The sequence below is a fragment of the Manis javanica genome, chromosome 11 (assembly GCF_040802235.1).
Source record: "Manis javanica isolate MJ-LG chromosome 11, MJ_LKY, whole genome shotgun sequence".
In the NCBI taxonomy this organism is placed as follows: domain Eukaryota; kingdom Metazoa; phylum Chordata; class Mammalia; order Pholidota; family Manidae; genus Manis; species Manis javanica.
Window position 1 is genome coordinate 103,640,029 of NC_133166.1, and position 275,340 is coordinate 103,915,368.

At 47.6% G+C, this 275,340-nt stretch overlaps 5 protein-coding genes and 7 long non-coding RNA genes across 32 annotated transcripts; 5 read left to right on the forward strand and 7 right to left on the reverse strand.

Moving 5' to 3' along the window:
- Positions 1-17,059: 17,059 nt before the first annotated feature.
- On the reverse strand, positions 17,060-22,220 carry SNRPE (small nuclear ribonucleoprotein polypeptide E). The gene is made up of 5 exons (XM_017651302.3): positions 22,078-22,220; positions 21,557-21,583; positions 20,428-20,490; positions 19,561-19,639; positions 17,060-17,280 (listed from the first exon to the last, which is right to left on the reverse strand). The coding sequence occupies exons 1-5, from the start codon at positions 22,129-22,131 to the stop codon at positions 17,225-17,227; spliced, it is 279 nt and encodes a 92-aa protein (XP_017506791.1). The 5' UTR covers positions 22,132-22,220; the 3' UTR covers positions 17,060-17,224.
- A 7,102-nt stretch (positions 22,221-29,322) lies between these two features.
- Positions 29,323-70,798, reverse strand: ZC3H11A (zinc finger CCCH-type containing 11A). Of its 6 annotated transcripts, none has more exons than XM_073217110.1 (20): positions 70,661-70,798; positions 70,117-70,178; positions 64,837-64,890; positions 63,445-63,504; positions 58,570-58,767; positions 57,393-57,512; positions 52,090-52,213; positions 50,747-50,950; positions 50,508-50,621; positions 50,163-50,243; positions 49,228-49,338; positions 48,327-48,389; positions 46,910-47,008; positions 38,873-38,938; positions 34,813-35,319; positions 34,394-34,473; positions 33,090-33,420; positions 32,095-32,261; positions 31,679-31,746; positions 29,323-31,306 (listed from the first exon to the last, which is right to left on the reverse strand). In XM_073217110.1, exons 5-20 carry the CDS (start codon positions 58,621-58,623, stop codon positions 31,048-31,050), a joined length of 2,448 nt encoding a protein of 815 aa, XP_073073211.1. In that variant the 5' UTR covers positions 58,624-58,767; positions 63,445-63,504; positions 64,837-64,890; positions 70,117-70,178; positions 70,661-70,798; the 3' UTR covers positions 29,323-31,047. The 6 variants fall into 6 exon arrangements, with proteins under 6 accessions (XP_073073211.1, XP_073073210.1, XP_073073212.1 ...); XM_073217109.1 differs by having other exon boundaries at positions 70,642-70,780; XM_073217111.1 differs by lacking the exon at positions 70,117-70,178 and having other exon boundaries at positions 70,661-70,791.
- Positions 63,478-64,378, reverse strand: LOC140844504 (uncharacterized). Its single transcript, XM_073217113.1, has one exon. The coding sequence runs from the start codon at positions 64,376-64,378 to the stop codon at positions 64,280-64,282; it is 99 nt and encodes a 32-aa protein (XP_073073214.1). The 3' UTR covers positions 63,478-64,279.
- LOC140844505 (uncharacterized) lies at positions 70,068-71,193 on the forward strand. Its single transcript, XR_012122934.1, has 2 exons — positions 70,068-70,198; positions 70,719-71,193. It is a non-coding gene; the product is annotated as an uncharacterized lncRNA (long non-coding RNA).
- Positions 71,194-90,189: 18,996 nt separating this feature from the next.
- On the reverse strand, positions 90,190-99,116 carry LAX1 (lymphocyte transmembrane adaptor 1). Its single transcript, XM_073217116.1, is given in 7 exon segments — positions 90,190-92,256; positions 92,259-93,051; positions 94,823-94,908; positions 95,428-95,538; positions 95,912-96,021; positions 98,463-98,656; positions 98,978-99,116. Coding segments are annotated over 6 exon segments (1,305 nt in total). The 5' UTR covers positions 98,552-98,656; positions 98,978-99,116; the 3' UTR covers positions 90,190-92,140.
- Positions 99,117-99,221: 105 nt separating this feature from the next.
- On the forward strand, positions 99,222-107,723 carry LOC108409524 (uncharacterized). Of its 2 annotated transcripts, none has more exons than XR_012122935.1 (3): positions 99,222-99,316; positions 99,871-104,931; positions 105,047-107,723. It is a non-coding gene; the product is annotated as an uncharacterized lncRNA (long non-coding RNA). The 2 variants fall into 2 exon arrangements; XR_012122936.1 differs by lacking the exon at positions 99,222-99,316 and having other exon boundaries at positions 99,433-99,960; positions 103,668-104,931.
- Positions 107,277-190,334, reverse strand: ATP2B4 (ATPase plasma membrane Ca2+ transporting 4). Of its 8 annotated transcripts, none has more exons than XM_017680156.3 (22): positions 189,930-190,334; positions 150,997-151,657; positions 141,681-141,878; positions 140,822-141,079; positions 140,244-140,369; positions 139,655-139,780; positions 138,490-138,525; positions 136,778-136,939; positions 134,206-134,420; positions 133,544-133,786; positions 132,735-132,976; positions 131,544-131,775; positions 130,414-130,593; positions 129,611-129,698; positions 128,847-128,953; positions 124,902-125,093; positions 124,224-124,437; positions 123,499-123,710; positions 122,320-122,427; positions 120,172-120,348; positions 116,757-116,864; positions 107,277-111,745 (listed from the first exon to the last, which is right to left on the reverse strand). In XM_017680156.3, exons 2-22 carry the CDS (start codon positions 151,187-151,189, stop codon positions 111,431-111,433), a joined length of 3,732 nt encoding a protein of 1,243 aa, XP_017535645.3. In that variant the 5' UTR covers positions 151,190-151,657; positions 189,930-190,334; the 3' UTR covers positions 107,277-111,430. The 8 variants fall into 8 exon arrangements, with proteins under 8 accessions (XP_017535645.3, XP_017535641.3, XP_073073216.1 ...); XM_017680154.3 differs by having other exon boundaries at positions 111,494-111,745; positions 116,684-116,864; positions 189,930-190,332; XM_017680152.3 differs by lacking the exon at positions 116,757-116,864 and having other exon boundaries at positions 189,930-190,332.
- Positions 190,335-193,053: 2,719 nt separating this feature from the next.
- LOC140844308 (uncharacterized) lies at positions 193,054-198,368 on the forward strand. Its single transcript, XR_012122463.1, has 3 exons — positions 193,054-193,187; positions 194,788-194,925; positions 197,037-198,368. It is a non-coding gene; the product is annotated as an uncharacterized lncRNA (long non-coding RNA).
- Positions 198,369-198,625: 257 nt separating this feature from the next.
- LOC140844510 (uncharacterized) lies at positions 198,626-208,084 on the reverse strand. The gene is made up of 3 exons (XR_012122942.1): positions 206,385-208,084; positions 200,123-200,679; positions 198,626-199,611 (listed from the first exon to the last, which is right to left on the reverse strand). It is a non-coding gene; the product is annotated as an uncharacterized lncRNA (long non-coding RNA).
- On the forward strand, positions 202,882-218,471 carry LOC108409520 (uncharacterized). Of its 8 annotated transcripts, none has more exons than XR_012122937.1 (5): positions 202,882-203,034; positions 203,919-204,004; positions 214,061-216,230; positions 216,745-216,837; positions 217,101-218,469. It is a non-coding gene; the product is annotated as an uncharacterized lncRNA (long non-coding RNA). The 8 variants fall into 8 exon arrangements; XR_005060498.2 differs by having other exon boundaries at positions 214,061-215,576; positions 217,101-218,468; XR_005060492.2 differs by having other exon boundaries at positions 214,061-216,837; positions 217,086-218,471.
- Positions 218,472-228,865: 10,394 nt separating this feature from the next.
- Positions 228,866-239,768, forward strand: LOC140844509 (uncharacterized). Its single transcript, XR_012122941.1, has 4 exons — positions 228,866-228,986; positions 230,653-230,741; positions 237,484-237,638; positions 238,582-239,768. It is a non-coding gene; the product is annotated as an uncharacterized lncRNA (long non-coding RNA).
- A 25,982-nt stretch (positions 239,769-265,750) lies between these two features.
- LOC108409521 (uncharacterized) lies at positions 265,751-267,980 on the reverse strand. Its single transcript, XR_005060553.2, has 4 exons — positions 267,908-267,980; positions 267,014-267,578; positions 266,001-266,053; positions 265,751-265,876 (listed from the first exon to the last, which is right to left on the reverse strand). It is a non-coding gene; the product is annotated as an uncharacterized lncRNA (long non-coding RNA).
- Positions 267,981-275,340: the final 7,360 nt, after the last annotated feature.

Consider the following 275,340-nt stretch of genomic DNA (forward strand, 5'->3'; position numbering starts at 1 on the left):
CACACACACAGGAAAACAACTACAGCAAATACTACTAACCCTGAAAACGACTTGAACACTGCAGAACGGAACACCTACACCTGGTGAAGAGAGGACCACACAGAGAAGGGTAAAGTGGCAAAGCCATGATCAGTGGGGACCCCAGCCCTTCCTCCACCCTACCCCACAAGCAGGAGGCTATCTCAGCCCAACTGGGTAGGCACCTGGGAGAGCCAGTTCCAAGCACTCCCTACTTACTGGGGGCCCAGCCTGGTGCTGTGCGACTACCTTGCCCACCCTGTTAGCCCAGCAGAGCTCTGTTGCTGCACGGTAGGCAGAGGGCAGCCCCAGACACGGTGATCCCAGCAGAAGCACTGCTGCTGGGCTCACAAAGGGCTGGCAGAAGCAAATGGCCATCCACAGGGGGCTGGGATAGATCACTGCAGGCTGGCAGACAGACAGAAAGGGGCCCTGCCCACACCCTAAAACAGCACCTGGGGCTCCACTGCAAAGGAGAACCAGGCACGAAGAGGAAAGAGTCCTGAGCTTCTGGGCACCACAGGACGCCTTCTTCATAAAGCCATTACTCTCTAGACCAGGAAGCACAGCAGGTTCATCTAATACAAAGGAAGACACAGAAACCCTGACAAAACAAGGAGGCAGAGGAATATATTCCAAACAAAACTACAGGATAAGACACCAGAAAGAAGGCTAAATGAAACAGAGATCACCAACCTTCTTGATAAAGATTTCAAAGTAACAGTCCTAATTATGCTCGCTGATCTGCAGAAAAGTACCGATGCTCTCACGGAGACTTCAACGAAGAGAAGAGCTGAAAACAGCCACTCAGAGATGAAGAATACAATAACTGAAATAAAAAATACAATGGAGGGAATGAATACTAGACTGCTGCAAATAGAGACAATGAGATGGAAATGAGAGAACAGAAAAACAACAAGGCTGAGGAACAGAGGGAAAAGAGTATCTCTAGAAATGAGAGGATGCTATGAGAATTGTGTGACATTCCAAATGAAACAATACTTGTATAATAGGAGTACCAGAAGAAGAGAGAGAAGAATAGAAAGCCTCTTTGAAGAAATAACTGCGGAAAATCTCCCCAATCTGGGGAAGGAAACACACACTAAAGTCCTGGAAGCACAGAGAGCCCCTAACAAAAGGAATCCTAAAACAACACCAAAACATATAATAAAAAAATGACAAGGATTAAGGATGAGGAGGGAGTATTGAAAGCAGCCAGAGAGAAGAAAAAGATTACTTGTAATGGAAACCCCATCAGCCTACCACAGACTTCTCAGCAGAAACTTTACAGTCCAGAAAGGAGTAGCGTGAAATATTTAATACATTGAAGCAGAAGGCCCTTCAACCAAGGATCTTCTCCCCAGTGAGATTATCATTCAAATTTGAAGGAAGAGATTAAAAATTTCCCAGATAAACACAGGCTGAAGAATTCACTACCACTAAACCAGCATTATAGGATATGTTAAAGGAACTTCTAAAGATGGAAAAAATTTTAAGTCTAAATGCTTTTCACCAGTGAAAATAAACCCACAGTAAAGACAGTAGACTGACTGCTTACCAAGCAAGTCTGAAATTAAAACCAAAGTAGTAAAACCAACTATACACAAAATCAGTCAAGGGATACACAAAAAATGCAGATTATGACATCTAATACATAAAGTGTAGAGGAGGAAGCAAAATTTTAGTTTTAGATTGTGTTTGAAATAGAGTGATCATCAACTTAACATCGACTTACATAGTTAGGAAGCTATCTACAACCTAAAACCTATAGCAGATACACAAAAATTTAAAAGACATCTAATCACAACACTAAAGAAAACCATCAAATAACAAGAATATAAGAGAGGAAAAAAGGAACAGAGAGGAACTACAGAAACAACCAGTAAACAACTAGTAAAATGGCAATAAGTACATACCTATTAATAATTACCTTAAATGTAAATGGACTGAATGTACCTATCAAAAGACACAGAGTGGCACAATGCATAAAGAAACAAGACCCATCAATATGCTGCCTATGAGAGACTCTTTTCAGACCCAAAGACATACAGAGACTGAAAGTGAAGGGATGGAAAGAGATATTTCATGCAAATAATAAGGAGAAAAAAGCAGCAGTAGTAGTATTTATATAGATAAGATAGACTTCATAACAAGAGACAAAGAAGGATGTTACATATGATAAAGGGGTCAGTCCAACTGAAGATGTAACCATTGTATGTAAATATCTATGCACCCAACTTAGGACCATCCAAATACGTTAAAACAAATACTAACAGAATTAAAGGGGGAAAGAAACTGCAATTCATTGGTGGTATTAGGGCACTTTAACACACCACTCACATCAATAGATCAACCAGACAGAAAATAAAGAAAGAGAGGCATTGAACAACATATTAGATCAGATGGACTTAACAGAAATCTACAGAACATTCCACTCAAAAGCAGCAGAACACACATTTTTCGCAAGTGTACATGGAATGTTCTCCAGACTACATCACATACTATGCCACAAAAAGAGCCTCTTTACTCAAAAAGAATTACATTTTATCAAGCAACTTCTCAGACCACAATGGTATGAAACTAGAAATAAATTACACAAAGAAAACAAAAGCTCATGAAGACGTGGAAGCTAAACAACATGCTTCTAAATAATCAATAAATCAATGAACAAATCAAAACAAATCAAGCCAATACATGGAGGCAAATGAAAACAAAAATACAACAGTTCAAAACTTGTGGGACACTGCAAAAGAGGTTCTAAGAGGGAAGTACAGAGCAGCATAGGACTTCCTCAGGAAACAAGAACAATCCCAAATAAGCAGGCTAAACTCACAATCTAAAAATACTAGAAAAAGAACAAATGAAGCTCAAAGCTAGTAGAAGGAAGGACACAATAATGATCAATTGCTGGTGAGGATGCAAAGCACTGGAATTTACATACACTGCTAGTGAGAATGCAAACAGTACAGCCACTTTTAAAAGTCTGACAGTGTATCATAAACATACACTGACTTTTGACCAAGACATCCCACTCCTAGATATTTATGCAAGAGTTTAAACATATTTCTGCACAAAGGCCTGCACGTGAATTATACAGCAATATACACAACTGCCACAAATTGGAAATAACACAAATATCCATTAACTAGTTAGTAGATAAACAAACTGTGGTATATCCATAAAACACAGTACTACTCAGCAATGTGATACATAGAACATAAGTCTCAAAAATACTTTATGAAGGAAGCAGACATAAAAGGCTACATACTCTAAGATTCTATAGATATGACATTCTGAAAAAGGTAAAGCTGTAAGGCCAGAAATCAGATCAGTGGTTGCCTGGAGCTAGGGTGAGTGAAGTGGACTGACTGTGAAGGGTTCTGAGGCAACGTACTGGATCATGGAAATATTGTTTTGACTAAGGTAGTAGTTATGCGATTGCATTCATTCAGTTAAATGTCATCAAAGCGTATGTGTATAAAGTATAAATTTTAGAACAGGAAAATTACACCTCAATAAACCTGACTAAAAGAAAACAGAACAGATTCCCAAAATGATATCTTGGTTCTATGTGGAACGAGTTTATATTTTCCCCACACATGTTCCTAGAAAATCTTTTAAACTACAAATTATCATTTGGAAATACTTCTTGAGCTTTCCTGAGGCCTGCAAAACCATATGTATAATCCCATTAGGTTTTCCAACAACTGCATGAAACTGAGGTTGAGAGACTTGAGTAATTCTAAGGTTGGGATTGAAACCCAGGTATGTGAACTCCCAATGTCACCTTTCCCTTTATACCTCATCACTTCCCCACGTCTTCTAACACAAGGACGGAATTATATATTTTTCATTATGTATAGCATGTAAGAACAACCAGTAAAAGCTGACATTGGTGGAAAATAAGATACACCTTCCCAAACTGAGCACCTTATCAAATACAGAACCTAAAGAAGGCTGCTTTTCTGGGGAAAATCATCCCTCCTTCACTCTAATCCTACTGTCCAACTTTTATTTTTGGTTTACAACTCAGCCCATCAGGAAGGATTCATTTGTTTATTTTCTCCAGTTCCCTTATGCAATTTCCCAGCCCAGCAAAACATCTCTAACTCAGGATGACCCTGGGGACAAGGCTAATCTGTTAATACTCCAGAGATTGTAGTTTCTATGGACATGGAATGATGATCCAAGATCATCTTTCTCAGGAATTATTTTCTTAACTAGGGAAGGAAATAAAGTTTACTGTCTTACTGAATAAAACCAGTCACATCACTTCATTTGTATTCCCCCCTATAGCCTGAGACTATCACTTCAATTACCAACTTTCTCAAATATGGTTTAAGAATTCTTCACTGAACAACTGGTTACCTTTCAAGCTCAAGAGGTACTAAATACAGGTGGTCCTGTTCTGACATTGTTCTCAGATAACAATGCCTTAGTTGTAAGTAACAGAAAATCCAACCAGGAAATTTATTTCCTCACATAACAAGTTTGGTGGTAGAGAGGTTCCAGAGATGATTAATGCAGTGGCTTAAAAGTCACCAAAGACCAAGTTTTTTCTGCATTTCTACTCTGGCATCCTTAGGATATCAGCAGTTATTATTTCATAGTGGCCTATTCAATACACCTGTGAGCTTCATTCAAGTGCTGCCTAATGGCTGGCTGGTACAAAGAAAACAATTTTCTCATGTGTACTTTGGAAGGCAATTTAGAAGTACCTATAGAATTTTTAAAATGTGCATATCCTTTGATCTAGCAATTCCACATCTAAGAAATCATCTCACAGAAACATGTAAGTGGACAAAAGCAGGTATGAAGATGTTCATTACAAAACTTTTAACTGTTAACAGCCTAAAATTCCACCAACAGGGGGTGATAACTTAAACTGAGAGACTCGTACAATGGAATACATTACAGCTGTTTAACATGGAACTATGTTCAGGTTTTGTTATAAGAGCCAAGCTGCAGAGTATGTGTACATAAAGACCTATGAAACCAAAAGCACAGACAACAAAAGTAAGAACAGATAAAACTGGATTACATCAAAATTAAACACTTTTGTGCATCAAGACACAACCTAAGGCATGAGAGGAAATATTTGCACATTGTATCTAATAAGGGATTAATATCCAGAATAAAGAACTCCTTCAACTCAACAACAAAACCTGTTTAAAATGGGCTAAGAACTTGAATAGACATTTCTCCAAAAGATATACAAATGCCCAATAAACATATGAAAAGATGCTCAACACAACCAATAATGGAAATGCAAATCAAAACCATGAGCTATCACCCCACAGCCACTGGGATGGTGACTATCAAAAATAGAAAATAATCTTGCCAAGGATGTGGACAAATTGGAACCCTTGTGCATTATTGATGAAAATGTAAAATGGTGCAGCTGCTGTTGAAAACCATATAATGGCTTCTCAAAAAAAAACCTGGCTATACACTCAGAAAGACTGAAAATAAGGTTTTGAAGGATTATTTGTATATCCACATTCACTGCAATATTATTCACAATAGCAAAAAAGTGGAACCAACCCAGATGTCTACCAACAGTTCAATGTATAAACAAAATGTGAATATACATACCATGGAATATCATTCAGCCTTAAAAAAGGAAGGAAATTCTGATACATTCTACAGTGTGGATGAACCTCAAAGACATTATGCTAAGTGAATTAAGCTGGTCACAAAGAGAAATACTTGATGACTCCATTTATAAGAGGCACAGAGTAGTTAAACTCATAGAAACACAAGGCAGAATGGTGGTTGCCAGAGGCTGGGGGAAGGAGGGCCAACAAGTTTCAGTTTTGCAAGATAAAAACATTCTAGAGATGGACTGTTCAACATGAGCTACTAACACTGTTGAGCTATACAGTTAAAAAGAATTAAGATAAAAAATGTGCATTTTACCACAGTTAAAAATCAAAACTTTCAAGTAAAAATAAAAATACCAAAATGAGAAACAAATGAAATTATACATACTTGTAAAGAGTTCAGAAGGATAAGCACTTACCTCTTAATAGTGACTGTCTATGGAGAACACTGATGGAGAAAGGAGACACTTGTGTTTTCTACTTTGTATCTTTCTGTATTATTTGCATATTGATCATAAACATGTACTAAGCTAATAATACTAATTCAATTTTTAAAAATTCCATTGGCTGTTAACTTTTAAATTAAGTTTTAAGTACTGATAGACTTGAAGTTTTCAGGCCACCTTAAGAAAAAGTTTTCCAAGCATCTCACAACAGCAGCACACCAGGAGTAGGTAGCTATGATTGGTTCTAAAAGGTTGAAGTAATTAAGGAAAAGCTGCAGTGTTATCCAGTTAACATGAAATGCTGCCTATTAGCCTGACCCCAGGAACTGCCCCTGACATTTCCTGGCTAACAAATGTCATAATCCAAATTAAAGATCCACTCTCTAAACCTAAAGCCATGACAAATGTGATATAATGACAATAGTGGGTGCCTGCAAACACAAAATCCCAGTTTTAAAACTATTCTTGAGATGTAGGAAGACTGCAGAATAGGAGGTCACTGTGATAATCTCCTCCCACATGCACAACAAGGATGCAACTACATCAAATACAACTCTGAAAAAAACTGAAGATTGCAGAAGAGACTGTCTACACAAGGCAAAGAGGACACATTGAGAAGGGTTAAAGGGGCAGAGCCATTATTGATCAGGCTCCAAACTCTACCCTCATCTCAGCCCACAGGTGGGAAGGAGAGGAACAGAATGGGAAGGGGATGAATGCTCAGAAACCCGGCACACCTGGCCCTGGGGATCTCTCTGGGAAGAAGAGTACCAATTGTACTGGGCTTTGAGATTAACAGGGCTGGGCACCAGGGAGAGTTGCAGTGCAGAGTGGTGCAGGGGGCGAGGGGAGGGTTGAGCGTCTGGTCACTTGTGGAAGACCGGTGTGCTCTGTGGTTCCCTGAGACCCAACAGAGATGTGGCAGTTTGAACGATTTACTAGCCTTGGGGAGTGTGCTGGAGGTGTGGGTGTGGGGGTCTAAGGAGCTCTCTCCAGGGAAGGAAGGGCAAGCAGATGACACTTCCCCAGCCCTCCCTCAGCCCAACTGGCCAGACACTTGAGGGAGCCAGCTCTGAAACTCTTCACTTACCCTGCTGGCACAGACCCCATTCCTCCAAAGACCTGCCTCACCCAAACACTCTACAGTAGTTTGCCACTGCTGACAGGCAGATGGTGGCCCCGCCCATCACAGCAGAAACACCAGACATCACACAAAGGCACAGCAGTGGGGTTTCACCATTGCTGTCAGACAGGCACACAGAGGCTAGCCGTGGGGACTGCCATTCCTGGCACAAGCAGAAGGCAGGCCCCTCCAACAGATCACCACCAGCAAACCCAACTCAGCAAGAACAGAGAACCAGGCTGTGGTATGCAGGGGATTTTGTGTTCTGGGCACCACAGGACGTTGACTTCATAAAGCCACTAGTTTCAACACCAGGAGGCACAGCTGGTGCATCTAATGCAAAGGAAGAAACACAAGAGATCCAGACAAAATGAGGACACAGAGGAACATGTTCTAAACAAAAGAACAAGACAAAACACCAGGAAAAGTGCTAAATGAAAGGAAGATAAGAAATCTTCCTGATAAAAGAATTCAAAATAACAGTCATAAAGATGCTCACTGAACTGGGGAAGAGAATTGACAATCTCAGTCAGAACTTCAACAAAGAGAGAGAAAATATTTTAAAAAGAGCCATTCAGAGCTGAAGAACACAATAACCAAAATGAAAAATACAATAGAATGAACCGTAGGCTGCAGGAGGCAGAGGGACAGATCAGTGAGCTGGAAGATAGGGGCAGTGGGAAGTAACAAAACAGAGAAACGGAGAGAAAAGAATTTTAAAATTGAAGAGATACTGAGAGCTCTGCAACAACTCCAAAGTAAACAATATTCACAGAACAGGGGTTTCAGGAGAAGAGAAAGACAAAGTAACAGAAAGTCCATTTGAAGAAATAATAGCTGAAAGCTTCGCCAGTCTGCAGAAGGAGGCAGACATCTAGGTCCTGAAAGTGCAGAGAGGCCCTAAGGTGATGAACCAGGTTAAGTTCCACATCAAGATACATAATAATTAAAATGGCAAAAATTACAGAGACAATCTTAAAAGCAGCAAGAGAAAAGCAGACAGTTACCTATAATGGGAGCTCCTTTAAGACTATGAGCAGACTTCTCAGCACGAACTTTACAGGCCAAAAGGGAATGACATGAAATATTTTAAGTGCTGAAAGAAAAAAAAAAAAAACTACAACCAAGAACACTCTACCCAGAAAGATTATCACTGAGAATTAAAGGAGAGAGTTAAAGTTTTCCAGATAAACAGAGGTTAAAAGAATTCACCACCACTAAACAAGCCTTACAGGGTATGTTACAGGGCCTTCTTTACATGGAAATGTTTTTAGTTTTATATGTTTTTCATCAGTGAAAACAAACCTACAGTAAAGGCACTAGACCAATCACTTCCAAAGCAATTATGAAGTTCAAAAGACAAAAAATAGTAAAATCAACTATACACAAATTAGTCAAGGGACACACAAAACGGGAGATTATGATATCATATACATAAGATGTAGAAGAGGAAACAGAATAAATAAGTAGTAGTTTTAGAATATGTTCAAAAATTGAGTGACTATCAACTTACCATTTAGACTGTTATATACTTAGGAAATTATATGGGTACCTTAGGTAACCATAAACCTAAAGGTTATAATAGGTACACGAAAAATAAAAAGAAAGGAATCCAAGTATAATAGTAAAGGAATCAACAAATCCCAAGGGAGCAAGAGAGGAAGAAAGAAACAGAGAGGAACTATACAACCACCGGAAAACAGTGAACAAAATGGCAGTGAGGACACACCTATCAATTACTTTCATGTAAATGGACTAAATGCACCAATCAAGACACAGGGTGGCTGAAGAGATAAAGAATCAAGACCCATCTATTTGCTGCCTACAAGAGACTCATTTCAGACCTAAAGACATGTATAGACTGAAAAAGAAATTCCAGGCAAATGGAAGAGAGGAAAAAACAGGAGTAGTAATATTATATCAGACAAAAAAAGACTTCAGAACAAAAAGCAAGGAAAGACAAAGGGCATTACACAAAGACAGAGATCAGCCCAACAAGAGGACATAGTAATTGTAAATATACACACAAGATAGGAAGCCATAAATGTATAAAGTGAATACTAACAGATATAAGGGAAAAATTGGCAGTAACACAGTAACAGTAGGGGCACCACACCCCCTCATCCCCCAACATTAATGGATAGATCAGCCACACAGAATATCAAGTAAGAAACAGTGGCTTGAACACATTAGACCAGATGGACTTAACAGGTTTACACAGGAAGAAACTGAGCATCTGAACATATTGAAATTGAACAAACTAACAAAATTGAATTGGTAAACAAAACACTGCAAACAAACAAAAGTCCAGAACCAGATGGCTTCACAGGTTATTTCTACAAAACGTTTAAAGAGCTAATACTGATTCTTCATGAGATTTTCCAAAAAATAGAAGTAGAGGAAATACTTCCAAACTCATTCTAGAAGCCCAGCATTACTCTAATACCAAAACCAGACAGACTTTATAACAAAAGTACAGACAAATATCCCTGGTGAACACAGATGCAAAAATCCTCAACAAAATATTAGCAAAGTATTTTGAATTAGAATTCAAAAACATCAAAGGGATCATTCATCACAACCAAATGGGATTTATTACAGGGATGTAAGGATGGTACAATGCCTGCAGATCAATCAATGTGATACACCACATCGACAAAAGGATAAAACTATAATCTTCTCAATAAATGCTGAATTTTGCTGAAAACTCATGCCAAAAACTCTCAACAAAGTGGGTTTAGAGGGAACATATCTGAACATAATAAAGGCCACATATGACATCACACTCAACATACAAATATTAAAAGCTCTTCCTAGTACCAAAGGGAAAGGGACTGGGGAGGATGGGTGGGTAGGGAGGGATAAGGGGGGGAGAAAAAGGGGGGTATTAAGATTAGCATGCATGGGGGGGTGGGAGAAAGGGGAGGGCTGTACAACACAGAGAAGACAAGTAGTGATTCTACAACATTTTGCTATGCTGAGGGACAGTGACTGTAAAGGGGTATATAGGGGGGACCTGGTATAGGGGAGAGCCTAGTAAACAAAATATTTGTCATGTAAGTGTAGATTGATGATAAAAAAAAAAAAAGCAGTTCCTGTGTGGTGACCTCCAATGAGTTCTAGACAATGATATAAAGGGCATATAAAAGTGTAGGCAAAGGGTTTGTTTGTGTTTATACAGAGGATCAAAGCTTAATTTGGCTACCCAGAAAATGAACTAAGATACGATATGAAAATGAACTTCCAACATCAGCACTCTCTGAAAGACTCATACCAGAAGATGATCATCAAAAAACCCCAACAAAGATCCACGCGCTGCTACAGCTGTAGATGCACTCATCCCACCGGTTCCTGGACTTGCCATGGGAATGAAGAAGGAGATATCTAAGCTGGCCTGTGCTTTCAGTAAAACAATAAATTTGACTGGATCTATACTGTTGGAACTCAACCAAGAATTAGGAAAAGTACAAGTTGTAGTGCTCCAAAATCTTACAACTACAGACTATTTACTGTTAAAAGAACATATGGGATGTGAACAGTCCCCAGGAATGGGTTGTTTTAATTTGTCTGATTTCTCTCAGACTGTTCAAGTTCAGTTGGACAATATCCACCATATCATAGATAAGTTTTCACAAATGCCTAAGGTGCCTAGCTGGTTTTCTTGGTTTCACTGGAGATGGCTGGTAATTATAGGTCTGCTTTGGTTATGTAACTGTATTCCTATTATGTTAATGTGTGTGCGCAATTTAATTAGTAGTTTAAAACCTATACATGCTGAAGTTACTCTACAAGAAGATATGTCACAGAAATAATCTTCCCAGGTTTTTTTCTGCCTGCTACTTCTATAGCTTTTCTTCTTCCTTCCTAATTACAACCCTTAAATAAATTCGTGCCACATATCGAATTTACCGAGTATCATAATTCTTCCAAGTGGTAAAGATACCTCAAGACAAATGCTGGGCATAGAAGCCACAGGGCATAAATCTGCAAAGAAGTAAAAAGCTAACCTTTTCAAACAATATGGCTTCTCTCTCACTTACCAACTTAACATTTCCCTGTATGGCCCCGGAAGATGACTGGTTAGCCAGAGACGGGTAAGATTCCTTGGGGGAGGAACAACCTAGGACAGGCGCAGTCACAGGGGGGCCATTGGGTGGGAAATTGGGGATCAGCAGAGGTGAGGCTTGGAACCTCAGCCCCCCCCCGTTCTGAGAAAAATCTTCTGCATCTGTGGATGTTTTGTTGCCCTTGTCTAGCTTGGATTAACGTATAGTCACAGGCACACACCTGATCATCTACATTTGCCCTCTTACAGCACTAAACTATGTTTTCTACCTTTGTCTTATATCTACCTACCACTTCAGCATTTTATTAAAAATAATAATAATAAAGAGAGAAATGTGGTATCCACATATAAATCAAGTGTAGAAATCAAATGAATATTCATATTTGAACTGACTGTTTATAGTTCATAATGCGTGAGCAAAACCGAAAGTTTCTATGATGACTGCCCTTGTACTGTCCACCATGTAACTTATTCACTATGTAAGAATTTGTTCTCCATGTAAGAACTTGTTCGTTACGCTTCAGAAGATTGGAGACTGACGAAAATTGGGCTTGGGGTGGATTAAGGATTGTGCATTGAGCATTGACCCCCCTATACAGAATTTTGTTGTTCTTAGCAACCATTTGATCAATAAATATGAGAGATGCCCTCACACAAAAAAAAATACACACACACTTCCAATTGTAAAATAAATAAGTAACCGGGATGTAATGTATAGCATAAGGAATATAGTCAAAATATTGTTAACAACTTGGTATGGTGATAGCTGGTACCTAGAATTATCATGTATATAAATGTTCAGTCACTGTGTTGTGCACCTGAAACTAATGTAATACTGTGTGTCAACTACCCTTCAATAAAAAATAATTATCTTAAAAAAAAAAAAAAAAGCTCTTCCTCCAAGATGAAACAAAGGCAAGGAACTCTACTTTTCATGACTTTTACACAACACAGGACTGGAATTCCGAGGCATAAGAATCAGACAAAAAAAGAAACAAAAGTACCCAAACTGGTAAGGAAGAAGTAAAACCGTCACTATTTGCAGTGACATGATACTATATATACAGAAAATCCCAAAGACTCCATCAAAACCTATCAGAACTACAACAGAGGTGAGGCTTACAACCTCACCCCCCCTGTTTTGATAGAAATCTTCTGCATCCGTGGATGTTTTGTTGCCCTTGTCTAGCTTGGATTAGCACATAGTCTACAGGCACACACCTGATCATCTACATTTGCCCTCTTACAGCACTAAACTGTTTTCTACCTTTATCTTGCATCTACCTACCACTTCACAAAACCGAAAGTTTCTGTGATGACTGCCCTTGCACTGCTGACCATGTAAGAACTTATTCACTATGTAAGACCTTGTTCACCATGTAAAAACTTGTTCATTATGCTTCAGAAGATTGGAGACTGTTGAGAATTAGGCTTGGGGTTGATTAATGATTGTGCATTGAGTCCCCTATACAGAATTTTATTGTTAACAACCATATGATCAATAAATATGAGAGATGCCCTCTCAAAAAAAAAAAACCTATTAGAACTAATAAATGGATTCAGTAAAGCTGCAGGATACAAAATCAATATACAGAAATATGTTGCATTTCTATACACTAATAATGAACTAGCAGGAAAAGAAATAAAAAAAATAATTCCATTTACAATTGCATCAAAAGAATAAAATACCTAGGAATAAACCTAACTAAGAAGGTGAAAGACCTATACTCTGAAAACTATGAGACACTGATGAAAGAAACTGAAGACACAAATAAATGGCCCATGCTCATGGATTGGAGAAATTAATATTGTGAAAACCACCATCCTGCTCAAAGTAATTTACAGATTCAATGCAACCCTATCAAACTATCAATGGCATTTTTCAATGAACTACGGTGAATAATCCTAAAATCTATATGAAATCACAAAAGAGCCTGAATAGCCAAAGCAATCTTGTGAAAGAAGAACAAAGCTGGGGGCATCACACATCCTGATTTCAAGTGATACTACAAAGCTACAGTGATTAAAACAGTATAGTACAGACACAAGAAAAGATATACATGGATCAATAGAGAGCCCAGAAATAAACCCATACAAATATGGTAAAATAATATGACACAGGAGGCAAGAATATACAATGGGAAAAGATAGTTTCTTCAATAAATGGTGTTGGGGAAAACTGGATATGCAAAAGAATGAAAGTGAATCACTGTCTTATGCAGTACACAAAAGTAAACTCAAAATGGATCAAAGGCCTAAATTTAAGACATGAAACGATAAACTCTTGGAAGAAAACACAGGCAGGAATCTTGAACCAGCAGCATGAGCAACTTTTTTCTGGATACATCTCCCCAGACAAGGAAATAAAAGCAAAAATAAACAAGTGGGACTACAACAAACTGAAAAACTTTCGCACAACAAAGGAAACCATCAACAAAAAGAAAATACAATGTATCTGCAAATGATATATTTCATAAGGGGTTAATACCCAGATAAACAACAACACAAAAACAAATAACCCAATTAAAAATGGGCAGAGGATCTGAACATTTTTCCATTGGGCCAACAGGTACATAAAAAGATGCTCAACATCACTAATTAGGGGACCACAAATCAAGATCACAACAAGGTTATTACTCCTCAGAACCATCAGAATAGTTACTATCCAGACTAGAAAAAACAAGTGTTGGACAGGACGTGGAGAAAATGGAACCTTCCTACACTGCTGGTGGGAAGGTAAATTGATCCAGCCATTGTGGGAAGCAATATGGAGGTTCTTCAAAAAAAAAAAAAGAAAGAAAGCAAGAAAGAAACAAAAAAGAAATACAACCCAGCAATTCCACTTCTGAGAATTTACCTGGGAAAAAAAAAATCACTGATTCTAAAAATTACATGCACTCCTTTGTTTACTGCTACATCATTTACAACAACCAAGATATGGAAGCAACCAAAGTGTCCATCAAATAGATGAATGGACAAAGGAGTACATATACGCAAGGGAGTATCATACAATCACAAAAAAGAAATCTTGCCATTTGCAAGAACATGGATGGACCTAGAGCATATTATGCTAAGTAAAATAAATAAGTCAGGCAGAAAAAGACAAATGCCACATGATTTCACTTGTATGTGGAATCTAAAAAAATAACAAAAAACCCAAAACAAACAAAACAGAACTAGATTTATAGACACAGAGAAGAGACTGGCGGATACCATGGGGAGGGGTGTTCGGGTGGGTGGGTAAAGTAAGAGAAAGGGATAAAGAGGCACAAAATTTCAATTATAATATAAATGAATCACAGGGATTAAAGCACAACATAGAGAATACAGTCAATACTCTAGTATCTTCTATGTTGACAGACAGTAACTACACTTACTGGGGCAAGCATTTAGTAATGTAGATAACTATCAGATCACTATGTTGTGTTCTTGAAACCAGTATATTGTATATCAACTATACTACAAATTAAAACAATAAATGTTGTTAAATCTCAGGATTATCTGAGATATAAATTCTCTGCCACTTTCACTAGCAGTTACCAAAGGGTAGGGGTGGGGGAAAGAAGGTAGGGATGGAGGGAGAAGGGGATTGAGGGGTATTACGTTTAGTACACATGGTGTGGGGATTATGGGGAAGACAGTGTAGCACACAGAAGGCAAACAGTAAATCTGTGGCATCTTACTACCCTGATGGGCAGTGACTGCAATGGGCGGGGACTTGATAATATGGGTGAATGTAGTAACCACATCGTTTTTCATGTGAAACATTCATAAGAGTATGTATCAATAATACCTTAAAAAAAATTCTCTGCCACTTCCTTTCTGAATATTCCAACATTTCTACAATATACGTTTCATTTTTATCATTAGAAATAAATAACTATTCTTATCCTCCTTTCTACCTACCACTGAGAACACCAGACCTACATCAGCACTACTTTTTCAGAGCCTGATTCTCCTCCACCCTCACGTTCACAATGTTACAGGAGGGTCGGTGGGTGGTTAGAAGCAAAACCCCCTCAGAAACCAAGAACCATTCCAGAAAAATAATTGCTCACATATCAAGAGCTGCCAAGAAGAGCAGCTTCCCAACAGCATGTTTTAATAACCTTAATGAAGCAGAGAGCAACGCCTCCTACAATACGAATTCTGCTTAGATCTAGATCGTGGAAAAGTACAACTTAAAAAGCAAACACCACAGGTTCCAGTAGAGCAGGAAAGCAAGCAGAGATTTCTAAATACAGAGCTCAATTGTAAGAGTTCACTGTACCTTATTTCTATCACCATTTGCTCTGTCAAAAATAGAACCGTCCATGTCCTGATCCATTCAGAATAAGCCACCGCAGGCACAGCTTTGCTCACACACGGCAGCCGGGGCAAAAAGGCCACACAGGAAATGGGAACAGAGGCCAGCAGGTTTTCTTAGGGATTATACGGCTCCAGCTTTTATTCTGCTTCCTAGTTTATTCTGGTGCCAAGAAAGCTGCAGGGAGGTCTTTGCTCTGCTCTGAAAAAGATTTCACTCAAAAGGCTGGAGCAGTCTCAGGGCTGTAACTCCCTCTGCTGCCCAATGTCTTCTTCGCATGCTGGAATCGGTTAAATTAATGTGAAACTCAAAATGTTGTCTAAGAGCTAAAGAAACTCTTTACTTCAAGATATGACCAAAAAGGCCCAAGTTCAGATCGGAGACAAGCAGCTAGAATGACAAATTCTGAGCAGGACAGGTGTCTACATTCACCTACAAATCTCCCCTCACAAAAGGTTTCTTTTATTCAAGAAAAGGCTCTGTATCTCCCCAACATGCACTTAGGAAAAGCAAGGACCACTTCTTGGTCCTTCCTCGCCCACCCTTAATAATACTGCCCTTGACAAGAATTTAAGGCAGGCCTTACTTCTCTTTCAAGATACAATTTAAATAGCACTTAACACATGGTACTGAGGCTGTTTGCCAGTCTGTTCACTGCAGTTATTCAACTTTGTGCCTATCTAACATCAGATGCTTAATACCGTTTAATAGAATTCCAACTAGAATCACCCTGTGACGGGGAGAGATTTATCTACATAATTCAATTAGGAAATAAGGACTTACTGAGGGAGGAACCGAAATTCTTAGAGGTAAGAAAGATACAGGTCTTTCTCCAACTAACCAATTATTCTGCCTATAATTTACCAGCAGTTTGTGGCCTTCTTCAGATTACCAATCTCATGAAGCTTCCCTCCTGTTAATTCTTAGCATTGCTCCTTTTATTATTAGTAGTAGTAAGCTATCACTGATACACAACCTTATGAAGGTTTTTACAACATTCACCCATATTATCAAGTCCCCCCACACTGTCCATCACCATTGTAAGATGAGCATAGCTCATTTTTAATGTACTTTTAAGGTACTTCATTCTATCCACAAGTACTTCTCACACCTTAATCTCAGTGATAAAAGAATTCACAAAGACCACCCAGGGTGACTCTGAGAGTGCTAAGCAAATACTGATGCTATTTTAATGTCCCCAACCCATTGTGGTTAGAAACTCTAACATTTCAGCATCCAAAACTAGAATTGATGATAAAGGCATATGTTATGGCAATAATTTTTAGTTTTATGAACCCTCTTCTCCTCTATCACCCAATCAGAAGCTTACCTGTCAGGCAGAATGCCTACTCCTTGCCTTAAGAATTACAGATTCAAGGCTCTGTGAAAAGCAAATGCCCAGGGCAACTGCCGCCCTTCAGGAAACTTTAAATACCAACAGCTAATAGTGTCATTTTGTAAAAGGTCTCTCCCACTGAACATAAGAAACAATGTAAATTTTTTAATAAAAACAATCCCACAGCGTTTATTGCCATCTGGTAATAACATAAAAGCAATTAAAACAATATGAGCACATCTCTTAGAACTACACTCCCAACAAAGGACACCTAAAAAAACGAACTGTATTGCCTTCCCAGCAGTTCCTCACTTCACTCATCCTTTCTAGTTGGAGACACTTTGGAGCAGGGTAATATTATCTCCTTTTAGCATGATCCGACCTGCAACAAAGTTAAAGGGAAGAAAAAGCTATTAATAGCCACTCAGACAACTGTGTAACCACCTTTTAGCCTCAGAATTTTGGATCGTTCTTGAGCAGTTTTGAAAATATTTTCCCTTTTGTGAAGGTATGTGAACATTTTCAAATATCCACATATTGAAAGGGCTCTGTATTTTAGAATATATGCACTTTTCCAACAATAACCTAATGAAGGTAGAGAAATGTATTATGAAAATACAGTTTCTGTGCAGACTAAGTCAACTGAATAGGTCTACCCCAACTTTTTCCAACGATCTAAATTTGCAGAAGTTGGGAAATAAGCTGTATGTTAAGTTTAGGAAATGCAGTATTCTACAACCACAATCTTAGGGCTCTTAGTATATAAAAAACTTCATCCTGCAATAAAGAAACCTGTTTAAATTTTACCCAACAGGTCCTAGATTTATTTGAACAGAGAGTACTTTTTTCCTGAGAAATATCTAAGTATCTTCAGAAACACTGGTGTACAGTAAAGGAGTTTGAGAAATACTAATGAACCCAACAGCGACTACATGGTTTCACTTTCCCAGGCCTCCACAACAGGTAGTCTATGCTACTCTACAGGATGGGCACTGTCACGGGAATTCAACACTTTTCAAATCATTTTTAATAATATAAGGCTAAATAATTTTTAATAATTTAAGTCTAGCTTGCTTTTCCTGGCAAGACATGTATATAAATTTTAAAAATCCAGGCTTTCAGAAAAATATCCTAAGTGGAGATAAGCATAACGACACATACCACTGCTCAGAATCTACTTTCTACAAGTCTAGTACAGGCCCAAGTGAACCCACAGGGTCTGGAAAGAGAGACCCCTGAAGCCCCATACTGATGAAAGTACTAGTGAGCTGTGGACTGGAGCATTAAACAATTAAGAGACAAAGTACCTAAATGAATCTCAAATTAATGAGATGTTAACAGAAATGGTTCAGTTTGTCTTGATAAAGCCATGAATATTAGACCATTTGTTAACTGGGTTAACAGATTGGAAGAATGATCTTCCAATATTTTTGAGTTTCTACTACGTGGTAGGCACTGAGCATATTAGGGAGCAAAAAAGGACTCACGCATTTATTGGAGCATGTGGGAGAGACACTAAGCAAATCATCCTACTAATTAATGTCTTACTACAAATTCAGAGAACACAGAACACTCTGCTTCCCTCCGTTTCCACCCCAAGCAAAACAAAACCAAACCCTGGGAGCATGTGATATTTATTTGATCTGAGTCCTCAAAACACACAGAACAGCATATAAAAAGATTATATTACAATGCCCTATTAATGGCAGGGCAATTAATCAGATTCAAAGAATGGGAAGAATACAAGTATGAATGAAGCAGTGTGATACAAAACAAGCAAAGGGAGATAAGGCCAGATCATGAAGAACCCTTGCAGAATGTATTAAAAGGTTTTCTTATTCTACAAGCAACAGGAAGCCACTGAAGGATTTCAAGCAAAGGGATGAAGGCACATTGGTGTTTTTAAAAGACGACTGCAGCCTGCAGAGCAAGCTACAGGGGAATGAGGTAGCTGCAGAGAAATCAATTCGTAAATGATAAATGAAACTTGGTGCCGTTCAGTAAGGCAGGGACACTTAAATATCTCTAAGTGTGTGAAGGGTAAGGGTTGAATTTTATTTCTGATACGCTAACTTTGAGAAGACTTTGAGATATTCAAATAGAAATGTTGAATACAACAGGCTCAGAGAGGTACCGGGCTACAGACGAAAATTTGGGAGTTAACAGATGGTAAGTGAAGGTGTAGTCTTGAGTGCCTAGGAAAATAATACTCAGTGGCAGGAGCGCCTACAACCAAACCGTAAGCACCTCAAACATCTAATGGCTGGGTCCCAAAGAATGAATATACACAAGTCTGAAAAGGAGTAACTACAAATGAAAAATGAAAACCATAATATAGAGCCAGGGGAACAAAATGTTTTAAGGAATGGCCAACAGTGTCAAATGCTGTTTGGTATTCAATAAAAATGACTAATATTGGCTCTTAGATTGTTAAGACTATTATCTTTAATGACTTTGGTGAGCACTGCCTTGAGTGGAGAGAGAGTAGCAGAAATGAGAGTGGGGTAAAGAATAAGCAGAGGATAATTTCAAGAGTGTATTACTCTAAATAATAAATTTTCAAATGCACACTAAATTTAAGGAGGTACTGAACTGCAAGTTATTTCAGTTCTGCAGGTGAATAAAAAATTCCAGAATTCTGTAAGGCCATCTATATTCTTACCCAGCTGTTTTCTTGACTTTGTTTTAGAATGAATCTCTTCTGCATCATCTAATACGAGGTTCATGTATTCATCAAAACCCTAGAAAAGCAAGCCAATTAACTGTCATCTTCAAGAAAGATCACATCCAAACCATTCTAAATGAATATACAGAAATGCCAACTAACCAGAAACTCATCACTTTACTGATCTTTCAACTAAAATACTACCTCCCACCCTAAGCCTCCTTTTAAACAACAAAGAAAGCCAGAATGTACTCCAAAGTACTTCTGGAACCTTTTGGACTTAAGATTTCATTAGCTATGCCAGAGGCATTCTTCCTAACTTTTATAGCCTGCCCAAGAGAGTATGTGTGCACATATATGAATTTACTACTTACAAAACATCACCACCACTAACTGCACTTGTTTTCCAAAAAGGATGGAAAGGAAGATTACTCATGGAGCTACATCTAAAGGGAATGCAATGTCGTGCTATATATAATACTCAGCCTTTCTTGAAAACATTATACAGGATATTCTGCCATCCTGGAAGTCTTTAACTAACCCGATCCAGCTCCATTCAGGTAACACCTTATCCAGATCTAATGCTCCATTGATTCTCACTCCCCTCTAAGTTTATTTCTGTGGTCCCCTCCTTCAAACACTAACATTGTTGTTCAAATAATTTTTAACAATGAATTTTGCCTCTCTTTCATAAACTACCCAATTCCTACAAAATAGAACAGCAAGGCAAGGACCGCGGGCCCTGATAAACTGTCCTGAGGTTGGGGTCGTTGATTTTTTTGGACATTGCTCTGGCTGGACATTTTTTGCGAAGTCTTTTCTTACGAACGAACTGCTCTGAAGGAAAATACCCTGGGTACTCACAATGATACAGCCCTCTATCCGCATATTCACTTGCTCATAAAGCCACACCTGAATCCGAGATCTCTGAAATAATCACAAAGAAATGTTAAATAAGTAAACAAAATCATTTTGGTCAAACAGTAGAGAAATACGGCTCCTAAGAAAAACTTTAATAAAAGCCAAGAATTTTAACCCCTTGACTCGTATCTAGAATTGACAACCAACACTAGCTCCTTGACAAGAAAAATTCCCACTTAATAAATGCTATATTGGGAGTAAGTTAATAACTGTCCTGCGATCTTAGGACTCAATTATTTCTTACTGCTTCTAGTCTCAATATATTCAGAGGGAAAATTTGTGACAATATGCAAACACAGACATTTCTAATGACCAAGGGCATCTTTCTGATCTGCTACAGTAAAATCCAGGTCTGAAACAGCTTTCTCTAGGCTCTCAGTTTTCCATATCTCATACCAAACAACCACGGGAGGAAGGAACCTTCAGTTCTAGTTACAGGGGCTTGAAATTAATCTTTTTTTTTCAACTGTGCTGTCACACAGTAAAATCTGTCAGAGCAACAGGAGCTAAATTTTCTTTCAGATGTAATTTAAACACGCTGTCCTGCAAACTCAAAGCGGGAGCTGCTGAAATTCCTCCCAAAACAAAGAGAATGCCACTTAATCCTCTGAATCTATCCCTCCCCTCTTTCTTTTTTCTATACGTAACCTTTCTCCCAAGTACTAAACACTACCTATGACACGGTTTAAACGCTGACTGGATTCTTCTTGTGTTTCAACCTAGGGGGAAGCAGGGTAGAAGGTTCCAATGTTCTGGCCATGATCACTACCAACTAAAGTACCAATACCCCAGCACCACTGTTAGTCACGTCCACCACTACCTACTTTTTGAAATTAGTAATTTTGCTGTTGCAAAGTAATAATGGCACAATTCTTGTTGCATGGGGGTTGGCGTGGCTACACACCATTTTATTATATCGGGGCTTTCCTGCACCCCTTCCCCTCAAATGCCCCTCCAATCTCGTTTCATCTACTTTTAACTCTAGAAAACAGTGACTGGACAAATGACACAACCAAACAAATCCACCTTTTACTTAAAAAATGAATTAGGAAACGGCAAACAACTTACGTACATTTTGCAAGTATCTGAAGATGAGGTTCTGCACCAGCGGTTAAGGAAAAAATACACGCAGAGCACAGACTCTGCTCCCTAAAACTGCTCAATCCTACCCCCACACCTCGCCTTTGCTTTCTCAACGAGAGGTTTGGGGTGTACGCAACGAAAAGCGCGCAGTGGGCCCACATTAGGGGTCCCCCAAATCCTCGGAAGGAATCCCCTCCCGCTGTTCTCCTGGAGTTTCCTTGGAGCCGATGTCTTCCCTCTGGAGACCGACAGCTCCGACTTCCACCCGTACCCAGTCACAGCTGTCTTCCCTCCGCTCCTCCCCTCCATTCGCGCATCTCCCACCGCAGGGGTCGGCCCGAGCCCGCCTCCCGCCCCACCGGTCCTGCAGCTGCCCGCGCTTTCTCCGGTCTCGGTGGCCCCGGGGGCCCACGGGATGTGGCTCCGCACTCCGCTCCGTCAGGCCTGTCTGCTCCTTCGCCCCCGTGTTCTGACCCGAACCCCCTAGTCCTGACACCCCACGTAGGATACGATGGGCTGCACCATCACTTTTTGCACTTTCTGGCCCTGGCCACGGTACGCCATGGTGGAAGCTAACAAAGACGACACAGCCCCGCACGCTTCCTCCAACGTCCGGAATGAGGAACCGGAAGCGGAAGTGGATGGTGCCCGCGCAGCGACCTGGGCGGCTTCTGGGAAATGCCTTTCTAGCCACGGGGAGCGCTTTTCTCGGTGCCTCATAGCACCCGGGGAGGCCAAAAGGAGGCGATCGCGCTTTGGAACGTGGGCCTGTCCTAGAGCGCCACCTGGAGGAAGGCGGGAGGAGCGCCGCGGGGGCAGGCGGCCGACGCACCGACTCCGCAGCGCCTGCATTTGAGTGGGCCGAGCGCGGAATCGTCACGTGGCTGCCCCCGTCTGTGAAATAGGTCGCCTTGGCGCTTTACCTAAGGCCTGTTTCCCTGGAATTTAGGCTTGACAGCAGCGTTGTAGCGCAGAAGGTAGGGCAGCGAGAAGCCTGAGCCTAGGGCTCCCACCTCTAGCGCTCTCAGCCACAGTCCTCGTAAATTCAAAGCCAGACACTGTGGTTTGCTCCGGTAACCACGCAAACTTCATCAACTTTGTGGGGAGTTATTTATTATAAGGAGGCCACAGACCATGGCTATGTAGCGTGGAAGCCCTGAAATCTGATTGCTGGGCTCAAATCCAGCTCGCTTATGGTGTACGACGAGGGTATAGGTTACTCCACCTGGCCATGTCTCGACTTAGTTGTTAACAAAACGGAGATTAAAATGTTCCTCCTCGTGAGGGTGAAGATTCAATGAAGTAGCAGTGTAACGTTAAGGCCTCAATGTTCGAACATATCGTTTCCTTGGTAAAACAGCCGGGAGAGGAGCAGCAGGGATTTGCGAGGCTCTGTCATGGCCTTGTGGCTTGGCAGAACTTGCGCTTAATTGGAATACCGATTTTATAGACGAGGGAACAAGCTCAGAGTTGAAGGGACTCATCTAAGGGGGCACCACTTAGGGCAAGTGGCAGAATCAGAGCTTACCTGAGGTCTTCTGTTGAGGATAATTTTAACACCGACTTGATAAAGAAGTTGAGAGCAAAAAATAGTAAAGTGATTTTTAAACTATAAGAGCTATAAAACACATGGGATAATTATTTCTTAAAATTTCCCTGCCCCAAACCCAACAGAGGATCTGGTTGTGCAGAGAGGAAACTCAAGATTTGCTGAATTCAAAGACAGCATGGACAGAACACATCAGTATACCCATCCCACATGCACAGAGGCTTAGCTCCTTGTTTCTGCATTTTCCTGTATCAAGTCCTGAGTCCTAAACTCTCGGGGATTGAGCCCTATAACCAATCATTTGATTATACAACTCATTAAAAGTGATTTGCTTTTTTTTTCTAAAGATTTTTTAGCATTTAAATCTTTGATCCATCTTGAATTTATCCCAGTATATCCTAGAACTGATACAAGTTTATTATTTCTAGATGGCTACCCAATTTTCCATCACCATTAAAACAACCCATTGTTCCCCATTCAATTTAAAATATCATGTTTATAACATGCCAAGTGTATGTACTGTGTGTATATACATATATATATGTATATATGCACATATATATATTTCATTCAGTTAATCTGTGTCTATTTATGGACCATTATCACTGTAAAAAGTATTGTAGCTTTATAATGTCTTATTTGGTAGTATTAGAATTAGGGAGAAATTTCCTAGCTATTCTTGTTTATGTTTCTTACAAGCTTTAGAATTAGCTTATCTAATTTTAAAAAACTTATTTTACTATGATTACATTAAATTTCAGAACTTAGAATTTTTTAAATCTAAGTATATGATGTCTTTCTATTTGTTTAAAAGTTCCTTTAATTCTTTTAAGTTTTTAGCTTTATTTAGTTTTTAATTTCTTCTTTCTAGTTTATCATTTAATCACAGATATTTCATCTTTCTTGTTCTTAAGAATTGCCTTTCCTCAATTGTATGATCTAGCCAGTCTTTAGGAAAAAAGTCATAAGTTCAATTACATAAAAATTATAAAGTTTTGCATGACTTAAAATAAAAGCCACTATAGTAAGCAAAGTCAGAAGATTTGGGAAAAGTATGTTTGTACCACATCAAACAAACGGTTAATTCTACTAACATATAAGGAACTATCCCCACCCCTTCACCAGAAAAACAAAAAACTGTTCTGGTTCTCAAATGTTCAATTTTGGAATAAACATTCCAAAATTTACTAGCTTAAAACAATCACCACTTTATTATAATTCATGATTTTGTGGGCCAAGAATTTGAGCAAGGCTCAGCTGCATCATTTTTCTGCTCCAGAAGATATATTTAAGGCTTTGGTGTGTGTATTTGGAAGGCTGGCCTCAGCTGGGTTTGTCTTCATGTCTATGTAGCCTCAAGGCCTCATACATGCTCTCTCTGGCAGAGTAGTATGCTTTCTTATATGGGGGCGCAGGGCTCTAAGAAATCAGGGTTGAAGCTAACAGTGCCCTTAAAGGCGACGCTTGGAACTAGTATAGTGTTCACATCCCAGGCCAGATTCAAGGGCTGGAAAAATAGAGCCCAACTCTTGATAGGAAGTGTGTTAAAAGAATTTGCACCCATTATTAATCTGACCCAAAAACCCCAAATAAAAATTGGTAGTAGATGTGAACAATGAGTTTATAGCAAAGGAAATACAATCATCTTCTAACATAGGAAAAGATGCCTGACTTCACTCATTATAAAAGAAATGCAAACTAAACTACACTGAGAGATCATTTTCCCTCATTAGATTGGCATAGATCAAAAAGTGGTAAATTATTAAATGCCACTTCTAGGTATTTAATCCTGCAGAAAAATTTATATATGATATAATGTAATATTGCAGCATTGTTTAAAATACTAAAACAGGGAACAACCTAAACGTCAATCCAAAGAGACTAATTCAATTATTGCATATCCATATAGTGTAATATTATGCTATAGTCAAGACGGAAGAAGCTGTGTCCTGAAATGAAATGACAGTCAGTATACAATGAGAGAAAAAGCAAGTTATGATATAGCTGAGATTTACATAAAAATACCCAGTGGAGCCAGCAGAGCTGGATCTCAGACGGGGCAAGCTTAAGGAGCAGAACTTAAGGAGTCACACTCCCACTTGCCAGCACAACCCTGAGAGTGAGCACCCTTCCTAAGGTGTGCCCAGACACCTTGCTGGCCTCACCCGAATCCCAGCCGTGGTGGCCAGAACAAGGATAGCTGGTAAGGGTATAGATGAAAGAGGATCTGTCATGAATTTGTAATTCATAATTTAGAACTACTTGTAATAAAAATGTAACTATTCATTATTTAAAAAAGCAAGGTACAGAATATGTGTTTTATGCATGATATTGTATGGGAGTATGCTTATATACGCCTAAAATGTCTCTGGAAGGATGCCTGAGAAACTGGTAACATTGATTGTGGAGAACTGGGTAGCTTGGGAAGGAGTAGGAGGAAAGGTTTTTACTGTACATCCTTATATACATTTTGAATTCTGAAACATATCACCAATTCAATCAGTTCATTAACTAGACATTGGAAAGTACTACGAAATATTTGTTTCATTTTTAAAATTGTAACTTATTACATGTTCTTACAAAATTTGAGATGTTCATGACAATCCCAAGGTATCTATAAAATAGGCTGAAGGATCAATGGTCCAAAGAAACATACCGAGAAGAGTTACCTCCACTTCCCCGTTACCGAACATGCTTCCTCTCGGCTTGAAGTTCCGCCCAGCTCCGCCAGAGGCTTCACAACTTGCTGAATGGCTGTGATTAATAAGAAGCATGTTAAAAAAATAAGGCTGGGAAGAGATAGGGGCAGGCTGGCAAGGATCAGCAGCCCCTGAAATGGGTCAAGAAATTTTTCATTCATTCGGCAAATTTATTGAATGCCTTCTGTTATGGGTGTAACTGTACCTCCCAACACTCATATGTTGAAGCTCTAAGCCTCCGGTGTGGCAAACTTCTGTGTTTGGAGGTACACCCTTAAAAGAGATAATGAAGGTTAAATGATGTCATATGGGTGAGTCTTAATCCAAGATGTTTGGTGTCCTTACAGAGATTGAAATACAGACATATGCATAGAGGAAAGACCATGCAAGGACATAATGAGAAGGTGGCCTTCTGCAAACCAGAGAGGCCTCAGAAGAAGCCAAACTTGCCAGCTCCTTGATCTTGGGCTTCTAGTTTCCAGAACTGAGAAAACTGGTTCCTGTTGTTTAAGCCATCCAGCTTGCAGGATTTTTCATGGCAGCCCTGGCAAACTAACACACCTTCTAGGTGCCAGGCCTGTAGAGGTGCTGAGAATATATGTTAGTAGGAATGTGTCTCAAGTTTATACTCTGCTGAGGAAGATGGACAGGTATCTGCACACAATTTAAACAAAACTATTTAAACAATTTTAAAACAATGGGGGTAAACAGTTTATGTCTAGTGGAGAGGCACCAATACCCCGTTTGGGGAGAGGGAGAACTGGGTTTTGAAAGACGTAGCCTGGAGGTCGCAGAATCTGTAGGAGTTGGCCAGAAGAAAAGACTAGGTAGAAGAAAGACAGCACTGGCACAGGCGAAAGGCTGCAGAGATGAGGGTATAAGCGAAGTGGACAGCAGGGGTTTTGCTGGAGGGTAGAGAATTAAGGGGTGAATGGCAGGAGAGCCTGGTAGGTCAGGGCTTTACATGTTATGTTAAGGGACTTTAATATAATTTTGGAGGGAAGAAGGCATTGGAGGATTTTATGAAGCAAACTCAGGTTTGTATTTGAAATAGGTTTTTAACATGGTGCGTGTGGGGTCACAGGGAAGACAGTGTAGTGCAGAGAAGACACACAGTGACTGGTTTCTTACTATGCTGATGGACAGTGACATGCAATGGGGTATGGGGGGGACTTGATAATATGGGTGAATGTAGTAACCACAACGTTGCTCATGTGAAACCTTCATAAGAGTGTTTATCAATGATGCCTTAATAAAAAAAAATAAAATAGATTTTTTAAAAAGACCTGTTTACACCTTAGGCTAGAATAGTTGACAGAGCAAGAATAAGACGAAGCAAAAATGCTGGGAGAATTACCAATGGGATGGTCAGGGGTCACTAAAAACAAACTTCATCTGCCCATTTTTGGCCTTGTTTTGTAACTCAAATCATCTCTGCTATGCTACACAAAACTCCAGCTCTGACACCTCAAGGAAGCCTTTCCTGACCAGTCTCAAACTAACTGGTTTCTTGCTCATTCCCCATCAGTCATCCACGTAATACTTGCACCTACTTAATTCCTGGTTACTTTTAAAAGTATTTCAGGGCAGGGATTTCCCTTATGACCATCTATCCCTAGTGGCCCGTGACATTTGTGACTGTTAGAATTCATAATGTCCTAACCTGAGCCTCTTCAAGTGACAGGCATCCAGAATATGGCAGTTACCCCAATGTGTTTTTCACATTTCCTCCCATTTCTAACTTGACCCAAGTGACCTAACCATACACACATACTAAGAATTCCATTTTGTTCCTCCCACTCCTTGAGATTTCTCCACTTTTGCGTGTTTTTGATCCATCCAATTCCTTATTTCACTTATTCAACAGCCAAAAGTCTTTTGAGTATTTGTTCCTTCTCTGCTTTCTTCAGAACCCAAATCTTGGCTCTGCTTATCCTCTTTGACACTATAGGCTGTTGCTTTAATCCTGAGGACAACTCAGTCACTGAGACCAAAACACCCAGACAGACTATGTCAAGTTTTAATCCACTGCTTCTTGCTTATCACCAACTCAGACTCCACAACACTTTAGCAGTTGAATACAATAAAATATAGTTTATTAATAGGCCCTCAGTTCACCTTGTGAACCCCAAATAAATACATTAAAAGCAAAATCAAATTCTGGATTGCTGTTCTTATTTAGGATCTTTGCTTATTCTTTGCCCATTTTATTGGGCAGTGTTAAGAAAATGGTCAAGTATTTTCTTTGTGCTCATATCCTTAACAAACACCATTTTGCAAATTCAAATAAATTGAAGCACAGTTTGGAGGGTAAATGATTAATGGAGTCAAATGTGGGATGTGGGAAACTTTCAAAGATTTATTGAGCAAGTTTTCTAACATTGGACTTTAAAAAAAGCTCTTGACTCAATGAATCAAACTCAATTGCATGTAAGAATATACTTTCTTATTGTTAAATCCAAACACACTGACTTTGACATTATAGTAGGGAAAAAAGGCAGTGATTTTCCAATACCATGCAGGATGTGGTGTCAAATGAATATGTGAATTAAGAGGTACATAGTACTCAATGAATGTTAGCTAGTAAAAAATAGTTTTACCTATTAAATAGCAACTGGAAACCACTTTTCTGTTGCTAAACAAATTCAAAGCAATCAAATATTTTAAAGAATTGCAGAAATAGTCTCTCAAAATGAAGCCACAAAAGGAGCATAGAATTTTGGTCTACATAGATGAAGCTTGATTTCTGAGCTGTAATTAAACATCAGTCCCATCTCTATGGTTTTGAAGACTGGCCAAAATGAAAATTAACTATGTTCTGGCCACATAAGGAGAAGACTCACTGAAATTTGAGGTTAAGGTCATAACTTTAGGGATCATTTGAGACAAATGTTATGAGTTGCAAACAATCTTGAAATTTCTGGCTACGGCCAAACTGTGACATTTAGGTTCTCTTCTTAACAGTTACAACTGAAAACTACCATCACTCAAGATGAAATACCTGTTCTTTATGAAAAGTTATTTCAACTTGTTAGGACTACTTTTAGACCACTATTAAGAAAAATCTGTGTTCTTTGGTATCCAACAAATTTATACATATTCCCCTAACAAAAATGTGGCACACTACTGAAAAACCTGGACTTTCCCAGGTAAAATTTTTATATGCCCTCATGCTTGAAAATTCTCAATTGTTGATTTAAGATAATTTCTAAACCCACTCTCCTTAAAAAATGGCATCCCTGGAGTTACAATGGTAATAACTAAGTATCAGTGTTGGAAAAAAATCCTCAGATACAATATTCATTCTTATCTAAAGCAAATAAAGTTAAAACTGAGTATAGTTGTAGGTATGTCTGGCTCTATGTCCTTGTGAAAGACTTCTAAAGTCAAATACTATCTGTGAAACAGCAACACTTACACAGAAGGCCAACCACATTCTGACTGGGGCCTCTACCAAGGCAGACCCCAGGCCAGGGTGATACACGACTACTTAACTCACAACATCAAGACTTTCCTACACCAGTTTTATTTAAAACACAAATAAGTATTTCTCTTTCTGTAATGGCAATTGGTTCAAATAATGTTGAACATAAATCATTGACTAATACAAGGACTTTAAATATGAAACAAAAGTACTTTTAAAAAGGGAAAAGCATAAAGGTTATATACAAAAGGGATTTGGAATCTACAGGCTGATTCCAAAAACGAAATGAGTAGAAAATCTGTGATGAAACCAGAACATTCCACCTCTGCTTTGGAGAAGGGATATTATACAACATTCAGTCAGCTGAAGATGGATTGGTAGAGCGGTGTCTATACATAAATTTCAAGTCATTTTTACTTGTGCAGAATCATCCAGATCTTCCCAAGACAGGGCAGTCCTGTGGCTTCCTTCCTTTTCCATATTCCCGACAAGGCCATGTGACGTTCCACTCTTGATGAGCCGCTTACAACAGCAGTTCCTCGGGAGCCCACAGGACAGGTGGGTCAGATTCCCGTGAGAGGTCCATGGAGCCGGCCACCTAGGGCAACACCCACGGGGGCACGTCCTTTCCTCTTCCTTCTGATTATGTGCAATGTGTCTCCTTTCAAGACTAGTAACCCCGTCATACTTGTTCCCTCACAAGTCTAATAAACCTTGAGGTGGTATGAGGGAGACCGACATCAAGAAAGAAAATTCAATTCATAAATGAAGAAACTGGAAGGTATACAATACACCTCCAGGGCATCGCAATAGTCCCACTAGAGCATGATTCCGGGCACTGCTACAGTCCATGAATACTGGCAGCTTGAGTGAGGTCATTTTCTTCCTCTTGTGGGTAAAGGGCACCAAGTAAATACTGGGTAAGAGGACCTTATTTGCTGGGAGAGTTAGAAATAGCAAAATTAATGAATTTTTATCATCCCTGTGATAACTCAATGCTAGCAGGAGGCAAGTATGAAGAGAAGGGACAACTTTCATACTAAAAAGAGAATTCCTCTAATCATTATGTCACCATCTCTTATTAATAAGAATCCAGGGAATCCCAGAAATAGAAAATTAGTTTCAGAGGACCCCTGAGGCACTTTAAAGCCTTAAAAAATTACAGTAATAATAAATTAGCTATTGCTCTTCAGAGGCTTACAGAGCAGCAGAAGCATGAAAATCTGGCCCCCAAAGTGATGTCCAGATTATAAGCTTCCCGAACTGCTCAGCCCGCTCTAAAGCTTAGTTGAATATCCAAATACCTTTGAAAAGACATACAATTTAACACAGACTGAGTGGATTTTTTGTTTAGCGGTAGTGTGAAATTTGGTCCTTAATGGTAGCAGCTGTCTTCATCCTTTTCAAATTCAGGTTAACAACATTAAGTACATTAAGACAATACATAAAAGACATAATACAGCAAAGGGGAAAAAAACCCAAACTGATCAACACCTCAGGGGGTCACAAGTAAATTCTCTTGCACCCTTTCGCCTGGATCCCCTCTCAGTCTTTCTGCAGAGGGGGGTGAGACAGAGCATTTGTCTCTTAAGATGATGAATAATGGCATCAAATGGACAAAATGGTTATCGAGGGAGTTAAAAAAATCTGACCCCAGGGAATCCAGCACACATATAGGTAATTCAGAGGTACACTTTCAACTTGGGCAAATTCTAGACTAAAGAAATGATCATTTGGGTAAATGTTGTAATTGATGAAACTAAGTCCAGTTTTTTATTGTTTTTGTTTTAAATGCTCTACCACCACCTTCAGCTATCAATCATTTCTGACAGCTCAAGCAGAAGGTCGTCTTCATCTTTCCCAGGATCAAGGTCAATCTCAGCTTCTAATTTGCCTCCTGAAATCTCCCATATTAATTTCTCAAAATCATCCTCCACAGAAAGGGGGGGCTTTCCTGTTGAGGCAGAGCTAAGTCGGCGAGTTTTCGCGGCCATATGGGATGAAGAAGGGCCAGATATTTCTGGTGGGGTGGGATCTGAAGAGGGTTGGGTTGGAGGCCGCACAAGACTGTAAGAAAAAGATACAAAACATTATTAGAAAACTGCCCTTTGTCAATGGTGAGCAGAACCAGCTAGATTCAGGGTGAGCCGAGTTATTTCTTATAACATAAACAGAATCATTTTACTTATTTAGGACAAAGCATTTTCATCCTTTAAATCACAATTCAGACCAGAGTTTAGAACATTTTTAAAATAATGCAGGCAAAATAAAAAACAATGGCAGCAAAGGAGAACAGCAACCCTGAGGATCACGTGTTTTCTTGCAATTAGTTTGAATTTAGCAGATTTAAATGTAGCTAAATTATAAGTGTTGCAAGCTATTTAACAGTGTTATTCTCTAGAAAGCACACACAATAATAATGGAATTGCAAGGTGTTACCTGTCTCTAGGTTTTTCTGTCGCAGGCACAGCGACTGATCTGTCCTCAGAGAGGAGGGGGACAACAGCCTACAAAAGAGTAACGTAATTCAGTGGGAGAGTCTGGCTTTTTTATTTGAACAAATACATTTTCTTCTGCCATCTTCTTAGAATCATGGCTATCATCCTAATTTAAGGAATCTAAGAAAAAATTATCAAACTGCTGTGTATAAATAAGCAAAACATCTTGCTATCCATAAACAGCTTTTCAAATCCCATCCTGCTATTCCACAAATTTCCAACTGTTAATGTAAAATATATCAACAACCTAAACAACCAGTACCAGAAGTGGCAAGTGTGCCACACTCAGAGAGAGCAAACAGGGAGTCCATCCCACCACAGAGACTCAAGTGCCATGGAGTTGGACCCACTTCTTACCACAGCTGCTCTTTTGGCTGGGCGCTCCTGCAGGAAACTGCTGGGGCCGAGTGGCTTCACAGCTGCCACGGCAGCAGGGTGCATCTCCACTGCCTTGTGTTTTGGGGCCAATCTGGGGGATGAGACGACTTTAACCACAGATGGCTTCACATTCACTTTGGGCTTAGCTACAAGGGACAGAAAATATCTGGTTAAGAGCTAGAATAATCCCTCTTTTACACAGAAAATAGCTCAAGAAAATCCAAATTCCTTCACAGTACTAGAAATACCACACCCACACAGATTGAAAATGATCCACAAGTGATCTGCACTACATGTGGCAATGAAGTAGATGCATATGCAAATCATTCCTTTCAGTAGCTCTTGAATTTGCTACTGTTTCTTCTATTCCCTGGTGTTTTTCTTTCTTCAAGGCCACAGGAAAGATGCACCATGGCAAGTTTCAGACAGTTTTTTTTTTAAATCTTTTTTTCACTGAGGTATAATGACATTACATTATTTCAGGTGTACAACATAATCTTATATTTATATATATTGTGAAACGATCACCACACTAAGTCTAGTTACCACCCTTTACCATACAGTCACAAAAAATTTTTCTTTTGATGAGAACTCTTAAGACCTCTCTCAGCAATTTTCAAATATACAATACAGCATTATTAACTACAGTAACTATGCTGTACATTACTTTCCCATGACTTTAAAGCTTTACAAATTTGCATATCAACCTTGCACAAGGGCCACACTAAAGTTCTCTGTACTGTTTTCAATTTTAGTGTGTCGCTAAAGCAAGCATAGACAAAGCTTTTTAAAGAACAAATTTAAATTCTGAGAGGAAACTCCTCTAGTTTTGTCTTTTTAAATAAATAGTATTATCAGAAATACTACCATCCACCTGTGTGACCACTATACAAGGCAAACGAAATTCAATGCAATTCTTTCCAGGCAGTTACTGAAACTTGGCAATTTTGAAACATACTAGAGAAATCACTCACCTTTACACTTTTTTCCCAAGGCCTGTGCTGCACATTTCACATTCAATGCTGAGTCCCCTTTCCTTAAGGTTTCCACCTCCGCCTTCTGCGGCGACTTTGTGCGAAGCCGCTTCGTCAGGTGCCGTGGGATGCCAGGCACAGCAGCGAGCACGGGCTTCTCTGCAGTCTGAGTATTGCAAGAGCCCACGTCTCCCTGCAGGAGCATCAGAACCGACTTCTCCTTCTGTGAGGTGCCCCTCTCTGGCTGTTTCTGCGTGTGCTTCTCTCTCATGGAGTCACACCTCTTGACTTGAAGTTTACTGATGCCAACTCCTGTGGTTTCATCTGAGGCCTATGGATACATTTAAACGACAGAATTAAAAGTTTAGTGACTCTAACAACCCATATGACAATTATTTATAAGTTGTCAGGCTTTACAATGCAATTAAAAAAAAATCTTGTTTAAAAGAAAAAACACCTGAAACTAATGTTTTATGCTAATTTTATCTCAATTTTTTTAAAAAACCTTATCAGTTGCCATGCTGACATCTAATCAAGCAGTTTGACATGATCCAGAAATCAAGAGCTTCTGCTCTTTATTTGATAGTAAATAGAAAATGCCAAACGAAAGATGAAAGATAAAGATACGTGGAATAATAAAAACCCAGTTTATAGGCTATATAATCATGACCCTAAATCAAATAAGTGACTAAGTCATAAGAAACTTGCACAAGGACTTAGATATAAAATGTTCATTATCTTAATCATTTAAAACAAAATCTAAATGTCCAGAAACAGATATAAAGAATATTATATGGCCAGTAAAAATAAACATCCTGAAGAAGTATTAATACGGTTAAATTAACACAAGCTTCAAAAGGATACACTGTAGAGTTCTCATGTATGTTCTACACGAGTTAAACATTAAACTAGTCACATACATGTACATATGAACAAAAAGCTTGAAGGAAATCCATGAAAAAAAATAATGGTTATTATATCTGGGTTGTGGAATTATAGATTTTTCATTCTTTAAAAAAATAAAAATCCCCAAATTTTGTGCAATGAATGCTATTACTTAGTTTGAAAAACAGGAATGGCCAATTAAAAACAACTTTAAGAGTGCACAAAAATACTACGTATCTGCATAGAAAACTCTCATAGAAAGGTATACTTACAGAGACAGATTGTTCACTTAAAGTAACAGTGAAGTGTTGAATGGAAATTTATTATAAGCTAAATATGGAAAAGCACATTTAACCATTCATCTAGCCTTTCTTTGTTCACCATAGACAAAACTACAAAATGATCTTAAATAAACTTACCTTTTTAGCCTCTGTTCTAGTAACACTGCTCTGAGAAGCAACCTCACTTCCTTCTTGATGTCTCTTTTCTTCTTTTATACCTATATTTACATTAAAAACATCCCTGGTAATTTCATTTAGACTACACCTTCATAAAAACAGATTAAGGGCAAGTTTTCTTAATAAAAGTAATGATAAGATAGGACAAATAAAACTATAGATAAAGCCCATTAGTCCTCTTTAAGTTTAAAAAATGCACAGTATCAAAGGTCTGTACAGAGTTGCTGGAAAGCAGCAGCTCGACTTCACCTAGTCCAGAGGCTTTCCAGGTTATCGGAGTAAAGAAAAGTTCTGACAGAACTCTTCAGAATATCCTGTGGATCGCTGCCCTTTGGAGTACGATTTGGGGAAACATACTACAGACCAAACTCTGCTGTTACCTGTTTTTTTTGTGATTCGGGGAAACGGCCGCGCTGCTGGGATGGCCTCAGACTGAGGCTGGGAGCTGGTGCTGCTCTCAGAGCCCTGCTGCACCCGCAGCGCCTTCTCCAGTTTAATTTCCTCCAGCGTCTTGATATGCACCTCCTGGATAGGCTTTGTTCTACCTGCAGGCTCCTCCAATTGTCCTTTGCTGACAACCATGGGTGGCAAAACCACTGTTTTTTTAATGTCCCCAACAGTCTTTAGAGTGACGCAAGTTACATCCTTTTTGCTTTTTTGTCTCTCTGCTTCCTGCTGCCGATGCTTCTTTTCCGCCAGGACCTCAGAGAAGGTTTTGATTCGGACAGTGGAGGAGGAGCTTCTTGTTCCTAAAGAAGAATCATCGCCTTTGGAAGGTCCTTCTGTCTTGAGTTTGGTTTGCAGGTCTCCACGTTTTTGACTAGCTTTTTCAAGAAGGATTTCTTCTAATGTCTTCACATGGATCTCACCAACTTTAGTAACTCTCTCTGTTTTCACGGGGGAAAAACAAGTCACTGTATTTGGAGTTCCTCTCTTCAAGACTTACCATCTCTCTATTCTTGGATCAGGACAGAGTCAAAAGAGTGGTATCATTTAGGCAGGCAATTAAAATGACCATAAGTATTTCAGTATTAGTTTCAGTCTCAATTTTAGAATGCTGTTATGTTCCAGGTAATAGCCCTCAAGGAAAACTCCTAGGTAGCAACATCACCAATCTGGATTTCTAGTTAGAAGCTTATTCTTGAGGAACCTGAAAGCCATTTACTAGGTGGAGAAGTTTGTCATTACAAACCTTACCAATAAAAAGATCAATAAATTTCCATTCATAGATATAAACATGTGCTAGACACTGTACTAGAAATACAATGGTAAGTAAAATACAATTTCTACCCATATGTAGTTTAGTCTAACGGATCAGTAATTAAGGAACAACAAAGTATGGTAATCGTAACAACTTTGTATAATATTGCATAGGAGCACAGAGCAAGAACCTTTGTCTAGGAACTGATTAAGGGAGGCTTTTCAGAAGAAGTAATATTTAAGGTGTATTTAAAGGACGAAAAGGAGGTAAAATAGGAGACAAGACAGAAGAAAAATGGGAAAGGCCCAGAGACTGGCAGGCCACTGAAGAGCTATTTTTACTGATACATTAATCATTCTACATCTGCTTAAACTAAAGAGCAAATTTCACCCTTGACAGATAGGCTCATCCTCATTACTGAAGGGCTGAAGAAATAATGAAGTGATGTGGAAAATAGAAAAATTTAGAGATTATTCACACTTATTTAATAACTGAAGATCAAGAATACAAAATGTCTGTTAACAGCCTGAAGCACGCTGTGTTGTCTCACTGCTGAACTACTGAACGTGCTGTCCCCGTCCACGCAACAGCCCCGACTGGTCTCATTCCCTTGCTGCCCAGTTTTAACTGAGTTCAACTTAGAACCTGACACCCTCCAATCCAGTTTGTTTCTCTGATCACACAGTGCTGTAACTGACTGTATTTCCAACACTCCTGGACACTTAATGAGAACAGAGACTGTATTTAGTTATCTGCAGTATTTTTGTACAGTACCTGTTACACCAGAAGCCCCCAAACACTGAATTATTTCCTTAATTTTTTAAAATAAAAATTTTTCAGGACATTGGGCTGATCTCAAGATTACCAGCCCAAGAAAGTACATGAATGGTGACTTGGAAAGCCTGTTTCCCTACTCTATTAAAATTTCACCAAAATGATGGAGAAGACACTAAAAGTAAAAAAATCCACAACAGCAATGAGAAATAAGGATGCCACTGGCAGAACATAAATGTTGAGGAATTTCTGAGACAGAAAGCAGATGTCTGAATCTACAGAATAGATAAAACTGGATTGAGACCTATTCTCAACAGAGCCAAAGAAAATTGCCAAAGTACTATGAAAAGCAACAGTGGGTGGAAATTTAAGGATGGCCTACGGAACAGCTGGGGCAGTTATGACTACCTCCTGAGAATGCTCCCTAAAAAGAGAAGCTGCCAGGTAGAGGAGCACATTGTGAGTACGTAGGGGCTGGAAAGAGGGGAAGGATGAAAATTTTGGGCTTTAATAAATGCCAGGCAGAAGAAGGATAATGGGGGAAAAATGAAAGGCAAAGCTAGGAAAAAAAGTTAGTTAGACTCTTAAACTAAAGGAACTTTCCTCCTATGGCGACTGTGCAGGCCTCCAGCCTGTCAGCCACCCACACAAGCTGCCTTTTAGTATACCTTCTCCACTTAGGCAGACAGAGGTCATGTCTCCCAGTCAGGAGAGACCGCCGCTTAGGAAAAAGAACTTTAGAACCAGAGGAAACCGAGGTCAGGTACTTAAAACTATGGAAAAAGAACAAACAAACAAAAAAAGAGAAGTGATGGAAGATGACAAAATCACACAAACACATTTAAAAAAAGATTCGAATTAGAGACCCCAAAGCAGCCTGAAATTAGGCTGTGAAAAAGGTGAAATCAGAGACCAAAAACACCAAAGTTCTTGGAAAATAAAACTGACAAAATAAATCCAGGAGGAACTGAGTAATTAAAGAAAAGACAAGGGAGAACAGGGTTGCCAAACTACGGTCTATGGGTTAAATCTGGCCATGATCTAAATTTATAAATCCAGCTTCACTGGAATACAGCCACACTCATTCACTTCATTCATTTACATACTGCATATGGCAGCCTTCACACTACAATGGAAGAACTGAGTAGCTGTGATGGAGACTATGGACTACAAAAGCCTAAAATACTTACTGCCTGACCCTTTACATAAAGTTCATCAATTCTTGATCTAGAAAATAAAGCCAAGCAAAGATCACAGGAGGTGAGGCAAAAAAAACCCGGCGGGAAGAAAAGTATGAAGGTGAGGCTAAAAGACACGTGATGCGTATACATGCAAAAGTTCCGACACCTGTCTAATAACAATTACATGAACAGAAAATAAAAAGGTGAAGAGAACATACTCAAAGAAATCAGAGGAATGTTTTTTAGAACTAAACAAGTTAAGTCCTCAGATTGGAACGGCCCACTGAATACTGACAGAATGAACAAAAAGATGCATGTTTAGACCTACCATGGTGAAGTCACAGCATTATCAGAGAGGGACAGAAAGAGAAATACCAGAAGTTTCTGAAGAATAAATTTAGGTTGTTTACAAAATAATAAGAATAGTGACATCAGACTCCCTTTTTATGATGTTGGTAAAATATTAATATCCAGATCCAATGAGGATAAAATGAAAAAGGAAAAGCACACGCAAAACTTGTTTCAACACAGTTGACACAAAAATTAAAAAGCATCAAACTGAAACCAGCAATATACACAAAAGTTGGATGGATGCTCATGGATGTTCATTTTATTATTCTTTAAAGTGGACACATATTTCAAAAGTTTAAAAATTAAGAGTACAGGAAGAATATCAAGAAGAAAATTATAATAACTTAGAACCTCAATACCCACATAAAAACCAATGTTAACATTTTGGTGTACTTTTACAGTTTTTCTAGGCATATAATTTTTATTTTACAGAACTGTAATCACCTCATATATGCATGGATGTTCTTCCTGAAAATAAATTTCTATAGTAAGAAAATAAACTCATCCACAATTCTTATGTTGCCCTAGGTCAAAAGGTCAAAAGTGATGTATGTTCTTCTGTAACTTTTCTTCACTCAATACAATGCAAGTTTTCTACAACACTATCATTCGGGACATGACTTTTCATGATAGTATTTTAGTATATAACTACTTTAACTGAATTCCTTTTGGTTGGATATTTAGGTAGTTTCTAATTTCTAACTACTAATGCTATCATGAATGATCATTTTGCCATTTTTAAGTACAAAAAGAAAATTTATACCAGAGAGTAATCAAATACTTAGAAAACGAACAAAACCAAACCACAACCCCCGCCCCCACCCCAAAAACACAAACCCTAACTTAACTGCAATAGGTAAATCAAAGAAAAAAGCAAAGATTCTTAACGGCAAGGAAAAAATATCAGAATCGGGGTCTTCGGGCTTTACCTACCTGCTGCCTCCTCGTTCGGACCAGCTGACTGGCCTAATCGCTCTTTCAGAGACTTGGAAACTTGAACTATTGAAAAAAAAAGAAAAAAAGATTTAATAAAATTAAAAGTTGAACAGCAACTCTTTACAGGTTAAATATCTTTTTCAAACTTACACAATAATTAGGCTTATGCTGGTCTTCTAATGCAAATGCTTTTTTCCCCCACCTTTCTTACTTTTTGTTTTTTGTTATCATTTATCTACAATTACATGAGGAACATTATGTTTACTAGGCTCCCCCCTTCACCAAGTCCCCCCGACAAACCCCATTACAGTCACTGTCCATCAGCATAGTAAGATGCTGTAGAATCACTACTTGTCTTCTCTGTGTTGCCAGTCCTTCCCGTACCTCCCCCCACACTATACACGCTAATCGTAATGCCCCCTTTCTTTTCTCTCCCCCCTTATTCCTCCCTTCCCACCCATCCTCCCCTGTCTCTTTTCCTTTGGTAACTGTTAGTCCATTCTTGAGTTCTGTGATCTGCTGCTGTTTTGTTCCGTCAGTTTTTTCTTTGTTCTTATACTCCACATATGAGTGAAATCATTTGGTACTTGTCTTTCTACGCCTGGCTTATTTCACTGAGCATTATACCCTCTAGCTCCATCCATGTTGTTGAACATGGTAGGCTTTGTTTTCTTCTTATGGCTGCACAATATTCCATTGTGTATATGTACCATATTTTCTTTATCCATTCATCTACTGATGGACACTTAGGTTGCTTCCATTTCTTGGCTATTGTAAATAGTGCTGTGATAAAAATAGGGGTACATCTCTCTTTTTCAAACTGCATCGCTGTATTTTTAGGGTAAATTTCTAGAAGTGGAATTCCTGGGTCAAATGGTATTTCTATTTTGAGCTTTTTGAGGAACCTCCACGCTGCTTTCCACAGTACTTGAACTAATTTACATTCCCACTAGCAGTGTAGGAGGGTTCCCCTTTCTCCACAACCTCGTCAACATTTGTTGTTGTTTGTCTTTTGGATGGTGGCCATCCTTACTGGTGTGAGGTGATACCTCATTGTGGTTTTAATTTGCATTTCTCTGATGACTAGTGATGTGGAGCATCTTTTCATGTGCCTGTTGGCCATTTGAATTTCTTCTTTGGAGAACTGTCTGTTCAGACCCTCTGTCCATTTTTTAATTGGATTATTTGCTTTTTGTTTGTTGAGGTGCGTGAGCTCTTTATATATTTTGGATGTCAATCCTTTATCGGATATGTCATTTATGAATACATTCTCTCACACTGTAGGATGCCTTTTTGTTCTACTGATGGTGTCCTTTGCTGTACAGAAGCTTTTCAGCTTGATATAGTCCCACTTGTTCATTTTTGCTTTTGTTTCCCTTGCCCCGGGGAGATAGTTCATGAAGAAGTTGCTCATGTTTATGTCCAAGAGATTTTTGCCTATGTTTTTTTCTAAGAGCTTTATGGTTTCATGACTTACATTCAGGTGTTTGATCCATTTCGAATTTACTTTTGTGTAAGGGGTTAGACAATGATCCAGTTTCATTCTCTTACATGTAGCTGTTCACTTATGACAACACCAACTGTTGAAGAGGCTGTCATTTCCCCACTGTATGTCCATGGCTCCTTTATCGTATATTAATTGACCATATATGTTTGGGTTAATGTTTGGAGTCTCTATTCTGTTCCACTGGTCTGTGGATCTGTTCTTGTGCCAGTACCAAATTGTCTTGATTACTGTGGCTTTGTAGTAGAGCTTGAAGTTGGGGAGCGAGATCCCCCCCACTTTATTCTTCCTTCTCAGAGGACTGCTTTGGCTATTCAGGGTCTTTTGTGGTTCCATATAAATTTTTTAACTATTTGTTCCAGTTAGTTGAAGAATGCTGTTGGTAATTTGATAGGGATTGCATTGAATCTATAGATTATTTTGGGCAGGATGGCCATTTTGACAATATTAATTCTTCCTAGCCAAGAGCATGGGATGAGTTTCCATTTGTTAGTATCCTCTTTAATTTCTCTTAAGTGTCTTGTAGTTTTCAGGGTATAGGTCTTTCACTTCCTTGGTTAGGTTTATTCCTAGGTATTTTATTCTTTTTGATGCAATTGTGAATGGAATTGTTTTCCTGACTTCTCCTTCTGTTAGTTCATTGTTAGTGTATAGGAAAGCCACAGATTTCTGTGTATTTTGTATCCTGCAACTTTGCTAAATTCCGATATTAGTTCTAGTAGTTTTGGAGTGGAGTCTTTAGGGTTTTTTATGTACAATATCATGTCATCTGCAAATAGTGACAGTGTGACTTCTTCTTTACCAATCTGGATTCCTTTTATTTCTCTGTTTTGTCTAATTGCCGTGGCCAGGACCTCCAGTACTATGTTGAATAACAGTGGGGATAGCAGGCATCCCTGTCTTGTTCCCAATTGCAGAGGAAAAGCTTTCAGCTTCTCACTGTTCAGTATGATGTTGGCTGTGGGTTTATCATATATGGCCTTTATTATGTTGAGGTACTTGCCCTCTATACCCATTTTGTTGAGAGTTTTTATCATGAATGGATGTTGAATTTTGTCGAATGCTTTTTCAGCATCTATGGAGATGATAATGTGTTTTTTTTCCTTCTTTTTGTTGATGTGGTGGATGATGTTGATGGATTTTCGAATGTTGTACCATCCTTGCATCCCTAAGATGAATCCCACTTGGTTGTGGTGTATAATCCTCTTGATGTATTTTTGAATTCAGTTTGCTAATATTTTGTTGAGTATTTTTGCATCTATGTTCATCAGGGATATTGGTCTGTAATTTTCTTTTTTGGTGTGGTCTTTGCCTGGTTTTGGTATTAGAGTGATACCAAATGAGTTTGGGAGTATTCCCTCCTCTTCAATTTTCTGGAAACTTTAAGGTATTATGTCTTCTCTATTTGTCTGATAAAATTCAGTGGTGAATGCATCTGGCCCAGGAGTTTTGTTCTTGGGTAGGTTTTTGATTATCAATTCAATTTCTTTGCTGGTAATTGGTCTGTTTAGATTTTCTGTTTCTTCCTTGGTCAGTCTTGGAAGGTTGTATTCTTCTAGGAAGTTGTCCATTTCTTCTAGGTTTTCCAGCTTGTTAGCATATAGATTTTCATAGTATTCTCTAATAATTTTTTGATTTCTGTGGGTCCATCGTGATTTTTCCTTTCCTATTTCTGATTCTGTTGATGTGTGTAGATTCTCTTTTTCTCTTAATAAGTTTGGCTAGGGGCTTATCTATTATATTTATTTTTTCAAAGAACCAGCTCTTGGTTTCACTGATTTTTTTCTATTGTTTTATTGTTCTCAATTTTATTTATTTCTTCTCTGGTCTTTATTATGTCCCTTCTTCGGCTGACTTTGGGCCTCATTTGTTCTTCTTTTTTCAGTTTCAATAATTGTGACTTTAGATTATTCATTTGGGAATGTTCTTCCTTCTTTAGATAGGCCTGGATTGCTATATACTTTCCTCTTAGAATTGCTTTCAGTGCACCCCACAGAAGTTGGGGCTTTATGCTGTCATTGTCATTAGTCTCCATACATTGCTTGATCTCTGTTTTAATTTGGTCATTGATCCATTGATTATTTAGGAGCATGTTGTTAAGCCTCCACATGTTTGTAAGCCTTTTTGTTTTCTTTGTACAATTTATTTCTAGCTTTATGCCTTTGGGGTCTGAGAAGTTGGTTGGTGAATTTCAATCTTTTTGAATTTACTGGGGCTCTTTTTGTGGGCTAGTATGTGGTCTATTCTGGAGAATGTTCCATGTGCACTTGAGAAGAATGTGTATCCTGCTGCTTTTGGCTGTAGAGTTCTGTAGATGTCTGTTAAGTCCGTCTGTTCTAGTGTGTTGTTCAGTGCCTCTGTGTCCTTACTTATTTTCTGTCTGGTGGATCTGTCCTTTGGAGTGAGTGGTGTGTTGAAGTCTCCCAAAATGAATGCATTGCATTCTATTTCCTTCTTTAATTCTGTTAGTATTTGTTTCACATATGCTGCTGCTCCTGTGTTGGGTGCATATATATTTAGAATGGTTATATCCTCTTGTTGGACTGAGCCCTTTATCATTATGTAATGTCCTTCTTTATCTCTTGCTACTTTCTTTGTTTTGAAGTCTATTTTGTCTGATACCAGTACTGCTACACCTGCTTTTTTCTCCCTATTGTTTGCATGAAATATCTTTTTCCATCCCTTGACTTTTAGTCTGTGTATGTCTTTGGGTTTGAGGTCTCTTGTAAGTAGCATATGATGGGTCTTGCTTTTTTATCCATTCTGTTACTCTGTGTCTTTTGATTGGTGCATTCAGTTCATTTACATTTAGGGTGATTATTGAGAGATATGTACTTATTGCCATTGCAGGCTTTAGATTTGTGGTTACCAAAGGATCAAGGTTAGCTTCTTTACTATCTGTCTAACTTAACTCGCTTAATTAAGCTATTATAAGCACAGTCTGATGATTCTTTATTTCTCTCCCTTCTTATTCCTCCTCCTCCATTCTTCATATGTTGGGTGTTTTATTCTGTGTTCTTTTGTGTTTCCTTTGACTGCTTTTGTGAGTAGTTGATTTTATTTTTTGCCTTTGGTTAGTATTTGGTTGGTCTGCTTTCTTTGCTGTGTTTTTATTTTCTCTGGTGACATCTATTTAGCCTTAGGAGTGCTTCAATCTAGAGCAGTCCCTCTAAAATACCCCGTAGAGGTGGTTTGTGGGAGGCAAATTCCCTCAACTTTTGCTTGTCTGGGAATTGTTTAATCCCTCCTTCATATTTAAATGATAATCGTGCTGGATACGGTATTCTTGGTTCAAGGCCCTTCTGTTTCATTGCATTCATTGCATTAACTATATCCTACCATTCTCTTCTGGCCTGTAAGGTTTCTGTTGAGAAGTCTGATGATAGCCTGATGGGTTTTCCTTTGTAGGTGACCTTTTTGCTCTCTATGGCTGCCTTTAATACTCTGTCCTTGTCTTTGATCTTTGTCATTTTAATTATTATGTGTCTAGGTGTTGTTTTCCTTGGGTCCCCTGTGTTGGGAGTTCTGTGGGCCTCCATGGTCTGAGAGACTATTTCCTCCCCCAGTTTGGGGAAGTTCTCAGCAACTATTTCTTCAAAGACACTTTCTATCCCTTTTTCTCTCTCTTCTTCTTCTGGTACTCCTATAATGCAAATATTGTTCTGTTTGGATTTGTCACACAGTTCTCTTAGTATTCTTTCATTCCTGGAGATCCTTTTGTCTCTCTCTGCATCAGCTTCTCTGTGTTCCTGTTCTCTGATTTCTACTCCATTACCGGCCTCTTGCACCTCATCCAATCTGCTCTTAAGTCCTTCCAGAGATTGTTTTATTTCTGTATTCTCCCTCCCAACTTTAACTCTTGCATATTTCTCTGCAGATCCATCAGCATGGTTATGACCTTTATTTTGAATTCTTTTTCGGGAAGATTGGTTAAATCTATCTCCCCAGGCCCTCTTGGGGGTTGTCTGGGTAATTTTGGACTGGACCAAATTCTTCTGCCTTTTCATGGTGACAGAGGTGGCTGTAGGCAGGTGGCGCACGTGTCAGCTGGGAGAACAAAGTCTTTTCCTGCTTGCTGGTTGCCTTGCCCTTCTCTGCTGCCTGTGTTGGTTACCTGCACTCCTGGAGCAGCCTCCGGGTTAATCCCCTAAACTGCTGTGGGCGGGGTCTCTGTCAGGGTAGGGCAGAGCCCTGTGGGGAGTGGTAGAGGTGGGCCGGGTGTGCTCTCCTGCAAGAGCAGTGCCCCCGTTGGGCAGCTGTGCGCTGGCAGCGGCCTTTGGGTCTGGCCTGGGTGGCTGTGCAACAGGAGGAGATTCTGGGCAGCTGCTGGGGTTGCATTCGCTCCTGGGACGCTCCGTCGCTGCCGTGGGCTCGCGCAGGCCACTTGGTTGGCCGCCGCCAAGGTGGACTTGTGTGGGTCACTGCTGGCTTGCACAAGGCCGCTCCTGGGCCCCTCGCTCGGCTGCTGCCACCGCCGCTGGCTTATGTGGGCTGCTCACTCGGCTGCTGCTGGCTGACACACACCGCTCCTGGGCCGCTTGCTCGGCTGCTGCCGCCAGCTCGTATGCTACTGGGCCGGTGTGTCGGGGTCCGCACCGGCTGGGGAACGATTGGCTGGCTGCTTATTGCTGTGAGGGGCTTCAGAGCTGTGCTGCCACATAGGGAGGTAGGTCGCCTGGAGCTCCCGAGGATTCCCAAGCGCTGGGCTGAGTGTGCCGGGATGATTCCGTCTAGCTGTGAGGTCCCTGTCCCTTTAAGACTTTCAAAAAGCACTGGCTTTTCTTTTGTTCCAGGGGAGCCAGTTGTGGGGACCCGCTCTCAGACTCTGCTCTTCCATTTCTCTAGTATCCAGCACCCTGTGCATCGTGTGTCTGCGCTCCTGGTGCGGATTACTAGAGCTGGTTGTTTAGCAGTCCTGGGCTTTCACTCCCTCCAACTCCTTTCTTCCTGCCGGGGAGCTGGGGCTGGGGGGCTGCTCAGGTCCTGCCGGGCCTCGACTTGTGTCCTACCCCCTTCGTGTGATGCTGAGTTCTCGCAGATACAGATGTGGCCTGGCTGTTGTACTGTATCCACTGGTCTCTCTTTTAGGAATAGTTGCATTTGTTGTATTTTCAAAAATATATGTTTTTGGGAGGAGGTTTCTCATGAACTACTCATGCCGCCATCTTGACTCCCTCCTCACAAATGTTTTTTAAGAATCTCTTAAGATCTTAAGATTTTTCTTCTCCAACCAACAGATCCATGTGAATCATGGATTCCCTAAAGCACTTTGAAAAGCTTAAAAAAAACTATCTTTCTTTAGATCTGAAAAGCAAAAATTACTGAACTTAGGGGAAATAATTCTGTTGCTATACAGCCATCTAAAATCTTAATGGCACCAAAAGATTTTTTACTTAAAAATATGTTCATTAGTTATAAGTCTTCAATATGATTGACAGACAAGGAGGAAGGGAATCTGGCTGCAAAGAAAGTAACTCCTGTTTGCTCTGACAATGCAAAAAATCCCCTGAACATCTACTCATCAAAGCCTCTTGGGCTAGAGGAAGAGTGAAAAGAAGCTTCTTATCTTCAAGAAAAGTTACAATTAAACACACTGAGAAGGAAAAAAACACTTTCTTGGTAATGAACACTAATGTTTCCCTGCAGGTCATGCAATGAAAAAAGTCCCAACTCTTGGTTTCTTTCTATCAAAAGCTTCAGTTTTATCAAGAACTACATTGGAGCCTCACCTATAAAGTCATTCCACCTCTCAAAGAACTCTCGTTAGTCCACGTCTCTTATAGAACACTAAATTCTATAACACTAAGTCCTCTTCTCTTCAGCCTACTAACTCATATCCTGGATAGCACTTTTGTCCCCTTCTGATCTTTCTCCGTGTCTTAGGAAGGTAATGGTTGTAAAATGGAAATCCGAGTCTTTGGTCCTTGTTTATAACATTCCCATGGTTTGCTGCTATCTTAGGAGCAGCCCAACCTGTACCGTGGCTGGAAAGCCTCAGTATGACCCAAAGTCCCTTCTTCCTCTCCAGTCAACATGCCCTTCACCTCAATTCAATGTTTCAGCCATATACGGTTCCTTGTGCACATCATGCTTTCTTAGCGCTGTGCCTTTGCATGCCTTTCTCTGCCAAGAACACAGCCTTGGGCCATTCAATTTCACCTGATTCCTAATTCATATTTCAAGTCTAAGTTTCAAAATCACTTCTTCTGGGAACCTTTCCTTGAGGATGGTAAGATGAAGTGCCCTTCCTATATGCCTCTATAACACCGTGTATCATGTCACAGAATTTATCATTATGTAATTCCTATCTTGTTATTGTAGCAGAAGCTCCTGAAGATTGTGATGGTGATTTATTCAGTGGTGTCTACCTAGAATCTAGCAAAGTAAGCACTCAAACGTATGTTGAATGAACAACAAAAGACACAAGATAACCTAATTTCCCTGAACAAGGAAGAATAAACCATACTTGTTAACATTACAAGAGACAAATGCCATGATCACATACACACAGTGTATAAGAACAAAGATACCTTTTTTTGGTGCTTTGTCAGTGTTTGTTTCTGGAGCTTCGACTTTCTTCCCTAGCCTCTGTGCAAGGCTACGCTTCAGTGGAGGATCGCTGTCACCACCTACGGACACAGGGAACTTAGTTTAAGAGTTCAAGTCAATTTTCAGCAAGGTCAAGCCATATAAGCAACAACAGACAACAGAATTATTTCTGTAAGTTTTCTGCATTTATACAGCTTGTTCACTAGCTTCCTTAGAACTCAATGTCAGAAAAGGAAAAAAAAATGCCCCAGAAAGAAAAGTTTGGGAAAGGGACAAAAAATCAGAATGCACATATCAACATTTACTAAATAACTGACTAAGAGTACAAATGAAGAATTATAAGCCCTAGTTAAGGCTGAAATTCAGAATTAGGAATAGGTGAAAAAATGTCTTCACTGGTCAACTGCTGAATTCTAAGGTAAATTTGTGGTTAAATGCACCAGGATGATTAGGAGGACAGCAAGAATAATATTTTACATTTTCCCATGAAATTAAGACTAAACACCAAACAGCCCCTCTCCTCAATTCTAGGTAAGAAATCCAAGGTTATGAAAGATTCTACTTCTACTCAAATTACCAATTAGTGATAGAGCCAAGACTTGAACTAAGTTTCCTGACTTGATATATACTATACTACTTCATACAGAGAGACGTCTAATACATTATACTGTTCAATACAAGTTGCTTAAATGTCGAAAGTTGTTAAAAATTGTTTTTGGTTTGCTTGAAGATACATCTTTGCAGAGCCCCCTTATAAAGTTGTAAGACCATATGGAGAATAGGATTTTCTTTTTCCTCTCATTTGTAATTTAAATATGAAACCAAATATCACAAAGTTTAAAGGTATGCTGACATTAAAGTAGCCTATTTCTGAATTTTAAACCTGAAATTTTTCGGTGAGAATGGTATCAAAGAAAACATAATAGGTAGGATTTTATATTTGCAAACACATTTTGAAAAGTATGAAGGAACCTCTGAAATCAGAGATTTTCAAAATAATTCTTATTACACAGACACTCTAGGGTAGGTACACAATTCAGTAATACGGTAAAATATGTCCCTAAATAGAAAAATAAATAAATTCAGGGACCAAATTTGTATTAACTGCACACTTTTAAAATCTCAAATTTCACTTTGTCCAAAGAAACAGAAGTATTTACTGTTTTTTAAACCCAGTACCTTCTAAAAAGTTGGCCATAACCTAACTAAATTGTAACACTAAAAATTTCTGTAGCTTCAATAAAAAAACATGAAGAAATTTTGTTTCAACCAAGAATACAGGGAGACCAGAGGACACTGACAGGACAGGGCATTTGCATACAGTGAGTTTTGGAAGGTAAGTTAATGCACAAAAATGCAGAAAACAAAAACAAAGGATATACCCAAAACTTATCTTACCTACTGAAAACTTTCTCTTCCCCAGTCTCTCGGCGAGACTCAATCTTACCAAGGGTTCTTCTCCTGAAATGGCAAAACAGAGTATCTCTACTATTAGCCAATTTTTCTGTATTCAGTAACTAGAGGTGGGTACAAATACACTCTGATATTAATATGAGTCCACCCAGAAAGTCTCTTGAGAGTGAGATCTCGGTCTTAAGGAAGACTATCACATTAAAAACAAAGCACAAAAAACAGATTAAACCTATTAAATAATAATTTAAATAACCAGAACCACAGCCCAAAAGGAAGCAATAGCACAATCCTAATTATTAATAGTAGCCAACTATATGAAGAGAGGTTGTGTTCTAATCAACTGGTTGTAAAACTCAACTAATACTTTTGCTTGCACTTTAATGTTAAAAGAAATTGTACTCCACTCCACCGCTAAGGCTCCTGTGTAACCCTTCCTTGATCACCCAAGCAAAAAGTGAGCTTTCTTCTGATTCTTTGTTGTGTGAATGGCACATTTAAATGTACCTGCATACTACAATTACTTGTGTCACATCCCTTACTAGGTTTAAAACTATTAAGGGAAAAGACTTCTTCATTTCTCTGTAACATTTTTCTGTTTATCACAGTTCTTTACCCACAATGGGCAGTCAATAAATTTGTTGAATGGATACACACAAACAGTAAGTGTAAAAAATTAAATATACAGAAACGTGAGAGCAGCCTGAACAAGAACTTCAAACTTTTAAACAGTAGAATCAAATGCACTGATATTTCTTTTCCTCCTTGTATGTGAGCAACATACTAACATCTTCCTGTAAATCCATCAAAGGTAAATACACCCAAGGATTTTGCTTTCCCAGTTATTTAACAGTAGCCTGACAGCTCTTAAGACCCACCTATACCTCACCTTGTTTGCTGGACAGAGTTACTGTCCTCACCACAGTCCGGACGTTCTCTTTTTCAGGACTTGGAATGGGCTGAGGTTGAAGTAAAAGACTGGAAGCTCCCGAAGAACCTTCTAAATAAGGCAAGTCAAAGAACAGCAAATAATTTACGGAAAATAAAGCTACTGAAAGTCAAGAATTTTTATTTTTATGTTAAGTCCAGTACAGACCACTGGGTGATTACAAGCCAATCAATCTTTCTGCTCTTACTAGCTTAGCCTACAGTGAATTGGGGTGATAATCCTTATTTCTTACTTGCCTTGGGCACAATGTGAAAAAAAAACATAAAATTATTTTGAGTGACTTAGGCACTCAATCTACTTTTACTTATCAGTAAGGTTAATATTATTTTAATGTTAATCTCAGAAGCACACCAGCCATCAGGTGCGTCAATTCGGCTGTTTAAAATCTATGTTCAATCACCTACAAAACAAACTCCAAGATTTCTACAGAGCAAGCTCTACCACAAGGGTACTCAGAACCAACCATCTGATTATAAATACTACTTCGCATATCACATGTAAAATTTTTGAGGTTGGAAATCTAGAACAACCAGGCTGAGGCAAGCTCCAGTAAAGAATTCATCTACTACAAAATCAAGTTTTTCCTCTTTTAAAATGGTTTACATGCTGTTCTCTGGAGTTTTACTTCTCAAGATAAACAAGTTATTTCAGCTCTTTATTGTACATGCCTTGCCCTAGTTAGCTACTGAAACACAGCAATGAATTAAAACAGGAACCATGATTTAAATATGCCCGTGTTTTATTTCAAACAAGCCATGGAAGTCAAAATCAAATTGCTCGTTGTGGCTGTGGCCAAGTGTCCCCATCACCAAAAGTGTCCCTGTTACTTTTTTCTAGCACCATTCAACCATCTGTGTCAAAACTTGATGACTTACCACCTTGTTTCTTGGATTTTTCCTTCATTTTCTTTGACTTAATTTCCTCAAGAGTTTTTATTCCAAAATTCAAACATTCACCTGAGAAAGCCAAGTAGAAATCACATGAGGAACTAGCACCTTTTCACCTTTGAATTTTACTAATGCTCAGCAGGCATTCAAATGCTTTCTGAATGAGTAAGAAAAAGTCTATGTAAGTATGTGTATGTGTATAACAGGTACAGGGAACAGGAAGGTGGTGGTGGTCGTGAGCTAATTTCAAAGGTATTTAAGACAGTTTAAGCACATTCAATAGTGCTGTGAGATTTATGAGCAGGAACTAGCATTACTGTAGGCTCTTCTTACCTTGCTTTAAATTGACCCCAGGTTTCCGGGCGGAAGCCACTCGTAATCCATTATGAACTTCGGGAGTTGGTAGTGTAGGTGTTTTGGTTTCATCACCTTCCTCAGAAAACTGATCTATAGTATCAAAATTTAAGGCAAATATATAATTAACAACAGGCCTAGAGCTTTGACCCTGATTCTGTCATATACACTAAAGAACCCTGATCATTCCTTTGCCTTAAGGAAAGTGCAAAACGTACCGTCATCATCTTCATCATCATCTGCAGCATTGATTACAACTGGTGGATGTGTGGGGCTAGGAACATTTTCTGAACTTTCTACTTTCATAACGCTTCGCAGCTGAGGGGAGGGATTGGACTGGACAGACAATTTGCTCTGCTGAACTGTGAGCGGGCTGGCCTTCGCGTCCTCTTCTGCTGACTCAGGCACAGTGGGCAACACAGCTGGACATCAAAATCAGTCATGAATGAAAGATAGAAGACACAGTCCTAACTCATCAAAAATCCCCGACCCCTATGTAAGTCTGGTGCATTTTCCTTATGAGTGTTTCTGTCTTTTTACCCAATTTCTCCATTCTCCCAATTAGGCTTCTCAACTCCCAGGGAGGGAAAATGTGGCTTTTAGCTAGTAACTCTTTACTGTACATAAACACACTCAAAGCAGGCACTCAAAACACAGGAAACTGGGGGCCAGATGCATAGTAACTGCTTGCAAATTCTAGACACTTAACATTTAAATTCTAGGGTTTTTTTCTGCAAAAAAGTAGCTTTTAAGAGATAATAGATGACACTTTGGAACCAAACCAGAAAGCAGTGAGTCTACTTTTTCCCCCTAAGTAGAGGTGAAAATATGCAGCAATCAAATTTTAATCACATCACAGAAGTGGGTTTTAAATATCATTCCAATAGGAAATTACATTAAAGGGGACTATGGAAATAAATACTTGCTTTTGGCAGGATGTAAGTTTTATTTTAGATATAGCCTAGAGCAAAGTTGACAAACTTGTTCTGTAAAGAGCTGGATAGTAAATATTTGGGACTTCATAGATCTCTGTCTCGAGTACTCAACTCTGAGGCAGTAGCAAAAAATATGACCACAGATAGTGTGTGGATAACGGGCATGGCTTCACTCCAGTAAAACTTTATTTTATATAACAGGTGGAGGAGCAGATTTGCCAAGCCCGGGCCTGGAGAATCAAGTTTCTTTTGAAAAGCTTATTGTCTGAAAAGGAAATGAGCAATGAGGCTATAGTAATCTAAACTGTGCTGCTGAGAAACATTTGTGAGGCTTTTGGCAACAAAGTTTTAATTGTGACTCTGATACTTACTTACTGGTTTATGGCTAAAAGTTTAATCTGGTTAATCATTTAATCTGTTTAATCAATTAAATTAAATCATTTAATTTCATTCAAATTTAATCTGGTTAATCATTTAATTGTAATAAAGTTCAGTTCCCTCAATTGTAAAGGGGAAATTAGAGGCTCTCACGAAACTGAAAGAAGGCAATGTATATAATCTGTAGTTTGCACAGCAGGTGGGAATTAAATAGTAACTATTCTTTTAAAATTAGAAATGGATCTCACTTTTGCTTGGAGGTAGGAAAAGGCCATCAACATAACGTCCTCTGTTGTGATGAAAAGCACAGTTTAGCTTTTGACATCCCATTGGCTGATTTTCCCAATAACACGGAATCTCACTGCGTTTTTTCTGTAAGGGAAAAGTACATTGTTTTCAAATTTTAAAAATGAAGTGTGACTTCTATTAATTTGGTCATTTGTTTTCCGGACAAAGTTCATACATGGTTCAAAATCCTGAGGCAAATGAGATGATTCTGAGCAGGAGGAAGAGGGGTTGCTGAAAGTGATGTACTTTAGGCATGATGGAAAGATGAAGGGGTCTAGGAAATAGTTTACCTGCTACTCTTTTCTCCTTGCCCTCATTCTGGAACCCCTACATGTCTACACTTAATTTAGAGAAGCAGGATAACACATTACTTAACGATTATGGAATCAAAGATAATTATAATTATGCTTACTGGCCATGTGATATTGGACAAACATGTTAATGCCTCTAAGTGTCACTTTTCCTTAGTTACAAAGTGGGTATATTTGGTTTCTTATGAGAATTAAATAAAAGAACATATATGAAGCACTTAGCATATAAAAAGGACTCAATAAACTGTAGCTATTATTTGGAGCTGAAGGCTTTGAGAAAAATTTTCCCATTTGTGACTTCTCAAAGGCACATGGAACACTAAGGATGGTATTTTTCTTCCTCAAGCTACCTCACTCTTATGAATGAATATGAAGAAAAAAAAGAATACTTGCACATCTAGAATAAACTGCTGGGTCACAGGATGTATGTTCAAAAGAAATACTTATATTAGTTCTAAAATTTACCTTAGATGTGTAGAAAATGTCCAAAGCATTACTATTTGTAACAGCTTCAGAATGGAAACAACCCACATGTATATCACCACTAGAGCGGCTAATACACTGCAGCCGTGCAACAGAACGCTCTACCGTAAAAGAAGGTAAGACCCGCTGCTACTTTCAATACCACAGAGGTAGAGTAAAAGAAAAGAAGCCAGACACCACAGAACACACAGTGTGTGATTTCATTTCTGTAGAGATCAAACCAGGTAAAACTTCTCTACGGCAGAGTAGTCAGGATAAGGAGCAGCTTTGGAAGTGTGGTTTGTGACAAGGGATGAAGGGGAACACAGAGTGTTAGAAAAGCAAGCACATTCGACTTGCTGAAAATTGTTCAAGTTGTAAGAATATGATTTATGCACCTTTCTCCATATACCTTAATAAACAGTTCAATGGAGAAAAAACAGAGCTGTTAAGAACTTCACTTCTCAAAAGTAACTAACCTCTGGTTAATAACCTGAATTATGTTGGATCTCTCATCATAGTAAGCAGCTTAAGGTTTAAAATTCAAAGAAAGAACAACATCATTACTTCAGAAACTTAGAAATATGGAGAGAACAACGACCCTTACAAAAAGATCCTTAGAAGTAACAAAGAGGGCAAAGATCAAAATCCACTTTATTGAGATTGGCAGTTTGACAGGACACTGTGATGGCAGGAATGCGGAGGAACCACGCAGCCCTACATACTGACAATGGAAATGGAAATGAGCTCAACATCTCTGAGAGGCAATCTGGCAAAAATTATTTTAAAAATGTCCTGAGTTTACAGCCACATGTATGACTAATTGTATTTTAAAAGTACAGCAAATACCTTTACCTTTCAACAAACTTGATAACATTTAATAGTCTCAGGTCACACCCAAAAGATATGTACAATACCTATCATGTTTTAGATAGGAGTAACAACAATTATTCAATTACTCCTTCTTTACAGCAGAACCAGTGCCAATATGCCTTGCTCCTGGGCCTGTCTTTGCTTAAGTTTGTCTTTCTTTCCTGGAAGTAATTTTCAAATTACTGGGTGACTTTCACAGTAGTATCCTCAATAACAGAAGTCACATGATGTATGTTTGATCCGTTGAATACACTGTCTGGATTTTGTTTCTAAATGCAAAGTAATAGACTAGCAACAAAGTTGGGAAACAGAAATAAATACTATTACTCAAAGTACTCAATGAGAATCACTTATTTTGGTAGAGGATTTCCTTGCCTTTAAAAACAGCTGTACACTAAACTATGTTTTCTACCTTTATCTTGCATCTACCTACCACTTCAGCATTTTATTAAAAATAAAAATAATAATAATAATAAAGGGAGAAATGTGGGATCAACATATAAATCAAGTACAAAAATCAAACGAATATTCATATTTGACCTGATTGTTTATAGGTCATAATGCGTGATCAAAATGAAAGTTTCTGTGATGAATGCCCTTGTACTGTTCACCATGTAAGAATTTATTCACTATGTAAGAATTCGTTCACCATGTAAGAACTTGTTCGTTATGCTTCAGAAGATTGGAGACTGACGAGAATTAGACTTGAGATGGATTAATGATTGTACATTGAGCATTGACCCCCCTATACTGAATTTTATTGTTTTTAACAACCATTTGATCAATAAATATGAGAGATGCCCTCTCAAAAAAAAAAAAGGCAAAAAAACCCACAAAACAGCTGTAAATGTCTATATGCACCCACTGTAACTGAGTCCATTTTTCATTTAGCAACACATCCTCCAATGAACATTCTCTCACTGTTAGTTCTCTAAATTTTTAATAGGTAATACAGCACATGGTCTGAAGATACAGAATTGATTCTAATTATTTTCAGTAGTTATGTTCTATAAAGTCACCAAAAATGCTGATTAATTGAACAGTGAACCACACTGCTTCTGAGGTAAACACAGACAGTTTCCTGCAAGTTTCTTGTCAACATTTTCACTAACCGATCAATACATAACCTTGTTTTATGTGTGTTTGTGTTTAAAGACACCTTATTTACTATGTGCTATTGGCTCATTAACACTGAACTCAAGGCCTGAATAAAGCTTATCTAATGCAAGTATTTTCCTCTCAGGTGCAGAGCTTTCCTGCACTTAGGAACACTGCACAGCACTTCTGCACTACACTCGGGGCCATTTAAAAGAACAAAATCGCCAACAGAAGGCACAAAAATGCAAAAACAACATGGCACTGAATAGACCACAAAAAGGACACTTGTTACAACAGCACGAGAGCCGAAGTAGAGCGGTGCCGCCTTGTGGGATCTCAGCCGGGCGTGTTATGCCAGGCGGCTCGAGCCTCTCAGTGCTCTGCACACACCTGTGGATGGCCAGGAAGGTCGGTGCTCTGCACACACCTGTGGATGGCCAGGAAGGTCAGTGCTCTGCACACACCTGTGGATGGCCAGGAAGGCACCACAGTATTGACTTGGGGGATGCAGTAAATTTTAGCAAGTAGGCAAATTTGCAAATGTGGAACCCACAAGTAATGAAAATCACTGCCTACAGAAGGGGTACACAGTCAAGTCCTCTGCTCATTCCTGTCCCCACTCTCCTAGAGCCACTGCTGTGAAGTTTCTCCTTTACACTTCCAGAGACTTTTAAAATGTATTTGCAAGTGAAAAACAAATATATATTATTTTCCCTTTTACCCAAATGGTAGCACATGACACACCTTATTCTCCCTTGCTTTTTTTTGTTGACAACATATCCTGATTTTTCCATACCAATAAATAGGTAGTTTCCCTTCTAAAATGTTTTGTTAACAACTGCTCACTGTATGTAGTAAAATTTATTCTAAATGGTTAGGTTGTTTCATACATTTTATTATTACAAATTAGGCTACAGTGAGTAATTCTGCACATGCCTCATTTTACACGAGTACAGATGAGACAAAAGTATAAAGCACTTACTAGTTCTAAAAGATGCAGCCAAATAAGACTGTGCAGAAGAGTTAACTGAGTAGCCCTATGACTGCTGCCCCTAGAAGCCCCCAGCAAGGCTGGCCCTGGGCCGGCATGCAGCACCTCGGCTCTCGGAATGTTCTAGTCGGCTAACCCATTCGTGCCTAGACTGTCTGGGGAAACAGTACGGGTCAGGCTGAACACCTGCCAAACTTCTGAGAGTCTGGGGTTTTTGTATGTGTTAGGTAGGGGGTGCCATGTGACTAGCCCCAGTAAAAACCTCTGATGCTGAGTCTGTGACAGGCTTCCTGGGCAGAAACATCCCACACGTGGCTGTACTTTCATTGCTGGAGGAAGTGTGTGCTCTGTGTGACTCTTCACGGGAGGGAAAGCTTATAAAAGAAACCCACATACGGATTTCTTCAAACTTTGCCTGTGTCTTTCTCTTATGATCAGACAGTGTATCACTACTATACCACTGTGGTAAACCTTAGCCATGAATACAACTACATGCAGACTCCCAGTTCTTCCACAGAATCTTTAAGTGTAGATGTTCTTAGAGACCCTGACGTACCTTCCCCAGGAGTTGTACCAAATTACACTGTCAGCAAGTTACAACATGCTTTTTCAAAAGTTGCAGAGTATTTCTTTTTCTGAATTTATTTACTGAATTCCCTGTTATTTTTAAGACAGGCAGCATAGAACATAGTTAAGAGACTATAAATCTGGAGCCAGACTTGAATAGTTGTATAACCCCAGGAATACAAATTATATATTCAGTCTCCTCCCCCTTTCCCCACCCACTCTCAAACAATTCAGCCCGAAGTCATTAGGTGAGGCTGAGAGAGGCAGGCACTCATGCCAAGAGAATGACACCTGGTACAGAGAAGGGTTTTAGAGCCTGACTGAAAGGACTTATCCACATAACAAGGTGGAACTGGCTTAGGGTACCAGAACCCCTAAGAGGTCAGGAGGACGTGTGTGTAGGAGGGTGGCCTGGAAGAGCTGGAGCCTGAGCAGAGTGAGTTAAACTTCTGTGCGAAAGGGATTCCAGTGTAGGGTGAAGAGGATGTACCCAGGGTGCTCCTGAGTGGAAAAATGGGAGAATGAGCAAGGTGAGGAAAGCAGCTCTCGCACTGGAGGGCTGCCTAACACAGTGTCAAGTCCAAGGGTGTGAAAGGGGCTTCTACCAGGGAGAGAGGCCCACTAGGGTGTACTCTAGGAGTGGGGTCCAAGCAGGGTGAGGAAGGGCCTCATAGTGGAGCAAAGGGGGAGGTGGGTACAGGTGCTGGAATTGAAACAAGGCGAGAAATGTCCCTGTGGAGGCGGCACAACCTCATGTGTGATGTCAGAGCCTGACAGGAAGAGACTGTAATATAATATTAGTTTAAATAATTAGGGGACTGATCAAATAATATTAAGGACAATGGGAACCAAATTTCTGACTTTTGGGAAAGAGATAGTCAGACTCCTATCTCTTTTTCCCCTATATTATTGGCATATCACGACACCAGACTACTTATTGGAATACAAACTGAAAACCTACATCAATCTCCATGTGCCGAAACCTGCACACCTGTCGGAAACAGCGTCCTTCTTGCCATAATGTGCAAACAGTTTCATTTCCTAGTGCAGCTTCGCAGTGACGGAAAGGACAGCTGTCACCCTGTAAACCAAGAGAATACAGAAAGGAATTGAGGTGTGCAACTGGATCTCAGGTAAGATGCTCATTGTAAGACTTTCCTGGCATCTATCCAAACACAATAGGCAAGATAGAAAACTGAGATACAATATTAAGAACAATCTGAGGTCAACAATTTTTTATTTCTTACAACCTATTCCTTGAGAATACCCCTTCATCTGATCAGACATGAGTGACAGAAGGTGAAAAGGGGTTGAAAAAGACAAGGGGGAGTATCAGGTGCTCTTTAAAAATGTATTTTACAGTTCACCTTCAAAACCATTTCACACATCTGGACTTGTTTAACTAGTTTTTGGTAGAAAAATCAGAAAACAAATTAACAGATTAGGATTTAAGTATAATTTCTCACTTCTCTATATACTTTATACAAGGGCAATATTGGAAACAAAATGCTACTGTGGTACAAACTGTTATGTAACATTAGAGCTTTGCTTAAAACCAGTAATTTTAAATACCATTAAGAAAAGTTTTTGCAACAAAATATGTACTTATATAATTAATCACAAAGGAATGATGAAAAATGTGTAGCTCTAAATGGAGCTGCAGAAGAATCAATCAGAAAAACAGGAAGTTTTGACAAAGAAAAAGCAAAAAAGCTGCAAACATATTTATAAAGATGGCTTTCGTATTCAGCAGGAAATCTGGAGTCAAAATGCAACCCACCAGTTTCTAGAAGTACAATATAGCCCACCCATTCTTTTAATACAAAGTAAATAAAAGTTGGCAAGCCACAGGCCAATGCGCTCCTAACCCCAAAGGCACCCTGCACAGACTAATTACAGATAACACTGAGTGATGACCATACGCCATAGATCTTTTCACTTTTGTGGAACATGAAGAACATAAAAGGAAGAGGGGAAAAAAGATGAATAATGAATTCTACCCTTTACTAAAAAACTGACAAATAAACAGTTGAGCAAAAGAGCAAAACAAAACATAAAAACTTAGTACATAGGGAAAATCTTATCCAATTTTATTAGCATAATTGTAGAAAGAACTGATTTAGAAAGCCAATTCTTACTTTGGTACATGTAGAATAGAAAAAAAAATAGCAGTCTTCTCCTTGATTAGGCATGCTGGGTAGAACCTCAGATCAGCAGTGGCTCTTGAAAACAAGCCACTACTTCCTCAAGGTGAGGACCAGCTCCAAGTCCTCCTGAAATGGGTTTAATCTTCCAAAAGTCAACTCAATCACCGAAATCGTCTTTAAAACGTAATCCTAAAATGAGAAGACATTGAATTAAAGTATTTCAGATGAATTCTTCCACCTTCCTCCTCCAAGTCACCTTGACTATGAGATCACATAAACCCAGACTTAACTGTGTTAATATGTACTCGCCTATGAAGAGCCTTGTGAACACAGATTCACATTTAATCCTTATGCGAATATTGTGCATTCTCATTTACAATTTGAAATTTCTGTTAAGGAATGCCAAGCCCTCTTTCTTTTGTATTCTTTATGTTTGTTACACAATTTCATCATCAAATTAAATAACCTTGCTAACTTAACAAATGATGTTAGATTATAAATGAGTCTTACATTATTTTACACAAGACAACTTGCTACTACATATCTGACAAATTAATTTTTTCTTCTGACAAAAACTCCAATATTTTCACAAACATTTTTGTTATTTCAAAAATGTGTAACTGTAAATAGGTGGGAAAAACAAACTAGAAAAACTGGTGAAACAATTAACCCTGAAAACACCTGTAGAACTAGCTCATATAATGAAGACAGTTGCACACCAATTATAAGGAACAAAAGAAATTCTCAGGGCTCTCCCCACTCAACGGTGCTCACACAAACCAACCTACATACACTCCCTCCCCTCAGTTCCAGCCATATCCTGGCTCCCACACTAAAGTGTTCAAGAAAGCTTCCACTAAATTAAAAACACGAGACAAGAGTACTTCTCAGAATTTAGAAAGGGCTTCTATAGACTTGTACACTTAGAGATGGAGTTTCAGAAATAATGAGCTACAACTTGAAATCAAAACAAAATCGTATCTCCAATTAATAATCCTAATCCAAGAATAGCAGGACACAATTAAAGCCAGCTTTAAAGTCAGCAACCTAGATGAGGAATAAGAGCCTACTATTAAACAGGTACTAAAACCATTAAAATCTACACTCCCTTTGACACACGATTCCATTTCTGGAATTTATCCTGAGGTAAATATTCAACAAATATGCAAAGTAATAATGCATAAATTCATCACCACCTTGTTTCAAACAAAGAAAAATCATCTAGAAAATTAAATGTTCAAAAATTAGAGTCTGTTTTTAAAAAATTACAGTACATCCAGATAGTGTGACAATGTACATCCCGTTACAGATTTTGGTATCCTGGGAAGTAGAATGCTGCTATAAAAATATGCCAACCAGAAATATGCCTGAAACGAGAAATGAGGAACATGTTACTGAATCTGTAAGAAAGGTCATCCTTGTGATAAAGTGGCAGAGAACTTAGGGGAATTAGTTGTGTTCTGTAGAGTGGAAGGTAGAACTTCAAAGTGATGGATTTCTAAGGAATGCATGGAAGGTACAGCCTGGTATTTCCTTGCTGCTTACAGTAAAATGCCAGAGGAAAGGGATACACTGAAGAAGGAACTACAGAGCGAAAAGCAAACACAAGATCTGGATAATTCTCGGTCTAGCCATACGCAAACAATGAGAACGTGTGCTCGGCAGAGAACACCAAGGGTATGGCTGGACAGTGGTATGCAGAAGAGACTGGGTGTGTGACTTCTGGATCCAATCAACCTTCATAGCAGAAAGGCTGCCTGTTTGGACTGAAGGCCACATACGCACACAAAGGGAAGATGATGTGAAGACACGCAGAGGGAAGGCGGCCATGAGAATGGAGTAGTACATCTCTAAGCCAGGAACTGCCAGCAAACTCCAGAAGGCAGAAGAGACAAGAAGAATCATTCCCCTGCACAGGTTTAGGAGGGCATGACCCCACCAACACCTTTTTAAGATTTCTAACCCCCAGAACTGAGGTAATAAATTGTTATAAGCCACAGAAACAATGGAATTTTTGAATTCCAACAGTAAAGACAGAACCATACTACACTTCTAGGAAAAATCACTCAAGTCTAATAAAGAAAATTAGACACAACATTTGACTTCTCATCCGAATCTTTAAATTATAGAAAGACAAAATGCTATGTATGCACAATTTAGAGGAGACATTATGACCTTAGATTTAGCCTTTCAAACTAGATTTCAAGGAGATCTCAGGACCTGGAAGAAGCTTTAAGACATGAAAATCTCAAAAAGTATACCATCTATGAATCCCATGTATTCTTGAAAAAATTATTTAAGTATTCTAACTTGAGAAAAAGAAAGTAGAAAAAAGAGGTCAAAAAAATAGAAAAAACAAAATCATGTCACAGGCATTATTTCACTGTTTTTTTAAGTTTCCAAACAACTTCTTTGGCTGTCTGATTTATGATACAGCTAATAAATCTTAAGTAAAGCAAACTGAACCACAGTATATTAAAAGTAATCACATGATCAAAAGATTTATTCCAAGAGCCTAACCATTAGGAAATTCATTACATTAATGGGGCGAGGAGTTGAAACGGGTATAAAAACAAAAACAAAACCTGTAGTATCTTAAGATTTCAAAAAAGGAAACAATGGTAAAAAAAAGGGGGGAAAGGAGGAATTAAAATGGTATTTTTTTGAAAGTTAAAATGGCTTTTTAAGAGAAGCTAAAATGCAATATCTACCCGACAAAACCTTAGCAAGTAACAGGGAACCTCCTTAGATAAATGCACTTAAATCACCAGAAACCATCAACACATGCAACATGGATGAAACACTAGAGGTAAGCTCACTCAAGGCAAACGAAAAAGGACACGCTCACTGTCTCCACCATCACTCAGAAGTGTTCCAGCGTCTATACATACAAGGAAAAAAAGTATAAAGACTAGAAAGAATGAGGCAAAAAATTTCATATCTGCAGGTTACATATTTCCAAACTAGAAAATCTAACCATCAGCTAAAAAATATTTTAAATAGTAAGATGTTATGATATAATACTAATATAGTAAGATGTAAAAAGTAAATTTCCTTTATGCCAGCAATAATCATTCAGATGATAAGAGTCCCATTCATAATAAAACTATAAGATATACAGGAAGAAAATGAAAAAATATACACACATTAAAAACAAAACCAAGGAAGTATGAAACTACCAAGGCACAGAAGACCTGAGTAACAGAGAGAGAGCGGGGTAGAGGCTTACAGAAGTCCACTACTACTCCAAAACATGTCCACACTGTGCAATGCGATTCAAAATCAAAATTCAAGTCAAAATCCCAATGAGAATTTATTACTGGAATTTGACAACTATAAAATCATCTCAGAATAACTCTTAAGAGAAAAATAAAATTTTTAAAAGAATGAGAAGGCCTTGCTGACATTATAAATGTGAAATATAACAACATTTAAATCTAATATTGTCAAATAAGTGTACAAGACCAACAGATTTCAAGCCATTCCATGGATAAATGTGATTTATGAAAAAAAGTAGCATCTGAAATTAACACCACCACAAAAAAACTGTACCACCCATTTGAAAAGAAATCTGCTTCATACAAAAAAGGCTCTGGGGAAATAAAAGCAAGGATAGCAAAGAGACTTTTGCTCACTAATTAAAACACTATATTAAGAAAGATGCTGAACTCACAACTGCTTAGCAAAAAAGGCAAGCTCTATCTGACAATGTCCACCACGTTTATTGAAGGAAAAAAGGCAATGTTATATTTAGAACTATAATCCCTAAGTTACATTTTTAATATAAAAAATATAATCATCCAGTACTGGAAAAAAAATGTATGTTCTTTTAATAAATTACAGTATCACTAACCTACAATCTTATGTTGGTTTCAAAAATACAACACAGTGGTTCAACAGTTACTCATATTATTAAATCCTCGCACTCTCCAGTGCGGTCATTATCAACGTGGTAAGATGTTACAGAATCATTAACTGTATTCTCCATGCTGCACTACCATCCCTGTGACCAACTTATATTGTGATTGTAAATTACTGTGCCCCTTTTTCCCCCATCTCCCTACTCCCCTACCCTCCCCAATCCTTCCCCTTTGGTAACCACTAGTCCCTTCTCATTGTCTATGAATCCACTGCCATTTTCTTCCTTCTGTTTTGCTTTGTTTTTATACTCCACACATAAGTGAAATCGCATGGTATTTTTTTATAAGCTCAGTGTGAAAAAAACCTTTCCTGGCATGATACCAAAGCTAAAAACCATTAGCAATAAAATTGACAGATTTGACTACATAAAAAGAAAAACATCTACATAGCAAAAGATCTACTAGTAACATGGTCAAATATTAGTATGTTTACTAAAAGGGATATGTCAATAAAATTACAAATTAAAAAGACCTCAGTCAACTGGTACTCACATCTGACAACCAGTTACTGGATGTGGGGTTATTTTTGTTTTTAATGGCAAAAAACCCAAATGTCAATCAATGAGGGATACATTAAATTATAGCATATCCATATAAAGGAACACTATGTAGTCATTAAAAAAAGATGAGGCGGAACTATGTGTATGGACATGAAACTAAGTTGTGGCAAACTATTAATGGTATTTTGCTCTATCTCCATTTTGGAATACAAGGAGCTTTCACCTTGGCTATATTGTTTTTATCTTTATTATAATGTGCATGTATTATCAAAAAAAAAGGTCAGGTGTTTCCATCCAAAAACCGAAAACTTGTAAATAATTATAAGCAAAATGTTCTGACAATGGATTTTTAATTTCTTACTGATCCCAGAAAAGTATCCCTTAAATTATAAAAATATTTACTCCTTTAATGAGAGGGGAGGAAAAAAACACATTTCCACACTTACATTAGCTGGTTGCTCTCAACAGGAATCTCTGTGTCTTCACTGAGTTCCAATCTATTACGCCTGTAGGTCGAACCAACACTCAATCCATGAATTAATAATAATGAGGCAGAAAGAATTTTCCTCCTCACATTGCCAAGGAAACCTCTCAGCCACAATTCAAACACAAGAAGTGTTTTTAAAACATCTCCCAACTATTGGGAGACAAAGTCCATTTGTATAACCTTTGTCAGCTGGAGACAGCTAGAGTTAGTTATCTCCTCAAAAACAAAAACAAAAGAAAAAACAAAAGAGTTCATTTAAAGATGAACTTGAGACTCAAACGATTATTGAAAAAAAAAAATCCATCTTCCATAGACGAACAATATAATTTAAAAAGAAAAAAGAAAAAGAAAAAAGGAAAAGAACACCAAAATTCAATAAGATCCAATTTCTGGTCTTCAAGATTTCTTCACCTATTAAGAAAAAAACAGAAACCTTCCCCCATCTTTATTATCTGTATAATAAAAGCATACTGGTATGTAAAAATATGAAGTGTTTTATGTATATAACATACACATACATATATACTAACTGGCTTATACACATACACACATATACACAAATGTGTAGAAATAAAACAATTGGGTAAGTTTTCCCTTTTAAAATACACTATAAAAGCCTTTAGATTTGGGTTCATTATAAAAATAGTGAACTTACTCTTACACCAAAGTATCACAAAGTATATTAATACGTTACACTAAATTTTGCCCAGCCCACAAAATAAACATGAAGGGAAACCCTTACACATGTATCAATGTGTATAAATATGGATGTATGTATATCATCATCATCACCTTCAAGGAGTGTTTAACCAAAAAAGATAGAAGCATATAGCTACAGAGTAACTAGAGAGTGGCGCAGCAAGCTGTGGAAGGCAGGGCAGCATTACAGCCATCCTGAACTGGCGCTGTCAAAATGCAGAACGCTTCTACCTAAGGGAAGACCTTTATCTTCTTTTAGACCAGTACCAGGGTCACTAGCATGACATCCAATACTGGCCCTGTACAGGCGTGCTTATGCAACCTGGTTTCAAATTTTTACTAGTGTTGGCTACAACTAAAGACTTTGTAATTATTAATTTACTCCAGTTGGTAAAAGGGTAAACTTCTGAAGTTGAAATTTCATTTCACAATGGTACATTTACCATTTAAGATTAAAAAAATAAACAAAAACAAAAAACAAATTTGATACATAGAAATGAGCTCTAAATTTTGAAACCAGCCCAGTAACAAAGCAATTTTGATTCTCATGTAATAATAAATACTACATAGTCTCTAGGCTAAATCTTGCCAAATACTATCCAAGACAAAACTAAAATCAAAACTTAAAAAAAAGTGGACACCTTTTACTCACACTTAATACTAGTCAATTTTCCAGGAAATTTTTGGGCAGGGAATATCCCCAAATCTAAAATGAAAAAAAGGAAAAATTGGGATCTTACATTAGTTATTCAATCTGAAACTTTTAATAGACTTTTACTAAAAGTCATTATTTTCTGGCCTCGCACTTAATCACAGAAACATGCTTTCAGAGTGGAAAGGGACTGAGATCAATTCTTTATTCTCCCAGTGAGGCAGTAATTCCTAACACATGTAAATACTGACTGCTTATTTTCAGTTGAGAATAGAGGCCAAAACAATCTCATAGTTAAGAATACAGTATTATGGGTCATTCCATTTATTTTTTAAAAGACATTTACGATAACTTTAAAATTAGAGAAATGTTCTTTGGGAAATGGCTATCAGGTCTGTCCAAAGTATGCTCCTGGGGCTTTCATTCCAATTCTCATTATATCTTATGTCATTCACCCATAAATTATGTAAAAGACTTATACAATCTTCATTTTTACTGCTCTTACACTATTTTACGAAGGTTAAAAAAGGCAATTCAAAGACTAAGTAAATTTTTCCTGATCTCTCATGTTTCCCTTTTACACAGGTACAATTCTGTATATAAAACGTAACTCTATCACACTCAGTAAGTTGAAATTATAACGCTGACCAGTATGAGGAGGCAATAAAAAATTTCCAATATAAAACAATTTTTTGAGTTTTGTTTTTGCCAAGTTATAACTATGAAGCAGGGTTTTTAAAGAAAGAGAAAAATGGGAGAGGGGGGAGGAATACCAGCTTACTATGTTTTTTCCTCAATTTCATTGATTTCAGAGAAATCAAACTTCTCACATCAAGAGAAATTTTTACTTAAAGCCAATTACCAGTTCAATCTACCAGCCAGAAACAGCCTAAGGCCTTGCAATGCTGCACTATATTTTTTTAAATTAAAAAGTGTCTTTTCTCTCTCAACTGGTATAAACAAAATTTAAAGTGACAGCTACACTGAGTTACTACTGTGAAATCTTTAATCTTCACTTTGTCAAACATTATATTACCTCTAAGGAAGACATTTTGTGTTTTCACAAACTTCCCCAGGCTTGTGTTTAGAGAATAATTAGTGTAACTATATATAACAACTATAGCAACTCGGATACAGTAACATAGCAATAAGTTGCCCATTTTAAATGGAGAAAGGAAAAAGAAATCAAGATATTTCTTTTTTATTACTTTGAACAACTTCATTCTCAGGATCCCAGCTTAGAACCAACGTAGAATAATCATAGTTAACATTTTTCAAGTTCATTTTCAGAAACATCAGCTGTTCTATATTGTCGAAGTCCAGGCTCACGATCTGCTTTGGCTGAAAGTGGCTATTTGCAGTAAAGATACATTCAGATTGCCAACTACACATGGGGCAGCTTAGATACTGAACGGCAACTTGGGTCAAAGCCGGCCATATGCTCACCTTTCTCTGCCAGTAACTCAAAGGATCACCACCTCCTGATATTTCTGAATGCTTCTCTTTGAAGTATTCATCCACTACTGCAACAGCAGAAGGAAACATGAAGCTTTTGCTTCCAATGGCAACATTATCTGCAGCTGAGCTATCAAGAGACCCTGAACTGGAGGTGCCTTCTCTGACAGATGAGGTAAATGAATCAGTTCCTACTATAGCTGAGGGATCAGAAGCATCCGAAGCTGCCATATGGCAGACCTCTGGTGAAGACTCCATATAATTACAAACTTCTTCTGCAAGGATCTGCTTATAAATTTCTAAATCAGCACCTTGAGGAAAAAAGTCTTCCAAACTGTTTTTAAAGCAAGGATCTAACAAAGCAGCCAATATACAGGGCTTGGATTTGAGCATGGCACTTAAAAGGGTATCGGTTTCAAGTTTCAGAGATAAACTGTCCACCAGATTGAGGGCCTGAGTAATACCTCTGACTTGAAAATCTTCTCTGAGTTTCTGCAGAGAAAGGAGTAAATGGTGGATTAGGGGTAGCACCTGATTCAATCCTGTGGTCTTCACACTCACTTTCTGGGTGGCCTCCTCAAATGGTTTAAGAATATCGCAAACATAAGTCATTAGAGTCCACTGAAGGGAGGTGAGCACAACTCCACTGGCTCTTCCAAGACTATGGTGAACTGAATAACAATGTTCCAAGAGCCACTTTAACATGTAAAACGTAGAAATCCAATGGCCAGTTTCATCCTGCTTCAAATTCTTCCATGGAAGTTGGTGATCATTTTGGAACTCTTGCAGTATCTGACGGGCTTTGACCGAATGACTAAAATGATGACAGGTTTTCCTAGCAGCAATTAACATATTCTCAATGCTTTTGTGCTCACAGAAGAAGTCCTGAATAACTATATTTAAACAATGCAGGATGCATGGCACATGGGTAAAACCACCATCTTTGATTGCATGTACCACACTAGAGGAATTGTCAGAAACAATGATGCTAGGGATCAGGAAATTAGGAGAAAGCCACAGACCAATCTGGTCATTTAATTCTTGTAAAATGTTGCTTATCAAACAGTCTTTGGCCAAACCTGTTACACAAAGCACCGCCCACTTTCTAAAATTGGGGATCCTGCTATTACTGGGAGAAGATAGTGTTTCCAAAGAGACCCAGTGTACAGTCACAATGAAATAGTCAGTGGATGGGTCATGGGTCCATATGTCCACAGTCAGGTGAATCTTTTGGCTTTGAACATTCTCCAAAGTTAAAAAAATTTTTTCTCTGACCCAATCATATAACTGAGGTACAGCCTTAGAGAAAAAGTAAGTCTCAGATGGTAGTCTATAGTCAGGAGCCACTATCTGCATGAACCTCTGAAAGGCTGGGGTTGAGAAGTAGTTGTAAGGATGCATATCCTCCACAATCATCTGAATAATTGCCTGGCTTATCTGACTTGAAATTGAATTTTCACAATAGGTTGTTTCTCTCTCCTGTGCACACATCACAGTATCTTGCTCTGCAACAGGAACAGGACTCTCAGATCTTCTATTTTCAACCTCCAACACAGGAAGTTCATCTGAATCAGAGTCACTAAGGTCCTCAGGTGTTAAATCTTGGCTGCTTGTAGACTTCTCTCCATGCAAAGTATCACTCAAGAGTTCATTTCTCTCAGTTTCAGCCTCAGTCTCATCTAATCCATTCCCAATTGCACCACTGTCTTTGTTGGCAACAGCCCAATGGATGGGATGTGTGGCCTGTAGGTGTCGTTGAAGTGTCGAAGTTCCTAAGTGAGAACCTGGCCTACCCCGGCTCACACTTCTTTTACATATATTACACACTGCTCTTGAGATATGCTGTGGATCAGTATAAAAAAAATTCCAAACTGCAGATGTCTTGGCTCTAGTTCCAGGAATTAAGGAATGCTTGACAATGTTACTTTTGATGAGAAATCTCCCTCTTTCTGCTCTCAGGGCATCAGATATGGATTTATCACGTTTCTTCCCCATTCTATCATCATCTAATGAATCAGCAGGGATATAGTCGTAGCTTCCGCTGCTTCCAGCAGAAGAGGGAGATAAAGGTACATCCAAAGTAAAATCCTCTTCCCCACTAGTGACTCCAAATTTATTGGCCCTGGTCCAGTGAGGTGAATGCCTTGCCTGCAGATGTCGCTGAAGAGTGGATGTCCCCAGGTGGCTGCCTGGTTTACCCCTGCTAACACTTTTTTCACAGAGGTTACAAATAGCTCGCCAGGTATACTGGGGGTCAACATGAAAGAAGTGCCACACGATGGAGGTCTTGGCTCTGGTACTAGGTAGGTAGATTTGTTTTTCTATATTGCTCTCAAAAAGACTTTCTTCATCCTGCTCAGGGGCACTGGAAGCTAACAAGGTAGGGGCATCTGCAGCAGGCCTGCCTGATTCCAAATCCTTACTGAACTTTTTTGCAAGGATCAATTTTTTCTGTCGCCTTTTACCCTTAATTCTCAAACTCTTCTTTCTTTTCTTTTTAGCAGGCATTTTGGCCTCTTTAGTCATCCCTTCTGCCACCATCTTTCCTTCTACCACATCTTCTTCATCTGTATTAGAGTTAATAGGAACACACCCCAGAATCCCAGCACCACTAAAAGTGCTGCATCTTCTGCCGGGAGAAAGAGAGGAAACTGGTACACTTAAGGTGCATATATTCATTCTCTTTATGTCTCCAAAATTCGTACCAGAATCTGTTAGTGGGATTATTACTCAAGCAGAAATACAGCTGTTCCTCTCTGCTTGCATTGTCTTGTCTCCAGTTTCTATGGGTAGTCAAATTCCCTTTGGACCAACGACTTCCAAGCCCAGTTATTTTTGGAGGAAAAGTGACAGCAATGGAGAACATTCCCAAACTCTTAAAGGGCTTTAAAATCCCTTCCAACTCTCTGAGTTCTGAATTCAAATAGTCCAATCTCATGCTATAGAAAAAAGAACTCAGGCACACTTTCCCAGAGTTGAGTTAATCAGTAGCAATGAGAAGCCAGGTCTTCCAAATCCCAGGTTCATGTTCTTTCTGCTTCATTAAGAACTCTTATCTGCTTGAAATTGCTTCAGCTTTTAAAATATGCATTTTTACGATGCCTTATGATAGCAATGGCAATTTCCCTTATTTCTGAAATTATTTCAGGAAAATTCATTTAAACAAAAACATAGTGCACCATTCAACAATCTTCATTTAGGGCTGTGATTTGACAATAAAACCCCAAATATCAATTCTGGAAAGCTAAGTCAGACTCCACATACTGGTCATTAACAGCAAATGCTCGCTGAGCCGTTTCAGCTCTTAACATTTTTAAAAAATGTGGGTAGCTAAAAAAACATGCTTTCGGAGTAAAATTTAAAAACAAGGTCACTGCATTTTCAATTTACTGTTTGTATCAAGAGTTAATCCAAGTTTAGTTTTCAGACAGTTCTAGAGTGAAGAAGCTTTACAGCCTGTAACTAACTTAGAAACTGGACTCTTACATGAGCAGCAAAAGCTGAAATATAAGCTTTAAACCACTTCCATTCCTTGTGGGTTGATCCCTCGCCTTCCCCCAGTACCTACATACATTAACCCTAAAAAGCATCGCTATCACTAGTTCCACAGCCTCCTTCTCAAGATCCAGAACCAAGGCCTGTAAGATGTCAACAATATGGGCCTTCCCCATAGGAATCCGCACCGATTATGGGAGTTTAGGGGTTGTTCTTCATTACGGTTTCATCACTTCTACAAGGAGAACGGAAGTGTCCCTGCGGTTCTTGACTCCGATGCGGAGGGCTGGGGTGGGAGTGTAATTAAGGTAGGGAAGGAGGGTAGGATACCGGAATAAGGTCGGTGGCCTTCTCTATGTGGAGTGTGAGAAAATCTCCAAAGTAGTGGAACCCTGGAGAGGAACGAGAGTAGGTAAATTCAGCTCCGGGCACTCGGCTGGGTTTAGGCGGTGGGGGTCCGCTAAACGAAGGAAACCGATGCCCCCGAAGAAAGCAATCTAGCATCAGGTCTCCCTCCGCAGTCGGGGGGCACGGCGGCTCCCCGAGGCTGCCCCGCGCTCGCAGAGCGCAGCCAGCACCGGATGTGGGGGAGGGGGGGCTGGCCGGGAAGGGAGCCGGCGCCGCGGGGGTGGGGAGGTCGGCGCCGGGAGCCGCGCCTGGGCTCCCGGCCCTCCCCGGCGAGGGCGGCGGCCGGGAGGCGAGCGGAGGTCGTGACGGCGGCGCCGAAGACCCGCTCTGACTTCCCAGGCTAGGCCGCGACCCAGGGGCGAGGGGAGGCCGCGGCCACTCCCCTCGCCCTCTCCCCCACCTCCCCGGCGCCAAGCCACCCGGGAATCAAAAAACGGGTCTAGTTACCAGAAAACAGAAACTTTACCGAACCGCCGACACTATCACCGACGCCCGCTCGCTGCCACGTCTTTCTTCTTTCTTAGCTACTGCCGCCCGCCGTCCTCACAGCAGCAGCACCAGCAGAAATCGAAGACTGCCAGCGTCAAAGATGGCGCCCAACGACAGGCTCGGTTCTAAGACCCGGCCGGTAGAAGTGCCAACACGACGCGGGGCGCGGGGATTCTGGGGGATGTAGTTTCCTATATGAGGCAATGCTTAAGATGGCCTCCGCGGGGGAGAGGTGGGGGGGGCGGGTCACAGGGTCACGTGACGCGGCAGTGGCTAGGCCGTGGGGTCACCTCCTGTGCAAGGCACGCGCTTTCACTTTGCGTTTGTAAATATGTATTTACAAAAATATATATTTTTTGTAACTCAAATGAGGTCATAAGCGAGAAAGCCTCAGAACTGTGTCTATTTTAGACATGGGCGCTCAGTTTATTTTTACCAAAGCGTGCGTTTAATAAATCTTATGAACCGTGTATAAATTTAATTTAGAAATAAACTACCTTTCTCGCGCGATGTTGTAGAATTTGTGTATTCATTTGTTATATAAAGAGGTGAAATTGGGTTTGAGGGGAGTTTCTCTTATTTCTTAAAACAAGCTTTTGTATTAGAAAAATAATTCGCGCTCATTACGAAGTTCATTAAGGGTTGGAGAATGAAAAGGAAAAGCCACAACTGCTCCCCACCTTATTATTAATACTATCGTGTATTTTCCCTTTTTAGATGTTTTTACCTTTTTTCTCCATTTACAAAACGGATTCATATAAGTGGTTTAAAAAAAATGTTTATGCAAAAATATAAAAAAGTATAACTTTTAAATCTCCATTAATCTCATTCCTGTGAAATAATCTCTCATTAATACAGCATATATTCTTTCTTACTTTTTTGTATGCAAATATATTTAGATATATTACACTGAAATAGTAGGATGGCAAGATCCAACCGGGGTTAGTGGCTGAACAGATCTGGCTTAGGCGTCAACATTTTACCTCCCTGGGTTAAAAGATACGCCTGACAAGCACAGGGGACTCCACACCTTTTATTTCCTCTTAGGCTTATTCCACCAGCCAACATGGGAGTCCCAGCTTCCCACGATTGGGTAGTATCAGGTCAGGGGGTCCTGAGGCTCCTTATGTGAGTTTAAGCCACGTTAGAATCCTAGCCCCAATCCCTGCCTTACATAACAATACTCTGGTTGCCATGTCAACCAGACCTAACAAACAGGTTCCTGGTAACCACGTCCTGCCTGTGCCACAATACCGAGGGTTTTTCAGTTTAACAGAGGGCTTTCCAAACAGCTGAATGGTTTTTTTTCAGCCTAGGACTTTCTAAATCCAGGTCTGATTGGTAACATTTTGTTTCATCAAATCAAATTATCATTGATTGTAAGGTGCATCTAATTTTACAGACCTCCGAGACCAAAACAAAACAAAACAAAACCTCTAATCAAACGCTGACAGGCTATTGATCAGAGATGTTAGCATTTGAAAGAATGTGCATCTTAGAATGAATAAAAAACAGTATTTTAAAGATTCAAACAGGCTAAAACTTTGCATATTGTTTTGCAGTTTGCTTTTCTTTTTTACTCTACAACATATCTCGAATATTTAATGAGCATCAGTGCTTAGTGGCCTGCCGTATTCTTTTTCACAACTCCCATACACTGTAAGACTGTTTTGCAATAAGTTTCAGCAGCTCCGTATTGATGGAAATAGTCATGTTTCATTTTCCATTACTCTCTTCCAAGAGGGAAAAGAAAAATAATAGATTAAAACATTGAAGAGGGCAGAAATTAAAGGTCTGGGGCTATTAAAAAGAGGGAGAACTAATCAGGAGGTCCTTGGAAGCCAGGGGAGATTTCACATGAAGATCCACCCCCTATATATAAAAACAGAATTCTCAGGGGTGGATGGGCTTGTCCCCCCTTATATATCATAAGGAGGTAAAGTATATAGACCAAGGGCACATGCCAGGTTCTCCCTACTCAAACCCCAACTTGAATCTAAATGAATTACAGTCTTTAGGTCTTTTCAGTAAATAATTGACAAAACATTTTACCATATCCAGTGTGAGAGCAAAGATTTTATAGAGCCCTCTACATAAAGAATGCAAAATTGCTGAAACAAAATTATATTTACAAGTGAATATCCATAGACTGGGAAAGGAAATCACAACAAATTACACATTTACAAGCCCCCAAAAAGTCATAATTTTTAAATCAATACACTGGCATACCTCTATAATCCTCCATTACACACTTTTGTATATGTTTGGATGCATACTCTTTACCTCTTCATATGGCAACAATTTTGTAATATTTTCTATGAAGAGAATAAAAAATAAATGCATCTTTCCTGTGGTTATCTTTCATAAAAATAACTTTATCAATGATAGCTTAGAAAAGTTTCTTTCAACTCTCCAGCTTATTGGTAACATCATAAAAAGTACAGAATTGCCAAATTTAGGGAAATTTCCATCAGTTTTCTTACATACACAAGCACTATGATTTTTTGAGTTATATTGAATTATTGAATATATTCTTGCGCAGGAGAGAATGACCATATGTACTATTTGTATTAGTTATCTATTACTACATAATAAATTAGCCAAAAACTTAGTGGTTTGAAACAACAAACATTTATTATCTCACGATGTCTGTGGGTCAGGAATCAGATGGAGTTCAGCTGGGTGGTCAGGTTCAGGGTTTCTCATGAGTATGGAATCAAGTTGTCAACCAGGTCTACAAGTCACCCAAGGGCCGGAGGATCTGTCTCCAAGTTCACTCTTACAGCTGTGAACAGGAGACCTCAGCGTCTTATTATGTGGACCTCTCCAAGCGGCCGCTCAGGAAATGGGAGAGAGAGAGACCAAGACGGAAGCTGTAAGCTACAATGCTTTCTAGGATCTAGTCTTGGAAGCGACATACTACCACTTTTCCCGTTATCTGCTGATGACGCAGATCAACCCTGGCACAGTGTGGGAGAACACTAAGCAGGGGCATGAGCAACAGGAGGCAGAAACAGTGGGCTCCGTCTTGGATGCTGGCTGACGTACCAGGCGTTAATAACCGAGCTCTTCACTTGAAATTGTATGTGTGTGATGATGGGAATAATTTCCCACAGACTAGCTTCTGGCTCCATACATTTCAAACCTTGTCTCTCCTCTGCAATCTACACGCCACTTATATCAGGATAGAAGATATAGGACCGCTGGCCCTACAATTTTGGGTCATAATCCCAGATGAATCCGCACAGTGGATAATAGGGGTATTCTTGAAATCCATTTCTATATGTATGTGCCCAGCGATAACTCTATATGAAAGTGACCGTAAACCATATAAATATAATCCAAAATAATTGTATCTCAACTCAACTTCCTCTTAGCCAGATCCCAAAATTGCCCAAGGGGAAGGTATTGGAGAGAGCGTCTGATTAAAAAGAAACAGGGCTCTTAACCATTGCTAATAAAAGTTCTTACTTTTGCAAAGTTATAATGACCACATGAACACATTGGTAAGGCCCTGCCCGGAGGCTTGTGCCAGTAAGGGCTCCTGAAGGGGAAGCTTCATTAGCTTCATGGGAAAAATACACCTCTTCATGCAGTGATAGGTGTGTTGGCTGCAGAGTCAAATCCTAGCCTAGCCTCACCCCAAAGCTCTAGCTCCCTCTGTGGGTACCACAGGTTCAGATCAGCCCTCTGCTCATTCATAAAATGGGAGGGTGACTGTCACCTGAGTAGCTATTCCCTCCTCCAACTCAGTGTCCATCACCACTACCAGTCATGCTTCCTCTTTTTCTTCCTTCCTTCAGATTTCAGTTGTCTGACATGAGAGAGGAAACAGGGACCAACAGAACCTTCTAGCCTTACACGGGAATCACAAACACCTGCTACATGCAATAGCTAAACTTCAAACTCCTTGCTCTAGATGCAAGACCTGGGCTGGTATCACTGAAACTGACCATCCTGGGACTGTCTTCCCTTCTTCCCTCCCACGACTTTCTCAGGCTGTTATATTTCCTTATATAAACTTTTTTTTCCCCCTTGGCATTAAATTTTGGAATGAAGTAACTGTGGTTTTATTGGGTGATGGGTTGCTTAAAAAAAAAGGCAGGCTAGGTTCTCATTATTATCATTTACCTTAACTATTCTCCTATGTTTAGGTGGCTGTGTTAGGCATTGTGGGGAATCCCAAATAGGAATAATATGTGGAATTGGCCATGTGGATCTTTTCTGGAAGACATTATAAATATATACATAAATAACTACCAAGGGTCCAGCCATGGTCTAGACCTAGGGTCACAAACTCAAAAGCTTGCATGAGTCAGGTTCATGTGTATATGACTATTGTGAGCCAGGTAGAAGAATAAAATCTGATAGTGCACAACCTAGAAAAAAGGCTAGCTGTTAGCACTCAACTCCAGCCTATTCTAGCCAGGAGGAATGCAGACCCAGTGTTATCATGTCTTCTGATTTTTCAAGAGAAGCTAGAAATTCAGATTTTTATGTGAGAATTTCTGAGTTGTATATTTGGAAGCTAATTCAAATAAAGCAAAAAATCACTTTGTGAGCTGGTCTGTAACCTCTAGTTCAAGGGAGGGAGTTAGAAAGGAAGAGGTGGTCATTGAAAAGTGCAGTGTTTCAGGAAAGACTTTCTGGAGGGAGTGAGATTTGAGTTGACCTACAGTGGGAAAGAAGTGAGAGATAAGCAAAGATGGGGAAAGAAGGGATGGTAGGAAGACCCCCAAAGGGGTGAGGAGAGAAATTCCACTGGAGAAGAGTCCACAGGTTATAGGAGGAGAAAGCCTTGTAAAAGTAGGTGACAGCAAGATTATGGAGGGCCTTGAATGTTGGGAACACGTTTGAATAATATGCCACAGGCGATAGGAATTCCTTGAAGGCTGTCCCTACCAAAAGGTGGAGGATGTGACATTTGCAAAGTTGTGTTTCATCAGGAAGGACCACAGTAAAGAGTCACTGGAAGCATTGAAGAGTGGCCCCTTCTCGATCCTGTCCATTATCCCCTCTGGTTCTTGTATTCTTGTCTCTCTCGTTGTCCCCCAAAGCCTAGTAAGATGAACCCTTCCCCCCACCTATTTTTTAAAAGGTAGGGTTGGGGAGCATTATGCTCCTTGTTTCCCTTTGGTACACCTAGTTTCTCATCTCCATTGTCAAGTTTTTTGGCTGCTTTATCCCTTCTCATATGCTCTTCTGTGTATTTCATTTGAATTCATATCCTCATGGCTTCTCTGAAATGACTGTGGCAGCATCATTAGTTTTAAGTTGAGTGGATCCTTTTCAGGGTTTATTTTTCTCCTTATTAGCCAGCATTTATTGATAGTTGATTATGTGCCAGGCACCATGCTAACAGATTTATATACATTATCCTATTTAATCCTCACAATATCTCTATTAGATTGTTATCTATTATCTAATATTATTAGATAAGGAATATTATTAACCTCTTGTCACAAATGCTTGTAAAGTTACAAAGCCAAGATTCACACCCACGTCTGTCCAACTGCAAATCATTATGCAATCATTTGATCTCATTCACCATTTTGTCTTTCTTTAAATTCCCCATCCCATGGTTTAAAGGACAAAAATTCTGCCTTGGTTTCCTTCCAAATTCTCAGGCTGTCTGTTCCCTGGTTTCTTTGCAGGTTCCTCTTTCTCTCACCCTCAGTTCATTGTTGACATTCCCCAGGTTTCTGTCCAAAACCCTCTTTTCTCCCTGGGCTACTCCAACCATTCCCTTCGTTCCAGCTGAATTAATTACATGTGGTGACGCTAAGGTCTCTTTCGCTCACCCGGTCTGTCCAACTGCCTGTATGAATCTTTAATTGGAGGCTTCAGAGACATTTTAAATTCAGCACACCCAAAACTGAATCACCACCTTGTCCCAACACTGTCTTAGTGGATGGCACTGCCCCCCGCCCACCCCATTACCAAGGTCAGAAATCTAGGTACTGACAAGGGCTCCGCTTTTCCTCACCTTCCATATTAAAATACTTTTGAAATCCTATGGACTTTATCTCCTAAATATCTCTTGTATCTACATTTCTCTCCCCATTCCCATTGCTTCTCCTTAGTTTAGGCCTTTATTTTACAGATTTTTGCTGTGATAGCCCCTTCATTGGCTTTGCTGCCACTCCTTAGTCTCCCTTCCAAACTACCACAGAATTTCTCTTTCTAAATTGCAAGTATACATTAAACACAACACACACACACACACACACACACACACACTCACTCACTCACTTGCTTATGCATAGAAAACTTTCTGGAGCATTTATGAAAAGTGGTTAACTAAGGAGAGCAGAGCTGGATCTCTGGGTGGAAATGAAACTCATTGTACTTTTACTGTATTTTATTGTCACTGGCCATCATCAACAACCAATCCACGAGACTTCGCTGTGGAAGAGCCACCTATCCCCAGACTCTCCCCACTTTACAGCAGCCCAGTCTTTATCTACAGCCAGTGTAATTTGAACGAACTTTCCTTTTGTACTGATGCAAATTTTGTTTGACTATATATGTGTTACTTTTATTATGTAAAAACCAGTTTTTCAAAAGACATCTCTACACTTTGACCTAGCAATTCCACACCTAGAAGTTTATCCTCTGCTTATCATCATATGTAAAAATGACACATGTGTAAGGATATGGTAGAACCTACATGTCTATAAATACTATAAGGGCTATTTACTGCAAAGTAGTACAACCATACAATGAAGTTCTATGCTGTCACGAAGAAGAATGATGTGTTTTGCACTAGGTACCTCTGCGTATTAATGTGTACAAACATGCAACAGAGTATTACAAAATGTTTGTATTTGTATATCATAGAACATCTGTGCAAGAGTTTATAAGAGACCTAAACAATAGCTGCCTTGGGGTGGAGTCAGGGGGCAGGGAGAATCTGTAGGTGGGACAGGAAGAAGCTTACTTTTCACTGCCTTATAGGGCTTGAATTTTTTTTTTTTTTTGAGAGGGCATCTCTCATATTTATTGATCAAATGGTTGTTAACAACAATAAAATTCAGTGTAGGGAGGTCGATGCTCAATGCACAATCATTAATCCATCTCAAGCCTAATTCTCATCAGTCTCCAATCTTCTGAAGCATAACGAACAAGTTCTTACATGGTGAACGAATTCTTACATAGTGAATAAATTCTTATATGGTGAACAGTACAAGGGCAGTCATCACAGAAACTTTCGGTTTTGATCACGCATTATGATTATAGGGCTTGAATTTTATACCATGTTTGTTTTTAACTCTACTCAGAATCTTTTCAATGCATATAATTTAAGTTGCTGTGATAGGAAAAATTTATGAGGTGTCCTAAAATTAAGTGACACGAGGGCAGGAGAAGGGGGAGAGAGACAGGGAAGGCAAGTAGTCAATCGCACTGGGCCGTAGCTAACCAGGGACTCCACATTCCTGGATGAGGTCATTTCAACAATCATCCAGAAGGTCCCTGGAACAGGTGCATCCCTCTTGCATGTAAACAGTGCCTGACCTTCATCAACAGCCATCTATGAGTCTTCCCTATGGACTAACACCTATCCTTGGCCTTTCCCTACTTCACATTAGTCACCCTTCTTTATCAACAACCAATGTAAATTTAAAGAACTTCCTTTCCTTAAGACCCCTTATAAAGTCCCCTGTTTCTTGAGTCTGGTGTGAAGCAGACTTTAGGTCCCAGGGCTCAGTCCTTTTCCTGGCTTTGTCTGTAAAGGCTCAATAAACCCTTCTATTTCAGAGAACTCTTGGTCTCTAAAGTTTTTGATTGGTCAGGTAATATAATCCATCACATGGGAAGAGGCAGGATTCACGTGGACTGTCCTGTACTGACTGGAAGCCACCTTGATGCTTCAAGCTTCTCCATCACTGTAATGAATGAGTTAATACTGATTCTTTTTAGGTACCCAGTACTATGCAAAATAAAGGGAGTTTTACTAATGGTTTTAGTTTTTCATTCTCTGATAGGCTGCTAAATATTATTTTATGTAGGATAGACCTTAATACGTATGGCATAAGTCAGACTATATGATCACCCCTCTTAGCTTTTATTCCATGTTCACAAATGCACAATCTCTCTGTATTGTAATATCTTTGAAATACATTAATTCCATGAATCAGAACAATTCCAAATTTGTAATATTTAAATCAAGATTTACTCCCCTACTGAACATCCTTTAGGTATTGCCATTGCCTTTGGATAAAGCTTCTATTGACAAATCATCTATTGATTGCCTGCTAAACTTCTATCGCTTTTTGAAATCCTTCTCCTGCCTACCTGTTCATCCTAAAAAGATGACCAGTCCACCTCCCTGTCTTTGCTCTGTCGTATCAAATGACCTGCAGTGACTTGAATGTGTCCTACTCCTCAAGCCCCCATGCTTTTGCACAAGTAGATTCTTCTGCCAAAAATGCCTTTTCTCTACCCTAGGTTCAGCAGCCTAGTCCTTGGTGCATGGTTTACCAGTTGGCTCGCTACTCCCTTGCTTCTGTGAACTGGGTTCCCTGAGAATAGCAACATTTTGCTCATCTTCATAGTCTCTGCGCCTGAAGGCATTCAAGTGTGTTTGAATGGTTTGGGGGAGTAAATGTTAAGATTGGGTGGATAAGGGAGCAGGGTTTGAATCCAGAGAGAGGAATTTGGATGTTTACAAATAGGGTACCATTGTTTCTCAAGCAAGGGAATGCCCGGACAGGACTTGGACAGGACTTGGGGAGGGAGATTAGCAATCAGACTCCGGGAGGGAGATTAGCAATCAGGGTGTGAGGACCAAGATTAGGGTTGAGGACCTGGGCTGGGTAGGGAAAGCCTGAAGGGAAACTGGGCAGAGGAGAAGGGTGAGTTTATAGGGCAGAACAGGCAGTAATAGTAATTGCTCCCATTTACTGCACATCTGTACCATTATATGCTAAGTGTTTTACAGGTCTGGGTGCACCTTGAGCTCTAGCTGAGAGTTTAAAAGAGCCCCTCCCCCAGTGCATCTATTTGCTTTGGGGGCTTGGTTGCTAAATTTGGTGGATTCTGGAGGAATCCCTTGTATCTTTCTTCAGCCACAATGTTTTTCAGAAATGGAGCCATCCCACAAAACACAGGGAACAGGAACTACAACTCCACTAAGACCTTGTAGCCCCAATGCTACAAAAACATTACTGGTAGATTGGGAAGATGTAGCTGAAGTTAGAGTTCAGAAAGGAAAGTTTCCCGGAGGAAAATTTCTGTAAGAGTAAATAGATTTGAGGCCAGTGGCCCAGACTCAACTCATAGGGCTGAAGGGAAGCCCCTTTAACAGTGTATATATTGTGTGCCCTGAGAGTGATTTGAGGCAGAAGTCAAGGGAGGTGACTCTGGGGTAGCGCATGGATGTGAACTGACTGTGCTTACCTCTGCTGGGGCTTGGCCCTCACTGGGCTCTCTGGAGATGGATTATGTTCCCTGCCATTTCACTGAAATTTTAATGCCTGGGAAAACCTACAGAGGCCTACGATAAGGCCTTAGGAGTCAGTAGTTTTATTCCTTCAGGACTGCTGGGGTTTAAGCCAAGGAACTGACATCAACACTGTTGAAAGAGTCCGAGTTCTGCTGAACGGTGATCCGTGGTTCCGTTATTAGTAGTGGCGGCAGGTGCTTGGCCACCCAGGGCCAGGGCAGAGGCCAGCAGTGGGTGACTTGGTCAGAGCAGTATCTCCAAGGGGCTGTTAGGGACCAGGAACGCACTTTAGCATTCTTTTCACCAGCGGACTGAACTAGCAAGCAGTAACCAGGGCTGTTCATGGACACAGGTGCCATGGGGATCCTCAAGAACGAGAGCAGAAGGTAACTCCTGGAAAGATCCGTTACTTCCTATTTGTCTAACAAGTCGAGGCTCAGCAACACCTACAATGTTGTTAGGGATGTGAAGTCTCAGGCCCACTGAGTCAGTCAAACTGTAGTTTAACAAGCCCTCCAGGTGATTTTAATAAACTTTAAAGTTTGAGAAGGGCTGATAGAGAATCACTGTGAAAATAAAATCATTCAAAAGGAGGCTAATGATGGATATTGACTATAATCTGCAATCCTCACAACAACCCACTGTCCTGATGGAGACTGAAGTCACAAGTACCCCGTGCTGGCAAGTCAAAGAACATGCCCTTCTCACTTAAGTTTTCGGCATTCTTGGCCACAGACGACCAGTCCTTCTTGGAAAGTCTTCACGTGGCTCCTGTGACCACATCCTCTGCTGGTCTTCCTCCTATGGCATCAGGCACTTGGTCTCTTTTCCTGGCTTTTCTCTCCAGTTCTCAAATGTTGGCGTCCCAGGGCTGGGACCTCCTTCCCTCTACCCTGAGTCTCCCTTTTTGGGACCACTTCTTCCATGGCTTTAAATACTGCCTATGGGTTCATGACTCCCCTAAACTACAAACTTTTCATCTAATTACCTGCTTGACATTTCTACTCAGCCCTCTAAAAGTACCTCAGATGTAATATATCCAAAGCAGAGCCCTTACTTCCCCACTCCCAAACCTGTTTCTGGTTATTCTCTCCCATCCTGGTAAGTGACACATCATCTACTCATCGTCATCTCCTTGCTCAGGCCCCAAACACAGGAGTCATCCCTGCTATCCTCTGAGGCTTGTCAGCTCTACCTCTAAACCACATCTCGAATCTACCTGCTTCTCTCCATGTCCACAGCCTCAGCCCCAAGCCAAGCCAACCTCATGGCTGCTAAGGCCCCCTGATGGTTGCCCTGCATCCTACCATTCTTGCCCCTTATCAGAACATTCTCTGTACAGCAACTTTCAAAACAGAAATTAGATCACATCACTCTCCACTTAAAACCCTTAAGTGGCTTCCTGTGGCACTGGAATAAAACTCAAACCCAGATGTCCTCTTATGGCCTAAAAGGTGCTGCCCACCTCCACGCTCCTTTCCCATCCTTCACTAACCTTAGCCACACTGGCCTCCTTTCTGTTTGTCTTGCCTGAGGGTTTCGGCCATGAGCAAGTTCATTATGGATTCGGTGAGACTCAGATATGACAACAGAATGTTGTTGGGGTGAAAGGGTTTATACCGTGCTTAATTCCCTCAGTGGCAGGTCAAGCACTAGAATCCTGTCGGCCTCAGGGCAGGTCATGTGCAGCAAGCTGGTCTCTGCCTCTGGGCCTCTCTGCCCCTGCAGCCGTTTCAGTCTCTGGCCTCTACTCTCCTGCAGCCTTGCAGCCCAGAGCACTGGGCGGAGCTCTTTATATAGCATCAATAATAACGTATTGCCCACACGTGTGCAATGGGCCACCGACCAGGGCCAGGTGAAAGTCCCGGCCATAGGAATTCATTTTTCTCTACACTGTTTGTTCCTCAAGCACGCTGCCTCCTTCTGCCTCCGAGGCTTGTATTTGTGATTCCTTTTGGGGAGCTCTACCTGGCCAGCTCCTTTTCATCCTTCATCCTTCGCTCGTGTTCAACCACTCAGAGAGGCCTTCTCTGACCACTCTAAACTCTTCCCCAGTTACCCTATCTTATCATTCTATTCTTTTTGTTTATAGCACTTGTCACAATCTGTAATTATCCTATTTTTTTGTTAATTATCTGCCTCCCCACTGGACTGTGTGCTCCATGAGGACACAGTGATTTTCTGTCTTATTCTGTTTCATCTCCAGGGCCTAGGAACGTATCTAGCACAAAGGGCACACTCCTTAAATATTTGAATGAATGAATGAAAGCTTAAATAACTTTCACGCCCCGGTTCTACATCAACTTTTCTGTGAAGATTAGACATCATCGGTAATAATACGTATCGACTTCATGTACCTGCAGGTATGGTGCACTGGGAAGGGCAGATTATGCAGTTTTCCTACCAAAAAAATGTATAATCTCAATGTAATCATGAGAAAACATCAAACACCAATCAAGGAATATTTTACAAAATAACTAACACGTTCTAAAGTGTTAAGGTTATGAACAACAAGGTAAGAATGAGGAGCTGTCACAGATCAGAGGAGGCGAAGGGGACATGCAGTTAAATGTTATGTGAGATCCTGCAACAGGTCCTGGAACAGAAAAAAAAAAAAAATTGGGGTAAAGCTGATAAAAATCCAAATAAATCATATAGGTTAGTTAATGATATTGTACCAAGGTTCATTCTCAGTTTTCCTCATCATATCATAGTTATGCAGTATGTTAACATTAGGGGATGTTTGGGGAAGGTTAGGTGGGAAATGTCTGTATTATTTCTGGAACTTTTCTATTCATCTAAAATTATTTTAAATAAAAAGGTTTAAGTATTTTTTTAAGTGTAAGAAAGGAAGGGAGAGGTAGTGGCTGTATTAATGTTAGATATAAGTTGATTTCAGAACAAGGAATATTACCAGTGATAAAGAGAGACTGAAATAATGGCAAAAAGAGTCAATTCACCAAGAAGACACAACAATCCTAAATGTGCATGCAACTAGCAGTGAAACTGCAAAATACATGCAAATGGAATAGGTAGAGCTGCAGGGATAAACAGACAAGTGCACAATTATTTTGAAGACTTCCACACTCTTCTTTGAGTAATAGAACCAGTAGAAGGAAAATAAGGAAGGATGCAGATGACCCGGATAACGCCATCGGCCAACTTGACCTAGCTGACGTTTCAGAGCATTCCACTCAACAGCCCTTGAGTACATATTCTTTTCATCTGAGATTCTGCAAAATGAGAATGCACTTGGAGAATTATGTCTTGATCTGGGATGATCAAGAATGGATTTTCCTCTCTTACTGTGAGTCAAAGTTCTCCAGGACTCCTGGGACAAACCCAAGCTTCCCTCAGGGTTCTCAGAATTTGAGTGCAATTTATCTAGGGATCTTGTGTAAATTTAGTCAACTGGAGACCTCCCCTGATATGTTTGCCTGTTATCTCCCAGGGCATCTGTGGCTCTAGATGGCTGCCTTCTGCTTTGAAGTTTGCTGTGACTTCCAGGAAAGGAAACACTGCCCCTAAATGAATACCATATCTGGTACATAATCTAAATCAGTTTATCAGGAAACCAGCCAATGTGTCACGCCTAGCAGCCCTCTTCCTGCTCTGTCATTTCTTCTTTTGAAACCCAGATGTGTGTGTGTGTGTGCGTGGGAGGGGGTGCACCTGTGTATGCACATACCTCTTTACTTCTCTGAATTTCATAACAGGGCTTTAGATATTATCAGGTGCATCTGTTCATCAGAGATACCAATCTGTTGTGCAGTTGTAGTAGACGAAATAATGCCCCCTCCCAAAGATGTCTTAATCCCTGGAAACTGTGAATATTACCTTATAAAGTAAAAAGGACTTTGCTGGCTGTGTCTAGAATTTGGAGATTCAGGGATTAGCCTGGATTACCTGGGTGGGTAAAACCCATGTAATTACAAGGGTCTTATAAGGATACGAGAGAGTGAAGATGTCACAGCAGAAACAGAGGCTGGAGAGTGTGTTCTACAAATGGAGGGAGCGGCAGTCAGCCATGCGGGGCGGCAGCCTCTAGAAACTGGAAAAGTCAGCAGGCAGGTTCTCCCCTGGAGCCGCCTAAAGAAATACAGCCCTGCCCACACCTTGGTTTTAGGCCTGCGAGACCTATTTCAGACTTCTAACTTCCAGAACTGTGAGATAACAAATGTATGTTGTTTTGAGCCACTGAGTCCTTGGCAATCAAAAACTACTACAGCGGTCAAATAATTCAAACTTTTAAAACGTATCTTTCTAGGTTTGGGTTCCTGTTCAGAAAGACCTTTACTACTCTGAGATTATAAAAAAATTTTTCCCATGTCTCTTTTCAGAATTTCTTACTTGAACAGATTGACTAATTGAAGGAAGCAGCCAGATGTCCACATCTTGTGCTGATTGAGTAGCAAAAAGGACACATGGATGGAAAAGTTGTCCATTTGACATTTGGACTGGGACCTGTCTCAGAGGAGTCTGCTAGCACATGTGGGTCTGGCTATTTACTGTTTATCCAGGCTGACATTCAAGACTGCAAGATGAGACTTGAGCACGGTGTCAGGGAGAGTGGGGGACTGAGGGGGCACGAGAGAAGGGGGATGTTCTCCACCACTGCAGGGGGAGGTAGAATGTTGCATATCCCCATGGAGAGATTCGCGGAAACATGTAGACCTTAGGGCAGGGCAGGGAGGCCCATGGGAGCGGGGCCAGCTTTCTGAATTATGGGGCCCAGTACAAAATGAAAATGTGAGGCCCTTTGTCCAAAAATTAGGAGAAAGGTGCTGTTAGGGGTGCTAAAATATAATGCTTTTTCCTTCCTTCTAGTCTCTTTCTTGACTTGTCATGGTGTTTTTCACTTACAATTTAATGACATTCTAAATAAAGAAAAGTTAAAACTTTAAATTATTAGTACAAATGTAACCATTTACTTTGTATTGCACAATGCCAGCTTCAAATGCAAATATATCAGCATTTAACTCACATGCAGTGTCACCAAAATTACCCCGTTTTCACTTTGTAGCTGGACTTGCATCCATACTGTCGATCCTTCGATCCTCCTTATTTGTAGGTTCTGTATTGGTGAATTTGCTTACTTACTAAAATTTATTTATACCCCCCTAATCAGTTCTCTTGGCACTATTGATCATTCATGGACAGGCACATGGCAGAGCAGGAAAATTCTGCATCAGCAAATACCCACTGTTCCCACCAAGGGTTGAGTATAGGTGAAGTTCTTCTTTCTCATTTCAGCCCTCAAACTGTAAACAATTACCTTTTTTGTGGTCTATTTAGTGCCACATTTTTTTCCCTTTCATGCTTTTTGTTGGTGACTTCACTATTTCAAATGACCCCCAAGTGTAGGGCCTAAGGGCTGTCTAGTGTTTGAAAGGCAAGGAGGCTGTGATGGGCTTTATGGAGAGGCTGGGTGAGCTAGATAAGCCTCATTCAGGCATGCGTTATACTGTAGCTGCTGTTGCGTTCTGTTAAAAAAGGAACAGGCCTCAAATGGAGTCACTTGCCCCCCGCAACAGCAAACCAAGACTTAATTACCATTTCAGCCACTCCCAGGAATGTGACCTTTAGCCAGTCAATCTGGAATGACCTGATCAGCAATAGGGAGGTGATCATATAGACGCATGCCCTTCCCCCAAAGGGAGGGGACCTCTCCTGACATCATCCTTTCTTTTTCTCTGACTTCCTCATCACCAACCCCCTTTCTGCCTTTAGAAACCTTACATTTTGCACCGCCACTTGGAACTCCCTTCCGTTTGATGCTGCCCATTTGTGAGTGGTTGAATAAAATCAATAAGACCTTCAAATTTACTCGGTGGAATTTTGCTTTTTAACAGTCCCAATGTTAATGAATCAACATGTGTTAAATAAGGTGTCTTTAAATAGAAATACTCAAGAAGACAAGGTTATGTGTGGATCAGCTGGTGAAAATGTTGTGACTAGAAGCCTGCAGGGATTGTTAAAAAACAAAATTCAATCAAGTAAATTTGAGGAGCTAATTGGTTTTACTAATGACTCATGAATTGGGCAGCATCCCATTAGCAAGTGGAGAAACGCTCCAAGGAGACATGTAGAATGGAAAGCTTTTATAGGAGGAAGGGTGGGGCACTAAGTTATTAGCCAAAGAAGAGGTTGGGGATGGTCCCCCCCCTTTGAAGGAGCAGGGGGTCTACTGCAGATGACCTCACTAGGAAGTTCCAAACTGTTTGGGTTAAAATTCCACCCCTGGGAGAGACTGAAACTGCAATTCGGTGCGGCATTAGCTGCAGTTTGCTAAGTTGGCCTAAGTGACTCCCTGTTGGGCTTTGTTTTTCTTTTTAACAGAATCTAACTCTGTATTTCCCTCAGTAGCAGTATTTGCTGATCCAGAGTTTGTGATGAGTGTCTAGACCATAACTCCTATGAGTAGCAAGAATCAATTGTATTTTGTTCTTACCGGAACAGTGGAAATACTTCACAAAACAAACTCAACTGTTTTTACTCCTGTGATAGTATGATTTATAATAAGAACTATGTGTTCAGTCTTTGTCCTCATTTCTGGCACAGAGCTGCTGAAACCCTTGTCATTTCCTATATCCTGAAAGTGACAAAGTACCTTTTGCTATATTAATGGTGAACTTTGGACCACACCTGAAGATGAGGGCTGGATGCCTTGAGGATCAACCGAATCAACCATGTGACTAGAGAGCTGTGGATGGATATTCTGAGACCAGTTCCTGTGTGTGTGTGTGTGTGTGTGTGTGTGTGTGTGTGTGTGTGTGTGTGTGTGTGTGTGCTGAAGAGGGGAGGTTCCCTCACATATAATACCAAGCAATTCTTAGACACCAGCAGGATGTCTGAGAATGCAAATCAATTCTGACACTCTACCAGATTCCACAGGTTAGGTGCTCAGTCCTACAAGACTGCTGTGTCCACCCCCATCCTAACCTGCCCCTTCGGAGGCCAGTTGCAAGCCCAGGCTGTTTTGTTACCTATACTTCTGACCAGCTACAGATTGGGGGTTCCAACGTGCTCCTCCTTAGGTTCGCTTAGTTTACTAGAGCAGTTCACAGAACTGAGGGAAGCACTTACTCTCCAGGGAAAGGAGAAGGCTGGCGGTTGAGTCGATCACCAATGGCCAGTGATTAGTCAGTCATGCCTGTGTAATGTAATCTCCATAAAAACCCAAAGGACAGGGTTCAGAGAGTTCCCAGCTTGGTAAACCAGAGCCTGCTCATTGGGAGAATAAAAGTTCCTCTGGAACTTTTCTATGTATCTCTTCATCTGGCTATTGATTCAAATCCTTAACACTCGGCAATAAATCTGCAACCTAGTAGTAAACTGATTTTCTGAGTCCTGTGAGCTGCTCTAGTAAAGTAATCAAATCTCAGATTTATTATAGTAGTTGGTCAGAAACACAGCAACAACCTGGGCTTGTGATTGGCATCTGAAGTGGAAGACAGTCTTGTGGAACTGAGCCCTTAACTTGTGGGATCTGACGCTATTTCCAGGTAAGTAGTGCAGAATTGAGTTGAATCGCAGGACACCCAGCTGGTAGCAGAGAATTGTTTGGCCGTGTGGGGAAACCCCCATACATAGGAATTGATCAGAATTGTTAACTCACTTCTTGATGCACACACATTCTATCTACACACTCCACCTTCAACTTATGGAAGACTGAAAGGAGAAACTGTGTTACTCTATGTTCCCTTTCTTACTATGTCATTATTTTCAGCTTAAGTGGTTAACTAATACAAGGAAATAACAGAAATAACAAAAGATATGACAGGTTTGTTTGTGTTTCTTAGAACACCATTGCCTTCTTTCAGCGACAGTGACTTATTGACCGGTGTGATTCAGCATTTCTGGAAGTATTTGCAAGTTAATAGAGGCTCTCAGACCACAGGAAAACCAGAAGCCATCACAAAGCAGCAAGAAGATACTAGGGGAGGAGGCAACGAGGAGACAGCAAAAGCTTGTCTTCTGCTCACCGTTAGAGGGTGAATTATAAAGAGGGAGGGAGGATTTCACAGACCCCTGTATTTCTTGCTAAACAGTGTTCCTGAACGAGCTCACAGTCAATATGACACAAGTTTGAATAATTAACTCACTCCATTTAGTTAGCAAGGAAATCAGAAGGGATTAGTTATCTTTATAGTTTCTTACCTGATCTTGGAAAACTTTCCTTATATTTTGCTTTATCAGACCTATGAGATGAGACAATTACTGCAACTGGGCATTCAGTTTAGCTCAACATGTCCTGGCAACCAATGTGAAAAAATAAAACTATAAAGGGAAAGACATAATTTTAAAAGTCTTCTGTCCATTCATTTTGTAAAAATTCTCAGAACAAGAAATAAACAGGGAGGTTTACCTAATATGAGACAATCTACAATTTATCAACATTCTCAATTTGCAAGAATGTGTATAAGTGTAACTGGCTTACTAAGGTGTCCAATTCATTGGGGTGTACACCTAAGCTGGCTTTTTTCAATAGGACATGCCCTCTAGCTGTGGTGAGTTGAACCTGCCGTTCTTACAGGGTGGTGTGGCTCTCTCAACAAGTTCTTATTTTGATTCCGTGGTTTTTCAATTCTCCTCTTGGTTTAAGGGGATTCTCTTATGCTAGTATGTAAAATTCAGTTCTGTTTGAATCTTCTTTCTCACATCTGATATAAACCTCTCCTTACTTGTCTGAGTTTGCCAAATATCTCAGTGCTTGTCATTGCTTCTCTAGATAACCCTGCTTGCCATCATATGGACCAGATACGGTGTTCTCTGTGTGGCGGGAATTTAAATGCTAGTCACTTATCTGGTGCATCTGAGAGGCTTAAAGAAATCTACCCACAATATTGTACTAGACGCCTGAGGACTAGCTCCTGCAACAATCTCCTTTTATCCCACATCGTCATCTGTTTGGGCTGCTGTAACAAAATACCACAGACTGGGTGACTTCAACAACAAACATTTATTTTTCACAGTTCTGGAGACTGGGAAATTCAAGATCCAGGCACTCAAAGATTTGGTGTCTGGTGAGACCTCTATCCTGGTTCACAGATGGCCCTCTTCTTGCTGTGTCCTCATGTGGTAGATGGGGCAAGGGGCTCCCTGGGGTCCCTTTTATAAGGGCACTAATCCCATTCATGAGAGCCCCACTCTCATGACCTAATCACCTACTAAAGGCCCCACCTTAAAATACTATTGCATTGGGAATTAAGTTTCAACATAATGAATTTTGGGGGAACACAAAAGCTCAGTCTACAGCAGCCATCCAAGTGCTTGGAGGCCACCTCAGATGGCCTACACCTCACAGCTTCACCCTAGAGAAACTTTGCCTGGTTCCTTGATGAGGTGGTACCACCTAGATGGTCCTGGCCACACTCCTATTGTAGTTGGCATGCCCAACAGTGGGTGGCCCAGCTACTTCACAGCCCCTCTCTCTCAGTTCTGACAACAGTTTCTTCTTTCTCATTTTCTTGGGGCATCAGGCACCCTGTAGGACATGATTACCACCCCCAGGGATGGGGGCAATGAAGGAGGAAGAATCTCTTCCTGACCAGCACAGTCCTCAAGGCGAGCTTCAATTACCTCTCCATCCTCTCCTGTGGAGCAGGAACATGATACGGTGGAGAGCAGTATATGGCAGGATGAATTTTCCTGCTCTCAATAAGCCCTGATAGGGGTTCATTGACCCCTAATAGCTGGTGGCACTTAGAACTCAGAATGTAGCATGTTTTACACCTTCGGTACTCAGCTCTAGGCCTTTGCCTGGATTCCTGAATAACAGAGAAAAACCTCTCTCACCATTTTATGGTATAAGTATGTGCACTGAAACCCCATCACCAATCATCGATTATCAATAACCTGCCTTTATCCTGGGCCTGGTGTGAGACAGGGTAAACACAAAGGACTGAGGTATATTTCCTAGCAGGCAAAATGACGCAGATTGACAGGGGAGACTCAGCATCTATGTTAAAACAATGGGGAAAGCACACAAATACCCAGAATGATTACACTTGCATGTGCCCCGTGTTATATCGATTTTGAAGAAGGAACAAAGACAGGTGTCCTTGTTTAAGTGAGATGAGCCTGGATGGCTTCACTCCCACCTTTATCCGTGCTTTAAAGTTATTTTTTATTTTGAAACGATTTACAGAAGAGTTACAAAGAGAGTAACGGGGTTTCTGTAGACCCTTCACCCAGCTTCCCCTAATGTTAACATGGTGCATAACCACAATATGTTTACCAAAACTAAGAAACTAACACTGAGATAATACTACTAGCTAAAATATGGAGTTTTTGAACTTTACCATTTTTTTCCTACTCATGTCCTTTTTCCGTGCCAGGGTTCAGTTGAAGCTACCAGGCTGTATGTAGTCCTCATGTCCCTTTAGAGTCCTCCAATCTGTGACTGTTTCTCAGTCTTTCCTTATCTTTCATGATTTTAACACTTTTAAGAATTCCAGGCAGGTATTTGTAGAATGTCATACAATTTGGGTTTTCTGTATTTTTTTTTGGTTTTTTTTTTTTCTCATGACACAAATGAGGTTGTGGATTTGGGGGAAGAATACCACCGAGGTGGAGTACCCATCCTTGATCATATAGCAACGTAACTTTTTACTGGTGAGTTAACCATGAGCATTTGGGTAAAGTGGTATCTGCCAAGTTTCTCCGCTCTAAATTTATTCTTCCTCCCTTTCCACATTCTGTTTGTTAGAAGTCACTAAATTCAGGGGATTTAAGTTCCAGCGGATGTATCAAATAACTTGTTTTGAACATGTGTTAAAACTACAATTATGAATAAATATTTAGGTGGGGGAGATTCTCTGAGGCTAAGCAACTATCTTATTTCTCCTTCAAGCATCACCCATTAATTTTAACATTCATCAGGACTTGCCCACAGCAATTGTTCTGTGGTTTCTTAATAATGATTTATTTTCCCCCTCATCTCTTACATTTATCATTTGGAATTCATCTGTAAGGAAGACTTATCCCTTTCCTTCATTTTATTTATTTGACCAATGGTAAAGATATTTATTTTGTTTTTTATAAATTTATATCATAATTATTTATTTTTATTGCTTAAATTATTCTAGCTTTGCCTTTGGGGGCCCTTCCAGTTGGCGCCTTTTGATATGCCCTCATCTTTTCTTTCCCTGTCCCCCTCTCTTTCTCTTCTTTTCTACAAGATGGTCAAGCTCATCCTGTGTTATCCCTGCCCCAATCCTAAAACCAGCCATTTCTTGAAAGAGCTCTGGTTCCTTTTATTGGAAAGTGATATTTAGAAACCAAGATCTGAGTGCTAAGTGTGTTCATTGCTACCAGGTGTCATCATTTCTAGGTTTTCTAGTGGACAGAACTAGGAAAGGTATGTATACCAGCCTATGTGTACACATATATGTATATTTATTTTTGTATCTATTCATATATATTAAAATTAACATGGTTCAAAATACGACTCCCGCTCTAATCCAGCACCACAGAGTTCACTGTAGACTTTCCTATTTGCTTATTTGTCACCTCTTTCTCTGGCACTAAGAAACCTGCCTTTCCTTGCCTATAATATATTTACTTACTTGTTCATCCCTAGTATACATTTAAAGTAGTTTCAGAATTGCTAATCTATGAGATATGTGGCTATCCTGTGAGAAACAAATTTTCCAACTAGAGTGCAGTGTTTGTGCACAGTTCTTTGTGTCTTTATCTTACAGTTTCAAGTAAAGACATTGTTTTCCAAAGTAAATTAGGCCACCGCTGTCTCCTTCAATGAGGTTATGTCATATATTTGTAATACAGTTAGATTACTTTTCCCAACATGCATTCCATCATCAGTTCCCTTGACCGCTGATTTGTGTTTAAAATTTTGCATACAATGAAAGACACTCTATGCTGTGTAATTTTTGTGTTTTGACAACTGCAGAGAGTCATGTACCACAGCTTTTGTGAGTGTCTTAGAACCCTACTCATCTCTGCCTAATTTTGGCCTACCCAAATGAATTCACTGAAATACAGTAATGGTCAAGGGTCTGCAGTAGACCCTGTAATGGCCATGGATATGGAAGGACAGACTACTTCCTGTGGTTTTCCAGCTGGGTGGCTGGGTCTCAGTTCTTCTGGAAGGAGCTGTGTGTCTGCCCCTGCTCTCTGAGTCCTGCCCCTGAGTCCCTGCCTCCTAACTTGGCAGTTAGCATGTTCTCATAATCATTAGAGTCCTCCTTTGACATCTCTTCTCCATGTTTCATCTGACTGTTTCCACTCTGTGCAGAGAGCTGGTGGGCCACAGAATCCCCTAAAGCCAGGTGGCTCCCTGATCGCAAGACAACCTGGATACGGGTCCCTGGACCTTCTGTCCTGCCCTCAACATGATCTGTGTTTGAGGATGTCCTTTCTCCCTCTGCCTGTGGCCAGCTCCCATTGGGATCTGCTGATGGGACATTCTCATAATCTCTGCAGCATGGAAAAGCCACACAGGGCTGTTTCTCCTGGGTGTCCTCAATATCCAACCCTGCCATGTTGACATAGTCATTTGAGGTCTGAGAACCTTCCCCATCACTTAGTGGATCATTGCTCCTGGTTTCTGGAGACCAAAAACAGGTGCAGTCATTGGAATCCCCAGCATCTTTGTCCTTTTCCTCAGTAAACTCTGACTCCTGGGCACTTGGTAGGACAAAGAGACTCCCAGGGGAGCTGGTGGTAGAAGCTAGAGTCTTGGCAATCTCTTCTGCTGTGGGAACATTGATGTAATCTCTCGAATCCTCTGAAGAAATACTTGGGCAGTCTCTGGTTGCTCTGACATTGGCATAGAGTGCTGAGGGAGTGAAGCTCCCACACAGCTGAGGCCCCACGGCATTGTTATAGATGCCCACCGTGTAGTCCATGGCATGAGTATGGGCTCTGTGCATCCGGAGGGCACTCCTTGCTTGGGAAGGCTATGAACAAGAAGAGAAAGCCAGTGGCAGGATGGAGACAGAAATTGGGACAAAGCCTTTCTTCCCCTGCCCAGTGATGCTGTCTGACAGTTCGCTCTGTTCTCCACCTTGGAGAAATGTCTAAGGCTTTAGATGGTAGGTAGGTAGGTACGAGTGAAGTGGGCTGGAGTTTAAAGCAATGTTGTAAATGTGATAATAAATTGCAACTATTTTTGGCTACAATGTGGGGGTTCAATGGGGAATGAGGGGGATTTATTATAAACTGGAGAGAGTCTGCCCCCTCAAAGCACATTGAGAGGCAACCTAGCACCATGGCTGAAGGTAGGGATCTAGGTTCAGGCTGAGAGTACAAACCCCAGCTTCACCACTCTAGGCCGAGTTTGGGCAAGTTACCCATCTCTTTATGCCACAGCTTTCTGAGTTAGGAAAATAAAATGGGGATAATACCTACATCATAAAGTTTTTGTGAGGAATAAATAGATTACTACATGTAAAGTGTTTAGCATAGCTCCAGGTACATGGAAAACACTAAAAAATGTTTGTCATTATGACATAAAGGGGCAGCTGATGCACAGACTCAGCTGATAATGGCCATTTAAGGAAGCTGGTCTGATGTTTCCAGAACTTCTGAATTTTCAAGAAAAGCCGGATATCCAGACTTTAATGTGAAATCTTTTAGATTTTTAAATTGGCGATTGGCTCAAAATGTTCTGCGAACACTGCAGAGTCCAAGGCAAACATATCTGTGGGCTTATGTCAGTTCAGGACCTAAGCTTTAAACACAGACACCCCTCAGGGCCCACCCAGGAGCTGGACCTAGCCTTGCCAACGGATTGCCTCCTGCCCTTTACCAGCTACTCAGACTTGCTGCCCCAGGAAGTCTTAGAAGCAGGAGCAGAGCCCGAGGATGGGGCATATGGGGTGGGGAAACAAAGGTGGCAACACGGAGTGGCTGTGTGGTCATGGCGCCTAAACCTCCAGGCACTGAGAGGCCGGATACCAATAGAATCAAAGGCTGTGGCAGGACTGCATTTACCGAGATGACCACAAAACCCCGAACCGATTTTTATCCAAGCAACTGAGGACGTATCTATGGAAATAAGCATATCCTAAGCTTCAAAGCAGTCCCTCTTCTATCCCTGGGGCCTTTGCCCCACACTGCTGTGGGGCTCCTCCTTAGGAGCTGCCTTCAGAGCCAGATCATAAGACACACGGGGTTACTGTTACTCATTGCAATGTTCCCCTTGCAACCTCGAAGGATATCCCCCACTTGATCAAATCCTGTCTCTGCCAGCTACAGTGCTCAGTGACTTACGAATAGTTCTACTGGTGAGGATAATTGAAACAACTTGACACAGGCCCCAGGAGCGATTCCTAAAGGAGGGCAGGAAGAGCGTTTATGCCAACCGCATCACTGGAAAATCTGTATACCCTCCTGGGCTGATTGCTGTGACAGGGACAGTATGCACTTGGATGAGCCATTATCGTGAATCCATTTCAGTTCTAACATCATGTCCTTGAGCGCATCTGCCCTGGTGCCTTTCTTAAAATCCCAACCCTTTGCTTCTATCTTTCTGTGTCTTCCTCCTTGGGCAGTAGAGAGGTCCTGAGACTAGTTTTCCTGATTTATGGACAGGGCCACAGGGCCGTTGCCAAAGGACATGTTGTTTGCAGTAAAACAAGGTCCAAGACCTGAACCCTCGTGCCTCTGTTTTTGTGTCAGAGATGCGTCATTTCTCCCAGGGGGCTTGCCATTTCACTTGAGCCTTACCATATATTCAGAAGGAGGGCTGTCAGAATTTCTGGAAAGGAGGCTTTCAGTACTGAAAACACGGATACTCCTTGACTGATGTCTCTCTGAAAAGACAGAGAACAATCCCTGAAACTTGTTAGCCAGCCCTCTAAGTGCTTCAGCCTGAACATTCTCCACGCAGGGGAGGAAGTGGGTCTCTATGGTGTCTGCTATCTGTGGTGAGAGGGTCCAAGCTAACAGGGATGGTGTGCCGAGACCTGGAACCCTCCTCACCAGAGGGCTGGGAGTCTGGGAAGGAGGCTCTGGAGCGAGGCCTCCTTGCCTGTCACGCTGGAGGCCATGCTGTCCTTCTGTCCATCTTGTCCATCCTGAGACCCGCCCATCTGTCCTCTGCTAACTTAACATCAAGAAGAAACACAATCCCCAAACCAGGTGACCCCCTGCTCCCCTGTCTGGGCGCCCACTGGCGCTGCTCCTGCAGTCTGTCAGTCTCATCTCTCCGTGCTCTCGGGGGCAGAAAGGTCTGAAGGTTGAGAGTAAGTTGCCTCTGGGTGGTGAGAGGTGCGTGCTGGGGGCAGAAGTTTGGTACATCTGGACTCCATGAATTAGAAAGAAAGACCTACCCAGCTCTTCTCGCCTCTGGGGCAAGAGGTCATAAATATTTTTGGCTTGTTGCCTGGGTCTAGGCAGAGTCAGCAGTGGCATGTTGGTGACTCGCAAGTAGGGAACGCGCCCTGCAAGGCAATCAGAGAGGAGGGGTTGTGGCTGGAACCAGCGGCGCAAAATGTGGAAACTCTTGGGGATGAGACGGTCCCTGGAAATATTCCCAACCCTGAGATAGAAGAATACGGGACTCAGTGGACAGGAGGAGGAAACAGGGGCACAGGAGCACCGGAGTAATGACTTCCGGGACGGAACTCCAGTCAGCTGAGAGCCTTTTGGGGCCTCGGCTTGGGATCTTGAACAAGACAACGGCTCGTGGGTCAGATAAGAGCAGAGGACTTCCCGGTGCAATAGTTTAGGCTGGGGAATAGGCTGGGTTTTGCATGCCAGTCTAGGTTATTGGTCCTGGTGGTGTGTCTCAATAATGGACAAACAGGGACTCACACTTCTTCCATTTATTCCAGTTCCACAGGATGCAGAAAATCACGATGATGAGGAGGATGGCGAGAAGTCCCGCAAACCCAGCAAAGTTGCTGCTGCCCTGGTCTTGATCTCTGCGAGGAAAACCACGGGCCATGGCCCAGCAGTAGGAGGGTGGGTCAGGGTTGGAGAACAGGCTCGCTTCAGGAGTGAAAGCCCGGGGATTTGGAACAGGAGCCAGGTGGGGTGGAAGGAAGCCAAGCTGGGCTGGGAAATTGGACATGGGAGAAGGGATCTACCCCTTTGAATGCCTGTGGGATGCTGTGGGTTTGCATGTGAATCTTATTTAATCTTTACAACAAACCTGTCTCTTGCTGTGGCCAAGAAACCTGAGATTCAACTCAGAAAGGTAGAGTAAGATATCAAAGATCACAAGGTAGGAAGGAGCAAAGATGGCATGTGAGTCTAGATCTGTGCTCTTTCCGCTGGACCACATTGTCCCTCTGACCTTGCAAAGTCAAGTCTACCTGGCCCTGCTTCCGCTTGGTCCCCTCTCCTGGACTTCTGGTCTTTTGCAAAAGATAGGATTCCACAACTTTCACGTAGGGAGTGGCTCCGTGATAGCGCCCAGCTTGTGGGACCCACAGCACCAGCTTGTGGAGCTGGGCTCCACGGCTCTGCTGTTCTGTGAACTGCCGCAAATGCACTGAGCAAGTTCTGTGCTGTTTGCGATTCCCTGGCAGGGCTGGAGTTTCTCTTCCTCTTTGCCTGCTGCAACAGGAAGCAGCCAATTGAGATTACAGCAGGAATCATAGGATACCTGCTACCGCCAAATATTAGAGCCCAGGTCATCTACCAGGGAAGGTTCCGTCCTCCTGAGTTCTAGGTTTGTCTATCTACCTTTATACTGGACATTCCTGCTAGGATACCTAGTAGCCATCTCAAACCAAATATGTCTACAACAGAACTCCTGTTCTCCCCCCATAAGCCTGCTTCCCCTCTGGCATCCCTACCATCTAGAGCTTGGTCGAAAACCTTGGAACCATCCTTGACTGATCTTTCTTTCAGGCCCTACTTCCAGTCAACCAGCAGATTCCGTCTGCTCAAGCCCGAGCGTCTATACCAAAGCCAGTCACCTCCTGCTTCTCCACTGCCACCACCCCGGGACAAGCCACCGTGTTTTCCCCAGGGACCTTTGCAAGCACCTCTCTAATGGGTCCCCTTGCTTTCACTCTTGGCCCTAACATGCTATCTTCACACATGAGCCAGCATGATCCTCTAAACAGCAAGTCAGATCTACGCTTCTCTGCTTGCAACCCTCTACGGCGTCCCATTACACTTGGGATGACATCCATTATCCCTACACGGCACCTTCTGTTCTGACCTCTGCCTACCTTCTGACCTCATTTCCCACCACCTTTCCTCTGACTTTGACCAGGACTCCTTGCTCTTCCTTGTCCATGCAAAACACAGTCCTGTCTCAGGCCAGCCTCTCCTTCTCCCAGGTGTCTGCACAGCTCAGTCTCTTTGAAATGTCACCTCCTCCGACAGCTCCTCTCTGGCCAGACCTGATTACTCTCAGTCCTGTTACTTTGCTCTGTTTTTTCTTCATAGCACCAAGGGCTGATTGACATTATATTGTATGTTCGCTTTTTCATCTGTTTATATCTGACTCTCCCACTTGACTATAATCTCCAGGAGGTTATGGACTTATTCATACTATTCACCTGGTGCCCAGAATGGTGTCTGATACTTAGTAAGAATCTGATGAATATTGATAAATGAGTGACTTAATAAACAAAGAAACAAGTATCAGAGGTTTTTCTGGGTGGGTGTGGCTGAAAGGTCCTGACACTTCATTCCCCATCGATACCCGTCCGCATGCAAATGACCTGCGTTTGTCGGTTATGACATTTGTTTTCCTAAACTACAGTGATTTTAAGTTTATTATTGTTGAGTTGTGCTGTTATCATAGCGCTGGAATTTATACCTTGTCATGCTCCTAAAGTTTCAACTGCAGATGGACTTTTGTTTATTTTTTTAGTATGATCTTGGAAGTTTTAGTGGTAAAATTTATATCCATGATTAGCTCTGTGCAATTTTATATTTTAGACATATCCTTATCATGTCTATGATTACAGTCTCATTCATGGCAAGCTTTTAGGACTTAAAAACATATCATTGGAAAAAGTAGGCCTTTTGTTTTGCTCATGATGGGACTGAGGTTATTTTTGAGTATTGTGATTGTTGGAGCCTGAGACAGGAAAGACGGAAGACCGCAGTCAGGGCCTCTGAGAGGTGGGACACCAGCCCGGCCCACGACCAGCTCTAAGGAAGTCCTGTGTTAGCCCAGTTTTTCTCCTTCCCCAACAGCCCCTGTTCTTCCTCCATGCCTCTTCCTTTCCTCTCAATAGCCCCGAGCAACCTTCTCTGAGGCTAGAGCCTGGTGGTCTCAGTGGACCTGAGCCTATTTGTGAAGGGTGGTAGCAAGGCTGGGGTAGAAGCCTCCCAGGGTAGACCAGGGCCCTCTGTCCACATCAGGGGAGGGTGGAGCTCACCACCCTGAGCCACTCACCTGTCCAGGGTGCTGAGGGTTTTCTGCAGCGTGCTGGCCTTCCAGGCACTCCCTTGGATTTCAGAAGTGGCTGGGTCTGTGACAGCCATTGTCACAGGGACCTCTCGGGCTTCAGCTTCTCCTTCTGAGCTTCCCTCTTAGTCATCATCAACTAGCCAGCAGATCTGCGGTCCTGGCTCTTCCTACGTTGCTGCCTGCCAGGAGAAAAGGCAAAATTTGTGTTTTATGTATAACCCTGTGTGGTTTAACACAGCTTTGTTAGGCGAGAGTGACAGAAATCCTCCTGGTTTCCAGTCTTCCAAACACCCACTAATGCACAACTTTTTCTTCTTAAATCTTTGTTCACCAAAGTCGCTCACAAAAAGAAGCCTATTGTTTTTTATTTCTTCCTTTCTAGAGCCTCTCCTTAGCCTCTCTAGAACTGTCTTTTCCCCAACAAACTCCCTACCTCCTCCCCTCTACCCCTGAAATGTCAGCCGAGCTGACCCAGATACAGAGCAAGAAGTCCGCTCTACCTGGACGCGCCAGCCCACTGCGGGCGGGGGCGCTCATCCCGCTGGTGCTCCCCAGGCGAGGCGGCTCAGGGAGGTGCTGCGGTCTCTGCCTGCTGGTGGAAGCGTGAGGGGCACAGAGGGGGAAGCTGCGGAGAGCTTGGGCAGCTCACCTTCCCCCAGCCCCCAACGCCAAGAGCAGAGAGCAAACACTTTGCCAGAATGGAAACAGAGAGTCAGTCACAGGAAGCGACACCACCGGTGTGCTAATGAAGCGTGGGGCCCAGGAAGTGCTGCTCGGCTCTTCATAGAGGAGAAGACACGTCTGCACCCCAGTTCCCTGGATGCGCCGGGCGCGCTGTGGTATGTGCGGGGTGTGGTTAAAGGCGGGCCAGGCCGTGGGGCCTTTGCGGAGGTTCTTCCTGGGCTTCCAAGACCGCTTTTCATAAGCCTCCAGGTTGATTCTGTTTTTCAGCAGGTCTAAGGTGCATGGGGGGTGCTTTTTAGAAACACACTGAGGCCTGTGGCACCCCGCTGTTGACCCTGCTGGTCCGTGGGTGAAGGGGACAGAGGGGAGAGACGGCTCGCATAGATGCTCCCCCGGGCTTTTTGATGGAGCTGCTCTGTGTATCACATTTTGAGATCTGCCCTGGGTGTTGCCCCAAGAATGGAGCTAATGCCAGGTCCACAGGGCCCCAGAGACCATTTCCTCCCTGGGGGCCTGCCCTCCCCGACCCCGGGTTCCCCCGCGGAAGGTAGATCCAGGCCTGCTTGTGGCATACGTGCCTCGGAACCGGATAACTCATCCCGGGGGCTACCCAAAGTGTTCCCAACTTGGATGACTGTTCAAAATTTGTTTCTGACTCCCTCCCCTTCTTCCCCTTATGATCTTCTAAACCCTCTTTGCATCACCGGAGGCAACAGAGAGAAACAGAAAGACGTGGCCGCTGAGACCATTATGAGGATGTGAAGAACACTTTGCTCTCCACGAGGAAGTGGGCTCCCAGGTGGATGGGAGGGGAGACAGCCCATGCCTCACCTGCCTGCCTCTCCTGCATCTATTTCCAGGGGACCCCGAGGCCCCCAGCTTCCCCAAGCCATTGGCCCTGCCCTGTGCACACCCAGCCCAGAGTGCTTGGCTGCTCCGGGTGCCCCCTGCCCCACCTCCCTGGAGTCTTACCTGCAGGAAGCAGAGATGGCTCAGAGGCAGCTGGTCCTAGAGCTGGAACCTGGGTCTCTACCCACCTCTCCTTTGCATCGGATTTGGTTAAGAACAGGGACTCCTCATGGGAAGAAGACCCATCACTGCATTGTACTGGTGGCCGGGACTGGCGGAAGAGAGAGGCCCCTCAGGCCCGTCCTGAGCCGCTGGTGCCAATAGGGGACTGCGTGTGAACCGGGAACGTGGAAGGTAGTACAGGGGAAGGGCAGATAGCACCAGTCCTCAGAACCCTGCTATTTAAAAAACACTTTTTTTTTAAGAAGAACTTCCCCCTGCATGTGATCATCTCAAGGCCTTTCTCTTATCTACCCAGCGTCTTGAGTCAGACTAACCTTCCCTCTGGTCTTCAGATTATCTCCTGCCCCCACACTTGAGGGAAGCAGGCTCCTCAAAGGAGGCTTCCAGGCTGCAGGCCGACCTCTAGGCTTACAGGCCCTGGCTGCAGCCCCCTTCCTTCTCCCCATGGTGCAAAAAGCAATCACCTGAACAAAACACAAAACAGGTGTCACAAGTTAGTATAATAATGGGAGAAAACTGCTTACTCCTGGGAAAGAGTGTATGTTTTAACCCTGATGGCTCTAGTGTTTCCCTTTAAGCACTTTTAAATTTCAGAGGTTGAATGTGACGTATGATTCTAAAGTATTAAGATTGGTTTTAAATAGAATTTATGCATTCAAGTGAGCAAAGCCCCTCAACTGGAGGAGCCACACACTGGCTCACACAAGAAACCTTTCAGGGTCCTCTTTGGAAGCACAGCAGCACGGGGTTCAGACTATCCACACACGTTCAGATCTTAAATTACTACTTGGGTGATCTTGGAAAGGTCCTCTAATCTTTCCGGGTGTTTCCTTGGATCTAAAAATGACAATAATCATAGTACTTGGGTAAAGCTCTTGTAAGAATTAATTGGACTAACAATGAAAAATGCTCGGCTTAGGACTCGGTGTATGCAAGAGCTCATCAAGTAGGGGCTGCTATTACATTATTGCCTCCCTATGCATTTGACTCACTTCTTTATACTTAATGGACTGCCCCCCTTCGGTCTTTCTCTTGATGCTCAGACTGCCCATCTCCCACGTGTGACTGTATTCCTCAGGCACGTAATTATGGGACATCTCCCACTGTAAGGCACTAGGCCGCAGCTTTGTGCACAGAACCGATGTGGTCCTGGCCCCCTGCGGCGGTCACTCTGGGCTGGCCGCCCCGTGCAGATGCTCTGCATTCCGAGCAGGCGCACCCGTTGTCGCCTTCATACTAACCCTGCTGAAACCCTGACCCTTTCCTACTTTCCTACCTTTGACTAGTTCCTCCATTTTAACAGCAGCTTGACGGTTAAAATGCTTTTAAACATGTATTGGAATAGAAATAAAATCACCTTTTAAGCATTTATACCAGTTATTTCTGGGCTGTGGGGCTTGAGGTATTTTGTTACTGTCTCCTTTGGACTCTTACTGCTTGAATCATTACAAAGATCAAGTGCTGTTATAAAAAAACAAAACTGTTATTTTAAAAAAAAAAAGTGCCGTGTCACCACCTCTGTGAAGCCCTCCCCTCTGGGAAAACTTGGTTCTTCCTCTTCTGGGTCCTCCTGGCACCAAGCACGGAGGCACCTGGCAAATACTGGGATCGGTTGCTGAGGCATAGACTTTGCACCCCGTCAGGGCAGGGACTGTGTTTATTTTGCGCCTCTCTGGCGTTCGGCACCGCGCCTGACCCGAAGAGTTGATTGGCCCTCTGAGACGTTCTCTGAGGTGCTTATCGCTGCTGCGGATTTATGACCTAAGCGTGTAATGGGTGAGATACCGAGAAGGAAGGTGTGTCTGGCCTTTCTCCCTGCCGGGCGCTCATCAGCCACAGGAGAAAGGTGCGCCCGCAGGACGGAAACCTGAACATCGCTGCTGGGTCTCCTTTGCTCTAGGAAGGAGTTACCAGTGGCTTTTGTATTTCTGGGCCAAACAACCCAAGCCTGGCTTTGTTTTTGAAGGTCTGGGAGCTGAGACGGTCAAGGCAGGATGACAGCTGGGGCCTGAATGGCCGCAAGCCCCCACCTCCCTCTGCTTGCTACACCCCGAGGCCTTCTCCAGTCCGGGCAAGTCTGCAACAGAACCGAGGCACCAAAGACCTTTCTTCTAAGTTAAAGTTGTGAGAGAGGAGAGTTAAGACACAAGATTTAGAAAGTGCAGAAATATTTCTCTCACTTCTTTAGACTCTGCCTGGACTGTGCACAAGGCCCTTGGGATAAGGGAGGAGAATCTGGGAGCTGGGAGTGTGGCCAGCTTAGAGGATGGTTTCTGTTCCCCACTTAGGCTAAGCCCCAGGAGGAGGTGGGCTGACGTTGCCGACAGGCCAAGAGCGCACTTTCCTGAAGTCTGGTGTCCTGAGAGCAGGCAGGCCTGTGCCTTCTCTGTCCTTCTGCAGTGTAGTCTGGCAGCCTCCCTGTGAGTCTGAGGTGGCTGTGAGGCGTGTCCGGATGAGCAAACGTCTGCTGACAGCCCCAAGTCTCCCCTCAGCCCCAGAGCTGTGTGTGAGTGTCTCTCCTCCGAGCTCACACCACAGAGAGGTTCTGACCCTGGGCTCTCAAGGAGCAGAGGCAGCAGGGAGGGCAGTCACATCAGGAACCAGATGAGGACACAGCACATCTCAGAGGAGGCACCGAGAGCAGAGGGCAGGTCTGGGGACCAGACAGCTGGCGGGACAACTGGCGAGGGAGGCTGGAACAGGGAAGGCACAGGCCAAAAGCGTTTTCTTTGTCCCCTTCTTGTGTGAGTGAACAGAATATCATTTCAATCACTTCATCAGCCAGGCTGTTCTGAACAAGCTAAGGTGGCAAGCAATACATCTTAATTTTTTTGAACATACATTTTCTTTCCATTATTTTGTGTGTCATAGGACAACAACAAGACAGTGGGGCTTGGGTTTACCTGTGTCCCTTTGTATTATTAGGCTCTATCCACCTGTGCCACATGTGCCAGCCAAAGATGCATGGCCCTTCCATTTTCCCCTAGATTGTAGCCACACAGTAGCCAGCATGAACCTCTTTAATTACAAGATAGATCATGGTAGTCTTCGGTTAAAACCCTCCAATGAATTCCCATTTCAAGAAAGTCAATCTTTCTACTGGCTTGCACCTTCTGCCCCCACTTGCAACCCTCCATCTGTGGACTTACCTCTTTCACTTTCCCATTTAGTCACTCGTTTCCAACCCCTGGCTTCCTTGCATGTCCTCAAACACATCAAGAGCTCCTGCCTCAGGGCCTTTGCACTTTCTGTGCCTTTTGCCTGGAATCTCTTTCCTCTATATTTATCTAGCTCTTCTTACTCCCTTCCCACCTCTTCACAAATGCCTCTTTGTCAGAGAGGCCTTCCCTGGCCACAAAAGGGCAGCGCTCATGCCCTGGGTTCCCCATTTTCCTTACGCTTCACTTTCATCTCTGGTCCTTTTCACCATGTGACATGCTATGTATTTACTTGTTGATTGTGTTTCTCTTCCAGGAGACTAAATTCAAAGAGTGTGGGGACTTTGTTAGTTCTCTGTTGTATCTCCAGTGCATACAACAGTGCCTGTCACAATAAATACCTGCTGAATGAATGACAGACAGATATCCAAGGGGAGGAGATGAGACCATAAAATATGACCAAGAGAGACCTCTCCCAGCTCCTGGTGAGTGCTGGCTCGTGTGGCGTGAGGAGGGCTTCAATTTAGAAAAGGTAAGAAACAGAGTTCTTGAGCTTTCTGGGCTGTGGAACAGTCTGTCTTTGTCGCAGGTATACGTGGCTGAGCCCAGGTGAAGCCTGGCCGCACACATCCCGGTTAGCAATCATGTCCCATGCACACACAATAATGCCGCATTCTGGGGGAGCTACAGCAAATGAGAGAAATGCCATTTGGACATTCTCCAGTGGCTGTCAATAGGAATTTCAGACACTAGAGCAAGAATGGAGTGTCAGAGTTGAAGAGACCCTTAGGTCCCACGGCTACTTAGCAGCAGGTAGAATTATAACACAGGCCTTGTCATTCCCATCCAGCTCTCTCCACAATAGCACAAATGAGCCATCTTGCTTTTCCTCTCTAATTTTATGCCATTCCATTGGGTTTGAGATCTGGATCCCCAAACTACTGCTCTTTCCACAACAAATTCCCCAGCAGAAGCAGCTGGATAATAATCTCAGCAGGATGGACTACTAATCACTAAATTTTACTCTGTAGTATTTGTGCTTAATGTTAATAATTAGAATGGGAGACTCTCAAGACGGGGTCCAAATTAGGCTTGTGCATTTAATCGCAGGCCTTGTTGCTTGTCATCCTAGTTTGGATCATTTCAGCACCGATTAATTGACTTGTTAATTAGAATTTAGCATTTCGGAGCCAGTGGGGACTTAGAGATGGCTAGTTCACAGCACTTTTAAATACTTTTTTTTAAAGCTATCGCTGACCTGGAAGCCAAATACCTTAAAAAAGAAAAAGCTGCTTTGTTGAACACCTGTGGGCTCCATCTCATGCCTAAGGAACCCTTTCCAGATCTTCAAAGTGTAGTCTGAAGATCACTGATGTAGTTCAACAGTCTCTGTGTAGAGATGGAAAATGAAGCCAGGCAAGCAGCATAGTTGAGAACATGCACCTCCTGCCCCCTGGGCTGCCACGTGTCAGCATCTTATGCTGCCTCCCAGTTTTGTTTTAGATCCTCCACGAGAGGGCGAGCAGAACATTCAAGCCCCTTCCATCTCCTACCTGGTCAGCAGCGCTCTCAGCTCAAAGGTTTGCTGGGGAGATGGGAGAATTCTTGACTCCAATGGAGGATTACTGTGGGTGTATCTGTTCTCCTACTTTGTGGCTGAAGGCACTTGCTAATTCCTGACCCTTCCTTCCCCAGCCTCACTTCGTCTTTCAAGTAAGTTTCCTTGTGCATTTGTCTTCAATAAAGCTAAGACATGAAGATCTGGAGTGGAAACACACGTCAGAGAAACCAGGCGGTGTCTGAGTCTGAACGCAGGGGCCGGTCTAGCCAAGAGGAGAGACGCTGTCCTCAGCTCTGAGTGTGATGGTACCAGCCACTCAGACTGTTCAAGTACTTCTCATCACTCGGATTTCATGACTGTAATCTGGCTTCCCAAATCTGTGGATCATTTATGTTCTCACTGTAAACGAGAACATTTACATTCTGGTTTTGACATCAGCTTCTCAGATGGCAAAGGGAGGTCATCCCAAAGAAACTACTCCCTCCTATGGGTATGTCTTCTGAGGACAGGGAGATGTTCTTTGAAACAAGTGCCAGAGAGGTAAAGACGTATGGTTAGCTCCACATTGGGATGTGGGCAAGCCTGGAACACAGAAGCCACTACCTTTCAAAGCTATAAGTATTCCAGTCTGTGAATCTAGCATTACCTCTGATGGCTTAGGTTCACTTTGGGGACAACTCAATGCCAATGACATCACAGAGGAAGATAGGAGCATGTTTATGTGATTCATTTACAGTAGGTTTCAAAATTATTTGCTAGTAAAGGCTATGCCATGTTTACCTTCCTTTCTGCTCGCAGTGACACGAAGACCACGTCCTAACAGATGCAGGCCAGGGGCTGGTAACCAGCGCGTTTGCACCCAGTGAGTTCATGTTGGATTTGCCCCCAAGTCAGGGAGTTGCCCGGCTGTGTGTGTCCTGCGGTGGGGGGACCAGCCAGTTATGGTGGAGAGCTTCAGACAAACCCAGTGACCACAGGGAGAGGATATGTGGCTGAGAAAGGGGAGACTCACAGAGCGTCATTCAAGATGGAGGGCAAAGAAATTATTCTTTCTTCAGAACCGGGGTAGGAAAAACAATGGAAGAAAAAAGCATGCTCTTCTCCATTCGGTAACTCAGACCCAAGACGCTGAGCTGGCTTTATACTCCATGAAACCACTACCTTAGGGTACACTGGTCTCTGCCAGAAAGCTACTTTGGAGCTAATTCTTCTCTGTGCCTTATGGCACACTGGGGTTGGGGTGCAGGTACCAAAGAGCCTGTTTGGCATAGCGGAGAGGCACAGATCTAAGGCCCAACAACACAAGGTGAGGGTTAGAGGGGAAACACGGGGCCCAGCTTTACAAAGTTTTTGTGCATGTATGTGTGTGCGTGCATGTGTGTGCACACATGCCTGCATGTTTTGCATCTTTTTAGCAAGCATAGCCGGGAGGGAACCTACAGTGGGATCGTATTTCTTGGGTGACCCATTACCAAGAAAGACCCAGTCCCTGTTACTTACCTATTAATTTTTTTCTCCCCAGCCCATTTTAAAGACAGGAAGTGGCAGTGGGCCTGTGCATGTGGGGAGCAGCCTAGGGTAGAGGAAAGGTGGAAATCAAGCCCTCACTGCAGAAGCCATTCTCAGCCAGGGCTGGGTCCTCCTTCAGAGCAGCCAGGAGGGTGCGGGCTGTTCCTCAGCATTATACTTTCCTAAGGAACCCCGGGGTGCCCACAAAGTCCTTTCCTTCCCTTGATGTTTTGAATGTGCTTGTGCAGTTGGACAAGAGGTGCAGGAAGGAGGTCCAAGTTCAGTCCTGAGATTCGAAAGCTCAGATTTAGGTGACCTGCCAGGAAGCTAGTTTGGCCTGAAACTGGGGCCTCAACAGTCATGTTAGAGACTCACTGAATGGGACAATTAAAAAAAGCCAAAACAGACAAACAAACAAATAACTTCCAGAAGGCAGGAACTAGAGAAGCCCAGAGGGAAAGTCCAGAAGAGTGCTCAGACAAGGGGAATGAATTTTACCCAGAGGCACTTCGTTTAAAAAAGAAAAAAAAAGCAAACAAAAAAGGAAGGACCTCCAAGCCTGCCTCTTTCTTATCTTTCCAAATTCATCCTTTTTCAAAACCTCTAGCTTCACAGCTCCATGACTGCAGATTCTAAGAAGTGGGTGGCGCAAAGTTTGCACTGCAGGGGTGTAAAACAGGCCGCCAGGCTGCCGGTCGCGGGAAGGAACCCCTGGCAGGGAAGTGTGTCCAGGCCCAGTTGCAAGCTGAGTTCTTGGCTTGCAGGTGAGCGTTGGGGGTGCCAGAACCCTTCTCAGTTTCAACAGACAACCAGTGACATTCCCCCAGAGCGGAGACACAATGAGGACAGCAGAGGTACAAGAGGCACGGGTCTTTATTCTCAGTGCACGGCAGTATTGGTTTCTGCTTATCAGCAACAAGCTTTATTGGTTCCCAAAAAATTATCCCTTTATATCTCTTCTTTAAAAACGCCTCTTCTAGGCTTCCCATCTCAGTGGAACAACATACTTGAATCTCAGATTTGCCAGTTTATAGCATTTCCCCCCTAAGAACCATATAAATACATGCAAAACATTGTACAGAGAGCTTAAATAATATCAAAATGCAAGTACAGTTTGGGTGCACTGATAAGCTGAACTGCAAATTATGGCAGCACACGCCGGGGTACACGTTGCTTGGATGTCACCATTTGTTTGTTTATGTCATGCAAACCACAACAGTCAATCTTCTGTTTTTTCTTTTTTATACAAAAATGTCAGTGCTTGTTATATTCATTACTGGAAAAAAGAAGAAATGCAAAATGCCTGTCTGTGTGCTAATTTGAAGAACACCGTAGATTTGTGGCACATATATATGGCATATTCACATATGGCATATATACATATGGGGGGCACAACATGGACCAAGGGCCAGTTCCCTCGTGAGGCGCTCACCTCCCTCCATCTCTCTTAATCAAGAGGAAAGGGGACGGGGCCAGCAGGCCTAACAGCAGGGCTGGGAAGGCAAAGAACTGGCTAAAAGGAGGGGTGTCTGGGCCATTCCGGGAGGAGGCTGGAATGGCTTGAGAATGGCAGGCGTTCATAGGTGCCGCAGCCCCACCACGGCAGTGGGGTGGTCCCGAGATATGAAAAGTGAGGACGTGTCCACTCAGTGATGGCATCACGGGTTGCTCCAATCATTAGGCAAGGAAAGCAGGACAGAAAGGAAGTGACGCACTTAGAGGTTTCTGGGCACACGTGAGCTGGCCACGCCCTACGGGCTTTGGCAAGGAGGTGATCACTCAGCTGCCACCACACGAACACCCCTCTGAAGCTCAAGGGGAAGAAGAAACCCAAGTGCCAAAGGGATTTCTAGGTGGTCTCTCTAACACCTTCAGGGATGGGGGTGTCGTTTCAGGGGGCAGAGGGCGCCGAGGGAAGGACCTAGCCCCAAGACTGTCACCCAGGGCTAGAACCAGCCTTTGTTTTTTTCTCTTACACCTCTATCCCCCATCGGACACATTGCATGAAACCTTTCTAGGGGATTGGAAGAAGTCCCAAGTCAGATCCTTGCACAAAAACTCACTAATGGAAAATCCCAGGGGCAATAGGAGGTAGAAAAACCATAAAACAATGCAAGCCCCAAACCAGAGTATCCTTGTAGCCCAAGAGATATTCACGTCTTGGGTACCGCTCTGCCAGCTATTCATCAAGAAACAAAGTCCACCCAGGGCCCCTGGTCCTAATCACTAATTGCTAAGGAGCCTGGCGCCCGTCTCCGGAGGGCGGGGTTACGCCCTCTCCCCGGCTGTCCTTTCTCGCTGGGTGCTTTCCTTCCCATTCGCACTCTACTGCCCCTTTTTCCTAGGTTTATCAAGAGAGGAATCTCGGATCCTACGTTCCCCTTTTTCCCATCAGCTCCTTTTCAGATCCAAAGCACCATTTTGGGGGAAACCTTGATTAACGGACACCATATTTACTCACTGCCCGTTGGATCACTGAAACTGATTAGAAAAAAACTTATATAAAAGACATACACACATAGACACTTAAACTTACTCAATTCCATATCAACACAATTTATATTAAAAAAGTTTAGAACCCAACAATTTTTTTTCCCCCTAAGTATAAAGATGGCTGTTGGGAGAAAGGAAAGGCGGTGCATTGGTTTTAAACCCAATGGCAAATATTCTAAGTCCCCTGTCACGTCAAACAGCTGGCTATGTGCCCCTCATGACAGCACGTAATTTAATTCCTTTCAACAAAATACATATGGCTGACGCAAAAATATCAGTTTCTGGTCTAAAGAAAACTATATATATTTTTTGCATAATATTTTTCTATTTTCTCTCCTACCATGAAAATACACAAAAAACCGTTGACTTTAAACAAGTAGATACAAGCCCTCAGGGGTCACCTGTCAGGCACCGTGAGAGTCTTCTGGGAGCAGGAATGGTAAAATAGCCTCCAAGGTTTGTTATTGGCATGTTTTTTAAACTGATCTGAGGTAATAAAAGACTTAACAGAACTAAATTTCCCAATGTACTTAATAAATATATATGTGAACACCTAACACCTAGAGGGAGCTGGCTTTTTTTCTCCCCCATGAGTATTTAAGACAGAGAAAAGATTGCTGAAGCATGTAACATTTGTAAAATCAAAGTCAAGTTGGGTGGGTAAGGTTGTAATAAGGGTGTGTAGGGGTATTGTTTCTAGATTATTCTTCCTACCTTGGACAGCTCAGGAGAAAGCAGTGAGGCAGGAGGGGGTCCAGGAAAGGCCGGAGAGGTTCAGGGCACCTGACTCAGATGGGAACTCGGCAGTTCAAGGAGCCTCCAGCCCCTCCTCCCTCCTCCCATCACCCTCAGAAGAGGGGGGAAGGCTTCGCTTGCCTGGTGGGAGCTGGGAGCAGGCAGACGTGAGTGTGAGTCAATGACAGCAGGGATGAAAAGGGGGCCCCAGCACACATGGCTCCACCTGGTCCCCATAAGGAACACTTAGAAAACCTCCTGGTGACGCCCCCCGCTCCTGAGAGGCACGGGAGAAGGGGGTGCTTTGGGCAGTGTTCAGGGAAAGGCACAGGGCTGGGCTGCAGCAGCTGGGCGCAGTCTGGAGGGGGCTCGAGTGGGCCGTGCGGGAGAGAGGAAGAGAGGGAGGGCTTTCCGGGGTGGCCTTTTGCTCCTTGAAGTCAGCAAAATGTCACTGGAGCCTCCCACTTGGGATCCATATTTTCAAAATCTGAATATTTGAGAAGAGCTGGGACCTCTGCAGAGACTGGATGAGTTTAGGGGACATAGCAGAGTAGAATTAGATACTAAAGGGAATGTCAACGCTGGTCTCCAGGCACCCAAACTGAAGGTGTCTGTTTTCTCAGAGCTTGCTAGTAGGGCCCTCTGGCCGCTCCCAAGTCTTCTTGACACTCCCTCCCTCAGCAATCAGGTCCTGCCATGGAAGAGTCTTGGCAGATGGCTTTGAAAGCAGTAGCGGGCATCCCAAGCAGGACCCTGCCAGAGCTGGCTTTGATGGCACCTTGTCCTAGACCCGCCCGCTTCTGGTCCTCAGTGTCCAAGTACAGTTAGGAGGCAGGGTCATTCACAATTCATTCTTTTGCCACCCCTTTAGGAAAAGGAAAGCTCAGGCTTATGGTAAAAACTATATACCACACATACACAAGTTCCGCCGTCAAGGCTGATCCCCTAGCACTTAGCAACCACACACACCGGACAGGACGGAAGATTAGAAGTACAAGCTGACCTGGCGACTACAGGACCACCTTCTTGCCCACTCTCAAGTGCTTCAAAGGACCCTTTCAGCAGAGACCCCCATCTGCCTCCAGCACCAAATCAAGAGGTTCACTGGGGCCAGAAGGGAGGATGGCCAAAGTTGACTCAGTTTACCCACTTCCTTTCCACTTTCTTAAGCATCACAACTCAAAAAATCCAAGTGTGCATGTAAGAAAGACAATGGTTACAAAAGACCAAAAGACCCTTGGGGAGGTTTGACTGGAAGGGCAGAAAGAGCTCAGAGGGCTGTAGGTATACATTTTGAAAATGGGAAAATCATTTTAAAAACAATCACTCTATACGCTGATTCTATACATTCCACCCTACCTCCACACATTTCCCTCAGGGATTTGGCTCTCTGAACCCTCAGCTTAGCTTATAAACGGCACGGACTCATAGGGTAAAATCCAGAATTCAGGATATGTGACATATGTATGTATCGTGGAGGAGCATCTGGAGTGGATGCCAAGAAGATCATCATTTGTTTAAAAATGACAACTGACATGCCCAAGGAGTAGAGTTCACCATTCGTTACCTGCCTGAGGTTTGACTGGGTCCTGTTATAAACCCCAACTCAAGTTTAAGTCGAAATCCTCACAGGTCTGTGTTCTTGTCTCTCCATGGTCAGGTGGGGGCTCACACATACTTGGGAGCAGCTGACATGAGAGCAAAAAGCCCCATCACCCCCTTAGACGGGATGGATGAGAAAGGAAATAGGGAAAGCGGGAATGGGAGGCCGAGAAAGAAGCTCAAACTGATGTCTCCAGGCTGTGCAGGGGGCTGTCCGAGCAGGAGGCGACAGTCTGCCCTTGGCTGCAGTCCACCGCGTTGTTGTTTCTGTTGGCGTGCGGAGTGGCCTCACCATCCGAAGGGGGCGCGCTAGTCTCAGACTTGAAAACCTTTTCGAGATCTTCCTCCTCATGCTCGTCCAGGAGGGGTGTTCGCGGCATCTCCTCGTCTACGGCGAATTCAGGGTGGGCCATGAAGTTGTGGATGGAGTTTTGGTTCTTGGGTTTCTGAATACTTTCGTGGAGGGAACTATGGAACGCTTTGACCACCTTGATCTACACCAGGGGAAGGATGAGAAAAGGAGGGTGAGAAGATACGGAGGGGAGGACTGGCCGGCAGAACAAGGAACTGGTGGTTTGAGGAGAGAAACAAAACCCAACTACAAAACACTACTGGCTCAACAACCGAAACCAAATGCAAGAATGGGTCACGGAGCACTAGAAACATCAAACTCCAAGCACTGGGGTGAGGTGAGGTGAGTAATGGCAAACAACTAGGACATCTCAAAAGCTGCATTAAAAAAAAGACAACAACAGTAGAAACCCCAAGGCAAAGTCAGCATTCCCAAACAACCCACTCTTAAAATGAAACAGAAAACAAAAAAGGTTTGATTAGTTCTTTGGGATGGAGGGCAAAGATATTGGAACTAGGTGCAAATTAACAGCCAAACTTAAAAGATGATTCAGACATGTGGATTTCTGTGTTGAGGCCAAACATTTTGTGAACGTGGCACGGACAAATTACACATTGAAGTTATCTGTTTAAAACTTTCAAAGAGCCAAACACATACCAATCACCAATTTGCACATAATAAACTTAAGGTGATAGGTGATCACGAATACCGTGCAGCAAGCCAGACAAACCAATCTTCGCTTGTGACAGCAGCATGCAAGAAATTGAAACTCTTATTCTCTCCAATTTTATAACTGTTCTTCTGGTGGGGAAACATGCACATATTTATATCCTGCAACCTCATGGATGTCCCACAACCTCCACCATGTCCCCTTCCCTAAAAGAAAACAGAACTCCACTCTTTCAGTCCCTCCCCTGCAAGATGTGGATGAAACACAGGACTCAGAAGACACCTTCCTCCTACAACTGAGAGAGGACCTGGCTCTCAGAACTCGAAGGCGTGCCCGTGTCTCTGATACATGCCAACTGTGCCCAGTCAAGCAGCTTTTCCCAGCTGTTTCTAAATTGTGAAGAGGAGCATGACCTTACGTGGACAGGGGAAAGGATGGTCTGGGAGAGAAACCACCAATCCAGGAGGCAGGGTCACACACAAGTGGCTTTCCCGATGGGGTGGATGAGGAGGACGGAGGAAAGGAAAACAATCTGCAGTTTTACTGGGCAAAGGGAAGTGCGTTACCCTAAAAGTGTCAAGGTCTTGGTTCTACTGAACAAAAATGGAAGGGATTCAGGCAATTTAGAGAAGAGGAAAACTTTGACAATATTCGATGCCTGTGCCCAGCCTTTGCCTTATCCGTAGGCACCACTCTTCCAGCAACCAAATTTTCTGAACTGTAGGCCTCTCTGAGGAATCGTTTAGAATGAGGTCGGGTGGGTAGAATTGGGGTCGGGGAGAAGGTTGGACAGAGAGGTTGGAGAGAGAAGCCAGGGGGAAGGAAAGTGGTTGTAGGACAGTTTTCTTTGTTGGGATGTGGCTGATCCTAGTCTTGTCCAAAAAAGTCTTCCCCCAGAAATGAATGGGAATAATACGAGAGAAACTACAGAGGTGAGGAGGGGATGGGCAGACACGGTGAGTGTTGGGGTAGGGCACCTCTTCATTCCTCTGCTGTTTAAGCAAAGCTCTTGGAGAAGGGGCAGGGAGGCGGAGACAGCAGAGCACACAGAGGGTCAGCAGACTGCATGGGCTGTCTGTTCCAGCGCTTCCTATCACGGTACAGAACCTTCAGAAGTAATGTGCAAGAAAGTTCACTGAAATCATGTCTCTTCTGGCTAAGGCTTTCCTTGTCTTGTCTCACTCCCTACTGTCGGGCAGAACCACCCAGGACTGAGGGTGCTCAGAGCTTAGAAGGCAAGGACTCTTTGCCATTTAACAGAATCAGCTCAATACTTCAGCCAAGAAGAATTAAGGAGCCAGGGCACATATTCACCATGCTTAACAGAAAGTAAGGACCTACTTTACCATCTTTCTCTGACTCCTATTGACCATCTGATGGGTGGCTTTTACCCGTCACGTTCTCAGGTGAGTTCAGATGAAACAGAAGCTCCATCTGGTCTTTGGAAGGCCCCAAGTTTTAATTGCTCTATGTCAAACCTCAGAGCAAGGCAACTTGGGTCAAGGGAGCCCAAAGCCAATGCCTTTTTCCCTCCACCCTGATCAAGGGATGGGTTCAAGGTCGTATCACCCCCTGTAGGAGTGATAACATAGCCCATACATTTCACCTGCTCTTCAGATCTCAACTTCTAACAAGTGCTATAGGAGAACAGGCACCTTTATACCACCAGGTGATCATCTTCAATATCAGTGATTTTCAAACTTCCTGCTTCTATTTTTTTGAAGCCATGGAGGACTTTGTTAAAACAAGTATATGTTAAGTTCAGTAGAGAAAAATGATGTTTAAAAAGTGGGGTTGGAGAGCGGGTCTGGAGCCCTGTTTCCTGGCTTTTCCTCTCACCTGTTGGGGTGATCAAAAACACTGTTACAGGTAAGCAGTAAGGGAGACAAAAGTAAATTGGGGATGGGTAGGTGGAAAAAATAGGAAAAATTTCTTCTTTAGGGGAGCAAGGAACAGTCATCCAGCTAGACTGCAGGAATTCTGGGGTCTAATGGGAATGCGGCCACCTGCAAGGGAAGCCCACGTGAAAAGAAGTCAGAGAGCCAAGTGCCATCGGGGGGCCTGGCAGGCAGGGAGAGGGTGAGGGGGCCAGGGCCTGGGGCTATGCCAGAGCGCTCCTCACCTCCAACAGTGGCTCAGCCAATATACAACCCATGCTGATGGATAATCACACAGACACTCCACCACCCATCTACTGCAAGCCATGGCAGCTTGCCTTCCTGGTGCTCGGTGCCTCGGGCATGGGCAGTGTAGGGAACAAGACAGGGCTGGTGAAGTGGGTGCTGTGAAAGCTTCAGGCGCTCTCTGCTCACCAATCAGCTCTTCCTGCCCTGGTCACCATTTCTCAAAACCATCATCACAGAAGAAATGTCTCTTCTGTGGCTCCTGTCCTACAGGGGAAAGTGACGGATCGAAGGGCAACAGTTTCTCATGACGCAGAAGCCTCAATCAGGGCTGGACCTTAGATTGGGTACGAGCGCTAAGGGCCACTCTCTGGACCTCAGTGAATGGGCAGACGAAGATTCCATTTTCTTGGCTGGTATTCTGTGGTTGTCTGCTCCTTTTTCAGAAACCAGCAGAAGAGAAGAGATGGGAGCCTTCCTATAGAGGGAAATCTTAAAGCTTTATCGACTGAAGGTGAGGTAAATAATGGTATTCATTTGGAGGTCTGAAATGGGAAAGGGGGATTTAATACATATTAACTCCTAGGCCCTCTGTGTAAGAAGGCACAGCTGGAGAAAGAGCAGGTGTGGCCCGCCTCTTGTGACCGATGTTCTAGTCTTTTGACGGTCCACAGTATGCCCTCTACCAGCTGCCCTGCAAGAGCCCAGTGGGCTTCTGTCTTCTGCTGGGTCTCTTTCCACATTCAAACCACTGGGACACCTGACACTAACCTTCCTAAGATTCGCATGATTAAAAAAGAACAGACACGAGTTAGAAGGACAGAAAAACTAGAAGAAGAAAGGAGATAGGAAAGAGAGGAATACAGAAGGATTAGAGAGATGCTGTTGGGTATTTGCAGGGCAAGACTTAGTTCTTTGACTGCCTTTAGGCCTAAAGAAATAGCCATCTATATAAAATCCCCCCCAACCCCGTACCTAAAGTTTAGCCATGAGAACTTTACAGTTGGCTAAAAGGAAAACACTAAATCTAAGTCTGGTCAACCTACACAACTCCCCATCCTGTGAGCCACAGGCAGTGGAATGTTCTTTCCTTACCCCCGTCTAAGCTCTGGGGGGATGGTGGTTGGACTGGGCGAGGAAGGGACAGACAAAATGCTCAGGTATCTGAGGCCCACAATATACAGAATACACAAGGACTCCATCCCCACCAAAACCCTCAGCAGCGGTATCAGTGAAAAGCCTTTCTCCTCTGCCCCATTTGGGGAAGGTAAAATGACCAGAACAGGAAGGTGTTAGCACCAGCAAGAACCCAGTACTCTCTCAATGGCAACACCAGTTCTTAGGCTGAGCACTGGCAGTATTCCATTGATGGGCTGGCTGAGAAGGGGGTTCCTCAAACTTTATGTGCAAAGTAAGATATGAAGGGCTGGCTATAGGCGAGACAATCCATCAAACTAGAAGAAAGAAAAAAAAAAGAAGAGGGGGGGGAGATTGCTCTTCAGAAATTCCTAAAAAAAAGAGTTTGAGTGGAGAAAAATAAGTTATTTTGACTTTTTCATCTATGTCTCTGACCCAAATGTGAATTAATAGATTTTTAAACCAGAGCTTAAAGTTCCTGCAGCGTAAAACAGTGGGGATGCGCAGCCCTGGGCGCTTGAACTGAACATCTTCTGTTCTTCACTTTCAGTTAGAATTTTACATCAATTCTGCCAGCGAACAATCAAGCAGTGGCCAAAGGACTAATATTAGTGGCCAGATTCAATATTGGCTCAATTCTGATCGAGCTACAGGCACAATATCCACAGGAACCATGGTTCCCTTCACACCTTTCTGCAGAGGTCCCAGACTTGTCCCCAAACGGAGGGAGTTCCTGGGTCTTTAGCCTAATATTCCTTCTACCCTTAGGAGGCAGAGCTCAGACTCGAAGGGGCAGGAGAGCTGCAATAACACATCCAGACAAAGCAAACAAACAAACAAAACAACAAGAGCCAAAACCAAAAACACTCAAAGAAGAAACAAGCGATGCAGAGGAACAATCAGAAAACAGGATTGCTGTCCTCAAATCGGTTATGCTTTTATAGCTTTTCAATGTTAAAGAATAAAATAAAATAAAAAGGCACACAGCCTGGTTTGGGATTGGGATTTTTGTTCCACTTTTCTTCCCTTGAGGCAAAGACCGAAGGGAAAAACCAAAAGGAAAAGATAACCGCAGTCGGTTAAAGTGGATGCCACGTGCTCTCTTGTGGTCATTTTAGCAAATCATGCATCGTAATAGACTCTCACTCACTGCCCAGAGGAGGAGATGAAACAGCTGCAGCAACAGAAGTGCTGGGGGAAGATTTGACGGGTGCAACTGTTACATAGGACGAGCTAGGAACATGTTTTGCATCAAGGTGCTGACCCATGGACTGTCGCTTTAGGACTCCCTTAAAAGAGGCTCCCGTCTGGAATGTGTTAATTACGTCGATCTGCAAAGAATCAGAGAGTGAGACAGATTTGCTCCACGGTTAGAAGAGAGGAAGGGAGGGTCCTGAAGGGTTAGGGAGCAGGGATGGAAAGAGCTGGGAAAAGGGGACAGGAGATGAGAGTGAGAGAGCCCCTCACACACAGCAATGGTGAGGAGAAGGGGGAAAAAACGTTAATTGCATATCACACTTCATTTAAGGAACAATTTGCCCTAGGGTCCAGATATGCAGCCAGAATTCAGTCTTCTCTTTCCTGTTAGCCTACGGAGGGCATTTTAGGTGTGCTGGTGTTCAAAAGTGTCTAAAATTCAAAGGGACTTCCCCATCCGATGACTTCTCATAGATAGAGGGTGACAACTTACTCAGTTTAGACGTGTGCTCTTACAAAATAAGGCGTGCAATTTAAGATAAAAGGCAAAGTATATATTACTGAATTTTGAGGCTCAGGAACCTCTACCCTAATTAAAATGACTACCTATTTTTGCAGATTATTCCAGGAAAAAAAGAACCTCATGTGTTTAAAGAAGTAACAGAGGCATGTAGTAGCCCATACATAGGTACACAGGTGGCCATGGTGGAAGGGCTCCTGGACCTTGGGGTGCTGGGCCCCCACCTTCTGGGTTTCTTCTCTTGGGCTGAAGTGGACAGGGCCCCTGCTCAGGAACCCAGTGGCCAGAGTCTTCAGAGAGAACGCCACTATATGCATTCTCGCACTGGAGATCCTCTATGGCCCAGCTGTCAGCGGGCGGCGGGTGGAGTGGCTAATTGACAGTGGTGGTGGTCAACAGCTGCAAGTCTAGCCCTACACATGTGGCCTCTGGTTTTCAGTGTCCTATGTCTCAGAGACAGAGGCATTTAATGTTATTTGTTTTTCAGTAATGGTCTTGGTCTGGGGACTCGGTCAAACCTACCATCTTTATCCCTGACTCCTAAGCAATGAGGAACAAATCAAAAGGAACTCCTGTATCCTTTAGGAGCTGGCAGAGTCATCTTAACAAGGCCCACATGCTGCTTAATGCCAAGGGCCAATCTACCAGGAATGTGGGAAGGGCACTGAGTCCACTCATCTGACTTCATTTCCCCCGCTGAGAAGGTGGGAAGACAGGCACCTTGTGAGTCAGACAATTATTTATAAAACTTCCTGAGAAGACATGAGATGTTTAGGGCTAGTTTCTGGATTCAGACCACAGTTCGAGCTAAAACATCACCATTTTATCGCATTATACAGTTTCCAGTTTCAGGGACTAAGCAGCCTGATCCTATAGGAGGAAAGGGTTTGCATGCAGGGAGGATTCGGGGCTGCAGAGACACCCTCCTCGTGCTTATTAGGGTTACAAGTTCCCACCCTCCACAGAGAAACTGGATCCCAGATTTAACTTCCCAAGATCCTAGCCATTGAGTTTCTCAAAACCTGCTTTCTAGTGCTTTTAGTTCTCCCCAGACGAAAGGGACCAGGATGGGACAGTAGCTTGGCAACACCTCCCTCCCCATTGCAGTGAGAACGACAAGGGTCAACGACCAGATGGCAGGAGGCTCTGACAGAACCCTCCGAGGCTGAGGGGCTGCTCTCAGGAGGCGGATTCAGGGATCCGGATGCAGGTCAGCAAGTCAGCCTCGTTTGCTTACGGAGTCAGGTGCGCACTGCAGAGGCATGGATTGGGGCGCCATGGCATATTTGACAGGTTGCCTTTGGTGCCTGGGTTTAGCCTTTCCTGCCATTCTGGCCCGGCTGCTTCATGCTCCCACTGGGGGAGGCAGTAAGCCTTAAAGCAATGCAGGCAGGGAAACCAGAGAGGCACGTGCTCCAGGAAATGGACATTGGTAATGGAGGGGAAGGAAGACCCGGCAATCTCAGCCCCCCAGGAGAGAGGACTGGCAAGGAGCCAGGAGACACTGGAACGCGGGAATCCTGGCTAGGAAAAAAACCACATGGGAGAAGAGGAGGCAGATGATCCTGAAGGGAAGAGAAGCAGACAGGTTACTTTGGAAAGACAGGACCTAAAGGAAAGCACTGGGGCCTCAGGGACAGGAGCCAGAGGTGGCGGGCTGTGGCACCGGGCTGTGCGGCACCGGGCCCCAGGCTCCTGACAGACTCTGCAGCCTGGATGGGGCGGGGGCGGGAACTCGAGATGGCCTGAGGCAGTTCTTGCAGGTGATCTCCCACTTGGGGAGGAGTCAGATGGGAGGGGAAAGGACCCTGGCTTCCCCTGGCGTTTCCCTGACAGTAATTCTCACCCACCTCCCTCCATTGTCCTGTGTGGGAGATGAGTTCGCAGCAGTCATTCTCTTTCAAATACTCATTTCACCTCTCTGCCCTAAGCACCAAGGAGAGGGGCTGGACTAGAACTTTCCAGACCATCTGCCAGGCTAATTCTAGAGAGTGAAACTTAGCCTGGGACCTCCAGCCAATCAGCAGAGGCATAGGTCTGCTCTCTGGTGCACACCTTTAGAACCAGGGGATCTACCGTTTCCTGAGGTGGGGAATCTCAGGACTAACACAGCAGAGGTACGCCGGGCAAGAACAGGGATAGTGAGATGATTAGCCATGCCCAGACCAGCCCGTTCGCCCAGGAAAAGGCAGGTCCAGTTGTTGCATGGGAAGCGGGGAATAAAAGTTACTGCAGGGCTCCAGGCAGGGGACTTAAGCAGAGCATCTACTCCATTTCAGAAATGGCAAGAAGGGAATGGGATCTGAAGAGATTATAGCTTCTTCCTTTCTGGGAAGTAAGTCTGAATACTGAAAAAGATGCTCAGGCATTGAGAGGCTATTGTTATTTATTCACATTTAGCCAGGAGATGCCTCACCGTGGCCTTACGTTTTGAGCAAGGGTGTATAAGAGGGTGAATTTCTCTTACAAAGATCCTCCCAGGTAACACCTACACTGCCCTCACAGCAGCTTGAGGATGTACATTAAGTGTCTGCTGGGGATGCTGGTGTGGAGATAAAGTCTAACGCCTTCCTTCTGAAGGGCAGGGAATGGTTGGCCGTTTCTCACCCTGAGGTCAGGTCTAGTGCTCACAAGACAACTTATGCCGGAAGCTGGCCCACCCGACTGGGTGGGAAAGTGGGCTTTAGAACCAACCCAAAGGTAAAGACTATGCTAACAGGGTCCCCGGCCCCCTGACGCTGTCCTGTTGGAGGAGCCCGTGCGTCTGTCCCTGTCTCTGTCTGTCCTGAAGCTATGGAGCTGTGGCTGCCCGTAAGGGAGGGGAGAGAGGTTGGCTACCGAGAACTCTGCTGCCCTCCCAACACCTCCTGAGACGGGGAGGTTTCTTTGCCCAGGGTGCGGATAGGCCACTATCAGAGTACCTGAGTCTGGATACGGTTCAGGCCCCGGAACCAGAGGATCTGGCCTCGGCGCAGTTCCATCTCTGCGTGGTCAATCTCGTCCAGCCCCTCAGCATCTTTGGTGATCTCCTCTTTGGTGGTGCCATGCCCAGCCTCCTTCAGGAACTTCAGGGACTGGGTAGGTATCGTGGAGATTACCTGAGAACAGGGCAGTAAAAAGGGGAGACACCAGAAGCAGGTGAGAAGAGCTCTCACTCAACTTCCATGGTCCAGGCCAACGGGTGGGTCCCTCTGCCCTATCACCCCTCCCACTGGAAGAGCAGTGAGAGAAGGGCCAACCCACTGAGGCAAGCATCCCAAGTCCCTGCCAACTGCCAAGCCCTCAGGTCAGTTTTCTGTATTTGTGGACATGCAAAGAGAACTCCTCTCCTAGTGTTGGACCAGCCAGCTGCCTAGTTATATGCCCCATTCTCCTCCTTCTCCTCAGTTCTTCCTTTCCATTTTGCCCTGCATCTTTTAAGGGAAGTGGAGCATGGATTTGGGCACATGTAATATAGTAGGAAGGGACAGAGACCAGGACCTGGGAGAACAGGTCTGGGGACAGGATAGCCACGTTGCATGTGTACGGGCATGGGAAGGAGATGGGTGTTGGGAGAGACAACTCCTTAGTTATCATGTGCACATAATTCCTGTGCAATAAAACTATAAAGAAAGGATACTAAGAGTTTTCTTGGGCTTGGGGAGTGGTAGGCGGTGGGTCAGGCCATGGTGAAAAGGACTTGTGGGTATTATCAGAAGACATGGAGCAGTAGACTAGGCTTGTGATTCAAAATAAATCACTTGGTAAGCTCAGTACCTGTCAATCAGTACCTTATAAACAAGACGAGGGGCAGGCGGGCCTCAGATGGGAAAGAGGGACAGTGAGGGCAGTCCAGCAGAGAGTTAAGTGTTTTGAAATAGGGACAATGTCGCAGGTCTGCATTTGGCTATCATAAGGAGCTGCTGTGATACAGAAGAAAGGCTGTTATCCGGTCTTAAAGCCACACGGCTACATGTAAGACTAGATCCAGATGGGAGTTTCAAACAGGAGGCGTAAAGGTGCATTAGGAAGGAGCCCTCTGGTAAACACACTGCAGCCAGCGGAACAGGGTGGAGGGAGTTGTGCTGGGAACTGGGATAGGGATTCATCAGGGAGGTAACTAGCAGATGTGAAAGACACGACTGGGCCGCCCATGGGAGAGGCCTGCAGTCCCAGGGAGGGATCTTCGGGCCAGTTAGAGCAAAGCGTCCATCACCCAGGTGGTCTGGCACCAATCAGGAGAGGCCCGAGGTCTGCATTACAGAGGTGTAGTCCAGACCAGAGCTGTGGACAAGGGAACTTACCAAGTGCTATTAGGGAAGAGGTGCCACTCTTACCAGACCTGATGATGTTATTATAATAGAAAAGCTAACATTTACTGAATACCTACTGGGTATTAGACATTGTTCTACGTCATTTCTGTATTATAACTGATTTGCTAATTAGTAATGATTAACAGTGACCCTGTCATCCTAAGCCGAGGAAACTAAGGCACACTGTGGTTAAGGAACTTGCTCAGAGTGATTCTACTTGTAAAAAGGAGAGCTGGGATTCGAACCCAGGGAGTCGGTCCCAGAGCTGCCGTGTGCTATATGCTTCTCTAGAGACCTTGGGGGTCTGGATCGCTCTCAGGTTACAGTCAGGCATTCAACCCAGATCGGACCATGGTGAGAAACAGAAGAGGCAGGGGAGCCCTGAACTATGCCACGCCAGCGGCCCACGGCCAGAGTGCCGCTTCATTAAAGACTGATATTTTGTGAACTCTTCTACTTCCAAAACTCTGAATTTTTTTTACAGCAAAATCCCATTGAAAAAGTCTCACTCCCGTGTCGGGAAGCTAAGGGATTTGCCTGCCTCCAGGCATGGCTGGAAGGGTCCTAAAGCCTCTGCGGAGGTGGGCACCCACCATTCTGCCTTGTGATCCTGTAAGATGGAGAGAACTTGAACACTTGGGTGTGGGGAGAGGAGGGGAGGGAAGGAGACGGCGAAGGCGAGGAGCTGGGAGTCTCCAGCTGCTTGTTCTGTCTCATCTAGAGGACAGGAGGTCTGCAGGTGGCACGAATGCCCAGGGAGGACATGCCGAGACTCACCTGGCCCCACAGCAGTTCTCCAATACCAATGAAGAGACACCAAAACCACTGGGACAGGGTGAGCTTTGTACAGCTGAAGGGCTTGCCACCAAATTCCACTATGATAATCTAGAACAGAGAAAGAGGCAGAGAAAGAGGGGGCAACATGTAGCTAGCCCTCCAGCCCAGGCCACCAAGGCCGCATCCCCCCAGCCCCAGGATCCCATCGTACAAGCCCCGATCTTCTCGTTGGGGAAGGAGGAAGGAGAAATCCAGAAGGGGAGAAAGGAAGACAGACACGGACAGTCTTCATGGAGCACCCGGACGGGGAGACAGACAGCTCCTATGAAAATTATTAACGTAAGAGCTGGGGCTCAAGGGGAGATGGAGGCTTCTTGTGGCTAAAGCCAGTGGGTGACAAAGGGAAGGCGCAGTGACGGAGAAGAGGAATCGGGGAGAGGGCAGATCTGGGAGCACCTGCTGTGGGGTGGGACAAGCGTCCTTCGGTTATGGGGCGAAGACATCATCTCTTGTATCTGCAGCTATTTTATCCCAACTTCCAACTAGGACAAGAGGGAGGAGGCCCAGTCTTTTACCACCAAGGCAGCTATGCCCTGGATCCCAGTTCCCACAGGAGGAGCCCCAGCCAGGCTTATCTGTCAACCACATGTGCACCATCCCCTCCCTCCTCCTCTGTGAATCTCGCAGCATCTTCTACCATGAGTTCCTTCAGAACAAAGGAGCAGAGATGGGGAGAGGGCCCGTTAGCCTTGTGCCCAAGCACCTCAGGGCAGGAGGCACAGGAAGGGGTGAGAAGAGAGTGACCCACCTCTTGGTCACTTTGTAAAATTGCCGTGTTTTGGAAAAATAATGAAAGGATTCTACGAGTCTTATTTGCTACTGACGTGTCACGTGGTGCTGGAGCACCTGCCAGAGTAGAGCAGGCTTGGGTTCTAGAACAATGTGCACGTGGAAGCCGGCTGGGGACCCAGTGTTCAGCCCACGGCCATAGTTACTATGAAAACTATTAATGTAAGAGCTGGGCTTTCAGGGGAGATGGAAGCTTTTTTTTTTTTTAAAAATAGGGAAAGTCCCCACCACTCACTCACTCCATTCCCTGGGTACTCAGGGAATCCTGGAGCCCAGCTTTTGGGCTTGAACACTGCAGACCTCCCACCCCAACTCCAGCTAGACTCCCACCTGGCTGATGAACGTGCCTAGGACCACAGAGCAGAAGATGAGGTTGCGGAAGATGCCGGCGAAAACGTTTCTCTCTCCGTGGATCTTGCGGGAATTGATTTCATTGAAGAGCTGCATCAGCACGAAGGTGTTGAAAATAATGGTGTAGTGCTGGCTGGGCGGCGAATGCAGAGGCGCCTTCCTCCCGCTGTCAATGTCGAACAATTTCTCACCTAGTGGGGAGAAGGGAAGCACAGGGGGCTCGGGTCCAATCAGAACATGTGGGCCATGCAGTTTGCTTATGGCTGGTGATCGGTCAGTACCTAAGCGACGCTACTTATCAAATATCCTACACGTTAGCCCTGGTCTCGAGCTCTCTCTGCATTAACATTTGCCTTCTCACAGCGCAACCTGGTGGTAAGGCTACGCGCACCAGAGTAAGGCAGACATAGGTTTGAATCTCAGTGCCCCTGTTTACTTGTTATGTGACCTGAGCTTCAGTTCTATGATCTGTTAAAAAAACAAAAGGTATCATAAAGCCTCCATGTGAAGTTCTTAAGAGGAACACATAAAATAGCACAAGGCCCCAGTCGTGGGAGCAGAGGATGCGTTCAGGAGCAAAACCGCTTTTGTTCCTCGTCTTACGCGCCCAGGAGACCCTCTCCCCGGGGACTGTTCTTCCCCCACCCCACCTCCACCAGGCACTCCGACCGCCGCCCCCAACCCCACTCCTGCCCTCGGCTCACCTGCAAAGACAAGGAGAAAGATGACGGTGAGCTGATAGACCGCGTGGCCCAGGATGTTCTTCATCATAGTGCGTGAGATCAGAGGCTTATTTCGGCCATAGGGGCGGCGCTTCAGCAGAGATTCCGTAGGAGGTTCTGTGGCCAGGGCCAGCGAGGCAAACGTGTCCATGATCAGATTGACCCACAACATCTGCACGGCTTTCAATGGGGAGTCCTGGTGGGAAGAAGGCCCCTTTAGCTTTCCCTGGAAAGCACCACCGACCTCACTCACCAGCTGACCTCTGCCCTTGAAACGGCCGTGCTCCTGCCAGCCACCTAGACTTTGGGCCTGGCCACTCATTGGCTGGGTGACCTTGAGAAAGTTACCTATCCTCTTTGAGGCTTGGCAGGAAGCTGTAAAATGGGGCTGATATCTACTTTGTAAGACTGTTTTTGAACGGGGGTAATAGAAAGTGCTCACCAGAAGGGCTAGTGGGTACGTGCTAAATGAATGGTGGGCAGTGGTAGACAGGCACTGGCAGGTGGCGGTGAGCCCCTGTGAGCAGACAGGGACCTCGCAGAGCCAACTCCTGCCCCAGCACCCCGGGGGAAGCCATGTCCCTGCTTCTTGGTGGTAGACCGCGCCCCATACCCCCACCCCTGGTCCCTCCCCTCTCCGCCACCGCACACGCCCGTCACCTGAGTGATACAGGCTCCTGTGAAGGCCACGATCACGGCCACCACATTGACGGTCAGCTGGAACTGCAGGAACTTGGAGATGCTGTCATAGACGTTTCGTCCCCACATCACGGCCTTCACGATGCTGGTGAAGTTGTCGTCTGTTAGGATGATGTCTGACGCCTCCTTCGCCACATCTGTGCCTGCAATTCCCTGAGCGGGAAGAGGGAGCAAAACGGTGAGCCACTGGCTGAAGCCGCGCTTATCTGCGTTCTGCCCCCGACGCCATTTCCTGACCCTCCAAGAAGCTTCAGAACGAGGTCTAAACACTAGAGGCCACACCAGCCACTCAAAGTCTAAGGGCTAACCAGACTATGTGGGTCCTTCTCTCCCAGAGAAAATGAAGGGAAAACGTGTCACTGTCCCTCTTTAGAAAAGAGGGCTGGGACCTGATGCCACCAGTTTACTCCTGAACCCAGACCAGAAATGAGTTATCTTTGATGTTCCCTTCTCCTCCCCTCCTACTCCCCAGCCTTAGAAACAAATCACAAGATGGGAAACAGTCCCATCTATTCTACCTCCAAATCCCCATATTCCTTTTGCTTATTCCAAACTCTTAAAGTCCTCATCTTCCCCACACCTTTAAGTCACCCTACATATTTTCCTAGGAGTAGTCCGGCAGCACAGTTCAGATATCCCGTCCTTATTCCAGATCCTGTCACTGGGGAACCACGGAAGGTTTCGTAACAGACACATCAATGGTTGAAAGCTGTGCTTTAGAAGCAGTGAGCTTTCCAGCCTGACAGCCAAAGCCCTCAACAAGTGGACCCTGATTCATTTTCCAACCTGCTCTCCTACAGTCCTTCTGTTCAAAAACCCACTGGCTTATTCACAATTCCCTGAATTGCTCATTTGCTTCTAGAGCCTAAACATCTGCTTACACCGTTTCCCCAGGCCTGGAGCGGCCTCTTTCCCCGCATATCTCAATCCTGTCTCTCTTCAATGCCCCGTTCACCTGAGTCCCGCTTGCTTTGCAAAGCTGGCCCTAACATCCTTCCAACTCTATAACCCAGAGACGGGCTTATTGGTTAATTTGGCTTACACTGTAGGTTATTTGTTCTCTTTACCTGGTGGTATTATTTTCCTATCCAGATCACAACAAACGAGTATCTTTTAGAGAGTCTATACAATTAGTTTTTCCCCATCAAAAAGTTCTCCAATGCATCCACACAGTGTTGTACCATTCACTGTAAAAAGAAAGGAGGATAAAAAAAAAGGAGGGGGAATATCTCTATATACTTACTACTGTGGAACAATCTCCAAGTTATGTTTTTAAGTGAAAAAAAGCCAGGTGGAAAAAGGAGTGTATAGAGTATGTACAGGTAAGTATAGACAGTCCTACAGGCACGTGTCACTTCACTTATCTAAGAGGGTGGCATATAAATATACTACATATTTGATTATATTTGAATGTACAAACAGGGGGATAAATGAGGGTGGTGACAGGGATGGAAGCTGGCTTTCTATGAATACTCCCTGTTTTGTGTATTTGACTTTAGAACTACACGACTATTTATACAAATAGAAGACAAAATTCAGCTTAAAAAGCAATCTCTAACATGGAAAGCAACATGATATAAGTGAAGTGGTGTTACCAGTTAGTAGCGCAACAATACAAAGGAAAAACGCTCTAAGTGACTTTTTTAAAAACACAGTAACTGGATGGCAGTTACTAGTAGGACGTACCTACAGAATGAAAAGGACTGTAAGACAAATCCTTAACTATTTTTAGGAGCATAATTGAATTATTATTGCCATTTTGAGACTACTACACATATTTTAGGATACCAAGTCATTATGTTAATGCAATTAGGAATCAAAAATTTCAGCTTAAGAAATATAAATACAAAATAGGGGAAGTGAAATAAAATTAGGAAGTTAAAGAGTTCTAGAGTCCTAAATTGCATTGGAAAAACCAATATGGATATGCAAAGTACTTTTTATCTTCAAAACAAAACCCCAAAACAAAAAAGAAACATAAAACACAAATCGGCTAGTCCACTGAAAAGGTCTAGAAACAGTAATTCGCTCAGTGTAAGGAATACCCTGGCATTCAGATGGTGTGCTCTAAATACTATTTCTCACTAAAATAAAACAGGACTCCTTTGAGAAATGGATGATTCTAGATCTAGGACAAGAAATATGCACGATACTCTGGAATATCATATGTAAGAAACCAAGAAGGCTATTCAAGACAACTGGATGCCATCGGGAAACATGGCTCTCAGAATGCACCTCATGAACAATTACATGAAAATTAATTGTTCACTGTGCCTAGACTGTGCCCAAACAATACGGTTTCTAACACCTGCTTTCCTTCTGGGAATCGGGAATCCTAGCACGTGCCGGGCAGATGGTGCCCATGTGACCAACCCAGTAAAGGCCTTGGGTGCTGAGTCTCTGACAGGCTTTGCTGGGCAGAAACCTCATGCATGCGTTGCTGCATTCTCGTTTCTGGCGGAACAGTGTGCTCTGTGTGGCCCTTCATAGAAGACAGAGCATAAGGAAGCCTTCACGTGGATCCCTCCAGGCTCTGCCTGTGATTTTCTCCCTTACAATATCTTTACTATACTAATGTAATAAATCTTAGCCATGAGCACAATTTTATGCTGAGCCCATGAGTCCTTTTAGTGAATCCACAGATATAAAGGATCCGATGTGGTCCCCAAACTTGAAGGTATGTCAGAATCACTGAAAGGGCTTGTAAACAGCTTGTTGGGCCCCCACTCCAAGCTTTCTGATTTAGTAGAGCTGGGGTGGTGCCTGGGAATCTGCGTTTCTGTAGGTTTACAGCTGGGAGGAGCATACTTCAAGAACTAGTGCTATAGATTAAGAGATTTAAAAGACCTAGGAAACAATTGTAATATACAGATCTTATTTGGATCCTGATTTGGACAATTAACTATAAAAACAACATTTATGAAGCAACTAGGGAGATGGAAACATTGACTAGTTATCTGATGATAGTAAGGAATGAATTTTGTTATGAGATAATATTATGACTATTTTAGATATATTTTATTTTTACATATCTTGCAGTGACACACACTGATGTTTCTTTAGATGAAATGACATGATGTTTTGGTTTTGCGTCAGAATTATTCAGCTGGAGACCGGGGAAGTGCAGGCTAGGTGTTCAGTTAAATAAGACTGGCCCAGGGTTGGTAATGGATGCTGGGTGACAGGTACATGGGGATTCATTAAACTATTCTCTCTACTTTTGTATATTCTTGAAATTTCCTAGAATAAACACTTCCTTGTTGTTAAAGAGAGTACCCTAAAGACAGATCACTTTTCAATCAATCTCTTTCCATGGCTTAAAAATCACCAATAGTTCAGGGTCTGTGGGAGGCTTACAGTCATAATCTCCCTGAGTATGAGGATGTACTTTGCAACCTGGGAGTTCCTAAGTGTCCCTGAACATCAGAATCAATACGTGTGCCTGTTAAGAAAACTCAGGCATTTCTGGGATCCATCCCAGACACCACTGAGTCAAGATATCTAACTGTGGTACATGTGAGTTTATATGAACTTCCCAAATGTTATGCTCTGGGCCTTATAAGCAAAAAGCAGACTGATGAGCAGTGCTGGCCACAGAGTATATGGTCCACAGGGAACAGAGATTTTCTATAATGTACAGAAGCAAAAAATAGCATCAAGTTCATAGGCAAGTTTAAGTTGGTCTGTGTACCTGGGTGGTGATACTCGATTTCCCCTCCTGAGTCATTTACTCCTCATGTCTGGTGGGTCTCCCACTGTACATACCATTATTGGCCAGGTGGGCAGGAGAGATGGAATTAGGGAAAAGAGCACAAAGTGGGAAGTGGAGGTACAGGAAGCGGCAGGCTTCTCCCCAACAGAGAGGGCAGCTTACAGTCAGAGGGAGGCGCTAGGCTGGGCGCTTACCATGGCAAAACCGACATCCGCCTTCTTCAGAGCGGGCCCGTCGTTTGTGCCATCCCCGGTGACAGCCACCACCTGGCGCTGTTCCCCAACAGTGCTGTCAATGATGCCTGGAAGAAACGCACGCCACAGGGAGTCCACAGGCATCGTCTGAGGCCCCACGGTGAGCCCGCTGCTCCCCATGAAAGGTGCTTTTGGGGCTTCCTCCTGGTCCCTGGTCCCTGCCCCCACTTCCCTTTCTACCTTCTTTTCTCCCTGTGCTGGAGGCTCTGTAGTATTGCCAAGGGCAGTAAATTGTCTCAAGGGTAGAACTCTGAGCTAAGGGCTCATCTCTCACACATCTTGGCCGGTGCCCGAAGGCAGCTGTTACGTGGTGATCTGTGGTAAGGCAGCTAGTACCTGACGATTTGAAGACGGAGGCCTGGGGGCCAAATGCACCCTTTCCACGCACCAGCTGGGCAATTTGAGTAAGTTACTTATCTTCTCAGTTTCAAATTCCCTTATTTGCAATGGGAATCTTTTAACCTGCCCTGCCTAGTTTACAGTACTATTGGCGAATAAGGTTATGATGTTCAAAAACAACTTGATTATATGTCTCATACTCACCAGGGCTCAGATGTTTGCTAACCTGTATGTTCTCCCCGTGAGCTGGAGAGCTCTCCTAGGACCTCCCTATTCAGGACAGGAGAGTGGCTTTGGCTGAGGGTCCTCCCCTGTCCCCCACCCCCATCCTCTAGCCCAGGCGCCTAGTCAGGAGCCCACCTCACCTTTCACCAGTGTGTGCTTGTCAGTGGGGGAAGATCGCGCCAGGACCCGAAGCTTAGGCCAGATCTTGTCCAGTTTTTCTTGTTCTACCTGCCAACATGAGACCACACCTGGGTCAGTCCAGCCCCGAACAGCCATTCAGGGAACTCTCAGTCCTCTACACACTTGGAGCTTCTGGGGCCCCTGGCCCTCCAGGGCCACAGGGGACTGTTATCCTGGCCCAATGGCGACGAAGCAGCCAGCTCAGCCTCCGGAGGTGGATTCACTGGTGGTGACCTTCCCGACCCTGCTTGGCTTCTTTTTCCTCCCAATTCCCTGTCTGGGAGCAGATCCTCCATTTCTTAGACCCGTGACAGGAGGAGGGGAGGCTGGCTGATGGCTCACGTGGCTAACATGGGACTTCTTGGGTGTAGGTTTAATTTCTATGTAGGCCAGGAAGCTCTGGTCTGCTCCACACCCAGACCGCATCCTCTCACAGACCTGTGCCACTCAGTCACAGGGCAGAGATAACAGGAGGGCTGAGGTGGGAGGAAACCAGTACAAAATCATCCCATGACTGAAAAGAACGGGAAGATGTGACAGGTTAGTGCCACTGTCTCAAAGGACAGCTTATGAATGAAGATGATGAGAAGAAAGAAAACTCTCGACTTTACCATCTGAGCAGCTCTGGTAGGAGATATGCTCTGCTCTGACTAGGTTTTAGTTTAAAAACCACCCACTTTCTTACAAGTGTCCCAGACGCCTTATCTAGGGCCGGCCCTTCCCTCACCAAATGAGGCCCTGGTTCGACCCACCCAGGACCCACCTCGCCCTTCTCGTTGCGGATAAGTCGGTTGAATTCTTTGCCTTCTAAGCACAAGAAGTCATCCCCGGGTGTCACTATGCCACATTTGGTGGCGATGGCCCGGGCTGTGTTGATGTTGTCGCCTGTCACCATTCTGACAGTAATGCCAGCTCGTTTGCATTTAGCAATAGCATCTGGTACCTGTAGAGAGTGAGGCAAGAGGCGAGGAGGTGGTGGCTGGCATGCTGCCCTTCAGCTGTCACCCCTGTGGACAGGGGAGAGGCACCTAGAAGCAGTACCATGGGGCCCAGGCTGAGTCCTGTCATTATTATATTGCCTGGTATCACCTTACTTCCGTCCTACCCCATAGTACTCACACTTGAATTTGCCTTGTACTATGAGTTGAAGGGGGAAATTTGCTTCGAGAGCCAGGTGTAAAAGCTTACTCTCCCCCACTTACACTCTCAACTCCTTAGCAGGACATGTGTGGCCTTTGGAGGTCTGGCCACTGCCTTTCTTTCTAGCAGGAGCTTTTACGGCTCTCCGCCCCCACCCCCACCCCCACCCCCACCCCCATGTCTCATGCTCCAGCCGTTTCAGTTCCCAGCCCTATGTAGTGTCCCAGATGCATGACTCTCTCTCCTGCCTCTGGGCCTTGACATTTGACAATCCGTCTAACTGAACTCACAAGCAGAGACGTTTTCAATGCTGCAGCATGTAGAAGGTTCTCTAGCTAGTCTAGGGACACTCAGCAAGAAAGTGTTGATTGAAAGAAGATGGCTAGAGACAAAGTTGGTGGCCCAGTGAACACAGCTTCCTGATTATTCTTAAGTGCCAAATAATAAGCCCAGTAAAACTTGAGCTTCTCACCCTACCCCTCTGACAGTATTAACCACAGGAATGCCACCTTCTGTCGACTCAGCATTCTACAGCAGTTCTCTGCAGCAGGAGGTGCAGAAACATCTCCCTCTCTAAGTAAGAAGCAGTTTGGTGCCTTGCCTGGAGCCACAACTAGAAAGAGAATGAATGCCCCCGTCCCTGTGACTCTTGGTGGTTTCCCTTTAAGTCACACTTGACGTGCACGTGGACCAGGGGCCATGGGGAGATTTCCATTTGTGCTTTCTCGCCCTTTCTCGAAGCCAGAGCCTCACCTCTGGGCGCACAGGGTCCTCGATGCCCACCACTGCGATACAGGTCAGTTCGGTGAGGATCTCGGCCTCATTGTCCCAGGGGGGCTCCACGTCACTGAAATCCCGGTACGCTATGCAGATGGTCCGGAGGCCCTCACAGGCCATGGGCTCAATGACCGTGCGCACCATCTCATCTCGGTCCTTATTCTTGAATGGTACTGCTTCCCCTTTCTTGTCCAGGATTCGATTACACCTGGGGAGGCCCGCAGTCAGAAAGCAGCACCTCCCTCCCCACCCAATAGGTCTCTGCAGCCACCTAGAGGCTCTGGAAATTTTGTAGATTCTGGAAAACCTGAATTATTCCTAAAGATACTGTTCCATGGCCAGAAATCTCTATCTGCTGCCTGTCTTGGTCCCTTCTCCCAAGGTAGGGTGGCCTGTGGGTGGGTAAGGCCTAGGTAGACTGTGCGATTCTCCCATGTCAACTGTTCCTATCATATGTGAACAGAATGCCAAGAGTCATTTGTGGGTCACTCACTCTTTTGAGCTTCTCCATGGCAGAGAGGGACTTTTTCACTCTCTGATACCTAGGAGAGCGCTCAGTGTATAGGGTGTGCCCAGCAAGAATGTGTTGGTTGAAACAAGGTGGCTGAAACCAAGTTGGGGTGCTGGTTGATTGAGCTGCTGGCCCTGTACCCACATGGGTCAACCTTTGGTGACGCGTGGATAGGCTAGGCCGCTTGACTAAGTTAGGCAACTTCCTGCAATCAGAACTGCGAATGAGAAGGGAAGCGAACCCAGAGCTGACATTTCTAGTGCTTGCAGCGTGCAAGGCACTGTACGTGCACTGAATTGCTTAGTCAAGGAACCTGAGAGATGGGCGGCTGTTATTTTGTTTTTGGATTAGGAAATGGAAGCCGGCATTGCCCGCATCCTGGCTGCACCACTGCTGGCTGTGTCACCTTGAGTAAGCTCCTTGACTTCCCTGCGCATCTCTTTTCTCCTTGTAAAACAGGGATGACCATAGTACCTCCCTCTCTGAGTCGTGAAGATTAAATAACATAGGCCATCTAAGGCACATAAAACAATGCTTGGCCTGAGTAAGTGCCCAGTTATTAGTTATGAGGCCGCCACCTGGAGGGAGGGCTCGTCCTTCACATGGGGTGATGGGGAGGCGTGATCTGGACGGGAAGGAGAAGGGGAGGGGCTCACTTGCGCAAGATGATCTCCGACGCGCCCTTGCTGTACATGCGGAAGCCACCGCCGGGCTTCTCGATGACGGTGCTCATGGACTTGCGCACGGAGTTGAAGGTGTACACCTTGTAGAGCTTCTCCTCGGGCACCTCGCTGCGCACTGCGTGGTAGTCCTGCTTCAGGTCCGCGACGAAGCCCAGCAGAGCACACTCCGTCTTGTTGCCCACCTGCCGAGGCAGGCCGCCTTCCTTCTCTGGCGGCTGAGGGCACATACATACGTGGGACTGCTGAATAAAATGCCTCAAGCAGGGAGACGATTCAGGAAGGAAGGGAGTCCCTTACAAGCCTTGCACGTGCAATGTACGCCCACAGCCTGTCGGGGAAACAGCACTAGAGTTTTTTCAAGGGTAGGGAGACGTTGGTCCGTGGAGACCAGTTCCTGGCCATCAGGCTTGGGGACCGTTGGTCTTCCCTGGGGGTGGGGGGTGGTGTGTCACCCTGTGTGGGTCTCATTCGTACACCCTTTCTTAGTTCTGGAAAGTGAGCGCTTTGCTCCCGATACACTTGCTTCTGCAACCAGCATGAGGTCTCTCCAAAGATACTGCCTTTACGTGGAGACAGGAGGGAACTTCACGGCCGTGCATCCTGGCCTACCCCAGCCCCCAGCTTGGATTCTTCCCTCGGCCCATCCCAAACACGTTCACTGAGGAGTGGGCGATGGGATGGGCAATGGCAATTCACGCAGGATGAACAAGAGAAAATAGCCTCAGAGAAAAGTGATGGCTCCCTCCAACCACCCTTTTGAAGTGTCCAAGCAGAGAACTTACCAGAATTTTGGAGGTATAGGCACTGTTGATGGAAATGCTGTTGACAATAAGGTCCAGGACCTTGGGTGCCAGGACGTCGGGGTCTGGGAGCTGATGATAATGGGTGTCTCCGATGTAAGCCTGCACCACGGTCATGCGGTTCATGGTCAGCGTGCCTGTCTTGTCGGAGCAAATGGCCGTGGCATTGCCCATGGTCTCACAGGCATCCAGGTGGCGCACCAGATTATTGTCTTTCATCATTTTCTACACAGGGGAAGAGAGGAGACTTGAGCAGGGGCCAGCTGAGCTTCCCCAACTTTGGTCACAGGCCACTTCCTAGCCAACACCTCTCTGTCTTTCACTCTCTTGTCTCACGCAAAAATGTAGGACAATATTCTTGTGAATCCTTCTAAGATTCTACTGTTTGCTTACACAGGGATGCAACCCATTGGGGTGGCCCTTCCACGGTGCCAGAGCTTCTGCCCTTGTGAGGCACCACGCAGAGTGGAGGAGGGACAATGGCCTGTCCTTCCCGCAGAGGCCCTGCGGCACGCTCCCTACCCATCTCTGTCCTAACAGCAGAGTGGAGGACGGACAATGGCCTGTCCTTCCCGCAGAGGCCCTGCGGCACGATCCCTACCCATCTCTGTCCTAACAGCGCAGATGGCAGCAGCCCGCCTCACCTTCACGGAGTAGGCCAGTGAGATGGTGACAGCCAGCGGCAGCCCCTCTGGCACGGCCACCACGAGGACGGTGATGCCGATGATGAAGAACTTGACGAAGTACTGGATGTAGATGGGCGTGCACTCAGGCAGCCACGGCCTGCGGTGTATCACGAAGTTGTCGATCACAAAGTACAGAATCAGGATGAGGACTGTGATGGCGGACATGATCAGACCTGGTGGGGAAGCGAGGCACGGAAACCCAGGCTCACGGGCATGCCTAGTGCCCTCGCCAGCACGCACCGGCCTAAATCACAACCTTTGCTTCTGATCTGAAAAACCACCGTCCCCAGGACATCATACCAAAATCCTCTCTGTCTTCTTCTGTCGCTTGAACATCACAGCATAGGGGAAAAGACCTGGTTTCGCGTTCCAAAGACACAAGCTCTCGTCCCAGCACCACGCTAATGACTTGTGGCGTTGCACGAGTCTCTGACCCTTCTGAGCCTGTTTCCACATTCACAGATGGGGGTGGCCTCATTTTCCGAAACAGTGTTCTGGGATTCTATCTCAGACCTACCCTCTTCCCTCAGTGCACAATGGAGTGACTGCATTTGCCTATTTCCAAGTAGTTCATCAATGTGGGTATCCCCCCCAGTGGCCTGAGGATGTTGGGCAGTACACGACTTGTCCGCAGTAATGCCCCCATGGTGTTAGCATCTCCTACATGCCTGGCCCTTGGAACACGTTCCCCAGCCTTTCTCCTGACGTGGTATAGACAGAGGATGATAATAACAGCAGATATTTATCAGAGCTCGCTAGGGATCTGACAAGCACCTCACGTGTATGGGCTCATTTAATTACCCCAGCAGCCCTGTGAGATGAGTGACTGCTCTTCTCCCGTCTCCCGAGGATGCTAGGGCACAGAGAGGTCTGACAAGCACATGGGCAGGGAGCCCAGCCCCCCTGGTTTGCTGAGACCACCCAGTTCCCTGGGATGGGGGGCTTTCAGTGCTAAGATCAAAAAAGTCCCAAGCAAACTGGGATGGTGGCCACCCTACACATGGCGGCAAACGCAGGCTCTGCTCAGGGTCAGAAAACACCAGGCCTGGGGGCGCCAACTGTCCCGGGTGCTGCCAGGGCTGAGGGGATCAACATCTGGGCACACCTGTACCTTCTGTGGGAAGAGCCCTGCTTCCACCCAGAGTCTGGTTTGGGTCTTTGCTTTCCCCGAGGGCCTGATGATTCAGGGGGATCAGAGCAAAGCTAGAGGTGACTAGATCAGTGAAAGCGTATTCTTTTGTGCTTTCCTTCATCGGGGTGAGGGATACGGAGGGGCAATCAAGGCATCTAGGTGCAAAATGTAAGGGGGCGCTCACTCTCAGGGTAGGGCAAGGTACCTCCCTTTTTCGCCCCAGTCCTGGCCTCACTTGACATGTACAATGAAGCGACAGAGGAGACCAGCAGTCAGCCAGGGGACGCCTGTGCTCCCTACAGAACAGGCAGGGTTTAGGACAAGAGGAGGGAGGGGTTGGGAAGAGTCTGTTCAATTTCAAACCTGTGAGCTGGGTTCAATAACCTGATTCCACCCTCGCAGTTCATCTCGTCCATGTACAGTATACATTCGAGAGATTTCAGGGCTGCCAGAGCTGGGTGCCGGGACTGAGTGGAGAGGCCAGGCTAACACTCTCCAGGGTTCAATATCTGCATTGTCCTCTACGGTAGCTCCTACCACATGTGGTTATCGACCCACTGAAATAAGGCCAATGTGACCAAGGAACTGAATGCTTAACTGTACTTTGTTTTAACAGAATTTAAATGGAAACAGTCCAACATCGGTTAGTGGGCCACTTGCTGCTAGGTGTGTGCCTGGTGGGCGAGGGGCAGGCGCATCGCCTCGGGGCTCCTTCGTGACTCAGAACATCAGGCTCTGCCCCAGAGCCTTGAGCCAGAGTCGGCTCTAACAAGATCCCGGGGGAACGGGACGCACAGAATGGACTGGACCAGACTGACTGTAGTGAGCAGAGCAGCAGGTCGGGAAATGAACAGCGGTAAGGGACGGTACCTTGCAGTGAAGGAGCCACCTTCCCTGCGCACCCGTTGCCCCACCCCACCACCGAAAGAAGGAGCGGGAATGTGGAGGCGAGCTTAGAGGGGTCGCTTCCTCTCAGCTACATAAGGGCGCCTTTCGTGACCTGCCTCTGGAAAGAGCCTCTCTAATCACTATCCTCCTTTTTCTTCCAGTCTTTATTTTAAATTTATTGCCTGTGCCGGGCCAGATGCTACTACCACGCTAGGGAATTGCCTGCAGCAAACAGCACCAGCCCTCTTTCTGTACCCGAAAAGAATTTATAAGCCAGTAGGTGACAGGGGAAATGACAGAGGAAAACATTTCTCTCTGAAAAAGCCTAGCGGGTGGCCAAAGGGTGGCAGAGACAGGCACACAGCTACCTAGACTACATCAGCCACTCATAAATTTTCGCCTCTTTCTGCCAAACCTGGCTGGTGCAGAAGGAAACCAGGTAAAGCAGCGGGGGACGATAGGCAGCGGGGACGATAGGCAGCGGCAAGCAGAAGCTGCCGCCCTACTCACCCGCTTTCCCGATCTGAACAGCCAAGCGCGTCAGCTTGCCCTGCAGCACTGACTTCTCCTTTTTGGGTAGCTTGGTCGCCTTTTTCTCCTTTTCCTCACTGTCGATTCCCTCCTGGCTGTTGAGCGGCTGGATTTCTAGGGCTACTCCATCCTGAGTCTTTGCTGGGGTGCACACACAAATGGGACAGGTGAGCGGGGGAGGCAGGGGCACCAGCTGCAAGGCAGGTGGAAACCGAAAACCCTCTGTCTCCTTTTTGGAATACACCTCGGACCCCTGACTTCAGTTCTGACCACCTTTACCCCGTGCCAGGCAGGGAATTTGCCTTCGACCCTCTACCAGGGCTTTCAGAATGATACGGTGGTAACTGCAGTTGGAACAGGGCCCTGTTGGGGTATGGGCTTCCTTTTCGGTGGCAGCTTCCTGGCACCACCTCAGAGCCCTGAGCCAGGTTTATTCCAGCAAGAGGATCAGTCGCACCACTAGGCTCTATTACCAATGACCATCCTTCCTGGAATTCAGTGCTTAAAATGGTGTCTTTATTGCAGAAAGGGGTTGAAAGGGGAAAGCCGGCAGATGTCCCGATAGCATAAGGGTCCTGATGTGCTCTGCTCAGAGGTTTATCTCTCCCTGTCTCTAGACTCTCAGGAAGAAACACAGGCCTCAGACACAGGGTATTTTCCAGTTCCTTCTTATATCAATTGAATGACAGGTGAAGGACACCCCCCTTTTTCCTCTGCCTGACAAAGGTGGGAAGTACAGAGTGGGACCTAGTGTCAAGTCTTTTAGGGGACAGGGAAGATGCTGGCATGAGGGGTTCCCTGGAATAAGAGAAAGCAGGGATAAAGATAGACATATCCATTTTGCCTTAAAAAGAAGAATTTAAAGAGACCTAAAATTAAAGAATTATTTCTGTGGAGCTCTGGCTCTCCGATGTGATGACTTTATTTCTAAAGACTACTATGATGTAGGTTACAAAGGGAAAAATATTTTTCGGAGCTCCCTCCAGACAACAGTTCTCACAGGTTCCCAATATCCCTCCAACTTCGCCCCTGCAGAGCTCAGCCCCTGTGCTTAGGAAGCCCTTCCTGATACATGTCTCTGCTGTCAGACTCACAAACAAGACAGAGATGTAATGTAAACACAGCCACCAAAAAAGAAACACACATCAGATAAGGAGGAAGAAAACAGACTGTGGAGAGAACGAAGAAAGAGGTGGGGAAGCGGTGCGGAGAAAGGGCTCTCTCCAACCACCCCTTTAAGACAGCAAAGAAGGAATCCAGATCAGAAGAGGACACCAGTGAGGAAGCTGGCGAGAGGAGGGTGCAGGGACTGCCCACCCCAACCCCTCCACCGTGAGGACCCTGAAGTCTTCCAGCCCGGACACCGATGGCCATTAGTGCTTAATCTGACCCAGGGCGGTGAAGCAAAGAGCACCCTGGGAAGAGGAGAGCAACCCCACACGCTCCTCAAGAGAAACCTTGACGTGAGGTTCCGGGAGCCAACAGCAGGGGGCGCTGTTGTTCCATCTTAGACTGGGATTGGGACTTGAGCCCACCCCCAAATCTCTGCACCTTCCTCGGGATGAGGCATCTGGGCCACAGCAGCAGATAACAGATTTATGGAGAGGAAAAGGGACAAGGCAGATGGCCCGGAGAGGTCTGGTTTGAGTGTGGGCAGGTAGAGATGGTAAATGAGTGGGTGGAAAGGTTACCTTTGTTGCGATTTTCAGGGACTCCTTGTTTTTTACCTGTTTGAACAAGAAAGAAAAAAGTGGGGTGGAGACCCATAGTGACTATTAAGAGATCAGGTATCCAGTGTGGTGCCCTGCTGGAGCCCAAAAGGGCGCCAGCAAAGGGGTCGAGCTGCTCGGCAGGGGATGTGAAGGAAGCTCACGTCCCTGCCTACGTGCACCCGTCAGGGGCTCGCATGGATCCTCGGGATGTGGCCAGGACGGCTCACGAGGTGAGTGCACACCAACCCCTGGGCTGCTGTCTCCTGGAGCTCGGCTGCTGCTGGGGGTGCAGGGAGGGGGTGCTCCTGACCCAAGTCACAGCACTTGGAGAAGTGGGTGGGGGTAGGAAGCAAGCGGTTGGAACTGTTTCTGCCTGGAGGGCGTCTCCATGCCGATTCAGCAGCGAGTCCTTATCCACCTGCAGGCAGCTGCCCAAAGAGCAAGAGCTCCCGAGAGAACGTGTTTGGTTCTGTTCTCATAAATGCCCCCTACGCAACAGTACAAGATGGTCCTCGGCCAAATGGAAGACACCCTTCTCTCTTCTAAGGGCAGAAGAAACGGTTAGGGGAAGGTGTAGATTAGTTTTAGGATCTTTTTCTTGCTCACCTTATTTCTCCTTCCTTTAGGAACAAGCAAATGTTAAAGACAGGGCTGACGAGGGGCCGACACTGCCTCTCTGTGCCCACCCTCCCACCGTGTCTCTCCTCCACTGACAGCCCTTGGCCTCAGCAGCACTCCAGCTTCCTCTCCTGGCCAGTTTCCCCTGCCCCTTCCCTTCGCTCATCTAGTCCCGGTGCTTGATGAAGAAAGGGGCAGGGCTTGGAGGGTTCCACAGGGAGCATCGGACCACCTCATCCGTTCACCTGGGGCGAGCTTGGGAACCCAGCCCTGCGCAGCCCACCGACACACACAGGACTCGAGCTCAAGTGCAGCCTGACTGGGGAGCCGACAGCCAGGATATGGTTTGCATCAGAGCACCCTGGGGAGCCAGGGTGGACATCTTGCTTTCAGCAAGGAGTCTGGATGTCTACTCTTCATCGGCAGCTTCTTCCGACCAGGCGTTCCTTCCGGCTCTGCCCCCCCTGCTTCCTGGTTTGTCCACGTGGATGGGAAGGCAGAGACTTTCATTCTGAATGCCCCTTACCTTTCTTCTTCTTCTCCTCTTCTTCCCCCTCACTGGCCCCCAAGAGGGTAAAGATGATTCCAGTTTGGGAGTTGACACCCACGGCAGTCACCACCATCCGGCCAGAACCTTCCATGACATGGGTCCCTATGAGAAAGGAGACCAAGAGAGTGGTGGTGTTTTTATACCTAGACATGTTTTGGTGTGAAACACAAGTAGGAAACAGTCCCCTTTCTTCCCTCCCCCATGACGATGATACACACCACGGAGAGGAAAAGGTCAAGAGCTGGGCCCATTTAAAGTAGACCAAGCGAATTGGCAGGTGAGGAGGAAAATGCGTGTAACTGCTTCGGGGTAAGGTCCGCCCCCGCCCCAGCCAGCAGGGCCCTTGCACGGCCACTGCAGCACTTGCTGCAGAGGGAGCCTCTTCAGGTTGCCTGATGGCCTTGTGCTGAGCCCACTAATCAGCTGTTGCTCCAGGTGAACCCAGGGGAAGGAGAAGGGCCAGGGCCAGAGGAGAGAGCCAGGTCTGGATCGGGGCTCTGCAGTGTGTTGTCTGGGGGTGGGGGGAGGGGAGTAGAATGGGAACGGAGACAGCCAGGGGCCATACCCGAGAGCAGCATGGGGTCTCTTTCCAGGGACTTCTTGACATGGTCTGACTCCCCGGTGAGGGAGCTCTCGTCAATCTTGAGATCGTTCCCCTGGATCAGGATCCCATCTGCGGGCAGCAGGTCACCTAGTGTGCAGCGGGGGAGGGGCGACAGGTGAGAACCTGGGGAAGACCAGCCAGCCCCATCTGCGGGCTGCTTCCACAGCTCTGCCTGTAGGGCAGTGACCCCAGGAGGATCCGGAGAACCTCTGAGGGACAACTCCAGCTCTGACAACCTGGGCCAAGACTCCTTCCCAGGCATTATCCATTCAATCACTGATCCCTGAATCCCTTCCTGTGGCCTTCATATTACATACTTTTCACCGTAAGGCACAGAAGGGGTGAGTGTGACAATCTTTTGGGAGAATGTCCACTACTCCTCTCTTTGAAATTCTTTGCCACAATGTCCTAAAACTCTCACTTAGATGCTAAAATAATCTGGGTTTTTGGGTTCTCAGCAATTCCCAGCCCCCTATACCAAAGGACCCAGCTCTCAAATAGGGAAGGTGGTATAGGTACAAGAACCAGGAAGCTCTTACCATATTTGATTTGGGCGATATCACCCACCACGATCTCAGCCACTGGGAGCTGAATGATGTGACCATTTCGGATAACGGAGAATTTCTGTTCCTTTTCTATGCGGTTCTGTAGCCCCCGGAATTGCTTCTCTTTGCTCCAATCATTGAAGGCGGTCACTAGCACCACAATGATCACCGAGAACAGGATGGCTGCCCCCTCAATCCAGCCGGCCTCTGCCTCCCCTTCATCCTCAGGGCTACTTACAGGTAGGCCACACTCTAGCCAGGGAAAGGAGAGAAAGAAAGGGTTGGCTCGGGGCTTTGGTTGACATTAGAAATGAGGAGGTATTTCTGAAATTCCCCAGGATGGAAAGTTAGGGATAAAGTATAGCAGAAAATAAAACTCTTGGGCAGAGGGCTATCCTCTGAGAACACCGGAGGACAGCAGGATTGGCATCATCACACCGCCGATACAACTGTTCCTGAGGACCCAGAAGAAGCAAATAGCTCAGCAAAGATGCCGATGCGAATTACAGGCAAGTCGCCCGGGAAGGCCTCATGATTCCCAGCACGGTCAGGCTCCCGTCGCTGCTTCCCGGGATGCCGGACGAGTGGTGGGGGGCACTCTGAGAAGAAGGGCTTCGTTAGCTGGGCAAAGGTAGTGGATTCAGGACATTCTGAATAAGGGCTCGATGGAGAAGAGGAGAAAGACTCTGGAATAAGGTTGGGGTGGAAAAAGAGCGTACTAGCTACTTGTTGATTTCCTTGGGAGACCCCAGCCTGGATAATGGGGGCGGGCGTCTAGGCCACCAGGACCAGGGGCTCAGGAGGGGTGGTGGGAAGGACCCAGAATGGGGCGTGCTGGGCTGCCAAGACTCACGTTCATTCTCTCCACCAGGGGGGCGGTAGAAGGACAGGACCAGGGAGATGATGGCGGCGATCTCCAGGATGATGAGTGTGACATCTTGAAGGGCTTCCCACACTAATTCTAAGAAGGTCTTGGCCTTTTTTGGGGGGATCAAGTTCTGTCCAAACACGTGCTTACGTTTCTCCAGATCTGCAGGGTTCCCAGACAGACCTGAGAAGCAGGTAGGAGTGAGATAAATGGGTGAGATTCAGAAAAGGGGAAGAGAATGAGAGAAGAAGGCAGTTCCAAGGCCCCGTTTGAAAAGACCCCCTGCTTCCCCATCTGCCCGAGTATGAGATCTAGTTAGGGTGACCAACTGCCCTCATTTTCCCAGAACTCAGGGTGTGTGACATCTTCAGTCTAAACCTAGGCCACCTGGGACAAGTGGGTCACAGGGGCCACTCACTCCTCACAGTGTCCAGGGTTCGACCTCAGACTTCATCTCCTCCTCACTGACCTCTCCCAGGCTCCAGCTCTAAGAGCACAGACATTAAAAAATTTCTAGGGGCTGGCAGAGAACTTTTCTCTTTCATTAACATGTAAATGCCGGTGGTGATGTAAGAAGTCGTGCAGATTAAGAGTTAGCCATCTACTCGCTCCCACACACAGGACAGGAAGAAGGAGCTATCTGCTCCAGGTCATGCTACAGAGGCTGGGAGACAGAGTCCAACCAGTTGTCCTGATTCCATGTTCCAGTGACTTTAGGAGATCAACAGAGCAGAGGCTGTGAGGCTCCAGTGGTACCCCCTTTCAACACCCATACCCCTCCTTTTCTGTCACACACACACACACACACCACTAAGAGGTACTACTATTCTACTAACACTATGTACTGAGACAAGTACTAAGAGAAGTACTATTTAGCCTAAGGGCTAGGTGCCGAGAGAAGCACTACTATTCAAGTTGAATAAAAAGAGAAGAGGGTGTGAAGCCACAAAGTCAGATAGTAAACAGTCCTGATCACAAGCATGCTCCCCGGGAGCACACATGTAACACGTATGCTTATATGCCTGTGCAGGGGTGCACACATATTCCAGGCACGTTTGCAGAGAGAAAGGAGAGAGGCAGAATTATTCCTATGCCTTTCTTCTATTTAGGCCCTTCTGCTGGGCCTTGGGGGGTAACATTTTAAGGGAAGGAGGAAATCCTAAAATTTCAATTAATGCCAGTTGGCATTTATCAAGTTATTTAAACACAGCAGCCAATGGCCCTGGTTCTGGCCTTGAAGCCCCTGGCCACGCTCTCTGATGGGCTCCCCACAGGCATGGTGGGGCGACCTTTGTCCTGAGGAAAGGTCAGCAGGTGAGGAGGGTCAGAATCAGAGGACAGGGGCATTCAACGGAGCTTGAGGATCTGCACTGTAGTCCTGGCGAAGGGCTGTTCCCCTGGTGGGGTTGTGGGTGCAGCATGACCTCTACGCTGCATTTCCACTGAATAGGACCCGAGAGTGTGATCTTTAATGGCAAGAGGAAAGATCTGGGTCAGACCTAAGGAAGGCATTCGGATAGGAAAAGCTATTGAAAATGGGAAAATAGGGACCCAAGGGAGTTATTACCTGCAGGGTCCCAGACAGCCTCCATTTCTCCACCCTAAAAACAAACACCAACAGGAGAGGTACTCCGGACAGTCGCGGATCTGGGAAGGCAGATGTGGGCTCTGCCCGGGGTGCAGCGGAGGTGAACCACATGCACAGGCCGGGAGACCCTGTTCGCCTGTTGGTGCTGGAGCATGGAGCCGCCGAGCGGCGGGTGGGGGCATGTGGCACCTGAGGGTTCCGTTCAGCCTCCAGCCGCCAGCTGAGCCCCACAGAGCAGGGAGCTCAGGTCCGGCTAGAACGCTGCAGGCAACCTGGGCTGCTTGCCGGAGGCTTCCTGTCTCGGCCACTCTGAGAAGTCAGGAAAGAGACCAAAGGCCTGGGAAAGGAAGGTTCCTGGGCAGAGCATTCTGGGGTGCCGGCAGGCAGAGCGGGGGCTGCCAGGGGGCAGCCTTCCTCGTCCGTTCTTCCCAGAGACCGGAGGGAGAGCAGGGCTGTGCCAAGCTGGGACTGCTGTGGGGGCCCGGCTCTGCTTGAGGGTGACAGGCGTTCTGACGGCTCGTGGGCCTACCTGGGGCACTTCTCCAGGAGCGCAGCTGGAGATGCAAAGGGAGGCGATGCCATCCCCTCCTTAACAAGGGTGAGCAGACGACTATGAGGGCGAGCTAAGACGTCAGGCACCAGGGGTCACCGAAAGGGACATCCCCATGGCCTCGTGGAGGCCAGAACGACATCAGCCCGCCTGGGCCAGCCGCACCCCTCCCCGGTCTCCTGTCCTTACCGGGTCAGCCCCGCCTCCTCTGTCTCCCATCCGCCATAGCCGTTAGTTCAGCAAATCCTGTCGGCTTCCCCTACAAAGCACACCAGGGTCCACTCCCCTCTCATTTGCCCCTGCTACCATCCTGGGCTACACCGCCACTGCCCTGCCCTGGATGACCACACCCGCCCCCTGCCTGGGCCCCCTCTTCCACCCTTGCTTTCCTGTTCTCAGTCTCGTCTCAACAAAGTAGCCAAGACGATCTTTTTCAAACAAAACCCATGACACTCATCTCCTCAGAATCCTCTGGAAGCTTTTCCTTGGAGTGGAACTGGGCATAGAAGGCCTTATGATGGCTTATAAGGCCCCTTCTGAGTCGCCAGTGCCCATCCCTTAGCTCCTACTGTCTCTTCCACGTTCGTGAGGTCCAGCCACTTGGGCCTTCCTGCTGTTCTCTGAGCCCCGGACGCACCCCCGTCCAGGGCCCTGCCCAAGCCGGTCCCCGTGCTCGGATTCTTCTTCACTAGGTTGGGCTCATTCCCTCACCTCTTTCAGGTCTTTGCACAAATGTCACCTCCTTAGAGAGGCCTACACTGACCATCATATTTAACATTATGACTTCCCTGCCCCAGGACCCTCAGTCCCCTGTAGCCTCCTCAACCGGTTCCCTCTGCAGGGCTTCTGCCCTAATATAATCTACGATACACATGTGTTTGTTATGTTTGTCTATCCTCCTCCACAAGGGCAGGATTTTTGTCTTTGTTTTTTAGGCCAACAGCAGTGCCTGGCACATGGTACACATGCAAATTTGTTGAATGAATGGAATGAATGAGTAATAAATAAGATTGCTAACATTTAAGCAATTACTATGTACCAGACCCTTCACCAGGCACATTTCTATCTTCTCATTCAAAAGCTGCAAAACCCTAAGCAGCAGGTACTATTAACCCCATTTTACATATAAGCAAACTAAGGCCTGCGGAGATTATATAATTACTGGAGCTAGAATGTGGCAGAGTCTACACCAGACCACGGGAAGCAGTGGGATGCCTGCCTACATGCATGGGGGCGCTGGGGTGGGCAGGCAGCTGCACTTGGGAGAGGCTTCGTTCTAGTGTGACTCACCAGTCCTGGTTTGCCTGGGATGTTCTAGGTTTTAGTGCAGAAGTTCCTGTCCCCTGGGTCCCAGGCACACAGGGATAATTGGTCACCCTATCGCTTCATGACTGGCCCACAAGCCACTCTCCTCTGCACCTCTAGGCAAATCAGCCCTGTTTGCACTGTTCACATGTGGGGCAAACTCATCCTGTCTTTTTCCTGTCCTCAGGGATAATGATGCCAGGCCATCAGAGTCCAACCTATGAAAGGCTCATTATGGCCTTTTTGGAGCCAAGCATATGGAACAGGATTTATTACAGAAAACAAAAAAGATCAGGCTTTGCTGCCCAGATTCCCTCAAAGTCACCCCCTTTCTTCCTTCTTTCTTGCCACTACCTCTTATCTACCCGCTTCACCTTAAGCCATTTTAAGCTCTTAGAATAGCCACCTTAAGAAGCCAAGTGGCAGTGCCAGTCCCCAGTGTGCCCTGCAGCGGGAACAGCAGGCTGGGGCTGCTGCCAGTGGGACGGGAACCTCGCTGACGTGCGGCACAGCAAGGGAAAGCCACGTGGGACTGGGAGCTCAGCTGATCCCCAATTCGGGGCTTTCCATTCCAATTCTTCCTGCCCCAAGGGGCTCTCAGGCCCTGATCTCAGCAACTGTAATTCCACATAAATACTTCTCTGGCCCAGGAGAGGGTTTTAGTCCCTGATTTCTGCAGTTGCTTCTCAAATCTCACAGCTTCATGAGGAGGGGAAGGAAGACTTGGCAGGGAGAAAATGTTGGAAACAGAAGAAGGTTTTCCCCTAGAAATACATCAGGAAAGTGAGAGGACACCTTGTCCCCAAGAACACGTGAGAGAAAGCCCCACCCAAATCAGCACTTCTGGCCCTAAGAACCAGACTGAGCACATGAGCTGGGAGAGGCGACAAGAATGTCAAGCTGTGAAGTCATCGCCCTCACCCCATGCTGGGAGTTACGGGGCCACTGCCCAGGCTGGCAAGAGATGGAATGGGCAGCCATGGAAAACGTGTGTCTGCTGTGAGCCTGTGCAGGGACCCAGGCCTTGGGAAGAGAAGCTGCGGCCCAGCCCTCTGTGACCTGACTCATGCAGGGAAGGGCCGGAGCCAGCCTCCCTGGGACACCCAGGACTGTCAGCAGGGGTACCCCTCAGCAGAACCAGCTCAGCCCCAGAGAGGGTGGGGCTAGGTTAGGCATCACGAGGGACTTCCCAGCTGCCTGACTTACAAGACCTTGCCAAAGAGACAGCAAAACCTTCTCCCACACAGAGGACAAGGAAGAGGTTTCTCTGGGTTGATCTGAAGGCAGTCCTGTTTGGTATGTAAGAACGGACATCAGAATACCCTTCAAGTCCTCTCTTAAAAACTGTGGATTAGGGGGTGAGGGGAGAAATAGCTGAAAATGAATGTAGGGACCAACGGGCTTTGGCCAGCTCCTGCTGCTAATCAAAGACCACTCCTCCAAGGATACAGGGAGTCCCTACTTCGGCATCACCACCTTAACACACCCGCGGCTTGGCGATGAGCTCTCTATCTGCTGGACTTCCAGCCCGTATGGAGCTCCCAGCAGGAGGATGATGGACGTAGAGAATGCCCCTTCCTCAGTTGTGGTCCACAATACCTTTGGTGGGCAGCGCATCTCCTTTCCAGCTCTGGCACAGTGCAGAGAAAGCTCCCCTGGGTGCCCTCCACTGCCCTCTGCTCAGCCACCTTCTCCCTCCTGCACACATGCACCTCCACCGGGGGTCACACTCCAAGGGCTCATGCCTCAGAGCTAAATAAAAAGACTGAAGGCGCCACTTCCACGGGCAGACACAATATCAGCTTCGACCAAGGTGGGGATACTATCATCCTCCCACCCTGGCCCACAGGTCACTGCAAGGTAACAACAAGGTTCAAGACGAAACAAAGCTTGTAAGAGGACAGCAGCACCGGGGGCGCCAGGCCTGAGGGAGGGCAGAGTGCAGGGAGGGCTCTCAGGTTCTGGAAGACTGAGCCACTTGCCCCCGTCAAGATGTCTCTGCCCCCTGCCTGGCAGCATTATGGCAGCTAAGCCCAAAGCCCAGCTCTGGGCAAGGAGGGGGCTGGATGGACAAGTGCGCTCAGAGTCTGGGGTTGGGCTGGGCCAGGAAGGCCCACAGCTTTCACACGCTCTTGGCCTCATTCTGCCCAAGGCCCCGGACTCAGACCAGACAGACGGGGCACTCCCAAGATGCAAAGCGGAATTCCCTGCAGGGGGCGGAGACGCAGGGGCAGGGCCCTGTCCCCTCTGCCTTTCTCAGTCACCCACCCTCAGGCTGTCTAGGCTGCTTCCCCCAGGTTTTGTGAAAACCTTCCCACGCTTCTACCACCTACCGAAGATTCTTTTAAGTAGCTACTGAACTTGCCCTTCCTGGTCTGGGCCAAGACCTCCATAATTGCCAGCCTAGTTCCTCCTTCTAAAACCTCATTCTTCTTTCTAAATAGGGTAGCATAGCTGAGGACCAGGGCAACAAAGTTCTGTGGAGAAAGAGGAATTCATGCAACCTTCCATCTAGACCAAAGACTCTCTCTTTTAGGACCATCTCTTCTTCCTAGGGACAAAGGGAGACAGAAGAAGGAAAATACGCTCCTTCTTTCCCCTAAAACCACCGGCAGTTCTCATTCTGGGCTCACAAAGGTTTCTCCTGCTCACGGAAGCCAGGAGACACCATGGGAAACCGCTCGGAAGATAAAAGCCTATCCTCTAGCAGGTGTCATCTGAACAGCTGCTCCTGGGGACTGGAGAGGGCGGCTGGCGTGGGGGTGGAGTGGGCAAAGAAGAAACAATAGAAGGAGGGGGATGAAGAGACTGGGGTGAGGAAAGAAGCTAGCAAACGAAAAGGATTCCGCGGGTGCCAATGCTTGGCTTTTCCCCACGGATAACCCCTGGGCAGCACATTCGCCCACTCAGGAAACAGAGAGCCTCACCCCCGCCTCTCTGCTTCTGTTGAATGCGGCCATGCAGGCTGGACTGTTCAGTTGCTTAGGGGAAAGTATCCCCTCCCGCGTCTCCCCTGCCCCTTTCTGTTTCCCTAAATTTCCTTCTCTAAATCGCACACCCTCGGCCTTGTTTCTGGCCGGTGCTGAAGGATGTGGGAGGGAAGTCGGGAGCCTAACCCCTCTGGGCCACTGGGGCCGCTGCTCTTACTCCAACTAGCAGCAACGTGTACCCAAGGAGCACAAGCTGAGGGTGAAGTGACATGAGCACTGGGTCACAGTCAGGCATTTTATCAGGCACTGAAGTATAAAACCAACTGTGAAATTATCTGTGCTGCTGAGATTCTCTGTGTTGCTGCTCCAGCAGAAGAGGTAACAGGGCATTAATGGACTGTCAGAAAACCAGAAATACTCCACTGCATTATACGCTGTGGGAGGAGGACCTTAGGTGAGTCATTTAAGCCTTTTGGCTGGAGAGAGAGAGGATGAATTCAAATTAAGTCCCACCTGCCTCTAGAATCATGTAAATCTAGAATCATGAGACCCCGTTAGTGTCAGAATGCTGTGAACTCCAACTTCCGTAAGACCCCTTCGTAGCAAGGGTTTAAATAAAACCCGTCAGTCTGTTCTAAAAGGCAGTATCAAGCCAATAGAAAATAAAGGGTCAGAGCCATACTTCTTTATACGCCGTACCAATCTCCCCAGTCTTACTTCACCTTGGTTTCCAACCAGCAGAATTTGAGAATTAGGTGAGTTGCTTTATTCTTATCATTAGTCTGCAGGGGACTCCCCCGGGTGACAAAACTATGCTAGGCTATCAGGCACCTCGCTGCGATCTTCCGGGAACAGGTTGGCCTTTTATAGCATCAGCTCTCCAAGGCACCTGGGTACTGAAGCTCTCCTCTCCGCTTGCCCAGCTAAAGAGCTCAGCATCACCCTAGGCTGGGGGAGACTCCTGCGTCAGAGCATTTCTCTGTCCCTTAATTCTTCTCACATACAAGGAGTCACTGCTAGCATTAGGGGCTAAAAACTACTTGTGAGAAAGTTGTTTCCTGACACGCTGCCTCCCCAGCTCCAGGACGAGCCCTAAGGTATGTCTTACATGGAAACCAACCAGCATATGTGTTTGCCATCCAAGGAAGCAGGAGAGCGGAGTTGGCAATGGCCAGGGTACTGGCATGCAGGCACGGCTGGGGTCTGGAGCAGCAGCGCCGCCTGCCTTCAGAGGGGCAGCTTCCAACTGTCAGGTCTGAAACCAGGACCGAGACAGGATCTGAGGGCATTTGTTATCGGATGTTGGCATTAAAGTAGAATCTATGTTGGCCTTTGGGAATGGACACACTCTGGGAACCACAAAGTAGCAGCTCTGAGAAAGGATTTGGCAAACTGGGAGGAAAGTCTGAATCCTGCTGTATGGAGCTTCCCGGGTTCCAGCTTATTCAGACTCCTGAGTTTCACTTTGTGAGAGAAAACAACTGGCCTGAGGGATCAGAAATAGTACAGAATGAGGGAAAGGAAAAATCCTGCCTGAATTCGGATGGTCGCTTCTAAACGACTGCATTTTCTCAGTGAACATGTGATAGGAATGGCCTCTTTTGCAGGCCGATGTAACTACAGGAGTGGCAGAACAGAGAAGTCTAGCTGACGAGGAGGACGCTGTGCCCAAAGGCAGTCATTAGGTACCAGCCAGAGGCAAAGACTGAGCCGCACGCAAGCGACTCAGCAGGGCCACCTTGACCAGGTCTGTTTCGATGTCAAGAGGCGAATGGGGGACACAGACAGAGGCTGCAGCTCCGCGCGCAGTCACCTCTCCAGATACACTGCTACACTACACTCCATAGCCCCTCGTACTCTGGCAAATATGTTCAGGCACGTGGGCTCCATTTTAATCTGAGACAGCTAATTTATTGAGTAGCCATTATAAGCCTGAGTACTCTCCCTTTTTTTTTTATCCTAAAGATAAAAAGTCACTAACTTTTAGCATTGGTAGGGGTCAAAGCTTCTTCTTAGAATTGACAAGATATATGGCATAGCCTCTAAGGAAGGCTCAGAAATAGTAACCCACAAGAGGGCCAGGGCATCGAAAGGACAAGGTCTTTGCTTCAGCCTATGCCACTCAGCCGTGGCCTGCCTGGCCAACAGGACCAAGCAAGCACCTGTAACAGAGATGCCGAACCAGGCAAAAGCGAGACAGCAAGGTTCCATTGGTTCTTCTTCCATTTTGACGGGGCAACATTTCATATGGCCATGGCTCACTGGACAACTGAGCTGGGCCAGGCAATCATGAAACTGGATTTTCTTCATTCTTTTTTAAGAAGAGATTAAGAAGAACTATATTAAAAGTGCATCAGGCAGGGTTGGAAAGGTCCTCAATAATTCCCTGACAGGAAGCAGTGAGTAATTCAAAGATATGGTGGGCACGACTGGGTACCTTCTGACTTACCTTCCCACTTCTAACTGTATGTGCTAGACAAGTGCTGTACTGGGTAGACGCACTTACCTTTCTTGAGCCCATCCTCTCCAGTGACCCTGTCAGATCGGTGTGGAGAAGAATTATACCTTAAACCCTTTTGCAATCACAGATTGATACAGAATAAGGGGCTTATTATTTACTGATAAAAGCATCTCTAGCACAAACGTTTGGAAAACAGAGATAAATATCCTCTTTTTGCACACCGACACAGAAGACGGAAAGCGTGATCTTCCGAAAATAGCATCGCCCGTAAACATCATCTCTGGCCAGGCAGGGGCTCTCCAAGCCTTCACCTCCTTTCAGGGCTTTAGACACCCTGTTTTCCTCACCAGACACAGACATACCAGTGAGGGCTCCAGAAAATATTCCTTCTCCACGAACTGGAAAAAACAGTACTTTTGAACACTAGTCACCTTCCTCCAGGTCCCCACCCCTGGTATGGCCTTTACCTTCCACGGGGTTGGTTTTCAGTCTACTGCAGAGATTCATTACACTTCCATAGTGGACATCGATCTGGTTTATGGCATCAGTGGAACGCAGCTCCATGAGTTTCCTCAGGTCCATTACTGTGCAGCCGAAGTCCCCTTCACGGCTTTCAACCATGGAGTTGGCCGGCAAGGCATGTTCTGTTGGGTTGGTCATTTTGCCTGCTGTTACCAAGCCCCTCAGTCAGAGAAAACGTGGAGTTTCCCTTCAACCGACCAGGGTCTCTTGCCTTTCCGCCTCACTTCTTCCCACTTCTTGCTTCTTGGGGAGCTCAGGCAGGAAACAGATCGACTGTATCTTGTGCAATAAGCTTCCGAGTAGCAGCTTCTAGCGCAGACCCCTTTTCTGTGTATGAAGCTTGGCAGTGAGAGGAGGAAAAGGACGGGGGAACTGAGTGGCAGCTGGACCTTGGGTCACGATGATTGGTGTCCCTAGGTGGCGATGCAAGTGGTTGTCCAATGTAGGTAGGTTCCTAGCTTAGACCAGCTTGCCCAGATGGAGGTGTAACAGGATGTGCATGTTACCACGGAGGCAACCTTACCAACATCCAGCAACTGTGGTGGTCGAAAGGCAGCAGAAGGAGGAGGAAGAGGAGGCCTCCCTGGATACCAGTGACAACTGGATCTGTGGAATACGCAAAGACAGACGAAACAATTAGGGCAGCCATGGGGATCTGGCATCTGCAAGGGCACGAGGTGCTCAATCTGGCACAAAGGTTTAGGTAACAGTTGATGTCTGAGGTGAACGGATAGCTTAGTTCTGAGCTGAGTGAACTAACTCAGGAGAGGCCAGTTTCTCTCTGGGCACCCCAGACACTCCAAGGGAGATAAGTCATTTCAGATAACACCCCAGTCTTTATATCTCACTCCCAAACCAAGAAACACAAATCCCACAACTTCAGAAACTTGGAAGTAAAAGGTTACGACCTCCAATAGTGCTTATGCTTTTCCTGTTTGACTACTTCATATACTGGGTATATGACCCAGTAACTCCACTCATGGGTATTTACCTGAAGAACACTATGGTCTGACCTTACCTCTGACAGGTATGATGAGGTCCAAAAGGGAGTCCAGGCCAGAGTGACGTACAGGGCCTGCCGCCCTCCCTCTCTCCCCTGCACGCTTCTCTATTCCCCCCAGCCCCACACTTACAAATCAGGAAGACAGCCACACAGAAGATGCCAAAGTCCTCTGAGGTCCCTCAGAATACACAGCCTCCAGCTGTATGGAAATTCTGCCACTGCTACAGTTGTCAACAGGTCAGGCACTAAGTTCAGGTCTTGGAGCTCAGCCCTGCCCCCCTCCAAAAAGCTTTTGGGGGAAGGGGAGAGTAAAATGCTCTGGCAGTTGGCGATACAGGGTGGAACGCTTTTACATAAAGGGGACAGAGGACTTCTGAAGAGGAAAGATAATGAGTTTGAAGCCTATGAGTGTTAAAGTTGCTCAGGAGTGGCAGGGATAAGAGACAGCTATCAATTCAAATGAAGCCTAGGGCCACAGAAGTTAGCCTGCCTGTGAGTGAGCACAGGAGGGTCTCAGTTCAGCATTTCTTCCTTCAGAAAGGCATGTGTAGAAAAGGGGGCCCTCGTGCACTGTTGGTGCGAATATAAATTGGTGCAGCCACTATGGAAAATAGTATGGAGGTTCCTCAAAAAACTAAAACTAGGTATATGACCTAGTAACTCCACTCATGGGTATTTACCTGAAGAAAACACAAACACTAATTTGAAAAGACGTATGCATCCCTATGTTTATTGCAGCACTATTTACAATAACCAAAATATGGGTGCAACCCAATTGTCCATTGATAATGAATGGATAAAGACGAGGAGGTACATACATAGAATGGAACATTACTCAGCCATTAAGGAAGGAAATCCTGCCATTAGTGACATGGAGGGACCTTGATGGTGTCATGCTGAGTGAAGTAAGCCAGAGAAAGACAAATACTATATGATTTCACTTCTATATGGACTTGAAAAAACTAAGACAAATGAGTAAACAAAACAGAGCAGACTCATAAATGCAGAGGACAAACTGGTAGTTGCCATGGGGGGTGGGCAGGCAAAATAGGCGAAGGGGATGAAGTGGTACGAATTTCCAATTATGGAATAAATAAGTCACGGAAGTGAAAAGTACAGCATAGAGAATGTAGTTGACAATATGGTAATAACTTTACAGGGTGACAGATGGAAACTATACCTACCGTGGTGAGCATTTTGTAATATATAAATGTTGAATCACTGTGTTATACAACTGAAACTAACATAATACTGCATATCAACCAAATTTCAATAGAAAAAAGAAGAAAGAAAAAAAGAGAAAAAGGAAGGTATGTGTTACCTCTCATCCACGCCGACCGGGCGGCGGGCAGAGCTGCATACAGGTAAGGGCATGGAAAACTGAAGCCTGTTCTCAGCCTCACAGAGGACCGGACATGCGTCATGCAGGAGCCGCTGCCCCACGTCACATGTTGAAATGTGAAGGGGCTCCTCCTGAACACAGCACCAGAACACAGGGGCCCAGCCCTGGCTAAACGGCTCCTGCTGGCATGAATTCAGTTACCAGGAGGTGGCAAGGAGCTCTAGTCAGTCAGTCTCTAATAAATATATGGCATTCTCGCTTCCAGAAGGTGAACAAAGAAACACAAGAACCATCAAATGAGGACTTGAATCTTTTATCAGTTACTTTTCTAAAGGTCACATGTGGCCAGAGTTCCCGCGGATGGCACTCAATCCTGTCCTGAGCAGGTCCCGCCAGGATGGAGGAGGTCACATGCCTCCCTTTCCCAGTGCACCCGCCACCTCCACCTTCTACCAGTTTTAGAACTACCTGACTTACAAAGGGTTCATCAAGCAGGATTTTGTTTTGCTGTTACTATTGATTTTTAAACGTCACACAAGGTCTGAAAGGGATGGAGGCAGTGGGCCAAACTCCCTCCCTTCAGACCGGCATAGGGATATGCAGCACCACAGAATTTTCTCTCCAGGCAGGGAAGCAGTGGGAAGGGCTATAGCAGTAAGAAGTCTGTCTTGACCCTTAAGTAGAACTCCTTAACCTTTCAAGAGAATGTTGAGAACAGTTCCGGTAGTGTGCTAAAACTGGAAGTCAGAAGATTTGCCTTTTCTGTCCCCACTTGCTACAGTGTCCCATGAAGGCAGAGATTTTTCACTTGTCTTATTCACTGCTTTATCCCCAGTGCCTAAAAAAGGACCTGCACATAGTGGACATTCAGCTACAATTTTTTTTGGCTGAATAACCAGTAGCAGACTCAGAACCAGATACACTCATGGGTATTTACCTGAAGAAACACCCAGGCACCCTTGGGGTAAGTCACGTGGACTCCTTAGGGTTCAGTTCCTCCCACCTTTACCTGGGGAATCAGCCCTATCTTTTCACATCATCCTAGGAAGTGCTAAAAGGGTGGGATAATCGGTAGAAATAGTGCTTGGAAATCTTACATGGAAGATGCCTAGTGTCCTGCACGGGACACTCAGCGATGGAAGAATTTTATTTTTTAATTTGTATTTTTAATTTATAGTTTAATGTGACCTTAATGAAATAATCTTTTGTTATCTAGCCCTTCACGTAGAAGGGCAATAAGCCCCACATGGCACTGCCATCTTTCCCAACCCCCCAAAAGGATGGAAAATTCCAAGGCAGTTTCCTTAGCAGGAACCATGAAGCAGGTTATAACTATTAGCAGCAATCGCTAGGCTATATACCCTTGGAGCGCTAAGGAACGGACAGGCAGTCAGAATTCCCTGCTTTAAATCTCCCCTCAAGGTTGCAAAGAGGAGAGATTCTTCCATTCACATAGGCAACCAGTGAGAAAAGGTCACTTAAGATCAGAACACACGGGGCTAATAAATAAAAAGCATGAGGTTGTGTGCTTCACGCTGCTCCGGGGACACATGCACAGGGCAGGCACGATGCTGCTGACAGAAAGTCAAAGGGGCAGCGCCCAAACGGGTGCCCCAGTTTAAAGTGGGATCTCCGTGAAAGTTCTTCTGGAATTCAGAGGCACGGCAGGCAGTCCTACTCCCTCTGAGCTCACAGATTAGGAGCTCTCCCCAGCTGCCGAGCGTGCCTGGCCCCTAACCTTATTAGGCAACTGGCAGAGAATAATCTGTAAGTGCTCACACTGCCTCAGCCGCCACACTCAGACGCCAGGGAGCTGCCGCCTCTCGTCAGGATTCGTCATTCAGCTCAGGGCATTCTGGGTAAGGTGAGCTCTCATTTCTCCTTTCTAGCACTTTGCCAGCTTACGGGATGGTAAGATGGAAGAGTGAACTCTTTTGTCCCTTCCTGCAGGGTCAAGAAGTCGTACTACTTTACATGATACGAAATCAGTTAAGTTCTTTTTCCTTCCTGAAGTCCTGTGACATCTGTTCTACAATTTGTAATGACTGGTGAAAACATTGTCCTACCAATGCCGGAGAGGACAGAGCTGTGACCCCCACCTGCCAGACCAAGACACTGAGATCCAAGGAGATCAGAAGTAACTGGGTCTTTGGCAAGTCAGTGGCCTAGACTGCTTGGCCCTTTACTCCTTCCTTCAAGGCTGGACGTCTTCATTTTCTGAGAAACATCTAAGAGATCCTTGAAACACAGGCATCTCTAGGGCACAGATAATGCCCATTTCCACTGAGAGAAAATGCTGACTTTTACACTTGCTCGTCTCTTTCAGAATCAGCTCCGTCATCCCCCAGGTGATGAGGGGGAGGCAGACGCCTCCTGCTGCCAGACATCCTGGAGGAACAAGCCACCCCCAGTTCCTGAGAACCCAACCTGCAGTTGGGCAGGTGAGCGAGGTCCGAAATGAGGGGCGGCCAGAGAGTAGCAGCTCACACCTAAGCCACCAAACCGTGAACGACCATCAGTTTCCTCCCACTTTGTCCAAGGCATCCCTTACTCTTGGAGACCTTCCCAGATGCTAAAGACCTACATCTCCAAACTCTGAGGAAAAGGGGTAACTCCTCAGGTAGGGGATGGAGGAGGATATTTTGAGGATCTGAGAGGAATGCACCTCCTGAATGTCCTCTGCCCAAGGCTCCTACTGAGTCTGGCACGATGCCTGGGGAAGGAAGGGTGACTGGAAACGAGGGCCCAGGGTGGGGTGGGTGCAGGCTGGTGCAGCTCAGCAGCAGGCCTGCCTGCAATAATAAGCAGCTACACTCCGCTCTGGCCTCTGGGCTGCAGGTGGGGCTGCTCAGCAGAGAAACTGTCCTGCCCCGCCCTGCCCTGCCCTGCCCCGCCCCTGCCCTGGGCCAGAGCAGCCGCTCAGGAGCAAGTTGGTAGCACTCTGAGATTCTCTGGGTGGAGTGCCAGCCTCACTGCTCTCTGCTGCGCAGGAGGTCAGGGGTGAAGAAGGGGAGACCTTGGAGGGGTGGAGGAGCAGGCTGGTCCCACCTCAGAACGCACCCAACTGAAACAGGAAACCTGCCTCAGGCCCCCCACCCCCTACACACAAAACAAAACCTGTTCTCCTTTCTCTGATGCAGGGGCTCCCTCAGCCCAAGTGAGGCTCCATTTTTCTGCCTATTCACAGGAGTCAGGTGGGAAGGGAAGGAAGTAATATTTGTTGAGCACCTACAATGAACCAAGGAGTGAAATCTCTCTCCCCCGCCCCAACTCTTTCTCTCTCTCTGTCACACACACACACACACACACACACACACACACACACACACTATGTAGTGTCTAGCACGGTGGCTGATATGTAGTGGTTGGTCCATACACAGTAGCTATTGTCATCATTACATACATTATTTCACTGAATCCTCACCAACAAAGCTTTAAACTAGTGCACACCATGCTACTGTAGGAAAATACAGATTCAGAGAGCCAGGATTTGTGCCCTGGTCTGAATCCAAACCCCCTTGCCTCAAGTACACCCTGTAAGAGAACGCAAAGAAGCTGTGGATTTACTTCCTAAAGCTTGATAAGAAGGCCCACAAAGCTCTCTGCCCCCTGCCTAGGAGTCTCTGAAACAGCTCAGGGGAATTCTTCCTTAGCTCTTTGAACTTTCTTGGCAGGTGTAAAGCTAGATCCACAGCTACCCGGGGGCAGACAAGACCCCTCCCGCCCGAGCCGTGCACATGGGGGGTACGCCCCACCCACCATGTGTACACCCGCAGCCGGCGTGCACTTGGCTGTGGACTGGCCTGACACTCGGCGCATCCACGCCCATGCGGAGATCCCAGGCCTGGGGATGCCACCTTCTTCCGCTCACGTCCTTGGCTTTGTGACCACAGTGACTTTGGCGCGGCACAGAGATTCTGCCTTGCCCCTCTCTCCTATCTCCAGCAGGGGCGTTTCTGAGCCATCACCTACAGTTCCTTAAGCTTCACTCTTTCTCAGGCACTCCCATGCTTCCAAGAGGGCCGTGCCCTGTCAAGAAAGCTGGCAGACACCTGGGCATGACCGGCTGCCCTGTGTGAAACATCCCCGGCTGGCCCTTCTCTCTGAAGCTCTGAATCCCGCACAGAAGCTGCTCTGCCCCCTCCCCATCACAGGTCACATTGCCAGGACCGGGATTCCAGCCCACCCCTGCCAGTTCCTGCTGCTCAGGCCATCCCCTCCTCCTCATCGAGGTCCCAGGTGCCTCTTTCCCTCCCAGGCCTGCCCGGGCTGAAGCGCTCCTCCCACGCCTGCTGGTTTGCAGAGGCAGCCCTGGGCACCCCTCTCCATCAGTCTCCTGAGGTCCTTTGGGGGCAAGTGCAAAGAAGGTCAGGGGCAGAGCATGTCGGCCTAAGCTCAGGCTGTGGGCAGCACCCACCGTCATCACCACCGCACAGCCACGCCCATGCCAGGAAGCCGAGTGAGAGCTGGAGCACCAACACGCGGCTCGGCACAGACCACAGGAAGGCACGCTGTGGCCTGTGGTCCTGGTCCTGGACCTAGAACCTGGTGCTAACTCTCAGGTAACCCCTAGGACCTGGGTTCTGGTGGGTATTCCCTTCCTGAAGAGAGAGCATCCCTTCCTGGCCAGGGGGTGGCAGAGATGGGGTGCCCTTGCTTATCCTTCATCTCCCTGAGTCTGCTGCCCTAAGAGTGCCTTTAATTCAGCAGCAGAACTATAGAGCCAGAATCAAAGCACCCATCTGGAGAAAATGTGTCATGCTTGACCCCAAAGATCCTGAATTCCTTCCTCTTCCCCAGAGCCACCTGGTACTTCTGGGTCAAACTAAGCCTACGCACGCCCGGGACCCAGTCACCTACTCCTGGGTGCATCTCCCAGGGAAATTCCCGTATAGGTTCAGAAGGGGCATGTGCAAGGGGTTCACTGGGACATTATCAGTGGTGGCAAGGAGCTGAAGGCGACCTGGGGTTCTCTCCCCCGGTGATGGAGGTAAAATGTGTGAGCTGGATAACAGGGGATGTTATGTGACACAGAAACCCAGATCAGACACGCACACGACAATAGTGGTGATCCGAGGAACAGTGGTTAATGGGAGGGAGGAAGGTGCTTTAACAGCTTTACACAAGTTAAAATCTCATGATCTAAAGCAATTCTATACGTTTTAAGGGACATACTTAAATAAAAAGATACACATTAGCACCTGAGAATGATGCTGACAGGCAGGGAAAGGAACAGACGTGAGATGTGGGGAAACGGTGAGCACAGGAAGGGCCTTAGGTGGACTGATGATACCAGTGGGCGTGAACTCATAGCATGACCTGCTCAGTACTCCACACGGGAGATCCGGGAAACAAAATAAAACATAGATGCTGGAACCTTCAGTGGAACCCCCTACAGAGGCCATACTGTCCAGGATATGCTGTGGGAATGACAACAAAGCTTATCAGTTTGGCCAGATGCCTTCAGGGGGTGGGGAGAGGTAGGGCCCCCGCATAGCACAAACTTTCTCCAAACAGTGACACCAAGAAGTGACCTATAGGATTGAGAGTCCATTTCTGATCATCTGGCTTATTGAGATCCAGCCCATGTCAGAGACCCCAAGAAGCATCAAGTTGGAGACACAAGGCTTCATGGCATGGGTGGGGAAACTGAGACAGGAATGTGCCACAGAGGGTAATGTCACTCCCTGGCTGCATTCTAAAATAGCATCACTACATCAAGATGAAAAGGGCAGTCCTTCAGGCCCAGAACCATGGAGGATGCACCCTCTTTCAATAATCTGAGTCATACTGACCTGGGTCATCTCTGTGGCCTCCTATGACTCATGGGGTGGGGGCAGCGTTCACAGCGAGCTAGAGCTCAAAAAGCTGTAGAGGATGAAACAGCAGTGCCAACCACTCCCTCCAACTGGTTAAGGAGGACAAGAGCCAGTTTCAGGGGGGAGCAACGATGCCGTTCAGGTCTGTTGTTTAGGAAAGCAGTGCTGGCAGCCTCCGCCAGTCCCTCTCACCTGATCATGTGAATGCTCAGGATATGGGTCATCAAGGGCTTCTGCTTCTCACCGAGTGGGAAGCAGCACCTCGGAGCTGGGACGGGAGGCTGCCTGGCAGCAGAGAGGACGCAGACCTCGGGCAGTTGAGTGTCCAGGAGGTATACCCTCTCAGACAACAGAGCTTGCCTTTCTCGGGGCTGCTTTCTGTGGTTTTTCCACATTTTGGTTCCATGGGAACAAAGGGGCTTTTTAGCAGCTGGACTGGATCTTGCATTATTTTTAGAAACAACTTCCAGCAGAAACATGCCACGCTGGTGGAGAGAGAGGAGCGCCACTCTGCCTTGGCTACTGGGTCAGGATCTTGCTGCTCCTGGGCCGCAGGCTCTGGTGGAGTCCTCATGGGTGAAAGGCGAGCTGTCTGGCCTCAGACTGAGAAGGCTACCTCTCACCCCCGCCAGGGGGTAGGCTGTGGGCAGTGCTCTGTCCCCAGCTCAGCAGGAGAGGAAGCAAACTGACAGTCCTGTGTGACCCAGACACTAGTCAGAGTACCACACAGCGGAACAGCATCACGCCTGGCCGACGCCCCATCACCACCCTGCACTCCATGCGGTCTCACTGGTGCAGAGAGCAGGCCCTTTACTCTGTTCCAGCCTCCTTTCAGCCCATCTCCTGAAGTCCTAGGAAAACAGGCAAGAGCAGCCTGCTGAGAAGACGGTGCTTATTATGGAAGAGAACTGGGACCCCTCCCTCACAATCTGTCCCCTTGCTACCCAGTGTCACCCCTCCTTGTTTACACATGGCATAGAGGAGCCACTGAGTCAGCCCCGGGCTTTGGAGGGCAGAATGTCCTACTCCCTTGCACTTGTACCATGCTTTAGAGCAGTGGCTCATCCTTGGGGACCCTCCTCAGGGTCCCCAGGAGTGCTGGGGCCTATTGCTGGCCTGTTCCCAGGGCTTCTGATTCCGGAGGCATGAGAACATGGAGTTTCCACCAAGGGGACTCGGCTGCTGGCCTGGGGACCACAGTTTGAGAATGCTGCAGAGGTCATGAAGCGTCTTGCAAACAGTGTCATGAGAACCTCCAACATGCATGTTTGGAGGGTCTCGAATGGGGGCCCAGTCCAAACACCGTGCTCAGACCTAGGCTGACAGGGCGGGCACAGGAGGGTCTTGCCACGTATCCCCACTGCTTCCCCTCCACCTCCTTAGTCCTTCCCAGATGCTGATTGCTGCTTGTCCTCACCTCAGGGCAGCCCCCTTGGCCAGAGAGAATCTGCTCACGATCTGCCCAAGGCAAGCCCCCGTCCTGTGAGTCTCAGAAAAAACAGATTTGAGAGGACTTCCCCGAACAGGCTGTGGCAGAAGCCAAGATTTATCCAAAGTTAAAACAAGCCACTTCATGAGATTCAGAGCAACATTCCTGACACCTTTTGGGGTCAGGTGCAGCTAAGCACCCTCTGCACACCTGTATCCCACCTGCACAGAAGACCAGAGACGGACGGGGTCATCCATGGGTGATGGAAACAAAGAAAACAAGACACCCACCACTCATCTGGGGCTCCCCAGATATCACTTCCGGCCCCCCAGCACATCTGGCCCCGCGGCCCCCGCAGCGGCCCTTGGGGCCAGGCTCTGAGGCCGTGGTGGGGGCCCGGGTGCCGCTGCGGGGCACAGCTGCTGTTTTCCAGTCGGGGTGACAGGCTGCTATAAACACTTGTTTCAGGTTGCTATGGCGAAGTGAGTCTGCAGCCTGGCTACGGTGAAGCTATTTATGTGCCTGTAATGGCAGAGCGGTCTGTTTTTTATTATTTTACTTTTGAAGTTTTCCTTTCCCAACCCCCTAAAAAAGCTTTAAAAAAAAAAAGAGAGAGAGAAAGCCACCACAACTTTCTCAGGCGTGAAAAGAGTGTAACCAGAAAACAGACCTTAGGGGTTGAGCCCGGAAGGGGAAAACTGAAACGGGGAACACGGGTAAGCTCCCCTGAAGAAGGGAATGTGCGGCTGCTCGCCCGTACCTGCCTCCGCTGCAGCTCACCGAGGAGACAGGCCAACACGCAGGGCCTCCTCGCTTCCGCCTCACTGACGTGAGTGAGTGGAGGCACAGCACTTTGTTCCCCTTCTTGCCCGAGCCAGGCTCCAGCCAGCAGTATCCCACATCCTCCCAACTCCCCGCCAACCCCTTCTCCTTCCAGTGTCATCAGGAGGGAGATACCGAGGAACCCGCCAGGGGTCCGGGGAGAGAGACTCAGCGCATGGCCCCCCCACCATCTCACCCCGCCTGGAGGTCTGCAGGGGATGACCTCCGGAGGTGCCTCTGAAGGGACGCACGTTTCCTTCACTTGCACAGGGAATTTTCATGTCATTCTCCTCAGGGAGCTCTGGGGTGAAGGCGACATTCCTGCTCGGCAGGACTTAAGGGTTTAGGTTGGCGAGGACCCTTAGCCAGCACCAAGAGGTCAGCATTTGAGGTCAGGCGCTGAAGGCTGATCAGATGTAAGGTTGATTCCTCCTTGGACAAATAACGTCTCCAGGGCTCTAGGCACATGGGAAAGGTTTTGGGCAGAGGACGTAGGGTGTGATCATAAGCCACTGGATGGGCCACTAGGGTCCTCTGACTTCTCCACTTGTCCTGCCAAAAATAATGTACCAAATAAGAGAAAAGAAATGGGCTACAGGTCACAGGCAGCTCAAGAGGGACATGAGTGCGAAGAACAAGCCCACGTGGTAACCAAACACACATGCCCACACCCCTAAGCTGAATGTATGTACCAATTTTGATAGATTCGCTATAGGTTGCTAATCACTAAATGGCATCTCACTAAGAGAGAGAGTCACCTTCCAGAGCAGCTGGTTGGAATACAAACGTTGCTGCCAGATTGAATCATCACTCTTTCTCCACCTTATTCCAGCCCCTCTTGGATTGCTGTATCCTTAGGCAGAGAATCCCCCTCACCACTGCCAGTGGGCATATTAATCAGATAAAAATGAAGTTAGGGCAGCGTTAAGGGCAAATCCCACGGTCTGTTCCGATTCCTTCCAGCTCAGAGTACAGCTGAATGTCTCCCAGATGCCACCATAGCTCAGAAAGGATATAGACGTAAGCAACCCCCTCGGGGAGGAGAGAGGACAGGAGAAAGGGGAAGCTTCTGCTGCTTCCCCCAGGGAAGAGCCTGCTGCCGCCCCAGGAGGGGTCAAAGTCCTGGGTGACAGCCCGCTTAGCTGATAAAGTCTTGCTCGGAAAATCAGAACTTGGGGCAGAAATCAGTTCTGGCAGCACCTTGAGGTCAAAAGAGCAGAGCAGGCATGGCTTCTAAGCCTGTCAAACCAACTGCGGCCAGCATCCCATCATTTCTGAAGGGGAGACCAAAGGGGCCAACGCGGGCCTCCATCCCGGACAGCTGGGAGTAGGCGGCGGGTAGAGAGGCCCCCTGGAGCTGGTGTCCTAGGCTGAGAGCCGTTATTTGGGAGCGTATAAAAAGGCAGAGAAGCAGACCCGTCTCAGAACCCCCAAGGTAGGGTAAGCTTCCAAAACTCACGGGCCAGAAAGAACATCTATTCAAAAGGGCTCAGATCCATGGTGACAGACACAGGGCCCATTGTTGAGAGAGACAAAGGGCAGGCGAAGAGGTGACTCAGCCCCAGCTGATCGCTGCTGAGTGAAATTTGAGGGGAGACAAAGTGGGGGGGGCCCTGTGTGTTTTCCTGAGGGAGTAGAAAACTTCCATCACCTCTGTGTCAACCTCTGCCTCAGTGTGAGGCCTAATGTGTGGGATTAATGCATGAACCAGCTTCCTCCGCTCCTGGGAACTCCCATTTCTGTGGGAGGGAGAAGTACAGAGTCTCAGAAGAGGAGCCCATCTCCAGAGAGAATCAGTTACTTCTAAGCCCAAGGACCACCCCTTTGGCACCTGCCCCGTCTCCTCTCCTCCTCCTTGGGGCCCTGACGTCAGTAGACTGAAGGAACTGGAGGCACATCTCCATTCCAGGGCTTTTCCGGTGCAGGCAGAGGGAGGTCAGCCATCACTGCAGGAAGCATCCATCCTCTAGGCACAGGCAATGGCAAACAGGAAGACTTTAAGTTCTGCCAACACCCGCTCGACTCTAGACTCCCCAACACAGTGCTTGACGTGCCATTGCTGTACCTCCGAGGAAAAACCTGGGGGGACCATGGTGAGGCGGCAGGGAGCTCTGCAGGAAGTGGCAAACCCAGGATGCTTATTCATTATTTCTGAAGCACCGAGCTGCCAGAAATCATGGGCCAAATACCTAGCTTGAAACTCTCCATCTCCTCATTTTTCCCTCTATACCTCATTTCCAAGCTTCCCACTTTCTTTCCTGTCTGTGCATATTTCTTTCCCCATCCCTCCCTTTCTCCTTGTCCCTCTCTCCCCTCCCCCCATCTCTCTTCCCACCCACCCCCTTCTGCCCCTCCCACCTATCTCAGCCTTGCAGTCTCTCTCACTCTGTCTTCCACATCTCCAGGGACAGCCTAATGGACTCCCATTCTTTTTACCCGGGTAAGTTCTGAACCCAGTCAACCCTGTCTAATCCACATGGGCTCAAATGGTGGAAGGAGAATAGGTGTGCTGAGAAGCAAGCTGGGCACCTGCGGACTGCCAGGCTAGCCCCAGTACTGGGCCCTCAGTGCCACAGGGCCACAGATGACGGGCCACAGGCACATGGGCCTGATCCCTATCTGCACTCACAGCACAAATCAGTCTGTATTCTCCCCGGTCCATCTGGGGCTTCCCAGCTAAGTCAAATATGCAGCATCTAAGTGTGCTTGAAGCAAAGACAAGAAGCCTTTCTCACAGTGCGGAGCCCTAGCAGAGATGGGGAAGAGGCAGGACATGAGATTATTCCTATGGATTAAAACTCAAGTCAGGATTCAGTATGCTCAGCCAAGTTCTCCATCCGGCATAAATGGGGAGGGGGCCGGATGGAGGAAGGGGCGGGGGGGGTACCAGATCAATGTAAAAGGCCCCTGGGGCTGCCCCTGACTCTGGCTCCTTTCAGGGCTCCCACAGAAGCTGAAAATTCAAAAACAGAACACAATAAGCTAGTCTTACCAACTAAAGGCTACAAAACGGCTGCACTCTTGCACCTCCATTCCACTTGGAGCCTATACACCTGGGTGGGTAACAGATACGTGAATGCTAAAATCCAGCTCCTAGTGACATAGCTGCCTTCGTCTAGCTCTGTCGCTATGCAAAGATTCAAGGATTTGCAGAAGGGACAAGGGAGGTGGAGCAAATGCTTTTCTAACCAGCAGAGCCAGATCTTCATAGGCATCTCACACTATTTGCCTAACATATGCTTCTGCAAAACACTCTTCGCCCAGCTTCTCCAGTTCCCAGCTGCTCCAGTTTCCAGCTTCTCCAGTTCCCAGCTGCTCCAGTCTCACACCGGCTGTTCCAAATTAGTAAGATCTCCGTCACCACGGAATGATCCTTTCCAGAGCGCCCTTCCCTCAGGGTCTCAGCCACTGAACCCTTGCTGTGCAAGCAGCCAAGTTCATAGAGAAGCCGAGGACACACCAGCCCGCTCTCTGCCCTCCCACCTCCTGCAGCCCGAGAAAGAGGACTCCTGCGCGGAGGGGGGCAGGGGGGATCTCCCGCAGCAGTGAGGCCATGGAAACTTTGCCGTCTAAGGCTGTGGAATTCTTCTTCCGGGCTCCTGCCGTTAATCATTCTCAACTCCCTTGATTCCCAACTTGGGACTTTAAAAGGTAGCATCAGAGCAAAGACAAACATATCAAGGAGAAGAAAAAGAGAAAAGTAGTTGGTGTGCGCCGAGAGACAGCTTCCTCCAGTGCTAGCCTTCCGAGTGACTGAGTAGTAGGAGAAGGGGAAAGAAGAGCATGAGAAAAACAAGTGCAGGCTGCATTCCAGAATGTTCTTCAGGATTCCCAGCTCATGGTGCCTATATTCATACTCCAGATCCTACAGAGAACATGACTCATTCCTAACCTGCTCATGAAAGGACTATCTAGGGGTCAGTTTATCTGTAACTTCCTCCTTCCAGCAGATCGAAAGACTCAGAAGCTCCTGTCCTCTTTTGGAAATAAGTGCCTGGTTGCTCACAGCTGTGAGTACAAGGCTCTGGAACATGAACTTCCAAGATGGTAGAGGTGGCCTCTTAGGCCAGGTTGCCATGGTTTCCAAGGGAACAAACAGAGGCTTGGCCCTAAAGAGGGGGAGGAGGGTGAACTGCCTTCTTCTTCCTATGGGAATAGTTTCAAGAAGCAGTGTGGGAGGGGTCTATGGTAACACGAAGAGAAGTTTACAGAAGGTTATAGGGAGAGAAAATGGGCTGTCTTGACAGTTACCACTCTTCCTGGGGAGGCTAGTGTAGAGGCCCCGTTTATAGGGTGATAAGGCACAACCTGGGGGAAGATAAACCTAGGAAGTGAAGATGGAGGTCAGCGACCTCTCTACGTGAACTGCCCGGCCAGCCTAACCTAGGAGGCAGGGAGGCCACAGGCTGCCGCTGAACTGCTTTGGGAAAGGAAAGGACACCCAGAGGCTCTCAGTTTTGCCTGCAAGAGGGCAGGTGAGATGACGACCTGCAGAAGTGACGTGTGCAGTTGTTCATCAGAGTTGAGGCCGCGCCACTGCCCACCCCTACACGGGCACCAGCACCCCACCTTCCCAGGCCTCCTGGTCAGGACTCATTCACCCTCCTTCCAAAGGAGCCAGGTAGGGCAGAATGGCACCGAGAGCCAAAATGCTACCATGTCCTCCCAGCAGGAGCTGCCCAGTGAACGGGGCCACCTGGCCAAGGCGTTCCCTTTCAGATGCACGGGCAGCTCTCTGCACTGTGTGAGGACCCCCCTTGGTGCCTCCTCCACAGCTGGTGCCACCTCAGCTCCACTGGACAGGCAGAAAGGAAAGAGAGAGATGCCCAGGCCTCTGCCACACCCAGAAGGAGGAACTGAAGCCCCTGCACAGGCTGAGTACCACGTCTGCCCAGCTACCTTCTCAGAGCAGAGAGGGGCCAGGGATCAGATGACCCCAAGCTCAGAGGCAGGCCAGACACAATTTCATCACTGGTAATTGCACCAGCCAGGAAGTTCTCGGCCTTTTCAAAGAGCAGATCCCCTGCTTTCCCTACCAGCTACATCAAACATCTCAGAATCCCAGCTCAGCCACACAGGAGACTTCAGGGAAAGTACAATACAAAAACCCCCTCATTTTGCATTGAAGCACCTATGAGTCACACACTGTGCTGGGCACTGGGACAAGCGGGCTACGCAGTTTAAGCGGGAATGCAGATGATGCGAAGATTTCTGTACTAGTTGTTGGACGAAGGGCAGGAGCCTCTCCCTTACCCGTTCACCTGTGTGTATCCAACATCCCAGGGTCTGCCCCACAGGCCAGCTTGCAGCCATCAAGCTGCTTCAGGGGACAGCTTAGTCACAGCCTGGGCCTCCCTCTAATGGGCTGAGGCCCACACCCTGAGCACCTTCTTAGGGCTTCCCAGAGCAGGGACATATGGGTGGGCAGAGTGTGCCCTGAACCTGGGCAGCGGGTACGGGGGTCATGAACCCACAGCCTATATTCATCTGAAAGGGGTGGCTCTCCGACATCTTTATCGAGAAGCTATATGCACTAGGAGCTGCACTTAGCCGTCACCCTGGCCCACTGCGTTGGGTCATCAGACCCAAAGAAAAATCTACAGAAGAAAACCTGAGGTGAATCCAGTTTGACAAGGGGGTGCACCAGGAGGGCTGAAGATGTCCCAGCAGCCAGCCCCATGGGCCCACACCCCCCGGAGCCCTTCCTGGGGGCCCCAGCTGCCCATTGCTCACAGGCTCTCCCATGACCACTCTTCCCAAGGAGCACCCTCAGCACACCTTCCTCCAAGCCCACTCTCCCTGGCCCTTAGCTTCCTCATCTGGAAAATGGAGATAATGAGAGTAACCTACCTCATATGGAGGTCAGGAGGATTTTTCTCTTTGTGCACAAAGGCCCACTGCCCTTGGATGAAGACGTGTCAGATTAGAGGCTATTGCACGATGGAAGTGAACAGAGGCTGCCCCTCTGGGGGGGCTCCAGCACCTCTGATCACCTGGTTCCCATCCCTCCCAGTCCCTGGGCTGGATCCGGGGCTCTATGGACCAGGAGGACACTGGTACTCCCTGTTCATGGGCTTCTCCAGAATCTCCAACTCTGGCAGCTCCATCTGGGGAGTCTGTCTGCTTGGGGTTCCCTATTAAGTGGTGTTGGCAAGACAGCAGAAAAACTCATGAGTCAAAAAGATTGTGGTAAGAACTCACATCCGGGTAATGCTTCACAGTTTCAGGGCACTCCGCCCTGTGATCTTTGGGACGGCCTTTTAAGACACAGAGGACGGACAATATTATTCTTTCTACAGATTTTATAACAAATGGCCTTAAAGACAACATGCAACCATGGGAAGAACTAGGAAGAAGCTAAGACAGACTGTATGCTACCAGGTCCTATATGAGAGGAGAGAGAAACAGAAATAAGGGAATGAGAGAGCAATCTCCATTAAACAGCCAGAAAATTTTAGGCCCAACCCAGGACACTGGAGCTGGGGGATTCCTGCCCTGATGAGCTCAGAGGATTAATACAGGCTCTCCTACTTCATCCCGGAGGTAACTGTGAGATGTGCTGAGAGTATGTGTGATGTCAATGTGTGTCATCCTCTTAGCCTGTGGACACCCTGAGGGTACAGACTGTGGCCCAGATAGAGGCTGCGCAGCTCCTGGTGCCTGGAGGGGGTGTAAAAGGGAGAGAAACAGAGAAGGCAGAACAAACAAGGGTGGAGGAAGTTCAGAGTAACGAAGGAAGAGGGCTTTTCCCTTAAGGGAACTCCCAGACACAGAAGTCTAAATAAAGAAGACAGGCTACTCCTGTATTAAGAAGCCCTACAATTAGAATACAGTTCACACAGAAATACTGAAGGGCGTTGAAGCCAAGCAGGAGACCAGAAATGAGAGAGACTGATCAGGAGGAGAAATATACAAAACAAAGACAAACAAAAACTCAAAAACATAAACATGGAGAACAGTCTGCTTTAGAGCCTCTACACCCTCCGCCTATAGTACTGAAAACAGAGCTCCTCCGGGCAACAGCAGGCTCTGCCCCTGGGCAGGCAGGCAAAGGTGACTCGTAGCCCCAGATAGTCCTGTCTCTCCTTTCCAGCTAGCAATTTCTGGGTTCAGGTGATGTCATGCACATTAAGTATCTGTTCAGAGAGCTCTCCGGAGGGGTAAAACCCCAGAAGAGGCTTCAGAGCTGCGTTTCCAAACAGTGCCCTCAGCCGTACCTCCCCCACCATCTGGGTCAGTGACCGCTCTGTCCTCTCCAAATTATGATAAGCAAATCACAATGTGCCCAAAGAAGTCTGATTAAAGAAAAGAGAGCCTCCACAGATGCATGGATAAACAAAACATGGTACATTATTCAGCTATTACTCAGGAGATATCATTCAGCCCTAAAAAGGAATGAAGTTCTGATACAGGCCACAACAGGGATGCGAAAACATCATGCTAAGTGCAAGAAGCCAGAAGAAAAGGACAGATATTGTACAATTCCACGATTCCACTTACACGAAGTGCCCATTCTAGGCAGAGATTCATAGTGACTGGGAGTAAAGGTCGCCAGGGCTTGTGGGGAAGAGAGTTGGGGAGTTCCTGTTTAATGGTGGGGAGTTTCTAGTTGGGATGATGAAGAAGTTCTGGAGCCGGATGGTGGTGATGGCTGCATGATAGTGTGAATGTAACTCATGCCACTGAATTGTACACTTAAAAATGGCTTAAAGGGTAAATTTTATGTTCTGTTTATTTTACCACAATAAAAAAATTTTTTGGGGGGTGGAAAGACGACAGGTAAGTCAATGGGATGGTGCTGTACAGACAGGGGAAGGGGAGCCCAGAACTAGGCTTGGATCTGTGGAGGCCAGGTGCCGCTGTGACCAGGAGCTCAGCCCCATCTTGGGCGTGGAGGCAGAGGCAGGTGGCACAGAGATCAGTTAACCAGGACAGTGGCCTCCCACATGCCCAGGGCTGGGAGCCCACAGATGGCCTGGCTCAACATCAAACAACTCAACAGGTGAGCTGGCAAGGCCCAGGGCAGGGGAAACAGACCGGGCTTTCTGAATACCATGCCCTGCGTGTGCGTGAGGGTGGTGAGGAGAGCGATGGCCAAGTCATCTTTCCAAGAAGCAGGGGAAAAAGTCAGCTTTCTTCTACTCACTCCCCCAAAGCCACCCCGGCATTGGCTCAGAGAACACGGGTGTCTGCTCAGAGCAGGTACAACTCAGCACTTCCTGGCCCACAGTGGAAATACAGGCTCTCCAGTGTTCTGTTTTCTCAGGGAGCAGTTACCTCCTCAAATATAGCAGTGCTCAGGACCAGGCTCCGTGGGCAGCAGACCCGAATCCCAGATCTACCATCATTCCCTGTTTGACCTCGGGAAGGTGGGTTAACATCTCTGTTCTTCAGTGTTGGCACTGACAAAATGGTGATAATAGTGACGCCATTTAAAATAGTTACATTTTGAGATAATTAAAACATCCATTAAAAGCACAGAGTGATGCCACATGGTAAGCAGTCAAATATAATTACTGTGGTTATTATTTAATGCTATCAGTCAGCCCATTCCACCTATTGGGTCTGGAGGCACGAAGGACCTGCTCACCAGTCAGAAGGTGAGTGAGAAAAGGTCACAGTACTTCCCTTGCTTCTGTCTAAGGAAGAAATGAACACCTCAGGGTTGGAAGGGACTAAAAGCACTAATCTCTTTGCCAGTGTTAGAAACCGTTCCCTTCTTACCGCTTCCTACGAGCCTACCCACTGGTTCTTGCTCTTTTACATTAAAGTGGGACCATATTTGTGCTCGCCATCACCAAAGTGATTGGCATGTGTTCTCACAACCTTACAACCACCTTCTGTGATAGCTATTTTTACCCGCTTTCAGCAGTTGAAGGAACTGAAGCCCAAAGTCCTACGTTAACTAGTGGTCAAGCTGGGCCATGAACCCAGGTCTGCCTGACTCCAAAGCTCTTGTTTCCAGCTATTATATGATAGTCTGCATTAGAGCAGAAAGGAAAAGTCTACCACATGGTAGAGGGGAAAGTAGCTATGGTTGAATTCCAAATACCTGGACTGGAATTCAGACAAGTTGCCTACAGATAACATCTACTGTTGAGCGAGCGTCTAGCATTTCATGAGCACTGTTATGTGTCAAGCACTCTGACTTATTTTTATGGATAAGAAAAGTGAGGGACATATGATGCTCCACAGCACGAAGTTCCTAAGCAGTGGAGCCGAGTTTCATGTCATGCCGTCTGAGGCTCTTCCTCTCACTGTGCCGTTTCTCAGAACTGCAGTTTAGCAAACCTCGGTTTATCATCTTTAGCTGGGAGTCAATACTCACTCCCATTTAATGCATTCTTCAGTAAGTTGCAGACCTTGTTTTAATAGAAATATAGTAATAATAGACACTACAATTTTTATGCCTGGTACTCTTACATATATTACATGAAATTCTGAATATTAATAATTCAAAATGACTACAGGGTAGTTTACTCAGTAAATGGAGTAGCTATTATTTTCTTCTTTATCACAACCTTTATATATTTTTAACTGCCACATTTCCTACTGTCTTCATACATGTTTCCTTTTATTTTTTCTTTCTTTCCATTTTCTTCCCCTCTACTAGTTTACAAATTACATTATTCCTAGTTTTCTAGTGTTAGCCTAGATGTTTTAACATGTATATTTAATGTAAAAATTATTACTAATCAATACCTTTAACTTCCTCCCAAATAATACCAGGACCTTAGGACACTTAAACTCCAATGACTCACCTTCCAATTTATATGCCGTTGTTACTAGGGATTTTAATTATAGCTTTATCTTATAAGTTAGACATAATTTTCTTTATTTTCTTTGCTATCACTATTTAGAGTTAGCTTCTACATTTACAAAAATTTCCTTTGCTCATCATTCTGTTTTGAACCTTAAACCTTCCTTTTAGGTAATTTTTCTTCTTGCCCTTTTTCCTTTAGAAGTTGCTTTAGTGAAGGGTCTAATGGTAGAAACCTGTTTTTGTCTGCAAAGGGCCTTATTTTTGTCCTCATTCTTGGAAGATTTATACTAATGATAGAATTCTGTGCTCACAGTTATTTTCTCAGCACTCTGAAGATATTATTCCACTATCTTCTGGATTTTATTGTTGAGATTGATACATCAGTTGTCAGTCTAATTCCCTTGAAGGCTTGGATTTACTTTAAAACTATTTAGCCTTGGTGTTGTGTAGTTTCATTATGCTGTGTCTAGGGGTGAATTTTATTTGTCCTTATTGAGATTCACTAGCCCTCATAAATGTAATGATTGTATTTCATCACTTCTTGACCATTACTTCTTAAAATTTTGTCATATTCTTATTCTATCATCTCCTTCTGGAACATGAACTACATGTATGTTGGGATCTTTTTACTCTGTTTCAGGGGTGGGCAAACTATAACACATGGGCCAAATCTGGCCTGCTGCCTGTTTTTGTAAATAAATTTTTATTAGCATCCAGCCACACCAGTTCATTTACATATTGCCTATGGTTGCTTCACACTACAAGTGCTGACTTGAGTAGTTATGACAGAGAACATATTGGCCATAAAGTCTAAAATATTTTCTATCTGGACCTTTACAGGGAAAATTTGCCAACCCCTACACTTGTTCTATGCCTCTATTCCTCTTCCACATTTTCCATCTTCATCTCTTCTATCTTCTATATAATTTCTTCAGAAATAGCTTCCAATGCACTAATTTTATCTTCAGCTGTAATATACTATTTTAACAGTCATTGAAATTTTAATTTCCTTTATTGTACTTTTCATTTCTACAAGTTCTCTTTGGATGTCTGCCTGGACAATTGAGTTTCCTGCCCATCATTCTTTCAATACCCTCTTATTTCTTTTAACAAGTTAAAAGATATTTTTAATTTTCTATATCCAATAACTCCAACATCTGCAGTTTTTGTGGGTCTGATCTGTGCAGTATTATTTCTGCTGCTCAGCTTCACTGGTAATCAGGGAAATGCAAATAAAAACCACTAAAAGATACTATTCATGTCATTCAATATTAAACTGAGCATTAAATATTCATTAGTATTAAGTATTCAAAAAGACTCAGAAGGCAAGTATTAAAAAGTCTAACAATACCAAGTACTTGAGAGGACATGGATCAATGTGGATCATCTCTTATGTTTCATTGGTAGGAGCAAAACTACTACAAATACACTGGAAACAGCCTGTCATTATCTTGTAAAGTTGAATATTCATATATCAAGACCTAGCAATTCCTTTCAAAGGTTGTACCCAAGAGAGACCTGTACATGTGCACAGGAAACATGAATAGGAATGACTGCGGCACTACTGTTCATAATGGGGGAAAAGGGTGATAACAGCACCAGTGGAATATTATATAGCGGTGAAAATGATCCACAGCTACACTTAACAGGGATAAATCTTAGTATTATAAAAATGAAAATAAGCAGGTCACAGAAGACTATATGTACACAGTTTATATTTTTAAGAGAGAAGATAAAGCAAAACCAAATAACATATTTGCTTAGGCCTGTGTTTATCAAGAGAATCATAAACACAGAACCCAGCATAGGTTGGGATGTGCAAGGAAGTGGGGAAGATAGGATAGAAAGGGCACACAGGCGGATGCAAGTTATGGTTGTGACCTTATTTGGGGCTTGCATGGTGGGTTCAGGTATTAGGGTATTAAAATGCTTAAATAAGTTATACAACTAAGCAAAAGAGAGACATGCATAATGAACCAGTGAAGAAAAGGTACCATGAACCATGGATTTTGATTCACTCAATTTTATGCACCTGAGAAATAAAGAAAAAAGAGGAAGGAGACAGAGCTAGGACAAAAGGGAGAAGAAAAGAAAGAAAAATAGGTTTCCACTATTTCTGCAGGCAACATTTTTTAATCTGCATGATCAAAGATAGCCACGGATGTGCCAAAAGTTAGCAAGACTCTGTTAGATGAGAACTTCTGCTGTCAACTTCATGGTCTACATTCTGCATCTAACAATACAGTCAATAGACTGAATTTATCCATATTAGCCTAATGGGAACAGGCCGATTGATTTAGAAAATCTGATTTGGGGGTTGGTGGACACCAGGTGGAGGTGGGAGTGAAGGGAAGCAGGGCCGAGGGGCCGATCTCATTATTCCACTGAGACCAGAGAGCTAGAAGTGGACAGCAGCGCAGAAGGCAGGCAGGAAGTGGACGTGGCCTGGCCCCTGCTGGGTTGGGGGAGGTGAAAGCGAGGCATTTTCATTTCACAGCTTTGGGAAGCTCAGGGAGTTAGCAGCGGGGGTCCAGGCCTAAGTGCCCTCCTCTCTTGGATCCAAAGTAAACCGCCTGGGCTGAGCCCAATCCCCTGTCCCCGAGGCCTCCTGGGTGCTGAGCTGACACCACCGTCCCCCAGACAGGGCGCTTGGCCCTAGCAGGGTGGGGACCAGCGTGAAGCTGCTCCAGCGCAGCCGGGCCAGGGGCGGCCAGGGCGCAGGCCCCTCATCTCCCTCTGGCTCCACAACAAAGCCCAAAATTAGGCTGCGGCTCCACCTGGCTAGCCGGCTGGTTGCTCACTGAGGGGGCGGTGGTGACCCAGCAGCCCCTCTCCCTCCCCAGGACCCTCAAGTCCCTGCCACCCAGTGCACCCTCCGTCTCTGCGGTCACAGGGAAGCCTTCCAGTCCTCACTCCGCCCTGCACCTGACCTCCTTCAACACCCCAGGGGCAAAACCGTCTGGTCTCAGTGGCCCAGCGACTTCTCAGTGCCAGAGAGCCCAGCCCCTGAGCTGCCACGACCGCTGAGGACAGGGCCTCGGTCCACACTGGGCTCCATAAGTGCTGATTACCAGTAGATGCGCGATGTCAGAGGACAGGCACAAAACCTGGGGTGCCGGGGGTGTTAGCAGGAGACAGTTCACATCCCGGTGGAAGGGCAGGCCAGTAAAGCCGAGATGCTTCACCACAGGACCCTGCGGTGCACACAGAGGGAGCCATCTCATCAGCCCTCACTCGGCACTGCTGGGATGAGAGGGGGGGGTAACCCGGAGGGCACCTCACAACCTATGTGGGGACACTAAGCCCTAGAGTCCAGTGTGACCTGGTCGGGGTACAAGTGGAGACCACGTGGTTTCCTTGGCCTCAATTTTTCTGGTCTGTAACATTGAGCAGCTGAGTTACGGCCCCTCCCAGTTCTGATGTAATAGGAATTCTAGGACTTCCAGTCTTAATCACACACTGACTCGCCCAGCATCCTCAGGAAGAGCTCCGAGTGCTAGCAACATACTTTCCCTGCTTAGAGTGCTCTTAACTTCTCAACACACTTCTATTTAGATTCCATTCTCTCCCCCAGGAGTATCATAATGATCCTTTGTGGTCAGAAACAAATGATCAATGAGAAAACTGAGGCTCAGAGGTTAAGGGACTTGCTCAACGTCACACTGCTAGCTAGCAGAAGGGCGGAACTCAAGGGAGCACTTTTTAATGCCTCTGGAGTGACAGATTCTTCACCCATTTGAAACAAGTCATTCATACTTGGCTGGGACTCACTCTCCCATCTACAGCATGGATAGCACCCACCCCACCCAAGAAAGAGGGCTCAAATTTTATATGAGCTGGAGAAAGGCCTTCCAAATCTCAGGGGAGGTGGGTGAGTGAGGAGGGGCTTTGCCAGTCAAGAATCTTCATAAGTCATCATCTGTATGTTTGCAGGCACTCTATGGTGTACCTTCCATTCCCAGCCATCATCCCATGTGTTTCTTGTAATAACCCGGTAAGGCATTCGGGATTATATGACCTGATATTTTCAGAAGAATGAAAACACTGAAGTTTAGCAGTTACTTGATATGCAACAGTCACACCCTGTTCTCTTCCTGAGTTGTTGCCAGGTTCTGGAGTAACCAGTTTAATAATGAAGACTCCTCTACATTCGTAATGGAAGCCCAGAGCATCTCCCTTCATTTTTATCTGTGTCTCTACGACGGCCTAGGATGGAGGAATGGGCAGGGCACAGAGTTCAGGCACAGAGTGGTGGAGGGCTTCCCCAGAGTCACATGGGTGGTAGCAGCTTGTAGATGAACCCAGGACTTGAACCTGCACTGATGTGCCAACATTCTTTGGCCAAGACTGTATCTGCTGTGGAGGCCACCAGGACTCTTTGTCACCAGGGAATTTAAAACAGCTGATTGGTACAACCGCCAGGAGGCGGGCAGCCCGGGCTGTCATTTCCCAGCACCCTGACTGCTGAGGGGTGATGAATCGCCTGCTGCGCGCATGGGGACCCTCTGTCCCCGTCATAGACACTAGCTGCCTTCTTTGCCCCCAGCCCTTCATTTCCCATCTCCCTCACAGCTGGTGACAGCCCCCTACTCTTCCTAACTCCTTGCTCAGCCTTTCCCTGCTCTATTATTGGGTGATTTAGAAAAATAGTCTCTTTTCCTTAAAAATATAGCCGCAGATAAAATACACTGTCTCTTTCACACATACACACTTAAGAGAACAAAGGCAGGAGAGCCTCATGGTTCTCTGGAACCAGAGGCCAGCTATGAGCACACACTCTGCCATTGGTATCCCACTCACAGGCTTACTGGGTGCTTGATGCGCGGTGTTGTACATCTTCTTCCAGGGAGCCTGGTCCTTAGCTGAGCCTCTGCAAAATCTTTACACTTTTAACTCTCACTTCAAACACAAGCTGGCCTGCACTGCCAAGGGGGACCCAAATACATGGAAGGAGGGAAGGAACTTCCCAAAGGTGATTCGAGCGTTCCAAGCTTTCTGCCTTCTCCGATCCCATCGCAGGTTCAGACCTCGGCTGCGCCCCGCCCGGCTGGCTCCAGACTGCCCGCTTTCAAGGAAAAGGCTTCAGGCACCGATATCTTTATTTCCCTTCTGAAAATTACACTGACCTTTCGCCTGTGGTGGCCCTGATTTTATTGGATTCCATGGACCATGTTTGGAACTAAGTTGTGGCCATTCCTTATGATGTAGGAAAATGCTCATGATATACTTTTGGGGAAAAATTTAAATAAAAAACTTCATAGTCAACGTGTTTCCAATTTTGTTTAAAAGATGTATATGCTCACTCACATATGTAAAGGAATAAAAGAGATCTTGCCGAAATGTTAACATTTTAGAAGGAAGGAAAAGAAAACCCGCAGAAGACTAGATTGGACCACAGAATACTTGATCAAACTGTAGGTAACAAGCTCAGGAAAAGCATACAGACCAGAAACTACAAAGGCCAGAGTCTGTGAGTGGGTAAGCAGGGGATGTTCTACCTGGTTAAGGGAATAGAAAGGTAGAGTTGCCTACAGCTCAGACGGGATGACTAAGGAGCTGGGTGAAAAGCAGTCCTGGCTTAAACTGGGGCACAAGTTAGCAGCTCCCAAAGAGACAAGGGACTTTGGGACTGGGGCCATGGATGGAGCCAGCCCTGGGAGCTCTGAAGTGCGGCTGTTTATAGCAACAGGTGCATGAGATAAGCTGAGTGCGTTACCAGGGAATGTGCACTCCGCTGATCTGAATATAGCTGGGATCCTGGATTGCCTCACACTGTATTTAAGCAGTTTGGTCTTCCAACGGCCTGACCTATTTTGTGCCAAAGACACTAGGGCAGGTTGGACAACCAAAAGAAGTGAAAAGGGAGTTACTACCATTGCCAAGGTCCTAAATGGAGCCCCAGCCCTCCTCCCCACCATAGTTACAAAGGAGGCCTCCGGGAGCCTCCCAAGCTCCAGGCATGGGTTGAAGATGGGGAGAGAGGCACAGGGTAAGGACAGCTACCCCAGACAAAGGCTTGAAAATTCTGGGAGGCCAAGTACCCAAGCAAAGTCTCTGTCACCTAAGCCCAGCTGAACAAGACAGCTGCTTCCTGGGGCTGTCACCCTGTCCTAGGTGGCCTTGCCTCCACCCTTAGAAGTTATATTTTCCCCATTCTAGGCCTGCAAATTCAGGTGCTTACAGGGACCAGGTAGGCACAAGAAGGAGTGAGGCAGCCTGAGCACTGGGCGACAGGGAGAGGAGGAGACTGCGGCAAACTAGCAAGCATGTGCCTATCTGAATGGGGCGGCAGTTACTCAGCTCCTGTGAACCGTTGCCATGGAAAAAAGGCAAGCCAATATCGTCAGAGCTCCTGATTTTTGAGATGAAGAATTTAGATGTCCATGTGAAATCTTATTTTTAAATTTTGGTATCCAATTATATTTAATCTGCAGGGTTGTTTGGGTAGGAGGAGGCAGAGAAGTTGAGAGCTGAAATGTCCTTGAAGTACATTTAGGCCAAACTATTCATATTACACATGAACAAATTGAAGCCCAGAAAGGCTCAGTAATAATCCTGAAGTGATAGAGCAACTTAAACGGCTCAAATACTGGGTCTCCCGTCTTCTAATCTAACACTCGTTGCTCTAGACCAGCCTGCCTGTCATTTAGGAGGCCTTTGCAATATTCAGGCAGGAGTTCAAGGGTTGAACAGGGTTGGTGACCCTGGGAAGGAAGAAGGTAAACTTTCCTGTGACCTTCACCCTGGTTTTAAGAAAAATTCCTCTTTGTTTATTCTGTGATTCATCCATTGACCCATCCAGTGTTAACTCATGATCATGCTATGAACCAGGAACTATGCTAAACACTGGGTACAGACAGATGACCGAGGCACCTCTCCTTCCACGTACCTCACAGGCTGTGAGTGGGCTTGGCTGGGGCTGCAGCCGAAACCAAGCCGCTGACGCATCCCAGCATCCGTGCTGCCGTCGGCCTGCTCACATGAACTCTCAGCTAATACCCACACTTCCTCCGAAAGCTTCTCCCATCACTGGATGCCATTCCTGAGAAACAGGACTGGAGAATTTACCCCCCGCCCCCTGCCCTCCAAGAGAGCCTGCAGCACTTAGGTGACCCATAAGACGCAGTAGCAAGAGCTGGGGCTCAATCAAGCTTCTCAGTGCCAGGCCCCCTCTGGCTCAGAGAAGGCAGGCAAGTTCTGGTTCATGCATCACCTGGGCCAAGCTGCCACTTCATCTCAGCTAAGGTTTCTGTGTGGGTGCGTGCTGGGGAGAGAGGAGAAGCTCCCAGACCAAGACTCTCCTGCCTGCCTATCAAGTAACCTGCCCAATTCCAGTGGCAGCTGGCAGCTGATCTGGGTAACCAGATAGCGATGGCATCCATGGGCCACAGCTTTTACAGACACACAGAACATCACCACCCAGTCTGGCTCCCTCCCTCAACTAGAGATTTCCCAGGGTGGCTCTTACAGCATCACCAACCAGGGGAGGAACGCAGGGCAGGAGCCAGGTAAGGTGGTTGCAGCTCTCCAATGGCCTGTCTGGTTTTGCCAGGATTCTTGTTGTGTGAATGTCAAGCACAATCCTAGAACTGACACCCAGGGGGGAACACGTCACATGGGAATAATGGAGCCCTCAGTCAGCCCCCGCAGCCCTTTAGCATCTCTTGGGATTTGGACTGAGAGACCGAGTTAGTTTACTTTGAAAAGCTAAGCAGCAAAGTCATGCAGACTTGGAGACAGAACCTGCTGCGTGGGTAACCACACTGGAGGCTGTACATGTAGACGAGGGGGCAGAGGAGAGCATGTTCACAGCCCCCGAGAGAAGGCACGGTCCGCACGGCCACTACACTTCCCACCCTCGGGTCTGCGATGGTTCTCTGTAACCTTCTAATAAAGCCCCTTCTCCTTTTGCTTCTTTGAGTGAGTTTCTGCTCTTGTAACCAGACGATCTCTAAGACAAATCCTGTAGCTGTCTCAGAAGGTGGGTATTGTGACATAAACTGAAAGCAGCTGGCACTTAATTGACATTCAATAAAGACTTTTGAATCTCTCCATGTTCCTGTCAACCAGTCACTCAGCAATGGAAAGAGGAAATCCATAGATGTTCTAGACTAGGGTTGGACCTCAGTCTTATGTTTGATGAACATTTTTATTATCTGTAAAATGAAGACAATGCTAATATTGACTCTATTGTCTGCTGGGAATATGAAATGAGATGCGGCAAGCTTACTACCTAGCACACGCTCAGTGAATGTCAGCTCGGATTATTACTCCTACCGTTGCTATTATTACTTAAGATATAAGGGTTGTTGTAGGTCTTGATCTAGGTGAGGAGGGAGGAGCAGAAGCTGGAGTGGGCAGCAAGAGAACAGAGAGGGGCAGGCTGTGGGGTCAAGCAGAGAGGAGGGACTGAAATGGGACGTGCAGAATGAGAAGGGACACTGGAACCCTAAGCCTTAGATAGATCTAGCACCTCAGTATTCATGCAGGATTTGCACCTACCACATTTCAGCGCACTGCACAGTAGATAAGGAAAGGTGATATTACACAGACTTTATAGATGGGCAAACTGAAGCTCACTAAAGATCTGTATAATATGCACCAACCAAATCTATACCCACTCCTTTATCCTGTAATACCACATTGCCTCTGGACAGTAGGGTGGAGGGACTGAAATCAGAGGGACTGAAGGAGAAACTGGAGCATTTCTCTGGAAGTTCCTTTTTTCATTCCAAGGTTCCATTCAGATCCCTTCCGGGCATCCCAGCAATGGCATAGCTCTTCCACGTCAGACTCAGAGCTCCAGAATGCAAGCAGGGGAGTGCAAAGATGGACAATCCTGGGATGCCAGTTCGAGGACCCAGGGTGGACGAACACCCAGCTTTGGCATCAGGCCCTGGCCCAGGAGAAGTCTTCCTCTGGCAAAAGACGAGGCTAAGTCGTTCACCGTCAGGTCACTGTCTCGTTGGTGACACGGGGCCCTGCAAGGTCTCCAAGACCCTGCCCAGGTCAGTGTGTATGGAGTGTAGGCCTTATCTTCAGGGTTTCAGGTGACCCCCAGGACACACATGCAAGTTTTCTGAACACTGCCATAATCAGGGCTTGCAGCTGGGCCCCCAGGCTCAGAACAATAACCCTTGAGCCATAAAAAAGGTAGTTCATAGCCACTCCCGGCCTCCTAGACACCGCTTCTCCCTGAATCCTAACACAGCAACTGCCATACGGTTTGTACTCACGTCATGTTTGTTGAATGAACAAATGAATAAACGAACAAGCAAATGAAGGGCAGATCAGCTCTAGCAATAAAATCAGCCAGGGCTGTCGCACTACAGCGGCCCTGCTGTGCAGACTCGGCCTCTAGGTCAGAGCTCCGCAGCCACCCTGGCCTAGGCAGCGGCTGCGAAAGAAGTGGAGGTCAGAGTGATCCCCCTCCACACTTCCTGCAGTGTTTCAGAGGGGCCAGGCCCGGAGGAAAGGGCAGGGCCCGCGATACCCAGGCAGGAGGAAGGCTCTGCCCACCCCTTTCCAGGACTTGGCTTCCGCTGGCCGTTCCCCTGCTTCTCCCTGCTCGAGGCCCACTGTCCGGGAGGGGCTGGGGAAGGACCCAGAGAAGAAACCCAGCTCCCTTAAGGGCTGCACAGCAATGGGGGTGGTGCCAAGAGCCGTTCTCCCTAGTATTTTCTTTAGTGCTAATGACCTTAATTGCCAATAATAGCAGCAACGATAACAATCCTGGTACAGCAAGCACTGTGATGGCTTCTGGCATCTTTCTTCCGAAGTGCTTCTAGCACCTGACCTCACCGTGGGGCACATCATCCTTGGCGGGGCTGGAATGGCTCTCTCTGTAGAGAAATCAGGCACCAAGGAGGTTTGGCGTCGATGTGGGTGCACAGACTTGGAGTGGGGAGAACTGGGCTCCAGCTCTGGCCTCAAACTATCAAACTAGCCTGATATCCTTGGGCTTCTCTCGGTTTGTTTTCTCACTTGCCAAAGAAGGAGAGTGGACATTTCCCCAACTCTGTCCATCTCAAATGAGCTATCCTCCGGCCCAAGGCCTGGCGACTGACCTCCCCTGTACCAAGGGCACAAAGCCCCTGGAAGTCTGGACGCCAGCTGCGCCTGCCCTAGCATAGAACAGATGTCCTGCAAGCGCTCCCCACACAGGGTGTGGCACAGACGGCAGGGAGGAAGCACGAAAACATCCTCCAAATGGTCCATGAGCACCCGGAGAGCAGGCAGGCAGCAGGCTGCTGCAGAGGCCAGATGCCATTCTGCCCCAACACCAGGACTGGCTCAGATAACAGCTGGAGGTGTTCCAGCACGGGTGGGGGTGGGGGAGCAGCTGACAGCCTCCCTTACCTGCCAGAGCACGTGACTCCATGATGCTGCGTCCTCAGCTGGATGCAGCCCCTGGGCTCTTCCTCCCAACCCACCCCCGCTCTCCCATCCTCTCCTCCATCAGATCTATCCTCTCTCCTCATTCAAGTCCTGTTCAGCAATCACCTCCTCCAAGAATAACTTCCAGGTAAGCCCTGCCAAATTCTGGTCCTCACATTCCCACCGAGGCCCATTCAGCTGGAGCAGCGCTAGGTCACGTGTCCCTGCGCCAGCTGAGGCTTCAAGCCTGTGTTCCCACCCGTCTGCCACTAGATGGGGGACAGCAGAGCGTGGATATTTCCTATTTCCTTCTTTCTAGTTTCTTCCATCCTCCACTCCCAAGCTATAAAGCAGGGCACCCCAGGCCCAGGACAGTGGACTAGAGATGGACAGCACTCTCCTAGCCACCAGGAAGGCTAATGCCAGAATCCTGACTAGGGTCTGGACAAGGGCTTGGCCTACATGTCTACCTCCAGGGCCAAAAGTCTGGACTGACAGGGAGGGCAGGCTGGCCTAGAAGCTGGCTGCTTTACCCAATTTCTCCAAACCCAACCCATGGTTCAGAGGAAAACCTCACTTCATCCCACAGCGCCGACTGTAGTCACTGATTTCCAATGTCTAATAGTATTAATTTTAGGTTGAACAGTATGAAATTGCCTTCTGTAGGTCAATAGTGGTTGAATATTGACAATTGCATATGATTTCATCTAATAACTATCTGGGGGGAATCATGTTCCCTTGTAGACAGTAAGTGTCCTGAAGGCTTGGACCCTCTGTATGTCTAGCCAATCTTTCTTGGTTTCTAGCTTAGGATATAGCAGAATGGTGGGCTTGGAAGGTGTTGAATAGGTACTTCTTAGTTCAACTTCCACGTAGGTGAGATGGGGAGGTTTAGGAACTGTCCTACTCCCAGACCTCAAGGGTGGCTTGAGACAGATTCCTTTAGATTTCCTGACCTTTGGTCATCCTGGGCAAAAGGATAGAACTTAGCTACAAGCTGCTACATTGTGCTGGACTCTATGATAAAAAGGGTTTGGCTTGGACATTGAGTTTTGCTCCTTTGCAGAAGAGGAGAGTCTTGAATCAGAAATGCCTGTCTGTTTCATTTCACAGTGGGGGAGACAAAAAGCCCAGAGACATCACCTGCTTGGGTCAAGGTCACACAGCACGCCAGAACCCAGATCACCAGTTTTCTGACTCCTAGTCCTGTGCTCTTCTGGCAGGCCTGGCGGCACACAGGAACAAACTCCTCCCTGTCTGCCTCCTTCCAACTTCCTGGCTCCTGCTCTTTCAGGCTCCCTAGCAAGACAGAGGGGAATTGACAGACGGATCAATAACCCTCTGCTATATGACAAGGGCCCTCCCTAGTCACACCAGGCAGAGCCCCACAGTTTCCAGGGAGAAGAGAGAGACGTGCACTAGAACAGTCCTAGAAATCTGATCTCTCTCTCCAGAGCTGGGACCAGGCTGCCAAGGCGGGGGTGGGCAGCATGGTGATTTGGGTCACTGATGGTACAGCCAGGATGCAATGTCCAATAAGGACATGGCAGGGGCGGGAGTGGGGGGCGCCTAGAAGGCCTTGCTTAGCCCAGGCATGAAGGCTCAGGGGGCACAGCTGGTTCTCTCAGAATCACCTAATTATAGAATTCAGAAGGGATGTGAAAGGCTGGTCACAACCTCTGGGCTGTTGGTGAGTTTCTCCTCTTACATCTGGACCCCTCCTTGAAAGGTAGGTGGGTGATTCCGGAAGCCCTCAGGCCCCAGGCTTCATCCACTGGCCCACGGCATGGTGGGGAAGTGCCTGCCTCCCACCTGTTGCCCCGGACCCAGCTGGCCCACCCATCATGGCCTAGCTGCTCCCACGGGGGGTGGGGAGAAGCCTGGGTTGATGGCAGGGGGGTGGGAAGGAAGAATCTCTGGGGAAATCAGGCTGTCAGGAAGATCCCTGGCTCCCTCTGCAAGCCGGTGGGGAAGAGGGAGCTTAGAACTGATGTTTCTGCTGTACAGGAATTTGGCAGATGAGTTAGAGGAGCCCAGGAATCTAGGAGCCCTTTCTGGCGCTGACTTCTCCCTGCAGCTTAGCATTAAGGGAAATTTCAAACCTGAAATGTTGGAAAAACAGTACAATAAACAACTCCAGACCCTTCACTTAGATGCACCAACTGTTAACATTTTGTATGCCCTTTCTCAACATATACATACACACACACACGTTTTTTGCTGAACCATTTTAAAATCACTTGCAGACACTTTGGCCCTAAGTACTTTTTCATAATCCCTAAGAATAAGGATAATCTCCTGCAAAACCATTACCACACCTTAAAAAATTAACAGAAATACATATCACCTAATATCTATATTAAAAAATTTCCTAATTGGCCCAGGCTGTCTTTTTGGATTTTTATTGACACAAGATCCAGTGAAGGTTTATGCATTGCATTCGGCTATAATAACATCTTTTTAGTTTCTTTAAATCTAGACTGGCTTCTGTCTCCTGCCCCTTGTCCCCAAACACAAGTTATAATGTTTTTCTAATGACATTTACTTTTCTGCAGGCTCACATTCTAGGTTCGTCTTTTGTCTCCCCATTTTTAGGTTCAGGATCAATACTTCTTCCGGCGCATCAGGAGGAAGTAATGCCAGGTGTCCCACTGCTGCTGGTGTGTGGTTACTTGGTTAAGGCGCTCAGGGCTGAATCTCCCCATCGTTAAGACAGGATTTTGCTTTTGCAAGGAGGTGATACACTGAGATCAGCCTTTCACCCAGTGGTTTTAGGATCCATTAGTAAACCTAAACTGAAAAAGCTATTATATTGGGGGGCTGCAAACTGGTACATGTAAAGTGCTGCTGTTACTTCCACATTTCATTCTTGGCATTTATCTGTAAAGAGTTTTCCCCTCCCTGCTCCATTTTAACTGTCAGAATGAACTCATGGAGTCTTTCATTCAGTATCTTATAATCTATTTACTTTTAGTTTTGTTGATGCTCAGGGTGTCCCAAATTTGCCCAGTGGGAGCCCCTGGAAGCCAACTCGTGTGTCCTTTGGTCATGTGCCTGGCCTAGCTTTCTGGCGCGAGCATGATTCACCTGTAACTCCCCATCCCAGATGTGGAAGCAGCCATTTCTCCCAGGAGCACTGCTTTCTTTTAGTGAGAAGCGGTATTTAGGAATAAAAGGCATTAGGTGCATTCAGGGCTACTGAGTAGCCCTGCTTCCAGACTCTTCCCATGGACAGACTTAGGAGATATGTAAAGAATCACAGGGTTCTGCCTCAGCCTCTCCAATTCCAAAGTTTTATCTCTCCTCTTCCATAATAAAACCCTGATTTTCAGAAATATCAACATAGTTACTCTTTTGACCTATCCTACAACAAACAGAAAAGTTTCCAGTTTATGATACCGATACCATGACCAGTAACATACCTACAAAGTAAAGCCCAAGATAGCTTTGTCATTCTTTTTATCCTTAGAATATACATTCCACTAAGGATGTAGAGCCAGGCCATTAAACTCAACAGTTACTTGAATTAATTCTTTTTTTTTTGTTAGTAATTAAAGTGATTGTCAAGATCAGTGTCTGTTGTGGTTGGGCTTAGGCTTTGCTTCTGGATCTAATTTAATTTGTGAATATGTAAAATATTTAGCTGGTTCAAAAATCACAATCTCTGAAAGGTTATTCATTTCCATTTCTGTCTCTTTTACCCTGTCCCCACCCACTTAGGTTAATTTCTGGTTTATCTTTCCTGTGTGTGTTTGTATTATGTGTGTTGGCAAAAAATATTCTTATTTCTCCTGTTTTCTCAACCCAAAGGTGGTATGTTACATGTACTCTTTTGTATCTTACGTTCTTCTCTTAACATATCCTAGAAATCACTTCATAGGGCTCTTATTTCATTTTGGCTGCATGGTATTCTACTGTGTGGATGTACCATTGTTCAGTCAACCAATCAACCAATCCAGTACGAATGAATAGACACTGAGTTTCCAGTGATCTCTTTTCCTATTACAAATATGCCTCAAAGAATCAGCGGGTGCACATCTTTTTTACTTGTGAATGTGCATTTTCTGGATAGATTCCTAGAGCAGAACTCCAGAGTAAATGCATATGTTGTTCTGTTAGATGTTGCCGACTCCCCCTCCATAGGGGTTGTATTGGTTTGCACTCCTGGCATTACATTGGCAACCTAGGTGGATCTCGCTAACAAGTGTTCTAAGAGATTCGCTGAGCCTACCCAAAAGACCTTGGCCTCCCTACCAATGAACACACCAGCTGAAGCTCCCTTTGTCCTAGTGATCTGGCAGGAAGGCAACAGCAAGGGGGTCTCAATGATTCCACGCCGCTTTACCTTCCTGACTTATCCCAGGGATTTCCGTACCGTACTTGGGAAACCAGAGCAGAGAGAAGCGATGAGGCTGAAGACTTCAGCCAGAGAGGAACTAGAGCGACGCAGGGCGGAAGAGAAGAGGACTCTCCCCCCTTGACACCTATGTCTCATCTCCTTTGGCCTCTGCACCACGCCAACACAAATGGTCTCCAAGAGCTCCTCCCCTGGCTGGGAGCCCTTGGCTCTGGTTCTAACTAGATCCTGCCTCATTTCCGTCCTCAACCCACGCTCACGTGGGCCGAACACAGAGGACTGGCCTAAGGTAGGGGCAGAAGTCGAAAGTCCCTGCCATGTGTTTAAACATGTGCAGAGGAAATAAGTCAGTGGAACAAGAATGGTTCATACAAAGGAAAGAGGAAAGAGGAGACAAAGAGAGATACTGGGAGAGGAAGCTGAGTACAAAACATTGCACACAGGCCTTTGGGACTCCAGCCCCAGGGCCTGCTTTATCCCACAACCACTCTGCAGAAAGGGGAAATGAGCGGGGACAGGATGTCACCCCAATCTGACAGAGGTCCAGGTGTGTGGTTTCCTTGTGGCTCAGAGGCCTTGTCTTTCCTCCCTCCCTTTCCTTCCACCCACCGAATACCAACTGGGGATGACACTGGAAATCAGCACAGGTCCGGGAGCAGGGAACTGGGCTGGGAGGGGAGCCGGTCTGAGGGGCAGGTGTGACGGAAGAGGTCAGAGGCAGAGGAGCTCCTCCAGGGAGGGCAGAGAGGCCCAGGGTGGGGCATTCTTCTTCAAGGCTAAATCAAACACCTGTGTCAACCTAACCCTAACATGCCTCTTAAGGACACTCAAGCCTGGAATGAACATCTTCCTTTCCCCATCCAGAGTTTGGTGGGTCTGGAATGCCCTAAACGGACAGGGTTTATCCATGTGTTTGGCTACTGTGTCCAAGGCCAGAGCACAGAAAAAAAAGAGCAAGGGACCCGTGCATGTTACTGAGAGATGCTAAATTCTAGAGTAAGAGGCAGTTTCCTGTGGAATGCTTGAACTGCTGATGGGTGGCAGCTGAGTCAGTGCTGGGCTCAGGAGACCCGGCATCCTCCTCCTCTCAAGACCCTCCAATCAGTGCGGGTGCAGGAGTTAGGCTTCCCAACATCCTAGCTCGGGATCACCACCTCCTCCTTCCCCTCTACACCACCTTAGTTCTCCAGCTTTCACACCTAGCGCCAAGCTCTACGGGCTCTAATTCTGCCCCCTAACTGGGCCCTCCCATTTCGACTTTCTTCTGACACCGAATACCATAGAAATCTGACTCAGCCCCTCCCTCCCACCATTGCTGTGGGAGCAGGCTTCCCACGGTGAACAGGGCAGGCTAGAAACAGATCGGCTGATGCCCGGGCTCCCCCCAAATGCCACTTCCTTCTTCCAAAGAACGTTGACCAATTGCCTTAGAACATCTCAGGCGCTCTGCTGGGTGCTGGGAGTCCCAGGAGAAACACGAGCGCCGTAGCCTTGACCTTGAATCCAGCCAGGGACACGGAGGTGGTGGCGGGAAGGCGCCGGAACCGAGGCTCAGCAGGGCCCAGGGGTAGGATGCCTGCTCCCGGCTCTGGGCGCCTCCAGCGCGGAGCCCTCGGAGGGAGCCAGAGCCGGGGGCGGAGGGCCGCGGGGGAGGCTGCGACGGGGCGGGGCCGCAGGCCGCTGCGGCCGAGGGGGGTAGGGGCAGGCTGCGGCACCGATCCCGCCCTGCAGCCCCCCGGGAAGGGCTGGGCTGCGGGAAGGCAGCCCGGCCTCCCCCAGCCCGTGGGTCAAGGGTACGGGAGCGGGCCCCTCGGTGTGCGTTCAGTAGGCGGTCTCCTCCTGGAGAAGCCCACCCTGAACCCACCAGACTCTATGCCGAGTTAGAACACAGAATAGTTGGCCCGGGTGCAGGAGGTGGGATTGTGGGTCCCCAAGATGGGAGGGTGCGGGGGGCCCGGGGAGCGGCGTTATTTCGGGGTTGCACCTCAGCAAGATGGTGACTGGGAGGATGGGGCTCCCCACCAGCAGGAGCAAATATATGAGCTCACCTCCCCACTGATTACAGAACAAGGGCATGGATCCTGTCCTGGGTCCCCTGCCCTTCCCCATCATAAGACAGGGAGAGGGGAACTGTATGGCCTTGGGGTACACTCAGATCAATCATTCAGCTCCTCAAAACGAAAACTGGCTCCTGTTGTTCCCCGGCTCTCCCTGAAGCGCTCCTCCAAGTCCTTACTTCCTTCTTTCCAGTTTCTAAGCTCTTGCCTTTACCACCCCTCCAACCAAACTAGCGGGAGCAGAGGGCAGGTGCATCCCGCCCCTACCCCATGGCTTGAGCCCTTCAGATCTGTCCGCGTCAGGTCCGAGACCTACCTCGCAGGGCACCTTTCCACCCTCCCGGAGCCAGCGCTGCATGCCACGACCCCGGGCCAACGAGGGAACCAGCTCACTAGCCATAGGGGCCACCGCCTCTCTCCTGACCCCTGCCATGGCCAGTCCCAGCCGAGGGTGGCTCTGGGTCAGAGGCCCAGAGCTAAGAGGACTGAAGGGGGGCCTCCAAATAGGAAGGAGGGGCAGCCCTGGGGAAGGGCTGGGGGGGAAGGATCTTACTGCTCCCTGCCAGGCACCCCACCCAAAGGAGGAGCTGGCGAGGTAGATGGGATCTTACTTCCCTTCCCCCAGCAGCGTTAGTCGAGGGCCCTCCTATTTCTTCATCTGACATACCCCCCACTAGGCCAGCCGGCTGCGCGTCTGCAAGTTACTGTAAGTCCAGCAGGAATGCCTGGGGGAGGGGCCTCAGGCGGACAGTACGCCGCCTCGCCCCCAGGATGTGGTGACCACTCCTGCGTCCTCCTAACCCGCCCAGGAAGAGCGGGGAATCCTTCAGGGGGGCTGAGGTGGGGGTGAGACCCCACTCGCCCCCGGAGATGCCAGCGGCCTCCTCCACCCCCGGAGCGACCCAAGTCTGTGAATGAGCGTGAGGGACAATCCCAGCCCTACTGTCTAGCTCTCCAGCCTGACAACGCAGTGGCCGCAGGAGCTCAGGGACCCTCCCAAGGATGCCTGGGATCAAGCCCCAGCCGCCAAACACTCACCAACCCCACCGTCGCCAGCCTTGAAACTGCAAACTTTCCAATTACACCCCCTTCTCCTCTCTCCCCTTTGGGACCAGAGATGTACGGGGCGGTGCCCTCAGAGACACTCATACAGTTGGTTCTTGACGCTCCGCACACACTCAAACAACAGCGGTGCGAGGGAACTCCCAGCTTTTTCCACAGCTAATTATAGACGTGAAAGTCTGAGGATGTTTTGCAAGCCGCAGAGAGAAACTGCTGAGGTTCCTCTACAAACCAAAAAAAATGTGATTTGGGCGCTCCCCTTCCCCACCCCCAACGTCTCCCGCTCCCACCTCCACCCCGCCCCCCGCGAGCCCCTCTCTCCGTCCCCTTGGCCGCCTTTCCTTCCTTTTGAAGATTTCTTACTCTTTTTTTTTTCCCCCATCTCTCTTTGGGGCTTTCAAGAAAGGGAACAGACGCGGAAAATATTTTTGCAACAGTTTTCCATTCTGCGTCTCATTCCCAAGCCAAGGAGGGGGGGGGAGGCAGGAATGGATTGGGGTGGAGGTAGGGGGGTAATAAATGCTTTTTCCAAAGGCTCAATTGGGGTGTGAAAAAGACGGTCCCTCCATTTCCCCACCCCCACGGCCCAGGAATGACAAAAACTAGGAAAAAGAGAAAGAAATCACTTGTTTGATTATATGGTTTCTCAGAACGGAGTCTAGGAAAGAAATACAGTATTTGACAAATCCGTGCACGCGCGCGCGCGCGCGCAGCCACATACACACACACAAAACCTAAACCCAGTCGCAAGAAATAGTCTAGGAAGAGGAAATTCACGGAGTTTAGAAGCCATTGATGGGAAAGAAAGTTTGCAAATCGCAAGTCAATACATTCTCTGCAAGCCTACCTCTCTTTCTAGCAAAGATCCGGGCTTCTCCAAGCGAGACTCTCCCTCCGGGTTTCCATGGACAGGATAGGGCGGGGGTGACCCCTCACCGGTCTCCCCAAAGTGGCGACCACGCTAGAGATGCTGGCTTTGCTCTCTTGCCTTTCCGGCTAAGGCCAGGGAGTGGGCTGGGTGTCCACCCCCGGCCCTCGCAGTGGGAAGGTTCCTGGAAGAAAATGGGTGCAGGGAAGCTGGGTGGGTGTCTCTGGCCTCCCGCTCCTCCGAGGGGTGATTCCCCAGGAAGTTCGTCCCCCCACCCCCAGGTTTGGACGTCTCAACAGCAGAGCTTTCCTAAGAAAATGCTTGTCATGGCAACAGCTCCAGCCAAGTCGGGCCGGACTTGCTCATCAGCTCCCCCGGAGCAGAGCGGGCGGAGAAGGGGGAGGAGCCAGAGCCGGGACGGAGGCGGGCCTTGGCGAGAGGCCAGGCCAGTTCTCTGCAGTTAAGGTGGCTCGACTTCGAGCGGCGGCTGCTTCCTGGTTTGCCTTAAGGAGGAATGGGGAAATCCTCTCTGCCCTCGGGTTCCTCCCCGCCCTTACGCTGGCTGGTTGAAAGGAGAGTGGGGTGGAGGGTGGAGGTGGGGAGTGGATGTGGGTGGCGGTGTTCAACCGTTGCTGGGTGGAGGGAAAAAGGAAGCTTCTGCAAGCGGTTGGCTTCCTGCAGCTCCTACGGGCCTTTCAACCTCTTATTCGCTTAGACCCAGGACCCAGAAACCCAGACACCCCAGGTGTCTGTGGAAACGTGTACTACCCGCTCCCACTCTCCTGCCTCGTCTTTCCAGAGAAGGAATTGCTTCGGATGCACATGCACACACAGCTTTGCTTAAACACAGACCTTAGCACACACCTCCTCACCCAGATTTCACACGCACACAGTCCTGGTCACATTATGCTCTCTCTTGCCTCTATACCCACTAGAGGCACATCCATACTGCAGGACAATAGCTGCCTTCTTTTGAGTCCTACTGTGAATGGGTTATGGCACCAAAAGCTTTGTCTACACAGTACATTGATGGCTGTCTTGAAAGGTACTTATTTTTGTCATCCTCATTTCAGAGTTGAGGAAATTGAGGACCCAAGGCAGCCCAAGGTTACACATCTGGTTGATGACAGCCAGGATGTAAAGCCAAGTCAGACTGATTCCAAAGCCTGGGTACTTTCCTGCACTTGTATCACACCCCCCAGCACACGTTTCTACTTTAATTTGCAGACACTCAACCATCCATGTACTTATACACAGCCTATAAGTTGTTAGTCACACCCCCGCAGCCACACACCCATGAGCATTGGGCAACAGTGCCACCCATAGATTTTGCCTAAAAGCTTGTGGCTTTCAAGTACAAACATGTAACATCAACTGGTTCACACAACAGATCTTCATTGACTGATGTATTCCCACACCTACCTCAGCACACACACTCACGTTCATATGCGTGTGGAAGGCAGGCTAACCTACACCTGACAGCTTACAGCTGTAAACTATGCTGTGAGAGAGGTGACTTACCAGCTCAAGGGGTTGGGAAGAAGCCTCTTTGATCCCTTGATTTTGTTGTCAGGCAGCTGCGTCTGGGGAGGTCTGTCCCTGTGCACTAGGTGAAACCTCAGCCTGGACAGGGGAGGGTTCTTGACTCTGATGGAGAAAGAATTCACAAACAGGTCGGATGAGTGCAGGCAAGGAAGGAATTCATTAAAGCGGGAGCGGTAGTGACTGGCAGCAGCCGTGCAGGCAGCAGAGCGCAAGGAAGAGCAGAGGGAGGAAAGGGAGGCTCACTGAACTACTCGGCACAGGGCAGATGCTTGCCAACTCCTGAAGCCAGTCATCAGGTGCCCAGTGTCCCCTTGAATCTGTGGGTATGGGATCTAAGCCCCTACCACCCCAGGATTTGGGGGTGCCACAGAGCACTGGATGGAGTAAGAGTATGTTCTGAGAACTCCCTGAAGCATAGCAAGATTTTTGGGCAGGCTGCTAAAAAGCATGACCGTACAGCTGTGGTCAGTCTCCTCCAGGTCACCCAGGCGACAGGAACTTGCAAGCTCAAATCAGAGATCTCAGTAGCCCTTCCCTACTTGTCTGAAGAAGACCAGAGAGAGAGAGACTAGTTCTTACTTCTAGAATATTGAATGAAATAGCAAAATGACAAAGACTTACCTTGGAGAGCAGAGACAAAATGCAATGTTGAGCAGTGGGTAGTCTTTATTTAAGGTAAAGTACACACTCAAAGAAAGGGGAATGAGGGCAACCTCAGAGAGGAGCTGTGCTTAAAGGCTTAGGATTCTGTCTTTTATGGATTTCAAGAATGGAGTAAAGGGCCCGGGGGGGCATAAGCTTGACATGTGGTCTCATGATGTCTGTCTCCAGGGAGAAACATGGTGTCATCATCCATAGTCCTCTAGATATTCTGTAAAATAAACTTAACACAAGGAATTTCTTGATCCTGTTCTTCTTCAAGATAGTGGTGACCCTCAAGCAGTGGGGACATACCATTTAGGACTGCTTATCCTGCCTTAAGACAGGGTCAATACCATAAAATGTTAGGAATCCCCTTCTAACTCCCTGGGTTTTAAACTGGAATCAGAGCTTTAAGATGGAGTCCCTCCTGTTCTTACTATACTGTTTATATCTTGGCATTTTTCATCGTAGGCAGGAAAAATTAATCATAATGCTTGTCGCATGTCCCTGCCCCACCTCAGTTTCACCACACTGTCCTCTGCCATCTGTCCTCTCCAGAAGGAGGAATCAGATGCACATGGAGAGACAGAGTTGTAAATTAGACCTCTGGGGATGGTTTCTCTCTGCCTACTAGTGCCCTTCCCAAGTTCCCAACATTTGGGGCCTTTCTTTCCTCTATTATCCTACCCTACTATTTCTCAGTAACTCATCCACATCCTATTTCTGAGCAAGGGAAAGTAAAACAGACAAAAAAAAAAAAAAGAAAAGAAACCTGTTCGGAGTGGCTGGGCTGCGCTCAGAACTCAGAGATCCTGACGTGGTGCTGGAGACCGCCTGTTACCATCTGTCTCGGGAACCGAAGCGAAAACCAGCTCCTGGCTTTGCTGGGCTCTCCTCCTCTGCCCCGACCCGCTGACGGAAGGCTGCCTGGGTGTGGAGGGGCCTTCTGGGTCACCCACTGTGGAAACCGTCCTTGGATTGTTTTCCAGCAGTTCTTCCTTCCTAGGGATTGCGGGTCCCACACTCCTGGGTACATAGAGGACACCAGAGGTGAGACTTGTTCTTATTACTCCCGCCCCTTCCCAACTTCTCTGGTCCCACCCATTCCACTCCGCTGGGCGCTTCAGCGATACAGCTGGTGGCACAGACAGAAATAGTACCTCGTTAGAGTTTGGAGGTCCTACCAAAATGTCAGCTTCAGGAGCCCAGATCAATCCCTGGGGAAGACATGGGAATGGAAGGAAGGGAGTCAGCTGAGCAGAGCTTCTGATTTAATGGCTTGCCAGGCTCCCTGCCGGATTGCAGCAACGCGACATTTTAGTGCCTAATGAGTGTCAGTTGCGTCTTTATCATGAGGAAGCCAGTCTCTGAAATGGTGCTTTAAATGTATTAAAGTATATTTTAAGCTTGTCTCCAGTGACTATAGTGGAGGCATTGCCTAACTGTTCAGGAAACTTGTCTTGGGGGAGTAACAATTTAGGCCAAATGTGTGGTCCCACTAAAGCGCTAATCTACTTTAGCAGCCTGGCAGGTGGGGGCTGGTACAAGATGCCAGTTCACAGCTGGTTAGTGTTTGAAAGGCGAGGCCCTCTCCTCAAGCTCCCTGGCTTCCGGGGAGACAGGCTGTGCAGGGGGTGCGCTCCGCTGTCTGTCCCCGCTCCGGCTGGCTGGACTCACCGGCAGACCGGGAGGGTGGCTCCTGTGGCAGCTGTCAGGGAAGTCCTCCCTCTCCTCTGAGCCCAGTGTTCCTGCTGCCCGGGAGAGGGTTGTGGGGCGAGAGGAACCCTCCACCCCATTCCAACCCCCAGTCCCCGTGTGGACAGGAGAGGAGGACGTGTTAGGAGGATCAGGGTGACTCCAGACGTGGCTGCCGCCCCATCTCGCCAGCGGCACCAGCAGCACCAGCAGCACCAGCCGCAGACTGAAGCCTGCACGTTCTGGAAACCCAGAAGTCCTGATGCCTTATTTCTTCCAGCAGCAGGCCTGAGGTCTAGAACAAATAAAATTAAATCTACCCATAAAAATAAACACGAAATGTAAGAAAGTGAAGTTGCACCCTTTCCTCAACTATGGCAAGAAGGAGGGCATTGCCCCCACCGTTGGAAGTCACTGGTGGGGCTGCTGTCCACCTCTGGCTGCCCCGGCTGCTGGGCAGGCCCCTTTTGGTTCTCAGTCCAGCCCCTCTTGATTTGGATTCCCTGCTGCATTAACGGTGAGTGGCTCTCCACAGCCAGGCGTCAGGGCCTCCCCAGGGCAGGTCAGTCTCGGCAGGGCTTCCTTCACTGTGGACCTGGTCCCCACCCATCTCTCCCTTGAAGAAAATGCAGTCAGCCTTGTCTCCCCACTAGGCTGTAACAGGATATGCTCCTCCGGCCTCCTGAGAACTCCCCCTTGAGTTGCCCTTTCTCCCCACCTCCCTGGAATGCAAACCACATCTCTCTCCCTGCTGTTTTGTCTATGCAGAACAGTAACCGTCTTCCCCATTCCTAGACCTAGTTCTTTAAAGTGGTCTTTGTCCTCATGGTTAAGATGGGAACTGGCATTTTATTAGAGGTCCCACCCCTACCCAAACCAAATTCAGCCAATTACATCCTTTCCTGGGATTTCTGAACTTAAGACCAAAGATAGAACAAGGCTCAATTCCCTCCAGCCATGGACACTGCGAGGAGTGAGGCTCTGGAAGTCATCAGGGGCCATGTTCCCTGCACCATGGAAGCCTGCCAGGCGGAAGAATAAAGTTTTCACGCAGAGAAAAGCAGAGAAACTGAAGAGTGAGCTCTGGCAGCATGTGAGTCAGCCATACCTCTTGTCCTATTGCGTTCTTGCTGTTCCTACAAATGTGTTACTTGCATGACTCATTATTCACGCATAAGCCAGACGAAACTGGGTTTTTTGGTCACTTGTACCAAGTAATACAGAAAGTAATAGAGAAACCCTTTGAGTTGGTACCAGATGCAGTGCTGTGGGGGAGGAACATTTACCTCTACCCTTTAAGAGTCTTCTCACTAGTCTAAATACTGAATTAACGTGAGACAGGTTAATAGGGGAGAATCAAGTTTAATTTTGTACATACGGGAACCCCACCTACATGAGACAGGAAGGTAAAATGAGGTACATATGCTGTTCTGAGCTAGGGAATGGAAGAGAGGCTAGGGCTTCGAGGGGGAGGGCAACGCATCAGAAGAGCACCTGCTTGGATATTAGATGTTTGCCCCGCCATGCAGATGGGTCACTCAGACAAAATGTACAACCCTTATTTTGGAAAAGACCCCAATTTAGATTTTTTTCTAGGTACTTAAGGGAGGGGTAGAAGCTTCTCTTGAGTCCACAGAGCCTTGTTTGTCTTTAGTTCAAAAGTGAGGCACATCTTGGGGAGGCTAGTTCTGAACCCCATCAGGGCCAAGTGCAGACCAGCCCCAAATGTGTCACTTTCACATCAGATGATTTTGAGCTAAAAACAACCAAAGCTTAAAAAGACTCGAAGAAACATAACCTCCCCACCCAACTTTCTAAAAAGAATTTAGATAGAGGACCTGCTCCAGGTAGAGAGCTAATCATTAGGTAACCCCATTATATGAACTAGGGGTAACAGAGAGGAATTTAGCAAAGTCAGTTTGTTAAAATTCCCCTCTGTGTCCCATTGTTTCTGGGTGGCCCAGCAAACATTTGCTTACTGAACCATTTACTTTTTTGTCTTCCTGTGACTTGATCTCCTTCCCTTTGAAGTCCCAGACCCTACTCCCTTCTCCTTCGGACAGGACAACATATAGACCTTATTTTGCCTGTCTTTGGAATCTTACATCTGTGTAGATGCCCCATAATGTAAGTACATAGTTAAATTTGATTTTCTCCTGTTAATCTGTCTACTGTCAATTATAATCTTAGGCCAGCTAGAAGAACCTTGAAGGGGAGAGGAAGATTTTCCCTCCCAACCCTACCATTTACGTACACTCATTTCAGCCATTTTATTTATGCATTGTATTCCTTACTGAATACCTACTATTCAATTCAACATGCATTTCTTGAATGTATACAGTTTCTACATACACTGGGTGCCGATGAGTTATACAGAGGTAATAAAGCTTATAGTTTAGTGGAGGAAAACAATATATTCATAGCACAAATAGCCACAATAGAAGGGGTTATCATTATTCTTTTAAACATGTTTATTGAGTGCTTTATGCTACACTAGGTAGTACGTGTTAAAAGATGAAGCATGAAAATACTTCTATGGAAATTTCAGGAAATGATTATTTCTGACAGGAGTGTTAGAAGACTCTAGAAAGGAGATGGTATTTGCAGATCTCAGAAAACCTTCAAAAGTATGCTTTAATCTGTTTGGGCAGGGGTGGGGTGGGCGAACCAGGAAGCGTAATAAACGAGGAGGTCGAAAGAATAGAGTGAACCTGGGCGACAGGTTGGGGCAGGACTGGGCGGCCCTGAGTAGCCTCTTTGGGTCTGTGTTTAGCAGCTGGCTGTGGCAGATGCATGCAGGGTACTTTGGTAACCAAACTGGCAGGTAGGAATAATTTGTCCCGGTGCAATGCTGGGCAGTTTTATATGACTTACATAACACAGTCCTGGTCTTTCTAGAAGCCTCTGATCTAGTTGTGGAGATACATAAAATAGACGCCAACAAAACAAAGTGTGCGATGAAGTCTGAAATGTAGGTCCAGACGAAAAAGCCAGAGAAAGTCTAGTGAAGTGTCAGCTGAAGATGGGCTGGAGGCTCCATGGCTGGATTCACAGAGTTGGGGGTCCAGCTGGTCTTTGAAATTCTTCCCAGTGTATCCCTGCCACTCCCCTGCAGGGCCAGCCTGCTGATGGCTGAAGCCAGGGTCAACAGAGGGGTTTCTCCAAGCGACATCCGCCCCCATGCCCTTTCTCCTGATCATACAGAACCCTGGTCCATGCTGTTCATGGGGAGGAAACTGGATCCAGGAAGACAGAGCACTTGGGAAACTAATGTAGCTGCAGTCCAGAAGGTGAGAACGTCAACACAGGGACAAGGGTGAGGGGGGTGAGGGTGCTAGCAGAGATAACAAGGTAGAAGTCCTTGGAATTGGTCTGGGCCTGATGACAGGAGATAAAGGGAGCCTGTTACTCGTAAGAGCCCAGATGGCCAAGGTTCACCTTCCAAAATCACCTGTAACCCAACAGCTCACTCAAGCGTGTGCCAAGGCCAGCTTCGGGTAGCAGATGGGGAGGACTCGGCTCCTGGAAGACAATAGTGGCTGTGGCTGGGAGGGTCCGAGGAAGACAAGGATGGATGGTTCTGGCTGTATTATGAGCAGATCACAGCAGGGCTGTTCTTCCACTGCAGGCAATGGGGTGGGCCCTCCACAGGAGGCCCAGCTTCCAGCTCACCCCCTGCTGAGTGGGTGGTCATCTACACTCGACAAGCAACCATTTCATTTTTCCCACTTCCTGGGATTCCTGTGGAGAGGCCTGCATGGGACCACCTTTCCTGAGCTCATTAGAAAGCGTGGCATCTGAATCAGCAACCATGCAGAACAGAATGAAATCGAGGGACTCCTCTGCGGGCTGTGAGGAGCTGTCTGAGGACCACCGACCTGTCAGAGGTCTTTGTGGCTCAGCTTCTGGGTTTGTGGCGTTTTGTTGTGTGGCCCGTTTCATGCCCCGATGGTGGCAATCACAAGGTTCAGTGCCAAGGATTCCATTTTATTCCGGGATTTCAGGCAGAGGACGGCTAGGGCAGGAGGGCCTTTGAGCCGAGCAGCGGAGGTGTGTCTGCGGAGAAGCCTGGGTGTGGGCAGCACCGTCCCGGAGGGAAGGAGAGCCGCCGATGTCTCCTCGTCTTCACACCACCAGGGATGTTGGGGGCACACTGTGAAATGGGGAGAACCTACCAGGAAAGCCAGAACCAGCAGAGGGGAGGGCCAGAAGGATTTTTGGATCCAGGGCCTCTGATGATATGCGGAATCAGTTTGATTTACTTGGGAGCCAGTTTTGCTGTTCCAATTTCATTCTGGTACCATTGTTTTTCGGAAGCTACAGTGGTTTGGTTTTAATTTCACTTTGAATTCATTAACTAGGTTTTTTTTGTTTTCTTTTAACTCGTTTGGTGTGTGATTGGTTTTCCTAACAAAATATTTGTCTCTCATTTGTTTCAGTATACAGCAAATTAGTGCCATTTAAAAATAGCGTTTGGTTGATGGCTGTGCTCAGCAGAGCTGAGGAAGGGAGTGTGGAGAGGAAACAAGGGATGACTTTTAACTTAACATTTTAATCCTATTTAGAGTGTGGGCAATGCCTTAAGTGCTCGTTAAGTTTCAAATGAAGATGAAAGGAAAGCCAAGTTGGCAGGACCCTTCCTGCCCCATGCCAGACAGGAAGAGTTTACAGTCTGTCCAGTCTCACAGGTTCTGTTTCAGAGCCTTCAGTAGCTTTTCTGTGTTTGCACAGTACTTTGCAGAGTACAAAGTGCTTTTTCTAAGTAGACTATATAATTTGATCCTTGCAATAGCCCCATATGTAGGGAGAATAGGGTGCGAGTTATTATTCCCATTTCACAGTTGGGTAAACTGAGGTTCAGACAGGTTGTCGGAATTGCTTAAATCTCACAGTTCGTATGCCAGGAATATAACAGACATCCTCTGACTGCTGGCCCAAGGCTAGGCTTTCTCGTTGTGCACACCCCAGGCTGCTCTTTTAGGCTTCAGGATTCATAAACGTGGGGAGTACGGGGAGCCCCGGGGAGAACAGCCCTGGCTGGGAGGAGCTGCAAGGCAGGAGAGGCAGCAGGGGACTCTGCCTCCATTCTAGGAACTGAATTCTAGCCCCTCTGGTTCGTTCTCCAGCTTATACCGGGTCCTGGATTCCAGAAATCCTCCTTCCCTCACATCCTCACCCGGGGAAGCCCCAGGAGCTGGGCCTCCACAGAAACCTAGCAGGCAATCTGCTTTGCAGGCGAGGCTTGGGCCATTCTCCTTGGGGCTTGGCCACCTTCAGTGTCCCCATCTCCATGGCCCTCCCAGACGCAGAGAACCCAAGGCTTTCCTTCCACTGGGGCCTGGGCAGGCGCTTAGGTCAGGCACTTACCTCTCGGTCATTCATCCAACTGATATTTATTAAGCCCTGCTACGTGCCGAACAAGGGACAAGCCGCCTTGCTTGATCTCCTTCCCCTGCGGCAGGCCTGAGAAGGAGGTGCCATTACACTGATCTGGTGGGAAATGAGCTCAGAGAGGGCTGCCAGCCAACGAGCCACAGAGCGGGGGCCTGCTCCAGTCGCTGTGGCCCCGAGCCCGTGCCCTTACCCCTCTGCACCCCATGAAAGAAAGAAGGGACACATGAAATGGGTGGTGTCCAGACCCAACCCAGAGGGGCCGGGGCAGGAAGGAAGGAGCGGCTTTAAATGTCTGGCGAGCCTGTGTCCATCGCAGTTTACCAGTTGCCACGAGGTAGAAACTGAGGGTGGTGAACATGTCTGTGCCCCCTGCAAAGGCTCTTCACTGGAGGGGAAGAGGGAGGGAAGGTGAGAGCTGTTCCCTGTGCTGACCTGGGAAGTGGGAAGGGGCGGGGAGAGCGAGAGCAGGCAGGTCGGGTGCAGTCCCACAAGGGAAGGGGAAGGGAAGGGGAGCTGGAGCAGTGAGCACTGCTCACCACCCAGCCTGTCTGGGGGTCTCGGCCTGACGCCGGGGAGGAGTTGGCCCCCTGTGCTCTCAGTAAGTCACTCAGGCCACACCCCTGCCTCCAAGCAGACCTGCAGAAGGCTCAGCAGGTGGTGAGCCTCCTTTTCAGAAACACCCTGGCTGGAAGACTCTGATGCCTCCCTGGGTTACACATTCCTGCCTTTCTCTGCCAGCAACAAGTAAATTCCTCAGGTCTAGCCTGAGCCTTCTTACTGAAAATTCTGACGCAGAAACACGAAAGGACCACGAGGGAGATGCGAGGCATCTTAAGGCTCCTGCTGAGCCTTGCCCAGCCCCCCACCCACACTGACGTCTGCGGCCTGAGTCCTACCTGAGAGGCTCGGCAGTCTCCAGGAACTGAAGGTGCAGGCAAGGGACAGGGTGTCCGCCAGGGCCAACGACAGACGGAGAGGGCTTGCTTTAACAGAATGCCCCCTTCCGGCTTCATTTGTCTTCTTGGTTTTCCTGGGAGTCGGTGGTTGAGGTCATAACAGTGAATGGGCAGGAAAAGCTTGTCCTCCTTGAGTCTGTGGAGGGGTGTGGCTGATCTGACCAGGGCCGATTGCTGCAGAGCTCTATTTGGTCTGCTGGGGGTCTTTTGTGGGCTGCTCACTCCTGTGGGCCTCTCTGGGCTCCCCGCATCCTCAGAGCACAGAGTGGGACACACCGCACGCCTTTCCTCGGTGGTGCCACGAACCTGGCTAATTACTGGGAGGGAAAGACCAACAGCAGCACCTTCATCCAGGAACTTTGTGATAAGTTAGAAATAGGGAGCCAGATCCTGAAGCCGGGGCTCCCCTGACCCGAGGGGACCTCCAGAGGTCATCTGGCACTTCCCTTCCACATTCCTGGCAGGAGGGCCTCGTCACCATTCAGCAGTGGCTGATTCTGCAACAAGAGAAAAAGATGATTCCACATACTTTCCCAGTGAGCCACCACTCCCAGTCCCCGTGAACACAGGCCTCCATTCCTGGACTGGCCACTGAGCACCAGTAGCCACTGTGGGGCATCCCAGCTGGGCCACCTGCTTCCAGGACCGAAGAGCGTCATTCAGCCCAAGAGGTCATAATGCCCAAGCTGCCGTCACCCTGAGATCTCAGGCATTGGACTGTAACTCCTGCCTGGTAATTACCCCAGGCCAGTGCACATGGTATCTCCATGAGATAATCAGCCCAACACTAACTAACCTGTTAGAATTCTTGCGTGATAAAGGCTGAGGGATAGTAGTCCCCAAATAACTCAGATCTGCTTGCTCAATAGTCGCTTATGACCTCTCAGGTGTCACCTCCACCGAGAAGCCTTCCCTGAACCTCCTCTCCCAAACCCAGATGGGGTGCCCCTCGGGGCCTCCCGTGTGTTCAGAGCTGCCTTCTGTCAGGGTGCTTACTGTATACAACAATAATTGTCTGTGAATGCACCTCCTTTACTCTAGACCCCAGGCTCCTTGAGGGCACAGGCATCTTGCTCATCTTTGTATTTCCACAGCTGGCATGGTGCCCAGCATAATAGCAAGCATAATTATTATAGTAAGAATGAATTAACAGATGAGTGAACACCTGAATGGATGTAAACTGTGGCTGATGCTGGAGAATTTGGAGTTAGTCACAAGAAAGAGCACCCTAAGTAATAACGTTCCAGAAGTAAGCAGGCCAAGAAACCTGTTACCTGGAGGTGTTTGAGACAGAACGAGCCATCTGCCTGGTTTGGGCTGATTGGGCTTTGCCAGCACTGAAGATAGGGCCGTGGGTCTCTGACGCCCTTGGAAGCCACAGATACTGAGCCAAGAAGTGGAGGGAAGAACAATGACTCCCCCATCTGTTTCTGAGGCTGCCTGTGGCAGAACAAGTGTTGAAATGCCCAAAAACCTTTGAAATAAGAAGTCTTAGGTGGAGTCTATACCCACCACTGATCATACACTTCTGAAGTTTCAGGTACTGTGATAAGGGTTTTAGTTATATGATTGTATTTGAGCCTATGACAATTTGAGTTACTCTCATTATTTTAATTCTAGAGAAGAGGAGACTGAAGATCAGAGAGGTTCAGTAACTTAACCCATGTCCACAGCTGGTACGTAGCAAGTGCTACTTGCACTACAAATCTAGTTTCCTCGCTCTAAGGCCCATATTTTCTCTTCTAAAGCTTGTGATCCATAGTTCATGGACCTCTGACTTCCCTCCATCCCTATCCTCTGCTTCCACTTGCCCTCTCTGAACATTTAGCCAGAAATTTGGAGTTCATGAAATAGTTTATTACTGGGTCTGGCATCTTGGTGGATGAACTCAACAAGCTGACTGGCAGGTCTTCCGTCTCCAGCATTCGGGAGGGGATGACATGAACTCCCTTACACACCAGGTTCTGCAGCCCCATGTCCCCTCTTTCTCCTGGATTCCCATCCTTCCATCCCAGTGCATGGCCAAGGATCTCTCTCTTACCTACTTCCTGTCACACAGGAAGCAAAACCTTTACAGTCTAGGCACCAAAGTTTTCTTGGTATTCATCACAGCCATCTCAGTCTGAACTCATCAGATTCCCTGAATCATGAAAACTAGAATTTTCCGGGGGGGTTCTTCCTCTTTTGGACACTCAGCATATGTGAAATTTTTGCTGAACCTTCTTCATTTGTCTCAAACTCAGTTTTTCTAAAAGCCTTGGAGGTACTTCAAGTCAAAGGCACCGGCTCGTGTCAGGCTCCGTTGTAAGACTGAAGAGACAAGGGTGGGTAGGACTGACTCAGGAGCTTAGGGAGCCAGGAGCTGGTCAGAAGCTCCTCGTGCCATCTGTGGGTTTAAATGCTGCACCTAACCCGGAGACCTACTGTGGTGGTTCATTGGATGTCTGCATATTAAGGAACGTGACCCACTGATTGATGATGGGGTCTGTGGTGGTCAGCTGTTGCTTTGTCTGCTTCCAGTAACAGCATTTTGATTTTTCTTAGAAAAATCACTGTTTCCCTATTGGCAATTCTTGCCGTTTGGGAACAGCTGACTCTACTCCGGACTCCAAGAGTGGGCGTTGTAACTCGAACCAGGCAATAAGACTCAGATCTGGGACTTTGGCCAAAACTCCTTCCAGTAGAATTGAAGCTGGCAGGGTTAACAGCTGGCGTTGCTGGGGCCAGCTTGCCAGTGCCTGCCAGAGTGGGGCCAACACAGAGGAGGGCCCAGCTACATGCTGGAGAGACACCAGTCCTGACCACGCACCCAGGCCTGATACGCGCACCGATTCAGCTCACGCCAGGTAGAGGTGGGTGTCTTTTCATTACAATGGAAGATATTGCCTAATACTGGAGCTGAGGCCCATATTCACTTAAAAATTTTTTTGCCTCTTCCCACTAGCCTCAAAGAACAGGAAAGAATTTCCTTTCCTCCCTGCATTTCCTGCTGCATATTGACCTTTGTTTACTCCCCTTCCATGTTGTCCCTGGAGTCTGGTGTGACCTGATTTTCTCAGGGCAAGTTAGAGGGTGTAGATGAGGGAAGGAGGGCAAGCTTCCAGACAGCACTGTCCCCATAGGGCAGGCGAGGCCACGGAGGGACCCAGAAACAAAGGTGTGTGCCTTTGGGGCCCTTGGTTTGCTGTGGCCCCAGGATGCATGGAATCCCAGGAACGCCCTACCGATGTTAGGCTACTAAGGCTGGGTGACGGGGAAGGGGGGTAGCAGTGGGTCAAAGGGCAATTGTAAGTCCTCCTGAATTATTTCCTCTGCACCTTCTGATTCCTGAGGCAGAGCTTAACTATATTTTTGCTTCAAAACCTTGGAATACCTGGCTGTCTGGCTCCTATCCCCTTGAATCCAAGGCCCCTACCATCCTGAGAATCAGCTGGGGGTGTTTTTACCCAGAAGAGCAAAGGGATCTGTGTTTAGCAGGTATCGGTATCAAATTTAAAGGTCACATTTTAGGCAGGTCACAACTTTAGGGGATTTTCCTACCAACAAGACAAGACATTGCTATAGTTCATCAGACTGACAGGCCCCACTCTTGGGTGCATTGCTATAGAAAGGTCAGTCGCTACTGTTTGTTTCCACCCTCTGCCTTCCCTGGCTCCTGCACCCTTCTTGGCTTCTGGCCATCCCGTTTTTGAATCGCCACTGGGAGAAGCAGGACTTGTATTAATTACCTCCACAGCCTTCCTCTGCGGCCTCCTCTTCTTCATCTGGAGATTCTGTGCTTAGATGAGAGGAAGATCATGCTACTAGCAAATGCCCGAGGAGGTAAGCTGAAGAATGTTCCAGCCTTGCACTAATAAGATGGCCACACCTGCCAGGCTCCTGTGTCCCCTCTGAGAGTCCTTTCCAATCAGGCAGGGGCCTGGGGCTTTGCGGTCTTTGGCTTGGCAGTGGCGTAGTCCACTGTGCCTCCCCAAGGCTGCCTGCTGCTTTGGCTGGGGTCCTGCTTTCGAACTGCTCTCCCAAAGGCCAACTGTCCCTGGACTGGACTCCAGACAAGTGGCTGTCTCTTGGAGTATTGGTGGTTATGCCCTATTACAGTGATTAGATACCCAGCCCCAACTGTTTTCACATTAGCAGAGACATACGTTCACTTGGCCTGGATTTCCGAGGTTTTCCCCAGCTTAGCCTGTACAGCAGGGTCTGCACTGCTGTCTCAGTCTGGATGCATTTGGTTATTTCCTTTCCTACCAGGTCCCAGTCGCTTTGAACTAGATAAGCTTCATGGAAAGCCTGTGGGCCCTCTCTGCTGGGCATATGCCTTTGTTCTGGCTGAGGCGGTGCAAGGCTCATTCACTCCCACTGTCCCCTCCCTGACTGACCAGCAATGCAGAGCAGCAGGTGGCCTGGACTCTGACAGTCATGCAGCCCGGGCCCTAGACCCCGAGCCCATCAGTCTAATGCTCAGAACTTGGCTTGCTCACTCATTCAGAACGGCTTCAGCAGCACATACGGGCCTCGCTTAGTCACAGCTGCCCGAGGAGTCAGGGAAAAGCTGTGGCAGAGTCAGGTGTGAACACTGACACCATGGAGCGCTAACCCACAACGTGACAAGACCAGGTGTGAGTGACACGAAGCTGTCCAGGAGTGGTCTGTGATTGCCGCTGGGGACCCTGGGGCTTGTGGGGTGACGGGGTGCTGGGACTGTCAGGGCAAGGTCACCAGGTGGGAGGTAGGTCTTGGTGCTTTCAAGGATGTAGACCAGCTGGTCTGGCCTCCCAGGGAGCACCTGGAACCAGGGCCAGAAGGCCTCGGTGGGGGGGATCATTGCTCTGGAGAATACTGAGGTTGAGGTTAGGCTAACTGGAGCCGAAGGTTCTTGTTGGGAGAGCGGGAGAGGAGGAGAGGATAGGACCCTTCTTTCTCCAACCTAGAGAAAATCAAGAACCCAGCTATCAAAGTAACATTTACTGCTAAAGCCCTTTACACACAGATGAACTCACTGAATCCCCCAAACACGCTATGAAATCAGCATTTAGATTGTCTTCCGTTTCAGATAAAGAAGCTGAGGTTCTCAGAGCGTAAGGCCCAGGGCTTTGTCAGGTAGCCAGCTTGTCGTGTGTCCTCAGCCTGCTCTCCTCACCATGGCCTGCTGCGCACCCCACCCTACGCGGCCCCTCTTTCCTGTAGGTCCTGGTGACTCATCCTCTTTTTTGACGGACCCTGCAGGTTTTGGTAACTTGGCCATGAAGTCACACTGATGCTGTGCCCCACCCAAGGCTCTGCGTCGTCCGTGGCTCCTCACGGCCCCTGGCTACCAGAGCAGGAGCCCGGCAGCTAGTGCCTGGTTTTTATTGGTTTTACAATCTTTTCTCTGAAGGAAGTGGACCAGGTTCCTAGGGGCTGATCCACAGCCACTTAAATGATACACTCAGTTACCTAAAAAAGTCTTTCTTATACATCAGGAACCTGTGTTGTATTTCAGGGCAAGTTCTCCGCCTTCCTGGCGCTCTCCACCCTCCCAGTACTTGGAGTAGATTTCACCTTCCCTTTTTGTTTGAAGCCTTATGCCTGGGGGGTCAGGAGCCTGTTTATTACCCTCAAAACCTTCACCTTTTGCAGAGCCCTCCAGGCTGTAGGGCTAGTGCCCCGGAATTCCGGCTGGGGCCGCAGTTAGGTGCCTGTGCCCCTTGCTGTGGAGGCAGGTGTCAGCACGAAAAGCAGAGGGGGGTTGACGTACACTGAATAGCTTTCCGAGATTTTAAAGTTTAATCACAGTAGTGGAGTATCGATTCTAATGGTCTCATTTGGCAGCTGAGAACACTGGCGCTCAGGGGAGCTGAGCTCACCTGCCCATCAAGGGCAGAGGCAGGAGGCTCTCGATTCTGAAGTTGATTTCCCCTCTGGGTCACACTGCATCCAGCTTGAAGTTTATCCTTCAGGCTATAAGGAATCAGTGAAGGTGCCAAGCGGAAACTGAGAGACCACAGGAGTATTTTAGGAAGGTCGATCCAACAGCAGTAAGCGGGATGGACGGGAGAAGAAAGCCGCACCACAGCACGGGGGCCAGTTAGGAGGTTACTGCGACTTTGCCACCCAGGGACACTATCCTGCCAATGGGTTTCAGCCCTGGGCAAGTTCACTGTGGATTCAGTGAGACTGAGGAATGACAATGGAACATTCATGGGGTACAAGGGGTTATTACCTGGCTTGTTCTCCCAGTTGTGGGTCGAGCAGTAGAATTATGTCCGCATCCAACAGCCTGTAGGTCTGTAGCCCTCCTTCTCTCTGCCTCCGCCCAGAGCACCGGGCAGAGCTCTTTATATAGTGACTTAGTCAATAATAGCTTATTGCCCACGGGTGTGGAAGCAGTAGCCTAGCAGCAGGCCAATTACATCACCAAGTAGTTTAGGTTCAGGTGAGGATCCTGGCCACAGGAGCTTCCATTTTCCCCACCGACACCTCCAGGAGGATGGCAGGAGCAGGAAGGAGGGACAGTTGCAAGAGGCATTGAGAAGCAGAGATCAGCAGCTCTTGGCAGCCCAGCACACCAGATATGATGAGGAAGGGTTTCCTTCCTCCTTTCTGGTCACTTAGGGTCCCTTGGGGTGAGGGTGGCTTGTGCCAGGGGCAAGATCCAGCGATCATTTCTGCTCAGGTCAGTTCAGGAGCAGAGGAGCACGTGTGGTGAGACGGTGCCTCGGCTGCTCCTCCACACGGCTGTGTCAGGTTGGCCCCTCTTCCTGGGAAAGGCCTACACCTTTAAAAGGTCTGTTTACCCAGCCGGCGAGACCACATCATGTGTGCTCAATAAACTGTAATTGGCGGGGGTGCACTCAGAAGCATCTCTCACAGACAGGGTGAGCAATCACTGTTTACGAGCAACTCCTCTCCTTGGCTGGAGGGGGCAAAAGCGTCTCATGACTCTTTTACTGATGGGGAAACCGAGGCTCAGAAGTTACGGGCTTTCCCACGGTTGCGTGGAGAGCCAGAGGGCTGAGTTAGGGCTCAAATTCATGGCCCCGAACTCTGCCCTGGAGTCCGGCTGCTTCCCCCAGCTCTTCTTTCTTGGGTGTCCAGGAAGCCCAGGGCATTAATGGCAAGCCTGCAAGCAGGTGTGGCCGATTACAGTTTACCAAACTGCTTCCCATCCATTATGTCATCCGATCCTCATGGCAATGGGGTATCATTATACTTATTTTACAGATGAAGAAACTGAGGCTCAAAGCATGTAGGGCCATATGTGGTCATTCCACTCCAAATGACAGAGCTGGAATTCAAAATGAGGTTTCCTGATTCTAAGACCAGGAGCCACAAGAACAAGGAAGCAAATGAAAAAGGGAACCGCAAAGAGCAGAGACAGGAGTGCTCGGGGTTGGTGGCGGCAGGCGGCCGCAGGATCGCGTGAAGAGAAAGAGGAAAAGCTGTGGCTTCAGCGTTTGTCTTTCAGGCGTCCAGCGAGTGTGACCGCCTGGCCGCAGGGAAGAGAGTTGGGGAAATTGCACGGTACTCAGATAACACCCTCCCCATGCCCCGCCCTCTTTACAACCCTGGAATGACTCCCCCTGGCCCCTGCCCCTTAGCCCATCATCATCCCATGCCCAGGGGGCAGATGTCAGTGTGGCACTGGCAGAGAAACGGGGAAGTAACTTCCTTTGTCCCAGAAAAGTGGGGGAATGGATGGAATGGAACATCTCTATTCACCTGTCCTCTGGTGACTTGAAGTTTTGGAATCCCTGCTCAGACAATGTCAGGCCTCCTGGGCCCCAAGCCCAGGGGAACAGCCATCTTCCCACAGGACAGTAGATATGGCCTTTGCAGTTGGGCTTAGAAAGTGAAGAACCTGGTGGGACCCAATAATCTCCTGGCTCTGGTTCCCTTGATTGCTCTTTGCCCACCTTTCAGAGAAACATTGCAGGAGGCCCCTTCCAGTCGGAGGGGGCAGGGCCAAAGGGCTGGAGACCATCCGTGGAGGGCTGTGTCTCTGCTCCTTACTTGGGCTTGACTAACACTGACCGTCAGTTGAACCAGTGATCCTGGCCTGAAAGCTACATGGTGATCTTAGCATAGAACTCATGGGACTGGGCGCCCCTGCCCCGGGGTCTGGTTCCAGCTATCTCTGAGTATGCCCAAGGTGTGACCTGGCATCTGTATGTACCAGGCGCTCACTGAGTATCTGATGAAGTTGTGGGTGGGTGGGTGCAATCATTAGCTGTGACCTTGAGCAGATTACTCCCCTTTCTGGATCTTGGTTTCTGTGTCTGTAAAATGGGGATCATGATGCTGTCCTTGTCTCTCACTCTAAGACACCCCCCAACCTTAGGAGTAAATCGATGGATAGATGAGAAGGGTGTTCAGACACCATGAGGTTCTGGGCCCACAGCAGGGTCTACCCAGTAGTTGGCATTTGAGCCATCTCCCCGCTGATGCCCTCGTGCCCCTGCTAGATGCTAACCAGTTCTGCAGCCCATCCCACCCTGCCATACTCCACCCCTCTCCAGAAGGTTGTTAGCCCCTCCCCTGAAACGGGATGGTCGGGTGTCCCATGCCTCCAGGGGTCTGTGCTCTATGTTAACATCTTGGTGAGATTCTTTTTTGAACACCTACCACATGTCAAGCACTTAGAACACTATCTCCTTGAACTCTTACGACAGTCCTCTGTGGAACTCGGGCAGGTGAAGGAAGAACAACCCGCGGGATTGCCCAGGACCTTAGCCGGGTCTCTGATCCCACACTCGGGCTCCTGGCTTTCTGGCTCTGGATCCTGGTGGCTGATGCCCGGGAAGCAGGCGGCAGGAGTTCACTGCAGCGAAGGGACCACAGCTGTCAGAGAGGAAAGACCTGTGTTCACGTTCAAGCTTTACCACTTACTACCTGGGTTCTTCCCTCAGGCAGGCTATGTCAACATCCGAGTAGTCTATCCTGATTTTGCAATTGTGAAGATCAAAAGCCGTGATGTATTCAAACCACATAGTTAAGAGTAGTGTCCCTGAAATATTGGATATGGTTTTTATAGGTATTGGCTTAATACAAGGGAGTAGCTGGGGATTACAGAGACCATGGCAGGCTGAAGAGATACTCTGGGGACGGGTTTTGCAAAGCTCCTCAGGTCCCATTATAAAACAACTGCTTGCTCCGCCCCTGGTTAGGGAGCCTCTACCCTTGGGCTCCAGAAGGTCCTAGCCCACGACAGAGGCCTAACTTGCCTGGTTGCCTGAACCCTGGTTCCCTCCGAATGAACCAGCAGTTCTTTTTCTCTTGAGGAGAGCTTAGCTTGCCCGCCTCTGGGGAGAATGCTCTTGTGTCCCAGGAGGCACCTCCCTGGCTACACTCAGCCCAGGGCCTGGTGCCACCGAGGAAAGGAAACAGCTCAGTCATAAATGTATGCCCGCTGAGCCTCTGTGAAAACACTGACAGACCCATCCAGACTAGATGCCAGGCCCAGCAGCAGCTTTCTAACCCCAGCTCTGAGCTCAAGGCAGGGGCAGGGTGGGCGGTGGTCTGGATTTGGGGGTGAGAAGGGGGACTTGGGAGAGGAAAGGAGAAAGCATGGGGGGAGGAGAGGGAAGGGCGGAAGAAAGGGGGTGCGGTGGTCTGAGGGAGAGGGAAATAGTGGAAGGGAGAGGCACAAAAGAGGTGAAGAAATGGGGAGAAAATACTAAGAGGTGCGGACAAGAGACGAAGAGGAAGCAGGAAAGGCAGAGAACTGCCAAGCGCCCTGGGTTGGCGGCAGGTCCCAGGAGCGCTGTTTGTGGTGAGGGGGGCTAGTTTGGGAGTGGGGTGGGGCACGGGGTGACACAGAGGTCACCCCTGGTCTGGCCACCTTCAGAAGGCCCTTGGTAACTGGCCGCTGCAGTGATGATTAGAGACAGCACGCCTCCCCAGACCCTGCCTGTTTCCCCACGTCTTCATTAGGCTTGGCATCAGTGGAACCCCCAGGCAGACCAGGGTCCCAGCCAGTTTGCCTGCGGCCTTGGGTGGGGGCAGGGCAGTGCTCCCTTCTAATGGGGGCGTGGGGGGGGTGTGTGCCCTGCGGGTAGGTAGCTCAGGACTCTAGGATGGCCTGGACGCGTGGAGGGGGTTGTGGGGTAGCATGTGCGGCTTCAGAGACACTTCAGGGCAGTGGAGGTGACCGGAAGGCTGGAGCCCTGCGGTGGAACAAGTCAGAAGAGTCTGACGCAGTGAGCAGAAGGCTGCTGCTGTGAGCTGGCTGGACTGGTGGGACGTGGGTGTCCAGAGGGGGGGCAGCCCTGGGAGGAGACGGGGGTGCTGAGGCCCCAGCGCAGGGGAGGAGAAGCAGGACCCGGCCGGCTGTCAGAGAGGCCTGGGAAAGTCTACTGCATTCTGGTCCAAAGCCTAAAACCAGGCTAACATCACCTGTGACAGATTTGCATTCACTGCAACTACTTTTGAGTCCCCTGCTCTGTCCCCCTGGGATGTGGCTGAGGCGCTGACCAAGGTCCCTGGCTCCGTGGGAGGAAAGGTGGGTTTGGAGCTGGAGGAGGGATGGGTGTGATTTGTGTCTCTAAGTCAGCGGCACAGTAAACATTTATGCGTGGCACTGTGGGGCAGGCACATGGAGAGCCTGCTGGAGGGACAGCTGGGTAGGGTGGGGAGCAGGGTAGGGAACTCTCTCCTCATCTCATCTGAGGAGAGAAGAGGCAGGTTCTCTTACTGGAGTGAGCACACAGGGGGAAGGGGGCAAACAAGCCTTGTCACCCTTGTCCCAGGCTCCGGGAGAGCAGAATGGTGCCGGCCCCTGCGGGAAGCTCAGTCATCATTTACTAGCTCGCTTGGAGGGGCGCTGCAAGGACAGCCATCTTTGCTCCCCTCCCCAGCTGGTGGTGCCTGGAGACTGTGCTTTCTTAAAGGCACAAGAGGTGCCTGGGCCAAGCCCACACCAGAGCCTCCAGGAAAAGGAGGGGGTGATCTCAGTCCTACTGCAGGGAGAACCCGCGGGTGGGTGAGGACGGGAGACACCCGCTGAGTGAAGGAAGGAGCCTGGCCTGGCATCCTCAAAGGCAGCTTACCTGGACTCTGCTGGGGCTGGTCCCAAACAGCCACTGGGACACATGGAGTTCATGTGACTCACTGGCACAAACTGAGGATGAGGGCTGGGGATTTGGGGGAATGGATAGAACCCTGGGTACAAGAGGAAGATGGAAATTAAAATCATCCCAGGTTTGGGGGTCAGGAAACACCACCTGGGTAGCCCGGGCACTTGCCCGGTTGCAGAGAAAATCGCTGCGGATCCCAGACCACAATAAAATGATACCAAGCAGAAAGGGAGAGAATGAGGGCCTAAGAAAGAGTTGGAATATGGTGGGCAAGGGCGGGTGGGGGCTGGGACAGGAGGAAGGGAGGAGGGGACACAGCAATGGCCGCAGGTGGGGAGTTAGGACACAGGTGGAGCGCCAAAAGATGCCAAAGCCAGGTAAGAAAAATCCTTAGGTCGGCCTGGAGACCAGAGAGCTGGGAAGAGGTGGGGTGGGGTGGGGCGTAGAGCCGGGGCCAGGCAGGAAAAGAGACCGGCGGGAGCATGGAGAAATAGGGGTACAGGAGAAGAGCGGGGGAAACAAGTGGGGTAAGGGGATGTGGGGGGCAGGCAGCGCCAGCAGTGGGAGGTCTCAGGCCACAAGTGCAGTGGGGGTGGGAAGAAGGTGGGTGGGGGGTTGGGGAGGGAGGCAGCGAGCCAGCAAAGGGGGGAGTGCCTCCCCCCACCTCTCTTTCTCTCATTTCAATTGCTATCAATAATGCATTCCTGAGGAGCTGCCTTTGACAGCAATTAAAAAAGCATTTATGCTCCCAGAGAGAAACCGAAATGATTTCCGCCCACCTCCCTGCGCTCTCTGGGCAACAGTCCCTAGTGATGAACTCCCTGGAGGTGCGCAGTCCAAGCTGGGGACACGCGCAGGAAGGGATGGATGGAGGCCAGGCAGTAGTCTCCACCTCTCCCCAGAGGCAGACTGTCTGAATGCTTTCTACCAGGCTCTGGGCTGTGGGGGTGGCTGTGCATGGGGGGCAGTGGTGATGCAGAAGCTGGGTTTTTAATATGGCACATTTGAGAACCTTTCCTGATGACCAGATCTCAGAGGGCAAGAGGGAGGCTGGCGGCCTCCTCAGCCTGCTGGCTGGACGTGACCCAGGCTCCTCTTTGCTAAAGTGCTAAGCAAACTTAGTAGGAGCTGTGAGGAATACTTTCCAGAGCTGATTTCATTTCACAGACCTTTACCAAGCATCTACTATGTACCAGGACCTCTGATAGGTGGGGAGGGTGTTTCAGAAATGAGTAAGAGGGTCTTTGTCTTCCAGGAGCTCATTCTTTGGTGGGCAGGAGGCATGAACCCCAGAAAGAACCGGCGTGATCAGGCAGGTGGTGTAAAGAGGCCTTGGGAGCACAGACATGGAGAGAAGCCAGGGATGCAGAGGGTGAGAGGGGGACAGGTCAGGGGGAGAAACTCCCTCCCGGGACCAGTAAACAGGGCACATGGTCGTTGCCCCGTCTCATCTTGCTGGGCGCTTTATATACATGACATCCCTTCCTTGAACCCTCAGAGCTACCATATAAGGAAGCAAATACTTTAAGAGACTACTGCGGCTGCATTCCTGCTGGAAGTCACACAGCTGGAAGTGACAGACCGGGATGAAAGTTATCATCTACACTTGGCATTCTCTTCTGCTTCCCATTGGGAGTGTTTCATTCCAGAGCCTATTTACTCAGCACTTTCACATCTAAGACTTTATCCCACAGATGTCTTGCACATGGGCAAGGGCATTATATATATAAAGGTTCTCATGTAACATTCTTTTTCATAGCAAAAGATTGGAAACCACTTACATGTCCATGAAAGAGGACTGGTTAAATGGATTTGTAGACAATGGAAGACTTGGCCGTCACCAAGAAAAATGAGAATACTTTACGTATGATTATGGAATAATTCCCAGAACATACTGTTTAGTAAAAAAAAATGCAAGCACAGAGCAATGTGTAAAATATCTTGTCATTTGTTTAAAAAGGGTGGGGGACATAATGTTTACCCGTAATTATTCCTTTCGCATAATGTGCATATGGAAGGAGATACAGGAAACAGGTAAGAGCGGTTGCTTCTGGAAAGAGTAGCTGTATGTTTGGAGATCAAGGGTGGGGGGAAGACTTTTCATGGTGTACTCTTCTGCAGTGTATGAGTTTTGGGCTTTTTGAGTATATGTCCTATTCAAAATAAAGAAATAAAATTAAAAATGAATATTGCGGGCCTAGGTGTGGTGCAGTGTTAATGAGCAGAAAGGTGGAGATGACAGTTTGTCGGTGGTAGTATAGTGGAGAGGCTGTCGGTTTGACTTCAGAAAGACTGAGATGTGGACCTGCGTGCCGACACCAGCAACAAGCCTTCCCACAAAGTGACTTGACCTTGTGGAGTCCCAGGTGACTCCAGTGTGAACAGGGATTCTCGTTCCTTACGGGTCCTTCTAGTGGGGCGATGCAGATGGTGCAGGCATGGGGTTAGAGGGCCTTCCCATGCTAAATGCTCAGCATGTGGCCGCTGTGACCACTGTGGGCCCTGGAAGAAGCCCAGGGAAGGAGGGCCTGGGCGCTGCTCACATCTGGTCAAGAGTAGGGGCTCCTTGCGGACTCTTAAGGCCTCAGGGCCTCCCTGAGTGTATCTGTGCTGACTGATGGTCTCTGGGGTTGCTGTGGGTTGGGGGGAGCGTGGCGCTCCTCAGCTGGGAGCGCTGGCCCAGCAGCAGCGCCCTCTGGCCTGCCAGAGCTGGGTTCCATCAGCAGCTGCCAGGCTCCACGAGAAGTCTCTGGCGGGCCAGAAACCCTGAGAGCAACTCAGCCTTGCCTGCGCTTGAAAGCCATCTCTGTCTTCTTTTTGCAAGGAGCCTGCATCAGAGAGGGAGAGAGGCAGCCAGGTGTCACGGCGAACCGTAACCTGGAGCCAGAAGACCTGAGTCTAACCTGTGAGCTCCTGATCCCGCGCGCCCTCTCTCTAAGCCTCAGTTTCCTCATCTGTAGAATGGAGGCGCACCCATGAAGATCAAGAGCATGGTAAAGTCGCCGTGCTGATGCGGAGGCAGGGAAGCTGTGTGAAGCGTGCTTTTCATCTCAGCATGGTTTTGATTCAAACACTTGTGTAGACTGGTAAATGGACAGACAAACCCTCAAATCAGGCCCATCAAACAAAATGTGATCAGCCAGGGATTTCAAAGGAGTGTGATGAGACTGTAACAGGTGGTTTTCCTGCTGTTGGGGTGGGAAGGTAAGCAGCGTATGGGGAAGAAAGGCTGAGAGACTTTTCTGCTTTTTTTCTCTACTCACTCAAAAATTATGGATAGGTATCCCTTTACTGGTTCCGCTGAGCAATTCCAAGAACAGATAAGACATGGGTGGCCCCATCCCTGAGAAACCCTCAGGTAGATGTAGGGACAGAGATCACTCAGTCATTCAACAAACACGCAAGGAGCCACTTGGGAAAATGGTTGTGAAGGATGCCCAGGATGCTTCGCCATGGTCCCTGCTCTCTAGAAGCTTGTAGAAGCAGGGAAGATCATCCATAGCAGCCAAGGCTGTATTTTCACAAGAGGAAATTACCACCATGCTGTCGATTATGTGACAACTGAAGGACCACAGGGCTGAGCGCTCAGAGCCAAGACAGCTTCACTAAGAATGGCTTCCTGAGGAGGGCAGAGCCCAGGGAGGAGGCCCCGGATGGAGAGGCTGTGCTGAGAGGAGGTGGGGGTGACCCCTGTGGAATGCTGGGGAGCAGGGCGTCCTTCAGGAGAGCAATGTGTGAGAGCCGGAGAGGAGAGGGCAGCCAGTGGGCAGACTGGGGCCCTGGGGCACGAGGGAGCCCCCTCCAGACTCCCTCTAGCCGGGCAGCTGTGTTGCCCTGAGCCGCAGTGGGGAATAAACTGACTATTATTCCCTCTTCAGCTCAGCCAGGGGTTTTGCCCTGCCTACCACCAGAGTAAACAGGAGCTGGACACTTCCAGCAGAGGAGATGTCAGGGCCGACATGGAGGCACATCAGACCTCCTGGGCCCTGGCACCCCAGGGCCTGGCTGGTCCCAGCTCCTGCTGACCTCAGCTCAGCCTGAGGCGCCAGGCGCCTGGGTCACCTGTTCTGTGTCTGAATTAAAATCCTCTCATGTTGCAGATGGTGACTCTGCCTCTGTCTGCCGGGCCACCCTCTGTCCGGCAGGCCTGGCGGAGTCACATAAATATTGATTGTCTGCTCAGCCACCTGGGAAGCGAGAGCGAAGCGGGCCAGGAGGAGGAGCCCCATGAGGCAGCCCTGGACAAATGGAGTCCTAATGCCAAAGGCCGGCCGAAGGACCTCTCTGGCCTGCTGCCCATGGGAGAGGCAGGAGTGCCAGGGTGGAGAGTGCCCTGGAAGGTGGTAAACACCAAACCTGGGAGGGGGGTCGCCAAGCGGGGCAGGGCTTTGTGTGTCATGACCTGCTTCTTTATATCCTTCTGGATGTCTGAACAGTTCAAAGCACAATTTTGTTTAGTGACCTTGAGAGTTCATTGAATCCTTCCCCCAGCCTCTAGCCATGCAAGCTGGTGATGTTCTAGTCTAAGTTCAAGGTGCTGAGAAAGGAATTCCCGAGACCCCAGCACATCCCAGGCCCCGTCCTGCTCTGTGCCCTTCCTGAAGCTTGGTTAAGGGAGGCTGCTCCTTCCAAACAAGTCCCGACTGTGCGTGAGGAGGGAGCCCTGGCTCGCGTCCTCTGCTCTGGGCAGGGGCCCTGCAGTGCTCCTGAAGTTGCCCCAGAGTCGTCTTCTTTGCCCAGATCCTTCTAGCTCCCGCCACCTCCCTGCCCCACCCTCTAAGTGGTCAGCAAGGAGAGAGACATCTGTCACCTGTGGGGGAAAGTGAGCCTTTTGGAGAGAAGCACAGACTCCAAACAACCTTTTGACCACCCTTTTCTCTTTGTTGATTCCCATCTTCCCAAGACAGATGCCCTTTTAAGGACTGGGGACTTAGAGCAGACCAAGAATCTCCATAAGAAATTTTCCATCTCTGGGTGTTGCTGATGCGGATCAGGTGACTAAGGAAGAGGCTGAAATCCCCTCTGGCCCTGTCAGTCACTTGGGTATAACTGGAGCAAAGGGACAGCTATTTCCATTTTAGGGGGACCCCTTCTACCTGGAGATTCAAGGCCAAGCCATCAAACATCAGAGGATATCTGATAACCCCAGCCAGATGGTAAACTGTGGGGTAGAGATGTCTTCTATGGTGGTATGGTGGTGCTGGGCATACAGCAGGCACTTCATTAATGTTTGTTGCAATGCTGGGAAAAAAATCAGCCTAGGTCAGAGCGCTTGCCTAGCTGGAGAACAACTGGGGACACAGGATGTAAAGTGGGCAAGCTTTGAAATCAAACATGGATTTGAACATCAGCTCTGACACTTATCAGCCATGTGACCTGGGGGATGTTGCGTCCCCTCTCTCTAACTGGGGGTTCCTGGAGCTATAAAAGGTCATGCTTAATGGTGCCTACCTCATAGGGGTGTTGTACAGTTAATCCATCTAATAGAATGCCACTGGTCCATGGCAGGTGCTATCATCCCAGCCCCAACCACGGATACCCCGATTCCTGAGAAGGCTCCTGAGCTCCTGATGGAGATGGTAGCGTTCCGTCCTTGCCTGGGTATGCGTTTCTGGATCATCTATTTTCTAATTCTGTCATAGCTCTTTTTTTTGGTCAGCCTTTATCTTTCTCCCCTTTGGTTTCTCTTCTCATATTCCCTTTTCTCGCCAACACGCTTGCTTTCTGTTATCTTGACCCCACCCCACGGTTCCCACTCCTTCCCTCTTCCTTTCTCCCTCCTGACTCCTGACCTCGGAGCCTCTGTCTGAGTGTACTTCTCACCTTGCCGGCTCTGTTCCATGTCATAGGATGACTTTCCTTAGGGAATTCAAGGAAGTGAGCGTGAAGCATCTCCCACCTTGGAAACCAGATGAAGAACTGCTCTCCATGGAGGCCCTGTGGATAATTATAGTCGTTTCTGGGAAAAGCTCTTAATTCTGAGAACCCAGATGGCTCCAGCCCCATGTCACCGCTCCCGTTTCCCAAGGGCCCTGGACTCCATCAGGGTCCTCTGCAAACTGGAGCAGAGTTCTTGGAAATCGTGTCGTCCAGGCAGTGGATTCCCTCTCCTGAGTCCACACCCAGGACAGGATTCTACAGGAGCCTGGAGGGGCAGGATGCTGTTTGGAGGATCAGGGGACCCCCACCTAACAGGGGAGATAGCCCTCTCATGAGTCAGACTGACACAGACATGGACAGCAAGCCATAAACACAAGGCAATTTTCTACCTGAGTGGTGAAGAGCCTTGCCATGTAGAAAAAAATATTTCATCAGAGGAGACTTCTCGGAGGAGGTGATTATGGGCAGGGGCTGGGAAGACACCAGAGAGATAAGAGTGGTGTGGCTCCTCTCTGGAGGTGGGTGAGGGCACCTGGGTTATACTGTGTCCAGGGACCAAGGACCTAGTTAGACGGGCTGGAGCAAAGAACCAGCATGATTGAATTAGATGGGTTGGGACAGCACAGAGGGAAGGCAATGTCTCCTCGGAGGAGCTCAGTGAAATCTAGGGGTGTCAGGCTGACATTCTGTGGGACCTGTTTGGGAAATAGTGCCACTCCCTTCGTTGGGAAAATGCAAATAGTGCCAGTTACTCCCCCAGCCCAGGGCCCTGGCTGGACTGCTTTCTGGGAGGAGCCCACCCTGCAGGAGGGAGGGTAGAAGGTGTGTGGTTTCATAGGACTTCCTAGTATGTGTGTGAGAAGGGTGGAGGGCACATTGGATATTAAAGGGTGCATCGCTGCTTTTACAAGTGACTATGTGCGTATCTTCCCATCTGAAAAAGACGTGATCTTGCATATCTGTGTAAATGAGAGTGCACATGTGCATTACACGTAAGTCCCAGGGCTGCGCCCCCGCTTCCTTGAGTAACGGCCGCCTGCGGTGCCTCTCAGGCCTCTGGCTCTGGCCCCACCAGGCCCTCCTGCTGAGGGAGGTGTCCGGGCTTAGAGGTGGCTGAGCGCAGCCACATTGTTCTGCCTGCTAAGGCTGCAAATGGGTGCAGAGAGCTAGGCCCAGCTGGAATTGTGAAATACAGGGAAATTTTGTGGTCCCCCATGGTGGTCCCACAGGCAAAGGGCTTTGCGGGCTGCAGAGGCCCGAGTCAGCCAGGTCAGCTCCTGCTTTCCTGGGAGGATGCCCTGCAGCCATTCCTGCCTGTGTCTCAAGACTCACAGCCCCTTGCTGCCCACCCAGGACCAGTGGAAAACCAGCCTGGAATGCTCCAAAGGAGATAAACTGGTCTGGTTCTTGTGTCCCTAGTAGAATCCTCTAGGAAAATAATTAGCAATCCTAGTGGTTACTTGCACACATACATGGCGTCTGAGTATTCCTTGTCTGTTGTTTTACAACACAGCCCTGATGTATTGACTGACAGAAGTGTTTTTCTGCATCCCCCCTTATTGTAAAAAAATATGTCAGATGGTCCCAAACAAAAGGGGCTCTGGAGCAGTTTATCAGAACACCCTGGTGGGCTGCTCTTGGGCCCCGGCCCTCAGGTCCTCAGCCAGACGCTGAATATGTTTTTTCTTAAATGCAAAGATCATGTTGATTTCAATTGACAGAATCAATGAGAAGCCCTGGCCTCCTCTCTGACTAGGCTGGTGACAGCCCGGCCTGCCGCAAGGGAGGAACAGAGAACCTGGGGTTGTTTAGGGATTGACTCCCTAAAGCTCATTCAATGTGCATTTTAAAAAGCTGCTTTTGTGCTGGGAGGGGAGGGGAGGCTTATGACATAGCGGGGAATTCCTTACATCGGAAGTTTCCCTGGCTTGCTCCTGAATTTTTCTTTTCTGGAGAATCCTAGCAGCTAGAACTGGCATCACCGGGTCAGCACCTTCCCCCCTCCTTGTCATTCTTCTCTTCGCACATACGTCCCTCCATCCTTCCTCCTGCAGTAGCACGGACTGCGTCGGGCAGCGTCAGCCCTGCAGTTGGCTAGGCCCACAAACACCAGGACCCCAGGATATCCCTCTGGCTCTCAGAGAAGTTGAGGTTGCCCTGGATGAGAAGAAGTAGTCTGGGCAAGCTTCTGGGCCTTGGCCCCCTGGCAGCCCTTGGTTCTCTGCAGGCGGCAGCCTCAGAAAGCAGGGATCATTGGTCTGCGGCTGTTGTCAGGAGTATTCATCTGTTCCCTTGGGGGAGGAGAACTGAGGCCTGGGGGAGAGCTATTTGTGGGTTCTTACTGGTAAAGCCAGACTGGGCTGGGGGGCGGTGCCCGGGGGCAGTCCGGGCCAGCAGAGCGGAGCTGGGCCCTCTCCTCTGCGTCTGTCTGCATCACCGTCCTGCCCATTCTCCATGGAAGAGGCTTCGGCACATTTGACCTGCTGTGCCTGGGTACCTGTGTCATTTACCATTTTGTTTTGTGACTGTATCCTTCTCTGAACCTGTCCACCCACCCAGACTGGGAATTTCCTGAGGCCAGAGGTCATATGTCCCCACCATGGAGCCCCCTGAAGGCTACTTACTTTATCCCTATGTCCTGCGTTCTGCTCAGGGGGTGCACATGGTTTTGACCGCTTAGGGACCTTGCTTCTGGCGGGCAGGACTGTGAGGAGTGAGCACAGTAAAATCACCAGGCGGCTTCTTCCTTCAAAACCCTCCAGGGAAACGTCCAGAGTACTTTCTGAAGAAGAGCTATACGTCCTCTTGCAAAGCCTGGGAAGCCAGAGGACAAAATCACCATTTTTCTCTATCAGGGTAGGGAGCCCTGGAGAAATCAAATGCTTTTGCCAGACGTACCAATTTAGGAGGAACAAAGCCAGGGGTCAAATACACAGCCCTTTTGTCTCTAATTCTCAGCTTGGCCCATCACTCCTATTTGGTGGGGTTTTAACAGATTGGAAAAACAGTTCAATGCATCCATAAGCGAAACAGGTCACCCAACCTGTGCTGCTGGTTTTATGCCGTGAGTTCCCTTGCTCGCTTCTGCTGATGAATAATTCAGTCTGGCTGTATAGTGAGGCAGGCCAGACACGGGGCTACATGCATACAGAAGAGAAGGGCTGGGCTGACTGCAAGCAGGCTTCTAAACACCATGAAGGGGGAGGAAGAAATAGACTAAAGGAGAAGTGGGGCATCCGGCTGCGTGGCAGGCAGGAGTGCTTCAGAGGGGTCTGCAAGGGTGATGGGTGGGCAATGGTGGGGAGGCAGCCCAGGCCAGGGGTGGGCGGATCACTTCCCGTTGAGACCAAGAACCAGACAGTAGAGCAAGCCGGCCAGCCAGAGCAGCAGGCTGACAGTGGGGCAGGTGGGTGACAAACACGGGGGCCCTGGTGCAGAAAGCGGGATGGGGCCTCTCCAAGGCAGAAACCGAAAGACTTGGCTGAGTCGGGCAAAGGGGGCTGCTAGGGAGGGGACCAAGGTATCCCTGACCACCCCGTGGCCAGCTTCTGAGAGAGATGCTCTTTCAGCTTTTAGGAGTAAGGCCCAGAAGGGGAGAAGTGTGTGTGTTGAAGAGGGTGGGGAGGGGTGGTGTGGAAGGGTCAGAGAGGGCAGGAGACCCAGGGAAGCTTGGGAGGTGAGGAGGGTGCACCGGAGAGGTTCTCCACCCTGTCTGCCAGGTGCTGGGCAAAGCCCTGGGGGCACCCTAAATTGGCATGGGGAGCTGCTTCCTGCCCCCTATGTGTGTCCACCTCCTCTCCTGGCCCATTTAGGGTGATGAGAAGTGGTTTCTAAGACTGAAAGAAGGTGCATTTATGGATTACTTCTAGGGGTTAGGGGCTCTTGCCCCACCTCTGGCGTAAGCGCACCCCTGCCCCATCTCCTTGTCACCCTTCCTCCACAAACAAATGCTGGCTTCACTGTCTTACTTTCCCTGGAATTGGGGGCAACAGTTGCCTGCACAGAAAAGAACTTAAGTGCTCAGAATCCCTCTGGGAGGCTGGTGTGTTTTGTGGGCTGGAGTGCTTGTTGTATCACATTAGAGCTCAAGCTTGTTGTCACTGGTATCTTTAAACTCGATGGCAAAACATAAAGGCTTCATCCAAATCAACGCCTACCTCTGCGGGTGCCAAGAATTCAGGTGGGAGAGGTGCCTTAGCAGTAAATGAGGAGCAGGAAAGGGACAGGAGGCCAGGGCCTGAGAGTAGATGCCAGGAGCCTGGACAGGCGCAGGGAGAGCTCCCTGGAACCGCGGCCTGAGGATGAAGAGGGGTGGGGAATCAAGCTGCGGCCCCTCGTCCACCCCTTATCTCAGCGGCATTCTCGGCAGATGAGACACTTTCACTGAGATCTGCATTTTTCAAGGGCACCCCCAGGAGCAGGACAATCTGAATTACAGGCCTAAGTGGGGGTGAGAGAATGCCAGGGGATACTGCCCCCAGCCCTCACTCGCAGAGTAACATGTGTAGCTTTCCGATCTGGAGCCAGAGGGGAGGAGCAGGACTCCTACAATTTGAACTGTTGTGAATCTTATTCCTGTAAGTGATGTTATAAATGATTGATATGGCATTTTAATCATTTTTGGAGTTGGAGATACTTCCCAAGGGAGAAAGGAAGGAACGAAGGGAGGGAGGAAGCAAGGAAGGAAGATGAATATCCACTGATAGCGCCCCCCCACCCCACCCGCCTCGGGCTCTCGGGTTCCATGCACGTCACTTGTGCAGTTGCATCTGGATGGTCGAGTCTAAGGAAGCTCCTCGCGCAGCTTCTCCGTTTGCCTTTCCTCCGTATGGACCTTTGGAACTCAGGTCAACATTCCCTGTGGGTTTCTGTCCCCAGGGCTGTGTTGGAGTCGCTGCATCAAGGGACCCCTTATCAGGGCCTCTCGGCCAGGCATTGGCTCAAGACTTCAAACCAGGAATGGAGCCGAAGAGCCGGCTGGGGGCTTGTGGAGCAGGTTGGGAGGAGGAAGATGGGGAAATGGTGGGGGCAGAGGGGGGAGGGAGACAGGGGAGCAGGCAGAGGAGGGGACGCAGCACTCCTTACCCTCTCCAGCGGGCAGGTAGCCCTGGCTGCTGACAGGAAGGGTGCGGGGCCGGAGTCACGGTCTGGGCCCCGTCTTCCCTCTCCTGGCTGGGAGGCTGGGACCTGGGGCCCAGTCCTGGCTCACTCCTTACTCACTCTCCCTCTGGGGGTTTCAGTTTCCTGGGTGGGAGCTGGGGAGCTGTCCCTCAGCCCTGGGCCAGTCCTGACCTCCAACGAGCTGTGGAGCGTGAGCTCCACAACAGAGGGCCTCCGCCTATTCTGTACTCATCTGCGCCTGGCACACATCCGTATTGGCTGAGTGGGTCTCCTATCCTTCCCCTGGAGAGATACCCCTTCCTAGGAGGCCCGCATCTCCCTGCCCTCGGACTTGCCCCTAGCAGCAGGAGAGGAAGTGGATGGAGAGGTGCAGGGCCTGGCCGCTCCCCCACGGCCTCCTGGGTGCTGGCTGCCCAGCAGGTTGATAACCTGCCATGCAAATACCAGCCTGAAACTTCCTCTGGTGCAGCACAGAAGGGTCCAGGAGTGTATTCTCAGCAAATTCCAGACACGGGAGGCTTGGCAATGCAGAGTAGGGGGCCCCAGGAAGAGGGGTGTGGGGGGCAGGCATCGTGCTGCACAAGGTGAAGAGGAAAGGAGGTGAGAGAGGGCAGAAAGGGACCAAGGACAGCCTGCCAGCTTCAGGCGGAGGGTGGGCGTGGGGTCAGGTCATCACAGGTGTTTCCTCTTGATCCCACAAATCAGACATGGCTGGGCTGGGATGTAGGAAACCCCTCCCAGAGCCCCAGTTACCGACTGAGGGATGGCCCTGGGACCCTCCTCCTCCTTGCCCAGGTCATGTTCATGAAGCCCCTGGGACTTCTAGGAGTCCAAGGATCCTTGGCCAGGAAGAGTGCCCCACAGGTCATCTAGTCATCCCTCTGCTGCAGGCACCCTGACTGGGCAGCTGGCCAGGGGGAGAGATCAGTGCCCGCCAGGGTGGTTCAGTCTTCCTGCTTCCCTTGCAAAGAATCTCCCTTCTGTTCCATACGCCTCCTTTCCACTCATACCAGGACCTGAGCCCCCAGCTTTGGCACCAGGCAGCCTGTGGGGCCTGGTGGCCGCCCCCTGGGCAGGGGCCTGGCTGGGCGCTCTCCCGTTCACTGATGGCAGGCTGGGCTCTCCACAGACCCAGGACGAGCCCGGCTGTAAACAGGAAGACAACATAGCTGCCGCCCCACCTGGTCTCCCGGATTTGCTGCCTGAGAAGGAAAATGAGCATCGCTTCTCCTACATGCCACCCATTTAATACCAAAACTCAGGAGATGGCTGCCGGGTCCTGCAGTTTCCCTGTTCATAATGAGCCCCTCTTCCTGCGGTCCCCAGGTCACCCAGCTAGCCCAGCTCGGAGGAGCTCCAGGCGGGTCCACTCTCCCTGGGGATGGGCGGTGCTGGATGCGCCCATCACATCAGCCCTCTGGTCCCAGGAGCCTCCCAAGGGGCCACGCGGTGGGAGCTGCTCTTCGCCTGTGTGGGAACTTTGTCCTTGGGTTCCAGAAGGACAATCATGTCATTTTCCTTAACTCTGGCTCATGGCTGCCCATCACCCTGCTCCCTCTGGGGGTTCCCTGTTCTTCCTCCTTCTTGCTCCTCTCTTCCTGGTGATGGAAGGACATCCTGCCAACAGACGGCCAAAAGGCAAAGCAGGCAGCCGTGGCAGCGCCAGTGCCAGCAAGAGGACGGGCCATTAAAACAAAATGATTCATCTTGGGAAGGAGTGCAAATCGCTTTCCATTTACAGGAATCGGGGCCGGGCTCCAAACAGCGTCCGTGGGCTCGTGGGGGTCGTGGGGGTCTGGGCCACTGACCGTTAAGTAATGGGCTCTGCTGAGGGCTCCCTGCTGACTGCGGAGAGGGAATCTGGCCAGGGATGCAGGCAGGTGAGCCAGCGAGTGGGCAGGGCTGGTGAGGCCTGCGGCTGCTCCGGCTGCTCAGTTAGGACACATGGGCAAGTGGGGCAGGGCTCCTGCCGGGGCGCCCCTGGAGACCCAGAGCAGGCTGGGCACCCTCGTTACTGGAGACCTTGGGACAGCCAGGCTGGGGCCCCTAGCCCTTTGCTGGGCCACCTGGGATTCAGGAACCCACAGAGCATTTGCTGAGCGTGCCAGGCACTGGAGACTTGGAGATGAGTGAGGCACTGATCTTGTCCTCAGGGGCCTTGTAGTCCCGGGGCAGGTGGCTGGTGGGGCAGCAGAGGAGAGCAAAGCGTAAGAGCGCTGTGACAGAGACAAATTGGGGGCGTCATGGGCACCCGAAGCAGGGACAGGTCAGTTTAGCCTGTGGGGGGTGGCAAGGGTGGCCAGGAAGGACACCAGGTCGCTCTTGAGCTGTGTCTACCAGATGGCCAAGGGCTCCCCAGGGGTACGGGTGGCGGGGCAGCCCGGTGGAGTGGGACCTGATGCAGCTGGGGAATGTGGGAAAGGACTACTCCAGCCTAGTGGGGAATACGAGCAGCCTCCACAGCCGAGGCGGGGTGAGGTATGTGAGCAGAGATGGGCTGGGGTTCAGAGGGTCTGCGGATGCCATGCCGTGGAGCTTGGACGGACCCTAGAGGCAACGGGAAGCCACGGAAAGGGTTAAAGCAGGGATGTGATGAGGTTGGTTTGCATTTTCAGGCAACTTCCAGACATGGTGAGTTTTCCAAGCATATCCCGTCCAGGCAAGCCTGCTAGCTCCTGAAAATGAACCTGAACCATGGATGTCAAAGCACTTCTGACCCCACTGTCTCCTCCTCGATAGGGTCTGTCCCTTGGCCTATGGCTCCAAATCTCCTCTAGTTCTCTTCCCCCCTTCTCTGACTTTCCCTTTGCATTCTCTTTCTTAGGGTCCTTCCTCTCAGCACCCCTCAAACACTGGAGTGCTGAGTCCCAGCCTGGGTCCCCTGCTTGGCTATGCAGATTTTCTTCTGGGGAGAGCTCATCCACTCTCGTTTACTAGACTATTATCTTCACACCGATGAAGCCCATATCGTGTTCCTTTAGTTTCAGATGCTTATGTTCAAATGCCTGTTTGACACACGTGCCCTGGGATGGTTTACAAACATTTCAAACTCGACTTGTGCCAAACACATCTCCCGGCCTGCCTGCTAACTGTCCCCCTCTGTCCCCACCACAGGTAAGGGCACCACCCTCTTTCATATCCACGATTATAATCAATTCCTAATTGGTCCCCCAGACTAGTCTCCCTGCAGATAAATTCCCCCTCACACGATAGTTAAGATGACGATCCTAAAATGCAGATCTTACGGTGCCTGTCAGTGGCCTCCTGGCACTGGCAGGTGCGCACTTCTTAGGCTGGCACACCTTGCACCTGGCCCCTCTCATGCCCCTGCCTGCCGCATTGGCCCACGCCGTGTGTGTCTGCTCAGGCTGGCAGGAAGCCCCTTTTACCTCCCTTTCCTTGGCTAACTCACCCTTCAGCTGCGCCCAGTGGGTATCTCCCCAGGTCAGGAGAAATGCCCCGTATGTTCTCATAGAAACAACCTTCCCTCTTTTTCTTATGTGTATCTACACATCTACCAAGCAATTTTTTAAATCTCCATTTTTGTGTTTGCCTCACTGCGCTGGAAGGCCTGGAAGGCAAGGGGTTTGCATATCTTTATATACAACTATATACCTGTATCTCTGTGACACCTTAGCCCAGCTCCTGGCTCGTGGCAGGCACCAATAAATGGGCACCCACTCTTGCCTGACCCTCCTCCCCGGCCTCCTTGGCTGGGCCGCAGGGAGCTCCAGCCCAGGCCTCCTCTTTCCCTGTCAGTGTTTATGCTCCCCGGGGGTCTCGCCTCTGCTCCACCCTCCCCTCTCTGGCCCTTTGCCCCGCCTCTGCTCCCTCAGGCTCCTCCTCCTTTCCTTCCCTTTTCTGTCTTCTCTTCTATTTTAAGCAGCTCTTGCTACCTTCTCCTATCTTCTCAGATGCTTCTCCCCCACTCTCCTCCCCTGCGGGGCCACTTGGGGCAGTTCCAGCCTACTCCTGGCCCAGGTGTGTGCAACAGGACTTCGGATAATCACCTTCACAATGGGGCCTAATGACTGCAAAGCATTTTCATCTCAACCCACGAGATTCCAGATTTACAGCAACTAAGGCCTCGTGGTGGCAGCTGGCCGCACAGCCCCGCAGGCCCTCTTGGGGTACCTTTAGGAAGCTTTACCTTCACAGCCGGCTTGCGAACAGGCTTTTCTCTCAGACACCTGTGAGCATGAGAACGCAGCTTCGCTCTCAGACTCCCGGCACTCCTTCCCTGCAGCAAGGACCCCATTCACACCCAGCAAGGCCTTTAACTGGCTATAAGCTGGTCTTCTACCAAGTGAGGGTCTTGGGGTTACACCCACGCATTCAGTCATTCACTTGTAAACTTACTGAGTTCCTGGGAAGGCCACCCACAGAGGATACAGACAAGAGGTCATGGATGAGAACACCTTACTCTAAGATGCAAAGGAACTTGTGAGCTGGAGTGAGGACAAATCTGAAACCGTTTTCATAAAATAGGAAGAGGTGGAGGTTTGTACCCGGTGCCGTGGGATCACAGACCTGAGCTTCCCTGGGTAGGAGGAGGTTTTAGAGAGGCGACCTTTGAGGAATGACCGTGAATTGAGGAGGCAGACAAGGGACTGTGAAGTGGAAGCTGGGAAGGGCAGAGTGCAGAGTTTAGGGAAAGGCAGGTAGGTGAAGCAGCCGGGGTACAGTGGGATACCCAGGAAGGGGGTGAATAAGACCAGGAGGGGCAGAGGTTCATGAGGAAGGGCCTTGTCAACTATGCTGAGGAATTTGCCATTTTCCCCCTTAGGCGGTGAGCAGCCTTTGAAGAGTTGAAGTAAGGGGGGTCATGGGGAGCCTTGTACTTGAGGAAGAGCACAGGAGGCCGATGTGGGGGTGGAGCAGAGAAGGCTGCTGCTGCTCCTGGGGGCGATTTAGCAAAAGGCTCTTCCTCCAGGCAGCATCCATCCTGAAGGATGTACTGCTCGGCTAGCAGAGTGTGCCTGGATTTCAGCCCTGTTTTGCCTGCTCCATGGGGAACCCTTGTGCAGTGCACAGGTGGTGTGACCGTTCTCAGGAGCCCGGACTCCAGGAGCCTGGCACTCTCCCCGACCCTCAGGAGCTCACAGTATTACCTCTGCTTTGCTTTCTTCCGACGCTGACCCTCTCCTCTCCTGGCCAGAGATATTGCCTCTTTGCAGTCGCTCATCTCTGAGAAAACAAGGCTGCTTTCTTAGCTGGTTCTCAAGGGACGTGGTCCTTCATTTCAAGCAGAGGTTGGCCTTCCAGATGGCCTCCACCTCAAGCTAGCTGCACTAGCCCCTCTGATTCTTACACCTAGAAATCTCCCATTGGAATGGTCCTTAGGCATCTGCTCTTCAATCCACTCAAGCCCTCCAGGACTAGCAGTGATCAGTGGGAAGGCTGGGTTGGCTGCACTGGCGAATGCCAGTGTTTGGAAGGAAGGGTTGACCCCCCTGCCCTCGGCCCTTGTTCGGGCCGGCATGTGCTGACAGGGCCTGCTGTATGCAAACCCTGAACCATGGACTTTAGCCTCTTCCTGCCAATAGAACCTCAGAGGCCATAATCCTCCACTCAGAGTTGGAGGCTCCTTTTTATCAGTCCTGCCCACGGGCACCCAGCCTCAGCTTGAATAGCTCCGGCAGTTCCGGAGAGAGCCCACCATTCAACACAGCAGCCTGTGCTTTGGCTGGGCCGCTCTAAAGACCGGGAAGCTCCTTCTTTTACGGCGACATCAGCCTTAGCTCTGGGATTTGGGAGCTATAGAAAGCTACAATGCAGTCAACTTGTTAACCAGTTGCTCTTAATTTTTTTTTAAAGCCAATCTCTGCTGTCTCAGTATCTCAGTTCACTTTTGGAAAGAAGCTGAGGCTAGTGTCCCCTTTCACAGATGGGGATGCTGAGCTGGGTATTTAGATGACCTTCTCAAGGTCACACAGCACCCTGACTCTGCTAGGGAGCTTCTGGGTCCTTCCTTCCCATCCTTTGCCTACGTGGTGCCTCATCCTGCTCCCCAAGACTCATCTGCTGGGCTCGCCTAACTCGTCAGCTCTCCCGGACGGAGCGAGCCTGGGGTGGCAGGCTGCTGTGGGCGTGGGTGTGTTGCCTGGGGCACCCAAACCTCGCAGGCTCCGGGGCTCCGGGAAAGGAGGATGAAGGCATTTTGGGCATGGTGCTCTGTTGAGGGGCAGGCAGGAAGGATGTTTTCCCTGTTGGTGTTTCATTTTCTCTCCTCCCATCAGGTTCAGCTGGGCGATTGGAGCTGCTGGTGTGTGTGGGGGCGGGGCAGTACCAGTCTGTGCGCGTGTGTGTGCGCGTGTGTGCACAGCTGTGTGGGAGGGCATCGTGCGGGAGGCTTCAAGAGGGAACGGCCTCTCTTTGCCCACCAACTTGGGCTCCCACTGAATTGGCCTCAGAAACTTTCCTGGGCTTGACAGCAACAAAACAGAAGCTGCCGGCAGGCAGTGTGGTTTCCTTGGCAACCCCAAAACAGGTGGGGGAGGGGATGGTGGGAACCAGAGAGAAGGGAGTGATTTGGCTCCAACACCAGCTTCAGCCCCCCTCTTTTCCCCTCAAAATAGCTCGGGATAAAATGTTGAGCCGGTCCCAGCATTCTCCTGGGAAGGGGGAGGGAACATGGGCAGCCACGAAGGAACAGCTGAGAGGTGCCGCTCGGGTAGGTGAGCCAGGGCCAGGCTCCAGGACCTGCTTTCTGGGGGAACTGGCGCCCCCTGCTTCTCCTTCCTTACCAGGTGACTTACCCCATCCACTACCATCCACTACCCACTTTCCTCACTTTCTTGTCCTGGAGGCTTCAAGGTCCCCACGCCTCCCAAACGAAGCCAAGGGAGTCCAGAGCCCCAGGCTCCCAGGCTCTGTGCTGAGAGGAGAGGCCTGGGGGAGGCGAGGGGTGGCTGTCCCTCCTGCCCCCACCCCCTGACCCTTGCCTGCTCCGTTCCTAGAAAGCAGGAGGCGGAACCCAGTGGGAGGCGGAAAACAGACTGTTCATTAAGAATAAATGGCGCTTATTAGTAATTAGCAAAAGTGGGTCCCAACTGCAAGGCCCCCTCCCCAGTGAAGGCTGACGCACCTGCCCTAGAACCGGCTCCCCTGGGCGCCAGTAAGACCCACGCACGCCCAGCCATTCTGCACAGCCTGCTAACCCCTCGCCTTGGGCACTAGAATCCCTTCCCTTGACAATCACGGGGCTTCTGAAGACATCCTTGCACATTTTCAAAACCAAACAGCTGCCATACTCCTCCAAGTGAGCTTCAGTGGTGGCCACCTGGCAGGCCCTTGGCACCAAGAAGGGGCCGCCCTCGGGCTCTCGGAGGTCGGCTGTGCTTAGGGAGCCGGGGGGAGGTGGGAGGAGAGCCGAGGGGCTGCAGAGCCCCCGTGCTCATGCTCACAGTCTCCCCTGATCAGTCAGTCTGGGCTCCGGTGGAGGAAGGGGCACTGGGCCGGGAGGGAAGAGGACAGGGTTTGAGTCCGGCACAGGCTCTGACCAGCTGTGGGTTGGGGGAAGACAGCCACGTTCCTGGTGGCCATAGTCCCAATCCAGACATTGCGACGCCCCGTCCTCTGGCGAACACTTGGCTGGGGGTGGGCAGGGACAGCGAAGCAGATTTCCCGTGAAGCACACGGTTGCCGTGACCATGACCCCGTCCTTTCCTGAGTCTGGCCTCTCCCTTCTCCCTCTGCGTCTGCCGGCCGCATCTCCCAGGGTGTGTCTGTCAAGGTCTGCTTGGCCTTCTGCCCCTGGGGAGTCAGCCATTCAAGGACGTGTCCCTCTGCCCCCTCCCCATCCACTGGCCCTTCACCCTCAGCTCCCTCAACAGCACGGCCTAGGCCCCCCTCTCCTGAGCCCAAACCAGGCCTGGGGGCAGAGAGCACAGCTGCCCACCCCCTCCTCCCAGCTCCCCAGGCGGTAGCGGAGCCGGAAGCCCACCCGGGCGGACAGAGAAGACCAAATCTTGAGTTGCAAGCCTCCACAGCTCTGAGGAGAGGCAAGCAGCTCTGAGAATGTGACACATTCAAGAGGCTCCCATAGGTGGCTAGACACTGCTTTCACAGAGGCAAAGTGTCCACCAAGAAGGCCTAGAGTGGGGGGCAGAGGGGACGGCTGCAGAAGGCCCAGGCATGTTCCTACGTGTCAGCACATCATGGAGCGGCCATTACAGAGGCCCCAGCAGTGGGCCCTTCGTCTGCTTTCAGTGTTCTTCCCAAACATCACGTACGCACATTTAAAGGAGAGGATCTTTCCCAGGTATCTTTACAGGGGAGGAACTGGGAACCGTGGATAAAAGAATGCCTCTCCTCATGGGGTGCCATGTTTTGGGGGTTCTCTGAAGTCCCCATTGTGCATTATGGGCTATTGACTTCTACTGGTTTTCACCACCCTTAACCTTGCACCCATAGGGTCCCAGCTTCCTCCAGACCAGAGAGAGCGCTGGTCTCCTGTGGCTGGGGGCCTGCCTGAGAGGAGAAGTGGCTTCTGGTGTAGACGGGTAAGGGATCTGAGGTGGACAGTCTCTGTCTGGCCTTACCTCATATGCTGAGCCTTGGAGGAGTCGGTCTGGGGGAGGAACAAGCAAATTTAGGCCGGGAGACATGAGCAGATGTGTGACATAGAGAGGGGGGCTGTCTCAGCTTGTCCCGAAGCCCCCACTGAGTGGGTGCAGGTGGCCATTCGCGTTGGGCTTGTATGTGCTCAGGATGAGTATGAGGATGAGGCCGCAGGACCCGGCGGGGGGGGGCTACATAGCAGAACCTCTAATCTCTGAAGATGCTCCACTGAGAGGCGCTGCAGACATTGAAGTCTGAGCTGTGAAGCAGGTGATGCTCCCGGAGACGGTGGAGCTCTCTGGGGGCACCTCTGGAAGCGTTCTGCACCACTCCCTTGCCTTCATTTCCTGGGATTGACAAAACAGCTCACCACAAACAGGGAGCTTAAAAACAGACATTTATTCTCTCACGGTTCTGGAGGGCTGAAGTTCAGACATCAAGGTGTTGGCAGAGTTGGTTCCTTCTGGAAGCTCCTCTCTTCTGGGTTCTGGTGGCTGTTGGCATTCCTTGGCTTGTAGACGCATCACTCCAATCCCTGCCTCTGTCCACACATGGCTTCCCTGTATGTCTTCTCCCCTTGTTATATGGACATCAGTCATTGGATGTAGGACCCACCCTAAATCCAGGATGATGTCATCTTGAGATCCTTAATTAATGACACCTGCAGAGACCTTGTTTCCAAATAAGTCATAGTCTGAGGTTCTGGGTGGACATGAATTAGGGGGATGTACTCTTTGACTCCCAACATCTCTTAATTCCATCCTAACCCAAGAGCTTGGTTGGAGGTGAGAAGACCTTTGCAAGTTTGTTCATCGCCTTGTGTTGAGCTGCCAGTCACAAGGTCAGGGTGATCAGAGGACACATCAGAACCTAACCTCTACTGCCCCCACTTCTCCCACCTCCTTGCTATCCTAAGCCTCTAGCAAGCTGCACAACAAAAATTATCGAACCCCGTCCCCATCATGGCAGAAGCGTTCTTCCTTCATCCCCAAAAGGCGCCGATGTTCAGAATGTTTCCTTGGGAAATGAATCGCATCCTGAGTGCTTCTCTCTGGCTGGACTAGTATCTTTCTCAAGCCTCCCTTAATGCATCTTGCAGCAGCTCAGCCATATTTTCTCTTGCTCCGTCCTTGAGAGTGATATAGAGCGATCTCCTCCCGATCTACCTCTCTGCTAATGCTCAGGCAACATTTATCATCATGTCGTTCCCTGTTGCAGTGCGGGATGTTTTTGCCTGGAGTGGGTAACGTCAGAGGCATTCAGATGAAACAACGCACTGAAATGCACAGATTTTGAATTTTCTCTGTGAGCCATCTCAGCTGACTTATTTTGCACCCCTCTCTTCCTCTCCCGCCCCAGGGCTGGCAACAAGCTGAGCTGTGACTCTCACTTCACATCAAAGCCCTTAGCCACCCCCACCCACCCCCTCTCTGCACAATTGCTCTTTAGTGAAAAAGCAAGCCAGGAAGACAAGCTCCAGGTAGCCCCGCCGTTAGTCACCACGATGCCCTAGAATCAGAAATCATTACTCTGATAAATCGTTTTGGAGTTTCCATCACAAATAGTACTGCCGAAGGAGAAGTCAGATTTAGACACAAGGCCTCACTAGGCTCAACTCCCTTCCACATTTTAAGCAAAAAGGGGCCCTGGATTACAGTGTTAGGCTTTCTTCTTGAGCACCCAAGGGTGGCAAGCGTCCCAGGGGAAGGAGAAACTGTAATTTGAGGACTGAGCGGCTCTGCGGCCTTAATCTATAGAATCGCCAAGGTCACAGAACTTGGGAGGTCTGGTGGTTAAGAGCAGATTCTGCCTAAGCAGAGCCCGGGAATGGGTGAAAACAGGATTTGGGAGCAGGACCGGGAGTGAAGAGTGAGGGGCGCCAGCATCGCACCACAGATTGGTGTCTGAGCTGGAATGAGGACCCAGCCCCACTGCTGCAGGTCCCTTCCTGAGCCCAGGGTTTCATCAACACACTACCATTGTTTTGTGGTTTACATATTTTCTAATTTGATCCTCCCAATACCACTGTGAGAAAAGTAGTTACGCCTGCTTTACTGATCGGAGAGGTGACGCTCAGAGAGCTTGGGTCATTTGCCCAAGTTCAGACAATAAGCTGCTGGAGTCTGAATTCAAACTCAGGTTTGTCTCATCTCAAAGTCAGTAAGTATGTAAGCAGTCCAGCCTCGTTTTCTCCTTGTTGAAGGGCTGAGCTGAGAGGTGAGGAGACGGGGTGCTGTGCAGACGATGAGCAGGAGCCCCTGGGGCAGGGCGGTGGGCTGGTTTGTGGATGAAGAGGAGGAGGCTTCCGGTGGCTGGTCCTGGGCACCTGCGTGCAGGGGAGGGACTCCGGCTGAGTCCCCAGAATCCAAAACTGGCAGACGTTGAATGTAGGGTTCGCAAGGAAGTGTGATGTGGTGGCTGACCAGTCAGGGTCCATCTGCCTAAGGAGCTCCCTGCCTGACCTCCCCAAACAGGACAGAAATAACAGCAGTTATTTCTCTTAAATAACTTCATTTTTGCCCCTTGGATGCACAGAACTAATCATATTCCTTACGCCACTTGTCTATGCAAGGCCTCTGTTTCATTTATTGTATTTTGTTATTCTCCACCCTCCTGTTAGCTCAGTCACCATAGACGCTTTAGTGTGTTCTTCCGGTCTGCCTTTCAAATGCTGACTGACATCTATGTGTGTTCTTGAAAAAAGATTCATGGTATTATTTCATATGTGTGTTGTTAATTTACAGAGTTGGTTTCATGTACCAAATCTCAGTTTCTTTGTTCACTCAATGGCAGTTATTTAAGGCCTGTGCCATCATGTATACTCATGATAGACAGCATAGTGTTGCATGCATCCTGTGCATGCACATGTACCGCACTGACCATCCACTGCTAGGCTGCTTCCCAGGCACTAGAAACCCGGCTGTCATGAGCATCTTGCACATGTCTCCCTACTGGCCCGTGGGATGCTTCTCTGCAATGGGGATGCGAGGCCATGGGATGTATAGATACGTCCCCCATCCTCTTCACCTCTCCTGGCATTTACTCCCTGGAAGCCACGTTCATTACTGTGTTCTGGTTTTTAACTGCTAGTTATATCTTCCCTTGTACAAATCTTATCTCTTTTGCTGATCGTATGCTCCAGGTCGGAGACCATGTTTCACTCATTTTCATATTCTTCACAGGTCTTAATATATTCTGATACATAGTCGGTGCTTGATAAGACATTTTTTGATAGGCTGAATTAACATCTCCTTTCCCGTAGGATGTTAATTTCTTGAGAACAAGATTAATTGCACTTCATTCATCTGAACTGAGTTCAGAATCTGACCCTCTGTAAACTATTCATCCTCCATGTCACTGTGGGCCTTCCTCAATGTCACTGAGGTGTGATGCATGACTTTGCTGGACCTGGAAGGATAGTTCAAATGAACTGCACGGGGAGTTCGGAGAGCTGGTTGCCTCATGATGAGTCTTCTGACCTTGGACACGGTGAACTCCCTCTGAGCCTTAGTTCCCCTGTACGTGCACTGGAGGGGCGCGGTGGCTTCGTACCCCTGGCTGGCAGTCAGAAAAACGACGAGCTGTGTGATGGAGCCTGTTAGCCCTCCGTCTCCCACTGAGCAGCTGCTGGAGGAGAAGATGGAGGGAGGGGGCGACGGGGCAGCACGCAGCTGGGGAGGCGCCATTCTGCCTCGTTCACCTCCCTCCTCAATCCCCCCATCATGCCGCGGCTTTGCCTACTTCTACAACAGTCAACACTGAAGATTCAGGGCCCCACGGAAGGATCAGGCTCTCTGGGGAAAGATCCAGAATATGGATCAGCAGAGAAAGAAGAGAAGAGCAGAAGGAGGGTGACGTGTGCAGTAGCCGTTGGAACAGCTGGAGTTCAAGGGCTGCTTCCCTTGTGGGCAACCAGATGGGACGCCAGAAGACACAGGGCAAGCCTGTGGCCCGTTATCACCTCCGAAATGCTGGCACCAAGACTGATCCAGGGGATCCTGCCCTGGTCCCCCTGGAGATACTTGTTCACAGGGGGTTAAGGCGGTGGAGGAGGCATCGAAGTGGGTTCAGATGCAAGTGCAGAATGGATGGGCTGTCAGTCAGGATGCCAGAAATCACCCCTGGAAAGAGTTTTGGAAGCAAAACGTTCCATAGCAGAAAAGGTCAGCAGCTGAGGGAGGCCGGAGGGAGGCGGGGGCGGACAGCACGCCTGTGCTGGGGTCTGCGGCAACCCGCGGGGGCTCACCAGAGAGATGCTGGGATCTCGGTGGTGACGGGCCAGATAGGACGGCAGGTGACCAGGGTTGAAGACAGATCTGATCAGGGCCCCCGGAGACCAAGGAGGAAGCCCCCAGCCTCCTTAAAGGCCAGGCCTGCAACGGCGCAGCGTCACTTCTGCTGTATTCTATTGGTCAACACAGTCACAGGCCGGCCAGGGGCAGGGGCGGCGCAGCAGATCCCCCCTCTTCATGGGTGGGGTGTCAAGGACCAAAATCTCCGTCTCCCAACAGCGCTCTGACCAGTTCTCCCCCTCATCCCTTCCCCTTCCCACGGCCGTGACCTGCTTCTCTCCTGCCTCGGCTCCAAGGCCTCCCTCTGGTCTCTGCCTGGGAGGGTTCCCTCCAGCACAGGCCATGGCCCCCCGGGCCCACCCTCCCTGCCCCTCAGTCCTCTGCTCCCCAGGCCCTTTAGACCTTCTTCTGCGGTGACCTTCACCCTGGATAATCCTCCCCCTTCGTTCTCCACACATGAAATTTAACTTTTCCTGTGACAGAAGCAGGTCTTTACCGGCACTCTGCAGTGGCAGCCACTGCTTCTCGCGCGAGGAGGGATCTCAGCTTCCGCCTGCCTTCCTGTGACAGCTTCCAGATGCTGCTCAAAACAGTACCTAATTGAAACTATTGGATTAAAGTCTCTCAGTCCAAGTGGAGGCTGAGGACAGAGATACAATTAATCAGTCAATGAACACTTATTGACTGGAGTCCAATGGGGAGCCAACCACAGAACAGATTATTAGTTTATGGTGTACTACCAGCAAATACCAGCCTGCCCCGGATGGTGGGCTCCCTGGGGTCAGGGGTCAAGTCTTAGTCATCTGTATCTTTGAAGCCTGGAATAAATGGGAAGTGAATGAGTGAATGAATGAATCGTTGCATACTTATCATGGATATAAAATTACTTCTAGAAAGCCAACTTTTCTTGGATTAACTGGAGTTTACATGAGTCATGTAGAAGTCTCTGGAAGGCACTGGGGATCAAGAATGAAGGTCTCTTTTAAAAATCTTTGCCATCTGGCCATTTGCTTATCCTGGCCTCTTCCCATCCTGGCCGATGATGCTCACAACTCCAGGACTTGCTAGATGACCTCAGCATCTGACTCATCGCCCTCTTCCACGCCATGCATACCCTGCTATCCATCTCAGTAATCCAATATCTACATAGAGCTGTTTTCTTTTCCAGCCCCTGATCTGATGATTCCTGACCCGGGCCCATGTTTCTGTGGCTGTGGCTAGCTCAGCGTGCCAGCCTCACCTTTCAAGACGACCTTTTTACTGTCGAAATAGATGCCTCTCACCCCAATACGACTGTTCACGTTAAATGGGCTCCAGCTCCCATTTGGCGGATAAACCAACACCCCACCCACACCCCACAGGTCTGCTCACACCAGCTCCTCATAAGATGCGCTGATTCCCTCAACCAGATGTGAGCCCTTCTTTCCTGAAGATGCAGAGACTCTCAGGTGTCCTGTTACGGTTACAAATCCCATTGGCTGGGGGGTAATGGCTTCAACAACAAGCATTTGTTTCTCACAGGTCTGGAGGCTGGGAAGTTCAACACCAAGGTGTCCACAGATTTGGTGTTTGGCACGAGCCTGCTTCCTGTTTCACAGACGGGCTTTCTCGCGTGTCCTCATACGGCAGAAGGGGGACTGAGGGAGCTCTCTGGGGTCTCTTTTCTAAAGGCACTAATCCCATTCATGAGGGCTCCACCATTAAGACCTAAGACCCTGCCTCCTAATAGCATCACCTGGGGCTTCATTATTCCAACATATGAGTTTGGGGGGGCACACGTTCAGTCCATAGTGCCTGCCTTCCAGGACTGCTGTGTGACTCATCTTCTCTGCTTTGATGTCAGTCCTCACGGGAAGGAGGCTGGCCCCCCTCATCCTGTCACACCCCTTCATAACGGCACCTCGCCCAGAACAGTGCACATATGTTAGTCTGTCCTCACAGCATCCCATCTTGTAAGGACTCTGCCTTCTTCTACTTCTATATGATCCAAGCGAGGCTGTTGGTCATGGTGCCTCCTAACATTGGGAAGATGACGCAGGCTGGCCAATGACAATGCTCCGTCCCCAGCCTCAGAAATGACACATGGCTTGAACAGACCCAAAGTCTACTCTGGGATTTGCTACATGTATACACGGAGAAAGGTCTTTCTCTGAGACCAGAAGTTGTGGGGATGAGGCAAATTGGGGTTTCTGTGGCCATCTCTCTGGGTCACATGGAGGAAGCTATCTGAGACAGGAAAGTACAGGGCCAATCTCAAAAGACGCAGAGACACAAGCAATAATAGCTGGCATGGTGGGAGCAGACTTTATGCCAGACCCTTTTCCAAGCACGATGTGTGGCTTCCTTTCACCAGGACCTCTGAGGCAGTACTATTGTTATCTCCATTTTACAGGTGAGGAAACATGGGCACAGAGAAGTCAAGCAACTTGTTTAATGTCACCCAGCCAGTTAAGTGGAGCCAGGACCTGAACCCAGCCCGTGGAGTCCCCAAACCCTCATGCTCTGCTGCCTTACACGTGAGCCGAGATGAGCATGAATGGGAGAGAGGTGGGTTCACTCACTTACGAGCGGGAGCACATGCGAGCTGACGGCGTCATTTGAGCCCCTGGACCTGGCTGTGCCCGGGGCCAGCTGACGCATGTGCTTTTTAGGCAAACAAGCCAGCACATTCCCTTTTTGCTTAAAATAGTTTGTGTATCAGTCACTTGCAACCTCTGGCTTCATTGAGGAACAACGTGTCTACTGGGTTTGCATCCTGGCGCTACCCCCTATGTGCCACCTAACCTTGGGCAAATTGCCCGACCTCTCAGGGCGCTGGAGGTAAGTGACCCTGTCCCCCAGGGCTGCGGGGACTGTGACTAGAGATGAAATTACATGTAAATGCACTCAACACTCGGCCAACACACTTTAAGTCCTCAAATAATTGTTTAGAGCTTGTCTTTGCCCCTTTCCCTTACGAGAAGTAGCAGTTCAACGAGCATTGGATTGAATTAAATCCTCAAGCGGCCGTAGGATGCTGCCTGAGCGTGAAAGCAGCTGGAGTCACAGAGCCTCCAACAGGGGAAGGTCCTGAGCCTGAAGGGCCGCCGAACAGCTCTATTTGGCTATTAAAAAATGGTACAAAATCTTGCCCTTCCCCCACCTCCCTGACGGCATGGTCCTCCTGGCTTCCAAATCTCTGCCACTGTGAGAACAAGGAGAACAATGTCTGCCTGAAGTAACCTCAGGGGGGCCTTGGACCCCTTTTCCTCCTCCTCAGCTTCCCTCCATATCTACCCCCTCACCAGCTCCTGTTGACCAACCTTCTAGATCTTTCTCAGACCTGCTCTCTCCTCCTCACGCTGCTGACAGTGCCCGGGCTCAGACGGTCATCACCTTTCTGGACTTCGGCCTCCACCTCCTCACTGACCTCCCTCCCTCCAGCCTGCCAGCCCCAAGGGGCCGCCAGGAACACCCACGTCCCATATGACCAAACCACTCTTCTCTTTAGAACCACCGCCGCCCACAGACAAACCCTCAGACCCGCGAGGCCCGCCTCAGCCCAGCCTCGGCCCGACTCTCCAGCCCTGGCACCTGCCCGGCTGTGTGCTGCCTCCACGGCATCCTCACACTGTCCCCTCTGCAGGGACAGCCTGTGCCGCCGGCCTCCTGCAGCCCCTCTGCCAACGCTTACTCATCCTTGAAGACTGCTCAGTTTTTTTGTTTTTTGTTTGCCTCTGGAAACTTCCCCGAACAACCACCCCACTCCCCTGGGCCAAGTGCTTCTGCGCTGTTCCCACAGTGCTTATACATAATTCTGTCTCCTTAAGTGTCATTGTATTGTGATATGAGCACTTTTTGCATCTGTTTTGAGAACTCTGATTCACATTTGTCCTCCTCCCTGACCTCCTGGAGCCCTGATGGGGCCAGGGCTCCTCTTAATGGCAAACACAGCAGCCCTGGGTTCCACTGCTGCAGGAGGGGGCAGCTCCTCACCTTCGGAAGTGGGGCAGGGGTGCTCTCTCCACCAGCGGTGGGAAAAGGGAAAAGGATTTTCTCTGGGAGCCCTTGTGGTTGTAGGACTGTTTGTGTAATTGTGCAATTCCCCAAACAGCTTTGCATGCATGATGCATGAATTAGGTAACCTTTGGCTACCTTAAAATAGCCCCCATCTCAGTTTCAAAAATGGTAAAGTTATTTCATTACATCTAAATATAGGCAAAGAGCCCCGGTACTGATGCATAACTTAAGCAAATACATGCAAATCCCTTGCAGACTGGGGGGACACGGTGACACCCGTCACACAGTTACATCTGGGATTGGGGGGGGGCACGTGTTCCTTCCCCCTTCTGTTGCTGACCCTGAGCAATCTCCTAACCTTGTGGAGTCTTAGGATTCTCCTTGGCCCAGGGGGCTGGTGATCCCATCAGCCTGCCTCGTGGGGTGCTTGGGGGGATCAGCTGGAAAGGTGGCCAGGAGGGCCATGTACACGGAGACACAGCCCTGCGGCAGGCAGGCAGGAAAGGCTGGGCGGGCCCGCTGGGGGAGGCTGCACCTCCCGCTGCTCTGCTGGGATTCCTGGAGTCTGATTCCTTGGTAATTCTCATTTTTTCCCCCTCTCAAATCTGTTTCCCATTAAAAAGAAATGCGTTCTTCTCTCTGCCTTTCTCCCTGAGCTGAGCCATGCCTGGCCCAGCTCTCAGAACCAGGCTGCATCTGCTCTTGCTGAAGGCGTCCTCTAATTTGAACCAAAGGAGGCAGGAGGCAGCCAGGCTGGGTGGCCACCCCATGCTGCCTACACCCCCTTACCCTCACTCCCGCCTGCCTTTCTCCATGATGGAAAATTTGGCCTCTGACTGCCCTTGTGACTGGAAAAAGCAGGGTCAGCTCATCAGAGCGGAACAGGGGTTGTCAGCTTTCCTCTTCCAGAGGGTTATTAAGGAGGGGTGGCTAGGGAAGGGAGGTCGCCCGGGCTGGCCCCAGCCGGCCCCAGCCAGAAAGGTGGGGGTGTGTTGCAGCCGGGAAGGCGTGCCAGGGGCAGGGAGAATTTTATCAGAAGCTGGCGAGATTGGGAAGGTGGGGGTGGACGGGATGTGGGCTGGTGGAATGGGCACTGTCCGAGCAGGGCCGGGCCTGGAGGGAAGGCCAGAGACCAGAGGGAAGTGACCGGCTTGGTCAGGCCAGTCATCTTGGGGACGGTGCTGGAGCCGAGCCTGCTGGTCCCTCCGCCTGGCTCTGCCGCCCCTGGGTTGAGGAAGGAAGAGGAAGGAAGCGTGTGTACAGCTGTGAGGAGGAGGCTCTGTGTGGGCGAGGAGGCCCGGGGGGCCAGCTGCTGGCTAGCCCAGTTTTCCTGTTGCAGGAGACTGCCTCCTTCTAGGGGGGGTGGTGACACCAGAGGGAAATCTGCGTTGCCACCTGGAATTCCCGGATTCTCCAGCAGTATGGGGCACTGGGTATGGACTGGAAGGGACCACATAAGGTGGGAATAGAGAGAAGGAGACGGGATAGGAGTCGCCTGAATTGGGGGACCCCAGAGGGAGGGCCTGGAGGAAGGGGGCATATGTCAAAGCCCAGTGGTCAAAGGCTGAGGCAGGAAGAGCACGGTGGCGGTGGTGGGGTAATAACTTTCCCCACCGGCAGCACAGTGTTCTGTCCCCATTCAACTGCCCCAGGCTCTTCCCCTGCACCTCCACCTTTTCTGTGTTCTCTCTGAGATCTGAGAGTTTGGGGGAACTGACTCTGGGAAGTTCCGATTCTGCAGGGAAAAGGCAGAAACAGCAACACAGTAGGGACTAATCCCAGCCCCTAGTCGTCCATTCCCCCGCCTTCTTGCTTTCTGATAAAGCTCAGCATTTCAGGGAGGTGCCTGGCTGCCCAGCCCAAGATCATATCTTCCAGCCTCCCTGGCCTCTAGCTGAAGCCTTGTGATGAAGTTGAAGCCAGTGGGATGTGAGTGGGAGAGACTTACCCCAAAGGGAAAGTCGTATGTTCCACTTCCCTCGTCCCATCCTCTCTGATCGAATGTGGATGTGAAGGCCGGAGCTGGAGCAGCCATCTTAGACCTCAGGATGGAAGCCACATGCTGAGGATGGCAGTGACAAGTAAGGATGAGTCAGGGTGTCCTGCACCGTCAAACTGCCACATTTAGTCCTGGACTGCTTATCCGAGGACCATTACTGAGAGAGAAATGCACCTGTCTCTTGGTGAAACCACTAGTATTATAGCCTTTGTTACAGCAGCTGAATCTGTATCTTAACTGTGCAAATACCACAACCAATAGTTACTAGAATCTTACTGTGTCCATCACTGTTCTGAGTGTTTATATGTAGCATTTAATTTGGTCTGCAGCTGATGTGCTGGTGAGCAGCGCGCGGTCCCGGCTCTCTGAATGCCCCAGACCCGTCTCCTCTCTTCTCACTCCCCTCAGTCCAGGAAAGCTCAGGTTGCTGGGGACAAGTCTAGGTCCCTGTCCTCAAGACCCTCATTGTCTCTGCCGCATACCAGGCAGGAGATGATGCGCACATGCGGGCCCCACACCTATGAACCAACTCAAATTAGGACATAGCCCTTCCCACTCCCATTTCACAGGGAAGCAAAGCTGCTCAGTCCTTCCGGCGGAGCAGGAGAGACAGTGGCTTTCCGCGGACGCTGGGAGCAGGCTGTAGTGGGCTGGGTACCAGTTCTACCCCCACTTCCCCCACTCAGGAATGCCAGCAGCAAGGCCAGGAAGTCAGAATGACTACTGAGGACAGAGTCTGGAATTTGCTGTCAATTTTTTTAAAGGTGGATTCCTCCAGAAGTGTTTTGAGCGTTATTAGTAACAAATCTCTTTCTTCACCTTCACACCTGACTGGTGGGTCTGGTTGCCCTGACCCTGCTGTGGACAGCCACCAGCCTGAGGGACTGCTGAGCGGCTGGTCACGCCTGCAGCTGGCCAGCTTTCCCTCCATGGCCTGCGGCTCCATGGGGCAAGGACGCCAGAGGGCCAGCTGTTCAGTCCTGAAGAGCACACAGGTGTCATCAGAACGGGCACCTGCTGGGGTCGCTTCCCTGAGTATCCCTTCTGCCTTCTTCTGCTCACAGCATCCCAGTTTCCCTCCAGGGAAGCACCCACTGCTTACTCTGGGGGATCAATATCTGCCTTGTCCAAAGATCAGGCATGTGACCCCAACCCAGCTAGAGTGTCTCTCCTGGGAACCCAGTGTTGTGTCCCAGGCAACAAAATGGGTGGCAGTTAGGACTGAGTTGTCTTGACCCATGAGCTCTTACTACTCTGCTCATGGGTTGAACAGGGTCTACACGATTCATTCATCAGAGCAAATTCAAGGTCACCCTCCAATGCTGTCACTCACTCTTGCACTGCAAGGTGCATTCTTGAGGAGGTGAGGGCAGAACTGCACTAGGGCCAGCAGGTGGGACATGGTAGGTAAGCTGAGCTGCAGGCTGGGGGTGGCCCAGGTCCTGTCCTTCCTGGGTGAGGTGACCCAAATCCCCTTTTTGTTCTGGGAGCCCCCCTGCAATCAGAGCGGCCACACTGCACTAGTTCAGGGCCAGCTCTGGAGTTGTCCAAGGAGGTGGCCTGGCTCAGTAGCCTTTCAATACAGTCCCTGTTGTTGCTAAAGTTAGTCCATGTCAGTTCCTGAGCATTACAGCCGAAGGACTGTACCGGGAAATGTCATTCTCCCACCCCTGAGTGGCACTGCTCTCTCCAATCACCCAGCAGCCAGACACGCCACCCTTTTCCTTGAAGTGGCCCAGGAATAGCATTGTCAGATTTGATTATAATAATATAAACAATCCAATTAAAAAATGGACAGACGACCTGAACAGACATTTCTCCAAAGAAGAAATACAGATGGCCAACAGGCACATGAAAAAGATGCTCCACATTGCTAATCACCAAGGAAATGCAAATCAAAACCAGAGAGATATCACCTCACACCAGTTTGAATGGCCACCATCCAAAAGACAAGAAATCACAAGTGTTGGCGAGGATGTGGAGAAAGGGGGCCCCTCCTGCACTGCTGCTGGGAATGTAATTGGTGCAGCCACTGTGGAAAGCAGTATGGAGCTTCCTCAAAAATCTAAAAATAGAAATACCATACAACACAGTAATTCCACTTCTAGGAATTTACACAAAGAAAACAAAATCCTGATTCGAAAAGATACATGCACCCCTATGTTTATTGCCACATTATTTACAATAGCCAAGTTATAGAAGCAATCTAAGTGTCCACCAATAGATGAATGGATAAAAAGATGTGGTACATACACACAATGGAATACTATTCAGCCATAAGAAGAAAACAAATCCTACCATTTGCAACAACACGGATGGAGCTAGAGGGTATTATGCTCAGTGAAATAAGTCAGGCAGAGAAAGACAAATACCAAATGATTTCACTTATTTGTAGAATATAAAAGCAAAACAAAACAAAATGAACAAAATAGCAGTAGACTTACAGACACTGAGAAGTGACTGGTGGTTACCATGGGGGAGGTGCCAGGGTAGGTGGGGGGAGAAGGGGAGGGGAATAAAGGGGCACAGAAATTCTCAGTCACAATATGGATAGTAGTACAGCATGGAGAACATAGCTGATGATTCTGTAACATCTTCCTATATTGACAGGTAGTAACTGAACTAGTGGGGGTGAAAATTTAATAATATGTGTAATTATTGAACCACTGGGTTGTATACTTGAAACTAAGATTGTATATCACTGATACTTCAAAAAAAATAACAAATAGGCAAACAAGTAACTAAACAAATGATGCAGGACAGCCAGTTAAGTTCAGATGAACATAAATGAATACTTTTTCCGTATAAATATGCCCCATGTGATGTTTGCATACCCTACATTGTACCTGGCAACCCTACCCAGGGAAGAAAATGATGTCGCATTTTGGGGTTAATCTGGAGGCACTTGCCCTCATTTATTCTGCTGTCCTTGCGCCAACATGTAAATGGCTTTCTTTAGGAGTGGGCATATTATTTACCCAGCGATTGACCTAAGAGCGGGCATTTGATACAAAATGGACCAATCAGAGTGACTCTGCAGGATTTTTCAAGCAGGAAGAAAGAATTAAGGGCTCCGAGTATTGGAGTTCACCAAACAACTAAGATCAAGGTCTGATGTCAACTTGACTTCCTCCTTAGGGACAGGACTGGTCTTTTTGAGAAAACGAGTTGGATGCGCAGGCAGAGGCAGAGAGAGGGACGCAGTTCTGGCAGCCTTCAAATCCCAGGTTCCACTTGTTCCTGAGGCCTCCCTGCCTTTGCCCATGTTTTGATTTTTGATGTTTTCTTAGATTCCACAAACTACTAAATTCTTTTCTCGCCCAAGAGTGGAAACCAAATTAATACAAGTTGCAACCCTTATTTCAGGGTGTTATCTTCCCAAGATGTGAGTGGGAGCTGCTTCTTACTCATCTGAGCCTCCCCTGCACCTAACCCAGCACCTGGCCTAGAGAAGGAGCTCGTTCTTGTCTTAAATAAATGAATAAATGTTGCCATGGACTTGGAGATCAGCAGCATAACGCACATTCAATGGTTTTCATTTGTTGAGAGAAAGTGACGGTCGTCAGGTCCCTGCCCAGGACACCTCCTAATAGCGAGGAAGCACAGGGAAGGGTCCCTGCAAGGCATGGCCCAGGTGGCGCCCCCAGTAAGTCGCGTGGAGCTCCAGGGCTCAGGAGTCCTCCGTGCGGTTACTGCCAGTCCTGCGTGGGCTCCAGCCCCTCCAGCCCCCTGTCCCAGCTCAGTACTCTCTGAAGCCTGGCCTTTAGTTGCCAGAGGGTCAAAGCTCTCAGGTTACAGCAGAGTCGGAGCACCTCTCCGTAATGCTTTCAGGAGAGAGGAGCCCACTTTCTGCTCAACGCCATGCTGCCTGCAAGGAGCGATGGGCCAGCGCCTCGTTCTCCCTAGAGAGCTGAGGCTCCGTCTCCCAGACTGCGGGAAGGCAGCTCTCTCTCCCGGCCAGTGGAACAATGAGCTTCTGCCTCCTGCCCCCGCCTGCACTGCACTCGAGGAATGCCATCACCCCTAAATTATTTGTGTCAAACATTTGAGTCGAAGGAGAATTTCAGAGCTGGGAGAATTTGTTTGTATTTTCACAAATTTATAATGCTCTTTTTATGAGGCCAATTTGCCTATACAAAAGGGTGGCCTAACGTTCAATTACGGAGAGAGGATGCACAGAAAGCAAACTAAGGCTTTGCAACATCAAAGTGAATATTATCTTTGGCAAAATGTAAAGAGAGGCACACAAAAAAAGGCTGATTAGGAGGTTCTGTTAATAACCGGCTTGTCAGCTGATCCCCCAAGGTCCCTTTCAGCTCTGAAGACTTAGATTCTTTCCTGTATTGGTTCTATTCTCTCTGCTTCTGTGCTCTTAGCACATTCCCTTACCCACTGTCTTTGTTTCTTCTCTGCTCATCACATTGGCCTGCTGATTTTTGTAACAATGGCAAGGAAAGATTCTCTCCAGTGGAGATGTTGCTGGCACAATGAGTAGACACAACAGTGGAGATTTGCAGGATTCCCCACAGCTATCTTATCTCCCTTAGGGACTTCCACGTTGTACATTTTCTTGTCTTCATTCCTCAGGATAACCTGATCATTTACTGACCTATTGACCTACAGGTAAAATAGTATATATCATTTCTTTATCATCAGCTATGTGTCAGCTATTATGTTAAGGGCTTCAGCCATATTATTTCATTTAAAATTCTTTACAATCTTGTTGGGAGATATCATTCCCATTTGACAGATGAAGAAACTGAGACCTGGTGAGATTAAGTAATCTGACTGGTGTCACACTGCTGGTAGGTGACTAAGCCGGGGTTGGGGCCAAAACCTTCCTGATTCCAGAACCTTCATGAGTTTGTGAAACTGGCTCCTTTCCTCCATTCTCTTCCCTAAATTCCTTCTGTTGCCCTCTTCCTGTTCCCTCAAGACCTTTCAGGGTCTTTATGTTCCCCAGTGAAGGGGTCTTAACCAGGGTTTGCAGGAGAGTTTCGGGAATTGGTGAAGCCCCTGAACCTTTATGGGGGGATATTTGAGTGTGTGTTTCTGGGAAAAGGTGCCACTGTTTTAGTCACATTCTCAAATGGTTTTGAGACCCTGAGTGTTGACTGAAGCGAGTGGCTTATTCCAAAGACTGTAGCTTCGGGGTCTGGGGTAAAGGTTCCCAGACATTAGGGAGCTTGTCAAAGTGCAAATGCCTCGCTCCGCCCCAGGGACTCTGATTTGGTAGATCTGGGACCAGAGCAGTAATCCACATTTTGACAAGCGCCTCAGTTGATTATGATGCCAGAGATCTGCAGCACACATCTCCCTCCCTTGAATTATTCTCTATGATGATTTACTTTGTAGCCCCCACTCAGCTTCCTGGTGAACCTTAGATCCTGTAGTTACCCCACAGTTTTATGTAGCAATTCCTTTGAAAGGGATCCAGGCATTTTCCACTCCTCCCATGAAAAATTCTTGACCCTGGTCCATGAATGTCAGGGTTGTGCAGCACAGAAATGGGAGATCCAAAGAATCAGGGCAAATCAAAAGGAATTTCAACAAATTCTCCCTAATGGTAGTACTCGAATTGTCAGATACTTTAGGACTGATGCCATCAAGATTCTACCTCCTCAACATTAATCCTTACCTGCCTTCAGCAGAGGGTTTCTGGGACGGCCATCATTGTCTCCTTTCCACTCTTCATTGACAAAACTAGGATGGCCGGAGTTCACAGAGCTGAGCACATCTCTTGGGCATTCATGGGAAGGCTCTCAGAAGGCCCGTGATTCTCTTCCCAGATGCTTCCTAAAGGAGCCTTCACCTCGGTCAGTTTACCAACTCCGCCTTCCAGGTCTTAGAACGTCACGGTGCATGGGTGGGTCTGTCTGTCTGCCCTGTTTGAGCCTGTCCCAGACCCTGTGTCTCCTTCCATGTCCCCAAAAGGAAGCTGGTGGGGTACAAATCTCCACGGCTCTTGCCATTGCATTTGGACCAGGCATGGCTAGAGGGGCCACCTGACATGTGCTGGGTCAATTAAGTGGTTTCTTTCAGGATTTTGAAATGGGGGCCTCAGAGGTCCTAAACTTTTTAGAAATAGGAAGTTATGTGAATTCAGGTCTGAGGCAGCTATATTTGGTTTAATAATTAAAATGGAACACAGACAGTTTCTCGGGGAATGGAACTGGGAGAGAGAGAGAGAGAGGAAGTTGTTAGTTCCCATCTGTTCTGAGGCCCAGGTGTGTTTTCTATTCATGGTTTTATGAAACACCTCTGTAGTCATTCAGTAGATTCCTCCTTTTTGCTACATTGGAGTGAATTATATTGCTTCTAATCAGATGACTTTTTACTCCAGTGCTTCTAAACCTTTTCACTGCAGCTAGAAAACACTAATGCCTGCAAGGCACAGTCTTGGACCAAGGTGCCAGCATACTTGTACTATTCAGGGCACCACATTTGGGAGCATGCTTTTCTAAGACATCAAATAGTATAAGGCAGAGGGTTTGTGAACAGTGGACTGACAGAGAAAACATGGAGTGGGCTCCGGGGTTGAGATGGGAGGGATGTGGGTTCATGCAGAAGTGAAAAGGGGGTATGAATGATCTCTCCTTCCAGGGCAAGTGGCCAGTGGCCTTAGAACTTCCATCCTCATTCTCTTGGGGTTGAGACATGGTCTAGTTCACTGATGTCAAAGCTTTGGGGGACTTTATAGCTGCAAAACACTGGGCTGACTGTGCTGGTTCTTTCTTGCAGCCTCCAGTAAACAGCAAGGGAGGGACAAACTCCAGTCTAGGTGGTCCGCTGAAAGCACATAGGGCAATTATAGAGCTAATCCCTTTGTGGGATGACCTTTCTGCTCTGCCAGCATTGTGAGTTCTGAGCTTCTAGGAGCCATATCAAGAAATTATTAATCACCTTGCCAAATTGCAACAGTTGGATTCTCTGCCATGCCCTTTCTGTGGCTTAAGTTAATGCCTTGATTAGAAAAATGAGGGATCCTAATAGCTGGAAATGTGCATAACTGGGAAATGGGGGTCCTGGCCTCCTCCTGAGAGCTTCCCACTGCATACTCTGTAGATAAATGTCTTGATGCATTACATCACGAAATGCTTTCTTTTACTGGAACAATTACATAGCAAGGTTTGGGTGTCAAACTTAAGAGCAAACATGAGAAAGGAGATCCAATTCATTTTTCCCCTCTGAAGCAGAATACATAGAAACGAAAGGTAGAATTGTGTGTAGTCCAAGTTGTTGCTAAACTACAGAGCCTCTGCAGAAGTGGTCACTTCATACTGATTGCATTGCTGTTTCTAAACAACCTAACAGGCCTTGCACTTAGGAAACAGTCTGACCCAACAGATTTTGTCACTGCTTATAACCAATAGAATTCCTTAGAACAGACAGACAGCTCCCCAGATTCAATGGAAAGAACTTGACTAAAATGACCACAAGCGGGGAGTCTTACTCCACCAACAGCTGCTACATTGTAGAAGCAAAGCCTCAATACATTTGTATACAGTGCAAAATACAATGCCAGACTTTAGAGCTTATCTTAGGGGAAGGATGTGCAAGAATAGCCAAGAAATAGTTAAAAAGAAGAATAATGGCAGATGATCTCAAAACACATGACAAAGCTTCAGGAATTAAAACAGTATGGCATTAGCATATGTATGAATAGATATTGTTAGAATACAGAGTCAAGAAACTATATATAAATGGGAATTTAGTAAGTGATCATAATGGCATTTCAAATAATTGGGGATGAGGTGTTGGGATTCTTACATGTTAATTTGGAAAAAAATTAGATTTACACTTCATACCATATACACAAGTAAGATTCTAGCTGAATTAAAGATATAAATATATGGGGAAAAAACTCAAATTACAAAAGTAGTACAAGAAAATAACAAGAAAAAAATTTTTTTTAAGTAAGCCATAAATACCAGAAACCATAAAAGAAAAGATGATCAGATTTGACAGTATGAAAATGTTAAACTTCTTTTTAAAGAAAGATATCATAAAATCAAAAGTTAAGAGGCAGACTGGGAGAAAATATTTGCAACATGTAGAGCAGAGAGTATATCACTATCCATTATATAAAAAAAGTTCCTGCAAACTAATAAGAAAAGCAATCCAACTACTTAAAAAGGTAATTCATAAAATAATACAGTTTAGAAACTCATCTCACCAGCAAATTAAGACAAGACTGGTTTACTATTTTCTACCTATCACAGTGCCTAAAGTTAAAAAGTAAAATAATATATGATTAACAATTTTGGCAAATGGGCAATCACATATATTATTGGTGGGAGTAGAAATCTAAATCATACCAAGTTTTTGCAAGGCAGTGTATATAGTATCTATTGCATCCTAATTTGATTTCTAGGAATTCATCCTATAGAAATACTTATCCATGCACAGTCAGTAGTAGTAGATGGGTAACAAGGATGTTTCCTTTAGCAGTTTATAAGAATAAAAAAACAAAACAGAACTAGGTCATTCCCTATTTCTGTAACAGTCTTTGAACAGGGTACAACTGATTAAGTTTACCCTCAGCAAATTACAATTTTATCTTTCTGAAATTACACCCAATTTATTTTGATTGGAGTCTAGGGCATTTGCAAACTCTTCAGTCACACTTTTCAGAACACATCTCAGTTTATTCCCACATTCACTGTATATGAGTTTTACTATTTTAATTCTCAGAGGGCAATCTTCTTTCCTAGCACCCATGTATGAACAATTAGAAAACTGGCAAAATGCTGCATGAATTCAATATATCATTAACTCTTTTTTTCCCACTTTCAAGTCAAGAAGACTGTTGCTCTTATGGACTCACTGTCTTACTATTCAGGCAGAGGAATCCTGGGTGGAAGGCATGGAGGTGGGGGGTGCAGAGATGGGAACCAAAATGTAGTGAATTATTAGTAAGTACCTGGCACCATAAAAAACAGTGGGTCACAAATGGGTGATTTTTCTCTACAGGCGACATTTAGTCATGTCTGGGAGCATTTTAGGTTATCACAACTAGGAGGCTACCACTGGCATCTGGTGGGTAGGGACCAGGGATGTTGCTAAACATTGTATAATGCCCAGGACACTGCCCTCAATGAGGAGTTTCTAGCCAGAATGCCAGTCATCCTGAGGCTGACTATTGATATAAGGTGATAGGAAGCACCTTACATGGATCATCTCATTAATATTCCCAACAACCCTGCGCGCTAGGAACAGTAGAAAGTCTCAGTAGACTTGCCTACATACATCAATTCACCAACCCACCTAATTGATATTCTCTGTTTCCTCCGTAAAACACGGTGAGAGATACCCACAGCACACAGAATGCTCCAAGCTCGCCACTGTCTAGAATGTTCGTGTGCTGTGTTTCATCAGCAGAGCTGTGCTTGCCTACTCGCTTTTGTTACCGGACCTTGTAATTTTCCAATGATTGTGATTAGGTAATTTAGTCCCATATTATGTAAGTTAAAATTTCTCAAGCTTGGCACCAAAAAATAATTTAAAATAAATCAATGAAATATGAGTACAAAGATGAAGGGAGTTGTTTCTGTGACAGCTGACAGGGCAGACACTGCCTAGCCCACACAAACCTGTTTCCTCCAATTCCTGGACACACAGCTGGACTACATTTCCCAGACCCCTTTGCATCGGATCGGAGCCATTTCTACTCACCAGTGGGATGTGAGCGAGATGAAATGCGTCACCTCCAGGCCAGGAAGCTGAGAAGTAGGTGCGCCTTCATCACTGTTTCCCCTGCTTCTCACTTGATTCACCCCAAAAGAGCAACTCTGAAGGCACATGTTGAAGATCTCAGAGCCAAAAATGAAGGCACCTGTGTCCCTGAATAATGCTGGGAGAGCTACTCAACAATTTGGAGCAGCTGTTTTGGCTTTTATGTGAATAAGAAATAAACTTCTATTGTTCTTGAACCATATACATTCTTGGGGTTTGACGGTGACAGCCAAGTGTTTCCTTAACACAACTGGATAAAGACTTTGGAAATACTTGGAAAAGTTAGTCTGTCAAAATTTGCCATTAAGGTGGGGGAGACAATGGTAAAATATTGGGAATGAAGTCATAAACATCTAAAAAAATTTTATAGCCATGTTTCTTTTTAAGAGTCTGTCTTGCCAATGGGTTTCAGCCCCAGGGAAGTTCGTTATGGATTCAATGTGACCAAAGAAATTGACAGCAAAATGTTCTTGGGGTGAAAGGCTTATACCTAACTTTATTTCCAGGTGGCAGGTCAGTCACATAAAATCCCGTTCACTCAGAGCGAGTCTGCTTGCAGCAAGCCGGTCTCCGCCTCTGGGCTCCTCTGTCTGCACAGTCGTCCCACACAGCCGTCCTCTGGGCCTCTGTCCTTGGCGCTGCCACCACTCCAGCCTCGGCTCTGCTCTCCTGCAGCCTTGCAGCCCTGCCACTGCGTCGTGCCCAGAGTACTGGGCGGGGCTCTTTATATAGAGTCAACAGCTGTGTATTGCCCACAGGTGTGCAGTGAGCTAGTCAGCCACGGCCAGGTGAGCATCCTGGCCACAGGAAGTCTCATTTTATCCAGTCTTTCCACTTTTGTTCCATTTTAAAGAAATCATTGATTATACCTTGCTAGTGTGGGTCACGTAAGAAAATCATCTTGGAATCCAACCAGCAAACCCAAAGGCCTGGCCTTACATCAAAAGACTGATTTATTCACATACTTGAAATTAAATGTCTAAAGTACGTACATATTATTTTTTATGATTTCAAGCTTTAATTGACTTTTTAAGATCACCTGCTTAACCACCAGCCCCAATCCCATTGACTGAGGGAGCTTCTATTGTTCTGACATTTTACAAATGAGGAAACTGGAGTCCAGGGAGGTAAAGCGGCTCCCCAAACCACAGGGCTGGTGAGTGGTAGAGCCAGAATCTACCTCCGGAGTCCCCTCCTCACTGTCAACCCATGTGGTGGCTTCCTTCCTTTTGGGAGCTCTGAGACTGCTGAGCCAGACACAGGCCATTACCCCTGTACCTGATGGAGACGCCGGTTCTGGCTTTGAGAGGCTTATTACAAACAGTGAGAAGCAAACGCTCCCGTGGAAGCTGCTCATTTGGCAGATGCTTTCGTTCATAGGGGTGTTTGCATGAGAAATGGAGCCAGGAAGCACAGGCCCCGGCTCTGGTCAGAGAGCTCGGTCTAGGCCCCCCCTTGATGCCATGGGCACCCCTCTCCTTCCTGTGTTACGGCCACCAGGCCTCTGCAGATGGTCTGAGTCTCAGATGCCCTCTCACTGACACACACAAAACTTTCTTTGCAGTTTATGAGCAGATTTCTGACATGGTATCTTGGTTGAGGCTCTCAACCACTGTGTAAGGTAGGTAGGGCAGATTTAACCTCATTGTATAGGAAACTGAGCCTGCCAGGAGGGGTTGAGCCATTTCCTGAAATCTGCTACTACACGGCAGGGAGAGAGCTGGGCTATAAACCCAGGTCTGTGCTTCCCAGTTCCATGTTCCTTCTGCTACACGACATGAAATTCGCCACCACACCAGTTCTCATCACCCCCAGACCTGTGCCTCATTGGAGGCAGCCTGGTGCCTGGCAGGAGTGTCTTAGGAGGTGGCCAGTCCTGGTTTGTGTCGGGCTGCGACTCTTCTGAGCCTGAGGTCCAGCTTTTCACCTCTTACGTGGCCATGAATAACCATATCAACTCACACACGAGAGGGGAGGATTGTGTGTGCATTCGGGGAAGGCACCATCACAGAGCCTGGCTCACAGTGGGTGTTCAGTCACCATCTGCCCCCGTGAGTATGCGACTGCACTGTGCTCGTCTACACCTGAGCACTGGTGTCTGGGCTCACCTAGGCCTTGCATCCCACCTGCCCAGCTGGCTACCTGGGGGGCCTTCTGTGCTTGGCTGCAAGTTTCCCAAGAGCAGGCACCATGCTCCCCCATGGAAAATGCTATGAAGTGGCTCCTGCCCTTGACCAGGGGCTGGGAGATCTGAGTCCTGTCTTGTGTCACTTCCTCCAAGCCTCCATTACCCCATTTGTAAAATGAGGGGTTTGACTAGCTCTCTCAGGTCCTTTTGAATGATGATATCCTGTGGTTTCTAGATATCCACACATAGACTGGGAGCTCTCTGAAGATGGAGGAACTGGCTCCTTCTCCCGCTGGATCCTCCCCGTGCCTCGGACAGGGCTCTGCACAGTCACAAATGCTGCAGGGAGCCAAGCATGGCGCTGCCATCTAGGGAGACACCTGAAGAAGAGAAAGCAGTACACTTGTGTCCCCCAGGAGTTCCACCCACCAGACCTCCTGGAAGAGACAGCAGACGCATGCATGAAAATACTGAGGATCCTTAGCGCAGGCCCCAGGCATCTCTTTCTTGGAGGAACACAGCCTCCTAGCACCTCCTTGCTTCTAGTATCTCCCCTTGCTAATTCATCTCCCACATGCCTGGCGGATACATGACAGGCCAACTCCGTCAGATCGCTTACCTACTTTGATCCTTTAGTACTCCCTTTCCCTTTCTAACAAAGAAAAATGTAGCAAAGACCAGAATTCATTAGCATGGTGCCAAACCCTTTGCCTTCTCATCCCTGCCTGCCTGGTAGGGCTCCCGTGGTCATCGTTTCCCAGTGGCACCCTTCACACGGGTCACCTGGAACCACCTGCTCTCACCGCCACCCTAGCATGCTCAAAAGCCTGTCAACTGTGGCTTGCTTGAGCAGCTCAAGTACAATCTGATCTCATTTCTTTCATTGGTCTCATCAAAGTGAGGAAATCAACATTTCAGCCTGAGGGGCCCTATCACCAGGAATTCCAGAGCCTTCCTCTAGGGCCTCTCATCTATGCTACTCTACAGCACCCAGTTGCCTAACAACCTGGCAGACAGTCCAAAGAGATCAGGGTGGCAAAGCACAGGGCGGATCAGAGCCGTGCAAGGTAAACCAAGACAGGTTTCCTGGAGAAAGAGAATTTTCAGCAGGACTGAGAAGTGTATGGGGACTTCGCCCGGGGAGAGCGCATCGCCACTGGGCGTGGGAGGACCCCTGACTTATAGGAGCAACAGCTGTGAGGTGGGGAAAAAGCAGCATTTTTGACTCCGAATGCAGTGACTTAGAGTTCATAAATTCCGCTCTGGCAAGGCTTTCTGGAAACAGGTGCGTTCCTTCAATGCTGATATTGTTCCAAATTGGTACAATCCTTGACAGCCATAAACATGTTCTTGTCTTTGATAAGTAATCTCGCTCATGAAAATTTATGCTTAAGGATATAATGCAACAAAGCACCAAAAGCTCTTTGAACAATAGCGTTCAGTAGAGGCATTCTTCATAGTAAAGAACATTTGGAAACAATCAAAAGTTCAACAATAGCAGCTGGTTAAATAAAACATGAGATGTCTTTATAATGAAGTGTTAGGAAGACATTAAATATGATACTTAAAATCTGTATTATTCAAAAACAATTCAACAAATATTATTGGAGGGGGCTGTGTTAGTCTCCTAGGGCTGCGTAACAAAATACCGCCCACTCGGTGGCTTCAAAAACAGAAATGTGTTTTCCCCTAGTTCTGGAGCCTGGAAGGCTGAGATCAAGGTGTTCTCAGGTTGTTTTATCTGAGGCTTCTCTGCTTGGTTTATAATATGGTTGAATTCTCCCTGTGTCTTCATAGGGTCTTTTCTCTGTGTGTGTTTTTGTTCTAATTTCCTCTTCTTAAAAGGATCCCAACATATTGGATTAGGGCCCACCCTAATCACTCCATTTTAACTTAATTACCCCTTTGAAGATCCTGTCTCCATATACAGTCACATTCTGAGATATGGTGGATTAGGACTTCAACATATGAATTTTAAGGGGGACATGGCTCAGCCCCTAACAGGCTTATTCTGTGTCTGGAGCCGTACTGGGGGCTCGGGGACTTGTATGGAAACGACCCAGCCACTGGCTCAAGCATCTCCGACCAAGGAAAAGGCTGGCTTTGGTGGAAGGACAGAACCCCGACAGGGCAAGGGAGCCGGGCAGGCAGTCTTGCCAGGAAACAGTTAAGGCAAAGGCCCAGAAGCAGAGCCCAGATCCCACTTGGCCTCCGTGAAGTAGCACTTGGACATCGCACACACAGAACGGCTACAGACTCAAGGGCTATAATCACAAATGGACTTAATTTTGTCTCCCACTTCCCTTGAAAATGTATTCAGCTGGGAAATTTCCTCCTCTACTCCTGCACAAAAACTCACGCCGTCTTACAGCTTCCTGGTCACTCTCAGGTAATTAGTCTTTTGGGTCATGTCGTCAAACTCTGTCTCAGTTTAGGAATTAATGTAATAAAGCTTCCAACTTAAGTCACAGCCCCTTGTCTGACGGGGCCTGGATATCTACTGGATGATGTGAACTTTTTCCCCATCCCCCCTCTCTCTGCCTCTGTTTCTGGCCCTTCCTAGATTGGGGTCAAGGGAGGAGAAAAAAAGATAGACTGTCCCTGTGTTGACATCACCTCCATGGCTAGAACAGGGCCTTCGGGCTCTTGGCTGGGGAGTGGAACACTAACTAGTGAGCTGTGGAGGACAGGCCGTCCTGTGAGAGGCTTTTCATCGGGTGTGGACCAGTCAGCCGAGAGCAGCGGGAGTAGGGAGTCATCGCCCAGGAGCCCTCGGCTGCTGAGGAGGTGGCACTGCCCGGTCTGTGCTTTCTCAAACGGCCATCTCAGCTTGAGTCGGCTCGAGTCATTCATCAGCCCGTGATGCAGCTAGCTGGCTCTTACAAGAACCTCTCCGGGACCAAGTGAGGGCATCTCCAACAGAAATGGCAACGGGTATGGATTGAACTCCTGGGATCACATTTGATTTTATATACTCCATGGAAGTGGTGGGAAAGGGAAAGAGAACAAGGAAGGCTCAGGGCTTGTCTGAGCCCTCGGCGTGGAGAGGCGCCGTGGGTCTCTGGCCCACTGTGGATCAGACAGTCTGGATCCGCAGGCCCCTGCCTCACAGGTGGTGCCCTACTTGCTTGAATGGGCCACAACACGGGCTTTGGGGCCACACATCTAAATTCTTATCCCATCTCTACCTTAATTAGCTCTGTGGCCTTGAGCAAGTTGGTTAGCCTCTCAGTTCTATTTTATCTACCAGATAAGAAGTTCTCACTCACAAGTTGTCATGAGGATAACAACGTATAAAATATACAAGAGCATCTAGTCTGTGCCTGATACATGAAAGACCCTAAGTATTTTCTTCTCCTTCTCTAATTAATGCTGAAATATAGCCTTCTCCCTGGTCTGTGAGTGAAAGACCTCAGTCATGGGAGATGTGGCTGGGCTGATGCTCCAGGTGCCAGAGCTTCTGGGGCCTGAGGCTAACCCAGGTGACACCACGGGGAAGGATGCAGGCAGGGCTGTCCAGGCAGCAGTGATGCTCAGAAAGTCTGTTTTTCTTCCTTAATCTTCAGCTACTCCTGGTGACCTGGGTCAGCCCAGTCTTGGGTCACAGGAGGTTCACTCTCTAGGCAAGTAGAGTCCTAACAGCCATGGGCTATGACGTTGGAGTTGTGGGCTTGGTGACCTCACCAGGAAAGGTCCATTGTCGTTTCCCGCTGGGCTGCGGCTGCTTCTCACGCTGGGCTCCATTAGGTGCTCCAGGCCTCTGTCCCACCGTCTCTCACCCCGCCTGAAGAGCAAGGGTCTGACCTCCCTAAGGAGTGACTCTGAAGGCAGAGCTGCATACACACAGCAGGCCCCCCTGGAGTCTAAACTAACTGCTCTGTCTGCGCTGCGCTGAACTTCGCAGAATGTGTTCTGGCCCCTCAGAACAGACCCGCTCCTCAGCAGTGGATGGGGGTCAGAGCATAATTCTCAAGAAAGTTAAAAGCACGATTTCCACACAAATATAGAGTATGTGTCAAAGATCTGTTTTACTCATTACTGAGGGAATGTTAAAGCTGGTTTGTAAGAGCATTTCATGAAGAGATTTATGCAGTTTGTCAGGAAAGGAAAGCTGAAACAAGTTTAAGTTGGATGCAAAACAGCCTCATACCCCAGAGTGCAATGAAACTACCACCTTGCAGTTTTCTTTTCTCTTGAATGGAAATCATTTGCATCTCTATCAGACAAAAATCTGCAAACTAACATGTAATGGTAACGAATGTTAATGAATCTGGTCCCTGATACATAGTCAATAGAAATCAAGCAAAGACTCATTTCCTAGAGAATGATAAATCTCAGGGGCACTGTTAGACAACTGTCCAGTATAACAGTGGGAGAAAAAACAAACATCTTTTTCTTTAATTCCAAGTTTCTGATTATACTAGATAATTTTTGACAAGGGAGAGGATATTAGCAAGCCCATGTAAAAGGCATCTTGTTAAAATAATTTTTTGCTGTCTCTATCTTTACAATTCCGGGGTCTATCTTTCTTGTTTTTTCTCACTTAGGCAGAGAAAAGAGGGGCGTTCCTTACGGAGCCCCCCACACCCAGTGGGCATTCTCCGCCTCTGCTGGAGCCTCTTTGCCCTGCGAGCTGTTGCGGGCTGATTCCAGTCAGGCGAAGGCCCAGATGGCCTGGTTCCCCTCTCTGCCAGGCTGGGCAGCACCATCAATTCAACTCTCAGACTATGAAAGCCTGGGAGGAAACAGATTTATTCACTTTCTGCTATAAATTTGCAGAGATGCCAGTTTAATAAACAAAATAAATATCTCTTCTCAGCGTTCTCTTCCATTATGAATATGTATGAGCTCTTAGAACTTCGGGAAGAGGCGGGGGGCTCCTGGGGACGAGCCCCCTAGGAAGAGAATGGCTCAGGGTGGTGTGCCCGGTCCTTCAATTCTCCACTCTTCCACCCCCACACTGGGACTCTGAAGATGTCGAAGAGGAAATGAGATGGGGTGAATAGCCTATATTATATAATCAATTGATAAACAGTTGTCAAATGCTTCTATTTGACAATCACAGAGATAGGACCAAGATGTATAGTCTCAGTCCTTTACAAGCTCCTGGTCTCCTAGGAGAGAAACCTATAGACAAGCAAATTACAAATGCAGTGTGATAAATACAGCAATAGACACGTGTGTTATAGGGGTTTGTTTCTAAGGCAGCTTTGTGGGCAGAGAAAAACACAGACTATGCAGATACACCTAGGTTCAGATTTCAGCTCCATCACTTAGTTGAATGTTCTGGACAGCTTATTTATAAAATGGGGTCAATGCCTCCTTTACTTCTTTGCTTCTTTTTTGTGAGTATTGGAAAAAATGTATTAAAAGCACTAAATAATGTTGGCAGCACCTTGTTGGCACCCTAAGTAAACTGTAGCTATTAATGAAAGGCATTTAACTTTTTTTTTTTTTTCACTTGGCTGTAATAAATAGCTCACAGTAGAATTGCCCTTTGGAATGTATAAAGCACTTTTAAATACATTATCTCCACACTGGAAAGGAGGTATTTTTGGCCCCACTCACCACTGAGGAACCTGGGACTCGGAAAGGTAAAGTGCCTTGATTAAGGCCACATAGCTAGTTGGGAAATGCTGAGAATCGTGTTTGGTTAGGACAGAGAGCTAGTCAGGTGTCCCCCAGAGGGACAGGAACCGTTCTGCCTTAACTGCTTTTTTAGGCACAAGGGCTGAGAAATGGGGCTGGAGTCGGGGGATCGGCGTGGCCTCTGTTAATGTAGGGATGGTGGGAGGTGATGTAGCCCACTTGGGGTAATACAAAAGATGCAAGCAAGTGGGACCCCTGTCTTTTCTTACCAGCTCAGAAAAGAGCTTTAGACAGGAGAGGCCAAGACCATAGAAATGTCCAGAGACTTTGGGATTTTTGTTATTTTCCTTTGCTTGATCAGTTTACATCCCATCTGTTCTCCTGAGTGATGAGCAGTAAAATCCTAATAAGGAAAATCACCTCTGTGTGTATTTGAGGCACAGCAAGGAAAAAGGGACTGGGGAGACCGTGTCCTGCTGCCCAGAACAGGAGGACCCCAAAGGGTGTGGGGGTGCTGCAGGTTTTCAGGGGAAGGGAAGGCAGGCTGAGTCTCTGGCACATTTCAGAGGCCGAGAGGAGAGGCAGGAAGGATTCAGGAACCAGAGGGGCCAAAAGGGGCCCTGGGGCCTCACCAGGGAACAGCCACTTGGACGTCCCCATGGGGAGGCGGAACGGGAAGCTAGGTCTTCGGGATCCAGACTTGTCACCACACCATCCCCTCCCCACAAAAGCTGCACCTCTGTGATCCCTACATGGTGGAAGGGCTCAGAGGTAGAAGACTTCCGGGAGCTTCCAGACGTGTTCCTGGAAGGGTAGAATAATTGAACTGGCTGCTGGGCCGAGAGGCGAGGAAAGCTAAGGCCTAGAGCACATCTAGCTCAAAGAACCAGGATCTCTGGGGCGCGTGCAAAGCCCTCTGGGGCAGCAAGACACCGGGAAGAGCAGCGGTGGAGGAGCGGCCGGGTGCTGTCCCAGCTCCGCCACTCGCTGACCTCTGCTGCTCACGCACACAGCTCCCAGGCTCAGTGTCTTCGTCTGTAAAATGGAGGCAAATAATTCCAGCCCTAAGCATTTCACAGTATTCTGGCCAAGGACCAAAAACCAGTGAAAACTGCAACAAGTTCTGGAGGGCTACAAGAGAATTTAGTGTATTGTTGATTTTAACTCATTCGTTGCTTTATCCCTGTTTGAGCCGCTGGGCGCCATATGCCATTTACTGCTGACTTGGGACTCTGTGAGTCTAGGTGCTCCAGGAGGACAGAAAATCAGAGAAGACTGAAAATCGCACTTCTCCATTTTTCTCCTTTTCCTGTGCTGCCCCCACCTCCAGCAGCTTAGCGGGGCAGCTGCGCCACAGCCTCCACTGAGTGGCTGACTGGGCACCCCGGCAGCCTACATGTGGCAATACACCCACTTTTTCTCCAAGCACACAGTTACTGCCCCCTTGTCTGTGTGGGGCGGGGCTGGGGGTGGGCTGGCCGGTGAGTGGCCAGTCTCCAGGCCTACCAGTGTCAGGACAAAACTGTACAAGCTTCATTTGCAACAACATGGATTCAGGCTAGACTTCCGCTAGGGCAGGCGAGCTCGGAGGACTGAAGGATGAAAGGCAGAGACTGAAGTTTTAAGGATTCTCTTCTAAGATTTACTGGCCTTTTTTGGGAAGTATTTTAGAGTGGATTACCAATATCATGATTTTCTGATACTTCAGTTTGTGTCTGTAAAAATTTAGGGGATTTTGGTGATGGTGGTGGTGGTGGTGGTGGTGGTGGTGTGTGTGCGTGTGTGTGTGTGAGTGTGTGAGTCAGGCAGCTCTTTTTCGGGAGGGTTTGGAGGCTGTTCCACCCCGAGGGAGAAGGGACCACGGGTGTTCTTCTCCCATCCCTCCTGCTGTGGCGGCTGCCACCTGAGCCCTCGGGGCACCGCAGGGTAGGGGGAGCTGATGCAGGGCCAGCTTCTCCGTCTCCCTCGCGGCCTCCTGCCTCCATCGCCAGCAGTTCCACCACAATCTTTCACTGAGAAGCCTGAAAAAAACTGAGTGCCGAGTGTGGTACCCAAGATGCAAATCAATGAAGTCTGAATTAAATATTGATTCCCCCGCCTTTTCTTTCAGGGAAGCTACTTTAGAGTAATTGATTTGCTGGCCTTGTTTTTTACTTTTTACTTTTTAACCCTGATCTTTAAACACTGCAGTGCTGAGAGACTGATAAGCCTGCAAGGTAGAGGCCCGTCCTCCCCAGCACCCTCCCAGCCCTCCTCCCTTCCGCCCCGGGGGACTTCCCTCTCCAAAGGCGGAGTGTTGGAGTGGGGGACGTGGCTCATGGAGGATGACTGTGTGCCATCGGCCCGCAAAGCTGTGGCTGGGCAGAAAGGGCAGCTGCCCCAACCCAGGGGCCCCCCTGGTGGGCACATCTCGTCCCAGAAGGGAGGGTGAGGAACCATCCCAGGCCAAATAAAGGATACGAACTAAGTCTCCCAGGGGCTTGACTTCTCTGGGATCCACTGGGCTGCTGTGTACACACTCCCCTACAGGAAGTCTGCCCTGACTGCCTCTCCTAAATCCAAAGGCTCCCATGCTCAGAGGTGGGTCCAGTGCGGCTGGAGGGAGATATTTAGGAGGAGCTGAGTCTTAAAAAGATTGCCAATTTCTCCATTGCCCTGCATCCTCACATAACAACAAATGAAATAGAAGATATGTCAAGAGAAGGGAACTCCAGGAGAGTTGTGATCTTCACATAATGATGACTAGGAACTGGGCAGGAATCACTGGGTGTTTTTGCTGTGCCCGCTCCGCTGGGGTTCCTGTGCGGGTTGGAGCGCTGGGTGCGGGAGGATGGGCGGCTGGAGTCCTTGCCCCTCTGCCTGGTCCCTGGGGCTTCCCTGCCTCTCTGGAGAACCCGAGGTCTCAGGCTCCAGGCAGCAAGGAGAGCTCGCCCACCCCCAGCCCCACCTCTCTTTCCCCTGGGCCAGCAGCTTCCTGGGCCTCAGCCGCTGGCTCTGGCAGCAGAAAAAGAAAACAGCCAGGTCTCTATTCCCAGACGACCAGTCTGGAGGGGAGGCTGTTCCGGGAGGAGACTGTCAGCAGGGAAACCTAATTATTGCCCTCCCACCAGGCTCAAGGTTCCCAGCTTCCATGGCGTCTCCCTCCTGAGCACCCCAGAGTTCTTCGCGAGGGGGCTGCGGACCTCAGGGGAAGGTGTGGGGAATGGACACATCTTGGTGCCCAGGGAGACCCCAGAGCCACCCCGGGAGGAGAATGTGCGTCCTCGTACCCTGCTTCCTTCACCTGTGCTGAAGTTCCTCAACCTCAGGAATGGGCCAAATCTGGGTTGGAAGGGCAGAGAACACATTCATTCAGTAAATACTTTTGGGGACCTACTGTGTGTTAGGAGTGCTGACTAAGGTAAGGGAATGCGGACATAAACACAGCCTGTGATCTTAAAGGCCCCCAGCTGGGGAGGCAGACACCTAAGCAATCACAATACAGTGTGGTAAGCATGGGCAGTACGTCAGGGCAAGCACTAAGAGGGGCACCTAACCCCAGAGTGTTTGTGTTTGTGGGGGGCGGGGGCGGTCAGGGTGGATTTGGAGCTGACTTTAGGAATGGGTCATCCATGCCAGAAAAGGCAGCGGTGGGGGAGGGAAGTGTCCCAAGAAAAGGAAACAGCACGGAGCAAAGGAAGGGAGACTTCTCCGGGGCTCTGTGCTCTCTGGCAGGAGGTGCTGGGCACCGTGAGATGGAGGCACACAGGTAGGGGGTCAGACCACGAGGCGGGGAATGCGTCCAGGTCCTGTGAACTTGGCGTGTCTCTACAGTGGGATCAGCTTCATGGGCTTGGGGAGGCCATAAGTGAGATGATCTCTGTAAAGGGCCCAGGGCAGCGTCTGGGTCTCAGGGTGTACCATTACGGGTACATGCAAGGACCTTGCAAAGTTCTTTAACAGCTCTCATCCTCAGTTTTCTCATCTGTAAAATGAATTTTTTTAAGAAGTCTGGCCCACTGAGAGCAGACTGAGGGACTGTCTCGCTGACTCCCACGCCTAAGGCAGGGCCCAGCGTGCACCTGCCCGCCCCTCCCTCCCAGTCCCTTTCAGTCTCCCAGCCCCATTCAGGGCCTGAGCACTTGACCTGGTAGCAGCTTTGTTTTCCTTTCAGTTCAGGGTACGTTTTGCTCTATACTCACCTTCCAAGAATAGATCTGACTCCAAGTTCAGCCCTCTTTCCACTAAACTCCAGTTGCTACAATATATTTTTGGTCTAAGAATGATATATAGATTTTTGCCCAACAAATTAGCAATGCATTAAAAAAAATCCAGTGGTGGTAGGAATACAGAGAAATGGGCACACTCATCCACTGCTGGTGTCAATGTTTTAGATGCAACCTATAAACTGCCAAAATCCTTTAGAAGAGCTAACTGGCACTGTGTATCAAAAACCTAGAAATATCTACTTTTTTCCCAGTAATTCTTGGTTTCAACAATCAGACCCAAAGTAATAACCCCCAATATGTCCATAAAAAAGCTTGCGGCACAAACAAATTTGTTGCTGCCATTACTGATACTAAGAAAAGATTGGAAACAGTCTTTGTGATCAGTCCTAAGAGAATAATTAACTGAATTATTGATGGAACCACCTACCCAAGCTTATGCAATGAGGAGATTCTGAGAGCAAATTCCTAGAGACAGGAGAATGGTGGTCGTCAGGAGCTGTGGGGAGGAGGGAATGGGGGCTCTTATTTAATGGGTATAGGGTTGTAGTTTGGGAAGATGAAAAGAATTCTGGACATGGTGATGGTGGCACAACAAAGTGAGTGTACTTTGTGCCACTTAAAAAGGATTAAAATGGTAAATGTTACGCAATGTGTATTTTCCCCTACAGAAAAACATGCACTGCAGAAGACTAAGAAGACATTTAGAAATTCTGTTTTCTAAAATGCAAATAAAATTTGGAGTCTGGACTATGAGACGGTGAATGAGATAAAGGAGGGTATGTGTTCATTCATTTGTCCATCTGCATCAGGAAGCATGTACGTACCGGGCACTGCGCTGGCTACAGGACCCACAGTGGGACAGGCCTGGACCCTGACCCATTTTCTTGTAATATGGATCTGAACTTGAGCAGTTGTAGTTCTAAGGGAATCAGTTTAAACTGTCTGACATAATATCAAGTGTGAAAACTTGCGGGTCCTGATTTTGCAGTTTGGGGCTGAGTTTCACTGCTGGGGAGGTGGCGAGGTCCTAGGTAGCTGAGGTAGGCTTGGCTCTTTGCAATAAACCTCTGTGCGTTGTCCCATCCCTAAGAAGACGCCTCCTCTGGAAGATGATGGCTTCCAGCTCACTTAGCTTTAGGCTTCTGAGAGCCAGTGACTCACATGGAATGGCCAGGAATATGGGTCACCAGAGAAACACTCTCGGGGCTTCCGGGTGGGAGTTGTGGCCCCACAACCATGAAGATGGCCTGGGCAGTGTTCACGACTTGGCCTGCGTCGGGGAAGGAGGGCGGGGGTCCCCTCCAGGGCCATGTTCATGCTCAGCATTATTTGCTAGAAAAATGTTTCAGAACATTCCCAGACTCTGGGATGAGGGTTAAATACAGTAAAACTGGGGAGGCAGTGCTAAATGTCACCATTGGGAGGAACAGGGGTGAAAGATAGCAGACAGGAGCCTGGGGCAGCTGAACTGCTCTGCACAGCTAGTAACTGTTTAGTGAGGGGCTATTAATGTGCCAGGAACAGGGATTACAGAAGCTGCATAGAAAAGGGGCGAAGTGCACAGACTGTAAAGTTGCATCACATAGTTCAAGTCTTGGATCTGCCACTTGAGGTCTAGCCACCTTGGACAACTTACGTAACCAGCTCTGGGACTCAGTTTTCCCGTCTGCAAATTGAGGCTAATAATAACATCTGCCTCGTGGGTTGTTATGAGGACTGCATGAGTTTATATCTGCAAAATGCTTAAAGTAATGCTTGGCACAGGGTAAGCACTATGCAAGTTTCTATTACATGAGATTCAGTAAATTACTAGCTCTGGAACTCAAAGGAGCCAGAAATTCTTGAAGCCCGAGTACCAAGCCCCAGGCTCAGACCTGTCAGTCGTCCTGCCCTTCTCTCTCAGTGAAGCATGGAGCCCTCCACACCCTCTCTTTTCCCGAGATTCCCTTTGCTTCCGCCCCTCCAGACAGGGAACAGACTAAAGAAAGAAGGGGGTTTTGGGGGCTCCAGAGCCCGCAGAGATGGGGAGCGGGGTGAAGCCAGCCTGGTTTTGGCTGCCAGCCCCTGCCCCTCCTGGTGGGCTCCCAGCGAGGGCACACCAAGAGCAGGCAGATGCAGATGGGATGGAGGCAGATTAATATAATCACTATATTACCAGCCCCACTCACTCCCCCACTCTTTGCCTTAATGGTGATTATTATACTTACTAGAGTCTCAGCTGCCACTGGTTATTGATTTGCCCTGCGGCAACATTTTAATCACGGATTTGCAGCTATTGTTGGTGACACAAGCCTCCAAGGACCCCAGGACAGGTGCGGAGCTGGGCACGGGGACCTTTTCAGCCAGGCAGGCGAGGTCCCCAGGGCTCCAGAGTCATGCAGAGCACTTAACCCGGAAACATCCTGCCCCAGTCTGGTGGCAGGGAAGGGGGGGCAGCAGAGCTGGCACCCCCCTGGGCTGCCCTCCATAGAGACTGAGCAGCAGTGTCTTCCCACTGGGGCATGGCTGGGACAGGCTCTGCTGGATACGCCACTCACGCCTCCCCAACCAAAGTGCCTTCTCCCCCCTCCCTCCCTCCTGGCCACCGGGCTTCCTCACCCGCCCGCCTCCTGGCTGGCGAGGAGGGGTGAGCGGAACAGTGTCTGGGTGTCTGCAGGGCCAGGACGGAGCCTTGATGCGGCCAAGGTGGGAAGAGCCCATCTGGGTGTGGGCTGTCGCCCTGACCATTTCTCCAGAGCTAGGGGTGAGGGTGAGAGGGAATGAATACTTACTGATCCCCTACTGTGTGTCAGGCAGCATACTGGGAGCTTTGCCCATGTTATGTCCTTAACCCTCCCATCAATGTTGCCAATGGCACATTATTGAACCCATTTTATAGAGGAAACAGAAGCTTAGAGACTCAAGGTGACTTGCCCAAGGCCACTCAGCTAGGAAGGGGCAGAGCTGGGATTGGACTCAGGCCTTGTACATAGTAGGTGAGAAAAACCCCAGCTTACCAGACTGATGGTGGCAGAATCTTCTAGATCTTCATGGATGTCAGTTCTGCACAGCTCAGTCCTGTTCTGTGCACTGAGGGCTCCCGATGAGCTGTAAGCCCATCAAGTGCTTGAGCCCAGGAGACCGTAACCTGTCGGGTGTCAGGGCTACTTGCCTGGGCTGCTGGAGGAGTTTGGGTGGTCCCCTGCAGTGCCCCCCAGCCCCTCTGCTCCATGAGTGTGCCAGAGGCAAGGCCACATGGGTTGGTCCCTTACTGTTTGGGAGGCTCTTGTGGTCCCAGGCTGCTGCTGGCCGGCACCTGTGGAGTCTGTGAAAACCATGGCATGTGAAGTTCTCGCAGCAAGTGCAGAAGGGAGAGCAGCCAATAAAAGTCAAATGAAAATTCAATAAATCACAAATATTAAACATTATGAAAATGGATTTCATACATCCACAAACAAATGGATTGTAATGTGAACATTTTTCAGTTCTATTGAAAATATTAACTAGATTAGGTGCTAACAGTTAAAAATGATTTCAGGCCATTGTGGTTGACTCTCTGGAACTCTGGGTCCTTCTGGGGGTCCTCCCAGCGGCCTGCTTGTGTCTGAGGACCGGGCAAAATGTCACTCAACTCCGGTGCTGGAAATGCCGTAGAAATGCTGTCGTGCAGATTTGTCCCGGGCGCAGAGCTGTGTTCTAGTGCTCTGGAGCAACCCAGGGCCCCTCAACTTTACAGAAGGCAGGCTGCCCCTGGGGCACCCACACATTCCTCCTCCTGGTGCATGGGGAGCTCCAGGACCTCCTCCGCGTCTCCCTGACCTCCCTTTGCTTCCCTCTTTCCCTGTCTTCTCTGAGAGCTGCCAGAGGGCCCAGTGCAATGGCGGCTGTACGGTCCTCTGAGGCCTGCAGGGCCGCACTTCCGACAGGCTCCGCCACGTCCAGGGCTGGGGGTGAGCTCCTGCCCCCACGAGGCCTTGCCAGCCTTCCTCCCCCTAGGCCCCCAGGCTGGAACTCTTCTGGCCCTGCAGCCAGCACCCCCCACCGTTACTTGGATTGGCTAGGCTTCTTTCTCTGCCCCTCCCTCCCGCCCCCATCCCCACCCCAATTCCTGGGCACCACACAGGCCCTGGGCCCAGCTCCCCACCCAAGGGGCCTTTCCCATACCGATTTGTCCCCAACCACCCCCACCACACACACACATACCCTGACCGTGGCCTCTGCCAGTCAGGCCTGACCACCACCAGCCTGACCAGCCCACCGGCTGCACCCTGCTCTGCACCCCCACCTCCATCACTCCGCTGCTGCTGGAATTCCCAGGTGCAGCCGTTCAGCCCCCATGTGGAGAATTCCTCCCTAGGCAGACACAGCTTGGAGGGGGTGCTGGAACCCCACCGACCACAGGACAAAGCATGTCATCACCCTTCTGAGCCTCAGTGTTTTCCTATCTGTAAAACAGAAACAGACAGACTGCTTGGAGGCCGGGATGAAATGAGAGAGCACACAGGGCCAGCCCGACCCTGGCACCTGGAGGCGGCCGCCGTCCTTGCCTGGTCCTCCGTTTCCCTTTCTTCTTTCCTCTTCGAGTCCTCCCAGCACCTGGCGGGGGCAGGGAGCTGACAGGCCTGGGCGTCAGCACGTGGGAGGCCCAAGCTAGCTGGCGCTGCTGGCACCTTGGCTTCAGGCCTCTGTTCCCACTTCCCACTCCCAAGAAGGGATGTATTTGGGTCCCTGTAGCTTCAGTGGCTCCTAATGTGTCCTGAGACTTGGCCAGTGAGTCACACAGCAAGTTGGTCCACAGAAATGAAGAGTCAGCACTGTCACCTGTGGATAATGAGCTTCTCGGGGGAAACCTGGAAATGCATCGGAGACAGGCAGCTGCAGGCCCCGCCCTCGCCAGTTGGGATTCCAGGCCAAAGGGCCTTGGTTAATTGCCCACCCCTCTGCACCTGCTGCTCCTGGGCCATTTCTGCCAGGGAGGGTGGCTCCAGGACTTTCTGTGTCTTTGTCCCCCTCACCCAGCAAGTGAACTGAGAACACAGGAGTGACCTGTCTGCCCTCCTGTTGTCCCCTGTGAATGTGCACGGGGTACAGTGCAGCCCGGAGGTCAGGACAAATGTATGAAAGGGCTGGGGAAGGGCAGGCTGAGGCCCCCCGCCGCCTCCCACCTGCAGACACCCACCCGCCAGGCAGGCCACGGGGCAGGGGATGTGGGCTGCGCTTGTGTTCTGCCGTGGTCCCTGGGAAGAGTCCTGATGAGACTGACTGCCGGAGACGTGCCCTTCCCTCTGCTGGCTGCTGGCCCCACAGGCTCCATGCCTGGAGGAGCGGGGTGGGAAGGGGGCCTGCGTCGGAGCTGGAGGAGTCCGGAGCAGGGGCACTGGAACAGAAGAGGGCTTGGCCGCTGGGCCAGCCGCTCTTCACTGCACCCCGAAGCTCCCCAAACCCGTGGCTTTTCCCCTGCCCCTTCTAGCTGCCCTCAGCCTCCCCGGGGCCTCTGTGTCACAGAGGGCAGGACCTGGCTGGTGGGGCAGCCACGCCCATAGGCAGAGCTGAGAGAGGGACCCAGCTCTCTCTCCTCTGGCCTCGTGCAGCCCCGGAGCGTGTCTCTTGTTTCAGAGTTGCTCTGCGTCATGTTTCCCTCTCTGCTCAGCTCCCAGGCCTCGGCGGCCCTGAGCAGTGCTTGCCTCCTCATCCATCATCCTGGCTGCGGGGCACCAGGGTCCAGCTCGCAGAGAAGCCTTCCTGCCCTAGGCCGCCACGGAGAAGGGCTCAGCTGTCAGAGAAGAGGCGGTTTCTGAAGGGGGCAGAGCGCTGGGCTCTCCAGGGCTGAGCGGCTGTGAATCACGGACGTCACGTCCCGGGCAGCCCCCGCTCTGGACGGAGAGGGTGTCCCGCCTTCCTCCCCTGAGGTGGCCTCTCTGCTCTGCAGCCCTTTGGAGCCCATTTATTTGATATGAGGCGCGTTTCTCCTGGTTATTACTTGTTGGCTGCTTTTTTAATGAGTGGGGATGTTGTGCACACCCTCCCCGTTGGGCCGTTCTCTGAGCAGGAGGCCGCACCTCTCCCCCCACTGCAGCTGGGCTAGAAGGCTGCACTGCCAGCTGGTGCTCCGCATCAGCGGTCACTCTGACCGATGACAGACGGGATGGCGAATGAAAGGCTCTCCCCTGCCAGGAAGGCCCAGGAGAGGAGGGCAGAGGCCGCAGGGAACCCATGCAGCTCACAAAGCAGTCCGAGGTGATGCCACCCCCCTGGTCAGGCATTATAAACTCTGATCCCGGAAAGGCCTTGAGCCACCGCTTCCTTGGTTACTTCCCACCCTCCTCCTGCCCTTCCGGGCTCTCCGCCTTTCTCACTGCCCATGGGCAGCCTCACTCAGCACTGCATCTCGCGCCTTCTCCTGCATTCAGCGGCCTCTCTGCCGAGAGTCCATGCCCACGGAACCACTGCAGGCTCCTTGACCCTCTCCCCCTATTCCCTGTCCCACCCTGCTACCCCCATTCCCGCTCAGAACTCGCGTCTTCCGTCTGATGTACATGCAGCAGCCTCTGTACCCCACACTCCAGGCTTGTGCCCTTCAAAACCACCTATTGCAGCCCTTCCCCAATACCTGCCTGCCCCTTTGGGTCCCCACCTGAAAGGCTGCAGGGGCCCCTTTCTGGAGGCCCTCCAGTCCTGCTCACGCTGCTTGCACCCCGGCTCCAGCACCCCCTTGCACACGTGCTCCTTCACACCAAGGTCACTTGGTTGTGTCGAGGCCTGGGCTGGGGGTGCCTTTCTCCCTGCCACCCCGCCCCTGCTCTGGGCAGCACCCCTGCAATGCTTCAGCACCCCGGCCTGCCTCCATCTTCCGAGGGGCTGGGTGCCCGCGGCCACAGTTACCATGTCATATTGAATGGTTTATTCATCTATCCATCCCCCCAACTCATGTGTCATTCCATAGCGCCTGGAGTCCCCGGCACAAAAGGACTGTTACTGAGTGAGCGGACTGGGGTGAGTAAAGGGATGGTTAGGAGTGGGGGTCTGGCGGGCAAAGGCCCCCAGATAAGGATGACGAGGATGGAGACGCAGGCCAGGGAGCAATGTTTGAGGAAAATGCAGAAAGAGTGCCAGATTCAGCCACGGGGGGGGGGCAGGCGGGGAAGCGCTTTGAATAATCAAAACACCTTTTCCCCAGTGCTCCTGTCGGCACCTTCTCAGGGTGAGGAAAATAAACCTGTTTTCCTTATGACAAAGCCTGATTTGATGCTAAACCTGCTCAGCTTTGCAGGAAGCCGCTGTGGCTCCGACAGTGGGAAGGAGGCAGGGGGAGGTAAATGGGGAGAAACAGAGAGAAGGCGGGAAGGAGACAGGAGGCGGGGGAGGAGAGGAAGAGAAACTGTGCGGATTACTAATGTGGCGGGAGCAGCAGGTCCTGCGGGGAAGCGCTCAGCGTGCGTGAGAAGCAGGCGGTGCTCAAGCAGCCTCCCTGGGTTCCTGCAGCCCAGCGCAGCAAAAGGGAAGGGGCGGGGAAGGAGGGGGCTGGCAGGGATGTGGAGGCTCTGTGTGGCCCCAAAGCAGCAGGGTGAGAAGGAGAGAGGGCCTGAGATCTTGGCTCTGCCCTGGTGGGTGACAGGTCGCCCGAAGTCCTCTCGGGAGGGAAGGGGCTCTTCCGCTCTCTGAGGGGATGTCTCATCCACTGAGGTCACAAACTCCTTCCTTGGGGAGGTGTTTACAAGGTCACTGGGACCCTTTCCCTGCCTGGCTGGGAACTGCACCCAGCGCAGGCCTGGCATTGAAACATATGCACTTACGGAAGCTTCTAGGAGCCCCTGTCTCTGGGGGAGGGGCAGTTCCTTGCGGGTGGCTGAGCCTGAGCAGTGTGCTGATGTGGGGAGTGAGTAGGCATGCCCCTAAAATTGCCCTCCCTCAGCACAGGAGAGCAGTGGTGAGGCAACCCCTCAGGAGGGCTTGGGGTGGGGGCAGGCATGCTGGGGGCTCTGAGGACCAGGGACTAGCTGGTCTCTGTTAAGAAAACAAAAGGACGGGTGGCATCTGGGCGTCCCAGACTGTACCTCGGAGATCATCTAATCTAATTCTCTCAGGGTAGAGGAGGGGAACAGAGAAGAGCAGCGGTTTGCCTGAGGCCACCCAGCAGGTGAATGTCCGGGCAGGGACGGTTCCACTTGCACAGGGCCCCTGCTGCTCCCGAGGCCCACGGCAAGCTAGAGACACATCCAAACGGCCCTGACATCTGTCTCTAAAAGTTCAGGATGTTCTGAAGCTTGTAGTGCGAAGTCTTCTTGAGAAGATGGCCGAGAGGTGACACCCATCCAAACCTCCTGAAGACACTGTCCCCCTCTCCTCAAAGTGCCAAAGCGCCTGGGAGCTGGACGGCTTCCTCCCTCTTGAAGCTTGGCCCTAGACCTTCCTGCTCCTCACCCTCCCTCGGCCCCCAGCTCCTGGCATCTCCTGTTTTTCCCCTTCAGTTCCCCATTTCCACTGTTACCGGGCCCAGGCCCGGTCGGTCGCCAGGCAACGGATCCTTCCTCCTTAAAAGGTCACCCTGGCTCTGCTCGCTGCACCCCTCCAGTCTGTGATCACACTCCCTTCCCCTCCCTCCTGTGCTTCTAGCATCCCTAACAGGGAGACAGGAGTGAGGGGGCTGGAGTGCCTGGAAGAAAATCCATCACACTCACAATACAATCCTACAGGGCCGCAGGGCCAGGGCCCCCCAGCCCCGCCTCACACCAGGGCCTCCTCTCCTCTCTTCAAACCTGTCTTGCCTGTTCTGCTCAGAGCCCTGGTCCCTTCTCACCCCTCTGCCTGGAAGACGTCCCCCTTGCATTTTTGTACGGCTGGTGGTGAAGGTTGCAGCCCAGCCATCAGACCTCTGGGAGGCCTTCCTTGACTACATTGTTAGTGTCACTGGCCTCTGCCATCAGTCATAAAACCTCGTTTTGTTGTCTTCTAGCACCTTTTCCTGTCTGAATTACACTATCTGTTATGGTTTATTTGTTTATTTCCTTACTGTCTGTCTCACCCACTGAGAACAGAAACCTTGTTTCTCTTTACTTATTACGACATCCTGGTACTCGGCACTTAAAAAAGCATTGTTCAAAGAACCAGTGAGGACACTAGAGATGGCTAAGGTTTAGGCAGGGCCTGAATCTGTGTAAAGGTCTTTGTAGGTGGGCTTTGTAGGCTCATAGTTTGTCTGCCCTGCTCAGAAAACGGAGGCTCCAAACCCATGAGAGACTGGATCAAGAATTAGGGGATCCCCGTCCGCCGCCACGGGGAGGGGCTGTGGCCGCCTGCTGCCTGGCGGGTGCCGCCATCCCTGCCCTGTCTAGTTCAGCTTCCCGAAGGCTGTCCTGGAGGTTACTTAGGAAGCACCGCTCACCCGCCCACCAGGCCTCACTCTGGAACTTGCTGGGTGACCCCTCCGGCAGACAGACAGACACTTTCTCCTTCCATCCCCCTTCCCATTCCTCTTCCGGGATTCCAGGCAAGAGACGAGTGAGCAGTGCCCGAGCTCCGCGGAAGAGATGGTATGCGTGGTGCCGCCCGCCTCACCCCCAAGCTGCGCTGTGCAGCAGCCGGGGCAGAGAGGCGGGGCTGGGCCAGGCCACCTCTGCTGGGGTTCCCGTCTCCATCAGGGGGAGGCTGTAGCCTCGCCAGGAGCTCAAACCCTCCCCGCAGGCTTGCTGGGTTTTGTTTACCAACAAGCGGGAAGGAGCCTATTGTACCCAGGGTTAAAGGAGCGGAAAGAAACCAGTGAGCAGGAGCTCGGGGCCAAGAAGCCGGGCTCAGAGACAATAGATAGGAAGGGAGGAGGTGTGGGAAGGGAGCCCTCGACCGCAGAGGCTCGGAGGAGAGAGCCAGGTGTGCCCTGCCCGCCACTCGGGGACATTAGGAGAGGGCGGGGCCCTTTGCGGTCAGATTTCTGAAGCAGGTCTGCCTCCCCCCAGGCTGTGGGGCTGGTCTCCCCCGGCGCCTGCTGGGTGTGCTCTACGGGCCAGGCTCCTACAGCAAGAGGGCCGTTCAGTAGGCGGCAGACCCCCACCAATCCGAGAGGGCTGGGGTCTCTGCAGTCAGGCCCAGTCTGAGTTTCCATTCTTTCTCTTACTTGCATGACCTTGGACAAAGAACTTAACCCCTCTGAGCTCTCAGACTGCCGCAGCGCCCACTTCATGGAGCTACTATGGAAGTAACTGTGATGATGCGTGACATGCAAAGGGTTTGCACAGGCCTGTCAAATGAAAACGGTGACCGCATAGCCCTGCGGCCTGGACCTCCGACTCCTAAAACCAGGGGTGAGGGCCTGCCTGGACACAGGGGCTTGGGCTGGGGGTCTCGAAGGAATCTCAGCACCTTTGGAATACTGAATTTCTGCCAGTTCCCCTTTTTGCCTCCCTCTCATAATCTCTGTAGGGATGCTGTCCTGACACGCTAACTTTAAGAAAGACCCTATTTTCAGACTGATTTGTTCAAAGGGGTAGCATCTACACTGGCAAAGTGATTTTAACCCTAGTATATAATGATCTGAAAGCCTTGACTCCCTAAAGGCTACATTTTCCCCCTTCCTCTGCAGGGTACTTTAGCTTGAAGTATCTGTGTAACTGCTTAACACCTTCCGACTTTGTGACGAAAGAGGGCTGGCATCGGGCTGCTGCACCTTTCCGGTCTGCTAGTTCGCTGGATCAGCCAGAGCCTAGGACCACGCCCTGCCAGTGGTCCCACTCTCCTCTGCATACGCCGGTCCCCACTGTCCCTCCCCCTGGCACTCCCCCAAAGGCCAGACAATCACCTGCCCTGACTTGTCCTGAGGCTCAAACCTGCTCTCCTGCCCTCCCCAGGACAGCAACAGAACTGGGCTGAGGGAACTCCCGGGGCAGGTGCACACAGTGAGGCCGCACCCCAAGTCAGCCTGGGGCCTTGGGCTCTCATTCCATTGCTCTCAGGCACCACATTCTTTGCAGGAGGCCAAGCCTGAAATGCTTTGCACTTGCACTGGCAGAGACACACACCAGACACAAGGATTCCGCAAGACAGGGCTGGGACCCGTGGGCCAGGAGGTCAGATTCCTGTGCTCCATGTTTGGGGCATGGAAGGGGGCATGGGAAAGGGGGCAGAGGGGAGGGAGGAGGGGGAGCAGGTGCAGCGTGCTCTGTGTGCACATCAGGCCACGTCGTGAGGGACAAACGGGCTGCTCCTAAGGCAACAAGGAAGCCAGAGTTTGGGGACTTTACCGCAGTGAGGCTGGAAGGAGGGGGTCCCTTGGCTGCCCTGTCACCCCTGGAGAAGGGGGACATTTCGGGGGGAGCCCCATCCTCCCTCCACATAGAGACCCCTTCCAAGCTGACAGCAACCCTGGAGGCTGCTGGAGGATGTGAAGCCCGCCCAGCCCCAGAGACAACCTTGAGAGGGAGGAGAGGCCGAACTGCTGTCTAGCTGGAGAAAAGGGGAGGGGCAGGCGCGGGGGAAGGAGGGAGCCGGAAGCCAGACGGTGGGGGCGGGGCAGAGCCCGGCCCCCTCTGTCTGTCTCTCTCCCCCGTTCCCATCAGAAGCAGGAACACAGACTCAGGCATGTGGGTGCCAGGCCATCCACGCGCCTGCCATGGTGGGGGCAGAGCTGGGAGGAGGGCAGCGTGTCCTTGAGCCTCGGGGGTTGTCTTGAGCTGATTTCCACAAAGGCCACATCCCCTCATTACCTCTGCCCTCATCAGATTGTGGACCCCCTGGGCAGGGCTCCAGGACTTGGCCTGGAGGGCAGCGCCCTGTTTCTCGGCCTGGAAGATGCTTCTGTTTTGCAAAGAGCCCTGGGGAGGGCTGGGCGGCTAATCGTCACTCCAGCCGCTGGGAATGGGATCCGGCCCTTCTGTGCAGGAGTTCCCGGGGAATGATGGCTGGCCTTGTTTTTCTGTAAATCGTCTTTTTCCGGGGCAAATCACTTAGTCTCGTTTTTCTGTCTGTAAAGTCAGGATAGGAATACCTTCCTCAAAGAGCTGTTGGGACTACAAATTAGATCCCATATGTAAAATTGCTCTGTAAAGTGCAAATCCATAACAGGAGGAATGATTATTCAGGGAGGAGACTACAGGGAAGAGAAAGCAGGGGGTGCAGGCGAGGTGAGGGTGAGAGGAAGCGCTCCCCAGCACCGCGGGGATTTAGCCCCCGTCCCTCCCAGCCTCCCTTCCCCACCGGCCTCCGCCCCGCACTGCTCTGGGGCTGCCTGTGGGCAGGTGGGGGGCAGTCACAACAAACTCACACTGGCCTCTTGCCCCTGCCTGCTCCTCTGACTCTCACAGAACAGGCCGGGGCGGCCACCATCCCAAAGGCCCCGAGGAGCAGCAGAGGCCCCTTCCTGCAGGGCTGGCTGGATGGCCGGATGGCCGGAGAGCAGGCGCGCTCGCCAACATCACCAAGGGCGAGCACAGGGGCTAGCGGCCACCGAGGCCCTGGATGAGTGAAGCTAGGAAAGTATGGCTCCTGGAAGAGGTGGATTTTAGGCCAGCCTAGGGCTGTTTGGGGGCATCAGCAGGGAAGCATTGGCGGCGCTGGATGGGGTGGGACCTTCCTCTCTGCGCTGTTGTTTTCCCATCTCTGCTGGGCAGGAGGGCCTCGCTCTGA

Bases quoted from the DNA above. Each gene is read 5' to 3' on its own strand.
- ZC3H11A (XM_073217110.1), bottom strand. From the start codon at position 58,623: ATGCCTAATCAAGGAGAAGACTGCTATTTTTTTTTCTATTCTACATGT. The intron at 52,214-57,392 runs GTAGGTTTTCAG...TTTCCCTTACAG, and splicing joins TTCGGCACATGGAGATTGAT to AAAAAACGCAGTGAGATTCC. The intron at 49,339-50,162 runs GTAAGTCATCAA...TGCCTTATTTAG, and splicing joins AAAATCCAAGAAACAAGGTG to AAGGTTCTTCGGGAGCTTCC.
- LOC140844504 (XM_073217113.1), bottom strand. From the start codon at position 64,378: ATGGCTGTAATGCTGCCCTGCCTTCCACAGCTTGCTGCGCCACTCTCT.
- SNRPE (XM_017651302.3), bottom strand. From the start codon at position 22,131: ATGGCGTACCGTGGCCAGGGCCAGAAAGTGCAAAAAGTGATGGTGCAG. The intron at 19,640-20,427 runs GTGAGTACCCAG...TTGCTTTTCTAG, and splicing joins GGATAGAGGGCTGTATCATT to GGTTTTGATGAATACATGAA. The intron at 17,281-19,560 runs GTAAGAATATAG...ACTTTGTTGCAG, and splicing joins AAAGTCAAGAAAACAGCTGG to GTCGGATCATGCTAAAAGGA.
- ATP2B4 (XM_017680156.3), bottom strand. From the start codon at position 151,189: ATGACCAACCCAACAGAACATGCCTTGCCGGCCAACTCCATGGTTGAA. The intron at 139,781-140,243 runs GTATGGCCCCTG...CCTTTCTCATAG, and splicing joins AGACCCCATGCTGCTCTCGG to GGACCCATGTCATGGAAGGT. The intron at 124,438-124,901 runs GTGACGGGCGTG...TCTTCCCACCAG, and splicing joins CAGGAGCCTGTATCACTCAG to GACTCCCCATTGAAAGCCGT.